The 288,358-nt window shown below is 36.8% G+C and overlaps 17 protein-coding genes, 4 long non-coding RNA genes, 1 other non-coding gene and 2 pseudogenes across 41 annotated transcripts; 18 read left to right on the top strand and 6 right to left on the bottom strand.

Annotated features, from left to right (window-relative positions):
• The first annotated feature begins 32,709 nt into the window (after positions 1–32,709).
• On the top strand, positions 32,710–33,957 carry LOC121251208 (VQ motif-containing protein 22-like). The gene has a single exon (XM_041150572.1). The coding sequence runs from the start codon at positions 32,780–32,782 to the stop codon at positions 33,719–33,721; it is 942 nt and encodes a 313-aa protein (XP_041006506.1). The 5' UTR covers positions 32,710–32,779; the 3' UTR covers positions 33,722–33,957.
• A 14,854-nt stretch (positions 33,958–48,811) lies between these two features.
• On the top strand, positions 48,812–50,827 carry LOC121248716 (probable pectinesterase 8). The gene is made up of 5 exons (XM_041147261.1): positions 48,812–49,246; positions 49,367–49,538; positions 49,670–49,876; positions 50,231–50,490; positions 50,611–50,827. The coding sequence occupies exons 1-5, from the start codon at positions 48,843–48,845 to the stop codon at positions 50,765–50,767; spliced, it is 1,200 nt and encodes a 399-aa protein (XP_041003195.1). The 5' UTR covers positions 48,812–48,842; the 3' UTR covers positions 50,768–50,827.
• A 6,219-nt stretch (positions 50,828–57,046) lies between these two features.
• On the top strand, positions 57,047–61,675 carry LOC121250210 (choline-phosphate cytidylyltransferase 2-like). Its single transcript, XM_041149232.1, has 8 exons — positions 57,047–57,401; positions 58,100–58,213; positions 58,469–58,564; positions 58,854–58,896; positions 58,983–59,138; positions 59,283–59,363; positions 60,927–61,025; positions 61,151–61,675. The coding sequence occupies exons 1-8, from the start codon at positions 57,238–57,240 to the stop codon at positions 61,367–61,369; spliced, it is 972 nt and encodes a 323-aa protein (XP_041005166.1). The 5' UTR covers positions 57,047–57,237; the 3' UTR covers positions 61,370–61,675.
• Positions 61,676–87,029: 25,354 nt separating this feature from the next.
• On the top strand, positions 87,030–91,522 carry LOC121250306. 5 transcript variants are annotated; one of them, XR_005937755.1, is made up of 3 exons: positions 87,030–87,320; positions 87,903–88,624; positions 90,370–91,522. It is a non-coding gene; the product is annotated as an uncharacterized LOC121250306 (long non-coding RNA). The 5 variants fall into 5 exon arrangements; XR_005937754.1 differs by having other exon boundaries at positions 87,030–88,624; positions 90,370–90,680; positions 90,855–91,522; XR_005937756.1 differs by having other exon boundaries at positions 87,030–88,624; positions 90,370–91,079; positions 91,187–91,522.
• A 5,131-nt stretch (positions 91,523–96,653) lies between these two features.
• LOC121249915 (zinc transporter 5-like) lies at positions 96,654–98,790 on the top strand. Its single transcript, XM_041148774.1, has 3 exons — positions 96,654–97,333; positions 97,573–97,722; positions 98,362–98,790. The coding sequence occupies exons 1-3, from the start codon at positions 96,698–96,700 to the stop codon at positions 98,665–98,667; spliced, it is 1,092 nt and encodes a 363-aa protein (XP_041004708.1). The 5' UTR covers positions 96,654–96,697; the 3' UTR covers positions 98,668–98,790.
• Positions 98,791–98,845: 55 nt separating this feature from the next.
• On the bottom strand, positions 98,846–105,690 carry LOC121249914 (pentatricopeptide repeat-containing protein At3g22150, chloroplastic). 4 transcript variants are annotated; one of them, XM_041148772.1, is made up of 3 exons: positions 103,045–105,690; positions 102,779–102,899; positions 99,391–99,821 (listed from the first exon to the last, which is right to left on the bottom strand). In XM_041148772.1, the coding sequence occupies exon 1, from the start codon at positions 105,603–105,605 to the stop codon at positions 103,095–103,097; it is 2,511 nt and encodes an 836-aa protein (XP_041004706.1). In that variant the 5' UTR covers positions 105,606–105,690; the 3' UTR covers positions 99,391–99,821; positions 102,779–102,899; positions 103,045–103,094. The 4 variants fall into 4 exon arrangements, with proteins under 4 accessions (XP_041004705.1, XP_041004706.1, XP_041004704.1 ...); XM_041148771.1 differs by lacking the exon at positions 99,391–99,821 and adding an exon at positions 98,846–99,288 and having other exon boundaries at positions 102,779–105,690; XM_041148770.1 differs by having other exon boundaries at positions 102,779–105,690.
• Positions 105,691–112,146: 6,456 nt separating this feature from the next.
• LOC121249949 (anthocyanidin 3-O-glucosyltransferase 2-like) lies at positions 112,147–113,763 on the top strand. The gene has a single exon (XM_041148826.1). The coding sequence runs from the start codon at positions 112,255–112,257 to the stop codon at positions 113,704–113,706; it is 1,452 nt and encodes a 483-aa protein (XP_041004760.1). The 5' UTR covers positions 112,147–112,254; the 3' UTR covers positions 113,707–113,763.
• Positions 113,764–120,557: 6,794 nt separating this feature from the next.
• LOC121250084 (anthocyanidin 3-O-glucosyltransferase 2-like) lies at positions 120,558–129,936 on the top strand. 6 transcript variants are annotated; one of them, XM_041149012.1, is made up of 3 exons: positions 120,558–122,153; positions 127,638–127,748; positions 128,471–128,789. In XM_041149012.1, exons 1-2 carry the CDS (start codon positions 120,721–120,723, stop codon positions 127,735–127,737), a joined length of 1,533 nt encoding a protein of 510 aa, XP_041004946.1. In that variant the 5' UTR covers positions 120,558–120,720; the 3' UTR covers positions 127,738–127,748; positions 128,471–128,789. The 6 variants fall into 6 exon arrangements, with proteins under 6 accessions (XP_041004946.1, XP_041004947.1, XP_041004948.1 ...); XM_041149013.1 differs by lacking the exons at positions 127,638–127,748; positions 128,471–128,789 and adding an exon at positions 126,417–126,492; XM_041149014.1 differs by lacking the exons at positions 127,638–127,748; positions 128,471–128,789 and adding an exon at positions 129,743–129,936 and having other exon boundaries at positions 120,559–122,153.
• Positions 129,886–131,008, bottom strand: LOC121250085. The gene is made up of 2 exons (XR_005937701.1): positions 130,826–131,008; positions 129,886–130,470 (listed from the first exon to the last, which is right to left on the bottom strand). It is a non-coding gene; the product is annotated as an uncharacterized LOC121250085 (long non-coding RNA).
• A 6,543-nt stretch (positions 131,009–137,551) lies between these two features.
• On the top strand, positions 137,552–155,977 carry LOC121250566 (annotated as a pseudogene).
• A 15,033-nt stretch (positions 155,978–171,010) lies between these two features.
• Positions 171,011–178,964, top strand: LOC121250565 (annotated as a pseudogene).
• A 1,716-nt stretch (positions 178,965–180,680) lies between these two features.
• LOC121250564 (anthocyanidin 3-O-glucosyltransferase 2-like) lies at positions 180,681–182,183 on the top strand. The gene has a single exon (XM_041149704.1). It carries the CDS (start codon positions 180,707–180,709, stop codon positions 182,147–182,149), a length of 1,443 nt encoding a protein of 480 aa, XP_041005638.1. The 5' UTR covers positions 180,681–180,706; the 3' UTR covers positions 182,150–182,183.
• Positions 182,184–182,415: 232 nt separating this feature from the next.
• On the bottom strand, positions 182,416–183,758 carry LOC121250563. Its single transcript, XM_041149703.1, has 2 exons — positions 183,143–183,758; positions 182,416–182,655 (listed from the first exon to the last, which is right to left on the bottom strand). The coding sequence occupies exons 1-2, from the start codon at positions 183,572–183,574 to the stop codon at positions 182,539–182,541; spliced, it is 549 nt and encodes a 182-aa protein (XP_041005637.1). The 5' UTR covers positions 183,575–183,758; the 3' UTR covers positions 182,416–182,538.
• Positions 183,759–187,302: 3,544 nt separating this feature from the next.
• On the top strand, positions 187,303–189,331 carry LOC121250562 (pistil-specific extensin-like protein). The gene is made up of 3 exons (XM_041149702.1): positions 187,303–187,543; positions 187,624–188,403; positions 189,045–189,331. The coding sequence occupies exons 1-3, from the start codon at positions 187,444–187,446 to the stop codon at positions 189,074–189,076; spliced, it is 912 nt and encodes a 303-aa protein (XP_041005636.1). The 5' UTR covers positions 187,303–187,443; the 3' UTR covers positions 189,077–189,331.
• Positions 189,332–201,443: 12,112 nt separating this feature from the next.
• LOC121250394 (36.4 kDa proline-rich protein-like) lies at positions 201,444–202,549 on the top strand. 2 transcript variants are annotated; one of them, XM_041149522.1, is made up of 2 exons: positions 201,444–202,181; positions 202,343–202,549. In XM_041149522.1, the coding sequence occupies exon 1, from the start codon at positions 201,520–201,522 to the stop codon at positions 202,174–202,176; it is 657 nt and encodes a 218-aa protein (XP_041005456.1). In that variant the 5' UTR covers positions 201,444–201,519; the 3' UTR covers positions 202,177–202,181; positions 202,343–202,549. The 2 variants fall into 2 exon arrangements, with proteins under 2 accessions (XP_041005456.1, XP_041005455.1); XM_041149521.1 differs by having other exon boundaries at positions 201,444–202,185.
• Positions 202,550–204,989: 2,440 nt separating this feature from the next.
• On the top strand, positions 204,990–205,095 carry LOC121251324. Its single transcript, XR_005937991.1, has one exon. It is a non-coding gene; the product is annotated as a small nucleolar RNA R71 (small nucleolar RNA).
• Positions 205,096–205,764: 669 nt separating this feature from the next.
• LOC121250391 lies at positions 205,765–207,662 on the bottom strand. Its single transcript, XR_005937774.1, has 3 exons — positions 207,137–207,662; positions 206,712–207,054; positions 205,765–206,157 (listed from the first exon to the last, which is right to left on the bottom strand). It is a non-coding gene; the product is annotated as an uncharacterized LOC121250391 (long non-coding RNA).
• A 32-nt stretch (positions 207,663–207,694) lies between these two features.
• LOC121250393 lies at positions 207,695–208,587 on the bottom strand. The gene is made up of 3 exons (XR_005937775.1): positions 208,505–208,587; positions 208,303–208,404; positions 207,695–208,140 (listed from the first exon to the last, which is right to left on the bottom strand). It is a non-coding gene; the product is annotated as an uncharacterized LOC121250393 (long non-coding RNA).
• A 9,997-nt stretch (positions 208,588–218,584) lies between these two features.
• LOC121248659 (proteasome subunit alpha type-4-A-like) lies at positions 218,585–222,418 on the top strand. Of its 4 annotated transcripts, none has more exons than XM_041147195.1 (2): positions 218,585–218,746; positions 221,488–222,418. In XM_041147195.1, exon 2 carries the CDS (start codon positions 221,505–221,507, stop codon positions 222,255–222,257), a length of 753 nt encoding a protein of 250 aa, XP_041003129.1. In that variant the 5' UTR covers positions 218,585–218,746; positions 221,488–221,504; the 3' UTR covers positions 222,258–222,418. The 4 variants fall into 4 exon arrangements, with proteins under 4 accessions (XP_041003129.1, XP_041003130.1, XP_041003132.1 ...); XM_041147196.1 differs by having other exon boundaries at positions 218,588–218,746; positions 221,493–222,418; XM_041147198.1 differs by lacking the exon at positions 218,585–218,746 and adding an exon at positions 219,544–219,617 and having other exon boundaries at positions 221,493–222,418.
• A 1,666-nt stretch (positions 222,419–224,084) lies between these two features.
• On the top strand, positions 224,085–226,224 carry LOC121248657 (LRR receptor-like serine/threonine-protein kinase ER1). Its single transcript, XM_041147192.1, is given in 2 exon segments — positions 224,085–225,142; positions 225,145–226,224. Coding segments are annotated over 2 exon segments (1,242 nt in total). The 5' UTR covers positions 224,085–224,625; the 3' UTR covers positions 225,870–226,224.
• Positions 226,225–233,816: 7,592 nt separating this feature from the next.
• LOC121248658 (myb family transcription factor IPN2-like) lies at positions 233,817–235,707 on the top strand. Of its 2 annotated transcripts, none has more exons than XM_041147194.1 (6): positions 233,817–234,202; positions 234,368–234,444; positions 234,575–234,632; positions 234,755–234,824; positions 235,034–235,103; positions 235,248–235,707. In XM_041147194.1, the coding sequence occupies exons 1-6, from the start codon at positions 234,055–234,057 to the stop codon at positions 235,620–235,622; spliced, it is 798 nt and encodes a 265-aa protein (XP_041003128.1). In that variant the 5' UTR covers positions 233,817–234,054; the 3' UTR covers positions 235,623–235,707. The 2 variants fall into 2 exon arrangements, with proteins under 2 accessions (XP_041003128.1, XP_041003127.1); XM_041147193.1 differs by having other exon boundaries at positions 233,824–234,202; positions 235,242–235,707.
• Positions 235,708–238,056: 2,349 nt separating this feature from the next.
• Positions 238,057–243,497, bottom strand: LOC121248656 (RCC1 domain-containing protein RUG3, mitochondrial). Its single transcript, XM_041147191.1, is given in 7 exon segments — positions 238,057–238,533; positions 239,021–239,176; positions 239,272–239,400; positions 240,107–240,301; positions 241,392–241,531; positions 242,900–243,317; positions 243,320–243,497. Coding segments are annotated over 7 exon segments (1,332 nt in total). The 5' UTR covers positions 243,420–243,497; the 3' UTR covers positions 238,057–238,339.
• A 5,481-nt stretch (positions 243,498–248,978) lies between these two features.
• Positions 248,979–262,652, top strand: LOC121248679 (WAT1-related protein At5g07050-like). The gene is made up of 7 exons (XM_041147218.1): positions 248,979–249,257; positions 249,425–249,487; positions 249,628–249,744; positions 260,994–261,237; positions 261,908–262,066; positions 262,160–262,311; positions 262,402–262,652. Exons 1-7 carry the CDS (start codon positions 249,004–249,006, stop codon positions 262,496–262,498), a joined length of 1,086 nt encoding a protein of 361 aa, XP_041003152.1. The 5' UTR covers positions 248,979–249,003; the 3' UTR covers positions 262,499–262,652.
• Positions 262,653–273,962: 11,310 nt separating this feature from the next.
• Positions 273,963–279,876, top strand: LOC121248678 (WAT1-related protein At5g07050-like). Of its 3 annotated transcripts, none has more exons than XM_041147217.1 (8): positions 273,963–274,086; positions 274,268–274,385; positions 274,884–274,946; positions 275,087–275,203; positions 275,600–275,840; positions 279,023–279,181; positions 279,276–279,427; positions 279,510–279,876. In XM_041147217.1, exons 2-8 carry the CDS (start codon positions 274,306–274,308, stop codon positions 279,640–279,642), a joined length of 945 nt encoding a protein of 314 aa, XP_041003151.1. In that variant the 5' UTR covers positions 273,963–274,086; positions 274,268–274,305; the 3' UTR covers positions 279,643–279,876. The 3 variants fall into 3 exon arrangements, with proteins under 3 accessions (XP_041003151.1, XP_041003150.1, XP_041003149.1); XM_041147216.1 differs by having other exon boundaries at positions 274,072–274,198; XM_041147215.1 differs by lacking the exon at positions 273,963–274,086 and having other exon boundaries at positions 274,093–274,385.
• The last annotated feature ends 8,482 nt before the right edge of the window (positions 279,877–288,358 follow it).

The raw sequence follows: 288,358 nt of genomic DNA, 5'->3' as shown, positions 1-288,358 counted from the left end.
ATATGAAAAGTTACCAAAGATGTGCTTCAGCTGTGGATGCATTGTTCATGGAAAAGATGGCTACACAGGAAGGGGGGATGTAGAAGCAACACAATATGGAACCTGGCTGAGAGCAAGGGTGGTGAATAGAAAACATGGCTGGGAGCAAGGGTAGTGAATAGAAAACAAAATGAGAGAAAGAGGAACAATAACCAAGAAAAAAGAAGTACTGGGGAAGTAGGGGACGAGAGGTTGGATGGTATGAAGGGGGAGGGACTGAGAAAGAGGGAGGAGTCTATTATTTTGTCTAAGGAAGTTAAGGGTGGGATTACTAAGGCAGAGGAGGAGGTGGAGATTTTGAAAAGGGGAGGATCATATGTCAGTGGGTGGATAGGTCCAAAAAGGCTGGAGGAGGATGTGGGCTTAGCTCCTGTTTTGAACTCCAACTCTTCTCGGGTTGATCAATTGCCAGAGGTAGATCCAACCTCAAATGTCAAAGGTTGAACTATGGAGCGAAGAAGGAGTTGGAAAAGGAGAGCAAGGGGAAAGGATCAGGCTAGTTTGGTATGTTTCTCGAACCTTAACTCTAAACGTTCTTTGATTAATGAAGATGCTGAAACGGTGATGGTAGTGGGAGGAAAGAAGGCAAGAATGGATGAGGGTGCAGTCTGTTGTGGATCTCTGTGAGGTGGTGGCTATGATGCAGCTCAAGATCTTCACCTTATGATGAAGAATAAGCAGCTCAATGTGGTTTTACTGATGGAAACCAAGGTGAATGGAGGAAGGTTGGAGAGGTTGAAGGGAATGTTACATATGGATGGTTGTGTAACTGTGGATCCACTGGGAAGAGAGGGTGGATTAGCATTGTTCTGGAAGCATGAGGATGACGTGGAGTTTGTGAACTTTTCACAATGGCGCATTAGTGTATTGATAAGCAAGGAAGGGGAAAGGGGTGAGTGGATCTTTACAGGTTTTTATAGGCACCCTGATGTGAGTAAAAGGAAGCTCTTGTGGGATTTGATGAACAAATTAAGGCCCTCAGATCAGGCTGCATGGTGTGTTGTTGGAGATTTTAATGAAGTTCTTACACAAGCAGAGAAATGTGGGGGAAACAGAGAAGTGAAAGTCAAATGACCCATTTTTGTGAGGCCTTAGAGAGTAACAATCTGTCAAGGTGATTTCTTTACCTGGAGCAACAGACACACTGACATCAGTTTTACAAAAGAGAGTCTGGACAAGTGTGTGGCAAACAATCAATGGAGGGATATGTTTAAGGAGATTAAGGTGGAAGGACTTGCAGGGAGAAGTTATTATCACTTACATATCCTGTTATCTATGATGGGAAATTAAGAAAGGCAAGGTAGAAGGAAATTTCCCTTTAGGTTTGAGGCAAGCTGGATCAAAGAAGAGGGATGTGAGCAGCTGGTCAGACAAGGTTGGAACAAAGAGGGAAAAATTGCAGATCCTATAAAGAGAGTTAAAGTTCTGTTGGAGGCTTGTAAGGGGGATCTGGTGGGATGGTTCAGGAAAAAAAAAAGACAAAGAAAGAGTAAAAGATATAGAGTTGCTCACGAAAAGAATTCAAAAGGTGCAAAATCAAGAAGGGTCACAGAATGTAGAGGAAGTTAGATCCCTACAGAAAAATGTGGGGTCATTATTAGTGCAATAGGACTTGAAGTGGAAGCAATGAGCAAAAAAGAGCTGGTATTGCATGGGAGATAAGAACACAAAGTTCTTCCATGCATGTTCTAACCAGAGAAGAAAACATAACAAGATTTTGGCTGTGATGGATTCCAAGTTAAATTTGACATTGGATCAAGGAGGGATTGTTGAAGCTTTTAGAGCCCATTTTATATATATATATATATATATATATATATATACACTACTGCTGCCCCTTCTATTAGCATCATTGATTCTTGTTTAAATGCAGTAAAGGGTCGAGTTACTGAAGAAATGAACAATTACTTGTAGCAGTCTTTTACAAGGGAGGAAGTGTTAGAAGCTTTAAAAATGATGGGCCCTCTTAAGTCCCCAAGACCTGATGGATATGGGGCATGTTTTTATCAGTCTTATTGGGGTATTGTAGGGGATGATGTGTGTGAGGCTGCTTTGAATTTTTTAAATAGGGGAAGGATAGATAGTGGACTGAATCATACCTTTGTTGCCCTAATCCCAAAGGTTAAAGAGTCAAAATCAGTTAATGACTTTAGACCTCTTAGTCTCTGCAATGTGATGTATAAAGTCATTGCAAAGTCGCTTGCCAACAGATTGAAGAGAGGGCTAAGTGATGTCATCTCAAGAAACCAAAGTGCCTTTGTTCCTAAAAGGCTTATCACTGATAAGATTGTAACACCTCCTATTTTAGTGTATTTTTATTGAATGATTATTTTAATAATTCAAAAATTTATTCTCTTGTTTTAAAATTATCGGATATTTTAAATGGCTTATTTTTATGATCTTTAAATTGTGAAAATTAAATTTGATATGTTTTCTTAATATTTATTATTGTGATGCATTTAAATTGTTCTTTATTTTAAATTAATTGATTGTTAAATTTAATTATTTTATCTTAATTTTATCATTACGTTTAAATTATTTTAATTGACTAGCTGTTTTAAAATCTTTTTCATTGAATCATTTTTGTGACCCAAGATGTGAGGATTAGATCTCATTTATTTCCCTCTATTTTTTTCTTTTTCCTTTTTCTTTTTCTTTTCCTTCTCTTTTTCTTTCTTCTTCTTTTCTTTTTCTTCTCTCCTCTCTCCCTCTCCCGCGCGCGCTGCACCTCTCCCCTCCGCCCGATTTCTTCTCTTCCCCAACCCACTACCGCCGCGCCGCCGTGGCCGGCACCACCGCTCCCGTTCGCTTCCCCTCCCTCCGGCGACCACCTCCCTCCAGTTGCAGCCTCCCTCGCGCCGTCGTTAGCCACCTCAAGCTCCTCAAAGTCGCGGCACTCTTTGAGTCCTAGCGCCACCGTCGCACCACTTCTGGCCATCACCTCTTCACCACTTCATCCTCGACCTCCTAGCAACCCAATGTACCCATCCTTAGCTCTGATCCGCCACCGGTGAAGCACATTCAACTCCATCTCCGTTTCGGACTTTTTGGCCTTAAAACCACCATTTGCGCTGCCACCCACGGCCAACCACCACCACCATTAGCTTCACCGACCTCTCTAAGCCCTACCCTACTAATTTCGGGTCTTAGTTTGTCCCAATTCAAAAGTGGGTATTTGAGACCCACGGCCACAGTGTATTTTACACTGTTACGTTGTTGTGTCGCCACCTTTTGCACCATCGTGATCCTTCAGAAATTATTATATAGCACTGTAAGTATTTTTTCAAAGAACTATCGTGATTTAAATATATTTTTGCACTAACTCATATTATTGTGATCTGGTTGGACATGCCGGACTGAGTCCGAGGAGTTCGGGGGTCGAATTGATTGTGGATGGAGTTGTGTATTTGGTTGGTATTGTGAAATGTTGGTTGTTGGTATGGTGTTCATGTACATGGCATATTGCACGCATAATCATGTTTGTAAAAGAAAGGATTTTCGTGTACATGCATTCATGTTCATGTGTTTCATGAAAACTAGATTTTCATGTGTTAAAGGATTTTGGGTGCATGTGTATCACGACCCCAAGCCGAGATGGGGCATTATCTCGGTGGAGCTCCTCTGGTCACTTGGGAGTGGAATATACTGAGTGATGTCCCCTGGATTGTCGCTAGGTGACGATGGGATCGGACGAGATGGTCTCGTGCCGACTCTGTGGCCCCTCTGCTGGCGGGGGCTAGATGATGCTTGGCCACAAACTCGCAGGGCGCGGAACTGGGCATCGCTCGTTGTGTAGTGGGTGCTTGGCCATGAACGCACTGGGCGCGGAACTGAGCATCGCTACAAAGCCAAGACGTGCGGATGATCCCTAGGGAAGATCATGGTGCATTGGTTAATGGAATAATGGGCTGTTTTCTGGGAAAATAGCTTGTGTTGATTAAAAGGATTTTATGTGATTCACTTTCTGGGAAAATGATGTTTTATTGACTTGGGTCATTTTCTAGGAAAATGATGGAGTATTACTTTTGGGCCAAAATGAGATTTTGGTGTGTGTTGAAAATATCTATTTTCGAGAAAAATAGTATTTTTGGATCTAATGCATATTTCATCATATGCATGCATGTTGGTTGCATTAATGTATTTTTATCTCGTAGTCGTTTGGTCTATACTTACCTGCGGTACCATTTTGTGGTAACGTAGATTTCAATGCAGATGAGGCTAAGGGTGAGCCTGAGGATTCGGCTTCGCCCGATGAGTGATCTGGGATCACTCGTTTTGGTTTGAAACTTATAAAATATTCATTTCGGATGACTGTATAATATTTAAACCTTTTTACTGATTGTTTAAATTGTATTAACAATTCTGGTACTTAGTTGTATTAATTATCCGCTTCGTTATTTTTGTACACTGTTGAATGTACACACACTTGGCATTAACGTTGGGATGTGTGACCCTGTTGTCATCATCCTGGCATCTCGATTCCCATGTCTCCTTACATGGGGGTCGTGGGCGCCACAAATATTGTAACTGCATATGAAGTCTTGCATTCTATGCAAACAAGGCAAAAGGATAAGGTGGGTAGTATGGCCCTAAAGCTAGACATTTCTAAGGCATATGACAAAGTAGAGTGGTCTTTTCTTAAGGAGATTATGAGGAAGCTGGGTTTCTGTGAGAGATGGGTGGCAGTGATAATGGATTGTGTGTCCACTATATCCCATGCAATTTTGACAAATGGTAGCCCAGGTGATTTGATCAAGCCTACAAGGGGTCTGAGGTAGGGAGATTCACTCTCTCCCTACCTCTTTCTATTTTGTGCTAAAGGGTTGAGTGCTATGCTTAATTAGGCAAAGGAACATAAGGAGTTAAACGGTGTGGTTGTAGCTAGGGGTGGTACAAGAGTGACTCACCTTTTGTTTGCAGACGATCGCATTATTTTTGGTAAAGCAAGCTGGTTTGAATGGAGGAAAATAATGAGCATCTTGGAGTTATATGAGAAGGCCTTGGGTCAAAGTCTGAACAAGCAGAAGACCACTGTGGTTTTTAGTCCCAATGCAAAGTTAGCTGTGAGGGAAGGTGTGTTAAAGGAGCTTGGGGCAAAACTGATTACAAAGTGTGAGAAGTATTTAGGTTTGCCAATTATGGTTGGCAGGTCATGATACAAATCTTTTAGAGGCATAAAGGATAGAGTGTGGCAAAAGGTGAATAACTGGAAGAATAAGTTTTTGTCTCCTGCTGGTAAAGAGGTACTATTGAAAGCGGTCATTCAAGCAGTCCTTAATTACTATATGAATGTTTTCAGGTTACCAAGAAAGCTATGTAAGGAAGTTGCAGTTGTTATGGCTAAATTCTAGTGGAGTTTTAAGGAGAATGACAAAAAAATCTAGTGGAGAAGTTGGTCAAAAATAGGGGTGTCAAAGGCTGAGGGGGGTTTGGGGTTTAGAGAGCTAGAGAGTTTAATACTGCTCTGCTAGTTAAATAATGTTGGAGGTTGTTCACAAATCCTCAATCATTGGCAGCTTTGCTTCTTAAAGATAAGTATTTCAAACATTCTGATTTACTGCATGCAAAGTCAGGCCATAGACCATCTTTGATTTGGAAGAGTTTATGGAGCTCATTGGAACTCCTCAATGCAGGCTTGGTATGGAGAGTTGGCACTGGACAGAATATAAAGGTGTGGGGTGATAAATGGATTCCAACCCTTTTAATTAATTGTATTCAATCTCCTGTTGTTGTTCTTAGCAAAGATGCGAGAGTAAGTGAACTTATTGACTCTAGCAGAGGGGAATGGAAGGAGTACTGATAAGAGAGGTTCTTGATGAGGATGAAGTCATGGTTGTTTGCAGCCTGCCTTTGAGTAAATTTGGTATGCCTGACAAGCAGATTTGGGGATCTACAAAAGATGGGTTATTCAGTGTGAAAAGTGCCTATTATTTAGAGGTGGGAAGGAAGAGGAGGGAAAGAGAGGAGCAATCAAATGGGGCCAGATTCGATTGGAAGCTGATATGGAATTTAAATGTGCCAGTAGTAGTAAAAGTTTTTCTTTGGAAAGCTTTAAATGATTGTCTAACAACTAGAAAGAATTTGTTCAAGAGGAAAGTGGTGGACAACTCATGCTACCATGTGTGTGAATCAGAGATGGAGTCTGTAACGCATGCTGTATGGAGCTGTAGAGGGGCTATGGATGTCTGGGCTGAACAGATTAGTCCCCTGCAAAAATGGTCGAGTGAGGAGGTGCCGCTTACTGAGTTATGGGATATGTGGAGTTACTAAAAGGGGAGCTGGAGTTGGTGGCAGTTGTGATGAGTGGGGTATGGCTGAGAAGGAATACTTTCATCTTTGAATAAAAGTTTGCTAGTCCTGGTGTAATTCTTGAGCAAGCTGCAACAACACTAGAAGAGTTCCAGATGGCATAAGAATCTATGAAGGGAAGGGATGTGGTTTCTGCAGCAGGAAGAAGAGGTAGCAAATGGAAGGCCCCAAGTGGTGATCAGGTGAAAGTAAATTGGGATGCTAGCTTAAATCAGAAGGAAGGTAAAATGGGGACTGGTATTGCTGCAAGGGATGACAAGGGGATGTTATGGTATCGCTATGCAGCTGGAAGAGAGGTTACTACAGTCTAGTTGTTGCTGAGATTCAAGCTTTGTGGAGAGCAACGAGACTATGTGCAGATCTACATATGTAGAAAGTTATTTTTGAGGGAGATGCCGTAATTGTTGTGAAGGCAGTAAATAGTGAAAAGGAAAGTTGGGAATGGTTTGGTCAAATGGTTGAAGATGTGAAGGGAGTGCTGAAGAACAGACCAAGTTGGACAGTACAACATTCGTTTAGGGAATGTAATCAAGTTGCACATAAGCTTGCAAAAATGTCTCTTTCAATAGTTGAGGAAAAGATCTGGATGGAGAGTGTTACATCAGAAGTTCAAAGCATTGTTTTACCGGAAAGTTTGTATACATGAGTTAACTCATAAGTAATACAAAGGAGGTTTATTTTTCAACAAAAAAAAAAAAAAAAAGTTCTGGACGTACAATATAAAGTATAATAGAAAATATATGATTTGGAGTCTTTAATTTTCATTTCCAAGATATGTTTGGCGTGTGGTGTGTTCCATCTGTATTGAAGAGTACGAAGAGCAATTTTAAAAAAAAAAAAGGTTCTCTTTCCCTCTCGCTCTAATTTCTATCATTCACACACAGTCACAGACATACAATATGCATACTCAAAACAAATAACGTACACCAAGGTGAAGCCACAGTACTCTATATATATATATATATATATATATATATAGATATATAGATATATACATGTCAAAGTACAATACAGATTTTAAATAAAGATGAGCTAATCTTACCTGTGAAAAACAAGCTCCAAGCTGCAAGAAGTAGGGTGGTAATTAGTACAAGAAAACCAAGAAGGTTGCGTCTCTTCACCCCAAACCTCATATTCATGGCTTGTGGAAGAGACGTCCTTGAATACCACTATATATATAAATGCGCGCCGGGGGCCATATTGTACGTTTGTTAATGTTGCGCAGTTTCAAACCTTCAAACCCTGGATCCATATCATGTAGTCCTTTTCCTTTACTGGGTCAAATTAAGTTAGGTCGTGAACTTGGAAAACTTATCTCGGTGGAAAAGTCATGAGTACTACGTTATATATCATTGCAATTATCTTGAATTAGTAATCTTACGTCGCTAGTTGTGTTGTAATTAAGTGCAAGGTGAAAATCTGGTGACGGGACCGATCGCGAAGGGGTATTAGGTATTAATTTATGCTTATTTATATCTATTTGAGTAACAATGGATTATTATAACATCCATGCATGCAACCACGCATGCAACAGCAACGGCATTATATAACATCCATATTGCATATTTGTTAATGTTGCGCAGTTTCAAACTTTCAAACCCTGGATATTATTCCATATATATTATAGTTCTTAATTTCATTTACTGGGTCAAATTAATAAGCTAGCTCGATAGGTCGTGAACTTGGAAAATTGATTCCGCGCGGTGGAATGGTCCTGAGTATTACTTTATCAATGTAATCTTGAATTAGTCTTCCGTAGATAGTTGTGCTGAAATTAAGTGCAAGGGGAAAATCTAGTGACGAGACCGATCGCGATGGGATGACAGTCCTGACCATCGCGATGCATGCACGCAGGGATGAATACGAGGTATTTTATGCTTATTTATTTCTAGGAAAATGATATGAGAACAACTATACTAAAATTTGTTTCGACTAACTATAAAAAAATTATTATTTATTTCTATTTGAATAACCCAACGTATTAATATATATATCCATGCATTAATTAACCATGCGGCATGCATCAGCAAAACAATAATAAAAAAAAGCACTAAAAAAATAAAAAATAAAAACATAATATATCTTGTTGAAGAAGTAAAATATGTTAAAAGATATATAACTCTTCAAATGGCCCAATATTCGGTTTAAGGGAACTAATTAATCTCATATTCGGTTATCTCTCCCGATAATGTAATAACCCAGCTCGTAGCTAAATGGCCCAGCCCAAACCAAAAGTCCAGCCTTTTTTTTTTTTTTTCCCCCTTCCTCCCCCCCTCCCCCTCCCAAAAAAAAAAAAAATCTCTCTCACGACACTTTTGTACGCACAAACCCCCTCCCTCATTGTCTCGTCTCTCTCTAAACCCCTCCAAACTGTCACACGGCAGTCTGAGGAGAAGAAGCATACGGGGAGGTTAAAGTGAAGATCGAGGAGTTAGGCAAGAAGGGAGTTCAGTTCAAAAGCAATAGGGTTAAGTAGTCGTATGGGCCTTGGGCCAGGAAGTAACAAATATGGTCTTTGTAATGTAGTTTGCAGATTAAGCCGTAAGTTGTTATGGGTCAGTTTCATGGGCCTGGGAGCCCATAACAAGTAGTATCTTTCATTTAGTCTTTAGTAACAGTCAGTTGTTTTTGTATATTTTCCTTTCTATTGGTGTCTAATTTTGTAACACCCCACTTCCCAAAAAGGCATTTTAGAATTTTCAAAAAGCCAGTGTGCTACTACTAAACTTGAACTTAAAAACTTTTTTTTGTTACAATGCGCCAGATGTGAAAGTTTCCATAAATAAAACAACTTAAATAAATACTGAAAATCTAAAATAGAGTCTGCGGAAGCTCTTATTTAAAAAAAATATACGAAAGTCTCATGTGCTTATCAAAATAATTTATTTAAACTTTAAACCATAGAAATAATAATAGCATAATTTGTTTAGGCCTCTGCCTCGCCTTTCAGGTTCAAGTCTTGTCCTGCAATCTCATCCTCATAAATGTCATCACCTGGGTAGTTTAAAAACATAAAAAAAACAACTAAAATGAGTCGAATACTCAATATGCAACGCATCATACAGTAAACATAATAAACATAAGGTTTCTTGAAAAACGTACATATTCATAAATACATGCATAAATAACATGAACATGAATAATAACTTATATTTCACTTATCATAGACCATTACCCACTGTTGACTCCCGTGAGTTAGAATTAGCGAATCTAAATAGATTCTGATTCCCCCCGTGGCCGCGGGCTGTGGAATCCATACATAAGGAAGACATACTGGGTTCACTACCAGCATCCACGACCTGGCAATGCAATATGCCCATAACATAAGTACCATCTTCATATCATAACATAGGCCGTTACATATTTTATCATAATCATACTTGCATACTTGTCATTTCATAGATTTCAAAAGAAATCACATACATACTTGTCATATCGTATCATAGATTTCAAATGAAATCGCATTCTTTCATAAATATCTTATACATGTTCCCTCACATAAATTCATGACTTTTCATAGATAATTTTATGCATAACTCTCACATAAAATCATGATTTTTCATAAATAATTTTATGCATAACTCCCACATAAAATTATGCATTTCATAAATAATTTTATGAAATAACTCTCATATAAAATCATGCATTTCATAAATAATTTTATAAAATAACTTTCACATAAAATCATGCATTTAGGTACGTAAAAAGGGGCTTCTAATGAAGGGCATACATGCATAATTTCTTTTATAAAAAGACAAGCAGTTTACCGTACATACGTGTAAGGATATGATCATGCTACTTACCTTGCAGCGCTTATCCATTATTTTCAGCACGTAATCGGTCGCCTATAAAATAAACACGTAATTTGCATAAATTTCTAATTAAACATGTGATTTTATTTAAAACCTAAAATACTAAAATAGTCTATATTTCCTAAACCTAGATTCTTTTTAGCACTAAAATATTCTCATCTTTTAATCCTAAATAGGCATGGGTATTTTTGGAAAATCAACATACTGGGCATGGGCATTTTGGAAAAACAATACAAGGGGCACTTTTGTAATTTAACTAATCCACCTAAATTAATTTTACGGGTTGCATGCATTCGGGATGGGTTTTACTCGTGAACGGGTTGCATGCATTCGAGATGGGTTTACGTGTGAAGTAAAGGGCAGGGGCTTTCCGTGATCAACAACTAGCGGCGGCTCGAGGCTAGGCGCAATGGCGACTCCGGCGAGTGGGCCACTATGCAACTGAGAGAGAGAGACGGAGAGTGAGAGAGATGAGAGAATGTTTATGGAAGAACTACATGCTGTGAGTGATAGAGGGAGAATGGAGAGTGAGAATCACGGCGTGAGGGAGATGGACTTACGTGTGGTGGTCCGGGGCGTAGAGTAACTGAGCTACGACCGTGTGGTGTGGACGTTTCCGGCGAGGAGCGACGATTGAAAAGGTGGGAACTTGGCTCTGCGATGGGCTCCGAAAATACTCTGTTTTGAGAGCTAAAAACAAGGAAGGATGGCAACGGCTTGTTGGATTTTCCAAGGTCAGGTCGTGTAGTGGTTCTGCTAGCTTGGCAACGAGGTGGACTAGGGCAAATCTAGGTGGTCCTTCGTGGTGTTGTGGCTAAGGGAAGAGACGTGAGCTAGGGGTGTTGGAGGGTGAACATTAGGTGGTGAACTAGGGTAGCCGTGCTGCGGGACTAAACATGGGGTTGTGGCTGTGGTTTTCGGTGGTCGTCACAGAGGATGTATTGGGTGCAACTGGCCAGTGTGTGGACGTGGGAAAAGTATGGAGGCTGCACGACTGTTGGGCGGTAGTGGAGTTTTCTTTGAGGGCTAAAGTATTTTTATAAACATAGGTGGATGAGAAACAAAAGAGGAAAAAAAAACTCTAGAGGTGATAAACGTGTATGCAGAGGAAGCGGTACGATGGAGCCATGTATGCAGTGATAGACAGACAGCAACTAAACCGTGCATGAAGAGAAATCTACCAAGGTGAGGAGTCTAGGTGATGGAGGGCTGTTGTGGCAACCATAGTTTGATAACAATCAACAAGAAAGTTCTCGTATGTATATAAAAAAACATGGTGGAAAACCCTAGAGAAAACAAAGGGGAGAGACATGCATGTGCATGTGAGTGGATTGTTTGAAATTCATAGAAGAAAAAAACCGGTAGGGAGGAGTTTTATTATGAAAATGACTCATGAGCTTAGAGAGAAAATAATAATAATAATAATAATAATAATAATAATAATAATAATAATGATGATGATGATGATGATGGAGCCTTAAAAAAAATAATCTATCCAATAAATTCTCTAATGGGCTTTAACTCATTTATTGAGGTTAACAAAATTATCCGTAATTTATTTCTAAAAAAATAAAAATATAAGATTGGGACGTTACAGTTTTACTGTAGCCTACTATACGTTTGTTATGCCTGATTTAAGATTCCTCATTTCTCTCTCTCTATTATTCTCTCTTCTCTTTCTCTCTCTTATTTCTGGAGGAGCCTACCCTCGAAGCAAGGCAATCATTTCCCTGTATTCACTTGCATTATCAACTTTTACAGGTAGTGTTACAAGTGGTATCTAGAGACAGGTTCCCAAGTGACCTGTAAGCAAAAGAAATAGAAAAATGGCAGAAGGTACCCGCCTTAATCAATCACAAGAAGCTCTTTTCACAAATTCACAATTAAAAACTTGGAGACTGAAATGTTGTCACTCAAAAGGCAATCAGACACTGTTATGCAACAGTCAGCCTCCCTGACAGTGGAGTTGTAGCAGAAGAACAATGGCTGGACTCAAAGAGAATCATCCTCAAATGGTCAGGACTCAGGACCAGTAGATGGTATATGTTGAACAAGGTGGTGAGCCTCATCGACGTTCGGTAAGGCTTAATTTTCCAGCTTTTAATGGTGATGATCCGAATGGATGGATATATAAAACAAACCATTTTTTCTCATACTATAATACCCTACCCCAACATAAATTGAGGCTAGCCCCTTTTCACATGGAAGGCCAAGCCCTTCTTTGGTTCTAGGACCTTGAGGAGTCGGGTTGTTTGAAGGATTGGGAGAGTTTCACAAAGATTTTATTGGTTAGGTTTGGGTCATCTTCATACGACCACCCCATGGAAGCCTTAACAAGACTGAAACAAACTGGATCTATAGAAGAATATAAGTCTAATTTTGAGTCACTATCAAATAGACTTAAGGGACTATCGGAAGGGTATATACTAAGCTATTTTCCTAATGGGCTCAAGGATGAGATAAGTTTAACTGTGAGAATGTTCCATCCTAACAACTTGTTAACAGCATACAATCTTGGAAAAATTCAAGAGGAAAATGTGGGCATTAACAGAAAATCTCATAAACGTGACATTGGAATTCTAAAATTACCCCTTGCAGCAACAAACAACAATGTTAGATTCTAGTCTAAGGTGATTGTTCATGTGTAGAAAATCAAACCACAACAAATGAAAAAGAGGCGTGAGAAGGGCCTCTGTTATTACTATGATTCCAAGTGCAACCAAGGACACAAGTGCCAATAGCCAAAATTATTTTTGATAGAGGAGGTAGAGGAGGAGCCAATTGAGGTTCCCTTACAAGTGGAAGAAAATGAAGATGATGAAATATTTTATTTGACCACCAATCTAGCCTAACCTGAAATTTCCTTTAATGCACTTATTGGATCACTAAGTCCCAAAACCATGAGAATCAATGGGTGGTTGGGAAGTCAAGAGATAGTGGTGCTGGTTGACACTGGCAACATTCACAATTACTTGGAACCCCCTCAGTAGCAAAAATTGGGGGTTTGAATGTGAATCATGGAGAGAATGTGAGTGTTAGCGTGGCCAATGGAGAACTTGTAGATTGTGAAGGGAAATGTGATGCTGTGAAGATTAAAGTGTAGGGTCATACTTACACCACATATACTTATTTACTAGTGCTAGTGGGCTGTGATATGGTGTTAAGGGTACAATGCCTGCGTGGATTAAGACCCATTTTGTGGAACTTCAAAGAATTGCCAATGCAAATCCAGCACAAAGGGCAAAAAGTTTGTTTACAAGGCTTATGTCCTTCCAAGTTAATTGAAGAGGAAAATTTAAATAAGAATCATAAGCTGGAAAAAATAGCAGTATTATTACAACTAGTTGAAACCAAAGAAGAAAGGTTGTTTGGGAGTATTCATGTTGCTGTACAAATGTTACTTGATCAATATAAGGAAGTCTTTGGTGAACCAAAAGGGTTATCCCCACCTAGAATGCAAGACCATGCTATTCCCCTTTACCCAAACACCAAGCCTATTTTCAGTGAGGTCTTACCGATACTCTTACTTCCAAAAAGATGAAATTGAAAAAATTGTAAAAGAATTGCTAAGTTCAGGGGTAATAAGACCCAGTACCAGCCCCTATTCATCCACGATGTTACTTTTTAGAAAGGCGGATGGGACATGGAGAACATGTGTGGATTACCAAGCCTTGAACAATGTGACAATTAAGGATAAACTTCTCATTCTAGTTGTGGAAGAGTTGCTGAATGAACTCAATGGGTCAAAGTTCTTTTCTAAGCTAGACCTATGATCGGGTTATCACCAAATCCAGGTTAAGGCAAAAGATATCTATAAGACAGTGTTTAGGACTCATGAGGGACACTATGAGTTCCTTGTCATGCCTTTTGGGTTAACAAATGCACTTTCTACTTTTCAAAACATAATGAATGAAATTTTTAAATCTTATTTGAGAAAGTTTATGTTGGCATTTTTTGATGATATTCTAGTATACAACAGCTCACTCTAAGAGCACATTGAGCATATAAGGGTGACTCTTGAGGTGTTGAGGCAGCATGGTTTATTGTCCAAAATGTCAAAGTGTAGATTTGCCACTCTAGAAGTAGCTTACTTGGGACATGTGATTTCAACTAGTAGAGTTAAAGCTGACCCAGACAAGTTGCAGGTAGTGAAGGAATGGTCATTTCCTAGTTCATTGAAGTATCTAAGAGGGTTCCTTGGGCTCACGGGGTATTACCGAAGGTTTATTAAGGGTTACGGGAATCTTGTAGCTCCACTGACTCAATTACTAAAAAAGGATCAGTTTGTGTTGAGTGAGGAAGCTAAAGAGGCATTCCAAAGTTTAAAGAAGGCATTGACCCAACCCCCAGTGTTAATTCTTCCTGACTTTTCTCTACCCTTTATAATAGAGTGTGACACTTCAGGAAGTGCTATAGGATTAGTTCTTATGCAGAAAAACAGACCAATAGCATTTTACTGTAAAAGCTTTGAAAGGAAGGGTGTAAGTTTTATCAATTTATGAAAATGAGTTATATGCACTTGTGATGGCAGTGCAAAAGTGGAGGCCATATCTAATGGGACAACCTTTTGTTATGAAAACTGATCATCAAAATCTTAAATATTTATTGAGAAGAAGATAGGCACTCCCATGCAACATAAGTGGGTATCTGAATTGTTGAGTAATGATTTATTAGTTGAATACAAAAAAGGGAAGGACAATAGAGTAGCTGATGCGTTATCCAAGAGGTCAAAGTGGGAGTCTACTATGGAGGAAGTTACTCTAACTGCTATCTCTTTACCAACTCTGGAGTGATTAGAAGATATTAAACAAGGGTATTGTGCAGACCCGAAGGTGCAGGAATTATTGTTGAGGTTTAAGAAGGGAGAAGATCAAGCTTTCAGACAAAGGCTTCTACATCTACTGCACACTAGTCCTATTGGGGGGCATTCTGGCTATGATAAAACTCTGCATAGGGTCAGGAGGGACTTTAATTGGCAGGGTATGAAGTCAGATGTCCAAACAATTGATTAGAAACTGTGACACTTTCCAGAGTGTAAAGGCATATCAGTTCGAACCTAGTCGGTTGTTGTAGCCACTACCCACCCCCTCACAGCCATGGTCACAAATTACTATGGACTTTATTGAGGGCTTATCTTCTTCACAAGTGCTAAACTGTGTTTGGGTTGTAGCGGATAGGTTCACAAAGTATGCACATTTCACACCCCTAGCCCATCCCTTCACTGCAAAAATAGTAGCACAATTGTTCATTCAAAACATTTTGAAGTTACATGGAATGCCCCAATCAATCATTTCTGATAGGGATAGCACAGCCTTTTCTGGCAAGAATTATTTAAGATTCAGGGGGTCAGCTAACCTTTAGTACTGCCTATCATCCTCAGTAGGATGGTAGTCGGAAGCAGTAAATAAGACATTGGAGAATTATCTAAAGTGTTTTACAGGGGATCGACCTAAGGATTGGGCCCATTGGATCCTTTTAGCTGAGTACTGCTACAACACATGTCAACACTCCTCAACTCGTGTAACCCCATTTGAAGCTCTTTATGGTTATTCCCCACCTAGACTGTTGAACTACACCCCTGGGCTAGCTAAAATCAAAACGGTGGAGCAAAATCTAAGAACTAGAGATCAGATGTTGTAGTTATTGAAACAAAATTTATAGAGATCACAAGATTGTATGAAAAAATATGGGAATCTAAAAAGGAAAGAACAGATTTTTCAGGTGGGAGATTTGGTGTACTTACGCCTCTAGCCATATCGACAGACCTCTATTGCTCTTCGTCGTGGCCTCAAGCTTGCACTGTGGTTCTACAGGTCGTTTCAAGTGACCCACCGAGTCGGGGAGGTGGCTTACAGGCTCCAGCTACCAGAAACCACAGCCATCCATCCCGTTTTTCAAGCTTCATAGGTGAAGAATAAGCTTGGAAGGCAGATCGTGGACCTACCAACCATCCCTCCCGTAGAAACCGGTAGAGTACTCAAGCCTGAGCTGGAAAAGTTGCTGGATCAAGGGTTTACAAGGTGAAAAATTGCCCCCAAACCGAGATATTAGTCTAGTGGCAGGGTATGTCGAAGGACGATGCAACTTGGGAACCATATGAAGCCATCAAGCTTTCCTTTCCACACCTTGTGGGCAAGGTGCTCTAAAGGGGGTAGCTTTGTCACACGGCGGTCTAAGGAGAAGAAGCATATGGGGAGGTTGAAGTGAAGATTGAGAAGTTAGGCAAGAAGGGAGTTCAGTTCAGAAGCAGCAGGGTCAAATGGTCGTATGGGCCTTGGGCCAGGAAGTAATAAATATGGCATTTGTAATGTAGTTTGCAAATTTCAGCCTTAAGTTGTTATGGTCAGTTTCGTGGGTCGGCAAGCCCATCATAAGTAGTGTCTTTCATTTAGTCTTTACTGACAGTCAGTTGTTTTTGTATCTTTTCCTTTCCATTAGTGTTTATTTTACTGTAGCCCACTACAGGTTTGTTATGCCAGATTTTTCAAATTTCCTCATTTCTCTATCTATTATTGTCTTTTCTCTTTCTCTCTCTAATTTGTGGAGTAGCCTACCCTCGAAGCAAGTCAACCCTTTCCTTGTATTCACCTGCATTATCATCCTTTACAGAATTGTAGTGTTACACAAACTCACTCTCTCACGCCTCTCTTGCTCTTTCCGATTCTTTCTCTCAACCCCCATCCGTACATATCCTCTCTTTCTCAAACCCTCTGTATATATACATATGTACTATTTTTATTTTTACTCTCTTTCTCTCGCTCTCTAAACCGTACAAATATATATGTTCTCTATCGAAACCATACATATATACATATATTTTCTCTTTCAATTTTCCCCTCCCCGTATATATCTCTCTCAAATTTCCCTCCCCACCCGTACATATATTTTCTCTTTTTACGGAGAAGTCGATGAATCGTTGGAACTCGTGCCTTTCGATCCAACCCAGCTGGGCAACCATGTAAGGATCGGGACTACGATGGCAAAGGAGGAAATGGCTCGCCTAATACAGCTCATCTTGGAGCACAAAGATATCTTTGCGTGAAATCATCAAGATATGCTAGGAATCAACAAGGAGGTAATAGAGCATTGGCTGAACGTTAACCCAGGCATAGGACCTATTAAACAGAAGAAGAGGAATTTCAGCACAAAGAAGTATAAAGCAATGGCAAAAGAAATGGATCAATTGCTGGCAGCCGGATTTATTAGGGAAACTCAATACCTAGAATGGTTGTCAAACGTTGTTCTAGTGAAGAAATCTATCGGCAAGTGACAAATGTGTTTCAGCTTCACGGACCTCAACAAAGCATTCCCAAAAGATAGCTTCCCTCTTCCCAAGATAGATCTGATAGTTGACGACACGGCTAGTTATAAGATGTTGAGCTTCATGGACGCCTATTCCGGATACAACCAAATCAAAATGAGCTGTGCTGACCAGGATAAAACGACCTTCAAAACCGAACAGGCATGTACTGTTACACGGTTATGCCATTCGGATTGAAGGATGCGGGAGCAACTTACCAAAGGCTCGTCAACAAAATGGTCAAGGATCAGATAGGCCAAAACATTAGTGTATGTGGACGATCTCCTGGTAAAAAGCATGGAGTTTGGGCAGCATGTGGAAGCTTTAAGGGAAGCTTTGAGCATACTATGCCAATACAAAATGAAGATCAACCCGACTAATTGTGGGTTCAGGATTCAATTGGAAAAATTATTGGGCTTCATGGTGTCTGAGAGATGCATCGAAGCAAATCCCGAGAAACTCAAGGTGATCATTGAGATGAAATCGCCCACGACACGAGGTCCAGAAATTGGTGGGCAGGATAGTGGCCCTCAACAGATTCGTGTCCCGCTCAACGAATAAATGCATCCCTTTCTTCCAGGTATTAAAAAAGGCTCGAGAAAAGGACGCACAGTGTGAGGAAGCGTTTGTACAACTGAAAGAATACCTAACCTACCCACCACTGCTTAGTCAAACCAAGCAAGGGGAACCCTTGTCACTATATCTGGCCGCCACCCCAGATGCAATTTCTGTCGTTTTAGTCAGAGATGAGGGTAAGGAGCAAAGACTGGTCTATTATGTCAGTAAGGCCTTAAGAGAGGCCGAGAAGAGATACCAGAATAGAGTTGACGTCGGCACTGCGACTACACCCTTATTTTCAAGCCCATCCCATAAAGGTTATCACATCCTCACCTTTGCAGAAGGTGCCCAGAGGCCAAACACTTCAAGGCGACTAGTGAAATGGTTGATCGGATTGAGCGAGTATGACATCAGTTATTTTATTGCGGAACTGACAAAGTTTCCCAAGGAGACACCGAAGATGCTCGAGAAAAAACCGTGGCTAGTATATGTCAATGGTTCATCTTGTCAAGCAGGAGGAGGCGCAAGCTTGCATATAGTAGCAGACAATGGCATGGAGTCATATCACGCCATCCAGTTGAGTTTCAAGGTGACAAACAACAAAGCAGAATATGAGGTGGCACTCATGGGATTGGCCATAGCTGAGGTATCAGGAGGAACGTTGATAATAATGAAGGCAGATTCTCAAGTGGTAGTTGGCAAAATCACGAGAGAATATTCAGAAAAAGGACCAAAGCTAATAAAGTACCTCCGTCATGTCCAAGAGAAATCCCGTCAGTTCCAGTATTTTCGAATTGAATGAATTCCTAAAGGGGACAATTGGAAGGTGGATAGGTCGGCACGGGCAGCATCAGCAGGACAAGAGTAGACAATGCCATGGGAAGTAACTCTCAGGACAATAGATGTGGCAGCAATAGAGGAGGAAATTTTTGGGATCAACGGGAGCTTGCCAAGATGGGCAGATGATATTATCAAGTACTTGAAAGATAGGGAGCTACCCACTTCTCAGGATGAGACAAAAAAAAGTAAGAAACAGGGTAGCTCAATCCACCTTGATAGACGGGACATTATACAAGCGGGGTTTCTCGAGCCTATTGCTAAGATGCATATCGAATGAGGAGGCTGAGTATGTGATGACGGAGATACATGAAGACATTTGTGGGAACCATTCAGGGGGAAGATCATTGGCTGCAAAAGTCATGAGAGCAGGCTACTATTGGCCCAACGCCCTACGGGACTCAAAGGAGTTTGTGAAAAAATGCACTCAATGCCAACTACAGTCACCAGTCTCGAGCATGCCGCCAGAAGAGTTGAGGTCAATGATGGAACCATGGCCATTTGCCAAGTGGGGGATAGATCTCGTTAGTCCTATGCCCCCAGGTAAAGGAGGAATGAAATTCGTCATTGTCGCCGTCAACTATTCACAACGTGGGCAAAAGCTAAGGCAATGGTGACGATGACGATGACTGCTCAAAATGTGACAAAGTTCATATGGAAAACAATTGTGTGCAGATTCGGAATACCACAAAGCATCGTCTCCGACAATGGCAAACAGTTTGATTCAGAGCATTACCATAGACGGTGTTCAGAACTCAGGATCAAAGTCAAATACTTGTCTCCCAGACACCCTTAGGCAAACGGTCAAGTCAAGGCAACCAACAAGACCATAGTCGGGATACTGAAGAAAAAGATAGGTGAAAAGAAGGGGTCGTGGGCAAACGAACTTTCGGAGATCTTATGGGCATACATGACAACACCCAAGACGACAACAAGAGAAACTCCCTTCACTTTGGTAAACTCAATTATTTGTATTATGTTATTACTTTCATTATTTCCTATATTTCGCTAGTGTTAAGCGGTCGAGCAGCTCCCCCGCCATACTCCACTTACCAAGGTTACGCGATCAAGAACTCTCCCGCTACACCTTCTCGCCAAAGCTACACGATTGAAGAACCCTCCCATTACGCCAGTCGCCAAAGTCAAGCGGTCGAGAAACTCTCCTGCCATACTCCATTCACCAAGGTTACGCGATCAAGAACTTTGCCGCTACACCTTCTCGCCAAGGCTACATGGTCAAGGAACTCTCCCGTTACACCAGTCGCCAAAATCAAGCGGTCGAACAACTCTCCTACCTCACTCCACTCGCCAAGGTTATGCAGTTGAGAACCCTCCCGTTACACCTTCTTGCCGAGGCTACAGGCTCGAGGAACCCTCCTGTTACGCCAATCGCCAAGATCAAGCGGTCGAGCAACTCTCCAGCCTCACTCCACTCGCCAAGGTTATGCGGTCAAGAATCCTCCCGCTACACCTTCTCATCGAGGCTACACGCTCGAGGAACCCTCATGTTACACCAATAGCCAAGATCAAGCGGTCGAGCAACTCTCCTGCCTCACTCCACTTGCCATGGTTACGCGATCGAGAACCCTCCCGCTACACCTTTTCGTCAAGGTTACGCAGTCGAGAACTCTCTCGCTACACCTTCTTGCCAGAGTCAAGTGGTCGAGCAGCACTCCTGCCATAACCCACTCACCCAAGTTATACGAACAAGCAGATTACCACACAACTGGCCAAGCCACGCAATTGAATGTTAAATGAGTTAAGTTCGTCTTCACTATTATTCTCTTCATCCTTTATCTAACTTGACCCAAATTGTAATAAGTTATGTTAGATAATTGAATCTTAGATAAGTTATGTTAGCCATCCATATATACACAATTCCATAAATACGCAACTACTAAAATGAAGGGATAAAGTCTTTAACTATAAAACATTCATTCATATTGCTTGATAATACAAAAAAGAGTGCCAAAATATACAATCACTAAGGGGCATTCTGCCCAAAATGTAAACAAGATATACAATCAAAACGCTAGAAACAAGACGTCAAGGAGCAGACGGAGAAGGAAAAAAGGCGTCCGACATCACATCTTGCCCAATAAAGTCAAAGTAATGATAGGCGGCAAAACTGACACGTATATCTCTCCACTTCAATTTGTAGAGGTCGGTCTCAGGATTTGCAAGCAAAAGCGCCCGTGGCTATTTGAAACCAAGCCCAAAACCACGATCCCAAATTGTGCGGGCAGAGTTGATCTGAGGGATAAAGTGATCAATTTGCTTCTGCAAATGCCCGAGCTCCTGGTTCAACTCACAGACTTTCTTTTCAGAAGCAAGCAGGGTTTTCTTTTTGGTCTCCCAACTCTGATTTAGAATCAAGAGACTGCGGTCATGTTCTCTATGGGCATTCTTGGTTGCAGCCAAATCTTGCTCTGCTTTAACTTTCTCGCCCTGAGCAACACTCAGCCAGAGGTTGGTTTCTCGCCACTCCTCCTCAGAAGCAGCTAGGCGAGGGAGGCAGTCAATTTTTTACTTCCACAGATCTTCCACTTCCTTCTCCATCTTGCTAAGGCGGACGGTAAGGTTGTTTTGTTCAGCCTCCATCTCGGCGACGCTAGCCTTATACAACTCATTTTCGCCTAATGCGCTTGCCAGTTGGGATTGGAAGGAGGTGACTTGTTCCCGATAAGAGGCTTCAACCCGGGAAAGCTCCCCGGCTAACTTCTCTTTCTTCTCCCGAGCAAAAACAATAGTCCCATGGGCCTTACCAATGTATGAACGCAATGAGTCATTTTCCTCTTCAAGATCCATACAATCTTCCACAAGCATCTCAGTCAACTTATCGACTGACTGCAAAAGACCAATCAGGAAAAGGAAAATCATTGTCCAACAAAAAACAACAACGATCCAGGAAAAATTAAAACAAAGGAAAATAAAACTCACTGGCGAAAGAATGTCGTGTAAGTTGAGAATGGTGGAACGAAATGCTTCATCACAGCGTGATCTGAAGGCTAGAGAAGAGTCCTTTGACCGAGAAGAGGAAGCCCCACCCCGAGTAGCAGGAATCTGGCAAGAAACCCCAGCCACGCCTTTCAGAGTCAACGGCTCTCGAGCAGGAGGAGGCGACGGGTCAGTGTTTGCCTGAGCTAAAGTCCTGGTTGTTTGGTAGGCGGGGGAAATGGCAACACTTTCCTAGAATGGAGTCCTGTCGAAACATCCAGCCTGACAATCGCCAACGAAAAAGGTTGGAGAAGTTTCCCCACCCCCTCAGGGAAGTGCTAAGGGGGGGATGGCAGCATCCTCCAGCAATGGAGCCCCAACGGGGTGTACAGCCTGACAAGCACTAATTGAAAAAGTGGGAGAAGGTTCCTCGCCCCCTAGGGGAAGTGTTGAAAGCTGAAAGAGGGGGGGGGGGGGGGGGAAGGGAAAGAATCGACACCCTACTCCCACTAGCGAAGGAAAAAGTTTGGGAAAACAAAAGGCAATTCGGGAGCATCACTACCCGAAGCCATCGAGGCAACAGAAGATAGCTCGCCAGCATCCCCTAACTGAATCGAATCCCCATATTTAGCCAGGAAGGAAGGAAGGTCACCAACAGGAGGTGCGGTGAGGAAGTATGGATCCACAGCAGAGATAAAATCCTCCCTCTCTTATAGAGGGACACCCTCGGGGTAATTGCTCGCCCAGTAGGAGTTTCTGACCTAAAGGCCTCCTTGGCTTCAAGAATAAAGTCCAAATCAACATTCGCTTGGGCCATAATAGCATCTAGTGAATTAGATTGAGTTAATCGAGGATTCATCGACCCCTCTCCTATGTTTGGCGAAAATGGAGGTGGAGCGCCCTTGAAGGAACTGGACATGTCTGTCGGCTTAGCCGCAATGTGAGCTTTCTTTTTCTTTCCTCCCTCCTCTGGAGGTGGCCCCCTTTTCAAATTTCCCGCCAGCAAGGGAGCACCAAGTATCTCACTGCCAAGCACATGGACCCGGCTAGGAACCATCAAGAATCTATCAATATTTGTAGGCATCAAAAGGGCGTCAGACCAGGTAGAGTTAAGATTTGCCATCGCCCAAGACTGAACCAAACGAATGCGAGCTTATTCTTGGGGATACAGTAGGACCTCAAGGTTATGTTTGTCTGGAACGGGAGACAAATCCACTTGAATGGGGAACTCCATGTGTAAAACCTCATTCACCAGAAATTTCCACCCTTTCCCGAGATAAAGAAAAACTTTTTGAATCAATCCTTAGTATGGGAATATTTACACTCAAGCTAAACCAATTTGCTACGAGATCTAAAACTACGTAAGTTCCCATCTAAACTTCTAAACCCATGAAGAGAAAGGAGTTCTTGAGTGGTGAGATTAGGATAATCATCATCATTGGTCTCAAAGACTCACTGCCACAAAACGCAGTAGGCCATCAAAATATGCCATGCATTAGGCACTAGTTGGGCTGGGACAAGACCAAAGACATCAAGGACAGGCCGCACAAAAGGCAGGCGAAGCCCCATTGAAATCATAGCCAAGTAGAGGGTGACAGAAAAAGCCATATCTCTAATATCCACTGCTCTCTTCCGCTGGCCAGGCAATGACAACCCCACTGAGCTGGGGATATTGAAATGATCCTTCGCACCATCTAGTTGGCGACGAGAGAGAGAGGAAACCCAGTGGTGACCCTCGAAAATAGAACGAGACAAGCCCCCTTTAGTGTTAGGGTTAGCAGCGGCACCATCACCAGGGGCAGAAGGTTTGCGAGGCCTCGAAGGACCGCCGCCTCAAGAAGAGCCTGCAACTTAGGCTTTGTTGTAAGCCATGGAAACACGAATGCAAGAGAGCCCAACAGAAGGAGAAGAAGAAGAAAAATGGAAAAGGAAACCAAGAAACTTGCGCAAGAAGACAATAAGAAAAGAAAAACGAGCAATGCCTTGCAATAAATACTGGCGGCAGTTGATAAGAGGGAAGGCATATATATTTCTGACAGGCATCGTGGGGGAATCACGCTGCAGAACCCCAAACGTCGCTCTAGAGACTCTCTGCGGGTGGCAAGGACTCGCAGGGTAGCCAAAGGGGCATTGGGCCCAAATCACGAAGCCCAACGTCTCACGAATAGCAATAATCACAAGGCCCAACGTTTAGTGGATTTAAAAACCTCATCGTATGACACAGTAAGGGTTTATGGATTAATCAAAAGGGAACAAAATAATTCAACCGAGGGAGCCTAAAGATGCCTAACATAAAAGTCCCATCGCATAATATGCAATGAGATTTCGTGAGATAACTGGAAGAGCTTTAATATCACCATAAAGGTTCGCAGGGTGTCCCCTAGGCCTGGACCACCACAGCCCAGCAAGACACTTGAGGCGGCCTAAACAACCCCTGACCCAATAGGGTTCAGGTTGAATTAACAAAGAGAATACCCACCAATTATCCTAGCATTGTTAAAATGTTTATCTATCAAAACAGATGGATAACTTAAGGAACGAGGATTCAAGTTTCAAATAACAGATGAGGCAGTTAACCCGAAGGATCCTAAGAAGGCAAACTCTCTATTGAAAGAGGTCAGGTACACCAACGAGGCTCTAAAATATCTTTGGCTTTGATATTACACATATAATTACTGACTAAGGCATCGGAGGGTCCCATTTACCCCCCAAGTCTTCATACACTTTAGTTGTAGGAGGTCGAGAATGAGCAACGGTGAAACACGTGCTCAACAATAGTAATTAAAGAAACAAGTAAATAATTTATTTCTGCAATGAATAGAACCTTAATGACTACTAGTTGTGATTATATAAACGAAAAGCAAATGAAAACAAAGAGAATAATAATTAGAAGAAATCGAATTTTCAATCTTGCACGTGTTGTTCTAAATATATATAGCCATGCACTTAGGTAAAAAGTAGGGGTGGGCAGCGGGGTCCCGTACCCCGCTACCCCGCTCCCGTCTAATAAGTCCTACATTGCTTAAATATGACTATTGTATTGCCATGGTCTCCTATATAAATGTTGGTCTAGGAGGACAAAACAATCCAAAATATAACTCTAATGAGTTTAAGTTCTTTTTATATTTATAAATTTAAATTATATTATAATTGGCTCCAAAAAAATATTTTTGGACCCAAAGATAATTTTTTAAACCCAATGTGTTGGTTTAGGCAGGGGCGGGGCGGATTGGGTTTTTTCCCCACCCCTGGCACCGAGGTGGGGGAAAGAACTCCTCCCCCACATGGTGCGGGGCAGGGTGCGGGGAAACGTCCCCGCCCCACACCATGTGGGTAGCAACCCTAGTAAAAAGTGTTATTGCTAGTTACGATGCGAGCCGTATACTTGTCCAAAACTAAGCAAATTATATATACCTAAATATACATTTACGCACATGCTTCATATATAGCATTATATATATAGTATGCGAAGTGCAAATATTAATTAACATATAAATGTTTCATCTTAGATCCCGTTTGAATAATGAAAGTATTTCATCTCATCTCATCTCATCTTAATCTATCTCATCATTAAAACTTTCTCAAATTTTTACACAAAATATAATAAACAATTCAATTTTTTATATCTCAAAATAATAATAATATTAAAAAATAATATTCTAATAATATTTTATTTAACTTTTAACTTTCATCTAAAACTATATTATCTCATCTCACTATCCAATCAGGACCTTAATCTTTCGATTCATATCTCTTTCTCATTGGGATCTGATCTTTCTTATTGGGATTTCTTTCAACGTTTATTCAAAAGCTTTCACAAAGGCCATCTTTCCAACACATGATAAGACTAAGAAAAATATTAAATATATTTAAGAAAAATTTACTTCATCACATGTCAGTTATTAATATGTTAAAAATTATAAAATTTAAATTTTAAATTTTAAATTTTAAAAGAAAACTAACAAAATGAGTCATATAAATAAAAATATATAAAAAATTATAAGTACATGTAACGTTACTTTAAGACTAATATTTAAGTACTAATTAAGTATGTGTATGTATATATATATATATATACATGATCGATAATTTCAAAAAACCTAACACTAGATAATTCTCCGCAAGTCAAGTGTCAATTAATGCTGTGTGGTTGCCGCAAATTGAGCAAGAAGAGATGGGTTTAAAGGAGACAGCAAAGAGTAGAGTCGGTCAACATAAACGTGCGCAATTGTGACATGCGCTTGAATTCATTCCCAGTATCGTGAATGCTTTTATATTGCAAATTTTCTTGCCCAGTTTGTTTAATTTTTGACTGACCTCTATTGCCTTTTGTCCTCATCTTTTTCTTCGCCCTTTTCCCATTCATATATATATTCTTTCTCAAGCTATCAATTATCGTTTGAATAATCTGGAAACTCTTGTTGAGTTTTACACCTCTTCTCTAGAAACTCTAGGTGAGATAATTCCAGGTCATGGGTAGGCCCGCCCCATCGAGAATATAACCTAATTAAGAAACTTGAAAGACAAATAATGTTTTGGAGTATCATGCCGACGTCATGTCGGCGGGAGATATATAACTTCGATTCTTGGCTTAGAGAACAACACTAACCTTTTAAAAAGACATTCCCTTCCATATGTAGTGGAATATGAAGTCAAGTTTTCAGATGCAGAGACAGATCCATGCCAAAACTTAATTGCCTTTAAGTGAAGTACTGTGGTTACCAGCAATGCTCCAGACATGGAAGCAGCTCAACACTCTACAAAATGTGGAGATAAACCAACATGAAAACCCTATGATTCAGAAGATCAATTTAGGTCTTCCGTTTAGATTCGGAAAATATTTCATTTCATCTCATCTCCTCTCATTATTATAATTTTTTCAAATTCTCACACAAAATATAATGAACAATTCAACTTTTACAAATCTCAATTCAACTTTTTCAAATCTCAAAACAATAATAATATTAAAAAATAATATTCTAAAGTATTTTTTTAACTTTTATCTTTCATTTAAAATCATCTCATCTCATCTCATTTCTAAATACAAACCAGCCTTTATAATTTGATACCAAAACTCTGGCTAACGTGGAACTTTCGTAGTACATGCATTCAATAGTCTATGATTTTGTTTTGCATTGTTTTGGCCTGGATGCTCTCCAAACCTCTCCGACATCCATTTCATTAGCAATTGATGGTCTTTTAATAATGTTATTTTTTAAAGAAAAAATATGAGCCATATCTCTTTGCTGATGGCTTTCCGTTTTCTTTTCTTGTTTCTTTGTGTATATTTGGCAACCATCGATCTTACCAAATAAAAAAGGAATAAGGAGGAGTCAAATAGATGAAGACAGTGAATGGTGGGTGGTAGACCAACCACTTGGGTTTGGAAGGTATTCCATTCAGTAACATTATTGCTTGGTGGAGTATCGGCATTGGCAATCAGTCTTTTCCAAATTAAAAAAGAAAAGCGAGATGACAATATTGACATGATATACAAGACTACTGGACAAAGAAAATATGGATGTGTCCTTTATTTAAGTAAGGTGGAAAGTGGAAAAGTCCACATCCAACAAATTAAAAAATAACGAAGAAATGAGAAATAAAAAAACAATGAATCTGCTTAGGATTTTTTTTTTAAATATTTTTGGATTCTATGGTCTTTGTCCCTATATGTGAGACATAAGATATGATCAGGAGTTTAAAATTTTTGGACTCTTATCTTTTTTTTCTTTACTTTTTTTTTTTTTTTATAAACATATCTTTTGGGATATTGAGATGTATGCTTAATTATAGGAATTATATATAGGCAATATCTATGTAGGATTGCATTAAGGATCAAATAAATGACAAACAACGACGTCCAGCAGGGAAAAAAAGAGATGGATAATATTTTCTAATAAGTTTTTGAAACGAGTTAGAAAGTCCCCAATCTTTATCCGACCTAAAGTATAAAGTTAAATCATGTAGAGCAAAAATAAGCTTTTTAATTTCCTTGTTCAGAAACTTTCATAAAATAACATCTAAAATCAAATATTACCTTTATTTTTAATATTTTATTTTATGCATGATATATGGGTAGGGAAGAAATAAAGAAAGATATATAGGAACCATCTCACATAATTCAATATCTAAAACACTTATCCTGCTAGGTACAATTAATTTTATAACCTATAGCTTAAGTAAGAAAGTAGTAGTTGTGACACTACTATAAATTTTATATATGCATATATTACAAAATCTGAAATATTTTGTTTGCTAATTACTAGCGGGGTTATGAGTTGCAATGTTTTGAATACCGTACCGGATAGCGTACCGGTCAAGGCACTGGAACGAAATATTTCGGTACCGGTACCGTTTCGGAATAGCGTTTCGGGATAACGTTTCGGGATAGTCGATCTATAAATAAATTATATATATAAATATATATAAAAATTATATTCTAAAATAATAGTCTATATATAAATAAATTATATACAAATACATATATATATAAATTATAAATAGTCTAGTCTGAATTGAGGGTTAAAAAATAAGTTTGTAGTTTGAAAAAACGAAAAAACGAAAAAAAAAAAAAAAAACACAGGCCGAAATATCGGCCGGTACCGGCCGAAATATAGGCTGGTACAGGCCGAAATTGAGGCCGGTATGACCGGTACCGGCCGGTACGGCCGGTATTTTGGCCGGTACGGAACAGATATAGTACCTGTACCGGCCGGACGGCCGAAACGAAAAATTTCGGCCGTACCGGCCGGTACGGTACGAAATTTAAAACTTTGATGAGTTGTCGTGTCACCAGTAAGTTGTATGATATATACATCCAAGGTTGCTAGATACAGAAAGTTGAGATATTACAAATTGACGTGACACAATATCAATATGCCACTTCTGTCTTTTTTTCTCCTCTTCCCCCTCCTCCCCCATGCCCCTCCCCTCCTCCCCCTTCCCCTCTCCCTTTCTCAAACCTTCTAGCTCAGCGCTGCTGCAACCCCTCATTAATATCGCCGTTGTAGCTCCACATCAATGTCACTGCCGCATCCTCCTTTTCCCTTGCCAAAGTCACCCCTTACCGGCAGGTGCACGATCTCTCTCTCTCTTTATCTAGGATGAGGGGGTGGGGGAGTGAAAAGGAAAAAAATTTAACTTGCATGGCACGTTGATAGTGTGCACGTCAATTTGTGGGATCTTATTGTGTCTATAGTGTTTTCCAATTCCATAACTTCTGATATTGTTTTATTGTTGTGCAGATCAATACTCTTACATGACTTTACTTGATGCTATTTAATTGGCTTATATTTGCACATCTCCGATCTAGCATAAGTAGATTTTGTTGGACAGTTCATAATAAAAAATAAAAGCAATTTTTTTTTCCAAATAATAAGTTGTCTGTACATAAATTCAGAATAAGAATGAATCAGGGCTTGTTTGGAAACATAATTGTTTTCCAGTATTCTCAGATATTTTTTTATATTTTATTTCCAAAAATCACTCAAATACAAAATACTTTTCAATTCTAAATTTTTAAATTTTTCGTCTAATTATTACCTAATCATTTCAAATTTTTCAAACTCCCAAATAAAATGCAAAAACATATAAAACTTTTCCAAATTTTAAAACAAAAATTATATTCAAATATTTGTTTAACTTTATAATATTTGTATTCAAAATTTTCTCTTTCCCTTTTAAAAAATTAATAAAATATCTTAATTCAAATTATTTCACTATTATTTATAAACTATTTCATTACTATTTATAAATATTTGAAAATATTCTTAATGTCAAACCAACCTTTAAATTTGCTAATTAAGGCCTAGCCGTATAAAAAACTTAATTCGGAACTCAAGTGATCATGAGAGATATCCTTTCTCAAATAAATATTGTATTGGGTAGTACTATATATCAATTACTATTCACCATACACCCCGCATCTGATATGGATTTTCTTTTCTTTTGTTTTTTTCCCTCAAAACACACATTTTGAAGACCTACCCAGCTATTTCTTTCGGATTTCAAGCCATTAGAATTTGAAGCCCACATCGCCCCTCCTTTGCCCAACACTCTGCATTGCAGTCGCCCTTCCCTCTATCCAGCACCGCGGCATGTTGCTCCTCCCTCTACCCAATTCCTCTCTCTCTCTCTCTCTCTCTCTCTCTCTCTCTTCGTTTTTTTTTCTTGTGCATTTGTTTTTATTATGCATTTGCACTTGTGTGCTGTGGATTGGTGTATCGGAGATTTGTTTGGTCTGTTCAATTTTATCTTCTTTATCTCATTTTTGTCGACAACCAAATTGACCATTAATGGGCGGAAATCGCACTTTCGTGCTTTAGGGGGGACTGAGGTGCAGAATCGGTTCACTTGTCAGTGAATCCGGTTTGCCACGTAGGGTGTGGGGTGTGGAGATTGGTAAACTGGCTGATGAGCAAATTAATTCTAGAGGAATGCTATACATGATCATCGCCCACTATCCACAACTCACACTTGACAGCTTCTTTTTCTTTTCATAGAGTGTGGGGTATTTTTCATAAGATGTGAGGTACGAGATAGTGAATAGTAGCTAATAAGAAGAATTTTTCTTAATTCTATTGTATTACGTGCACAATGCAGCATAACTCAATCACATCAACTAATTATAAATGTTGAAAAGAAACATACAAGATAAACTAAATTTTATTGGGTCGTAATAATATAATGCAACGAGATATGCTCTAAAGAGTAAATATATCGATCGAAGTCGATCATCATTCCGAAAATAAATTGACTGGGCAGGAGATCATAAAATATTGCAATCCAAATGGCGACCGAGCAAGCTAGTCAACCTATCTACGTACTAAGATGTCGTTTGGATAGTAAGTTGAGATGGAAGTTAAAAGTTAAATAAAATATTATTTTAATATTATTTTTTTAATATTATTATTATTTTGATATTTGAAAATGTTAAATTATTTATTATATTTTGTGTGAAAATTTGATAAAATTATAATGATGAGATAAGATGAATTAAAATTACTTCTCAATCCAAATACAACTTAACTTTTATAGGTCAGAGCTTGGGTGCAAGAAGTGGTTGAGCCTAAAGACTACTCCTACAAAAGTAATTTAAACAGTATATAGACTTATTAATTTATGGTTATCGAGAATTTTGTAAATAGTAATAAAATGATTTTGTGACTAATAGTGAAATAGTTTGACTTAAGTATTTATTAAGTTTTGGAAAATGAGAGAAATAAATTGAACAAAAACTATTATAAAGTTAAAATATTGTTAGAATATAATTTTTTTAATGTTATTTTTGTTTTAGGATTTGAAGAAATTAAATTTTTTTTTTTTTTGTTTGAAAGTTTGAGAAAGTTGTAATGATTAATTTGAAAAGTTAAAATGATTAGTTTGAAAGTATTTAATTTTTAATAATATTTGGGAAGGAAATGAGATAGGATAAGATAGAAATGGTTTCCAAACATCCCTTAATTGCTACAATCAAGAATCCGACAGATTGCAACTAGCTAGATTCGCTTATTTTCGGTGGAACAGCGCTCGCATTCTTTCTACACAAACCTAATCTTCACTACCATTCCAAACGCATCCCAAGAGCCTGGTTTGGATACAAGAGTGATCTCAACTCAACTCATCTTATTATTATAATTTTTCTAAATTCTCACGCAAAATATAATTAGCAATTCAACTTTTTCAAATCTCAAAATAGTAATAATATTAAAAAATAATATTCTAACAATTTTTTTTCAACTTTTAACTTTTATCTCAATTCATCTCATTTCAACTCACTATCCAAATGGCACCTTAATTTATCATTGAGAAGTCATTTAAAGGCCTTTGAAGTACTATAGTTGGGATTCTTTCTCCCTCGACTGTTATTATAAGTACCTGCCTATTGCCATTCCATCAACGAAACAATCAAATATCAACAAATCTTATTTGTAAGCTGGTGTCTATAATGCAAATATAGCATGATTGAATTTATGTGAGAAATTCAAAATTTTGAATCTTATAAATTAAATTTTGTCACGTTAATAATTATATAATTTGCAAGTAAGGATCATGCAACTACAAAAGTATTATTGGGTATAAATTAATGGACTTCGATTGACTAATGGTGAACATGCAACTTGTAATTATGGGATATTGATCAGGATGATGTTTGGCCTTGCCACTGACCTCCTCAAAGATGCATGTTTCACGATATATCGAGGAAACAAATTAATATTTTAATTAGGGTTTTTTAGAATTATTATATAATTCAATTTTACATGATAAAAAAAAATAATCAACGTGAGACCGACAATAATAATACTCATCTGCTAGCTAATTCGTTCTCTCATCTATTTGATCAATTCTATTGTACGTATAACTTTACTAGCCCAAAACTCATGCGCATGCACTAGAAAAAAAATAAACATTTGTAATAGATTATTTGAGATAATAATGACTATTTATAATGAAAATAAATTTATTTTGACAAGAAATAGTAATTTTTACAGAAAATAACTAACTACAAATAAGTGTAACGACGTTGGACATTTCCTTTCAATACCACCACTGAAGTTGATTTATATATCTACCAAAAACTAGAAATCACATGAGCGAGAGGATATATCATAACCCATAAACTAGCAAGGAAAGTACTTCCTTCCACCCCCCAACCCAAGAAACGGAGGGGGAGCAGGAGGGGGAAGGAGAGTGACCCAAAACGTTCTAGCTAGCTAGGCAGTCTCCCCTCTAATTTTTAATTGTTTTTTTAATGGGCAGACTCCTCTAATAAAAGTCACCAAAGTCCACCTACCACCACACGAAGCACAACGATGTCGTGGCCACCAGCCTGATGAAGTCATTGTGATATATATAGCTTGTGACTTTGGTAGTTTCCAGGAACCCCAACCCCTCCGAAACAAATCCTTCAAAACCCCAGTTTGCCTCTAAAACATACATACTTCCAGAAACACCCCCTCACCCTCCCATCATCCCTAATATCGTGATTATGAGTCATGCCAAACATTTCTCCGCCACAGCCCCACGTGCTAACGTCACGTGCCGTACCTTGGAATCTATCCTGATGATCTCTTCCTTTTCTCCAAATCCACGGCCAGGATCTCTTTCAAAGTCATGCTTTGACCACGTTGAAGCCACCATATATAGGATAACCCTATGCTCTTTTCTTTCCTTCTTACCAAAAGCTGCTCTCTCATTTCTCCTCCACATATTTAATTTTTTGGCCATGAGTGAAACCATGTCTGGCCCCAGTGACTGGCTCCAATTCTATCATCAAAACCTTCCTAATCAAGTGACATCTCCGGGCCACCCCGTGTCTGGTGCTCTGCTCGATAATCGAGTTTCTGATGCCACTGTTGTCTCCACCACCGTCACTTCACCTACAACGCTGAGTTCACTCGGCTCCGGGAGTTCTATCCCAGATACCGGTGGCCACTTGAGCCCCGAGGGCCGTGTCTCGAAGCCCATACGCAGGCGGTCTAGGGCTTCTCGACGAACCCCTACTACGTTACTCAACACAGACACTACGAATTTTCGAGCCATGGTGCAACAATTCACCGGCGGTCCTAGTGCGCCCTTTGCCTCGGGAGCGCACGCGGGTGCACCGAACTTTGGTTTTGGGTTAGGAACGCATCAAGCTGGCCATGTCAATAATCCTACTGCAATGATGATGCCTCCAGGTCGTGGATATCATCTACAGCCTCAAACACAGCTGTACCATCCCCAAAGCCAGCAATACATGTTTTCATTAGGGAGCAATAACGCACAAGCCGGTGATCCTTTTCTTCAAAGGCTAGGCAGCTCAAGATCCAGAAACATCGGGGTCTCCGATGGCTTTGTGATGGAGGGTGTTTCATCTTCCTCCCAGGTTCCTTCTGCTAGGCCCTCGGGTTCCTCCGATGAGAATAGGACCAACAGTTATATGTTTTGATAAAGAACACGGAAAGAAGGAAGTTAGGTACTGACTTGTTTAGGGAGAAATTGTTGACCTTTGTAAATAGATATCCTTTTTCACTTGATAGCAATGTCGGCTTCACTTGGCTTTGGATCCGGAGGGCTTTTTCTTTTCTTTTTTTTTCCCTTCTGTGGTTGCTATACAATGGGCGATTCGGGAATTTGCTGAAGTACCGCAGGCAAGTCAGGCTGCCTAAATTTGAGGGAAATTCATGCATGGTTTGTTTATTTGGGTTTGTGTTTGGATTTGTTTTTTTTTCTCTCTTTTTTTTTTTTTTTCTTTTTTATTCTCACTTGAGCTTGTGATGAATATTCAATCCCGTTCGAGTGCCTAAGGTTTTTTTTCTTTTTTTTTTTTTTTTTTTTTTTTTTTATGTGGAATTTAGCTAAACCTCTTTCTTTTACACCTAGCTCTAGCTACCAATATTGTACGATATATTATTTAAATTGAACTTGGAAGTTATGAGTATTATTTCTGCGGTCTCATATTTTTGTATGATTTACTTAATTTGTTTTGTGATATCTCGAAATTTGTAAATATAACTTTTGCATTATCTGATTTAAGTTTGAATCCGTTTAAAAATAATTTCGAATTTATTCTTTTGTTCGTACGAAGGAGATCAAAAAAATATTCAAGTGATTAAAATGTGTATTTGTAAATTTCCATATTGGGTGTACGTAATTAATGGACTTATGCAATTTGACTATAAGAAAACTGTTTATTTATGATTAATTATTTCTTACGAAAATTATTATTTCTTATTAAAATCAGTATATTTGTCGTAAATAGTCATTATCGTCACAAATAATCAGTTTTTTTGTAGTGTAATTAATTTAACTAAGTGTGAGAATAGGAATCATGCATACCAAAAGAATACGATAGAAAATTCGATTATCTTGAATTATATATAAATAGTAGTAGTAAATCATGGTTCATGAAGTGTTGAGCCACATAAACGTACGATCTGCTAATTAGTAATTCCGTTCGATGAAATAGGATCTTAATTTGTATAAAACGATGATCTTTATCAATTTTGTATGTATCATTTTAGGTCAAACTGCTAGCCAACATCCGTCTCGGGATAGATAACTTGTCTTGATTTAGCTGTACAAATACCCGGCCTAGACTGAGATCATGTCTGCCCAGTTTTTCCTTGTTTGGCCAAATTAATAATCCATCTAGACTACTGAGATTTCCTCCAAGCACTCGAACAAGCTTAAGAAGTTTATCCCAGCCGCCAACCTAGCTAACTTTTTAACACAAGGCCATAAGATTATTACAGAATACGTAATTAATCCAACATTTTTGCAAAAAATAAATAAATAATTAAATAATTATACATATATTAATTATCTCTGAAATTAATATTCGAAAATGTTGCGAATGTTCCATATATATATATATATATATATATATAATGAAATGGATGGAAGACATGCTTTAATTATTAATAAGCGTCTTGAAACCGATGGCCGGCGTGGCCGCTAGGGTCGGCGCTTCTCTTAAATTTCATTGACAAGGATGGATTTCAATTTGAGTGAGAAGTGGGTTGGGAAGAGGAGGTGAATGCGAGCTCATCATGGGGCCCGGCCCGCAACAAAAGGAAAAGTTGGAGGAAGTCAAACGCACCAAATAATCCTTAGTAATTTGAACTTAAAATATGGGTGCATTTTGATTCCCTAAGATTACATCAATCTTTAATTGGTTGGGATCAGAGCATTATTATTAGCTGCCTCCTTAATTTTCAACCTTATTACAGTACTACTCACATATATATAAATCGTACATAATATATATATATATATAGTCAAAACACGTGGATATGTAATTTTTACAATAATGTCGATCCGTCCCATGGTGATCAAGATAAGTTTAGGCTTTCAAATATAAAGATCATTTTGGGGTGGTCGGTAATTCAACAAGAAATTAATTCCTATCAAAAATAAAATAAAAAACAAGAAATTAATTAAATGTTACTTTTTGAATAATTACATGATGAATAATATCAGGAAGCTTGCATTATACTCAATTAATCCTCCCTGCTTATATATATATATATATATAATAGTTATCCGCTTTATTGAGTGCAAACTCTTCACGTCTCTTAATTATTCCCGTCAATCTTTTCATGATGCGTAAATTTCACATTTTGCTGGCTGTTATGATTGTTGTCATCACTCATGACCGTTCTCGTCAGCACTGACATAATTTTTTTTTTATATGAATTATATATAATATAATATAATATAATAAATATGTAAGGAATCGAGTTATTCTATTTTTAAGTACATATATAAAGCATATTATATATTTACATCACTTAAATGATAAATATTTTATTTATAAAAATTAAATTTTAAAAATATATTAAAATTAAATAAAATTATATTATTTAAATACTTTAACCGAGTTATTCTATTTTTAAGTACATATATAAAGCATATTATATATTTACATCACTTAAATGATAAATATTTTATTTATAAAAATTAAATTTTAAAAATATATTAATATTAAATAAAATTATATTATTTAAATACTTTAACTTGCTTTATACAGTAACTTAAGACATAAATTACTCACTCGGATTAGATCAAGATTTAATAATTAAAATTAGCCATAACTTAAGAACCAACGCAAATTATTATTATTATCATTATTATTGATCATTGATGCCGCTTCCCGGACACGTAGTTTTTTTCTTTTTTCTATTTTTCGTTGATATTCCGGACACGTAGTTAAAAGGAAATAAAACATTTAGGAGGTGGATTTTTTTCACATATATCATGTTGACAGATCAAAAAGTCTTGCAATTAAAAAGTCTCTCCAACTGATCCTCTCTAAAGATAACAATAAATGAATAAATAAATAAAAGGAAAAAAAAAAAAAAAAAGTCTCTCCAATAATAATGTAGGCTTGCTCACAAATTGCTTTAGAGTTAGCTTAGATTCAAAAATGAGATGAGATAGTTTTAGATAAAAGTTAAAAAATATATTATTAGAATATTATTTTTTAATATTATTATTATTTTGAGATTTGAAAAAGTTAAATTATTTATTATATTTTGTATGACAATTTGAAAAAATTGTATTAATGAGATGAGATGAAATAAAATACTTTCTAAATCCAAACAAGACCTTAATTGCATGTAAATCAAACAACTAATTAGACATATGTCGTATACTATATATCTTCGTTATCTTACTATATATTATTATTATTATTATTATTATTCATTTATTTATTGTGTTGGTATGAAGTTGTTTATATATAAATTCTTAGATCAGCTAATTTAAAATAGAAAATTGATGTAGTATGAAAAAATCATGAGAATGTAATTAGTAAAACATTTTTAAAAATTTAATTAAAAAATTTGCAAATTAATTTATTAAAAATTATCTATATATGGACATCTCAATATATATCTGTTCGACCTGACGTAACATTTTGATCTTCTAAGGTTGGAAAGGGTCTGTGCTACTAGAAGAACACTTTGGTCTTATATAATTCGACAATCAATCCAAAGAAAAATCGACTTGAAAGTGAAAGTACCCGTGCATGCGTTGAAATTAAAGTTCGGATATTGATAATCAATTCCACCAAATTTCTATTTTTTTTTTTCTTGAGATTCAAAATTAGGAGTGTAACCAGTCCAATTCGATCCAGTTTTAGACATTTAAAAATTAATATCAGACCGATTCATCACTAAAATCGAAACTTCCTATTTTTTCGATTTCAATCCGCTCCGGTCTAGTCTGATTTTTTCGGTTTTACGAAGAAAATCATACTCCAACGAGACTTTAGCAAGTAATTGACCTGTATCCATCTATATTAATATTATATTAATTTAATGTTATAAAATTAACATTTATATGTTATATCAAAATTCAAATACTATATTAAAAATTATAAGATTAATTTATGGTATATCATAGTCAAATGTTATATTAAGATTTATAAAACTAATTTTATATTCCATCAAATATTATATTAATTTTATGTTATAAGGTTAATAGAGATGAATAATAAGATTTTAAAATTTCATGTTATATTAATTAACAATTTAGTAAATAATATAAAAATATAATATAAAAAATTAAAAATAATATATATATGTGTGTGTGTATCCGTCTGGTCTGGTCTGAGCCGATGTTCTAACAATCAAAATTGGAACTGAATCAATTTTCAACCGGTTTTGCTAACTAGAAATTAGTTCCGAATTGGACTGGTTCACTAATTTTTCAATTTTTTTACAGCTCTATTCAAAATTCTTAAAATTGTAGATCAAATGGACAAATATGAGAAATTTATGCGCTATCTAATAATTAAATATAGTCATCTCGTTAAAATACTTAGGTTGTATTTGGATAATGAGGTATTTTAAGTTATTCTGTGAATAATAGTGAAAAAATAATAAAAATGTAATGATAGAATATTGAATAATGGTAAGAAATAAGTGAAAAGTAATAATAAAATAATAAATAATAGTGAGGTATTCTCATAATACCTGAGAATACATTGACAACCAAACTAGGCCTTATTTTTTTTTTTTTTTTGTTTTTTTTTTTTTTTTTTTTGGTCTATGATCTAATCAATAGTGTTAACGTCGTGTTTCGCACACTTTTGGGCAGGCTCCGACAACTCGAGTCTTCAAAGTTGGGTCGGTGTTGTGTGAAGCCCCCGACAGTGGTCCAGTGCGGCTGTACGATGTCGGTTCGTACATCCATGACGATAAACAATATTTAAATGTAGAAAATAAAGAGAGATGAACACACAAATTTACGTGGTTTGGCACTAGGCCTACGTCCATGGGAGTCCACGGGAGTTTGAAGAAGAGAGATTCCACTAAAATAAACTTGTATACAGTCTCTCATAACCTCTCATTTCTCAATATATAATGGAAGTTGTAAAGCTATTTGCTAGAGAATAAGTTCTCTCTAGAGCTCTCTAGTTGAAGAAGAAGTCTCAAAGTCGGAAGAAGTCGAAGTCCCCGTCCTTTTTATCTGACTCTCTTCATGTGTGCCCCTCAATAGTGGGAGGGATATCTACTTTGCGTGTCTGACACTCTCTTTCTTTCCTATTTCTCCTGACACCCCCTCTCTCCTGACACCCTTACTCCTTACACCCTTGCTTTATGTCAAATTATCTATTTTCCTATTCAGACATTACTTTTTCATGCCTCCATGCCTATAGTCCATTCTTGTCCCTCATTCTTCTCTAATATTTTTGTTTTACAGTGAGTCCCCCCAATTAGTTGGGCCTAGGAAATTTCATGGGCTGGAGGAAAAATCTCCTCACAATAATATGAGATTGTACATAAGAGTAAGGAAAATGCTACTAGTCGGTCGGGTGTAATTCTTCCTTTTACACCAATGAATATGGAGGTGCCACGTATAAAGTGTAGTAAAATAGAGAATACGTTCAATGCAGCTGATTGTGTGAAAAATGTAGAATCATTTTCCTTCTCCCTCTCTCTGTTCCTCCCCCCACCCCCGTCAGTTTGCCCCCCTCCCGTCTCTCTCTATCTCTCTCTCTCTAAAATATGCTTTCTCTCTCCCATGAAGAACAATTTCATTAGAAACCCCTCTATCTCCCTCCCTCTCCTCCCATTGTTGCTCCACTCAATCATAATTAGATCGTCAGAGCCCTCAAGGTCGTCGAGAGAGATGTTGTGGCCTCTACTATTGAGTTACTCAAATTTGAACCCCACAAATTTTTAACAAAAGAGCCTGTCATTGCAGCAAAAGAAACAGCCTAAAAGGCTGTGTGCATGCCTTTGTGGGATATTCGAAAGCCTATAGATGTGAACCCCACCCACACATTATTTGAATGCTGAGAGAGATATAGAATAAGGTTATCCTCTTCTAAACATGACTAAACCTGTAGAATGTCAAGAATAATAGTCATGGACATCACAATGCTTAACCTGAATTCAAAGGCATATTCAGAAACTTGAGCATGATTTAAAAATGGACCTACATCTTCATCCCTGACATTTCTTTGAGGTAAAAACACTCCTAAAAAAGCATCTGCATGCATATGAGTACAATGAATTACACATTAATAGCCACAGCAAGTTTAAAGTGAAACAAAAATTATAAATTAAATCAATAACAACCTAGATTTTTCTGTGCATATTTTAGCTTAAAATGACAAAAATAATTTTATCAAAGGAAAAGAGGAGAAAGAAGAGGAGAAAGGAGAAGGGAGATGGCGTGAGTAAGGTCAGAGTCAAAAGGAAAGATGGGAGACGAGAAAGAACAGGAGAGAGCAGAAACGAGAGGGCACGGGGAGGGAGAGACAAAAAGGAGATATGATACAATTAACTAGTCTACACTATAAAATACATTAATCTCCTGTATAGTGAGATTCTATTGGCTAGTGTAAAGAGGGGAAGGGCACCCGACCGGTTTGAGTTTTTCCCCAAGAGTAACTCTAATTATGAGGGAGCGGAGTCACCCATAAGAGTAACTCTAAAGTCTCTAATAGCTAGGGGTGGGGGTGGGGGTGCCCTTGCCTTTGGGTGTAAGGGTAGCATTTAGATATCCCTTAATTGTGACAAAACGTGGCCACTCACTCACTCTTACTGGTCAGGCCCCTTTCATTATACGTTCCAAAACTTTATTTCGCTTGCATGCAGGCGCACGCAATATGTTCACAATTGCAGACGATGTTTTTCTCTTTTTCTTTTGAGCTAGTTAATAACTAGCATATTACAAACAGGTCTGAGGGATGGCTTCAACAAAATTTTAAAAACCACTTCAAACTATTTAATTAATATATGTATATTGCATAATAGCAATGATATTTTAAGAATGAAGTTAAGATGTGTTGAGGTGGTTTTTAAATAATAGAATAAAAGTTGAATTATTTATTATATTTTATATAAAAATTTTAAAAAAATTTTAATTATCAAATAAAATAAATTAAAAAGAGTTAAAAGATAGGTTTTGAATTCAATCAAACGAGGGATGACTTCAAAAAGTCGAATAATATGTCAAGAAAGTGTCACCACTCGGGTGATTGTCAAAAGGGGATCTTGTCAGTGGAGGTGGTAGATCTAGGCAGCGGGAGGCTCCCAAACTTGTGCGTGGATTGTCGACGACAATAATAGATCTAATCTCTAAAAGTAAAACTCCTCAAAAAACCAAATAAAAAGGCAATAAAAATAAAGAGAATTCTTCACATTTTGGTCTGTTTAGTGTTACAGTTTAGATAAAATAAAATGGGATATTTTATTAAAAGTTGAATAAAATATTATTATAATATAAATTTTTAATATTATTTTTATTTTAAAATTTAAAAAAATTAAATTATTTATTATATTTTATATAAAAATCTAAAAAAATTATAATAATTATATAAAATAAGATAAAAATGAAATTATTTAATTTTATATAATCAAATTAGTACTGCTCAAACTTTTGAGGGTAAAAGAGATAAAAGATGTGCTAAAACAGAGGAAACATCTCGGATGTCACTTACTAGGGTGGCGCGTGGGACTCATTCTTGCCCCATGTATAAGCACTTGAGCCGGCAAAGATTATCAGATGTGATTGGTTCCAGTACTAAACCGAGAAGGAGATTACGGTGGGTAGGGCACATGAGTATCAAAGGTTGGTGTGTTGGACTTTTTGGCGTGGAGCTTGGTACTGCTTTTGATGACTTGACTTTAATAAGAATTTGTTATACATTTTTTTTTTTTTTTTTTTTTTTTTTTATAAATTTTCGATGAAGTTTGGACTTTGAATTATGGGGCGCAAGTTTGGGTAATAGGCCCAAGTCACCCACTAATTAGGGTGTGGAGGTGAAGGTTAAAAAATAAATCGAGAGGAGAGGAAGATAAAACTCAAGAGATTCATTTAGACATTTATAATCGTAAGTGTTTATCTCTCCTTAGATTTCTAGTAAAAACTCTAAAAAAATCTAAATCTACAGATACGTGCGATCCATTTCAAATACATCTTGTCATGTCTAAACACCGGTACTATATATATATATATATATATATATATATATATATATATATTATATGAAAATTTTTTTTCATTAGTTATTATTTACTACCTCACACTCATACCTTGAGAAAAACACCTCACACTTTATAAAAAAAAATTATAAGTGTGAAATATGAAAGTTAATAGTGATTGATGCATAACATTCCTTATATACATACATATATATATAGATTCTACATGATTTCACATGCATGCAGTAAATTCTTTACCATGTGGGTGGTCGGCATGGTTTGGATTAGGAATTGACAGTTTGTACTCTGTAGTCTATTAGAAAAATCTAATGTAAGCTTTGCTCATAATGGACTGTAATTTTAAGGGGTGTGATTACTGAATGGTGTATGCCTTAGAACGACACTCTCTCCATGGTGATGGTTCCCATGGGGATGATGGTTAAGGAAGTGTCAAGAGACACAACTTTTTACTTTAGTCAAAAGGTTGTGTGTAACTTGTGAAGTGTTAATTTGTCAAAAAGTTGTGTCACTTCTTAAGATTGTGTCGTTTGCCAACAATTGAGTTACCAATGGTTGTTCTCTTTGCCAACCGATGCATGATGGCTTATAAATAGGAGTCATTGGTGCACAAATTCATTTACTCAATTCTCTTTGTCCATCAACAACTTGTTGGATAAATACCCTTACGGGAGTGTCACCAAATTTTCAAATTTCGTTTTTATTTATTCTTCATAATTCTGCAATGGTATCAAGAGTCAGGTCATGTTAGAGGAAAATTTTTCGACTATTGTGAAGATGATAAATAGACAAGTGCTTGGTTTGGCAACCATATTTGCATATTATAATCATCTTCAAAGGCTTAAAAATCCAAGAGAGAAACTTTTTCAAATCACAATGGGAGGATTAGAGTACATTGGGAATATTTAAAATCTTGTAAATTGTTATTATTTTGAAGAAAATTATTGGAATATTTTTACACAAAAAAATAGTGCATTTTTCAATTTTTCATCACCCACTGTCACTATTTCGAAGGGTCACCGAAGTTCATCACCACTGTCAGACTTCGTGGACCTCGGGACTTCGTGAATCATCAATGTCGATCACCATGACACCGGACGAAAGTGAAGACAGAAGCTTCACAGTCTCAGAAAACGTCTAGCACGAGGAAGGAGAAGACCTTGGACGTTTGTCCAATGGTCATCAAATTCAAATTCCATCTAGGCTGAATGAGAAAAATGACAGTGCTGTTTTCGGCAGTGAACAGGCACAACGCCTACCTCCAAACAGTGTTGTTCCATCTTCTCCAAGCTGAGCCGCATATTGAGTCGAGCCGCATATCAAGCCGAAGATCAAGTCGCTAATTGCGCCGTTGATCGAGCCACCGACTTTTGGTCGGCTTCTGGACCCAGTTTGAACCCGTTGAACCGATTTACTCAATTTTCTGAACTGGTTATGGGCAGTTTTGGTTTTTTGGGCTGTTCGAGATCATTTCAAGCTCGATTTAATCTGTTCAAAAGCCATTGTACTCCAAATTTTGTGCCTAAACATTACAAAGCACTTGTTGGTCGAAATTATCATCAGGAATTCTTTGAAAGATGTGAAATATCAAGGAAAGGTCGTGGATATTCTCGATCAGGACGTCACTTTCATTATTCTTTTTATTTGAAATATAATAGGAGAATTTCAAGATTACCAGCTTGGATTAAATCCAAGGGTTATTATTATTATTAAATTTGTAATAAGTTTAGTTTTTCATGGTTGAACTATTGTATTTAAATAGTACGCATTTATTATTTCTACATTATTCTTATTGTTAATTTTTAAGGTTTATGATTTATGGTGCCGAAAAATAGTATCAATCCCTCAGGAATTGAAAAACTAAACTTTCGAACCTGGAAATGACATATAACTTTTCTTTTAACACATAAAAAAATCTTATATATATTAACAACACCAAAATCATCAGTGATTGTAGAAAATGACGCAAATGAAAGTGGGAGCAGCGTTTCAACTGAAAATAAATGGGAAGAACACAATGCATGGGCAAAAGTTTTAATTTTGCATTGTATGAATGATTACATTATTCCTCTATTTGAAAACTATGAAGCTGCTAAAGAAATTATGGATGCAGTTGAAATAAAGTATGGTTTAAGGTTAGATAATTATCTACAGTTATTATTGGATAAGTATAACGGGACTTGTATGAAAGAGAATGGTTATATTGCTGATTATTTACTTCAAATGGAGTTAATTGCAAAAGAATTACATGATGTTGGACATCATTTCACTGATAAAATGTAAGTTACAATCATACTAAATAATCTTTCTTCATCTTGGGATCACATTGTTACTTGTTTAACACATAGTGAAAATGAAATAACAATGACATCGTTTCTAGTACTTTTAGTACTTGAATGAGAAAGTATGAAGATAATGAATAAAGATAGTGAACCATCTAATTTATTGATAGCTCAGGACAAACGTTCTACATAGAACAAGATGAAGCCAAAACCATTTAAGAAAAAAATGGCCGAAAAAGAAATAAAGTAAACCATTTACTGGAAAATGTTTTAATTGTGAAAAAAATGAGCATTACAAATCACAATGTCCTAATAAAGAAAAAAGACAAGAAAATAAAGAAATTGTGATGACAGTCTCAGAAGTAATGCTAGTGGAACCAGCGTCAGATTCAGGGTGGATTGACTCTGCAGCAACAAACATATATGCAGGAACAAAGATATGTTTGTCAAACTTCAAAATAAACAAATATGACAGCACAGAGTGTATATGGACAATAACACATATTGCGATATCTTGGAGCAAGCTACATGTAAATTTAAAGTGAATGGTTCTGTTATTTTACTTAGTGATGTATTATATGTACCTATTATTCATAGGAATTTAGTATCAGTACATGTACTAGATCAAAAAGGCTACACAGTTGAATTTAAGTTTGGAACCGTTGTAATAAATAAGGGTAATTTGTCAGTGAAATGTGTGAAAGATTACGATACGTATGTACTGAATGTTGATATTAATAAAGTACCTATTTCTGATTATTTGAATGTGTCTACAGATTGTGCATATTTATGCCATTTAAGATTACACCATATAAATAAAAATAAGATGAACAAAATGTGTAAAAGTGGGTTAATACCACAAATAAACTCAAATAATTTTGATATGTGAACCATATATCAAATGAAAAATGAGTAGTAAATCTTTTTCAAAAGTTGGAAATTCACAAATTTACTAGAAATTATACATTCTGGTATTGTGGACATTTTAAAACTAAAACTCATAGAGGAATGAAGTATTTTATTACTTTCACTGATAACTATTTCAAGATATGGGCATATCTACTTACTCAAACGTAAATATGAGGCAATTAAGAAATTTAAAAAATTTAAATAGAAGTAGAAACCTAGTTGGGTAGGCCCATTAAAAATTTGAATAGTGATAGAGGATGAAAATTTAAAGTTTTAGATAATTTCTGCAAATTGAATGGTATAAGATACATTTATACTATGTCATATAAATCTCAACAGAATGGCATTGTAGAAAGGAGAAATAGAACTCTATTGGATATAGTGTGATCGATGATGATATATGCTGATCTACCAACACATTTTTGAGGTGAAGCATTATCGACTGCTATATATATATATTAAATAGAGTTGAAATCAAAGCAAAACATTTTACACCTTACGAGTTATAGACGTACGGGACATAAACCAAATTTAAGCAAACTCAAAGTGTGGGGTTGTAAGGCACAAGCGCTTATCCCAATGCCACGAAGGAATAAATTAAAAAGTAAAACTAAAAAATGCAGGTTTATTGGATATGTAGAAAATGAAAGTGGCTACAGATTTTATCATTTTAAAAGATGATTGATAGAAAGTAGGGATGTCGTTTTCTTGAAAAATATGAACCTTATTACTCCTGTTGATCAGATAGATTTATTAAATGATTTAGAGAATCAATAGATCTCCATAGAGTCTGACAATAAAAATTATGATATTATTCAAACACAAAATAATAAAAATAAAATAAAATCAAATGAAAATCAATCTTCAAGGCATTGATGTTGGAGACAGTGAGAGTAAAAGAACCAGATGACCATCAATATTATTTTAGAATCATTATGCACTAAATACCAGTTTAGAAAATTTAGAAAATGATCTTGAAAATTTCCGAAGCAATCAATAGTATTGATTTAGATAAATGGTTTGAGGCCATAAAAGATGATATAGAATCGATAAACAAAAATAACGTTTGGGAGTTAACGGATCTTCCAAAAGATAGAAAAGCTATTGGTTGTAAATGAGTTCTCAAAAGAAAATTTAAAGTTGATGGTAGTTTAGAAATGTATAAAGTAAGGTTAGTGGCCAAGGGATATACTCAACAACTAGGTATAGACTTTGTGGATACATATTCGCCTGTAGCGAAGTTCCCATCCATAAGAATCATCATGTCTATTGTTGCCAAGATGAATTTGGAATTGCATAAGTTAGATGTAAAAATAATTTTTCTCAATGGTGAATTAAAAGATGATATCTTTATGATTCAATTAGAAAGATTCCAAATTAAAGGACATGAAGAGAAAGTCTACAGGTTGAGGAAGTCACTGTATGGACTTAAGCAAACTTCAAGACAATTAAACTTGAAATTTCATTAAGCCATTTTGAAAATGGGATATGAAATGAGTCCATTAGATCATTATGTATACATATAGAATAATAATAATAAATTAACATTATTATTATTGTATGTTAATGATATATTAGTGGCAAGTAATTTTCTAGATAAAATGAATGAAACAAAAGAATTCTTGAACTCAAAATTTGAAATGAAAGACATGGGTAAAGCCGTCTATTTCTTGATATAAGAATTTCTAGATATAGAAATTCAAATCTATTGTATTTAGATCAAGAAAAAAATTTAGAAAAAGTGCTTAAAAGATTTGGTATAGAAAATTGTAAATTTTTAAGTATGCCTGTTTGGAAATATCATACTTTAAATAAAAGTATGTGCTCAAAAGATAAGGAGGAAATAAGCAAAATGCTTAAAATTCCCTATGCTCAAGCTGTGGGTAGCCTCATGTATGCAATGATAAGTACCGGATCAGATATTAGTCATGCAGTAGGATTGGTAAGCAGATATCAATCTAATCTAGGTAAGGAACATTAGCAAGTTGTGAAACGTATATTAAGATATTTACAAGGTATCAAAAATTTGAAATTGTGCTTTGGGAATATTGATTGTTAGTCAGCTATTGTGATGCTGATTTTGGAAGTGATGTAGATGATAGAAAATCTACAACTGGATATATATATTTCTATTTGGTGAAACATCAATTTCTTAGTTAGGTAAGAAACATGGTTATGTTGCTAAGTCTATTATGGAAGCAGAATATATTGCTTGTAATACTACAATGAGTAATGCAGTGTGGATAAACGTTTTGTTGAAAGTTTGAATTTGGGTACATTCACAGAACCAATCAATGTGTATTATGATAATCAATCTTTCATCTTCTTGATAAAAAGTGGAACATAAAGTTTCAAAGGAAAATAGATTAATGTGTATTATCACTATATTTTAGATATAGTGGAAAGAAGTGAGGTCAAGGTTAATTTTATTTTCTCGACCAAGATGGTAGCAGATCCAATGACCAAAGGTTTATCTCTGGAGAAATTCAGAGAACATGTAACTAGAATGAGATTAAGAGAAACCTATGTGAAGCAATCTCATAGTCGACATGCATAACTTAGGAAATTCTGGTTTCGTCTAGAAAATTGGGGTTATGGTGATACCCAAATGAAACTTTTGGTCATTTGTAAAGTCATTGATAAGGTGATCAAGAAAAACCTCAATAATAGCCTTAGGGTGAGTAATTGATAAAATTTCAGTGGAAGTTAATTAACCAAGTAAAATGTTGATCATGATAAAGTAGCTAATAAGGTAATTAAGGAAAGACTCAGAAAAGGAAGTACCTAACGAAAATTCAGTGTCATTCACTAAATTTTTAGTAAAATGTGATTTGATTACCCAAGTAAACGGTTAATCATTTGTAAAATTGTTGATAAGGTGATTAGGGAAAACCTTAAGAATAGCCTCTAGATGAAGTACTTAATGGAAATTCAGTGCATGTCGATACATGTGTTATGCATTCGGCTAAAATCGTCAATTATGATAGGGATATTGATTATTAATCCAGTCACAGAGAATTGATACCGTTCACTAATTTTTTTTTTTTTTTAGTGAAATGAAGTTATCCCTAATATGTGATCAGTGGGAGCACATATGGTAAATGGTTCGGTCAAATAAGGTAATGATAAAAACGTGTGCACGTAGAGGCTTATCATGCTCTGACGCCGATCTGCAAGAGTATGCAGATAAGGGTTAAGTAATGGAAAGCTCATATTGGTAATAAGGTAAAATACTAAACTGGATCGTCACTGTTTTGTGTGATCAGGTGGAAGATGTAATTCTAAGAGGTGTGATCACCAAACGGTGTATCTCTTGGAATGACACCCTCTTCATGGTGATGGTTTCTATGGGGATGATGGTTAAGGAAGTGTCAAGAGACACATCCTTTTAATTTAGTCAAAAGGTTGTGTGTGACTTGTGAAGTGTTAATTTGTCAAAATGTTGTGTCATTTCTAAAGGTTGTGTCATTTTTCAATTATTGAGTTACTAAAAGTTATACTATTTGCTAATTGGTGCATGATGACCTATAAATAAGGGTTATTGATGCACAAATTCATTCACTCAATTCTCTTTTTTTATCAGTAATTTGTGGGACAAGTACTCTCACGTGAGTGTCACCATATTGTCAAATTTCGTTTCTTTTTGTTCTTCGTAATTCTGCATGGACCTGATCCAAATTATGTCCAGTACTACAACCTTCGATTTTTCGCAGCATGCATCCTCAATTCAAGCAGAACTGCGGATGTCAAGTTTGGTAGGTTTATTATTTTCTAAAGCACGCATGAACAGGGACAGGGTGATTTGCAAGACATGTTATCAATTCTTTCACTTCAAGTGCATGTCTATAAATTTATATCCTCCATTTAAAAAAAGTGTATCATCCCGCCTGACCATCCGCGCCTCTCCTCCAAGCAGAAAATGAGTCTCCATTGCAATTTTCTGACTTTTCTAATTGTCATTTTTGCTGTTATGGCATCCACGCATTTAATAAGTCCAAAGCCATCATTCCTCAAAAGTTTCGTTCATTTTAGTCTCGACTTCTTCTCGTCTCCTTTTACAATATCAGTGCTCATCCCCTACAGTTTAGGACGGCATCATCATCATCATCACCAACACAAAAAACACCGTAATGAGAGCAAAGTAGAATCTATTTGCGATGATTTTCCACCTGACTTTCCCCCTCCGGAGACCAACACAAGCTTGTATATTTGTGTTGATCGAAATGGGTGTTGTAATTTTACGTCGGTGCAAGCAGCTGTTGATGCAGCTCCGAATTCAACCCTGAAAAGGACCATAATATGGATCAACAATGGCGTTTACTTGTAAGTGCATGGGTATTGTTTGTTTCCTCTTCTAATTTCTTTAAGTCACTATTTTTTTTTTCTTCTTGGCATTCCCCCCCAAGTTTTGAACTTGCATGACAATTCATTGGCTATCATCAGTGAGAAAGTCAATGTTCCAAGAACCAAACCGAACATAACGTTTCAAGGACAAGGCTATACATCAACTGCAATTGCATTCAATGACACAGCCAATTCTTCACATGGCACATTTTTTAGCGGCTCCGTTCAAGTTTTCTCCACTAACTTCATTGCCAAGAACATAAGTTTCATGGTGAGATACAAAAAGCATACAAATATATATGTGTGTGTGTGTGTGTGTAATGGTTAGACAATAAGATTTCGAGAGACGTGATTATGTTCTTACCCGTGCATGCATGCTTGCCACAATCTTTGCCATGCTAGAATGTAGCTCCTATTCCTAGCCCTGGTGATGTTGGAGCCCAAGCAGTAGCAATCAGAGTAGCTGGAGATCAAGCTGCGTTCTGGGGTTGTGGATTCTTCGGAGCCCAAGATACCCTTCATGATGATAGGGGCCGGCATTACTTCAAGGATTGTTATATCCAAGGTTCCATTGATTTCATCTTCGGCGATGGAAGGTCACTGTATGAGGTAATGTGGTCTTTCCCAAGGTATACTTTACCACCTGGCTCCCCACATGAATAAGTATAGCTGTATCCATTTCAGTTCTCTTCAGGGTGAAGTAAAGTTAGCACCCTCCACGCTACATATATTATGCGCTTTTTGTTTTGGTGACATGTTCATTCATCTCATCTGGAGATCGCTTATAAAATTCACAAATCAAACGTGTGGTAATTAAATTGTGCTTGCTTAAGACAATCATCCAAAACCAAAAAGAGATTTATTTTCCTCGATTTAAGTAGTCCTGTTTTCCCATGCAAATGTTATGAGAGAGAGAGAGAAAGGCTAAACAATAAGTAATCCTCGTATTGTTGGCTACTACAGAATTGCCAGCTGGTTTCGATGGCAAAACCAGTACCCCCAGGATTCAGATACGTAAATGGAGCTGTCACAGCTCATGGCAGAGCTATCCCGGACGATAACACTGGCTTTGTGTTCGTCAACTGCAGCGTGGGAGGGTCTGGAAGAGTATGGCTAGGCCGGGCATGGAGGCCATTTTCTCGTGTCATCTTTGCCTACACAACAATGTCTGAAATCATTGCTCCAGAGGGCTGGAACGATTTCAACGACCCTGCGAGAGATCAGTACGTACAGATTGCATCATATGGGCTATTAATTTTGTAAATTATGGGGTTTTTCTAGATATTAATTCTAATGATCAAATCTAATTCATGTTATCTCTGGTTTTGATTGCAAAAATGTAGGACTATATTCTACGGAGAATACGATTGCTCAGGTCCTGGAGCTAATAGGAGCATGAGGGCTCCTTATGTTCAGATACTTAATGACACACTGGCCTCTCCTTTCCTTAACATGTCATATATCGAAGGGGATCAGTGGCTACAACCTTATAATTTATAGGTTTATAATTTATTTGTAATATGATAATCAATCTATCTAAATTAAGTTAGACTACTAAAGGCAAAAGTGGCAATAATAATGTTATATTTGAAATATCTTAATTAATTACAAGAAAATTATAGAATGATTTAATTTATTCATAAAAATTGTACATTTGAAAAGGGGTCTTGATTGTCTTGTTGATCAGCTCCTTTTTCTATAAGAAATATGGATTATATTTTATTAACACCAGGCAGGCATGCAGCTCCTACGTACTCGCGTGTTCGATCTTCGTCATACTAGAGATGTATATATAATTGCGTTTTTTATTGGATTCTATGGCTTTTCTTAATATTCTCTTTCTAATGAGATAATTATTAATATTTAATATGTTACCAATCTAATCCTTTTTTTAAATTTTTTTAGAACAATTGGATATATATTGATTTTGTTAAATTTTAATATCATAAAAACATTGATTCAATAGCGATATTCATTAATTTACGAAACTATAACATGATCTCCAGCTTTTTCAATTATTACATGCTAGAGTCTGATGGTCTTATGGCATATGACCATATTATTTAAATGAAAAATATGGATTCGAATCCTCTCACTCTCTTGTATAAAAATAAAATAAAAAAAATAAAAAAAGAAATTATTACATACCAAATGATTGCTTTAGAAACTCTAGAAGTTGTTTGAGGTACCGGACTCGTGGCTTCAAATCTAAATGCAATCTTAAAATGTCTTAAACGTTGTCTATTTTGGAAGCATTCGAAACATGCTCATGTTGGGAACGTACATGCGGAGCCCAAAAGATTTTCATTCATTTTGATACGCATGTGCACGATGAAAACCAATTCCGAAGTCTAGCTCAACAGTCTATTTGGGTGGAAGAAGGCCTTTTACGGAATTAAGAGCACTATTATTAAAATAGCCAAAACTAAACTCAAGTTTTAGTTAATATGACATAAATTTACGTTTGTCCATTCTATTTACATTCAATCCCCGTATTGATTATCTATTTACTTTTTATATAATAATAAAATAATATTAATTTAATATATTTTTTTATTAATTCTTAAATTTATTTATTTTTATCATATTTTACTATTCTACTGATTATGTGTTAATTAGTAAATTAGTAATCATATTCTAATTAAATTATTAGTTAAAAAATCATATTTTCAATGGTCATTTAATACTAATAATCACAAACGTGAAACGTCTAATTAAATTCATCTAAAATTTTATATAAATGTCTTAATTACAAATCAAATTTATATATTTTCCATCCAACTATATATTTTTTGCCAAACTTTCTTGTCTCCATCAATCAAATCTACTACATTTTCTCAAAAAAAAAAATATCAAACATTATTCAGCATATCTTTTACTAAAAAATTTCCAAATCAAGTATATCTTATATAAAACAACAATACAAAAAAGAAGACAAGTATATCTTGGGAAAAACTGTCCAAATCAATGTACATTTACAATAACAGCCCAAAGAAGGGTACCATCAATGTACAGTTTGTCTCGTTTGTTTTCACAGATGAGATGAAATCAAAGTTAAAAGAAAAAAATATTGTTAGAATATTTTTTTGAATATTATTTTTGTTTTGAGATTTGAAAATGTTGAATTGTTTATTTTATTTTGTGTGAGGATTTAAAAAAATTATAATAATTAAATGAAATGAGTTGAGAGAAATTGTGAAAACAAACGAGATTGAAATCCTCAAACCTTTTTGTGGTTCGAATGCAATGCCATGAGCTAGGTGAAACTTGAAAGTCTGAGACTTCAATAATTGAAGTGCAAACAAAGCCTAAAATCCAATCGTAACAATATATCTTTTTGTGGTTTGGTCAACTTTTGTGGCCTAACATATCTGCAGGGAAAAGATAATATCCAATCCCATTGAAGTTCAAAAAGAAAAGGAACATTCATTCAGTTTTCTAGTCCCAGAAGGCAAGGCCGTTTAGAGTGCTCTTTCATTTTCAAGAAATCAATTCCAGAAACAAATACTTAACAAAACTTGGAAGTGATAAAAGTCTATTAATAAATAATAGACATGAAAAATTAACATACGTCAAGATTTTATTCAACACGGCAAAACAAGAAGGACAGACAAATTAAAGCAACACATCCTGAACAACATATGAACCAACCCTCATCATTGTGCGTAGTCGCAGATCATAAGTTATGAGCAACACGTACAATGTCCTCCCTTTCCGGTTCATCCAACTCCCCCTTAATGTAATTTATGATGTTCTCCAACTTCCCCTTAATGTAATTTTGATTTCAAAACAGCCAGCATATATGCAAAGAAACTAATCCACAAAATCAAAAGGAAAAAAAAAAAAAAAAAAAAAAAAAAAAAAAAAGAACACTCAACACGCAAGCAAACTCATCCACAAGATGAATAAAAGCAAACTCATCCAAACTCATCCAGACATTAATTATGGCGCAAGATATGCTTGAACATGTTCCTTGGTCGGCCAGAAAAAAGGAACCCCAAATCCGATTGCATTAAACTAATTCGTAAGCCTTGCATTTTGTAATACTAAGCAAGGGACATAAATGATACAACAGACCCTAGAAACCCCCAATAGACCTCAAACAAATATTCACAAATGGTAAGCTCCAAAATCCTTGAACACAAACCTCTCTCCATGTCATAAATGATGGATTAATCATAAAAAAGATGGTGAGAGTTAGAGCACACAAATTGAGAGAGAGAGAGAGATAAGATGTGGGGAGAGAAATGCTTTAAATATTTGAGGATGATGAAATATCAGAACTCTGTATCGACTTCACATACCTAGTCACTAGGAGAGGAAGAGAACAAATGAGATCGCGCGCACAGAGAGAGAGAGAGAGAGGGAGGGTGGTGCGGTGACGTCATGAAACCCAGACGAAGCCGTTGCTATGGTGCAATAGTGGTGATGTTCAATCGAATCAGTCCATTTCATGAGGGTAGAGCAGAGAAGCAAAAATGAAGAGGAAAAACAACTCGGGAGAAAAACAACAGACTTCGATAGAAAGAAGAAAAATCGAGATAAGAGAGACGGAATAATAGTAAATAATTGCTTTGGTCAAGCTATAGGTGCACATCCAAATATAAAGTTATAACCGAAGCCTTGGATTTACTCATGTGGCTGAAAGTTACTCTTAAATGGATTTTCCTAATCCAATGTAACATATTTTTATGTCCTACTAACCATTTTAGTGACTTTATTTAGATTTGATTATTCTAATGAGAGTGCTTTAAAAGCCGAAATTTTTGATAATTTAGAGAAATTGTTATATATAACAATTACATAGTTTCAAATGTTTAATATTTTTATTTTATTAACAAATTAATTATTAAGTAATTTAGAACCGTAGATACTAGATATTTTCATACTGTCATAGTGCACGTGTCATTGAAAATTATTATTTATATAAATAATATTAATAATGTGACATTTGCTATATGATGAAAGCACCCACCATATTGTATGTTTTAAAAATATCTAAAAATATTCGTATTACAAAAAGACTTGTAAACAGAATCCTAAATAAAAACGGTAAAACCAAATATTTAGAGGGAAAAAGGAGGATAGAAGAAAGGCGCTTATTCTATGACCCCTGTTTGAATAGTAAAAGTGTTTCATCTCATCTCATTATTACAATTTTTTTGAAGTTTTCATATAAAATCTAATAAACAATTTAACTTTTTCAAAATTTAAAACAATAATAATATTAGAAAATAATATTCTAACAATATTTTATTAAACTTTTAACTTTCACCTAAAATTATTTTATCTCATCTCACTATCCAAAATGCACAAGGCCTAGTTTGCTTTCAAGAGTAAAACTTAAAACTTTGAAAACATTTCGTCTCATTGTTATAACTTTTTTAAATTCTCACATAAAATAAAATAAACAATTCAATATTTTTAAATCTTAAAATAAAAATAATATTAAAAAAATATTCTAATAATATTTTATTCAATATTTTAATTTTAATTTCAATTCATTTCATCTCATTTCATATTTAAAAACAAATTAGGCATAAATATAACAAATAACTTCTTTTAGTTACTTAAAAAAATACTTCTTTTAGGCCTTAAAAGTCAAAACTTTTGACTTCTCGATAGAAGAACTCATATAACTTTTTTAAGGATTATAAAAGTCAGATTTTTAGGTTAAAAAGAAAAACGTACGCAATATTTATTTTCCTTTTTTGGGGGGGGGGGGGGGGGGAGGAGTTAAATGGGGGTTTTCGTTTTCCCCCAACTTCCCAGGGGGATCACAAGTTCTATAGAATTTTGTCTTTAATGAGAAGATTGTATAGAACTTTCGTTTCCCCCCCGTTTGGATAGAATTTTAGATTATTGACAAATGTTTTAGCTATAAATTTTTTTTTTATAAAAATAAATTTATAAATTGACGTAAATTGATATAATATGGTAAGATTGTAAATTTATTTATTTTAATAAATTAAATCAATCTAATGTATCATATAAAATATACATGTCAGTTTATAAATTTAATTTTATAAAATCTTTGCGTAGGTATAATACTTTTCTTTAACCATATCCACAATAATATTTTTGGCCATAAATAAATACTCTTCATGTTCGTTTACTCCCCTCCCTTTTCCTTAGGTGCGAGGTAAAAAAATTCAATTTTAGATTAAGGCTTTAGATATAACAACTATTTTATCTCATCTCATTTTATATAATCTCATAATTATAATTTTTTCAAATAAATAATTAAATTTTTTCAAATTTAATAATAATAATAATATTAAAAAATAATATTCTAATAATATTTTATTCAACTTTCAACTTTTATTTAAAACCATCTTATCTCATTTTATTATCCAAATGGGGCCTAAGAGATCGTAAAAACTATATTTAAATTTACAGAAGCGCTTCAGACTGGTCTGGCTATTAATCCCACAAAACAATCATCTATTCAACTCAAGACACGTAAAAAAAATACTAAAAAAGAAATACGCTAGACCACAGAGAATCAAGCTAGTCCCTTTCTCATTTGCACTGTCCAAAACCATTCGCTACTTTGTTGGTCTCTGTGCACCTCCCTCAGTCCGATGTCGACATCGACGCAAGCATCTCAGTCCGCGTCGACGTCGATGTCGACGCGTAACGCGACAACTTGTTTGCACCGCCCCTCTCTTGCACTAGCACGGCTGAACGCATAACGACCACTCGTTTGCACCGCCCCTCTCTTACACTTGCGAAACATTCTTGCACTTGCGAAACATCTCTGTTCTCATTTGCACTGCCACAATCTCAGCCAAAATGATGAGAATGTATGTTGGAACCAACAACAGGCTCAATAGCTAGTATCAGTGGCTATACCGAGCCTTTCATCAAACATCTTGTGTGCCTTATTATTCTTCCATCATTCTAGTAGCCATTACACTCACTATATTTCTCTTTACAAGCAATTCACACAACATAATCATTACATTTTATGGTAAATGTTTGTAAAACTTACTACTGTTATTAACCCTCATGCAACTAGTTTTTGTTTGCATAACCAGAAAGCTTATTTCGAACATTTATCAAAGAGGATGAGGCTTCGGTGAGGTTTCGAGGGAGAGGATACTGACATTCGTAGGAAGAGGGAGAGGATGAGGCTTTCGCGCTGGAGAAGGTGACCAGTGTGTGCCTAGGTGGAAGAGGGAGAAGGAGGAAGAGGGGGGATGAGAGTTTCGGTGAGGCTTCGAGGGAGATGAAATGTTAGATACAAATTGAAAAATGAAATGAAGGCTTCGGTGTAGACAGGTACACAATATGTAAAATGGAAGAGTTACGTGGTAGGTTGTAATTGAAGGACTGTTATTGGTTATTCAACAGTCCGACCGTTTATAAGGTTCTCTTTTAAATTTATATAAAATCGTGATTGAGAGGAATAGATTGGATCCATCATATTAAATGAACAATTATTTAAAATACTTCTATCTCACTAACCTTACAAATTCGAATCGTAAATTATAAAATATTGTCACAATTTTTTTTAATAAAATTTTGTATTATAAAATAAATTTAATATTCTATATCATGTTAATTTATTTTATAGTTCTCTTCAAATATATTTTAATCTCCTCTCATATCCCAAACATACCAGTGTCGTGTCGGTACATCTTTCAGACTTTCTCATATATTTAAGATATTCAAGTGTCGGCAATATGAAATTATTATTATTTTTTTCTCTAAATTAATAAACGAGTCAAATTTAAATGGATGTTGCTTGTTACTGGGGTTCGGCTATTTCAGTAATATATATTTTTCTGTGCAGGAAAAAACCAAAAAAATATATAAAATATAGTGAAAAATAGGAAGCGAAATTACCGTATGTTGTGAGACTGAGGACCGCAGAAACGCTAATACAGGGGGAGTGGGATCCGCGCAAAAGCATAATCAAATGAAATGAAAGAGGGTTATCGCTGCTGCTGATTCGAATCATTCGAATGGAGGAGCCTAAGCCCGAGGATGTTAAGGATGCTATCGTTTCGTATTCGAATGGAAGGTCCGATGACACGGCGCCGGACCGTCCTCCTCGAGTCTATGCTGATGGGATCTACGATCTCTTCCACTTCGGCCACGCTCGCTCCCTTGAGCAAGCCAAGAAACTGTCTCTCTCCTCATCTCATTCATTTTTTTTTCCATCTGCGGAATAAAAGTTGCATCCTTTGTTATGATCCATGACTAATTCTGTGTTGCTTCTTTTCATGGTTTTCATCTGTCGTGATTGTGAAATTTGTTAAAGATTTAATAGAATTATGTTATTTCAAGGAATTTGCAAGTTTTACTTATTTGGGATTCCCTATTATTATTATTTTTTTTTATGGGATTCTCTATTATTATTTCCCCCTTCTTTTATGTGTTTGACTTGTATTTTCTGCTATGCTTACTGAAATTACATGTCATTGAAACGGCTTTTGCTCTGGTGTTTGATAGCTTATCTGGGCGATATAGGTTTATATTGAATTGTTGAATTTCAAAACTTTAGCGTAGTTTGTTGTAGATCTTCTTTTTCCTTGTTAGGTTTGACCAGTCTTTGTTGTTTTCTTCCAATTTGATTTTTAGCTAATATTAACATGTTTAATTTGTAATTTCTTTTTCGTTCCCAACCTTTTATCAGTAACAAAAAAAAAAAAAAAAAAAAAAAAAAATCTTTTTTGAATTCTCAGCCTTTACTTTTGTGCTCTTGGTTCTGCGTGATCTTATAATATACATGACTTGTTGTATCATTTTCTTTTCAAGCCATCAAAAGATTAATGCGCCATGCTCATGCGAGTTTTTAATATTTGACGAAATTTGTAAATTCAGGTTCCCAAACACCTATCTGCTTGTCGGGTGTTGCAATGATGAAATCACCCACACGTATAAGGGAAAAACGGTTATGACGGCGGATGAACGCTATGAATCTCTTCGCCATTGCAAGTATGGTTTTTCTCAATTACTTGAGTTCTTTGATAAAGTTGAAATATCCCTTGAAAGTTTGGCACAAAGATGTATATGTACTAGAAATTTTGTTTTTGAGAAATTATGGCTTGTAGATGCTACGTTTTGGTATAATTTATGATGTTTTCAGTGTATCATTGAATGCCTGTGCTTTGAAGAGGAGGAGAGAATTGTGTATTCTTGTGTCATTGAGAGAATCAATCACATATTGGGTTTTCTTCTTATTCTATGTAGGTGGGTGGATGAAGTCATTCCCAATGCACCTTGGGTGATTACACAAGAATTTCTTGACAAGCACAACATTGACTTTGTGGCCCATGATGCTCTTCCGTAAGTATCTCACCTATAAGCTCAAAATTTATGATTCAATTTTTTGGACCAAGGAGTTCTAGAGGAATGATTACTTGTTTCAGTTTCTTTTGTTCAATAATCAATATTGGCAAATATGGTAATTTTATAGCATGTATAAGTGAATGGAATTGCTGATTGACTTCACACTACTTTTCTTTATATTACATTGTTCCCATGGAATCTATTTCTTTTGGAATGCTAATTTTTGTGATTAAAAAATTCAGATATTTAGTGTAATCTTTTCCACTCTTCTGTAAATATTTTGCAGTTATGCAGATGCTAGTGGAGCCGGGAAGGATGTCTATGAGTTTGTTAGTCTGAGAGCTGTTTCTCTTCTATTGAAATTGCTAATATTTTTCTATAACCTGTAATTATTTTAAGTGAGGCTCTGTTGTAGGTTAAAGCTGCGGGGAAGTTCAAGGAAACAAAACGAACCGATGGGATTTCTACTTCGGATATTATAATGAGGATTGTAAAAGATTATAACCAGTATGTGATGCGCAACTTGGATCGTGGATATTCAAGAAAAGAGCTTGGCGTTAGCTATGTGAAGGCATGATTTTGATAGTTAGATTTTCTTTACTTTTTGTTTGAGTTTCTGAGGAGATGATCCCCCATTTTATGAATTTTGTTTTGGAATTGACTTTCATTATAGCTGTTCCTGGTGAACTTATTCTGGTATTGTTCCCATCCACAGGAAAAGCGGCTGAGGGTGAACATGAGATTGAAGAAACTACAAGAGAAAGTGAAGGAACAACAAGAGAAAGTGGGAGAGAAGGTATGTGAATGCTTGAGTCTGTAACAATATAGTGCTATTTATCTGTATAAGATGTTATGGAAGAGTAAGACGGACTTGATTTTTGCATTAAATTTTAAAATTGGTTGTACAAGCACCAGGATGATGTGATGACATTTTGGTGACTTGTATTTTATTTCATAGATTTCCTTGAAATATATCTTTACCTCCAATAACATTATTTACGTTATACCCCTGTGAGACTCCATTTTATTTGTAATCGAGTATGGAGCTTTGTTTTCTTAATAATTTTGTTCTGAGAAGTCTCGAGCTGTTTTACTTTATTCAATTGTTCTGATAAGTGATGATCTGTTTTACTTGGATTCATGAACCCAACTACTTATCAAGATGAGAATTCTGAGTAAGAGTATGGTTACATCCTACCCAATTTTTGTATCACTTTCGAGCTATCATATTAATTCTTTAGTTGTTGATTCATGCTCTCTCTCTCTCTCTCTCCACCCCCCTTCTGTGGGAATATCTCATTTCCTTCCAAGGTTTTTGAGCTGAATAAGTCTTTTCACATGCCTTGCCCTGGTGGTGTTTGCAATCACCGTGTAGTGGATGACGGCTCAAGTCCTTTGGTTTTGCAGACATGCACACACAAACCTATTCATTCTCAAAAAGTGTGATCGGTGGTTCTCATTTGTATTTTGCACTTGATCGCTGCTGTCTTAAGCTTCTGGAAAATCGTTTTTGTGCGAGGGGCAATCATTTGGAGCTTTGTGCTTTTACGAAGGGGAATGTGTGTTTATTATTGTTAACTACCCACATTTTCTTACATTCAGTTGTGTGATTCGCTTCTATATTGAGCCCACATCAAATTTGAATAAGTCAATACCACCAAAGGGATTGACTTTGTGGTAAAACAAACTTTTATAGAGTTTAGTGGATGGGGGAGGTCATTGTTTGAGTTTCCATGGCCATAATGCATGGGGTATGAGACTCATGACCATTGTTTTACCTACTGGCTTCCTACCATCATGCCCTTGCTAGGTTTGGGTTTAGGTTATTGCTCGGTCTGTAATGAACTGTGGATCCCCGTTTTTCTAGCTCCTTGTGGACTTATCTTGGCCCCTCCTGACAGAGACTCCAGCAAAGTAAGGGTGGTACTGTGGTCTTTCTTAGGTAGAGTATTCCACTCTTTGGTCTCTCTCTTGGCCTTTTTTCCTAAGAAAGAGTGCGGAAAATATATATATATATATATATATATATATGCATCTTGGTGATACTGTTTTGGCTGTTACTGACTCAGGCAGTTTTCCATAGTTTTTTGCTTGATATGAGAAGAAGTTGAAAATGATTCTGATCCTATGTGCAGCAATGTCTCTTCTACATTATTGTTTACACCGATTTTGTTCATCCAAAATTTTCACCATTTTTCTCCTCAATTGCTGTGCTTTGTTCTTGCTGACTTTTACACGTGGTCGATGATTTTGGGTAGCGCTGATCAAGTATTTGCTGTTGCAACATTTTTGCTCTTCTTTTCCCCCCAAGGATTGAATAGAATTTTGATGGATGTATTTTTTTGCATCGTTATTTTAGATTCAAACCGTTAAAATGCATCGCAATGAGTGGGTGGAGAATGCTGATCGGTGGGTTGCTGGATTTCTTGAGATGTTTGAAGAAGGTTGCCATAAAATGGTAAGCCAATTAATACATAACCAGTTTGATATATCTAGATAATTATTTTTGTGTATGAGAGCATGTGCTTTATCTACTTGTTTGTCATTTTCACATCGTCACACAACAATTTGGTTGTTTGTTAGGGCACTGCCATCAGGGATCGAATTCAAGAGCGGCTAATGGGTCCGCAGTCTAGAGAATCCACATATTTCTTAGAAAATGGTAATGAGAATGTTGAAGATGATGATGATGATGATGAAGAATATTATGACGAGGATGATGATGATGATGACGACTATGATGAGGAGGATTATTATTATTATGATGACCAAGGAAGTATAGATGAGAAAGAAAAGCACTAGAGAGTTTAAAGTTGCAGAGAACAGTATTATTTGCTCTTCCATGGTTGCACGTAGTTTCTTTTTTCTAGCCACTTGATCCCTGTAAAATGCCATACAGTAGTAGTAACGGATGACGAATTATGAAACATGGTTCGCTCTGGTTGTGAAAGCAAATTTGTGTTAAAAGTTGGAAACTTCTGCTTTCTTGTAATTTTGTCTTCCATTTTAGTGTGTTTGAAATTTCTCACAGCTTGTATACTGATACGCCTGAAGTGCTGTTTCCGGCTGGCAAGAATGACATTCTTGAATGTTGTTTGGGGGCTGCTATATATATATATATATAATGTTTTCTTTCCTGCAACTCTACAAAATGGTTCTAATGGGATAAACTCTTCAACTTCTCTCTCTTTTCTCTAAATCGCGAGAAACTGGAAAGGTGACAACTAAACGTGTATGTTTTCCCCAGGCTGGTATTTTTTGTTTCTCGGAGCTTGCAATATTGGCTCTTCAACAAGAGGCCCCTGCATTCTCTCTTCTTTCACCAGCGCAGCACCCTCTTCCTTCGTTTCTTGTACTCGGTATTCGGTGCCTGAGTCTGGTCACATTCTTGGATAAGAACAAAGGTCCTTCGTTCATTTGTAAAATTGGGTGCCTTCACTCTAAGGCTTCGTTTGGATGCACAGAGCAGCTCAGTTCATTTCACTTTTAGGCTGCTTTTCTCATCCAAACACATATGGGTCGTCTAGTGAGAGCAGGTCAAGTTTGAATTCATTGGTTGAGCTCCACAACTATCAAACTCACTCACCTAAACCCATGAGCCGAATTTCATCCGTAAACTCATTTTTGAAAAAAATAACAACCTCAAAGAGTACGGAATTATGAATAGTGAATACTATTATGAAAATTCAAAAACAAAAAAAAAAAAAATCCGATGGTATCCAAACTTATTTCCATTTTGCATATTCTCGTTGGGGTGCTAGCTATAGTGCCAAATCTTTTTTTTTTTTTTTTTTTGCTACATTTGGCGCTAGATGAGGAAATCATTTCCGTTTTTACTATAAGGTGAACAATATAAAATAATGGTGGGACCCATTCTTTTATAACTTTCCATAAATATATCTAAACTCATATTAACATCCAAAGACATTTTAAACTCATCGTAAGTGGATCCCACCAAACTCATTCAACAATCTCAACTTATTATGATTCATAAAAAACTCAATTCATCTCAACTCATCTCAATATCCAAATGCAACCTAAAGTACTAGCGGCCATTATAACTCAAAAAATACTCTGTCCATGAATAGAATTACAAAAATGGAAATTGTGAGCTCAAGACCATTCCAATGCTCAACACAATTTAATATATGTTTTAGATTTATGACAATAATGTTTCATAGAATAGTATTCATCTATTAATATTTTTTGTAATGAAATATTTAAAATTTATTTTTTTCATAGAAACTATCAAGTTATCTTTTAGAAGATCATATTTCATTCTAGTATATAAGGTAGTTTATTAAATTTGATATAAAATTTAGATATTTTCGTGTCACATTAAGCATATAATACTATAATTAAGACCTTAAATAAATCTTTTTTCTTGTTCAATAAAGTCTAGAGAATAAAACCTCTAAACTATGTTTCGTAGATTATTAACCTTAAATGATTTTTCTCGTATTATCATTTTGGATTCTGTATCAAGAAGCCTAATATTGTATAACTAAGAACTTTAGGAGCCATATTAATAAATTTATTACTTCTCCTAGATTTTGTTTTAATTTAATTTTGGTAAGGCCATAATATCATTGAAAATAGATAATATATAGAAATTATACAAAATTTTGGGACTATAGGAAAGAAAAATTGGAGAGATACATTTTTAGGAATATTGAAATTTTAAAAAATTTTGGGGATTAATTTTTTTTTTTTTTTGTAAGGGGTCTGCATTTTCAATATATAAAATTATAAATAAAATCTAGGAGACATTTAAAAACAATTTTGGGAGGGGGACATGGCCTCCCCTAAGCTTAACGTAGGTCCTCCATTCCATTAGACTAACTGAAACAAAAGAAAAGTGCTATTATACCTATAAAGATAATTATATATAGTAAGCAAAAAAATAAATAAATAAATAAATAAAAAAGGAGAGAGAGAGAAGATTTCAACATACTATATCAAATTAGAGAAATGATAATTGTAGTCGTGAGTGCACAAGCGCCATGTAATCACTTTAAAAAAAGTGAAAATACGGGATCTATATAAAAAAAAATTAATTTTTTAATAGTAGACCCCACTCTTTTTCAAAGCAACTGCACGATGCTTGAGTACTCCTTGACTGTATGTAGTATTACTCATCAAATTATGTCAAAGATAACATTTTGAGCAGCAAATGGTTTATCTATATTGGGACCTTCTGTTGAGATGTCTCAATCCTTCCATCCTGCGAACAAAAAGACTATCATTATTTAAAAGACATAAAAGAACTCGATGGGTGTGGCCACGACCATGCATGGCCATGGAGGTCGAAGCGATCCTCCACCTTCATGGAGGACCTTGAAGTTTGAAGTCGTCCTCGACCATGGCGGTGAACTTTCGTGAGATAACTGAACCGTAAATGTAATTAGAAGTCCTGCCGATGGATAGAGAACTGATCGATCTGGCTTTTGTATCTGGAGAAGGACATCATCGCGTTCGTGATCAAGGCCTTTGTCGCCGGTGTAATATTGTTGACCGGGTGCATCCACACTTACCAAAGAATATCCCACCGGAAACAAGGCCTTGTTCATGAAAATAATCGTACGTTATACTCGGAGATACCGATATTCGTATAAAAAAAGAAAAAAAAAACACCCTTAAGTTTGTATTACGAGGAGGCTAAACTCAATCAAGTGTGTAGTGCAATATATTGATCTATACGAGACAATGATGCAAAGGGAATGCTGGTACACTCTCAAACATTTTTATCTATAAAAGACAATGACATGAGAGACTGCATGACCCAACAGCTCTTGTAACTGCCACAGGTGGTTTATATAAATATATATATATATATGTAAGAAATGATATTTACACTCGTGGAGTGTGCAAATACAGTCCAATTCTTTTGAAAAAAATGAGTAAATACGGAATTCATAAAAAAAAATTAATTTTTTAATAATGTACCTCATTTTTTTTTAAAAGGATTATGCGGCATTTGCACACTCCAGAATTGTATGTGACTTAACTCTATATATATTAGATGACCCAATGTAAGATAATTCAAAGGCAGAGTATTTGAGAATAATCTCTATTTTTCCATTAATCAATCTTGTGTGTATACACGGCTATATATAGTACAATAGATACAACTGATTCCTATTTTAAAGGATACAATTCAAGAACTTGTTACAGCTATACAACTGAATTCTGCAGGATCATAAGGATCATATCATCCTCATTATTAGGCTTCTGATTTGCTGATAGGATTTCATCATGATTTGCTGCTATGATTTCTGTAATTTTTGTTGCTGCATATCTCAGGTTCTTTAACTTCTTGGTCTTCAGCCTTGATTTCAATAACAACAACTTGATTCTCTACACGCCTCCTCAATCTGAAGGGTAGGTCACAGACATTCAGATTGTTTTGGACTTGTTTGAATTTGAGTGGTGGCAATGGCTTGGTAAGTGCATCTGCTAACAGATCTCTGCTTGAAATGAATTGAACCACTAGTTGTTTGTTGCAAACTTGATCTCGAACAAAGTGGAAATCTATTTCGATGTGTTTTGTTCTTGCATGAAATATAGGACTGGAGGTGAGGTAGGTGGCTCCAATATTATCACACCATAGAGTTGGAGTTTGTTTCGGAGGTAGACCAAGTTCAGATAATATTGATTTGACCCAAGCAAGTTCGGCTGCTGCATTTGCTATCGCTTTGTATTCTACCTCTGTACTACTTCTAGTGACTGTAGGTCGTTGCTTACAACTCCAAGAAATCAAGTTGGAGCCCATGAAATGCAGTAAGCACCAACTGATTGCCGATCATCTCTATTAGCTGTCCAGTCCGAATCCGAATATGTTTGCAGTTTGAAATCAGCAGTTTTTGTGATGAACAAACCTGTTGAAACCGAATGTTTGAGGTAGTGCAATATGGGCTTGACTGCAAACCAATGGGAATCAAGAGGTTTATGCATAAATTTGTTGACTTTGTGTACAGCAAATGCCAAATCAGGTCGTGTAAATGCAAGATATTGCATGCTGCCGACTATACTTTGGTAGAGGCTGATATCCTCAAAAGGATTTCCAACTGTAGAATTAAGATGACAGTTGGAAGCCATGGGACTGCTGCAGGGTTTGGATTTGTCCATGTTGCTTCACTTAAGTAAATTGACAATATACTTTCGTTGAGTCAAATAAATGCCCTCCGAGCATCAAAGTGCCTCCACGCCAAGGAAGTAATTTAGAGAACCCAAATATTTGACAGCAAATGTGTCTTGTAAATATTGAATTACCTAGTGTATTGCAGCTGAACTTGAACCCGTTATCAAGATATCATCAACGTATATGAGAATGTATACAACAGTTGCTGTTGCTTTAAACACAAATAGTGACGTATCGGCCTTACTCTCATGGAAACCAAAGGACTTGAGCTTGTTTGAAAGTTTAGAGAACCAAGCTCTTGGAGCTTGTCGTAAACTATATAGTGATTTGTGTAACTTACACTCAAGATTTGGATATTGAGGATGAACATATCCTTGTGGCTGAGACATGAACACATTTTCTTACAAATCACCATGCAAAAATGCATTTTGTACATCCAGTTGCTTTATAGGCCAATTATAAGAAATTGCAATAGAAATCACTAACCGAATAGTTGCATGCTTGATGACTAGACTAAATATCTCTGAGAAATTGATTCCTTCTTGTTGGTGGAATCCTTTAGCGACTAATCGAGCTTTATAACGCTCAATAGTCCCATCTGCCTTCTTTTTTATTTTGTATATCCATCGACATCCCACAATATTGGCATGAGTTGAAGGTGATACCAAGGACCAAGTGCCATTTTGCAACAAAGCAGAAAATTATGTATTCATTGCTTCTCGCCAATGAGTTGATTTCGATGCCTCAGTGTAAAAGGTTGGTTTCGTAGCTTTAGGAACACTTGCTGCTATTAATGCTCTCGGTAAGGGATACTGAATACAACCATCACTTGGGTGCCGAGGTCTATGAATATTATTCTTTGATCTTGTGATCATGTAACACCCCGTAAATTAGTGCATTTTTAATGAAGCATTTTTATTTATTTATTCAAAATTAATTCTCTTATTTTATAATTATCGGATATTTTAAATGGGTTATTTTATGATCTTTAAATTGTGGGAATTAAATTGTTATGTTTTCTTAATATTTATTTATTGTTATACATTTAAATTGTTCTTCTTTAAAATTAACTGATTGTGGAATTTAATTATTTTATTTTCATTGTATCATTACGTTTAAATTATTTTAATTGATTTGCTGTTTTAAAATCATTTCCGTTGGATCATTTTCGTGACTCAAGATGTGAGGATTGGACCTCATTTCTTTCCCTTCATTTTTTTCTTTTTCCCCTTTTTCTTTTCTTTCTTTTCTTTTTCCTCGGTTTTCCCCCCAGCCCGCGCGGTACACACACACACACTCTCTCTCTCTCTCTCTCTTGCCGTGCACCCGTTCTTCACCCAGACCGCCGCCGTGCGCGACACCGCCCGGCCGACCAGCTCCCCCTCCCTCCGGCGACCTCACCCCCTAAATCCCAGCCCCTACCTCGCCGCTGGTAGCCCGCACGCACCCCACGAAGCCGCGGCATTCTTTACCCTGTTGCGCTGCCGTCACGCCACCTCCGGCCACCATTTCTTTACTACTTCATCCCCGACTTTCTAGCAACCCAATGGACCCAACCCCAGCCCCGATCCGTCACCGGTGAAGCCCCACCAAGCCCATTTCTGATTTGTGCATCTTTGGCCTAAAACCACCCCTTGCGCCGCCACCCACGGCAAACCACCACCACCATTGGCTTCACCGACCTCTTTAGGCTCTACCCTATCAATTTTGGGTCTTAGTTTGTCCCCGTTGAAGAGTGGGTATTTGAGACCCACGGCCACAGTGTATTTTACACTGTGTTGTTGCTGAGTCGTTACCTTTTACAACTCCGTGATCCTCCAGAAATCATATTATAGCGCTGTAAGTATTTTCTCAAAGAATTTTCGTGATTTAAATGTATTTTTGCACTAACTCATTTTAAACTGTGAACTGGTTGGTTATGCCGGACTGAGTCCGAGGAGTTTGGGGGTCCGATGGATTTGTGATTGGAGTTGTTTGGTTGGTTTGGTTTAACTGGTTTGGTTGTTGATGAGTTGGTTTGATTGGATTTGTTGGGATTGGTTCTGGATGGATATTAGATCAGTGTTAGTGCATGTTCATATCATTATTTCATGTATGTTCATATTTGTAACTGAAAACTGGGTTTTCGCAAGATTGCATACATGTTCATGTGTTTATTGAAAATTGGATTCTCATGTGAGTAAAAGGAAAAGAGACCGTAGGGATGGTGGTAAGCAGGGATGGTGGTAGAGTCCCGCCTGCGATTCCCGCCTACGGTGCACGCGATAGGGATGGTGGTTGTGTCCCGCCTGCGATTCCCGCCTACGGTGCACGCGGTAGGGATGGTGGTAAGCAGGGACGGTGGTAGAGTCCCGCCTGTGATTTCCTCCTACAGTGCTCTGTTAAGTATTCATTGTGTGTGAAGGAACTGTAGGGATGGTGGTAAGCTGGGATGGTGGTAGAGTCCCGCCTGCGATTCCCGCCTACGGTGCACGCGATAGGGATGGTGGTAAGCAGGGATGGTGGTTGTGTCTCGCCTGTGATTCCCGCTTACGGTGCATGCGGTAGGGATGGTGGTAAGCAGGGACGGTGGTAGAGTCCCGCCTGCGATTCCCGCCTACAGTGTCCAATAAATGGGTTGTTTGTGTGAATCATTTTCTGGGAAAATGACAAACTATATTTTTGGGCCAAAATGGGATTTTTGGCGTGTGTTGGAAATAATCATTTTTCTGGGAAAAAAATGGTATTTTTATGACTAAATGTATTTTGTCATATTGTTGGTTGCATTAATGTATTTTTATCCCGAAAGTTGTTTGGTTTATACTTACCTGTGGTACCATTTTATGGTATCGCAGATTTTGATGCAGATGATGATGACGAGCCTTAGCTTGGCTCCGTTGGTGAAGTGATCTGGGATTGCTCCTGTTTAGCGAGTTATGTTTTATCAATTTATATATTGCCTTTGTAATATATTTGGGATTACTGTATAACTCTTTAAAGATAAATTGTGTTGAATATTTGTATTTAAAATTCTGGTACTTAGTTGACTATTATAATATCCGCTGCGAATTTTTATTGTGCACATTGGCATGTTGCACACACTTGAGCACATTTCATTAGGATGCGTGACCGTATTGTCATCATCCCGACGTCACGATTCCCGTTCTTTTGTACGTGGGAGTCGGGGCGTCACAGATCATAGAATGACGGTTTGAAGGAGCCGGCTGTGTATCAACATATTGTGGTGGAAATTCAACATTGGAATTTGTAAGGAGAAACTCTATAGATGCGGCTTGATCTGTGCTTGCAGAAATAGATAACAAAGGTGCAGATTGTGTGCATGTGGAAATCAGGTTAGGCTGCAAATTTGTTAAACTTGTGGATCGTGGAATATTGATTTGAAGGGGAAGAGAAACTGAATCGGATGGCTGGTTATTATGGACATTAGAATTGGATTCTTTCGAGTAAGAAAAATGTTTCATCAAATATAATGTGTCTAGATACGTACACCTTACCAGAAGAGAGATCGAGACACTTGTACCCTTGATGACAAAGACTATAACCAATGAAAATGCATGTTTTTTTATCTGAAATTGAGTTTATTGTTATTGTAAGATCTTAAGTTCGGCTAGCATGCACAGCCGAAAACACGCATAAAGGAATAGTTAGGCACTCGATTATAATTCATTTCAAAATGTTACTTTTGTTTTAAAACAGGTGTTGGAGGCCTGTTTATTACATAGCACAACTATGTGAAAATCATCTTCCTAGTATACCAGAGGTAAATTTGAATGAGCTAACATGCTTAAACCAACTTCGACAATATGTCGATGTTTACGCTCAATTGAACCGTTTTGCTAATGAGTGTGGGGGCAAGCTAGGCGATGGTTAAGGCCAATTCTTTTAAAATATGTGTGTAGGAGCCTATATTCCCCACCCCAGTCAGACTGAATTGCTTTGATTTTTCTTTCAAAATGGTTTTCCACATAAGCTTGGAAGTGGAGAAAAATTTGTTCAACATTGGATTTGAGTTTATTAAGAAATAACCAAAGAAACTTGGAATAATCGTCAAAAAAGCTTACATAATATTTAGCACCAGTGGTAGAGACTATTGAAGCGGGTCCCCACACATCAGTGAAAATTAAATCCAAAGCTTTTGAGGAAACAAAAGTAGAGGATTTAAAAGGTAAATTATGGTTTTTTGCCATTTGACGTTTAGGGCACACATTGTGTAATTTATTTTTCTCTACTAGAAGGCAATGGTTGAGAGGACTTTGTGAAGAACAAAATTTGAGGCGTGGCCAAGTCTACGATGCCACTCATGGAAAGAGACACAAACACTAGAAAGGGCGTGAGGTAGACTTGTTTTGGTCAAGAACCGATAGAGGTCATCACTGAGATGTCCTTACTAAGGGACCGTCCCCGAGTAATCCTTCACAGGAAAGAAGTGAGCATGAAATTCAAAATAAACCATATTGTCAGCACAATTTCTGCACAGATATTAAATTCTTTTGAATTTCAAGAACAAGAAGAACTTGGTTAAGGACAAAGGTAGATGTATTAGTGGAAAGTTGAGAAGATCTAGTTTTAGAAATTTGCAAACCTTGTCCATTTCCCACTTGTACATTATCTAAACCATTGTAGTCCTCATTCTTTAGATTCAGATTAGCAATATCATTTGTGAGATGATGAGTTGCACCTGTATCCACATGCCAGTCAGTCTCCCAATTGCTATTATAGCCATTGTTCATTGCTACCATGGCCTACTTGGGTGGTGTTTTTGGAGAGTCATAATAAGAAGGATCAAATTTATGATAACATTTACGAGTGGAGTGTCCAGGTTTACCACAAACCTGGCAAATAATAGGAGACTGATCAGTTCAAGTGGCAGAATTATAGCCACAACGAGTGCCACGCCCCGTCCTCTAGAGTCATCGCATCCATTTCGCAAAAAGGATTGAGATTGTCGTTGAGCAATATTTGCAGAAGGTTGCTGGACTGCAGGGTTGAGTTGATGCCGTGAAAGGTGAGCTTCAGTGGTCTTCAAGAGGGAATAAATTTCTTCAAGTGTCACACTGTCAGTGTGAGCTAAAATGGAGGCCACGAAGTTGTCGTATTCATGGCTTAAACCTGTAAGAATGTAGGTTATAATATCATCCCAAGTCATAGGTTGTCCTGCAACTGCTAATTCATCTGTGAGCCTTTTGATGAAGTGGAAATATTCAGTGGCAAATTGGCTGCCTTTAGTTGTAGTGGCTAATTGTGTGCGGATTTGCACCATGCGCGCACGAGTTCTTGAAGAAAAAGTTGCATCTAATTAGAGCACTCTCAATGGATTAGCTAAAGTTAAATTACATTTTTTATGAATGTAAGATGAATTTAGATTTTGGCTATTCCATTCACATAAGTCTCCATATTGGAATAACAATTTTTTTATTATATGCAAATAAAATAATATAAGATGAATTTGGCTTGGCTATTCACATCAAATCTCCGAAATGGATTATCCATTTATTCATTATATAGTAATGAGTAATTAATAATTTCAAAAATATTTTAATTTTTTTAATTATGAATTTATTTTATTTTATCATATTTTACTATTCATAATATTATATATTAATTAGTCATCATATTCTAATTATATTTTTTTCAATTGTCATTTAAAAGGGAGAGATAAATAATTGATATAAAATGTATTTTATGTATGAATAGTTACTTTCAAATTTGAAAATTATTTTGAAAGTAACTGTAGGTAAATTCCAATTCCAAAGTTAATCCATTGTAATGTCATTTTATGTTCTAATAGCTAAATCCTCAATGGATTCAGCTTTTAGCTAATCCATTGAGGATGCTCTTATCATACCAGACAGCATTGAAAGTTGTATAATTAACAACTTGAGCAAGTACTCCTTCGGAGAGGGAAGACATTAGTGTGTTAAGAATGAGGTTGTCTTAACGAACCCATTGAGAGTAGGCAGGATTTAACCTTTCAGAGACACCTCTAGTTTCAGGGTGAGGAACAGAAATGGTTTTGAGTGGTTTGGAAGTGATACTATCGATGTACCCAAAAAGAGCTTGACCTCTGAAATAAGGCACCAACTGTGCTTTCTAGAGGAGGTAATTGTCTTGGTTAAGCTTAATAGTGACAACATTAGGCATGGAGATGATAGAAGAATGGGTGGGATTTTGTGGTTCAGAATTGGGAGTGGAGGAGGGATTTGAGGAAGACATTTTTAGACATTGGTCTTTTGTGGCTCTATTGATACCATGTAAGATAATTCAAAGGCAAAGTAGTTGAGAATAATCTCTATTTTTCCATTAATCAATCTCGTGTGTATATATGACTATATATAGTACTACAGATATAACTGATTCCTATTTTAAAGGATACAATTCAAGAACTTGTTACAGCTATACAATTGAATTCTACAGGATCATATTTTCCTCATTATTAGGCTTTTGATTTGCTGCTAGGATTTCATCATGATTTGCTACTATGATTTCTGTTGCTGCATATCTTGAGTTTTTTAACTTCCTGGTCTTCAAACTTGATTTCAGTAATAGCAACTTGATTCTCTACACCCAACAACTCCATTATCCTTAAAAGAACAATGGTGGGCACTCCACTGATGATATCAACAAAGTAATAATAAGACTGCAAATATTTAGGAAAGTTACAATTTTTAGTACGTAGTTGGACTCACTACAAGATATATGGATTTTTGCCTCAAATTATTTTCCTACGACTAGCCATAATGGGGGTTAGCTTCTATTGACACAAAAAAAGCCCGCCGCAATAAAGAAGTTCAATTGCCACAACATTTCGTGTGTCGAGTGCTATATGGTGGTAAAAATCACTTATTACAACGAAGTTAAGTTGCTGCAAAAACTATTACCTACAAAACGTTATTTGGAACGTCGTTTTTAACCTTGTGGCTACGAAAAAGCTCCTAGTCCCGAACATTCTAAGGCCTCGGGAGTAAACGCTTCACATTCCTACATCCTTCTTAGCAGAGTAAAATCCCTAGATCTGAGTCATCGACGGTGACTTACCATACTCGTCTTCCTTCTAGGTCGAGTACTGCTGCCAGTTACCACCACTTCCCGCCCCATTCACCCTCATAGCCAGGTTATACACATTTTTGCCCTATATCGCTCACCAAAGGTATATCTCTCCCAATTTGATGCTGCTTATTGATGATATTGTATTCTAAAATCTCTCTCTCCCTCTCTCCCTCTCTCCCTCCCCCCTTGGTAAATCTGTGGCCTATTGCAACCTCTTTTGTGTGTGTATCTTTGTGTTGGTGAGTTTCGTTGTTTGCATCATATTAATTGCGTGTTGATGCAAAAACATATACATGCTTCCATACTTGCGTCCAATGAGATTTTTATTATGCTTTTTATTCTCGTGTAACTCCTGCTATAAGACGCATCACCTTAGGATTTAGCATTTCATCAGCACAGAGATTGTTATTTTTATTATAATATCATCAAATTGTTACCTTTGTTGTCATTCTGTTAGGGAGGCTATCTGGTTGGCCTTGTACATGTGTCTTCTACATTATTTTGATTTTATTGAACTTCGAGATCTGGGCAAATGCGTCCTCTGTACAGTGAGTCTCTAATCATAATGTCTAAGTATAAAAATGTCTAAGCATTCACAAAATCCGCATTATATTTTGTGTACTATCATTTACTTTTTGGTATGTGTGTCGATCTGTAAAGAGGATTATATTAGATAAGTAGTGGATCACAGAATTGGTTGTTTAAAATCTTAGAATTGGTCAAGGGGATCTTAAAATAGGTTTAGCTACTCTGCCATGAAACTACCTTCCATATTTGCAAGGCTATTTATAACTGTGTTACGTGCATTCACCTGATGGATATTGAAGCCTTATTACATTTTTCATCACCCCATTAGATGGACTCTCTTACGTTGTATGTAACATCAATGATATTGAATAACAGTGAGAGTTGCTTAATAATCTGGACACAGAATTGAATTGCCCATACAAAAATGTTTAAAATCCACTTGCTCAGCACCAGTAAAATATTATGAACATTTTTCTTTTATAATATATAAATATGTTAATAATTATTACAACTAGTTTTCTATCTAGCTTATGCTATTTTATATAGAAGACTTTTATCTTTAATTGTTTTTGATTGTTTTTGTTTACTTTAAATGATAAGCTAGGTAGCTCTTGTCGGATAAAATAACAAAGCAGATTTTATCATTTTCCCTAGTGTGCGTTAACTCACTATGTACCATTATGTAAAAAATCAGATAGTTACTATATGCATATTGTTGCACTTTTTGCGTTACAGCATAGATGCTCACCCTAAGGCATATGTGCTTATATAAACATTTTCATTCTCATGATTTCTAGTATGCCAATTCTACTCATTATTTTGTCATGTATTAATACAAAGGTTTCCTTTTATTGTGTTAGCTGATTTATAATTATGTTTTGTATCTGCTTTGTAACCTAGTACACTACTGTGGGTACAGTCCATTCTTTGTTTATAGTTTGTACTTGTCCATACATTTTGTACTTGTCCCTAAATGTTTGGTACATGACCCGAGGAGGATTTCATGCATAAGTTATTCATAGACAAGATGATATTGTGTTGTCCATGTAAGTGGGTTGCTACCCATGTTTAGTACTAGTGCTTGTATCTGGTAGCTATTTATGTTGTTGTGACTGTGTATACTAGTCCATGTATGCTGGTATGCATCTGAATGTGTGGGCTTTCTCTTATGTTATCCCATTGCTGAATGAGTTGGTTAAAATGCATTTGAATGTGCTAGTTATCTGTGCATTTGAATGCGTTTGCTATCCTTGCAGCTAGTTGTGTAGGCTGTCCCTGCATCTGAATATGTTTGTATTCTAGTGATGAGGTACCTTACATTAGAATGTGTTGGAGATTGTGCATTTATGTTGGTTATCCCTGTATGCTATCCCTTCATGTCGAATGTGTTACTTATCTTACACATTCCTGAATTTGATTATATTGCAAGTCCGGCCAAACGTACTCCCCGCATATGAATGTGCTGGCTATCCCTTGACATTCCTCTATTGGGTATCATTGCATCCTAGTAAATGATGTGATGGCTATCCATGTATGCTTATCCCTGCATGAAACACAATTAGTTGTCAAGTGGGCAACTACTATGTTAGAATATGTTAAACCTACTTGGCTCACCTCTTTGTGGTAATGCTTGTTCAAGTGAGCTCTATCAGCCCCTACAAATATATGGATGAAGAGCCTATTTTGTCTTATGTTGGGGCTGCTCCATGCATCTGCTTTCTGGTTTCAGTCTACATAATGAAGCTATATGCTTTAATTTCGAGCCAAATTGTATCTACCTATCCTTACTGCAGTTGTATGTGTTGTCAACTGAAGAAGAGTGCTAGCCTATATCTATACTACTGACCCTTTCATCATTCCCACACAGCAAATCTGGATGGGTACTGTAGAAATACCATGCAATGTAATGGATCTTGATGTAATACCATCCATATGCCCTACTATGAACACTGGGACATATTGAAATGTTTAAAATATTTCAAGTAATTATGTTATAAGGCGCTGTGGATGCCCTTTGCAATATGTTTTATGACTTGATGAATTTGAATTTGCATATATATTATTGTACTAGTGTAAATTCACGGTGTTATGAATTTATGGTGTAAATTCTGTGTCAAGTAAACATTCATATGGACCAGATTTGTCAAATAAATGTCCCAACTGAAAACTAATAATTACAATACCAGATCATGGGAAGAAATGCTTATTCCCCACAAGAACATGTTTGTAGGAAAATTTTATTCATTACAACTTAATCTAAAGTTTATTTCCACAGGATACCCTTGTGGTAAATACTAATCCCTACAGGTTCCCCTCGTCGGCTTGCTAGTGTAGTAAATCCTTTTAGTCAAGTTTTTAGCTACATGATCGTATCGTGGGTATTAAGTTTTTAATACGACATGATTTAGTGGAGAATTGATTAATTTAGTTTCTAGGAAACTACTATTTGCAGCCTGCTATCCCATAGGAATAAATTATTACGGGCGGATGTATTGGTAGGAAAAGATTAGTCGAATAGATTTGCAGGCAAGAGAATCTGGTAGCAAACAATATTTTCCAACAATTAGTATTGGTGGGCAAAGCTAATATCGACAACAAGATCTTGTGGCAACTAAACTAATGCCGATGAGATTATTCACATTTTCAATTTTTTTTTTGCCGCGAACATAGTAGGCTTCTGCCTCGGGAACATAAGTGGGCATAGTGATGTTGTTGCGATGGGATTTATTTGTTGTGGTAAATACTACTTTTTGCGGCGACTTTTATGCCACGAAGATCCCACACAAAAGTAGCTCATGAAAGGCATGGTTTTAGCCACCATAAGCATTCTTGGGTAAATGTACTATATCTTGTAGTGATCCACTACAAGAAATCATGCATTTTTCATTGATTTTAAGATTGTTGCAAAAAAAAAAAAAAAAATTGCGCTGCAGTTAGTCCTTATTTGCGACGATTTTTGTTTCGCCTCTAAAATCCAACTCAATGTATTCGAAATGCTGATGCTGAAATTATTGTTCACTTATTTGTGGTTACTTTTAGACATTTTGAAGTGATTTATTGTCGTCGCAAATGAAATTTATGATTGTAGCGGTATTTTATTGCGACGAATAGGAAAATTGCCACAATAGATACTTCTGCAGCGAATTAATACTTATTAGCGGTGAATAAAAAGCGTTGGAAATGACCTTTTACAAAATTTATAAAAAATTTTAGATAACTATTTTCAGGGAATCTTTAGTCGTCGAAAATGAGCAATTCTAATAATTTTTAAAATAGTCGAAAATGAGCAGTTCGGTTTTTGCGGTGAGTTATTGTTACAGCAAATAAAATTTATGACTATAGTGGTATTTTATTTGTGACGAATAGGAAAATTGCCACAATAGCTACTTTTGCAGCGAATTAATGCTTACAATTCTGCTACGCACAGTCGCTAGCTACAATCGTCGCACAATTGGTTGACGTGGACTGATGACGTGACAGCTACTATTAATTAAAAAAAATGAAAAATAGAGCAGTGCACATCGGATTCCATTCCCGCTTCTCATCCTCTTCCTCTGGGCTGGAATGCGATCTGTGCTTCTCATCTTCGGCCAGAAAATTTCTTCGGCGATTTGTGCTGGCGACTGTACTTTGTCTGGTTTTCTTCGACGAGATTTGTGCTTCTCATCTTTGGCCAGCTACAGTATTTGGCGATTTGTGCTTCTCATATTATTCTTGCTCTAGTGCTTCTCATCTTTGGCGATTTGAGTGCATTTTGAAACTTCTCTTGCATTGCTGCTTCTCATCGTAAGTTAGTGTTTCTCTTACGTTGGTGCTTTGGTTTTCTTTGGCGATTTGTGGTCTTCAATTCGGAAACTTGAACTGGTGTGGTTTTTGGCAACTCGAGGTCGTCTGTTTTTAAGTGGCCGGGTCTGAGCTCGAGCTTCAAGTGGTTGAGTTCGTGTGGGTGATTTCTTTATTTTCGTGGGTTGCTTCTCAGTAATTTTATTATGGTAAGGACTATTTTTTTTTTTACTTGTTCATGATTTCTTGGGAGTTGTTGTTTTAGGAACAATGTGGAGAAAATCTGTTGGTAGGAACTTCAACGTGGCGCATTGGTTGAGTTTATTAAGGAGGAAAAAATGTGTTTGGGCTTGTCAACTTCTTCATAATACATGTGTAGATCTTGACAACTTGGTTAATACACTTTGAAGAACTTTGACAATTTATATAAAAACATATAAGGAAATGAGAATCCCTAATTAACGAGGGCTAGGAAAGCAAATCATATAGAACTTTGAACTTGTTGGCCAGTTTCAAGAATTTGTCAACACAGGGGAAGCCCCGATCACACTAGCAAATGTAGAGATATTAGGCCAAAAGCTCAACAGTTGCATTTTCATATAAACCTCAAGCGACCTGCTAGCATATTCAATCGAGTTGCTGTAATTAGAAATCAAAAGATGGAAGAGAATAAATGGTATTTCTAGGACCAACTGTTATATTTCCTATAAAAGTAATAGGAAAGAAAAAAGTTTATAAATGAAATATATTTAAAAACAATGCTGTTAATGTAAAAATGAGTTTTGCAGCCACTAGAAAACATTTTGAAATTTTCACTGAAAACGTATTCAATTTAAGTTTTGCACTTTTTACTTTCTGACATTTTCACTAAAAACATTCTATGTACAAATCTTTACAGATGCAGTTTGGGTTGAATGGATCACAATTGGTGCAGAATGGATTGGATGGATCACAACCCGAGAAGCATGGATTGGATAGATCAGAACTGGATTAATTGATATGAGTGAATGAGCATTTATGTATAAATGTAAAATTAGTGAATGTTATTACAAGCGTTGTTAAAAGCATTGGTTACAACATTGTTGGATAGACAAAAGAGTTGTTACAAGCGTCCTGTGGTTTTGGATGGTCAAAAGCATTGTTACAACATTTATTTATGCTGAGTATGGTCTTGTATGGTCAAAACAGATATGTACAACATTTATTTATGTTGGGTATGGTTTTGTGTTGAAATCCCTGCCTATTGTTGACTGCAGAGACAAGCAAGCAGTCATTGTTGACTGCTTGCTCAACCTCCAACGCCCAGCTCTCAACTGTCCATTGAATGCAATAATAAATGCATTCATACGTGAAGTAATGCATCTATAAATTGAGGCTTCTGGCGAGAGTCTCAAATACACCCAAGAACAGAAAAGAGAGAGAGCCTTGAGAGCTCTGAAAAAAAAAAAAAAAAAAAAGGAAGAGTTGAGTTGAGTGGAGTGTGATCCTCCTCCTCTGTAATATTTTCTTGTGTACCACTATTGAATAGTGAAGCTTTTTTCTGTGGATGTAGACAGTTGCCGAACCACGTTAAATTCTTGGTGTCACTGAGTGCGTAGAGTGTACTCTTTTATTACCGCTTTTATCCCTTCCGCTGTGTTGATTTCCCCAACAAGTGGTATTAGAGCGATTGTTGGGAAGAGTTTTTTTTATAGAAAACTCGTTTTTAGTGTGTAGCTCAGTTTTCAAATTTGAGCATCCCACTGTGTTTGTCTCATCGAGACAAGAAAAGCGGTGAAAACCAGAGGCCGGACGGACGCCGCACGCTCCCCACGCGCCGTCCGAAGATCGGAGAGTGAGTTCACTCTCGACACGCGCAGCACGCGCCAAGGAGAGGCACGAGCGCGTGATACCCACTCTCTCCACGCGCCGCACGCGCTACAGAGACGCACTTGCGCGTGAAGTTCACGCGCCTGACGTTCTTATTGGCTCCAGAAAGCGCGTGAGTTACACGCTCCTACGCGTTCCACGCGCTCCAGTGACGTTATGGCGCGTGAAGAACACGCGCCTACGCGCTGTTAGTCGCGCCACGTGCTGCACGCGCGACAGTGTTCCTGTTTTAGTTCTTTTGCTCATTCCTTGTGCTATCTGAGTCCGATTTTGACGAAACAAGACTCGTTTCCAACAAAATCAAGCGTTCCGGACACAACGGTGCTGTCCGTTTTGCGATATTCCACTTCAAAGATCCTGTACTTGCATTTTGTATTTAGAATCAGTCTAAATCCATGGAGGATTCAGCATCAGGCGCCATGATAAAGCTGACTGCCTCAAACTACAGTCTTTGGAGGCCTCGGATGGAGGATCTATTGAACTGTAAAGATCTGTCTGACCCTTTGGAAGATGAAGGAAAGAAGCCAGATGAAGTTACAGATCAAGTGTGGAGAAAGATGCACAAGAAGACTATCGGTCAGATCAGACAATGGATTGACCATAGTGTTTTTCACCACGTGGCCCAGGAGACAGATGCATATAGCCTCTAGAAAAAGTTAGAGGATATGTATCAAGCTAAGACTGCTCGAAACAAGGCCCTCTTGATGAGACGGCTTGTTAACTTGAAGTTGAAGAGCGACACCTCTGTTGCCGAGCACACTAGTGAGTTTCAAAACCTAGTTAACCAGCTCGGATCTGTCAACCTGAATCTTGGCGATGAAGAACAAGCCCTGCTACTTCTCAGTTCGTTACCAGATAGTTGGGAGACGCTGGTGGTCTCCCTCAGTAACTCTACTCCAGATGGCAAACTTACCATGACGATGGTTAAGGATGCCTTGTTTAATGAGGAGGCCAGACGAAAAGAGACAAGCATGAATCAAACTCATGTCCTTGTCACCGAGAGTAGAGAAAGGCCTCGAGGTGATGATAGAGGGAGAAGTGGAGACAGAAACAGAGGGAAGTCTCAACCACGTGGAAGGTCCAGCAGTAGCAGGAACCAGCAGACGGGTAACATGAAATGTTACCATTGTGGCAAAGAAGGCCACATAAGGAAAAACTGCCGCAAGTTTTTAAGGGAGCAAGGTCAAAGCAGTAAGCTGAAGAAAGAAGATGGTGAAACCCTTGTCACTCTTTCGGGAGATGTGGCAATACTCTCCACCAGTGACGAGACGTGTCTGCACGTTGCAAGCCATGATGTTGAGTGGGTGGTAGACACAGCAGCATCATACCATGCCACTTCCCATAGTGAATTTTTCACTACGTACAAAGCAGGAGACTTTGGTACGGTAAGGATGGGAAACGCCAGTTCCTCGAAGATTGTGGGAGTTGGCGAAGTGTAGATAAAAACCAACGTTGGTTGTACCATGGTGTTGAAAGATGTTCGACACATTCCTGACCTTCGGCTCAACCTGATTTCGGGAACAACCCTTGATCGACAGGGCTATGACAGTTACTTCAGCAATGGCACTTGGAAGCTGTCACAAGGTGCCATGGTTGTTGCCCGAGGACATATTTGCGGTACGTTGTACAAGACTCATGTGAAGATTGATACTGATAGCCTCAATGCAGCAGAAGAAGAGGCATCACCGAATCTGTGGCACAAGAGACTCGGACACATGGGTGAGAAAGGGTTGGATACGCTTGCGAAGAAGGCACTCATCAAGGTTGCCAAATGAATAGCGTTAAACCCTTGTGAGTACTGTTTGTTTGGCAAACAACGCAGAGTCTCGTTCAATTCCTCTACGAAGAGAAGATCAGAGTTGTTGAGTCTGGTACACTCTGATGTATGTGGTCCCATGGAAGAAGAGTCATTGGGAGGTAACAGATATTTCATGACATTCATTGATGATGCTTCACGAAAGGTCTGGATATATGTTTTGAAGTCAAAAGATCAGGTCTTCGAGCACTTCAAGAATTTCCACACCCTAGTGGAAAGAGAGACAGGAAAGAAGTTGAAGTGCCTGCGAACGGACAATCGAGGAGAATATGTTTCCAAAAGGTTCGCTGCATACTGCGCTGATCGCGGTATTCGACATGAGAAGACGGTCCCATATACCCCTCAACACAATGGTGTAGCCGAAAGAATGAATCGGACCATCATTGAAAGAACAAGATGCATGCTCAGTATGGCTAAGTTACCAAAGCCATTCTGGGGTGAAGCTGTTCGTGCTGCCTGTTACCTGATCAACAGATCACCTTCCGCACCACTGGAATTTGAAGTTCCTGAGAAGGTTTGGTCTGGAAAAGATGTCTCTTACTCTCACCTGAGAGTGTTTGGGTGCAAAGCCTTTGCACACGTATCCAAGGAGCTGAGACAGAAGCTCGATGTCAAGTCAACTCCATGTATCTTTGTTGGATATGGAGATGAAGAATTCGGATACAAATTATGGGATCCAGTGACAAAGAGAATTGTCAGAAGTAGGGACGTTGTGTTCCATGAAAACCAGCATATAGGAACTGAAGCTTCCTCGATGTCAGTAGAGCTTAGTTCCTATACACATCCTGCACCATTACAGTTCGCCACAGATAATGAGGATATGCAGGATCGAGATCCAGAAGCAGAAGAAGAAGCTCAGGGTGTCGAGCAGGGGGAGCAAGAACCCTCTCCACCAGCAGCTGGTGTACCACCACAAGGGTTAGATGGTGATGAACCTCCTTTGGTTGATGAAGCTCAACCAAGAAGATCGGCAAGAGGCTGCCTATTGATTCCGTCGATGAGATATCCGGAATCAGACTATATTTTGCTTACTGATTAGGGGGAGCCGGAGAGCTTCCAGGAAGTTCAAACTCATGCTGATAGAAGCCTATGGGTGCAGGCAATGCAAGAAGAGATGAGTTCTTTGCAGAAAAATCAGACCTATGAGTTGGTGAAACTTCCTGAAGGAAAGAAAGCCCTAAAGAGCAAATAGGTGTTCAAGTTGAAGAAAGATGGCCAAGGAAAGCTGATAAAGCACAAGGCCAGATTGGTTGTCAAAGGATTCCAACAAAAGAAGGGAATCGACTTTGACGAGATATTTTCCCCAGTGGTGAAAATGATGTCAATTCGAGTGATACTCGGATTGGTAGCTAGCTTGAATTTGGAACTCGAACAGATGGATGTGAAGACAGCCTTTCTCCATGGAGATTTGGAGGAGGAAATCTATATGGAGCAACCAGAAGGGTTTGAAGCTCCAAGGAAAGATCACTTAGTCTACAAGCTAAAGAAGAGTATCTATGGCCTCAAGCAAGCGCCGAGGCAATGGTACAAGAAGTTCGACTCATTCATGATGAGTCATGGTTACAAGAGACTTGTTGCAGATCAGTGTGTCTATGTTCGAAGGTTCCAGGATGCCAAGTTTGTCATACTCCTTCTTTATGTTGATGATATGTTAATCGTTGGTGAGGATAGGTCCAAGATTAACAAACTAAAGAAGGAACTATCCAAGTCCTTTGACATGAAGGACTTAGGCCCAGCACAGCAACTTTTGGGCATGAAGATTGTTCGTGATAGGAATGTCAAAAGGGTGTGGCTATCACAACAAAAATATGTTGAACGGGTCATCAGACGTTTCAACATGGGAGATGTTAAGCCAGTCAATACTCCACTTGCTAACCACTTCAAGTTGAGCAAGAGCTCGTGTCCTTCTTCAAAGAAAGAGATTGAAGAAATGAAAGTAATTCCTTACTCTTCAGCAGTAGGAAGCCTGATGTATGCAATGGTTTGTACCAGACCAGATATTGCTCATGCTGTAGGCATGGTGAGCAGATTCCTTTCAAATCCAGGAAAGGATCATTGGGAAGCAGTCAAGTGGATTCTCAGGTACCTAAAAGGTACATAAAAAATGTGCTTGTGTTTTGGGGGAGCTAAACCAGTTTTGGAAGGCTATACAGATTCAGATATGGCAGGAGATCTAGATAGCAGGAAATCTACTTCAGGATTTCTCTTCACTTTTGCAGGAGGAGCTGTCTCTTGGCAGTCTAAATTGCAGAAGTGTGTTGCTTTATCTACAACTGAGGCAGAGTACATTGCCGCAGCGGAAGCTGGAAAAGAGATGTTGTGGATGAAGCGTTTCCTCCAAGAACTAGGGGTTAGTCAAGAATACTACACGGTACATTGTGATAGTCAAAGTGCTCTAGATTTGAGCAAGAATTCAATGTACCACTCCCGCACCAAGCATATTGATATCCGCTATCATTGGATACGCGAAGCGATGGAACAACAGCTATTGAAGCTTGTGAAGATCCATACGAAAGAGAATCCAGCGGACATGCTGACGAAGGTGGTTACAAGTGAGAAACTTGAGCTATGCAAAAACATAGCTGGGATGGAGAGCATCTAAGTAAATGGGCATGGAGGGGGAGAATTGTTGAAATCCCTGCCCATTGTTGACTGCAGAGACAAGCAAGCAGTCATTGTTGACTGCTTGCTCAACCTCCAACGCCCAGCTCTCAACTGTCCATTGAATGCAACAATAAATGCATTCATACGTGAAGTAATGCATCTATAAATTGAGGCTTCTGGCGAGAGTTTCAAATACACCCAAGAACAGAAAAGAGAGAGCCTTGAGAGCTCTGAAAAAAAAAAAAAAAAAGGAAGAGTTGAGTTGAGTGGAGTGTGATCCTCCTCCTCTGTAATATTTTCTTGTGTACCACTATTGAATAGTGAAGCTCTTTTCTGTGGATGTAGACAGTTGCCGAACCACGTTAAATTCTTGGTGTCACTGAGTGCGTAGAGTGTACTCTTTTATTACCGCTTTTATCCCTTCCGCTGTGTTGATTTCCCCAACATTTTGTAGGGTCAGCCTCAATATCTGCATACTGCGTATGGAGAATAATATGCAACTTTTTTGGGTCATATTCATTAGAGTGTTTAGATGCCATCTTTTTTAAGACAATTATACAGGAAATGAATTAAACAATAAGTTGTTGTACAGTTTGAATGCCCAAAACCACAACCTCCATTGATTATACAAAACTGTTATTTTACAACAATGACTTGTTTGTCATGCCCCAAGCATAAGAGGCAAAATGCCACAAAAAAGTCCCCAACTATTACATCGCACTCACTAAACACCAAAATGACTTCTAACACAATTACATATTCAAGCTAACCAACAACAAACAACCACTACCAAGTCACTAAGCAACAACAAACAACAACTACAAAAGCCCAAGACACCTGGAGAAGCGTGCGTGAATGTCTTATTCCAGCTTCTTGCTCAAGAAGCATCAACTCTTTCTTTAGAAACTCCTCATCTTGCACCATCTTGCTAACAGAAATTCACTGCAGGCAGAAATTTGCTGCTGAAGACACTTTGCACTCATTTTAAGGCATCCTCTATCCCAAATGCACTCCACTGTTCTGAGTACTCTTCTATTTATTCTCCATTTGGTGTTACCAAACATATCCAGAGCCTGAACATTAAGAACTGAATAAGTACTCTTCAAAATGGTTGAAAAAGTACAAACAATTGAATCCATACTATGACCAAGCACAAGGAAAGAATAAGTGTTGCATTTAGAAACTAACACAAGGTGTTGGACACAACACTCAGAAAAACCATGCAGAGTAAGGCAATGACGAAAATGGTTAGAAACAAATTTGTTAAGCTAAAAGGGAACGCAGATAATTCAACACTTCTCACATGTAAAAGTACCACACTTGTTCAATGTTCGCATCTACAAACATGACCTTTGCATTTCCAAGGCAGAGTTTAATGTGAAGCTTCAACAATCAAAGGGAAGAAACAAAAATATGGATCTGATATAAGAACAGAAAAAGAAAATATTAACCAAACAAACTAACCACCATTTCTGTACCTCAAAAACTTTTTGCATTTGTTTTGCAGGAACATCCTTAATTGCGTCCTGCTGCTTCCTAGACCCATGAGTACACATGATATAAGAAGGTAGGAACAAGTGCCCAACCTTGTCATATCTGAGGGAGTTTCAAAAGATTTTTAAAATAAGAATCTGAAAAAAAAAAAAAAATATTAATGTAGTCGGCTACGACCACTTTTCCTTTACATTCCAAGTCAGTTATTATATTCTAAGAATAAAAACTCGACTTTTTGAATTATAGATGTTTGGAAAAGATGAGAACTAAGCAAAGCATGCTCACCTTGCAGCCACCCAAACCATACCCAACAACAGGCCTCTCTAGAGAAAATCTTTTTTTTTTTTTTTTATAAGTAAGCCTCTCTAGAGAAAATCCCAACTTAATACCACTTATTCTATCTATATCATACCCTTTCCATTTTTTTGGAGGCGTCAATATGGGCACATAAGGAATCAACATAGGCTTAACCTACATAAAAAGTTACACCAAAAAATAATTAAGTAGCAGGAGTTAAAAGTATCGAGATATCTATAATTCACATTGCATAGTTGCAATCTATATAGACTTATCAATCCAATAGTTCATAATATGCAACCCAAATGGGTAAGATTACTATTAGACATTGCATTTTTGTTTACCATGTAGAACCAAAGAACTCACAATACATTTAATTGACTTTATAATAACATTAATTTAGAGTGCACCAAACAGGTAGTATCAACACAATATTGTGACTCAGTTTTATCAAGCCCCATAAGAACTAGAGGATCGCATTCGATAACTCCATAATTCTTCACAAATTTTTGCCTACAAGGACCAAGGAATGATTCAGAACTACAATTGGGTACACATGCATACATAAATATACATGGATATTGACAAAGAGTCATCAATCCAGGCAAAAACATAGTTGAGAAATGGCCAAACGATTGACTGTATAAGGTGATCAAATTGAGAGGCATTTGCTCCAGTCCTACAAGGCAATTCACTAATAAATGCTCACCGTGAGTTTTTTATTACAGCTTTATATTTGTGCCTGAAAGCAGGTCGAATGTCAGGAGGTTCATCTGCTGACTGGTTAAGAGGAGGTTGTACATAAGCCGATTCAGTTAATAGTTCAATTAATAGACACCCCAGCTGCAAAATTGCACTTGATTAATATTAGTTTCAGAATCTGCAAAATAATCAAAACTAAATAGAAAAAACTTGGTAAGTTAGCCAAGAGCAGCAAACGTTAGCCTGTGTATCTCGACTCCAGGGCTTAATTTCTTATTTCTTCAACAGCTTTTGCACCTGCTTCAGTCTTCTCTTTCTAACTAAACTATTTACATGTTTCATAAGTATTTCCTTCTCCTTTCGCAGACCCTCTTCAGTACCAAATACAATGTTCTTGCTCCGGTACTTCATAGTTTCCTCCAAGAAACTATGAATTCCAACATGAAAGAAGCTGAAGGCGAAGGGAGACATGGCTTTTGTGGGAGACGAAACTGAGGCTGCGGCGGAATCTTCTTCGGCTAAGGATAGACATGCTGAGGGGAGGGACGTGCTGTTGAGGGCCTAGAGGGGGAGGGAGTCCCTCCGAGGGGCGCCCCGTCAAGGAAGGGAGGTTGTGCTTCGTGTGGAAGAAACACAGAGGGGGAGGGAAACAAAGGAGGGAAACTGAGGAGATGAAAAATTGAGGAACGAGAAGCAAGCAGTTTTAATTTGTCAATGAAACGGTGCGTTTTGTTTTTTATACGTCAGCATCGTTTATACACTGACTGTATGAGTCGACTGTATCCAGCGTTTTTCTAATGCTTATTAGGGACAAATAAAAAGCGCTAAAAATACCCTTTTACAAAATTTATAGTTGCTGGAAATGAACAGTTCCAACAATTTTTTAAAGATGTTGAAAATGAGCAGTTCAGCTTTTGCGGCGACGTATAGAGTTTTTACGGCGAGTTAAGATCGCCGCAGAGCTAATAAAATTCAATCCCTTTTTCTTTTCCCTCCAGCGCCCTCCTCCCCGTCTCCCCAATCCCTCTTCTCCCTCAACCCACGCCGCCGTGCACAGCCCGTCGCCAACGACGCCACCACACCACCGCCACCTCACCTCGACGACCACCCCCTCCTTCTCCCCGAGCCCTCACGCCGGAAATTTCCTTTTCCCCGAATCTCTCTCTCTCTCTCTCTCTCTCTCTCTCTCTCTCTCTGTGTCAGATTTCTCTATATCGCCGCCGCTAGGGGCGCCGTTCACCACCACTCACACTTCGAAGCCTTCGCCAGATCTCCGTCGGAGCCCCCTCTCCTCCACACATAGCCCAGTAGCCCGAGGCCTTCCCTCTCTCTGTTTCTCTCTCTGCTACATCTCTCAGGAACCACTCCATGGCGCCGAGCACCTCCTGGTCTCTCTCTCATCTCTACGCCTCGTCGCAGTTTGAATTACTTAGCAGTTTGTTAAGGGGCTGTACGCTGTTATGCTCTCGCAGGTGAGACTCTTAGAAGTCTTTAGGAAGTCTTGGAGTAATAAATATCTTAGATCAAAACCTGCTGCATAGCACTAAATCCATCTTTTCGAACGATTTGATGGCAAACTCAAGTTCTACGTTTATAAACTTGCTAATCTTATAAACCTAGAGTTCCCCTAGCCTCCAGGAATTCCTGCTGCCTTTCATAATTTATTTCAGCGCTAAAAGCTATTGAAATCATTCCAAACGTAATTTTTTTTTTTTTCCAATAGGTTTTAACTGATAGTCTAAATAAGCAATCCTATCTTTAAAGCCCGAGGCTATCACTACTTATTTTAGATGACTTTTATCCCAAATTGAATTGTTTTCCTCCATTAATGACTTGCATTTAAACATGTTTAGACATGCATTGCTCCTTTTTTTGTGATAACTCCATTAATGTCACGAAATAATGTAGAATGGGTTGAATTCAGATGACCATCATTCAAATCTTGAAATATTGGATTCAAACATATGGCAGCTATGCTAACGAGTATTGACTATGAGGTTGTGTGTATTCACCTTGCCTCTTTTACCATCACTTTTTTTTTTACACAATTGCAGCAGTTACTGCAGGTTTTGACTTTTCATATTGAAGCAGTTACCCCGGATGCTATTTTATTCTCTAATTGCTGCTTAGTAGCGGTGTTTATGTTGCAACAGACGTTATGCTGGGCAATTTCACTGATCTAGCTATATGCGTGGTTATGCTAAAGTGTTACATGTTTCCTTCATGGCTCTCTGTTGGCCAGGTTGTAGTGCAGAAAGAAAGTTGAAGATCCTCGTTTCACCTGCCACCTGCTAAAGATTTTTTTTTGCTTAAATAAAGAATCTCCTTAGGAGGTGGCCAACAAATTAAGATGAGAAGTTGGAAAATATATGATACCTTGTGAACTAGTTATTAGTAGAATACCAATTGCAATATGTTCTCTTCGTATGGTGAAGTATGCATCTTATGAAGTGTATATGTTCTCTTTATCGAGATTGAATGCTCCTATTGGTTTTCTTGCTAGGTTTATATGCTCTCTCTTTATGTGCTTAATTTTCATACAGAATAGATCTAGGCAGAGTTTTTTGTTGATCATTCTGTGGCTTGTCCTTTATACTTGGGATTGACATACTTAATAAAAAAAAAATACTTGGGATTGACACTATGATCCATGTTCTACAATTCCAACATGGACATCACATATTACAGGTATTTGGCTCTTCTTGCAAAGTATCCTGTGTCAACAAAAGCTCTGACATCTGCGCTTTTAACTTTAATTGGAGATTTGATCTGCCAGGTACTTACATCAAAGTAAAATCTAGCTAGATACCTATTACTTTTTAGTGGGTTTATCTGTATTTCGCTTAACTGTACATGTATCCTAAAAAAAAAAAGTAAAGGAGATCACTTTATGTGTTTCATGTCTTTTGAATTGCATCAGCTGATTGAAAGCTTGATCACTTGTATACAAAAATATCTCCATGCTCCTTCAACTCCGTCACTATTTTAGATTGAATTACCTTTCTATTAACTTCTCCCCTATCCCTGTAAAAGGGTAAGCAATTATAACAAAAAAAAAAATCCTGCTCCTTTTTATCTGTAATGATTAAATAATAATTTGGTTCTCTTCAACCATTTACGTTGGGGTGTGCAATGTACATGTTGCATTCTAGTGTAGTGCCATCAAAATATTTTGTTTTTGTTCTAAATTGAATTAAGGTGCCCATGTATGAGGTTGCATATTGGTGTTCTGCTTGAATTTTTCAAAGCTTATCCTGCTTCCAGATTAGTTATTAGGCCTAAATGGGGGTTGGGTGTGTGGGTATAGATGAACTACAATCAAATTTTAACTTATTTTTTAACTTGCTGGAAGGCTTATGCAGGATCACAAACACTGCAGAGTATCATTTTATTGAACCTTGTTGAATTTAAATAGTGGTAGGAAGAAAACTTAACATAGGTGGAATTTAAAAATCATGTGGACTAGGATGGTTAGTCTTAAGTATAACTAGAAGTTTAAATGAGTAGAGTTAGAGCAAATACTACATCCTTGTCTAATTAATTTGTATTCGAACATGAATCACCAATCGCATTGCAAAAAGGTGGCATCCACATGAACAAATGTGGGACAGTCTAGACAAACAGTTTAGCATAGGATTTATTTTAGAATACCAGAGTCTCAAGTCTCTCATTTTTTCACTGTCCTCTGTTCTGCTGCTTCCAAGAATTATAGGAACTTCTTATTTTTTAATAAGTGAAAATTATAGGAACTCTAACAAAGACAAACATGTCACATACAAACTCTCAGTTTTCTTGGCAACCAAACAGGGGTTAATAATGATGCTGTATTGGTGGACTGATGCTTTATTTTCTCTTTAATTGATAATCAATTCATATATTGTGTGTAATCGTAATGAATTCATATATTATGTGTAATCCTTTGAAAATTCTTGTAGTTGCTGCAATTTTACCGTGAAGTGCATGGTTTGCATATTTTCCTTTATTTTTGCTGCTGCTATTTGTGGTTCTTTGGTTCTTTCTTAACACCTTACCGTTGGTTCTTTCTTAACACCATATTTTTGGTTCTTTCTTAACACCATATCTTTGTTTCAAATATCTTTGGTTCTTTCTTAACACCATACACTAGCAATGCTGTCATGGCATTTTTGTGGGGCAAATAGGTGCATGAACTCATTATCTGAAAAATACTAAAATGTTATACTAGAAGTTAAGAACCCTTTCTTTCAAGTTTGGGATTCAAAGCAATAAAGGAATGAAAATAATGCTGGGTGGAACTTGGTTGAACCCAATCTATACTGATCAGGTATGATTCAAATGAAAATTGGAATAAAATGGAGGTTTGGTTGCAACAGGATAGTCAAGGTGACTTATAAAAAAAATAAAGGGATAGTCAAGGTGGTTATACCTTGCCAACATTAGCAATTGCAATGGTCTTGGTGAAAGCCAAGCTCTGATTTAACCAATATTGTGAAGTTTTTCTCATGCTATTATTTATAATAATCTGTGATTTGTTGTCTTTAGGCTAAAGTTTGATGATGAGTGAGTGACAGAAGAAGATGGAAAGAGGGCATTAAAGGAGCAGCATGGGTGAGGAAGAGGTAATATCTATCTGCCTGTTGGTTCTATGTAATTTCTTAGTAAGTTAATTTTTATTTATAGTTAATTGATGCCTTCTTGTTATGCAATGAGAAGGACATTGCAAAACACCTCAGGGTAAGATGTTTAATATTTCATTAGTCTGATTTTCTCACACTGCACTCTGATTTGAAAGATAATCTGCTTGAAGGACCACTTCCTGAAAGCCTCAAAAATTTAAGCCACTTGAGAAGACTGTAAGACTTAGAACACTCTTTTTTTGTTAATTCAAAAAACTGAAATAAAAGCCCATATTTGCCATTTTCATATGTCAAGCTTGAATTGTTTCTGTCTGCATAGTTATGGTCCATCTACTTTTATAATCATGCTTCTTCGAGGAAAAGTATTTTCTAAGTTTCATTATCTTGCAGCCTTCTTTCTGGAAACAATTTTACAGATGCAATACCGAAAACATTTGGCAATTTAAATAATTTAGAAGAGTTGTAAGTTATGTGATTCTATAAACTTTATTTGGAGATGCAGCTTTTAGAATTCAGAAATTCTTAAAACTTGAGCTAATGCTTGCAATAGGATAGATGGGAGCAGAATATAAGGGAAAATATCCGATTTTGTTGGGAATTGGATCAATCTTACAAGTCTGTGAGTCTTGTACTTTCATTCCTTTTATCTGCCATCTTTCCTTTCTTGGAGTCATAAAAGTTTAGTTTTTTTCTGTCCTATCTGAGGATTGTTATGGATGTAGGTTCTTAACCAACAACTCATTAAGTGGGGAAGTACCTCAGTGGGTATTGGACAGCAAAAAGAACTTGAGTCTACTTTATAAGCTGAGTACCTCTTAATTTCATTTGGCTGTAAAATTTTCTATACACCGGTGGATTTCTTGCTGCTGTTACTTTTTTTTTTTTAATTTTTTTTTTTCTGGGTTGTTTGATTGTGACTCATAAGAGCTTAAATTGTGACATTTTATTCGATTTTCATTCTTTCTATGTTGAAGAGGTATTGCATGTGTTGTTGGATCATAATGACCTTTTTGGGTGTGAGTTGGGAAGTTCAAGTAATTTATGTATTTTGTTTTTGCGCGTTTTTTTTTCTTTTTGTGAAAAGCTTTTTCCGGCGAGTAAAATTTGCCGGAAATATTTTTTGTCCAATAAACTTATTTGCGGTGATCACATATTGCCGCAAAACTCTATTGCGGTGAAAATTACCCCTCTGGGAATACATTATGGTGACAATAAATAATAATCGCTGGAAAAAAACTAGTCAATTATGGCGATTTATTGAGTATTTGGGATGAAATTTTTCATTGCTTTTGACTTTTATCAATGATTTAGTGGTAAACGGATCAAACTATTGTTGACGAGTTTTTATGCATTTGTGACTACTAAAAATCGCTGGGAAAACTTATTTTTCTCGACGAATTTTGCCTTTCATTGGTTCAAATTATAATTGAATAAACAATTGCGACTGGCGTAGTAGAAATCGCTGAGAAATATTAAATGCGGCAATTTTATGGATTATTTGCAACGAGTATTGGCGCCGGAAAAAACAGTTTTCTTGTAGTGTCTTAGTACAGTATGATCAAGTTTGCAATTGGTCAGTTTAGTATGATCATCAGCATGACAACATGAGTCGATGAGGTTGTACTCCCATTGAAATTAAGAAAAAAGCTACTTTGTCTCCCTCATTTGACCACTCAAGTTGATTGTTGGTCAATTTTTTTTTTTTTACTTAGTGATTAATGAAGTGATTTTAAGTGTATTGGTGTATTTTTTTATTTTTTAAAAATATTTAAATGTATGAAAAAAAAACCGCCCAGTGGTAAAAGTGGGGTGGCATAGTAGCCCCACTCTTAAATTAAACATACTAAATATTTATCACTCATTCTGATGGCCATTTAAATCACTGTTATTAATACTGTACTGGCCACTGGGTCGGTACATGTACTATATATATTTCGTACCGGTCCAAATACCGGCCTTACCGGTCAGTACCGGCCGTACTGGCCAATATTTCAGCCTGTACCGGTTGATATTTCTTTCTTAATTTTTTTTTTTCATTTTTTCACACTACAAGCTCATTTTTTGATCTCCAATTCAGACTAGGCTATTTATAATTTATATATATATATGTATTTATATATAATTTATTCATATATAGACTATTATTTTGAAATATAATTTATATACATATATTTATATATATAATTTATTCATATATCGACTATTCTGAAACGGTACATGAAACGGTATCGATATCGGTATCAAAATATTTCGTTCCAGTACCTTAACCGGTACGGCATTCAGTACGGTATTCAAAACATTGATTTAAATTACTTGGGATACTTATGCTATGAGCTGACAAGTGTAGACAAAATATTTATAACTACGTTACTTCGTGCGAGAAGTACTAAATATTAACTATGGAGGGTCCGTTTATTTCATTGTAAAACGATTTTTGAAAATGAATCTTTTCAAGAGTTTTTAATTTGTTTAATTTGGTGGTTTTTTTTCCTCCGGCGGGGAATTTGGAGCCTAGATTTGCACCAATTAAGGCCTTGTTTGTTTTCAAAAAACATCTCATCTCATCTTACCTCATCATTATAACTTTATCAAATTCTCACAAAAAATAAAATAAAAAATTTAACTTTTTCAAATTTCAAAATAAAAATAATATTAAAAAATATATTCTAACATTATTTTATTCAATTTTTTAACTTTAATCTCATCTCATCTCATCTCAGAAAACAAACTGGCCCTAAGTAGCTACTCAACACCATCTATGTGCCATATATATGCACCCTTAAGGCTTAAAGGCTACTTCGCCCATGCTCCACCCCGGCCCCCACAGTACTGGTCAGGGCGGGTGCTCACGTAGCGCCACTGAGCTCCTCCAGTATTGCCTTTTGTGTACCGCTCCTCCATGAGCTCAATGCATTTGCGTCACTCGAATTGTGCAATAAAAATCAATAGATCATGGCGTTAAAAATCAATCCACGTAGCGGTGACAGATTCACATGATTTTTGTCATTATCTTGCTCGTAAAAAAATAAAAGTTTTTGTTAGAACACATAGATTCACAAGCTCTAATCACTCTCTTTTTTGTTTTCTTATGCTTTATCTTTTTATGCATGTCTTTTCTTTACGTCTCCTAGTTATGATCCTTTCAACATTTCTTTCTAGATGACAAACACATTAAGCTTTTTTCTTTTTTTTTTTTTTTTTTTTTTTTTTTTTTTTTTAAATGGAGAAACTCTCATCTATTTTTAATTAAAATATCAAATTAGGTCAATCATATTTTTATATTATATTCTACAGTATGAAAATATAGATTTTTTAATGCTAATTAATTTGCTCCCCAAAAGATTATAATATGCATTAAAAAATAAAAATTAAATTAAATAAATAATTTCAAGTGACTAGCTAGCTAGCTATCAAATAATACTAGAAAATATTTAATTCTCATATAAAATAATTTGTTGAAAATAATCTCCGTAAGATATTTCTTTTAGATCGAAATAAGTGGACCATTAATTTCGTATATATAGAAACAAGATAACCTACAAAACCCAAGAGAAAACAGGGATGACACCCATCCTTTGTTTTCATCGTGTGGGTCGGAACACAAGAAGATAAGGTTCATTTGATCATCTTGCCCCAACTTGACCCGTCTACTTCAAATTCAACTGGCTGCAACTGACCCGAGCATTGCGAAAATAACACATAATAGTGTCATTTTTGGATCAATCAACAAATCCAAAGACTTGTGAAGTCTGACGTTCTACCAAAACTTTTGACCTTTCCAAAGAAAAATTTAATTCATTGTGATTTCAACGAGGATTTTCTCCTTAGAAACACTATTTAAAAGCTTATAAATTCCAAAGACTTGAAAATAATTAATCATGACCTCTTTATGTCTGCAGCAATAGAAATGAAAATATTGATAATTAAAAATCATAGTCGTTCTTTTTATAAAAAATAAAAAATCACAATTTCTAGAAAAAAAAAACTCCATCGAAATAATAAAAACACGTGATGGTGTCTTTTTTGGATCAATCGACCCACTCACTTTAATTGTCAAGTGTGAATAGAATTTGATTTCCTTCTCAGTGGTCTCAATGTCGACATTCTGACAACAAATCCAAAATTGGTTTTGGATTCCAACCAATTGTCAGATTTCTGATAATGTGAATAGTTTTGCTCCAGACTTCTCAAGTCTGACGTTCTACCCAAAACTTTTTGACCTTTTCAACGAGGATTTTTTTTTTTTTTTTTTTTTAGGCAAGTCAAGTATTATATTGATAAACTTAACAATTATAAAGATATAAGATTATATGAGATGAAAGTTCTCAACAATTATCTAAAAAATAACAAAAAAAATATCGAAAATAAAAATAAAAAGGCGAGCCAAAAACTTGATAACCCAATCTCACGTAGGGACGTCACTTTAAAGCGATTTTAATATAGTCTGATAAACATACTATAAACTTAAGATTAAAAGTTACAGTTAAGAGGAATGTGCTGCATTTTGTTGATTCAATTTAACTGTAAGAGACTATCACGATCATATCGTCACTCGTGCGGGACACACACCACATTGAGAACAAAACAAGCACGTGGATATGAAAGATCGAAAGATATTAGTATTGGTGGTGCTGCGTGTGACGGTATGAATCTCCTTCGGATGCGGCCATGCGTGAGGTCACGTTAAAAATTCCAATGACTATTTAAAAGCTTATAAATTCCAAAGACTTGGCAATAATTAATCATGACCTCATTATTTTTGCAGCAATGGCAATGAAAATATTGATAATAAAAATCATAGTCGTTCTTTTTATTTTTTTATTTATTTTTTTAATTCTTTTCAATTCATTTCATTTTATCTTATCTAATTATTATTATTTTAAAAAATTTCATACAAAATAAATAAATAAATAATTCAAAATTTTTAAATCTTAAAATAAAAATAATATTAAAATATATATATATATTCTAATAATATTTTATTTAAATTTTAATTTTAATATCAATTCATTACATTTTACTTCATTTGAAAAACAAACGAGACCAAATTCTCTGCTTCAACAAAAGCGCAGCTGATATGTGCCCAATTTCACCATCAATAAATGTGAGAGAGCTAGAATTCTTGAAGTGGCATGATGAAGTTTTTTCATATTTTCTACATGTTTGTGGAATAACAGGTAGGATGAGGTTAATTTATGTTATTATTCTCACTAACATAAAATCACAATTTCTCAAAACAAAAAAAAAAAAAAGAAAAAAAAAAAGAAAAAGAAGCTGATGCGGCTTTCCTTGTCCAATACGCTCGCAGTTTCACATGCTAACATACAGCGGAATGGTCATAATTTCTCTAGGCTTGGTTGGACAGTAAAAATATCTTGAAAGTATTGAGAATATTTATAAATAGTAAAAAAAAATAATAATAAAATTTTAAATAATAATAAAATTTTAAATAGTAATAAAAAATAGATAAAAAATAAAAAATAAAAAATAATAAATAATAAATAATAATAAAATAAAAAATAATAATAAAAATATCTCAAACACTATCACTACCCAAACAAATCATGGCCTCACAATGACTTTCACTCCATTATCAAAGTCTCCGAATATCGAACTCTTTTCAGATTTTCTCACACCCCTACTTGTGTTAGGTTGACGCCTGCGACTCTTGGGCGTGCTGTGCAAAAAATATTATTACTCACTTATTTAATTAATAAGTAAAAAAAAATAAAAAAATAAATATATAAATAGTTAAAATGAGAAAATAAGATGAAACGATATAATAATATTATTTTTAATCTATCTCAATATATTTCATTTCATTATTATAATTTTCATAAATTTTTATATAAAATATCATAAATAATTTAACTTTTTTAAATTTTAAAATAATAATAATATTAAGAATAATATTTTAATAATATTTTATTTAATTTTTAACTTTCATCTTAATTAATTTCATTTCAATTTAAAAATTCACCTCAACTCATCATTATAATTTTTTCAAATCTTAATATAAAATATAATAAATAATTTAACTTTTTTAAATTTTAAAATAATAATAAAATTAAAAAATAATATTTTAATAATATTTTAATATTTTAATTTAACTCAATTCAATTCACATCTAAACGCAACGTCAATGTTCAAACCTGAAGCTCTCTTCTCCTCACACCTGTTATATTTATATCCCTAACTCGGTCTCTTTCCCCTCGAATCTCGATTTTCACAAAATGGCGGCAATATTTCTGCAACTATTTACCTCCCGAAAGCTCCTCTTCACACTCTTATGCGTGCTCTTCTTACTCCCTTCTCTAGTTTTCGGAGAGTGCACCTGCGATCCTGAGGATGAAGAGCGTGACAAGGACCAAGCTCTCAGATATAAACTTGTTGCTATTGCTTCCATTCTCGTTGCTGGTGCAATTGGCGTCTCCATTCCCATTCTCGGAAAGTTTATACCGGCTTTGCGTCCCGAGATGGACATGTTCTTCGTAATCAAGGCCTTTGCAGCTGGTGTGATATTAGCCACCGGGTTCATCCACGTACTTCCCGATGCTTTTGAGACTTTGACGTCGCCGTGTCTTAGTGAGAATCCGTGGGGAAAATTTCCGTTCACGGGGTTCGTGGCCATGGTGTCCGCGATCGGAACCTTGATGGTTGATGCCTTTGCAACCTCGTATTACTCCCATCGCAGCAACGTCCAACATGGGATTGGAGACGAGGAGAAGGTCGGCAGACATGATGAGGGACATGAGGGTCACATGGACGCTCATACTCATGCAACTCATGGTCATACTCATGGTTCGGTTGCTTTGTTTCAGAATTCCGAGTCGTCGTCGGAGCTTCTTCGGCACCGAGTGATATCGCAGGTAATCTTGAATTTTGGGCATTTGTAGGTTTTAGTTCGTACAAGAACGTTGAAGATTTCAACAAAACAAGTTTTGTATAAGAGAGAAAAAAAAGAATTCTACTTTTCTTTCTTGATTAATTTCCATTCTACAACTAAGTAATAGTAAATTATGGATTTTCGTTATGGATTTTATTTTCTTATTTTTTGGTATGATCAAGAATTTGGAGTTTGCTTATTGTTTTGACTAAACTAATTTAGGTATTGGAGTTGGGAATTGTAGTTCATTCAGTCATAATAGGTATTTCCTTGGGTGCTTCTGAAAGTCCCAAGACAATAAAGCCACTTGTAGCTGCTTTAACCTTCCATCAATTTTTTGAGGGCATGGGACTTGGTGGATGCATCTCTCAGGTAAAATCGCCATTTGTACAATCTATCTATCTCTTCTGTTTTTTTTTTTTTTTTGTCAATTATATAAAATTAAATGTATAATTTCCTACTAAAATGAGTCTGTTTTCATCACAAATAATCATTCTCGTCGTAAATAATCTGTCACAAATGCTCATTTTTCTTTTTGCCTGTATATATTCCTTGATTTTTTGTTGACTCTTCATCCAAATTTGGCCCGGATGACATCCAATAAGTTTGGTTTGTCAAAGTTCTTGACTAATATTTTGGAAGGTAGTATAATTTTCCAAGCATGTCTGACTTTAATATACTCGTCTGTTGATTGTGTTCTGTTTTATCTATAACCATGAAGAAAATTTCGTAAATCAATGTTTCGGATTCTGTTTTGAATCTATTTAATAAATTGTTGTAGAATAAAAGGAGAATACGTTACAGTAAAATAGTGAAACCAGAAGGATCGAGTGACAGTCCAACTCCATGAGTTGTTTGTCTTCTATAATTGCCTTTATGTAGTAGTTGTTTCATGATCTGCGTATTGAACTGTTTTAATGACTGCCGTTAAATGGAATCCTGAAACAAAACTTACTGCAGTTGGTGGGTAAATCCCTGTTTAACATCCCTTTTTTCCTTCTGCATTTTTAGGCAAAATTCAAGAGCCAAGCTATTGCAATTATGGCGGCATTCTACTCTCTTACTACCCCAGTTGGGATTGCAATCGGAATAGGAATATCTAATGTCTATGATGAGAACAGCCCGACTGCCCTGATTGTTGAAGGTATTTTTAATGCAGCATCGGCTGGGATCTTAATCTACATGGCTCTTGTAGATCTTCTTGCAGCTGATTTTATGAGTTCAAGGATGCAAAGCAAATTGAGCCTTCAAATCATTGTAAACATATCTCTTCTTCTTGGGGCTGGTTGTATGTCTCTCTTGGCCAAATGGGCTTGAATATTTTGTCAAGTGTTCTCTCTCATTCAGCCCCTTTTTCCAGCTTTGCATCCCCCCGCATAACCACATGGGCATATAGTTCTATTGGAAAGTTCTGTCAATGAGATTATACTGATTGCTCCATCAATTTCTCCTCAATGTAAGTTACAAAATTTAACAGAGACAACGGGGATGAAAAGCAGACAACCATCCTTAACTCGTGCAAAGTTACTTGTTTATATAATAGAGTTCAATAAATTTGGTTGCATCTTTCATACATACATCACAAACGAATGACAAAATTCCCCCCGAGAACTATACACATCACAAAGAACTAGTCGGGAAGTACTTGGGCAAGTTGTAAACTTTTGACAACATATTCAGAATGCTGAATGAATTTCCAGCAATTGAAAGGGTCTTGCATTGGAATATATTGAAAGGGGCCGAGGGATAGAGACCTAAGGAGGAAGTGGTTACCATTCAAGGAAGTGGTAAGCCATAGGATCCATTGAATGGAGTGATTAGTTGATTATCGTTTACCCCAACAGCACCGAATTGACTATGACAAGACGTTAGTGCTTTGGCAAAGACGACCACCACGCAAGTGCTCGTCTCCCAAGCAACAAGCTTGACCTGCGTCGTCTGAGATGTATAGATGTAAAAATGTTTTTCTTCTTAGCGTCTCTCTACGGCGTTTCCTTGCCTCCCTACTGCATTCATGCCTCATGACTGAAACCCACAATCAAAACCAATAATTCATTCCCACATAATGAGTTGTTACAGATACTCTAATATGTACCAATTCAACATCCTGGCATTGCAAATTGTAAAGCAATTGTCTGGACCCAATTTGAACTCAACACACTACATTTTTTCAAAGAAAAAATCTTTACCATTATCCTTCGGAACACCTCTTGTTTTAACAATCCAAGGAAAGGCCAAATTACATATGGACTTATATTTCAAAAGGACTGGTCAATGATACAATTGGCTTCCCCTGGAATCATTATAAAGGGCAATAACTTCTTTCTCTCAAGTAATGTGAGATTCCATTTACAGCCTTCCATACTCAATCTGAGGTGTTACACTTGCAGTCTGAGACTCAGCAAAGAAAAAAGCCTAGGATTGTCCCAAAATGACATCAAAAGGACGTCTCGAGCTCGTAGCAGCATTACCTGAATGAGATCACAAGAGAACAAACTTTAGAAATTTCCTGTTTTGTGTGCAGAACAAATTAAAAGGATCAGATTGAGGAAATTACAAAACCACCAAGGCAAATTCATCACAACATACAAGAAGATGACGTTGACTACTTCATCATCAAGGATGTAATCCCCCACCACAAAAAGTAAGATAAATTAAAGACAACAAAGGAAGGGGAAACCAGATTTGGGTAGATATGCATATCAGACATTTTGTTAAAGGTGGTCATGGGTGCTAAATCCCACAATGGCTACTTACTATGCGAATCTGAACTATATAAATGATCTAGGACAATTTCAAATTGACTAGTTAGCGTATATGTGGCTAGTGCTTTTCCTGTATCACTGCATAATGGCATCAGATCCACTAGTAAGGCCAACTATGTGATACTGGAGCACCGTGTTAAATGGTCTTGACTAGGATGTCAGAAATTTAAAAGGGGGAGTTTGTACACCACATTCTCTCATTGGGAATAGGGATAGCCCACATTATCTAACTGATAAGAGAAATTAGGCTTTCATTAGTGATTCTACAGAAGTTTTACATTGACTGGTCTTTTGGAGTTATATTTAAAATAAACTAAGTACATAGCATATCAGAGAAGTGATGTCTTGAAATGCAAAGGATACCGAGAAAAAATGCATTGATATCGCCATGTGCCTAGAAGCATTCCTGCTACTTTACCAAAGGACAATGCCAAGCTACCACGGCAGACGCAGACAGGGGTCTGAGAATATCACGGCTGTTGGAATAATAACCAATATTGACCTTTTATTGTATTATAAAAAGTTAGAAAATGATTGCTTACTTATCAAAAAACGAGTTAAAGCTCTATGAAAAGTATCCTCTCAGCTAAATGTCCATATAATGCAAAGAGGAACTGGCCCCAGATCCAAATCTTAAGCTTTTCTTGGGGACGAAATATCCTATCCAAAATACAAACACTTCCGTCACAGTCTGAGAGACGACCAAAAGCATTCCAACTAAATTGAAGAATTGAAGACTAAACCACAATGCTCCAGCCACATCACAATGTAAAAGATCACTCACCACCTCACCTTGATTCTTAAACATGAACAATCCCCAATGAGTTTCCCTTTTTCTCAAGTTCTTACCTATCAAGTTCTTTGCACCAACTACTTGCGGAGGACCTGTGCACCCCCAAAATTAGTCAGGACACTGTTCCTAGACACTCGGTGCCAATAAAAAAAAAAAAAGGTTCTTTGCACCTCTGGACACCGAACGTTCTTCCATTGAAAACAAACCACTAGCGGCTCTCTAAGAGCCTCATAGAAAGAATAAACCTACAACATTCCATTCTTAGAGAGCCTCCAACACATACTATCTTCACCAATACCTAAGGGAAGATTACTACATGATAACCTCAAGCATGTCAACTGTCTCAAGCATCCCACATCCTACAAAGATATCAGAAATGTAATATTCCAACGTCAAGCTTCTTCATTAGATATTCCAAACTGTAATGCGACTGAACGGTCCTTGTCCATCTATCGATAACAAGTCCAAAAATCAACCTTCAATGTAGCATCACCACACCAAATATCATACAAAACCAACTTAGACCTTGTACTCTTCCAAATACTCATACTACACGATCTTATCATATCTGCTAAAGGCCACTCACCCCATGTCTCCCCATGCTTCACCGAAATAGCCTGCCTTAAAAAATGTTCACATTTCATCCATATTGCCACAACCGTTTACCTAAATATTGACCTTTGCAAGACAGAAGTGAGTTATGCATAGTATATGTTACATGTTTATGTTAGTATAAGTATTAAGTCTGCATGCTTTCAAGAAACCCTATGTTTATTATGTTTACTGTATGATGAACTACTTATTGAGTATTTGACTCATTTTGGTTGTTTACTTTTTATGTTTTTAAAATGTCCATGTAAAAAAGATAGTGTTGATGAGCTGATGGCTAGGCATAGATCATGTGTCAAGGGATTTTCAGACTTACTTTTCTTTTTTATAAGTAAGAAATAATTTATTAAAAGCGAATGAAATAGGCAAAGCCCACGTACACAAGAAGTATACAAAAGAAAACACTTAAATACATTCTAAGAAACCCCTAGGGATTGGCTCAAGTGGTAAAGGCCTTGGGCTTGGGGGTATCCATATTCCACCCCCAAGGTTTAGGTTGCGTTTGGTTGCAAGACTCAGCTAAACTCAGCTGAGCTCAGTCTAATTTTAAGCTGAGTCTAACATCCAAACACTTAACTCTCAAATTACTAAACTCATCTCAACTCAAAACCTTCTTACACGTGGGACCCACAACCTTTTTCAACTTAACACATCTTTATATGTGAAACCCACAAAATTTTTCAACTTCCCATAAAAAGTACTAAACTCATCTTAATATCTAAACACACTTTAAACTCAGTTTAGATGGGCCCCACATAACTCCCTCCACTACTCAACTCACTACTATTCATAAAGAGTTGAACTCAGTTCACTACTATTCATAAAGAACTGAGCTCAACTCAATATCCAAACGTAGCCTTAAGGTTCAAATCCACTTGGGTGCAAATAATCTCTAGGAGCCATTGGACTGAGGGATTTTTCCCTTGAATTACCTGTGATGTACTTGCGGTAAACTCCATGTCGAGAGCCTGTGCACCCCTGGGATTAGTCGGGACGTTGTTCCCGCACACCCGGTGCCAATCAAAAAAAAGAAAGACAAATCTTCTGTTGTCCCTGATTTTCATACTTAGTTAATAAGTGTCTTTTCTTTTAATTAAAAGATCAATTTTAAATTTTCTTGCTGAGACTATTTTTTATATTTTTTTGGAATTTCTTTTCTATAAATTAGGCATTTTTATTATGTTGGGTATCTTTACCGGGAACAGTTACGGAAGTACGTAACACTCCTAACTTACAGGAATGGGGTGTTACAGTGACTTACCTTGGTAAATTCCTTTTAGTTGAAATTGAAGTAGTTTATCCAGCAAACAGAGTTTAGTCCTCCCTGCCATCAACAAGTACAACCTCTATCAACAAGGAATGAGCAGTAACCCTAGGACAATCTGCTTCAGATAATATGCTAACATGGCTCAGCAAACCAGCAGAGTTCCAACTCCATCACAGTTGGACAGACTAAATGTACCATGAAGTTCAAATCATCACCAGCACAAGCCAAATGACTCAACAGCCACTAACCAATTCAATTACCTAGCTAGCTGCCTCCAGTTCAGTAAACCACATAGCAGTCAAGTTTCCATTTATATCCCAGTAATGCCAATGAATTCTGAGATCTCATCTGTATTGGAAGCAAGACAAGGCCTATACCCAGCATCTTTCATCTCCGTAGCCAAAATCTTTAAAATACTATATACCGCACCACATTGAGGGTGCTTTCTATCCCTCGACACGAAACTGTTCACAAAACCAGCAGTCCAAATCCAACTACATCCTGTCTCCTTCCTCAAACCTTTTTCCCTCATTTGTTTCCTCAATTTATCGACATCTCCCCAGTTTCCTTCCTCTGCATACATATTTGAAAGCAAAACATGGTAGCCTGTCATGCCATTTTCCCTCTCCATTTCAAGCAGCTTGTCAGCAACAAGTCTTCCCAGTTCAAAGTGTTTATAAATTCTGCATGCCCCAAGAAGTGATCCCCAAATTTCCATCACGTTGCCCTCTTCGCCCAATCCTTTGACAAACTCATAAGCTTCAACAACCCTTCCAGCCCTCCCTAACATATCTGCAACACAACAATAGTGCTCTGTTGACGGCTGAATATTATATTCTTTTTCCATAGACTCGTATATTTTAAGTCCTTCGGCAACCAAACCAGCATAACTACAAGCAGACATGACAGCTACAACGGTAATAGCATCAGGTTCAATACCAGATCCCTGCATTGAATGAAACAAAGAGAGAGCACTGTTGGCCATCCCATGCTGACCAAAGCCCAATATCATTGTGGTGCATGTCACAGAATTCTTCTCAGGTATCCTAACAAACACATTTTCAGCATAGCTGACTGAACCAGATTTGGAGTACATATCAACCAAAGCAGTTCCCACAAAGACATTTTGGTCTAGATGGTGGCGAGTGCAGAATCCATGGAGCTGCTTCCCCAAATCTATCCTTCCCATAGGATTACAAGCTGGGAGAACTGATGCTATTGTTACAGCATTGGGTATTATATCCTGCTCGAGCATCTGCCTAAAGACAACAAAAGCTTCTTCAATCAGACCATTTTGTGTGTACCCAGCAATCATAGCATTCCATGTGGCCTGGTCTTTATCATGTGTAAAGTTTTTCTCAAACAGTAGTTGTGCAGTCCTAACTGAACCAGATTTCGCATACATATCTACCAGATAACTCTCCATTCCCTCAAATTGTATTCCATGCCTAGTAAGATAAGCATGGGCCTGCTTCCCGATATCCTTGTTTCTAAGATTTGATGCTGCTGAAAGAAGAGCTGTTACTGTTATGGAATCAATCGCAAGCCCTTGCTTCTGCATCTCATAGACAAGCATCAACCCTTCCTCGTCGAATCCATTCTGCACAAAAGCAGAAACCATAGTGTTCCATGAAACAACATCCCTTTCTACCATATTATGAAAAATTTTGAATGAAGTCTCAACGGAGTTGCACCTTGAATACATGACAATAATTGCATTCAGTATGATAACAGGTAACGCTGATAGATTTTTAAGTATAAAAGCATGTAACTGTTGAGCCAATCTCAAGAGCTGCAGCTGCGAAACTGCGGTCAAAGCTGAAAGAAAAGTTACATCGTCGAGAACAGCATGTTCTGATTCAATGGCCTGAATGAAGAGATTGATTCCTTCAATAGGACAGTTATTCTGAACATACCCACCAATCATAGTGTTCCAAACTTCCGTATTCCTCTCCACACAACAATCAAATATCACTTTGGCCATATCAAGGCAGCCAAGCTCGGAATACATGAATATAGCTGAACTCACAACGAACAAGTCACTGACATATTCACTTCCCAACTTAAGGATCATTCCATAAAGAGTATTTGCATTCTCAAAGTCTCCTAACTTTGAAAGAGCCGGAAAAACATTAACAAAACTCACTGCACTCGGTTGTATTCCCATTTTTGTCATCGCCCTAAACAGCTTAACTGCTTCTATATATCGCTCTGTCTTTACATACCACGACATCATAGTATTCCATGCAATCACATTTCTTTTACGCATTGTATCAAACACTTTACGTACTAAATCATACCTGGAATATTCAGACCCAATGCAATAAGAGATTTCGTCGTCGGCTGTGCTCAAACACGTGGAGTACATGTTCAGAAGTGAATTAAACACTATCCTACTGGGATTCGATTGGCACCGAATAAAATGGCAATGAACGGCTTTACCAAACTTTAAACTGCGTGTTTCGGCACAGGCTTTGAGAGTGGAAGAGTAAGTGTAGGAATCGCATTTGGTGGCTAGAGATGAATTTTTCATCTGGGTGTAGAGAAAAAGAGCTTCATATGGCATGTTGTTACAGATAAAACCAATAATGATCGTGTTCCAGAGAACGGTGGTTGGTTTGGGAATTGTGTCTAGCAGTTGACGTGCAAGATGGGGTTGTCCTTCTTTGCAGAGTTTGCTGAGGCGGGAGCGAATGGTGGGGGTTTTTATGGGCTGTACAATTGGTTGTGAGGTTGTTAGGGAAAGGTGAGTGCTGGTGTTGGGGGCGTAAGTGGGAATTGAAAGGGTGGAGGAGAGCGGGAGAGGAAGACCAGACGTCATTGTGAGTTATTCTGCTGGCCTTTCCTCCCGGTTTCCCTAGTGAGGATATTGTCTGGCTGCAACGGTTGGTTTATAACAGGCTGCGGGTTTTGTTGTCCAGTCCGATCTTTTATTATTATATTATTAAATATATCTCTCACACTTTTTTTTATATTAAATTTATGCTTGAATGTGGGACCTGGTTTGTAAGTAGAAAAAGTACAGACAAGAAGTTCGCTCGATTGTCACTCGACTTGACGCTCAAGCGAAACTCAATCCGTGAGTTCGCTCTAGGTGTGCTCGACAGTGAGCTCGAGCAAAGTACTAACCCTAGTGTTCGCTTGAACAGCGCTCAACAGACTGCTTGAGCCAATGCTTTATTGGCTATTCACTCGAGACGCACTCGACACCCGCTCAAGCTCTTAACCAAGTTTTGTCATTTAGGATTTCTAGCATCATTTTCACTATTTGTGTGTGTGTGTGTAATGTTTGTTTATTTGGGAGTACGTTCAACAAATCAAAGTGAACAAAAGAGACAAAGGTGTGAGAGCATATTAAGGGAGTGAAAAAGTACTAAAAAGTGAGAGTTTAGATTGTGTGAGTAGAGTAACACTCTTTTAACTCATTGTATGTGATTGTAATCTCCTCTGGAATAAAATTCCCTGTAGGTTTATGGACATAGGCACGTTGTCCAACCACATTAATTTTGTTTCGCGCGAGTCTTTGTTTTTATTTTAAAATAGAGTACTACTACATTCACAAAGGGTTATATAAAAGCAATTCTACAAACTGATATGGTTTTATATGATCCATTAGATCTAATTTATCATAAAAATAACTTTAAAATCTGACGAATTACATTAAGTCACCTCAGTTTGTGAGATTGTTTTTGTGTAATCCTTTTATAGTTAAAGTATTTCTCTTTAAAATATTATTTGAATATAATTTTTAATATTTTTTTTTTGTTTTAAAATTTGAAAAAATTGTATTATTTTTATATTTTGTTTGGAAGTCTGGAAAAATTATAATGATTAGATAAAAAAATTAAAGAATTAAAATTGGAAAAATGTTTTATGTTTAAGTGATATTTAAAAAGAAAATTATAAAAAAAAAAAAAATCGATAAGATAAGTCTAAGTGCCCAAACATAGCCTAAAGAACTTAGGCAACTTCAGGAATTTGAACACCCATGTCACTTGTGAAAGAGGATAAATGTCATCAAATGATAAAGTTGATCACCATCTTAAATTTGTATTATTATTGTTAATAAAATTATTAGATTTTCAAGTCAATGCGTAGAATATACCATTCATATAATTTAAATGGTAAAATTTAATTGGTAAGATTTATCAATTTCAAATCAAATTATGTTAGTATTTGCATTAGTAACGACCGCTAGGTATTGCAACCATATTTTCAGGCTCATCCAATGAAAATACTAACAGAGCATACTCTCAGGAGAATATTACAAAAGCCAGACAGTGCAAGAAGATTTGTCACATGGTCAATAAAACTCAGTGAGTTTAATATCGACTATGTGCCCGGGAGTAAAGTAAAGGGGCAAGTCCTAGCGAATTTTATTTTGAATTCATTAGTTTCCTAACGGATACCGAAGTGGCACTTCCCAGCCAACCTTGGTTAGTATTCGTTGACGGATCTGCCTGCCAAATGGGAGGAGGTATAAGGATCTACATTATCGGAGAGGCGGAACAAGAGTACTATTATATGATCACGCTTACTTTCAAAACCACCAATAACGAAACCAAGTATAAGGCCCTAATAGCGAGACTCTAAATTGCAAAAACTCTAGGTGCCAGAGAGATTGAAGTCAAGTTAGACTCCCAAATAGTGGTAAATCAAGTAACTCGGGTGTATGCCACGAAAGGGAGAAGCTAAAGAAATATCTAAATCGAGTGCTAGAAATCTGCGACCAACTTGCTTATTTTAATCTTGAGTAGATACCAAGGGCAGATAACGCAATAGCAAACAGGCTAGTCAAAGCCACTACTGCAAGAGATGAAATGGACATACCTTAGGGGTACAAAGGAGGGTGATAAAGATCCCAGCAATCAGATGTAGGTAAACCACATAGGGCCCACAATGCCAAAGTGAGTCAAGGAAATATTAGAATACTTGGACCCCGGCGAGCTCTCGAAAGGGAAGGAGGCAGCAAAGAAAGTTAGAAGGAATGAAGCACGATTTGTCAAGATTGATGGAATCCTTAAGAGAGGGGCGGCAAAAATCCTTTACAAGAAGGGCTTTGTCGCCCCTCTGTTAAGGTGCATCTCGCTTGAAGAAGCACATTATGTCTTGGTAGAAATATATAAAGGCGTTTATGGCAACCATTCTGGTGGAAAGGCTTTGGCCAAATGCCCTAAGAGATGCCAAACAATTTGCAAAGAAGTGCATCAAATGCCAAGTTTATGCCCCCGTCCCACATTGTCCACCCGAGAAGCTATTCTCCATCACTGCCATGTGGCCGTTTTCTCAATGGGGAGTTGACCTGGTCAGCCCTTTCCCACTAAGGAAGGGAGGGGTAAAGCATATAGTCGTCGCTGTGGACAATTTCACAAAGTGGGTGAAGGCAAAGCCTCATACAACCATAACGACAAAAGCCATCACCAAATTTTTGTGGAAGAACATCGTTTGCAGGTTTGACATTCTCAATAGCATAATCTCCAACAACGAGAAACAGTTTGACTAGAACATTACAAGAATGGTCTAAGGAGTTGGCCATCCAAGTCAAATACTCATCACAAAGACACCCACAAGCCAACAGACAGGTAGAGTCAACAAATAAATCCCTACTCGGGATCTTAAAGAAGAAGTTCACGGACAAAAAATGAGAATGAGCGAAGGAGCCCCCTGGAGTACTATGGGCCTATAGGACAACTAAATCTTCTCAGCTAGTAGCCGATTGATTTCCTTCTTGGCAAAAACCCCAAACATTCGCTGGCACGCACCTTTGATTCCAAATGGGCATGATCACCCATGATACAAGTCACCAAGTCATCCATGCCCTACAAAACACAAAGACCCAGTAAGATATAAGCCATATGCGAAAAAGGGAACCACAACTAAACTAACAATGGCTCAAATTGGAGACAACAAATTTCTTAGGCGCTAAGAAATCTCTACCACTGCTCCATCCTGAGGAGGGGAGCACAAGTGAGAATACCCCTCAGCCCCTCCTGATGTGGTTTGTTGCCCCTTCGTATGGCTCTTCCCAAAAGATGCATCAAAGGCATAGGAGAGGTGGCTGGAACTTCAATCATCTCATGTACGAACGCACCCTGGTCTGTGGGGGTGACAAATTCAAAATCTCCCTTGGCTCCACCTCCATCTCTTGTCTCCCCCTCTTCCACTACATCTTCCCTAGACGGCCCACCCCTCCTTCCCTAAGGGTTGAAAAATCTACGTTACCACCAAAGGAGGAGGGGGAAGGGGAGAGAATGGAGACTCTTTCATGGTCGATAGGTGGGGTTTCAACCCAGAATGGTTCCAGGAAGGGAACTTAGAGTGGAGGCTTGGTCCCCTTGATCATTGAGGTTGCCTTTCGTGGACAAAGCATCCACGACATTACTCTAGGCACCACTAGTAGTAGGGGTCATAGCTTCAGATGCCGAAACCCCAGCTATGCCCAAAGAAAAGGCGTCGTATATGTCAGTCGCAAACTCCCCGCCATTTGGGGTTGAAGCGGAGATAGGAGAGAAGTGAATTCGAAAGGGGGTGTATGCATCGAGTATAACCCCTTAGGGGGAAAATCAAAGCCAAACGTTGTAGTCAAGTCGACAAAAGCTTGACCCTTGAGCACATCAAGGTCGTTGAGCCCAGATGCAGGCAACAACACATGTACAGGAGAAGAAGAGGGTGTCTCACTCCCATTAGTTGGGTTGGCACCAAAAACCATGGCTCCCTCTAGCCCCACATCATCGATAACATCAAAATCAACGACCACCTTTGCCCCCGTGTCTTTAGTTACACATTCGGCATCTCCAATACGGCGAATGCGTTTTTTAGGAGCCCCATAAGGGGGAAGCATGTCTCTTTTTTTAAGTATGTGTCATGGCCTTTAGTTTACACCTCCTAACATGGGAACAATTGGGCCACAAGGAATCAGTCGATATTGGCGGGAGTCAAAAGCTTCTCAGTCCATAGGGCGCCCTCATTGTCTTTGGCCCAGTTAAGGACTATGTTGACATGAGAACATTCTCGATTAGTTAGGTCTATTAAAATCTTTTTATCATCAGGGACTTTGCCCCAATTTGCCCAAATGGGGAAGTCCCAAATGTTCATTTCTAGTGCAGGAAATTTTCAGGCTCCACCAGAAAGAAAGAAAAATTTCCTTTGCCACTGTTTGGTATTTGAATGGCGGATTTCAAATGCCATCAGGAGTTGTGAGTGAACACGAAATTTACAAATGTTACCTGACAATCCCTTCACAGAATAGAATGATATGAATTCTCAAGTAGTCAGATCTAGGTACATCTCCCCTAGAGGTTCCAAAACCATGCGGAACACCACGCAAAAACACATAAGCACACGTCACGTATGTGAATGAAGTTGAGCAGGGGCTAATCAAAGGAAATCAAGCACATCATGAACGAGACAGATGTATGGAAGATGCAAGTTGTGCGCTAGGGCACAAACTGGGAGAGCAACCCTCCCTGAAAAGCCTTCCTCATTGATGGAAGGGTGAGGACCACAATATCAGGGATGTGATATGTGGTCTTCAACTTGGTCAAGTCTCGGTCGACAAGTGTAGAGTGCCATGTTAACCCTTCAAAGAAAGGTAGAATGTGACTGTCAGATGATTCCGTCATAGAATGGGAAGAAACCCTCGCTGGGGTCAGGGCAGAAGATTGGCTGGGAACACGAGAAGAGCCATGATGAGCCATTATTGTGTATACTGAAAGAAGTGAGGTCGAAATGATGGAAGATAGCGAGTCTTTTTCTTTTGAAACCTGAAGTTCAGGAAGGAAGGGAAACAAGAAGAGGAAATGATGCAAGAAGGTAAAAGAAACGAAAAGGCAATGATGAAAGGATTCTTGGGAAGATGAAAGGATGGCAGTGCAGTCTATTATCATTTTGAATAAAAGAAAAATAATGAATAAAAGTGCGGGAATAGTTACAGATGACGTAGGCCACATCTTTGACATGATGAGAAGTTGAATTTGCCCATGCCCACACCTTAGCTAATATAGACCCTTAACGGGGTAAAAGAGGGAACAATACCAGGGGTCTATCCCTCTGTCCCAAACTAGTGGGATAAAGTGACAGTGTAAATTAATAGTTTCTCACGTGCAGTCATGAAGGAAACTAGCGGGGTAATTGGAAGGGATATGTACGGCCTTGGAGGAACAAGCCCAAGTTTGCGGCCTCAAAGAATGGAGCTGATTTGCCAGCCCAGAAACCCATAAGCACGTGTTGAATAATATGGTTAATGGATAACGCTTACGATGGATTAGGAAAGATATTCCATCAATTTATTTGGGGGTTATCTAAGATAAACCCTAGAGCTAGCAGCTATCAATACCATCATACGCCTTTAAATAATACATTAAGGTAACATATGTATAATTCATTCTTATGCTTACATTAAGATAACTTCTCTCTAACTTTGACGTCAGAGTTCAACTGGGCATCTCATGCCATCCTTTCACTTGTTGTAGGTTATCAGAACAGCTGATGATGTGAAACACGTCTTTTACGGGATGAGTAGGAGGAGATGTTTTGAGCAATATCATTATGGGCCTATGCTCTCAATCAATTGGTTTTCAATTACGTGAAATTTGTAGCAAAGTCATTAAGAAAATAAGAAAAGTGAAACAGAACAAGTTTTAAATCCTAAGTTTTTTTATTTTACAAATTAATTTTTATTATGTCAAGTGAATAAAAGATGTGTCTTTTACGTCAATTTATACGTAGAAGAATTACAGATAGAATATTTACCTTTAGACACGAAAGGTTTGAAAGGATGCTATAATTGAAGTCCACGTGAAAAGCAAAAGACATGCCGACTTCAAGTGCGTTAATAAAGTTTGTATCCATGTGGAAAGCAAACTGTTTGGAGGAGTACTGGGATGTGCGTTGATTATTATTTCTCAAAAGTTGGTCAGAAAAACAATTTAGAGGGCTCGAGAATGCTCTCCACGCCGCTACCTCTTGTTGCTTTGCTTTATTTTTCTAAGCAAGACCATGTACTGGTGTAGGTGTTAAAGGTGTTTTTTTTTTTTTTTTTTTTTTTTTTTCCCCTTAAAACCAGATCTGTCATGAGAGATGAGAGATGACAACACATTCAAAACACAGCTATGCTTGCTTGATAAGCTCGAATATTTTTCGATCAATTGCGAACACCGAACACGTGCATGTGGGTCCAACAACTTCAATATTACTATTAGGTCATGCGTGACGTCCATAAGCGGAACCCCCCATAAAGGCAGCCTAAATAAAATAAGTTATCCCTATATTTAATTTTAACCAGTAAGAAAGAAAGAAATAAAGTCTAACCAATGCGCATAAAAAGGTGTAGATAAAAAAAATATGTATATATATATATATATATTATATTATATTCATTCCATTATTGCTCTATATATGTGTGTGAAGAGTATATAGAAGAAAGAAGAAAGGGCAGCCCGCCATAACAGCTTGTAATTTGGTACTGCAAGATGAAGAGAGTAGAGCTTGTGTTCGTCCCGAGTCCCGGAATGGGTCATCTCGTTTCCGCTATCCAGTTTTCGAAGCGATTGCTTGATCGAGATGACCGTTTCTCAGTCACGGTTCTCAGCATCAAGCGAGGAGATGTAACCACAACCGATGCGTACATAGCGTCGATTGCTGCTTCCGATTCCCGTGTAAAATTTATCCATCTTCCTCATGTAGACCCTCACCCACCACCCCAACAAAAGCCCGTTGAGAAAGAAAACACCCATCGCATACAGAGCCAAAATGATCTTGTCAAAGAAGCTATCCTCAACCATGTGTTGCCAACTACCACTCCACTTGCAGGATTGGTGGTTGATATGTTCAATTCCTCCATGATCGATGTGGCTCATGAGCTTGGTGTCCCGTCTTATATGTTTTTCACAAGTAATGCTGCCTTTCTTGGCTTCATGCTCTACCTTCCAACTCGACATGACCAGGTGGGCATCCCGTTTAGAGAATCGGATCCGGATTCAGTCATCGCGAGTTATGTTAACCCAGTTCCTTCTAGTGTTTTGCCGTCGTTTGCGTTTGAAAGTTCGATCGTCGTCAAAGGCCATGAGTACCTCCCCATGGTAAACCATGGTAGAAAGTTTAAAGAGGTCGATGGGATTATTGTCAACACGTTTTACGAGCTGGAAACCCATGCGGTTAACTCATTTTTGGATGATAAAACGCCTCCAGTTTACACGGTGGGGCCGGTGATTGACCTCGAGCATAAGAATCATTCGGGAGTTAATCAGGTCAAATACGAGGAGATCATGAAGTGGCTTGATGATCAACCTCCATCATCGGTGGTGTTCCTGTGCTTTGGAAGCTGGGGGACCTTCAGTGCACCCCAGCTGAAAGAGATGGCACTTGGGCTCGAGCGGAGTGGCCACCGGTTCCTGTGGTCAATACGGTTGAGAACCTCAAATGATAGGTTTGCCCCGCTTACGGATTCCCCGAATCTGGAGGAGATATTGCCCCCGGGGTTCCTGGAAAGAACGAGAGAAGTTGGGATGATATGTGGTTGGGCTCCACAAGTGGAGGTGCTGGCCCACAAAGCCATCGGAGGGTTTGTGACACATTGCGGATGGAACTCGATCTTGGAGAGTGTGTGGTATGGCGTACCGATGGCCGCATGGCCAATGTACGCGGAACAGCAATTAAATGCATTCCAGATCGTGAGGGATCTGGGGCTGGCAGTGGAATTGAAGTTGGATTACAGGCGTGATGGTGAGCTTGTGATGGCTGAGAAGATAGAGGAATCGGTGAAATGCTTGATGGAGCCTGATATCGAGGCGAGGAAGAGGGTGAAAGAGATGAGCGAGAAGAGCAGAAAGGCTGTGATGGAGGGTGGATCTTCGCATGCTTCACTTGGACGGTTGATCGAGGCTCTGTTGCTGTCGGCAAATAATATAGTGCCTAGGAAGTGAAAATAGATATGTGCGCGCGTGTGATTTGATGAAAAATGCATGAATCTTTTCGTGTTTCAAGGATTGAGTTTTGTTGCTTCTGTGCATCATAAAAAATGGTGCTGTTAAAGCGCTATTAAATACCCTAAGTTTAGCATGATAATGGATTAAACATTTTTCTTTCGAGTTTTAGTGGATGCAGCTAATGAAAGTCTACTGCTGATGTTGGAATTTCGCAAGATGATCTCTGAATTCTTAGATTAAAAAAATAAAAAAAATACAAGAGTATGTTGATTCGGTATAATCTGGAAAATGCCTCAAATCTTAGTAAGATTTTCTCGGTTCATCGGCCAGCAGGCCAACAACTTCTCTAGCATTTTTGTGTTTTTCGTTTTTTTTTTTTTTTTGGCAATTAAGATTATATATCGTTAAAGACAACAGCAAATGCCTCTTGTACCTATCATACACGTACGTGCAAATTTTAGAGATTTTTTTTTAGATTTTAATTTCAATACTTTTATTGATAAAAAAACCTCCACCGCCCGTGGTGGGTAATTTTCCGTTTTCGACAAATATCCCTTTAGATCATTGGCATCTGACTTCCTATACCTTCTTTTTCTCCTCCAAATTTTGAGATGCAATTTGTGGGAAACTTGCATTTCGTTCTCTCATCCATTCCCTATTTAAATAGGATTGATGTTTACGCTTGCTACAATTGTTTCTCATCTATAGGCACTGTACATCCCCTTTTTCATTTATAATTATTTTTCCATGTCCCTCTCTTCCCCTCTCGTGTCTTTCTGTGTATGCTTCTCTAGGGTTCTTATAAGGGTGACTTTTGTACAGGTTTTAAAAAATAAAAATTGTAAAATAAGTGACCAACCTATCCTGAAATACTGCTTGTTTGATTTGTGTTTTATGAAATTGATTTTTTTTGCTATTCAATCTAGTTTTGCCATTTCTGTGTGTTATGAATTTGACATGTTGCTTTGTTTCACTGTCAGTGAGCATTCCAACAACCTTCACTGCTTGTTTGATTTCTTTTTATGAAATATATGTATTTTGCTATTCAATCTAGCTTTGCCATTTCAATGTGCCTAGAATTTGACATAGCAGATGTTTTGTTTCATTGACAATGACCAACACATACAGATTCATTGCTTCATTTCCTTTCTGTTTTGTGAAATGTATGTAATTTCTTGAATCTAGCTTGCCATTTGGTTTTTATGAAGAATTTGACAAGCAACTCTAATGTGCTTGTTTCACTGTTAGTTACCTTGCCATTGACATTGTACTACTTGTTTGATTTCTGTTTTGTGTAATTGTTGTGTAATTTATTCAATCTAGGTTGCAATTTCACTTTGTGTAATTTAATATGCTAATGTAGTAGTTAAATTAATGAGCTTTCCATTTTTGAGGAACTGCTTGTGAAATTCATGTTTTGTGTACTTTCTTGGGTTTATTTACTTTCTTGGGTTTATTCAATCTAGCTTTACACGTATGATTCTTTCAAGCTTTTCACGTGCCAATGTGCTTGGATTTTCACATGAAAGTGTTTTTTGTTTCGATAAATGTTCTTTAATATATTCAACTAAGCTTGCCGTTATTTTCTATGTTTGGTAATTTTTTCTACTTTCAGAGTTAAAAATTGTAACTTTTGTGAATTATAAACTTTGGTAACTTTTTCTAGATTCAAAATTAACAATCGAAAGAGGAAACAATATTATCTAAAATTTTACTTATATCTGCTTCTTTGTTTTTTGTTTGGGCAAGCTGTTTAGCTATCCTATTGCTATGTTGGTTGGTTTCACCAGTTGTTGGCTTTCTGGTTATTATTGTTGATTCCCTATTTTCTTTTTCTCACTATTATTGCTTTGTTTTTTGCAGCTTTAATTCTTGACTTAATATAGGCTATCATTGGGGTTATATGTGTAATTAGGTTGTGATGATGGTTAAATCAAATATGATAAATGTGTAAAATCACAATTTCTATGAATGGGACAAGCTCGATATGGCAAGGTAACCCGAATGGTCATTTTTTTTTTTGTAAAACTTTTACAATGGCAACTGTTTTGCAATCATTCGATCTTGTGTTATGTGCTTACCTATGCCTGAATAAAAAAAACCATTCTGAGCCTCCTCTCAAAAGTTTTTTTCCACTATTTTGTAGTTTATGTGCTTTTCTATAATTTCAATTGTTCTGCTGTGATTTAGGCATGCTGTTCAATTCTGTTGGTTAGATTACTGTGCCATTTTTGCTATTCTGCTATTCAGTTATGTTGGCTGGATTAGTCTCATCTCTTTGTTGTTCATTTGTGTTTAAACCTGAAAGCTTGTTATTTTCATTATTGTCCTGTGACTTATTCATGTTGTTGTTTTAATCTAATGTTTTGATTATTTTATAAGCCCCACCCCCCCCCCCCCCCCCCCCCCCCGCGCTGGCGGTTGGGAAGTTCTTTACTTAGTTTGATTATTTATTTCTTTGGAATATCACAGTTGTGATATATCTATGGTATGATATTTCATGCTTAACACTTTAGAGATGTTGTTCAAAAAATGCGGATGTGAGATATATATAGGCATGTTGTTCAGTTTTGTGAAACTTGGTATTTAGTTTTGTGATTTAGGTAGTCTACTACACTATAGAAATGTTGTTCAGTTTTGTGAATTAAGTATTCTACTACACTATGGGCATGCTGTTCAGTTTTGTGAAAGTTGGATTACTTTAGTGTTATTGTTGTTCAGTTGCGATTGAGTTGTGATATTCATTTTTTTTCCTTTTATTAGTTTCTTGTTTCACCAGTTTTGATGTGAGATATCCATGCTGAACATCATTTCATCTTCTTCAAACCTAAAAGCTTCTTATATATATATATATATATATATATATTATAGGGAAAAGCTTCTTATAATTGGTTGTTCTTCAGTTGTATTTAAAAATTGTATCTTGTTATTTTTAAAATTATCTTGTGAATTTGAAAATTCCGTTTCAACCTAAAATCTTCATTATCTTTATAAGCCCCCAATTGTGAAGTTTTTTGCTTGGTTGGATTATTTACTTCTTTGACTTCTTGTGTTGTGATACCGTCTATGTTCTGATATTTCATCATGCTTAACAATATAGATCAAGATTGTTCAGCTGTTTGGACATGCTAGGAAATGTATTTTTTCTTTGGATGCTTTTTTTCTTTAGTTTGATTTTGGTTGTGCATTCCCCTCAACGGTGATGATAACAAAGTTGAGTGAGAACATAGGAAATTTGTAATATACTCCATGGCAGTGTAACCGGGACGGCCAATCATTACTGACAACCAATTGTGGCAACCATGGAGGATGTTGCCAATTCATACATGCTACCATTCCTTTTTTTGAGCTACTTTCTTGGGTTAATGGTTTGGATATGTTTGGAGGTTTGGTAAGAGAAACTTGAGTGTCAACAACGAAAATGGGCAAAAACTCCATGGCAGGATAACTCAAATAGCCAATGAATATTGACAATCGATTGTTGCAGCAATTGATGACATTGTTGGCCAATCAAGGTTTTGTGAATTGTAGTAAAAATCTTTGGAATTTAATTTGTACTAAATATAAGAACTATACTCACTATTTGTGTACAAACTTGAAGCAAAACAAAAGACAACATGACTCGATGCCTGAGTCATGTGGTAGCACGAGCAATATCTCACGCTCAGCAAACTATCATCAAAATGAATACCTACTATGTTATTATGATATTAAAGCATGTCGAATAATTGCTCATACAGAGTATAACGAGGGGCGCTGATTTTTCGGTTGATAAAACTATGAGGTACTTTTCATTTATTGGGGATCTTATTTGCTGATATGTGTTGGTACTATTGTGCTTACAAATTTCAGCACTAATTAATTTGGTAGGATGGGCAGCCTTGCAAGTTTTTCTATTGGTATGATCCAGAAATACAAGCATATGGCCAAAAGAAAACTAACCGATTAAAAATCGAAGTTTAAAATATATAAGCATCAATGAATATCCAAACCGATCGACTAGAAATTGTTTCAAAGGCGTAAGAGAAAACTGGAGAAAATCAGTTTCATTATACCAATTTCGATGTCGTGGTTATTTGTTTTGGCAATTTATTTTGAAAATTTCTAAGCAATCTTATTGCGACATGTAATAAACTTTTGAGGCTGATGTACGGGCAGTTTTAGTACTTGTCATTATAATATAATTTTATTGTTTGCACATGTAATTTGTGTTTTGGTGTTGGTGTATGGGCAATAATAATACTTGTATGTAGAATTGAGAAAATACTCAATCTAGTACACATTCTTATTTCATTAACTATTTTAGTTATTGAGAATAAATCCACAATTTATGAAGTGTGCAATTTATATTAACGTGTGAAAAAAATAAATTTATCTATTTGTTTCCTTCGGTAGTGCCTAAAGATTAAATCATTTGATTACCGTTAGATCTCGGCGAAAACTATAATATTGCTTTTTATTTATCCGTTACAAATAAATACCATTGGAAAAATGTGAATATTTATCATTTGTAAAACTGTAATAATTTCAAAACTATTCTCGTACCCTAGATAAAAAAATCAGCTTCGTGTTTAAAATTTACGTACAATGTGATATCGCTCAACATAAGAAAAAGACAAAATAGTTAGTAGTTATGATTGTACATAAAAGTAAGGGAAAAAAATAAAAAATGAATAGAGAAATATTATTTTAATAGAATAGAGAAAGTATACGGAATGAAACGTCAGAGTTTCTGAAAGATTAGTAAAATTTAAGATAAAATTTTAGGAATGGTATATTTTAAGTAAACTTTAAGAAAATTTATAGGGGATGAAATGTGAATGCGATGTAGTGAAAGTTACCTATTCATTTTGTGGTTGGTTCCAGTCAAGTAATTAAAAGATTAGTAAAATTTAAGATAAAATTTTAGGAATGATATATTTTAAGTAAACTTTAAGAAAATTTATAGGGATGGAATGTAAATGCGATGTAGTGAAAGTTACCTATTTATTTTGTGGTTGGTTCAAGTCAAGTAATTAAAAATCTTTAAAAAAACTATTTAAAGCAAGAATCATAAATTCTATTTGCCACAAATTTCCAACATCAGGTCGCTGTCCCTTGTCCAGATGGTGAAGCTGGAAAAGAAGCAAATGACACCAATTTAAGTAAAGAAGCAGAAGCTCTGAAAATTGAAAACAAGATTAGAGAGTGAACACAACAAGGCTTGAAACTAAAGTTGTCTGCTAATTTTCCCTTTTTTAATTTTATAAATGAAAAAAATTTTCTTGTCAGTCACTATTTATTATCACACATTCTATACTCTATAAAAAATATCTCAACTAGGGCTGTGCAAAATAACCATAAATCCGATGGCCCGACTCGACCCGCATTTTGTCGGGTTATTATATGATTGGGTCTCCAACTTGACTAATTAACAGGTTTGTATTTTTTTTCAACTCGTCCATATATAAAACTGTTCTCATCTTCAGTTCTCCTCAATCAATGGATTTGGAGATCTTGAAACTATAGAGCAAGCTGATTCCAGAAAGTATAGACATCTGGATTCCTGTTGTAATGTTACAATAACACCCAGATCTATGAGGGCCTGATGCCCATGAGTTCAATCCAGAAATATTTTCCCATGGAATTAGTGGTGCCTGCAAGATTCCACAGGCATTTATCCCATTTGGATTCGGGGCTCGTGTCTGTGTTGGCCAACACTTAGTCATGATAGAGCTGAAGTTTGGAGTAGATACTAACTGCATCTTTCATTAAGATATGGGGATTTTGGGGTTAGAAGAGAGCATGAGGGTGGAGTTGGAGGAACTCCGGTGTATGTGGGTGGCTTGTGCAGACCTGCAAAGGAGGAAAGATGAGGAACAATTCAAAGGAATACGTGTTTCCTCCATGGGTATGGCCATCGATGATGCAAACAAGTGGTCTGTGTCACCAGTGGCGTCTCTTATTTAGGTCTTGTTATTGTAAACAAGCTTTAGGTTGGTGGCTACTCGGTCATAATTATTGTTGAAAATCAAGGTAATTTGAACCAGGAACTGAGATATGAGACCTACATGTACTGAGATTTGCTCGTTGAATGAGGAATTGAGGACTGTGCTAGCGAACCAGGAGCCCACGAATTCGGTGTCGTGTGAGCCAATCTCCATGGGGTGCCTGGTGGGAAGAAGGAAGATGGTGTTGTGGTAATGGATTTAGGAGGCATCTGCTCGTTAAGGAAAAATAACCCATTTTCTATAGATCGTTTGGAAGGCTTCTCTCGGTTTTTTCTACTCGGTTTTGTGCCATATAATTCCTGTAATTCATGCTCTGTTTTTCTTTCGCCTTCTTCTTCGACCCTTTACCATCAATCATTAATTGAGAATAGCTTTTACTTTCCGCTTGACATTGGGACATCATCATCTGGTCCCTTGGATTCGTCTTCAAACGCTTCCATCAAGTCCCCTTCTTCCATCATTTGGCTCTTATTGTACAGTGCAAGACTTGGTCTGGTCATACGGGTTTGACCAAATTTTATTTTAATCAGATTGGGTCGAATTTGGTTGCCCCTTAACTAGTAACATTTTGAGTCGGGTCGGGTAGAAACAGTCGGGTTGCATACCTAATCTCAACACTATAAAAAAAAATTATAAATATAAAATATAAAAATAAATAATAACTTATGTATAACTTTTCTCTAAATAAATAGGCAAGATTTCTCCTATCAATTGTACTGACCTGCACGAGGATTGTGGGTCCAACCAAAATTGCACAGGAAGTGAACAAGCTGGCAAGAATTTAAAAACGATAGATATTGAAAACGTGTTCAGTTTTGTTACCTCATATTTATATTTTAGGGAAAGCTAGATCGGAGCAAATGGATCTCACATGTTCGTTTGACGAGGTTATAACAACGAACAGATTCATAGAAAACGTACAAAATAACGCTTAAAAACGGGAGCAACCAATAGATAACGAGCAAGGGAAGAATATATAGAAGGCGGCGTCTCGTCACAAAAACTATACCTTTAGTACAAGATGAAGAGAGCAGAGCTTGTGTTCATTCCTACCCCTGGAATGGGTCACCTCGCATCCACCCTTGCGTTCGCAAAGCATTTGCTTGATAGAGATGACCGTTTCTCCATCACGGTTCTCGTCATGAACCCAGCATTTGCCCCCACCAACCATAGCATCGTACAGTTGATCGCTGCCTCCGACACCCGTGTAAGATTTATTCATCTTCCTCAAGTAGATCCTCCCCCGAAAGAGCTTTTCTTTAGGTCTGTTGAGAAATTCATCACCGAGTACGTAGAGAACTACAAAAGTCATGTCAAAGAAGCTATCATCAACCATGTGTTATCCGCTTCGCTTCCACTTGCCGGTTTGGTGGTCGATTTGTTCTGCTCCTCCATGATTAATGTGGCTCACGAGCTTGGTGTCCCGTCTTATGTCTTCTTTACCACTAATGCTGCCTTTTCTGGCTTCATGCTCTACCTTCCAACCCGTCATGACCAGGTGGGCATTGAGTTTAGGGAAACCGATCCCGAGTCAGTCATTCCAAGTTATGTCAATCCAGTTCCTCCTGGTGCTTTGTCTTCATTTGCGCTCAACAAGGAAGGTGGGTACATCTGCAATGTAAACCTTGGTAGAAAGTACAAAGAGGCCGATGGTATTATTATCAACACGTTTTCTGAGCTGGAATCTCATGCGGTAAGCTCTTTTTTTAATGATGGAATACCTCCGGTTTACACAGTGGGACCGATGATTGACCTCAAGGGTAAGACGTCTTCAGAGGATAATCAGGCCAAGCATGAGATAATGAAGTGGCTTGATGATCAACCTCCATCATCAGTGGTTTTCTTATGCTTTGGAAGCCGGGGGAGTTTTGGAGAACCCCAGTTGAAAGAGACTGCACTTGGGCTCGAGAGGAGTGGCCACCGGTTTCTGTGGTCAGTACGTCTGCCATCTCGTGATGATGGGTTAGCCAAACCTACGGATGCCGAGAATCTCGAGGAGATCTTGCCACCCGGATTCCTGGAAAGAACCAGAGGTATTGGAATGATATGCGGATGGGCTCCACAAGTGGAGGTCCTTGCCCACAAAGCGATCGGAGGGTTTGTGTCCCATTGCGGGTGGAACTCGATCTTGGAGAGCCTATGGCATGGTGTACCTATTGCTACTTGGCCACTTTACGCGGAACAGCAAACCAATGCATTCCAGATGGTAAGGGATCTGGGGTTAGCAGTGGAGTTGAAAATAAATTACAGGCTTGGTAGTGGCGTGCTTGTCATGGCCGAGGAGATAGAGAACGCAGTGAAATGCTTGATGGAAGCTGATAGCGAGGTGAGGAAGAGGGTCAAAGAGATGAGTATAAAAAGCAGACAGGCTGTGATTGAAGGTGGATCTTCATATGCATCACTTGGTCGGTTGATTGAGGCTATCATAGCAAATGTTACAGTACCTGCGAGGAAGTAAGTGATTTGCTTTTATCTTTCGAAGTTTCCATGTTTGAGAGTTCTAACGTGTTGCTCGCCTAAACGAGAGAAATCAATAAAACGCTCAAACTACTTATTGTTCGTCCAATTTATCTATAAAAAAAATCCTAGTGATGCCCTGGTCTCGGTGATGGCATCACCATGTCCAACTCATGAAAATCAGCTCTACATGATATTCACTCCTGACTAGATGGATAAAGCCGTAGCTTACTTGTATCGGAACCGATCGTGATTGTGATTGAATTGGAAATATGTGTCAATTGTGTTGTGTTGAAAAAAGAATGTCCCAACTCCCAACGATTCCATTTAAGTGAACCAACACCAAACCCGCCTGTGTCTGCCCCACTTTTCTTCACTAATCCCGCCTACCAGTTTCACTATCTGGTCATCATCCGTCATTTCTTATTCTGGCATGGTGCACATGTCTTTGTCTCTTTTATTATTTTCCTATTCCAAAAATGAAAAAAAAAAAAAGAAAAAAGATTTTCCCGGAGTGGTAATGTTACCGTCCCCACATTATTGTATAATTTGGAATTTTTTTGTCTTTTAATTTTTTAATTTTCTTAAAGCTTTTTACATCTTTCATATATCATCATCTTCCACTTCTTTTTTTTCTATCTGATGACTGATAGATTACTCTGGTGCTCTTTTTCTTTCTCGGCAGAAATGGTCTCCGTTTCAGCTCCTGCATGTGTTTTATCATTCATGATTGAAGTAATTTGTAAAGCCAGACAAAACATAGAACTTGAAAAATAAAAGAAATATCTCACTTCATTTTCTTACGTTATCAGCTAGATATTTGACTTGTTCGTTCCATTTAGAAAGGGGAAAAAAAAGAAAGGACTTTTCGCACCTCTTTTTTTCGTTCTGTTCATGTACGTTGTTGGGAATGACAAGAGAAAAAATTAATTACACACAAACACAATATTTATGTAATTCTACAATGTATTTACATTTACAGAATTACGAAATATTTTATTCTCTTGAAAGTCGAATATACAGTATAGGCTGCCATGGCACAATAAGTGGCGGTATAAAAGTACAATATTATATGTAGGGGTGTTCATCTGGGTTCCAACACAGGAATCTAGGTATATCCAGACTAGAACCTAGGTTTCAAATTCAGGCCAGAACCCAGACCGGGTTGATCCGGATCGGACCCGTGCCAGAATTTGGGTATATCCGGATTTTTAAAACCTGGAAATCCGGGTTCCGGGTTGTATCCGGATTTTTTTTTTTTTTTAAGTAAAAGCCTTTATTTTATTAAATTTTTTTCTAAGAAGTCAAGTTCATGAAACGCATAATGTTTTGTTCTAAACATACTAAATGCATGTGAAACAAAAAAACAAATCCAATATTCATCTATGCATACATCACAATGCAATCCACTATATATTACACTAATGGTATTTTATAAATTACATTACCAAACACAAAATTACAAGAAATGAATTATAAAATCAGCAGCACGGTCTTCTCATCAGTGATTTAATCTCACACCAAATAATAGTCCATTATCAATTCCTACAGCCAAGAAATAAAAAAACTCATTAACTAGTTTTGCACATTATATTCAAATAGAATATTAAAAAAGAGTATAGAAAATGAGTATAAAATTGATGGTTTTATTTATAAAGATTGCAGCACCTCAAAATGGTTTTGAAATTAATGACGATACATCAAAATAATGTCAAGAAATGCACCCAAACAGTCCTAGCTAGCTAAAGGGCAGTCATAGAAAAGATGCACATCTGATTTAATATCACTCAAAATAGTCCATTATATGCTTGCAAATGCATGTGCTAGTGTTTGGCAATAATGTTTTTAAGTACAATTGATTGGGTGAATGTTTGGCAAGAATCAAACATTTTATATGAGTTGAACTCAATAGTTTTCAATGAATAAAAGTATGTAACCAGATTTAAAAAATAAAAAACTTCAACCAACAAATGCGTAATTCAAGCAAATGCATACAATAATAAAATTTATTCTTTATTTCAACATAGAACTTTCCAAGACTCTAGTTTTTCTTCTTCTATTTATTTAATTTTTCAATTTAGAAGGCAATCAATTATGATTATCCACCATTGCTCTTCAATTATGGCCATGAGATCTGACAATGTTTTAAAAGCTTCAATTGGGTTACTTTCTTCATCACTTGATTCATGCTAGTTTTTCAAGCAATAAGGGTTCAGTAACAAAAGAAATATTTCATTCCATCTACCTTGTAATCATTTTTTTTTTTTTACAAGTAAGTAAATGAATCGAATAATCGTGTTCCCTTCCCAAGGTTACTACATGAAAACCAGACCATTTCACTAGAAAGAATCGTGTTCCATCTACCAGCTTGTAGTCATCATGCTTCGTAAAGAACATTTTCCACAAAAATGAGCGGAAACCCATCCTTTGACTAATAAGTTGCACCAATTCTTTTATATATCAAGCCAAACAATACAGTAAGTACTAAATGATAAAAATCAGGTATATGGGTAAATCTGAAAGGATCTCCAACTATAGTGAAATAATTACAACTAACAAAATAATAACAACAAAGAATCAAAGCTAAACAAAAATCTAACAAATACCACCACACACCAATGTCCCAAACAATCCATGAAATATAAAAACTCAACAGAGAGAGAGAGAGAGAGAGAGAGAGGGTTGAGAGTAACTGGTAGATCTGGCCAACCAAAATACTATTCATGCACTACCACAACATAACATGTTATAGATCTAGGCGACGAAATAAAACTTAAAAAGAAAATAACAGATCTAGCCAAACGGCAGCTCTACTAGTCATTGCCGATGATGGCTAGGGTTTTGGCTTCCCCAACACACTCTAGATACGACAGAAACCTTCCCCAAAGAGAAGAGATCTAAACGCTCAAAACACAGATAGAGAGAGGAACATATTGAGAGTAGCGAAAGGCTTCTGTCTTCTGTGGACAGTGGCCTCTGATGCAATGGTTGTGGTTTTGACGCTTGGTCGAGAGAGAGAGAGAGAGAGAGAGAGAGAGAGAGAAGTCAGACATAGAAGAGAAGAGAGAAGGCTTCTACCCTTTATTACGGGCAAGAGATAGAAGAGAGAGAGGTAGGGTTTCGGTTTGGACTTTGGGCAAGAGAAGAGAGATCGAGAGCTAGGGTTTCCGTTTGACACTTTGGGCGAGAGAGAGAGATGGAGAGCAAGGGAGTCAGGGATGAGGGTTTGGAGCTGGACTTTGAGCGAGAGAGAGAGCACTTCGCATCGAAGAACAAGGGTTTTTTTTAATATATAACCCAAGTACAGGATGTTAAATCTGGAACCCAGGTTTCATAACCGGATCTGGCCCGGATTAATCCGGGTTTTGTAATACGGGCCGAAACCCGGAATAGGAATTCGGTTATCCAGGTTCCAGACCGGGCTGGAAAAAAATGGGCCCGGATGAACAATTTTAATTATATGTGGCGAAACCTTAATTACAATTATTAGTGCATAAACCCTAATTAAAGGTCAGGTTAGACTGGTTTAAGAGCTAAAATTAGGTCAGAAAATAGGCCCAAATTGCACGCCATGGCCCAAGGTTTGTAGAAAATCTATAAAAAAACACCCAATAAATTCTTCTCAAATTGAGTACCACAAAACATAACTAGCTCCGCACAAAAAAGCCCAAGGATGTATTGCTCTACTGGTCTTTTTTTGGTACGAACTATTTTGGTCTGCATTTATATAATAATGGCTTTAGCCAACAGAACCAAGGCATGATTGATTTCTTTTACAAATCACTCTTCCCAGACTTCACGCCATCATTATGCTCATGGCAATGGCTGTAGTGCATGTGTCTAAAACTTAAATTCCAATGTATTTATGCAAAAGAAGCTGGTTGCAACTTGGACCACCATTGTACATTTTTTTTTCCTCTCTAGCTTAATATTGATAAAACTGAAATGTTTCATGGATGATCATTCTCACTATCAATATACAAAATACTTCTAGATAGTTTATTTAAGGGTATATAATCAAAAACTTAGTTCCTTGTTACTTATTGCGCCACTGAGTGCGCATATCAATTTTGTGATCGATGAATTTTGATGACTCTCCAATATTCTTGAGGATGTAGATTGATTGATATCATCAATGATTGGGGTTATCTGCCAAACTGAAGAATAGTCTTCATTTTCAATTGCTGATATAACTTGCAGTGCATCACCCTCCAGAATAGAGAGGTTCTTTTGGAGTGATGTTTCCATTTGTACAGCTAGGAGGGCAAGAGATGCTTCAGCTATGATTGGAATTGTGGAAAGGATGTCCATATTTTCATGATTTGACTTTCTGAATTACGACAGACTGTCAGAGTTGATGTAGAAAAAGAATCTCTAACTCCTGCATCAAAGGAAACTCCAGTGGTTTCATGGTGGTGGTAGCCAAATTAGTCTTGGAAATACTTGTAATTTTTCCTCCCATGCGTGTTTATAGTTCTGGTAAGATTTTTCCAGTTGAGCATTTGCATTCCTTAAAGAGGGTTTTATGTGATTGTGTAGTATTTCAATTCGTTGCCACTAGATGAAATCCAACATTAGAACTACAAAAATCTAGAACTGGTGAACCTCTAAAGCGTTTAGTCCCAAGATTGGCTCTAGGTTGATAATCAATAATATCCAATTTGACATTGTGGTCGGCAGTGATGCGAGATTTGATGGCCAGCTGCTTTGACTCGATAGTATCCGAGCGTATGGGCATTGTATGAAGAGGTGGAGTGTTGTTTCTTCTTCTCCTTTACACATTAGACAGTTTCTGGGTTGAAAACTTGGAATGACACTTCCAATTCTTGCTCGGGTGGGGAGCATATTCCATATGATTTTCCAAAGTAGAAGTTTATGTCGGTCATGGATTTTCAGCTTTCAAAGTTTTTTCAATATTGGACTTGGGAAGTTCTGTAGAAATGCTCTATGGGGTTTTGCCACTATATGGTACATTGTCTTCGTGGAGAATTTCCTATTATTTTGGGAGAGGTGGATTTTTTAGATTCTTGTGATAATGTCTTGTTTCAAACAGAGTTTGCAGTTTTGGAATATTCCATGATCAGAGATTTTGATAATTAAATTAGAGACCTTCAAAAAGGGAAAGACTTCATTCATGTGTTGCTGAGGTCATGCTTTGAAATTGTCCAGTGTGGGGGATCTAAGGTTTTAACCATATATTGACTGATAATGGATTGAAGATTTGATAGCATTTACCTTTTGCGACAAGCTCTCTTTTCTTTAGAATTCTGTTCTATAGCCAAGAGTCTGATAATTTTGTTTGTGCATTCCAAAAATTTGTGGCATTTAGTATTTTGCTTATAGGAGCGAATGCTAAATGCCTAAATTGGCTCTACTCATTTCCCAATCTATTTTTGCTAGCAGAGCTATATTCATGTTTTCCATTCTTCGTAGGCCAACTCCTTCTGAAATTATGGGTTGACATATTGACTTCAATGTCAGATTTTATTTTTTGTCATTTGAGAAACCCCACCAGAACTTTTTGAAGCTTGTATTCAGAGACTTGCACACTAATTTCAACAACAGAAACGAGGACATTTGATATGAAGGTAGGTTGCTTTCCATAGTTCTAATTAGCATGGTTTATCCGGCTCGTGATAGCAATTTTAATTTCCAACTTTCTAGTTTCTTGTTGATTCTCCCCAATAATTCCTTTTAATTCTCTTTTTTACTCTATTGAAAGATGTTGGAAGTCCAAGATTTTTCATTCTGGCTCATGATGATTTGTATGGCATTATCCTTGTGATTCCTGCTTTGGTTGCAAGATTTGTATTCCTTGTGATACAAATTGAGGACTTGTTGTGATTTATTCTTTGGCCTGACTAATCTTGATATTGCTCTAGAAATTTAGAAATTTCTTCGAGCATTCCTTTCATTGACATTCCCAAAAATGATAATGTCTTTTGTAAATAATAAGTGTGAAATTGGAAAACAATTTCTATTTAGTTGAATCCCTTCAATATTACCTTGTGCTTCTGCTTTGGCTATTAATCTAGATAGCACTTTTGTACTCAGTTGGAAAAGGAAGGGTGAAATGGGATCATCTTGTCTGACTCCCCACTGTGCTTTGAAAAAGCCTCTCGGTGTTCCATTAATGAGGATTGGGAATGTTGTAGTTGAAACACACTCTTTAACCAAATTGATCCATTTGTTATTGTATCCCATTACTTTCATCACCGCGAACAAGAATTCCCACTCTATGCAATCGAATGCTTTTTTCATGTCGAGTTTGATTGCCAGAAGTCATCTTTTTTCTTTATTTTTTCTTTTGGTGGCGAAAAATCGCAGGGGCCATCATTGTGTTTTCTTTAATATTCCAACCAGGAATGAAGGCGGTTTGGAGTGGGGAGACAATGTGAGGCAAGTTGGATTTGAATATGTTTGCCAAAATCTTGGTGTTGATTTTGTAGATGACATTGGTAAGACTTATTGGACGATAATGATGGGGTGCGCTTGGGTTGTGGTTCTTTGGGATCAAAGCAATATTTGTATGGTTTATCTGTCTGAGGAGCTTTCCATTTTGGAAGAAGTTTTGCATAGTGGCAAAGATATTCTTTTTATAATCGTCCAATAGTGTCTATAGAATAGAGCAGTTATACCGTTTGGCCCTAGAGCTTTTTTAGTTGGGATTTGTTTTAGTGCAGCAAATATTTCCTCTTCATTTGGCATGGCACTAAGATAAGCATTATCTGAATCCGTGATTTGCTTTTCAAAGAGATTATCAAGAAGTCTAGGGAAGTTTGGTGTTGAGGCTGAGCATATGGACTAGAAATAATTAATTAAAGATGATTCAATAATAGTTTGGTTCATTGTCCAATTACTTGGGCCCAATTTGAGACAGTCGATGGCACTCATGCGTCTCTGAATGGTTGTTGAGAAATGATAGAATTTGGCGTTGGGTCCATCAATGTTAACCATAAAATTCTGGATTTTGTAAGTTGAAGAACTTCCTTATGTCTTTGTTGTTCCCGGAGACTATTTTAAAGTTGTTTTTCTCTTGCTTGGTTCTGGAAAGAGGGATTGTGACTCTGCCCTTCAATAAGTTTGGTTTCTATTTTTTGAATGTTGACTAGAATCTTCCCAAAATGAACTTTGTTCTAATGTTTGAGGGCTTCTTTCATGGCCTTGATATTTTTTGCAAAATATATAGCCCAGAGTTCCATTGAACAGTTTGCTCCATGCTTCCTGAATTATTACTTGATTGAGTGGTTGATCTAGAATTCTTCAAACTTGAATGAGTATGATCGTTGTTGATGAGTTGTATTTAGGAGCAACATGTGGTGATCCAATGTTGTGGAGGCCGGGTGTTGTAATGTGGCATCAGGTAATAAGAGCCTCCATTGCTATTTGCTGGTTAACTATTTTGCGATCCAGTCTTTTTTTTTTTTTTTTTTTTTATAAGTGCGATGCCTTGTGTATTATTTGTCCATTTGAATGACGGGCTGTGAAGCCTATTTTGATCATGCCATGAATATCCATCAGAGTTCTCAAATCACCGAGTATGACGGGACTGAGCGACCGCTAAATTTTTCAAACTGATTTAACAGGTCATTGAACTCCTATGTAGCACCATGGACACGAGAAAGCTCGAGATATTGATTCTAGGTGGTGCCAAAAACTTTCTTTCATATTCCACTGAACTAGTGCATATGCATGTGTTACTAGCCATGTATGATAAGGGAGATTAGAGTAGATCAAAATAGAGATAGCATTAGCATTAATATTTACATTTTGTACGTCTACACCTCGACGCCACATAAGCAAAAAGCCTCCTTTTTTTCTCAGAGACTAGAAAATTTACAAAGTGATGAAAACTAAGACTATTTACAATAGATAAGGTGTGTTCTATAGGCACTACGATTTCTGACAAAAAGATGATGTCTGAGTTATATTTTCTAATATTGGCCATTAGATTTCTGATTACCTTGGGTCGGGGGAGCCCCTTGCAATTCACACTAGTGTCTTCAAGTCTCGGGTGAAGGGCTAGTTGAAGCTTACCTCTTCAGCTTTTCTGAATTTTTGGGAAAACATAGATAGTTATGCTTTCTGATATGGAGTTAATTGTATTTTTCCCCTGGAAGCCCTACTGTATTTCAAGTAACATGGCCGCCAAGGTTGCTTCCTCTAAGGGATGCTTGTTTTGGTCGGTGATGATCTCGAAGTCCTCCTCTTCTGATACTTTCACCGCACTTGTGAGCTGGACTGTTTGTGACTTTTTCTTTGGATGTGGGATGTCCTCTGATCATGGTGAAGTACCTAGTCTCTTGATATCGCGCTGGAGGGTGGGTATTTTGGGCAAGTCCAAGGAAAGGTGATGGGGAGGAACTTCATTGCTTCCTAATTGGAATCATGGATTTCTTGGATTGATGAGCTTGGAGGCCTTGAGATGTTAGGCTGGAGTTGAGGAGCTTGATGGATCCGTGTATTTAAAAAGGAGCATTTAAAATTTTGAGAGATTTGGATTGTGAATTAAGATGAGATAAAATTGAGATAAAATTTGAAAGTTGAATAAAATATTTTTAAAATATTATTATTGTAAAATTTAAAAAAATTAAATTATTTATTATATTTTATATAAAAATTATAAAATTATAAAGATGAGGATAAATGAAAATGATAAGCAAACCTACCCTTGTGAAAGGATAGAGTTGCACTCACTTGGTATGGACGACAGCTGCTGGGCTTCAGGCTGTGATTTTTGCACTTAAATTGCAGAGAATTGAATGATTTGCTTCCATTGGGAACGCCAAGTTGATTTTCTTTTGTACAAGAGATTGATGGAAAATCCTGCTCTGCTGTGCCCATTTTGTCAGTGCCGAATTTGCCTGTACCGAGTGGAGTGAAGCGCCGAATGGATTGAAGTAAATTTGTCTGCACCGAGTGGAGGTTTTCGTGTTTGGAACTCAACTTAATTTGGTGCCACTTGGTTCTTGTCCAGCTTCACCATCTCGACAGTGGACAGCCTGATGTTGGGAATTTGTGGCAAATAGCGCGCATTTATGTTTCCGTAGAATTATAGGCTTGAATCTGCAGATTTAACTTGATTTTTGCGTGGTTGGCTTGAATTTCAGCTTGATAGGTATGAATATTTAAGTGTAGTAGGCATAAACTTTTGACGATTTGGTTTATTTTTATAATATTGAGGCTTGAAGGGATTGATTTGGTCTAGGTGATCTCTTTGGAATAGGAACTTAAGTCATAATTGAGGAAGGTAGTAGTTATAAATCTCTTAGGATAATAGAGGTCATAGATTCTGTAGAATTTATGAAATGAGTTTATAGAATAGACACATTTAATCAGTCACGCCAAAAATTATATTGGCCAAAACATATCCATTTGTTTCGTTATGCATGCACCGTGGTCTCCCTTATAGACTATCCGCACACCCTGGCTCTCATCGTCATACCATGGGTAACATTCGTGCATGTGACTTCATAATGAGCGATGCCCTGTTTCGCGTCCAGTGCGTACATGGTCAAGCATCCTCTAATCCCGCCAGCAAGAGGTCACGGAGTCGGTACGAGAGCGTTATCATCCCGTCCAATCCTGTTATCGCCCGACGATAATTCAAGGGACGTTACATCAGTTTATTATGTTCTTGAGTGACAAGAAGAGTTTCACTGAGATAATACCCTACTCGGCTCGGGGTCGTGATACGCATGCATCCCCAAAATATTACCAAGACTTGAAAACCTAGTTTTTCAGGTTATGCCACATGGCACAAAACAACACGTTTATATAAACAGGTCAGATAGCGATAACAAAGAGATTTTAAAACTACTACCTTCCTTCGTTGTGACTTCAGTTCCTACTCCAAAGAGATCATCTAGACAAAGTCATTCCCTTCAAGCCTCAATATTATAAAAATAAACCAAATCGTTAAGAGTTCAGGCCTACTACACTTACATATTCATACCTATCAAGCTGAAATTCAAGCCAACCATGCAAAAATACTCCGTAGATTGAAGGCTATAATTCTAAGATTAAAGCCAAAATTCGGTAGAATACTAGTCTTGCTTAAAACCTTTTTTTAGATTATTAATTACTTGACTTGAACCAATCGCAAATTTATTACAATTTTTTCAAATGTTCACGTAAAATAAAATAAACAATTCAAATTTTTTTAAATTTTAAAAGAAAAATAATTTAAAAAAAATATATTTTAATAATATTTTATTTAATTTTTAACTTTTTATTTCAACTCATCGCAAAAACAAATGAATAATGATAAGGTTATTACCCTATTACTACCCATCACTATCCAAAACAAATTAATCAGTAACCATCTCGATATTTGTAGGTGAAATGGATGTTCAACTAACAGATTTGACGTTAAGGACATTAAACTATCTCGATATCTGTGTTAGTGTCAATAACTTTTACTGCATCCTCCGTTGGTGAAGGGCTCTCTCTCAAATGGAAAATTTCCCCCACAAGTAGTGGAGGTTTGTGAAAGGGTTTGCAAATCACCACACTTTTTACGTTGGTGAGTATTTCTATATATAATATATTGTTCCCTTGTACAATCTAATTACACAACTATAGTATCTACAATAAAAGGAAATAATCAAAACAAATTTGTGTGTCATCTCCTACAATCAAGGAGGATCCCGTGGGTTAATGGAGAAGGATTTATAGGGATTCTCAATACCTCTGCAAGCTAAGCGTGGGATTAGAGTTGACTCAAAGCTTGGATCAGAAGAAGGTGAATAGCAGTTGAGAAGCAATTTTGGTAAAGATATTGGCGACCTGCAAACATGTTGAGTGCAAAGAGTGCCGGTAACAAGAAGTTCTCATAAGAAATGGTAGTCAAGGTCGATGTGTTCAGCGCACTTGTGAGAAACAGGATTTGAGCTTAAGAAAGTTACACTCTTGTTGTCACAAAATAATAGTGGCCGATGTGTGAGGATGACCTTGAGATCACGTAAGAGATGAGTAAGTCATAGAACCTTAGCAATGGTAAGAGCGAGAGCACGGTACTCAGATTTGCAACTAGAGCGGAAAACAATAGGCTGCTTTTTAGCACTCCAGGAGACAAGATTGTCCCCAAGATAAATGGAATAACCAGAGGCGAAGCGCAAAGTATTAGGACATACTGCCTAGTCGGCGTTAGTGAGACTAGTAGAGGATGATGCAGAAAAAGTTAAGCTAAAGTGAAGAGTGCCCTTGACATAACGCAGAATAAGCTTGACGGCTTGAAAATGTTCTTCAGTTGGAGCATGAAGAAATTGACTGATAGAATTGATAGACTAAGCAAGCTCAGAGCACGTGATGGTCAAATACTGCAAGGCACCAACCAAAGAGCAATAAAGTGTAGGATCTGAGAAGGGTGCACTGGCAGAGGAGAGGCATTGAGACACAACCATTGGTGTAGCAACAAGCTTATTGTCAAGTAACTGAGCACGAGCAAGGATGTCATGAGCATACTTGATTTGACTGAGAAATAGTCCATCTAGAAGAGTGGAAACCTCGAGGCTAAGAAAATAGCTCAAGGAGCCTAAGTCAGTGAGGGCGAATTCTGAGTGTAGCTGTTGAATGAAGCGGTTGAGAAGTGTTGAATTATTCCCTGCAATAATGATGTCATCAACATAGAGCAACAAATAAATGAGACCAACGTTTCTATTGAAGACAAAGAGGGACGTGGCAGCATGGCTGCTAGAGAAACCAAGTTGGGAGAGAAATGTACTGAAACGGTGAAACCAAGCTCGCGAAGCTTGTTTCAAACCATAAAGAGCATTTTTTAATTTGCACACATGAAGAGGAAGCCGATGATCAACATAGCCAGGAGGCTGTTCCATATAAACATCTTCACAAAGAACATCATTAAGAAAGGCATTCTTGACGTCAAGTTGACGTAAGGGCCATTGATTAGACATGGCTAGAGAGAGAACAACCCTGAAGGTGGCAGCTTTGACCATGGGACTAAAGGTGTCAGTGTAGTCAAGTCTGGGAAGTTGGGTGTAACCTTTGGCAACTAGGCGAGCCTTAAGCGATTAACGGAACCATCAATATGATATTTGGTCTTGAAAATCCATTTTGAGCCCACAATATTTGTATTGGATGGTTGAGAAACAAGAACCCCAATATCATTCTTGAGTAGTGCTGTAATTTTTACATCCATAACGACAAGCCATAAATGATCCTTACAGCAGAGAGAAAACCTTTGGGCTCGAAAGTACTGAGCAAAGCATGGAGAAGGGCATAAGGTTGCACAGAGATGAAAAGAACCAGATGCTTGGGCTTGAAGATCCCAACTCGAGCTTGAGTAACCATAGAGTGACGAGCCGGTGGAGTTGGAGTAGGTATGAAGGTGGATGTATTAGATTCGATGGGTAGAGCTCCAGAGCTTGAGGAATCATGAAGCTCACGTGCAGTAGGATCCAAAGCAGAGGATTGGCTAGAAACCTACTTGGACTAAAAAACAGGAGAATCATCACACATGGTGCATGGGTTAGTAAGGGTTCGTGTACTAGTGGTCACAGGCGATAGAGCCAGAGAGGTAGAAATGGAAGTGCATGGTTCTAGAAAATTAGAGAAGACCAACTCTAAAGAGGGACGTGCACATGAAGAGTCTAAAAATGGAAAGAAAGACTCATCAAATTGGGCATGCCGAGTAATGTAAATACGAGAACTAGCGGTGTCCAAGCAACAGAAGCCTTTATGAGATGGACTATAACCAATAAAAATGCAAGGCAAACTATGCTGAGCAAATTTATTAGAAACATAATCACGTAAACAAAGATATACCTGACAACTGAAGGATTGGAAATGCTCATAATTAGGAGACTTACCATGCAGAACCTCAAAAGGTGAAATGCCATCAAGGATCGGCATGGACTACCAGTTGATAATGTATGTGGCAGTGCTGAAAGCATCAACCCAAAAACGAGTGGAAACATGGGAATGAAAGAGAAGAGCAAGACCTGTTTCAGTCACATGACGATATTTGCATTCAGCACGTCCATTCTGGGATGGAGTATAAGGACATGACATTTGACGATGAATGCCATTGTCTAGAAGATGAGATTGAAATCGAGTACTGGTGAATTTAGCTCCTCCATCACTTTGAAATTTTTTATTTTGCCAAGAGTTGATTTTCCACAAATCGTTGAAATAGAGGAAAATATGAAAGAAATCAGACTTCAACTTCATGGGATAAAGCCATGTGAAACTTGAGTGGTCATCTATAAATAACACATAATAGATAAAACCCGCATTTGATTTAACAGAGGATAGACTCCAAATGTCACAATGAATTAGGCCAAGCATAGAATCATATCTACGATTGTTAGAAGAAAAAGGCAAGCGATGGCTTTTTGTTAACTAATACATAGAGCACATATGCAGAGTGGGGAGCAAAGAAGTAAGAGATAAATGACATTTTTTATTCAATAAAGATATAACAGAATTATTGACATGTCCAAGTCTAACATGCCATAAATCAAATGAGGCACCTAGAGACTTTTTGGAAAGAATAGAAATAAAAGCCTGATTTTCACGTTTCAACACATAAAGACCACTTTCACGTTTACCCGTTGCCACTGTCTTTCCCGTTATTCAGTTTTGTACAATAAACTGATCATTAGTAAATATAACAGTGAATGAAAAACCAATTGTTCATTTACTGATGGATAAAAGGTTTTTGGTAAGGCGGGATCAACAAGCACATCTAACAGTTGAATATTTTGAGAGGGGTAAACACTATCAGTGTGGGTAATTGGAAGAGAGGCTCCATTGCCTACAAATACACGATCCTTACCAGAATTTGGTTATGATTTGTCCAATTTACCCAGGTGAGGGGTGATATGTGCTGAAGCACCTGTGTCCATGTACCAATCAGATTCAGCTTCAATTGAAACAGAGCAAGCAGTAATGAATGCTTCAGCAAGTTGAGCATCAGCCCGATCATAGCGGTTTTGACAACGATCAGTAGTGTGGCCCTCGTTTTTGCAGATTTGGCAACGGGGATTATAAGGACGACGGCCACGACCAGGTCCACTGTTTCGCTGGTGTCCTTCCCGGCCACAAAATTGTTTAAAGTGACCATCACTGCAGGAGTTAGAAGAAGAACCATGGGTAGCGGTGAACGCAGCAGGGGCAACGGGGGATTGCTCAAGAGGTTTCTGGAAAATTGCAAAGCTTTCAGCCTTAGAAACCAGATCGGTGAAAGGGGAAGGGGTGTGAGATACATCTAGGCGGTAGAAAAGGTGGAGAAGTCAGCACCTAACCCCCTTAGAAACCAATGAGATTTGTCAATATCATCAATCAAATGACCCATCACCGAAAGCTGGTCACATAAAGCCTTGAATGAGTGAGAATATTCGGAAACGCTGTGGGTTCCTTGTTTGATCAATTGCAACTCATCTTTGAGATGGAGTTCACGTGTTTTGGAACGGTGGCTGAAAGAATTTTCCAAGACAAGCTAGACGTCTCTGGCAATGGTGAGACCGATCACTTTTGCCATAGCTTCTTCGGTGATGGAGGAGAGAAGCAAGCTAAGCATGCGCGGATCTTGGAGCTTCCAATCCGTGTATTTCTGGGTTAGTGTAGAAGACTCTGTGGCAGAGATAAAGTTTTTAGGTGGAGCAACAAGGGACTCATCCACATAGCCAAGAAGTCCCTGGCATTCAAGAAGCGGAATAAGCTGATTTTGCTAGAGAAGGTAATTTGAGGAAGAGAGTTTAATGGTCACCATATGAATCATGACGTTGAAGGAAACGAGAGAGGTGGAGGAATCAGCAACCATGGGGATCGGTGGGAGATTGAACCCATGTCTTGTCTGAACTATGAAAGGGTTTACAAATCACCACACTTTTTACGTTGGTGAATATTTCTATTTATAATATATTGTTACTTTGTACAATCTAATTACAAAGCTATAATATTTAAAATAAAAGAAAATAATTAAAACAGATTTGTGTGTCATCTCCTGCAACCAAGGAGGATCCCGTGGGTCAATAGAAGAGGATTTTCAGGGATTCTCAATAGAAAGTTTTTTTTCTGCCCCCATTTTAATGAATAAGATTTTATCCATAGAAATGAGTACTTCCAGATCATCAGACAGCTAGACACTAGGTAAATTAAAGTAGCAGAAGCTTTGAAAGTTGAAAATAAGATCAGAGAGTAGACATAGCCAGGCTTGAAACTAAAGTTGTATGCTAATTTCCCCTTTATTTTATTTTATAATATGCGAAATTTCTCCTACGAGGCTATGAATTGTCCTGACCTGCACGAGCCGTCGAGGATTGTGGGAGAAACGTGTTCATTTTTGTTACCTTATATTTAAATTTTAGGGAAATCTAGATCGGAGCAAATGAATCTTCGACGTGTTCGTTTGACCACATGATAACAACGAACAGGGTCTAAGAAAACGCAAGTAATAACACTTAAAAACGGGAGCAACCTATACAAGAACGAGGCAAGGGCCGGCGTCTCGTCATAATCACTTTCCTTGGTACAAGATGAAGAGAGCAGAGCTTGTGTTCATTCCTACCCCGGGAATGGGTCAACTGGTATCCACCCTTGAGTTTGCAAAGCGTTTACTTGATCGAGATGACCGTCTCTCCATCACGGTTCTCGTCATTAACGCACCGTTCGCACCGGCCACCAACCATAGCCTCGTACAGTCGATCGCTGCCTCCGACACGCGTGTTAGATTTATTCACCTTCCTCACGTACATCCTCCCCCAAAAGAGCTTTTCTTCGTTTCTGTTGAGAAATTCGTCACCGATTTCGTAGAAAGCCACAAAGCTCATGTCAAAGACGCTATCATCAACCATTGTTATCCGCTTCACTTCCACTTGCCGGATTGGTGGTAGATATGTTTTGCTCCTCCATGATTGATGTGGCTCACGAGCTTGGTGTCCGCTCTTATGTCTTCTTCACTGGTAATGCTGCCTTTTTTTGGCTTCATGCTCTACCTTCCAACCCGGCATGACGTGGTGGGCGTGGAGTTTAGGAGTCAAACAGATCCCGAGTCAGTCATACCGAGTTATGTCAACACAGTTCCTCCTGGTGCTCTGCCTTCGTTGGCGTTCAGCAAGGAAGGTGGATACATCTCCATGGTAAACCATGGGAGAAAGTTCAAAGAGGCCGACGGTATTATTATCAACACGTTTTATGAGTTGGAATCCCACCCGTTGAGCTCATTTGTAGAGGATGAAATACCTCCGGTTTATACAGTGGGACCGATGATTGACCTCAAGGGTAAGACGCCTTCGGGAAATGATCAGGCCAAGCACCAAGAGATAATGAAGTGGCTTGATGATCAACCTCCATTATCAGTGGTTTTCTTATGTTTTAGAAGCTGGGGGAGTTTTGGTGAATCCCAGTTGAATGAGATTGCAATTGGGCTCGAGAAAAGTGGTCACCGGTTTCTGTGGTCAGTACGCTTGGCATCTCAAGATGATATACCTACTGATGCCCAGAATCTCGAGGAGATCTTGCCGCCAGGATTCCTAGAAAGAACAAAAGGCATTGGAATGATATGTGGTTGGGCTCCACAAGTGGAGGTCCTTGCCCACGTAGCGATCGGAGGGTTTGTGTCCCATTGCGGGTGGAACTCAATCTTGGAGAGCCTGTGGCATGGTATACCTATTGCTACCTGGCCAATTTACGCGGAGCAGCAAACCAATGCATTCCAGATGGTGAAGGATCTGGGGTTAGCAGTGGAGTTAAAATTGGATTATAGGGTTGGTAGTGGTGAGCTTGTGATGGCTGAGGAGATAGAGAAAGCAGTGAAAAGTTTGATGGAGGCTGATAGCATGATTTTTGAATCCTTTGTATAATCAAAGTTGCTCAAGGATGTAAGCCTTTAGCATGGATATTGTTTTGAGTAAATTTGGGTAATGGTTATCTGCTAAATTGCCTCTTTTTTAATCTCCCAGTTTTCTTAAATTGCCTTATTTTCGCAAGTTGGACAATACAATTATACAACGCATACCACTTGAGCCAATAAACTGGCCTACTATTGTTTCATCCTCAGGCCGTTCAGTAGCCATGCTTATCTATAAAAACAGTCCTAGTTCGCCCTGGTCAGAGTACCATATCCAACTCATGAAAATCAGCTCTGACTAGATGGATAAAGCCGTAGTTTACTTGTATCGGAACTGATCATGATTGGGATTGACCGTGATATGTGTCGATAGTGTTGTGTTGAAAGAGGAATGTCCCAACTCCAATGATTCCATTCAAGTGAACTAACACCAGACCCACCTGCACTTGTCTTCACTAATTCCCCCTACCAATCTTACTATCTGGTCATCATCGTCAAATCTTACACAGGTATGGCGCACATTTCTTTGTCTCTTTATTATTTTCCTATTCCAAAAATGAAAAAAAAAAAAAAAAAAACCCCAAAGAAAAGATTTTGCTGGAGTGGTATAATGTTACCGTCCGCACATTGTTGTAGAATTTGAGATGTTTTATGTCTTTGTTTTTTGGGTATGCTTAAAACTTTTTACATCTTTCAGATCTCATCATATACATATTGGCTTCATCAGTCTGATCGCTTCATTCACTTGACATCTAAACGCATATCCAGAAAGTCCGATCAAGTCCAAATAGAAACTAAGAAAATCACGCTAATTATAGCCGATACAGACCATCTGACAGATTTTTTTACCTAAGCATGCAAGACCATGTGGTGTTAAATTAAATAATCAAGCAACTGCCAGACCAGATCTGAAAACCGAGTCAAAGACTGATCAAACACAGCTAAGCTTGTTATTTTGTTAACCCTTAATTAACCTTGATTGATTCGACATGTTTTGATTGAATCAGCCATATTTTCCTTTGGTATGCACTTTTGACATGAATGTTGGGAGAATCTATATAGGAAGGACACATCCTTCTCTCGGCAAGCTGGCTGAGTTCTATTGTCAAAGTTAAAGGCCTAGGGTCAGGAGTTTCCCGTTCAGCGAGAAGAAGACCCAACCCAGCATGAGAAAGGACGAGACAAGCCTTGTTAGGGGCATGCCCCCAACCACACCATATCAAATGATTACATATGGGTTAAGATCTCATCTCTAATAAGGAGTGCTGCATTCAATGCGATGCAACACTGCCCCCAAACATAGAGCCTCGACGTCGATTGAGATATTCTAACAAGGGCTGCCATATTAAAGGCAGGAACATGCTTTCCAACAAAGGAAGAGACACCCCAAGCACAGAAGAACATAATTCCACAAAATGAGGGGAGTATAAAAGCTCCAATACAGGTACAATTTGGGAACACTCTTTCTCCAAGTTCCTATCTCTCTCACTCTCAAGTTTATACTAACTTAGGCATTAGAGGTGCTTCCTAGCATTCCGGGCCCCTCAAACTTTCTTACCTCAGGTGACTGGCGAAGCATGACAGGATGCAAAACATGTCTTTAACAGTTTGAGCTGTCTATAGGATATTCCCATAAGAAAAACTAATGTGCCTTTTGCATGCCTCCCGACATAGTCCCTTGCAACTCGGGAATAAGAAGCGACTTCTACCAACATGGAGGTAGGTTCACCGAGATGGAGGAGCGAATAAAAAAGATGGCATCAAAAATGGAAAGTCTCCAACGAGAGAACGAGAGCCTAAAGAATGGAAACACTGAATCTGGGGAAGGTGCTAGCATGAGCCAGAACGACTGGGTTGAAGGGGAGTCACATAGAGTAGGAGGGGCCGCTGTTGACGAAGAGGAAAAGAAAAAGATACACCTTGAGCAACACCGATCTCCTTTACAATGAAGAGTTCATGGCAGTCTCGCTCCTGCCAAAATTCAAAGTCTCGTAGATTGAGATGTATGATAGATCTAAAGACCTAGTCAAGCATCTTGAATCGTTTAGGACCCACATGACGCTCCACGACTATTCTAGAGAAATTGCATGGCGAGCTTTCCCTATAACACTGAAAGTAACAACAACGGATGGTTTGAAACTTTGCAGCCCAGCACCATCTATAGTTTTGAGGAGTTGGGCCTATAGTTCATTACCTAACTGATGGCCAGTAGTTCGGCCACCTGTCTATATACTATGAAGCAGCGAGAAGATGAGAGCTTGAAATCTTATCTCTCCTGGTTCAATAAGGAGCCTGATGATGGATGACCTGGATGAGAAGATAACATTGGTTGTTTGCACAGTGGGGACTGGACATTGTTGGTACGATGCAACCGGGAAAAGGCGGTGCAAAGTTTATCCTGATAGTATTGGACTGTGTCATGAAGTGGGTTGAGGCAAAGTCCTTTGCAACAATAATTGCCGCCAACGTAACCCGATTCCTGTGTAGGGTTATGGTGTGGCAATACGACATACCCTAGGTCATCATCTAAGACACTGGAAGAAAACTCAACTCAAACCAATACAAAAGTTGGTGCAACGAGCTGAGTATAAAGGCCAAATATTCATCCCTGGGACATCCCAAGCCAATAGACAAGTCGGGGTGACTAATAAAATCCTAGTAGGGATCTTGAAAAAGAGGTTGGCGGCCAAAAAAAGGGCATGGGCAAAGGAGCTACTTGGGGTCCTGTGGGCATATCGTACCATGGTTAAAACACCCATCGGTAAACTCCCTTTGTGTTGCTATATGGGAGCGAGGCGATCATCCCAGTGGAAGGAGGTATGCCAAACTTCTAAGTCTGGCATTTAAACGTAGGAAGAAATGAAGAACGTTTATGTGCAAATCTAGACTTAGTAGAAGAGGGGAGAGAAAAGGTTGGGATAAGAACAACTGCTCGTACGAGGAAAACAAAACAATACTTCAATCGAAGAGTCAAACCGCAATCCTTTAAGGAAGGGATCTAATGCTAAAGAAGAAAGAAAACTCAGACCAAGATGGGAAGTATCATACATGGTTATAGCCTGCTATCAACTCAGAACCTACTGGCTCAAGGATGCTGAAGGAAATGAGTTACCACGCCCTTGGAATGCAGAACATCTCAAGAAGTATTTTGTCTAAAAATTACCCTAAAAGGGAGGCATTCCCATCGATTCATGTAAGTTAGAGCTTTCAATGAAAATGTTCTACCATTCCCTTATTACTAACGTGTCATAGGAACTATCTAAGTCGATACTCTGCGCTTGCACCCTGGCAATCATAGAAGGAAATATCTCTCCCAAGTGTCCCGATCTCTCCTCACCACTCAATGCGGTCAAGTTCATCTCCCACCTGGCTATCTAAGTTGATGTTCTATGCTCGCACCCCATCGATCATAGGAGGGAACACATCTTTCAAGTGTCCTAGTCTCTCCTTGCCTTCTAGTGCAGAAGAGTCCATCTCCCCCCTAGCCATCTAAGCAGATGCTCCGTGCTCGCACCCTGGAACGATAGGAAGATGAGGAAGCTACTTCCCCATTCAGATCTACAACCAAGGGGTCATCTTGGTCATCTCGACGCAAATCTTTGAAGGCTGAGCTAAAAAATAGGGTCTCGCCTCTAGACTTCGTTAACAGAAGGGAATGAGAAAGGCAATCATTCTTGATTGCTCCCCCCATTACCTCGGCCATAGCAGTAGCAAAAGGTGTCCCTTCCACACCCTTGAAAAGGATGACAACAACGACCGAACTTGCTAGGACGGGGTCAAGGAAGGTCTCAAAGAAGGCCAACTCAAGTTCCTGCTCTGCCTGGTTAGACACTGTAGGCCGAGCTTGACTACTCGGCAGGATAGAAACTAGAATCTGTTGTTGCGTTGAAGTGGACCTCGGGCCAGAATTTGGGCAGTCGAGTCCTATCATTGCTTCGAATTTGCCTTTGCTTGCTCCATAACGACTTGAATGTTGTCTTGGGAGGATGGTCCGCTCTGTGTCGTCGCCCTCCTCATATATTCTACTTGTTGAGCTATTGCGACGATGCCCCAACGACATGATAGGCTGAACCTGTGGGGGTTGGCTAGAGCTTCCAAGATAAGAAGAAACCCCATTCCCACTGGGCTTGTACTAGAGTTTGATGACCATTGCGTGGCCTCGACGTGACCTCGCTTTCCCTTCTCCCCTGTGACCAGACTGCTGGGCCTCTTCTCACCCTGAAAATCGAAGGCGTCCCTTAGAAAATTGTGGCCTGATACCCTTGACCGAATCGGCATCACCACAAAACCATTTGATGTTCACCTTGGTCAATAGAGCCTTGCTCTAGACCACCTATTGATGCCTTTCTTACCCAAGTGTAAACCTTCCTGATGCAAGCTCACTCGAGGGTAGACAAGTTTATCATGAACTTTTTGTTGTTAGGGATGACTCCTTACACGATCCGGAAGGGGAAATCCTGGTGGACCACCTCCTTGGTGAGAAACTCCCAACCTCTTCCTGATACAAGGAAGAACTTCTTGAACCAATCCTTGACGCAGGAGAATCACTGTTCAAGACGGGCCACCCAAAATCTGGGTCAGGTCTTAAAATTGCACACGTTGCCCTCATGAACATGTATCTAATAAGTGTAGAAAAACTCCCTAGCAGTTTGATCAGGATATTCCTCACCCCCGGCAGCCAGCACCATGCACCGAATGACACAACAAGACATTAGTATCCTCCAAGCATTAGGATGAAGTTGTGTGGGGTCTAGCCCGACAAAATCTAGAACATTTCGAACTGGGCGGTAGAAAGGAAGTCACAACTTGTACAAAGACATCAAAGGGAACAAGGCCACTTTCTCACCCCTTCTAAGTCCATGGACCCTCAACAGGGTCTCGAAATCTCAAGAGTAATATAGTTTGATATCCCAAACGAGTCACGTATGGCGTTTAAGTTTAAGAGAAAAGTAGACGCATACCAGTGGCATCCATTGAAATATTGGGTGATGCCATGGACAAAGAAGACGCCCTAAACCTTGAAGGGACCTTTGGGATGTAATGGATGTCAATCTCGAGATGAGAAACAAGAAGAAATTTTGGGTGCTAGTTCCTAGGGTTTGAGAGGTGTTGAAGTATGAGTTAGTAAGAAGGGTGTGAAGGGAACACATGACCATCAAGAAGAGAATTGTAGGCAATACGAGCAGGGAAGGATCGGCTACCTAGGCTTGGCATATAAGTAGGCTTTCTGAACCAATAGGACGATTTTGATGGGAGAGGTGATAGGTGTTATCTGAAGTGAGGTGCCAGGCACGATTCAAACCGATGGCTTCATTCAAGAGGTACCCGATTGCACTCAATGGTGCTTGGAGTGAGGTGCACAGGTTAACATGCTGCTAGAGGTCATGATAGGAGTTGGCACTCCTTCCTTACTTAAGGTATCATGTATTGAGTTTAGATTGAGAGAATGGAGGAATGGTGGCAGACAAAAGGAAGATAAATTGAGTTTTGATGCCAAGTGTGTCATTCGGCCGAGAAGGGTGTTTTTGGTTTCTTTTATCTTCTTATATTCAACTCTTGACCAAGTAAAATATGTGGGGGTCAAATGGATGTCTGAATCTTGGAAATCTATTATTTTGGTTGGGGACAAAGCCTATGGTCTAAAGATGGCATGACTTTGCTTGGTTGAATGGTGTAAGGTGATGATGATACCTGATTAATGTCTTATGTACTATTCATCTTGTGAATGTATAAGGGAGTGTCGCCATTGTCCTTATTCTAGGTATGAATTTCTAGAATTAATTTTGGAGGTGGGGCTATGCTTGTTTCATAAATTTCATTTAAGTTGAGTTAATCTACAAATGACATGCATTGAAGGGTATTTGATTGCACTTGGTTAGTTGTTTGGGTGGAGTGCATGACTTTGAAATGTCCCCTATGGTTATGACATGTGTTGGTATTTAGTCTTAGTTTAGGTTAGCTAATGCTTAATCTAATTTAGTATTAGAAAATTTTCTCAAAGGGAATTGGTTTGAACCCAAGTAGCTGATATATAGCTTTCATGCTATTTTGTCTTAGTTTTTGTCCTATTTTGTCATACCAGATCAAAAGTTGTCCTCTTGAATCCATGGTGGAGAGTGAGACCTAGCAGCCAAGGAGTTTTGGATGCCACTTGGTTCGGTCAAGATGTAATTTAGATTCACTAGGTGTTGAAATCTTAAGGCAAGGGGTGATGTGCAAGTTTCCTAAGCTTCATCTCCAAGTTGGGCAACTTTGGCCCCAAGTTTTGTAGGTTGGACTTAGCTTTGTTTAGGGGTTTGGATTGGGCTTTTCCAATTGGGCCTTAGTCCATTTGGTTGTGCATAGTTTTTGGGCTTCATATTGGGCCTTGGTCCATTAGGTTTTAGGCCTAGTTGTTGGACTTCACAATGGGCCTTACTTTTGAGCCTTACCTTGCGCCCATTTTAGGCTTTCTCCTCACGAGTTTGATCATTTTAACTTTTTATGCTTAAGCCCATCTAGTCAAGATCCTTAAAATGTTATGAATTTTATTTCCAAGCCTATCAAGGTAGTAAATTCTTTCTTTGCCCTAACCCATTGGTTTCTTGACAAAAGAAAGATCTCTAAAGAAATCTTGACTAAAAGATGACGAAGGTCACTTAAGCAACTCATGGCTCTAGATATACTTACCAAGTCCCTTAACATGGTCAAAACTCCATTATCCTTATGGTCTCTTGGCATGATTTGGCATGGTGTTATACAAATCACAACTGTGGAAGTCAAATATCACAACAGTTATGGAAGATAAATTCCACAGCAACAACTAGGGGTGATAAACGATCCAGTCGGACCGAACAAACCGAAATGACTGACTATTTCTATCCAGACCGAGACTGAGACCAGTTGGTCTCGATCCACATTTTAGAGGATTGAAAAGTTTCGTTCCGGTCCACGGTCCAGGATTTTTCAGGACAGGACAAAATGAAAAATAAAAAAATATATTATATATTATTTATATAATAATTGTACAATTAACAATATAAAATTTTAAATATGTTATAAATACTTGTTAATATTCTATAAATTAACAATATTTTATATATATCTTCATCTAACTTATCACTATTAATAATATAAAATTTTAAATATGCTATTAACACTTGTTAATATTCTATGAATTAACTAATATATAATATCAATTAGTTAATTTTATAGTAATTATATAAATTAATAATATAATTTTTATCTAATTTATTATCATTGACCCTATAAAATATTTTTTTATTGAGTTTGTTATATAATCCATATAAATAAGTCACTTAATTTAATTTAGTATTTTTAATAAATTTTTTTATTAATTATTTTTAAAAAAATAGGCTGGACCGAATAGACCGATTGGACTGAGGGATATCGATCCAGTCTGGTCCTTATGGGTGTTCAGTCCGGTCCGGTCTGAAAAAATGATGGACGGAAAATATTTGGTCCATCGCCGTACCAGACCGAACCGGACTATTTGCACCCCTAGCAACAACAGCGGCCATTAAAGTATGGCATTGCCCAAATTGCTTGAGTTTGCAAAAACCTATCAAAGAACAATGTCTCAAATCATATCATAACACAAAGGCCAAGAACATTGTACAAAAACAAGGCAGAGAACATAGAAGAAACACTGAATCTATAAAGAAAATGAAAATACGTAAATTTACCTATTTTACAAATCAAAGAAGCTGTCGAATGAAATGGCAACTGAACTTATTGAACACAAATGTTCAAAATCTCTATCAAACATAGACCCTTTACGATTAAGAAGTTGGGTTTTTGATTTTCAACTCAATAATCACCAATGGAAAATTGACGATGACAGTGAGCCCAAGGACCGATTTTAGAAAGCATTTCTCTTCAATCATTCACATGAGATGCTCGAGAGTGTGTGTGTGAGATTGTGCGTGTCGGAGGCAAAAACTTACCTGTGGTAGTGAAATCAGAGGGGTTGCCCTCGATAGCAACTAGGCCGTGAGAGAGAGTTGAACGCGGAATCACAGAGCACCAAAACAGTCTACAGTGGCTTTGGGGATGTACAGTAGCTTCCCATAGTTGGTGATGTACTGCAGCAAGTGCAAATTTGAACCCTAATTTAGAGAACCAGATGGGAGGGGAAATAAACAACTTCCACAAATTTTCTCTTATAATTTGGAGAAATGAGAGGTATACAAAAGCGGATGCGGGTGCGCTTAAGTAGCTATAAAGGATTTTCATATCTTATTTTCATTATATCAAATAATTTCATGATAATTAAGATTATTTATCAAAGTACTAATTTTTAATGATATAACACCGTACGAAATGATAGGATTGTATTATGTGCGTAGTCTGATACTACCTAATCTTTATTCATTTGATAACATTTTATAAATTACTTATAATGGGAGAAAACCATAAAAACAAGAGAAAAATGATAGCGTGTGGAGGGAGGGATCAACCTCCTCCGCCTCGTGGTGAGAGATTTTTCATTTCATTTTGTGTGTGATTAATTCACATCAAGTAAACATCTTCTTCTTGAACATTTGTCATAGAGTACTCATAAAATGGAGATTAACTGGGTTTACTTGGTCCTTTTCTTAGCAGTAAGGTTCTTCTCTCTGTCCTGACGATCTCTGTCAACAATGCCTCAAATATGGAGATCATAAGGCCAAGTACACTTCACAGAGGCAGGTGAGAACATGTTTCTTGTGGAATTCCAACTAGTCTTAGACCAGCAAAAAATTCTCCAAGGCAGACCTTTGTCTTTTGATAGATCCACTCTAGCTATTCAAGAAGTCAATGGCAACATCCCAACTGGTGCCATAAACTTCCTGCAAGAGCCTTTTTGGGTGCAACTGTATAACATCCCCTTAGCTGGTATGAACAAATATTATGGTGAGCTCATAGCTTTTGGCATAGGACAGGTTTTACAAGTGGAGGTAGATGAAAATGACATGGGATAGGGCCATTTCCTGAGGGTGTAGGTGCATGGGAGATGGATTCAAGGTCACCATTAGAAAACTTGGGTTGCTTTTAAGTATGAACGTCTCCATAACTTCCGTTTCAAATGTGGACTAATAAGGCACAAAAGGAGAGGCTGTCACCTGTTCAAACAAGAGGAAAATAAGCCAATGCAATTTGGTCCTTGGTTGAGGGCTGGTGGTCCAAAATCCTACATCAAGGAATCCAAGAGATACAGGGCAAACTCATCACCACCACCACCAGAAGCAGGCTCAGATCATCAGCCTATGTTGGGAGAGGATGAGCATACCAATAGAGAACAACCACCTGAGATGGAGGGTTCCCCAACAGTTTCTCAGGCTCCAATCACAGATGGTCCACCTTGATTCATCCCTGTGTTCCCCACTTACATAGATCCAGAGAAGTACTCTCATACCAGTGACCCCTTTATTCATAAAGTGGACTCCACACCAAAAGTTTACTCCCTAACTCATGGAAATGAACTCTCAAAAGGTTAGTACTCCTTTGCTCATTGTGGTTTTCATTCTTAACTTACTGATATGGACAAAGAAAACATGGACCCACTTGTTGGTAAGGGGACATCACTTCCTAAAGCAACCGAGGCACCCTTAATGGCTAGAGATCCCACCAATGAAACAAAAATACTTGCTGAGCAGAAGACCCTTGCACAGTTGCCTACCATACCAGTACTGACTAATGAGATACAACATATGGGCCACTACATCACTTCCACCAAACCAGTGCACACAAAAAAGGCACATTGGAAGAGGTTAGCTCGAGTTCCCCCTCCTTCGACACTTGAAAGAGGCATTCCTACTAGAGGTGGCACCAAAAAGAGTGCAAGTACCAACCCTTTGGATCCTCTCTCTCAGTTGTCCAATGCTAAGAAATCCAAGGTTCATTACATCAATGAGGCTCAACCCTCATCTCTCTCTTGGATGGTAGCTGCTAGGCAACCCCACCTAAGGCAATGATTTGTCTCAACTAGAACTGCCAAGGGCATGAGAACCCCCGGACAGTTCATGAACTACACCACTTGGTGTGTCAAAAGGGCCTAAACTTTGTCTTCCTCATGGAAACAAATTGTTCTAGAAACAAGCTTGAACAAACAAGAAACCATTGTGGCTTCTCCTATAGCTTTACAATTGAAAGCAGGGGCTTAAGTGGAGGAATAACAATGCTACGGAAAGGAGATTTTTCAGTTAAACTAGTCTCATATACACCCGGGGAACCAATCTTTTCAACTTACTAGATTTTATGGACACCCAAAAACTAGTCAAAGAAGAAGGAGTTGGAACTTGCATAGACTTCTAAAATCTCGTGATAATCAGGCTTGGCTTTGCATTGGTGACTATAATGAAATATGTTTTCAGTATGAGAAGATGGGAGCAGCAGAGAGACCCTATTGTTTGATGGAGAATTTCAGATCAGCTATGGAGGACAATGACCTTAATGAAGTTCCTTTTTAGGGAGATTATTTTACTTGGAGCAACAGGAGAGAAGGCTCTTCTTTTACCAAAGAAAAACTGGATAGGGCATTAGAAAATCAGGCATGGTTTTCTCTATTGCCCAACTGCAGTGTTTCAACCTTACCTGCTCATAGTTTTGATCATTGTCCCATCATATTATCCTCAGCCTCAGACATGGACCAAGGTACGAGGAGAAAAAGGCCTTTCAGATTTGAAGCCAACTGGGACTCTAGAGAAGAATGTGGTGATTTAATTAAACAGGCTTGGAAAAATACCTCTATTCAAAGATCACATCTTCAGGAAACCTTAGATGGACTTCTCAGGTGCAAGGAACTACTGCTGGAATGGAGTAGGACCACTTTCCAGAACCAAAAGAAACTTATCAACCTAAAGTTCAACCAAATCAAAGAGCTCCAAACACTCAATGCAGGGGACTGCAATAAGGAGAAGATTTCACAACTCAGTGCTGAAGTTGACAAGCTGCTTGAAGAGGAGGATACCAAATGGAAACAAAGAGCCAAGCAAGCTTGGCTCAAGGAGGGGGATCGAAATACTAAGTTTTACCACTTGTGTGCAAACCAAAGGAAGAAACATAACACAATCCTGAAAATCTCAAATGACACAGGAGGTATGGCAGATAAGCCTGAGGAGGTAAGTGAAATGTTTCAAAACTTCTTTAACAACCTCCTCACTTCCTCTCAGCCTAGACTACTCGATGAGTGTATAAATTCTTTGGAAAAAAATAGTAACAGACGAAATGATGCTTCTCTAACTAAGCAAATCTCCATAACATAAGTTAAGCAAGCACTCTTTGGCATGAATGGGCTTGGGTCCCTAGGTCTTGACGGGTTTCTAGCCATTTTCTATCAGAAGCATTGGGATCTAGTAGGTCCAAGAGTCTGTTTAGCAGTACAGGAAGCCTTCAATTCCATCTCCTGGCCTCGGGAACTTAATGAAACCTATATTGCTCTAATCCCAAAGATTAAGAACCCTACCAAAGTTTCAAAATATAGGCCCATCTCACTCTGTAATGTGTTGTACAAGATTCTAGCCAACAGGTTAAAACTAATCCTTCCCCAGCTTATCTCCCCCTCTCAGAGTGCATTTATCCCAAGCAGGTTGATCACAGACAACTCCATTGTGGCCTTTGAAACCATGCACACTATGAACAATCTTCTCAAGGGTAAAGACGGATTCATGACTTTGAAGTTGGATATGAGTGTAAAGCCTTTGACAGGCTTGAGTGGTCCTTCTTAACTACAGTGATGTCTAAATTGGGTTTTGCTCCAAAATGGATTGAGATCATCTAAAGATGTGTGAATACTATATCTTACTCCATCCTTCTCAATGGCATCCTTCAAAATTTGCTCTCTCCTTCAAGAGGTATTCGACAGGGGGACCCCATCTTCTCATACATTTTCGTCCTATGTGCTGAGGTCTTAAGCAAACTAATCCAAAAAGCTGAAACAAGAGGAGCAATAACTGGTGTACTTATTGGCAGATCAGGTTTACATATTAGCCACCTATTTTTTGCTGATGATTGTCTCTTATTTTGTAAGGCAAATCCTCTTGAATGGAGCAGGTTACTATTCTCGTTGGAGACATATGATCAAGGCTCAGGGCAAAGGCTCAACAATGAAAAGACTTCTGTCCTTTTCAGCAATAACGCAAGGGCTGAAGCTCAGGAGCTGATCTTTGCTATTGCAGGTATAAAATCCTCCCAACCTTATGATAGTTACCTTGGGTTACCAACTCATATAGGGAGAGACAGAATAAAAGGCTTCAAAATATCATTGATTGAATAAGGAATAGATCAACAATAGGAAGTTAAAGCACCTCAGTCAAGCTGGAAGAGAGATCCTGATCAAAGCTATTCTCCAAGCCATTCCCACCTATAGCATGAGAGTTTTCAAACTCCCTAAATCCATAGCAGAGGAGATTAACAGATTAATAAGAGAGTTTTGGTGGGGTAGGCAAGAAAGCAAAAGAAGGACTCACTTGTGTGCCTGGAACCAAATGAGAAACTCAAAAGCTCCTAGTGGACTTGGCTTTTGAGACTTGGAATTTTTTAACTTGGCCCTCATTGCTAAGCAAGGTTGGAGATTGATCCAACACCCAGATTGTTTAGCAGCAAGGATCCTCTCTGCAAAGTGTTTTCCCTAAGGTAATTTTCTATAGACAAACCTCAAGCGAACGGCTTCCTTTATATGGAGAAGCATCCTCTCTGCAAAACCCCTATTGGAAACAGGCCTTATATGGTGCATTGAAGATAGGAGAAGAACTAGTATCTGAAAAAATAAATGGCTACCAGGTACCACCTCACACATGATTCAAAGCCCTATCAAGGATTATGACCATGAGGCAGTGGTTGCTTCACTGATTGATCAATCCTCTATGTCATGGAAAGTTGACACCCTCCATTCACTCTTCCTTGAGGCTGAAGTCAAAACTACTTTACAAATTCCCATTAGTCTTTGCCACAGTCTTGACAAGATAATCTAGGATGGAACAAAAAATGGGATTTTTTTTGTGAAGAGTGCTTACAATCTACAAGTAGCAACCTATCAAGCCTCCCAAGGCCAAACTTCCCTTTTGAATTGCCCACAAGAAAAATGGGGAAGAATATGGAAACTTCCCATCACTAGCACTGAAAAACTCTTTTTGTGGAAAGCTTGTCAAAATGCATTGTCTACTAAATCCAACCTCAAAAGAAGGAGCATCATTGTATCCCATATGTTGCCTGGCAGAAGAAACTCTTGAACATTCTCTTTGGGAATATCCCTCAGCCAATGATGTCTGGAGCTACTGCTCAGTGCAATTCCAAAAGAAGTCATCATCTCAATTTTCATGTAAAGATATGGTCCTCTTAATGCTAGCTGAGATGGGTGAGCCTCTTCTAGTAGAATTTGAAGTTGTTAAATGAAAGATTTGGAAGAGAAGGAATGAACTTATTTTCAAGCAACACTTCATTAATCCTATCACTCTTTCTCTTCAGTCAAAACAGAAGATGGATCAACTCAAAATACTGCAAAACCTCACCTCAACACCTTCACCATTGGTTGGTATCCCAGTACTCCAATGGGACCCTTCTCCTCTTGGCTTCTACAAGTATATCATTTTAGAAGCCGTCTTCTTCTTTCCTCGACAAAATAATAGGTATAGATACAATTATGACTGGTTTGAATATTGAATTAAAATTAGATAAAAGTTGAATAAAATATTATTAATAAAATATTTTTTTAATATTATTTTTATTTTAAAATTTGAGAAAAATAAATTATTTATTATATTTTATTTAAAATTTTAAAAAAATTATAATAATTAGATTAAATAAGATGATATTAATATCTAAACCGGGCGCTAAAGAGATGAAATAAGTTTATTGTACCGTACATTCACTTGAACATCAAAAGAAGAGGATGAGACGGGATGGGTTTAAAAATGATATAAATTTTAGTATATATACAATAAAAATAAATTAACCTGATTTAATAGGATAATTTAAATTAAAAAATTATTTTATTATAAAATAAATCTAAAGATAATCTATAAATTCAATTTTATAAAAAGATAAATGATATTTACAGTCGTGAAGTGCGTAAATATTGTATAATCATTTTAAAAAATAATAAATATGACATCTATATATATAAAAAATTAATCTTTTTAATAATAAATTATATTTTTTTAATTATTGTATAGAAATTACACACTTCCCGACTAAACATAGTACTAAGGGCTGGTTTGATTATACAAAACCAAAATATCTCATTTCATCTCATATCGTATAAATTATAATCATTATAAAATTTTCAAACTTCTACACAAAATATAATAAGAAATTTAATTTGTTCAAATTTTAAAATAAAAAATTATATTTTAATAATATGTTATTCAATTTTTAACAAAACATCTCATCTCATCTCATCTCATCTGAACTGTATAACTAAATCACCCCTTAGTTAATTGATATCTGATTGAAAGAAAAATGCCATCTGATTGAATTCATGTCAATTACCTTGATAAAATTGTCGAAAAAGATGGAGCACTAATATTAGTCAATTCGAAACTCAATTCAATTTATGTTAATTTATTATTATAAATTTTTTAAATTTTTATACAAAATATAATAAATAATTTATTTTTTAAATTTTAAAATAATATTCTAAAAATATTTTATTTCACCTCTCCTATTTCTTTTAAAATTATCATCAAAACAAGAACCAAACGTAAAGTTACTCTTTTCTGTCTATAGAAGCATTGATGACTAGGCAGTTATTAGGTAGATTGGTCATAGTCAAAGAGTGGTTAGTAGTCCGAGATAGACCCACATAAGGTAAGTGTTTTTTTAAATATATTATTTTTTTATATCTTCAAATATTTTTAAAAAAATTATAATATTATTAAAAAAAAAATTAATTACTAAATTAAAAAATAATAATTATGGAACCAACTCTCGGTGACTGTTAACTTTTTCCATTGTCCTGACGTTGATATGGCGGTCCATATGGCATATAGTATTCTGAGAAGTCTTGCACGCGAACTTGAATTATCAAACAAATAAGTTTTGACATCTACGTTTGATGATAACCATAAAAAGATTCTCAGAAAATCCATAATGGACAAAGCAAGCAAGGCTTGGAAAATTGGAAATGAAGATTCGAAAACATTCTTTCTTTATAATCTGCGAATTTGGACAAATCAATTGCCATGGCCTGCATCTGCAATGAGGGCCCTACAAAAATTGCACAAAGTTTGAACACGGCAAAGGTTTCAAAGATGTGGGATATTTTCTTTAATATATGGTATTCTGCCGACCTTTTTATCCTACCAATTGTCCAGACGTTGATACCGAGATCCAAATTTATTATTAAACAAATAAGTTTTGATATCTACGTTTGACGCGATGATAACCGCAAAAAGATACTCAGAAAATCCATAATTCCACTATTAATGCTGGCACAATAGACGATAGATCAGGCAAAGGCAGGCGTCTCGTCATAGACTAGTTACTTCTGTTTTAATTTGTGCAAGATGAAGAGAGCAGAGCTTGTGTTCATCCCTGCCCCTGGAATGGGTCACCTCGTATCCACACTCCAGTTTGCAAAACGTTTACTTGATCGAGAAGACCGTTTTTCGATCACGGTTCTCGTCATTAACGCGGTGTTTGGACCCACCAACCATGGGCTCGTACAGTCGATTGCTGCCTCCGACACCCGTGTAAGATTTATTGATCTTCCTCAAATAGATCCTCCCCCGAAAGAGCTTTTCTTTAGGTCTGTTGAGAAATTCGTCACCGATTTCATAGAGAAATACAGAAGTCATGTCAAAGAAGCTATCATCAAACATGTGTTATCCACTTCGCTTCCACTTGCCGGCTTGGTGGTCGATATGTTCTGCTCCTCCATGATTGATGTGGCTCACGAGCTTGGTGTCCCGTCTTATGTCTTCTTCACTGCTAATGCTGCCATTTTTGGCTTCATGCTCTACCTTCCAACCCGGCATGACCAGGTTCGCATTGAGTTTAGGGAAACAGATCCCGAGTCAGTCATTCCGAGTTATGTCAACCCAGTTCCTCCTGGTGCTTTGCCTTCATTTGCGCTCAACAAGGAAGGTGGGCACATCTCCATGGTAAATCATGGTAGAAAGTACAAAGAGGCCGATGGTATTATTATCAACACGTTTTCTGAGCTGGAATCTCATGCGGTAAGCTCCTTTTTTAACGGAATTATACCTCCGATTTACACAGTGGGACCGATTATTGACCTCGAGGGTAAGACGCCTTCAGGAGATAAACAGGCCAAGCATGAGGAGATAATGAAGTGGCTTGATGATCAACCACAATCATCAGTGGTTTTCTTATGCTTTGGAAGCATGGGAAGCTTTGGAGAACCCCAACTCAGAGAGACTGCCCATGGGCTTGAGCGGAGCGGCCACCGGTTTCTGTGGTCAGTACGTTTGACATCTCAAGATGATAACTTAGCCAAACCTACTGATGCCCAGAATCTCGAGCAAATCTTGCCACCAGGATTCCTGGAAAGAACAAGAGGCATTGGAATGATATGTGGGTGGGCTCCACAAGTGGAGGTCCTTGCCCACAAAGCTATCGGAGGGTTTGTGTCCCATTGTGGGTGGAACTCGATCTTGGAGAGCCTGTGGCATGGTGTACCTATTGCTACTTGGCCACTTTATGCGGAACAGCAAACCAATGCATTCCAGATGGTGAGGGATCTGGGGTTAGCAGTGGAGTTGAAAATTGATTACAAGCTTGGCAGTAGCATGCTTGTGATGGCCGACGAGATAGAGAAGGCGGTGAGATGTTTGATGGAAGCTGACAGTGAGGTGAGAAAGAGGGTCAAGGAGACGAGTGAAAAATGCAGAGAGGCTGTAATTGTAGGTGGATCTTCATATGCATCACTTGGTCGGCTGATTGAGGCTATATGGGCAAACAATATAATATCTGCGAGGAAGTGAGTGAATTGCCGCATGTTAAGGAGTTTCAATGTTTGAAAGTTCGATAGTGTTGTATCCATTCATTGAACGTATATAGTGATGTTACTAAATGCCGTTTGTATAATGAATTGAAATGAAATAAGATTAGTTGAAATAAAAATTAAAAGTTGAATAAAATATTATTATAATATTATTTTTTAATATTATTATTATTTTAATATTTAAAAAAGTTAAATTATTTATTATATTTTATGTAAAAAATTAAAAAAAAACTACTACAATAAAATGAAACACTTTTACTTCAAAAAAAAAAAAAAAACCTAATTTAAACGCACTCTTTCATATCGATAGAAGCAACGATAATTAGGTAAGTAGATTTGTTCCTACTTCGTAATAAACAAGTAGTCCCTTTTTTAAGATAAAGTTTCACATGTTTGCTAACAGCTCCTTTTCTCCTTCAGTCGACCTCTTTTCTACATCTCCTTCAGCATGCTTGACCTTCACAGGCCACCGAATCAGCGCGCATGAGCAGATCTACTCAAATCATCACCAACATTCTCATTCTTTGCTTTCTCATGCTGTGGCACCCGCTACTTATCCTCTATTTTTTTTTCAGTTCTAATTTGTGGGCTTTTCTGAATTTTCTAACTTAGAAACTCATGTTCAGTTACCCTTTCTTCGCTAATAAGCTTTTCTGGTGCAAAGAAGAGTGACTAGAGTCTCTCTTCTAAATCACACATCAAAACCCAAAAGTACACTAGTAAGCATATTTGCGGACGAAAATATTTTTAATCCAGGAATAAAACCAACTTTTATCCCAAACGTTTCATAGAGCCAATATTGTATAATGATGCAGTCAAAATTCGTCTGAGTAGATTATCTGCAAACAAAACTAAGGCCCGGTTTGGATACATAAAATCATCTCATCTCTGTTGGGTTGGATGTGGAGACTGGTCAGAGAGCAGAAAATTGAAGAATAGTAACTTCGCTTGACATGTACTCAACAATGGGATCAAGCGAATCTCAACCCGTGAGTTTGCTCGACATGCGCTCAACAGTGGGTGCGAGCAAAGCTCAACCAATGAGTTCGCTCGAGGTATGCTTGACAGTGGACTCAACCGAGACACAAATCCTAGTGATTGCTTGAGCCATACTTGACACCCAGCTTGAGCCATTGTTCATTGGTTGTTCGCTCGAGGCGCACTCAACACACCGCTTGAGCGAAAAATATAGTTTTTTACTAGATTAGGGTTTTCAACGCCATTTGCTATAAATATGTTATATTTTATTTGTTTTGTATGATTTTCAGCATATTTTAAAAGAGAACAAATATCTAGTGAGTGCATATTGTGTGAGAGAGCAAAAAGGCCCTAAAGAGTGTGAGTTGAGATTGAACGATTGTAATATTTTCTGTTTAATAAAATTTATGCACCTCTGTGGACGTAGACAATTTACCGAACCACGTACATTGTGTGTTGTGTGTTTGATCATGCTTGCTTTCACTTTAATTTGCCATCATTGGTGTGTGTGTGCTTTGCACGAAAACTGGTATCAAGAGCCAATGTCGAATCTGAAAGAGAATGATGGCTGAAGATAAAGTGAAAACACTCGGGATCGAGAAGTTCGACGGCACTGATTTTGGATGCTGGAAGATGCAGATCGAGGACTATCTCTATGGGAAAGGGCTTCATCTTCCACTGTTGGAAAAGAAGTCGGAGAGCATGAACGATGCTGAGTGGACCCTGTTAGATCGGCAGGTTCTGGGGATTATTCGGCTGACCTTATCTAGAACAGTGGCACATAATGTCAGTAAGGAGAGAACCACGGCGTATCTCATGGCGACTTTGTCAGGTATGTATGAAAAGCCGTCGGCGAATAACAAAGTGCACTTGATGAATAAATTGTTCAATCTGAAGATGTTAGAAGGTATGTCTTTGGCCTTACACTTGAATGAATTCAATACAATCACAAATCAACTGTCTCCTGTAGAGATTGAGTTTGATGATGAGATCAGAGTATCGATTATGTTGGCACCACTGCCAAATAGTTGGGAGGCCATGAGGATGGCTGTGAGTTGTTCAGCCGGCAAGATGAGACTGAACTACGACGACGTACATGACATGATCCTTACTAAAGAGGTACATAGAAAAGACTCGGGTGAGTTCTTGAGTTCAGGATCGGCCCTGAATGTTGACAATCAAGGAAGGGGACAGGACAGGTCAAGCTTCAAGAGCAGGGGGAAGAGCAAGACGAAATCTGAGCATCAGATTACGTGTTGGAGTTGTGGCAAGCCAGGCCACATTAAGAAAAACTGCAAGAATCAAGCAAGTGCTGAGGATGATGCGATGAATGTAGTGATAGAAGAAGTTCATAATGCCATACTTCATGCAGTGCACAGTTCGATCGATGATTGGATGTTGTATTTAGGATATTCGTTCCATAGCACCTCACATCAAGAAATCATGCAGAATTATGTTGCTAGTGATTTTGAGAAGATGTATGCAACTGATGCAGAGGTACTGGATGTAATGGGAGTGGGTGATGTGAACATCACACTTCCAAATAAGGGCGTGTGGACTTTACAGCAAGTCAGACACGTTCCAGATCTAAAGAAAAACCTGATCTCTGTGGGACAGCTTGATGACAGCGGTTATGCAGTAGCGTTCTTTGGAAGAGCTTGAAAGATCACTAAAGGTGCACTAGTCTTAGCGCATGATAAGAGATCTAACTCTTTGTATTTAAAATCAGGTTCTAGTGATGTGCAGGGAAATACAAGAGTGCAAAAGGTAGGCTTGATCGCATGGAACATGTGAGGAAGCCAAAAGGAGTTAGTTTTGTCGTTGCTCACGAAAGCCTAGAAAAGTTGGTTGAGGTTACCAAAACCAATTCGAGACCGAATACACTTAGTGCAGTGGGAGTTGTGAGTCGTCCAGTGGATGTGCTGAGTAAAGGCGATGTATGTGGAATACTGAAATCGAGCTTGATTTCAGTGCATCTTCTGGCTTGAAGACGGGAGCTGTGAGCTGCAGAGATAATAGGCCTTGGCTGGAAACGGTGGCTGGCATGTGGAGACCCAGTCTCTAAGTGGAAGATTGTTTGGTTGCATGTGAAGATTGGTCTGTGAGTAGGAAATTGAGGAACAATGAGTTCACTCTACAAACACTTGACAGTGGGCTCAAGCAAATCTTAACCTGTGAGTTTGCTTGACATGCGCTCGACAGTGGACTCAAGTGAAGCTCAACCCTTAAGTTCACTTGAGGTGCGGTCGACAATGGGCTCGAGTGAGACACAAACCCTAGTGTTCGCTCGGGCCACACTCGACACCCTGCTCGAGCCAATGTTCATTGGTTGTTTGCTCAAGGCGCGCTCAACATGCCGCTCGAGCGAAGAACGTAGTTTTTTGCTAGATTAAAGTTTCTAGCACCGTTTGCTATAAATATGTTATATTTCACTTGTTTTGTATGATGTTCAACATATTTTGAGAGATAACAATTATCAAGTGAATGCATATTGTGTGAGATAACAAACAGACCCTAGAGAGTGTGAGTTGAGATTGAGTAATTGTAGTCTCCTCTCGTTAATACAATTTCTGCAGCTCTATAGATGTAGACAATTTGCCAAACCACGTATATTCTATATCATGTGTTTGATCAAGCTTGCTTTGACTTTAGTTTGCATCGTTGGTGTGTGTGTTTTGCACAACAATCTCATCTCATCTCATCATTATAACTTTTTCAAACTATCACACAAAATATAATAAACAATTTAACTTTTTAAAATCTCAATATAAAAATTAGATTAAAAAATTATATTCTAATAATATTTTATTCAACTTTCAACAAAACATCTTATCCCATCTTATCTGAACTGCGTAATCAAACGAGACATTAGAAGTCTTCCTTGAAAATTCTATTACGTGTGTTGAAAACATTTTATGCCAAAATCTAACGAGCAAAAAACCTTTGAAATGCAAATCCACCGTCATAAGAAATCAGTGATACAGTACTAAAACAATCCACCGCCAATGATCCCAATACGACAACCTTACTTCACATTTTCAGGTGGAATATTGCAAAAAAAAAAAACAAAAACAAAAACAAAAACAAAAGCAAAAGGAAAACTGCTACACATCTACTACCCATTGGCAGAGGAGAGGAAGACAAAGGTGGAGTCTTGGAGGTTCTGCTGGTTTGAGCGTATGAAGGAACGGAAAGGAGAATATCTTGGAAGCTAAGTGTTGCAGCTGGGCCCGATGGGCTTGGGAAAATGGGTCATGCTAGGCTTATGTTCGTGGGGTCATCAGTGGGCATTTTCTCATTGCTATAGTATTTTTACTTCATTTACAATATGGGTCGTAGGCCATTGTAAGGGTAGTTAAGTCATTTTACTGCTTTCAATATATCTTTATATGATATGAACTCGTAAGAATAAAATACCTTAAACCCACAATTAGTTTGAAAACTCACTCAAGAAAGTCAAAATTAAGTCAATGGAAGGAGAATCTAAACCTGTTGATAACTCGTTTCAAGATCCTAGATGATATTAAAATCTAGACTCATTGAAGAACCTATCTCAAGAATCCAGATTATAAGGAGGAACGCCACAAAAATTGTGATTTACCTTTGATAAGTTTAAAAGTTCTATCAAGAATAAGATGAGTAATCTCAACTCACAATGAAAATTCAATATTGTCTAAAGCTTCAAATGAGGCTACAAAGAGTATTTAAACCAAAACCTAATTGAAACCCTAGCCAAAATGCTCCTGGATGAATAGTATCGCGGCTACAGTAACTCTATAGTAACCTCTTGAAACTCTAATTCTTAAAAAGTAACTTTCCAAATAAGCTTTTGACCAAAATACAAGGCCTTCCCGAAAACCCTAGTTCATAAGAAATAAAACATATGTGAGTCAAGCATCCTCAAACCCACTTATTATAAACTAATTTGGAAGCCTCCAATAACAATAGGCCCTACCTCTAATCATGTCTTCCACAGTTTGAATCAAGTGGACCAAAACTGGTTCTCCTTCTTTCAAGCCCATTTTGAGTGTTAGGCTCTCGCTAGTTTCATCCCAAGTAGATTGCATCAATCCTTACATTGTTTCATTGATCTTCTTGGCTCTTGATCTTGTAATTGGCTCATATGGAACTTGCAAAGGATCTTTAAGAGTAGGCCCTCCTTGGTTCTCATCATTTCCCCTCTCCTCAAAAGAATTTGACCACAAATCTTCACCTACATCAAAAAGAGAGATTAGAAACATTGAAGGTAGTAGGAACATTATACTCACTTGGAAGATCTACTTTATATGCATTGTCATTAATTTTCTCAAGAATTTGGAAATGTTCATCTCCTCGAGGATGCAACTTAGTCCTCTTATGAGCTGGAAATCTTTCTTTGCGCATGTGAACTCAAACTCAGTCTCCTAATTCAAAGATGGCACGCATTCGCCCTTCATTGGCTTGAGAAGTAACCATTTCATTCTTTTGGGTAATTTGAAGCCGTACCTTCTCATGAAGTGACTTCACCAACTCCGCCTTCTTTTGTCCATCAAAGCTACTCCTGCCATCAACCGGTAAAAGCATCAAATCTAAAGGAATAAGTGGATTAAAACCATAAACAATTTTCAAAGGAGAATATGAAGTAGTCGTATGCATGGTCCTATTATATGCAAACTCTATAAATGACAAACAATCCTCCCAAGTCTTTAAATTGTTTTGAACAACAGTGCATAAAAACTAAGTTAAAGTCCTATTAACTACTTTAGTCTGACCATCAATCTACGGATGACAAGTAGTGGAAAATAAGAGCTTAGTACCTAAGCTTTCCATAACACCTTCCAAAATTAGTTAAGGAATTTAACATCCCTATCAGAAACAATACTCACGGGCATACCATGGAGTCGCACTATCTCCCTGAAAAACAAGTCAGCTATGTTTGTGGCATCATCTGTTTAATGGCATGGAATAAAATGTGACATCTTACTAAATCTATCAACAACTACAAAAATAGAATCTCTACCCTGTTTTGTCCTAGGCAGCCCCAAAACAAAATTCATAGATATGTCTACCCATGGCTCACTAGGAACGGGTAAGGGTGTATACAACCCATGTGGCATACTCTTAGATTTGGCAATTCTACATGTTATGCACCTTCCACAAATGTGATTAACATCTCTCTTGATCTTAGGCCAAAAGAAATGTTCATACAAAATGTCTAAAGTTTTCTTGACACCAAAGTGTCCCATTAATCCCTCACCATGTGCCTCACGTACCAATAACTCACGCAGAACAACTTGGCACACAAAGTTTGGTTTCTTTAAACAAATAACCATCATGTTTGTAAAACTTACCAAATGTATCCTTATCATATGCCATGTATACATCAGAAAAGTCAGCGTCATCGGCATACATGTTTTTCATATATTCAAACCTAAGCATTTTAGCACTCAAAGAAGTAAGAAGTAGATACCTTCGGGATAGAGCATCAGCAACAATGTTCTCCTTATCTTGCTTGTAACAGATGACATATGGAAAGGTCTCAATATATTTCATCCATCTAGGATGCCTTCTATTTAACTTACCTTGACCCTTGAGATGCTTCAATGATTCATGATCGGTGTGGATCACAAATTCCCTAGGCCACAGGTAGTGCTGCCAAGTCTCTAATGCATGAACAAGAGCAAAAAGCTCTTTGTCATAAGTAGGGTACTTCAGAGACACCCAACTTAGCTTCTCACTAAAGAAGGCTATGGGCTGCCTATTTTGCATCAAAATAGCTCTAATCCCTATTCATGAAGCATCATATTCAATCACAAAAATTTTGTTAAAATCAGGTAATGATAACATAGGTTCAAAGTACAACCTTTCTTTAATAATGACAAAAGCATTCTCTTGATCAACCCCCCAATGAAACCCAATATTTTTTTTAATTACTTCAGTGAGTGGTGCAGCAATGGTGCTAAAGTCATTAACAAAACGCCGATAAAAACTAGCTAAACCATGAAAGCTTCTTACCTCAGTGATGCTTTTTAGTGTTGGCTATTCCTTGATGGTCTTGACTTTCTCTTCATCCACCTCAATACCTTTTGTACTAACCATATAACCAAGAAAAACAATTTCTTCCATGCAAAATGTACATTTCTTGAAATTAGCATACTACTTTTCACATCTCTACGCATCAAACACATATGTCAAATGCTCAATATGTTCATTTAAGTCCTTGTTGTATACTAGGATATCATCAAAGTACACAACTACAAACTTGTCAATGAACGCACGCAGGACATGATTCATTAATCTCATGAAAGTATTGGGTGCATTTGTAAGTCCAAATGGCATAACCAACCATTCATAAAACCTATACTTAGCCTTAAAAGCAATTTTCCATTCATCACTATCTTTCATTCTAATTTGATGGTACCCACTTTTAAGATCAATTTTACTAAAAATAAATGAGTCATGCAATTCATCAAGCATATCATCTAATCTAGGAATGGGATGGTGATACTTTACAGTGATATTGTTGACTACCCTGCAATCAACGCACATCATTTACGTCCCATCCTTCGTTGGAACTAGTAGCACTGGTACTACACATGGGCTCATGCTCTCCCTCACGTACCACTTACTCATAAAATCATCAACTTGCCTCTGAAGCTCTTTTGTCTCCTTTGAATTACTCCTATAGGCTGGTCGGTTTGGAATAACAGCTCTAGGCACAAAATCAATATGATGCTCAATGCCTTTAATGGGTGGCAACTCATTTGGCATCTCCTCCGGGATTACATCCTCAAACTCCTGCAACAAAGAAACAGCCAAATTAGGAAGAGATTGGTTAGTTTCATCAAGAGTAAGATAAAACTCTTTATAAACAAGAAAAATCATATGGTGATCTGCGAAGAAAGCCATCTTAGCCTCACTCCCTCTTGCATAGAAACTCACTTTTGTCTTTCTTTTTCTCTCTACAGACTCTCTTTCTTTTTTCTCTCATGGCTACACTCTTTTTTCTTTACTCTCAGCCACCACTCTACTTTCTTTTTAGCTCTTTCTTTTTTGCTCATTTTCACTCTCACTCTTTCTTTTTTGCTCAATCACTTTTTCACTCTTTCTTTTTTGATCACTCTCATTTTCACTCTTTCTTTTTTGAGCAACCTTACTTTTCAGTTTCAGTTGGACCTCATAGACCTGGTTTAGAGTTAAAGGAGCAAGCTTGATTATTTTTCCCTCCTTTTCAAAGTTGTACGTATTCTTGAACCCATCATATGTCACCCTCCTATCATACTACCACGATCTCTCTAACAAAATATGGCTAGCATGCATAGGCACAACATTACAAAATACCTCATCCTGATACTTCCCAAGAGAAAAAGTAACTAACGCTTGTCTGTCTAACCTAACCTCCCTACAATCATTTAATCACTGCAATTTGTATGATTTAGAGTGTTTTAAGGTTGGTAAATTCAATTTCTCAACAAAAGTAATACTAGTCACATTAGTACAACTCCCTTCATCAATGATCATACTACATATCTTATTATTGACGTGGCATATAGTATGGAAAATGTTCTCTTTGTTGCTCTACATCATCCACCTTAATGTGTGTATTGAGAGCACGCCTGGCAACAAGAGACTCACCTATCACGAGGTATACCACTCCATTATTATCACTAGCATCAACCAACTCGGACACCTCATCACTATCATCCTCATTCTCAATCATCACCTCCTCATTGTCACGTATAATCATCACCCTCCTATTTGGACATTGAAAAGCAATATGTCATGAACCCAAATACTTAAAACATTTAATATCTCTATTTCGTGAAGGTTGGGATTCAACCTTGGGTTTGTTGCTAGTTCCCTCATATTTTCCCTTAGGTGGTTCAATATTTCTCTTTGCTTCAACTGGATCATTCTTATCCCACTTTGATTTCCAAGTAGTGCTAGAAACTGAAGTGTATCTTGCTGTCCCTTTTCTTTTTAACTGCATCTCCACCTTTATATCCATGTGCACCATGTTCTCTATTACCACATAATGCTGCAATTCAATTACATTGGCTATATCCCTATTCAAACCACTCAAAAATCTAGTCATGGTGGCCTCCTGGTCCTCCTCTAGGTTAGCCCGAATCATCGTCACGTCCATCTCTTTACGGTAATCCTCCACACTTCTAGACGTCTGTGTAAAATTTTGGAGCTTTTGGTAAAGGTCCCTATAGTAGTGGCTAGGTATAAATTTCTGCCTCATGAGAGCTTTCAACTCTCCTCACGTCTCTACAGGACTTTCATAATTCCTCCTCCTATTAGTCACTAATTGATACCACTAAATAATTGCATAATCAGCGAACTCAATTACTGCCAACTTCATTTTCTACTCCTCAGAGTAATTATGACAATCAAACACCAACTCTATTTTTTTCTCACACTCTAGATAAATCTCAGGATCAGTTCTACCTTGGAAAAATGGTATTTTCATTTTGATGCTCCCAAGGTCTCTATCTACACCATCCCAACCCCTTAGGTTCCCCTTAAGTCCTCTTTCACGCCTAACTCTTTTATGTCTACCCGACCCAACTTCAGATGCTTACTCTTCCTCATCCTCACCATCTCCTTCATTCTCAAACTCATTTTCAACCCTAGGCTCATGTCGCCTCCTATCTTTCACACCTTGCAGATTTCTAATCGCTACTTCTTGATGATCCATCGTATTCTTCACTTTACCTAACACAAAGTTCAATCGCTCAAACTATTGTTGCATGGCTTGCAACACAAATAATGAGTTATCTATTCTCCCCCTTGGTGATGAGTCACACCGGTGAGACATTGTAAGGTGCAACACAAAAAAATGTTAGCAGCCTTAAGAATAGTGAAGAAATTCGGAAGCAACCTCTTTTTTATTATTTATTTATTGTAATTCTAGAATAATGAAGCCCTAGAATTAAATTTAAAGATGCAAGAATTAAAAGATAGAATCATACTTGATTGGAAACTTGGCTCTGATACCAAATGATATGAACCCGTATGAATGAAATCTCTTAAACCCACAATCAGTTTGACAACTCACCAAGAAAGCCAAAATCAAGTCAATGAATGTAGAATCTAGACCCATTGAGAACTCGTTTAAAAAACCTAGATTATATTAAAATCTAGACCCATTGAAGAACCTGTCTCAAGAACCCAGATTGTAAGGATGAACACCACAAAGGTTGTGATTTATCTTTGATAAGTTCAAACGTTCAATCAAGAACAAGATGAGTAAACTCAACTTACAATGAAAATTCAATATTGTCTAAAGTTTCAAATGAGACTACAAAAAGTATTTAAACCAAAACCTAATTAAAACTCTAGCCAAAATGCTCCTGGATGAACAGTGTCGCAGCTATAGCAACACTACAGTAACCTCTTGAAACCCTAGTTCCTGAAAAGTAATTTTCCAAATAAACTCTTTGCCAAAATACAAGGCCTTCCCAAAAACCGTAGTTCATAAGAAATAAAACATATGTGGGCCAAGCACCCTCAAGTCCACTTATTATAAACTAATAAAATAAATCTTTTAACCAATTTGGAAGCCTCCAATAACAATATGCCATATCTCTAAGTCATGTCTTCCACAGATTAAATCAGGTGGATCAAAACTGGTTCTCATTCTTTCAAGCTCATCTTTAGTGTTGGGCTCTTGCTAGCTTTATCCCAAGTAGATTGCACCAATCCTTGCATTGCTTCCTTGATCTTCTTGGCTATTGATCTTGTAATTGGCCCATCTGGAACTTGTAAAGGATCTTTAAGAGTAGGCCCTCATTGGTTCCCATCATTGTAAGCAGACGGTTATATGCCATCTAGAAAAATTCTTGTATTGTTAGACTATTTGGAGGAGCTCTCCCTCGAAGAAGAGACTTTTCACTATCAATTTCAATACAATATTATAATTACTCATTACAATTCTCAAATTTTCCATCCATTTTCATTACTTCTAGATCTACAGTGTAACAAGCGGTATCAAGAGACAATGTTCCTCCCCTGTTCCATGGCTGATGGCATGAGATTAGAGGATCTTCAATAAGGATTCCAATCCTTCAAGAAGACAACAAAGGCACACATTAAGCAGTCTGAGTTTCAGTTTTCTTCAATTGGAGTGGTGTTATAGGCAATGAGGAAACAAATGGAGGGCATGATGCAGTAGTTTTCCTCCATTGCACCAGATCTACACAAAAACAACAAACATAAGTCAGGTAGGTCCAACAGTCACAAAGAGGCTAAGCAACATGACACAAGGGGGCAGATGGTTCCCCACCTTTCATGGTGAAAACCCCCTTGGTTGGCTAGATAAGGTGAATCAGTTCTTTACTGTCCTACCACAACAGCATTTAAGACTTGTTTCTTTCCATAAGAGGGCTAGGCCCTAGTGTGGTTTCAAGATTTAGATGAATCTGGTCTAATTTCTGATTGGGAAGGATTTGTGAAGGCATTGTTGATTAGGTTTGGGCCTAGTAGTTATGATGACCCCATGGAACAGTTGACTAGGCTAAGACAAGGGGAACGGTGGAAGAATACAAGGCTCACTTTGAAGCCCTTTCCAATAGACTTAGAGGCTTAGAACAACACAAATTGAGTTGTTTCGTAAGTGGCCTAACAGATGAAATATGGTTACCCGTGCATATGTTCAACCCAATCAACCTCACCTTAGCTTACAACCTTTCCAAAATACAAGAAGAACATGTGTCCCTCTGCAAGAAACTCACAACCCGAAACCCCACCCTTCATTACCATGAGCTAGCCTCACTTAAAATAAATCCAAACCCTCAAAACCATGACAGAAAAAATGCTGGATGGGTTCTAGTACCTATGCAAAAAATCAGTGGGAATCAAATCAGAGATAAAAGGGAGAAGGGCTTATGTTACCATTGTGATTCCAAGTGGAGACCGAGGCTTCGCTGCCAAAGCCCAAAATTATACTTAATTGACGAAGTAGTTGATAATCTAGAGGTTAATGAAGAAGCGCCAGATGCAAAGACTGACCAAGAAGGGAATTTAGGGCTAGACAAGGTTGGAAAGTGCCCTGAAATATCCGTATACGCTATAACAGGGTCACTTAACCCTAAAATGATGCATGTCAAAGGAAGAATTGGCAATGTTGGGGTCACCATCTTAATTGATTCGGGAAGCAAGCATAATTTTCTAGACCCAGCATTACTTGATAAGGTTCAGCTACCAGTAATAATGGAAGAAAGGGTGAAAGTTAAAGTGGCTAATGGGGACCAAGTGGACAATGAAGGAAAAGTGGTAGGGGTCAATGTCACCATTCACCATTCAGGGACAAAATTTTAACATGGATATGTACCTATTGTTTTTGGCTGGTTGTGATATGGTCTTAAGGTGCAATGGCTTCAAGGGTTAGGTTCCATCCTATGGAATTTCAGGGAGTTGACAATGCAATCTTCCCTAAACAATATGGCCGTTAAGTTGAAGGGGCTGAAAGTTAACTCATGGATTGAGGAAAGGCATGTAAACAACTCTAGTCACAGTGAGAATAAGGGGATTGTTCTGCAGTTAATTGAAAAGGTCCCTACAACCCAAACATCAACCACACCCGAGCCCACATAACAGCTACTTAACCAGTACCCAGACATTTTCTCTTCCCCAAATGGCCTTCCCCCTAACCAAACTCATGACCACTCAATCAACTTACAACCTGACACTAAACCCATCTTAGTATGCCCTTATAGATATCCTTATTTCAGATGGATGAGATTGAGAAAATAGTGAAGGGGTCATTTGCCCTAGTCAAATTCTCTATTCTTCACCCATCTTATTGGTGAGAAAAGCGAACGGAATATGGAGATTATGTGTGGATTACAGGGCGCTGAACATCGTCACTATCAAGGATAAATATCTTATACCTGTTGTGGAGGAGTTGATGGATGAACTTCATGGGCCAAAATTTTTTCTAAACTTGACTTGAGGTCGGGTTACCACCAGATTCGAGTAAGGGCAGAAGATGTACCCAAGACGTCTTTCCGGACATATGAAAGGCACTATGATTTCCTAGTTATGCCCTTTGGCTTGACCAATGCACCTTTGACGTTCCAAAGCCTTATGAACTAGGTTTTTAAACTTCATCTTAGACGTTTCATCTTGGATTTTTTTTTTTTTTTTTTTTTGACTTTCTTATTTATAGCAGGGATGCTGAGACCCATTTGACACACCTAAGGGTGAGTTTTGACATCTTGAGGGAACTGGAAACTTTTTAGCAACCTTGAGGAAAAACTTGACTTAATGCCTGATCCTAAGCTTGTAGAAGCCAAAGCAGAAGGGATTGCAGTTCAGTTTGGGCTTGAATTGGGAATGAAGAGGGTTATTGGAGACTCCAAAGTAGTAGTCAAAGAACTCAAACTTTAGAATCAAACTGGAAGCTATTTTGGGATGATATACAAGATACTCAAGTTTCAATAGCAAAGTTAGAAACATGTATAATAAATCATGTTAACAGGGAGGGCAATTCTATTGCCCATAATCTAGCTAAGGCTACTTTACATGTTTCTGATTACTTAGTAGACATGGAGGAAACTCCATTGTTTTATCAGATGTTGTAACACTTTTGTCATCAATGAAGGAAGTTGTTTTAAAAAAAAAAAAAAACAAGTATAGATACAATTAGGACTGATTTGAATGTTGAATTGAAATAAGATAAAAGTTAAATAAAATATTATTAAAATATTATTTTTTAATATTATCTTTATTTTAAATTTTGAAAAAAAAATAAATTATTTATTATATTTGATTTAAAATTTTAAAAATATTATAATAATTAGATAAAATAAAATGATTTTAATATCTAAACCAGACATTAAAGGGATGAAATAAGTGATTGTACTGTACATTCACTTGAAGAGGATGAGACAGGATAGGTTTAGACATGATGTAAATTTTAGTATATATACACTAAAATATATTAACCTGATTTAATAGGATAATTTAAATTATAAAATAAATCTAACGTTAATCTATAAATTTAATTTTATAAGAAGATAAATGATATTTATAGTAGTGAAGTACGTAAGTACTGTACAATTATTTTTAAAAAAAATATTAAATACGAGATCTATATATAAAAATAATAATCTTTTAATAATAAATTATATTTTTTTAATTATTGTACAAAAATTACGCACTTCCCAACTGAACGTAGTATTAGTCAATGAAAAATTTTATTCATAAGCCTTACACACCACACACCATTCTTTTTGTTATTTTTTTATTTTTTTTCTCTTACCAAATATATAATATATAGATGATAAGTAGAAAAATTTAATTATTTTAAGAAGAATAAAATTAAAAAGAAAAATAAAAAAAAAATGGTATGCGGTCTGCGTGACTTGTGAATAACAAATCTCATTAGTCAATTGGTATCCGATTGAAAGGAAAATGGTATCTGATTTCAACCAAGCCAGCTAGTTAAAATTGTCGAAAAAGATGGAGCACTAATCTTAAACATGAAGTCACTCTTTTCTGTCTATAGAAGCATCGATGGCTAGGTAGGTATTAGGTAGATTGATGCAAAAATTATATTCATTATTCTCATACTATACATTAGGTACAATTTTTTTTTCTCTTTTCAAATATATAATATATAAATAATAAGTAAAAAAATTAATTAATTTAGAAAGAATAAGACTAAAAAAAATTAAAATAAATATTGTGTGTGATATACGAGACAATTAGCAGAAAAACTAAAAAAAATATATATCAGGTAGATTGTTCATACGTCAAAGAGTGGTGCGTCCGAGATGGATCCCCACAAGGTAAGTGTTTATTTTTTATTGTTAATTTTTTATACTCTTAAATATTTGTTTAAAAAAATTATAATATTATTACAAAATGTTTTTTTAATTACTAAATTAAAAAATAATAATTATCGAACCCAACTCTGGTCACGTTGATATGGCGGTCCATACGGTATTCTGAGAAGTCTATGGGTTTGGCCAGCGAGAATATTTAAGAAGTGTAAATAATACACGTGAATAATAGTAATAGAGTAATAATAAAATATTAAATAATAATAAAAAATACTGAATAGTTAAAAAAGTATGCGTAAGATAATAAAAAAATAATAAATAGCCTATGGTACGTTGTGAAATGATAACCACAAAAAGATTCTCAGAAAATCCATTAAGCCAGTACTATTGCTGCACTCTGGATAGAAGTTAAGAGGCAAAGGCAGCCGTCTCGGCATACTCACTTCTGTTTTTGCGCAAGATGAAGAGGGCAGAGCTTGTGTTCATCCCTGTCCCTGGAATGGGTCACCTCGTATCCACAGTCGAGTTTGCTAAACGTTTACTTGATCGAGAAGGCCGTTTCTCGATCACGGTTCTCGTCATTAACGCACCGTTTGGACCCACCAACCATGGGCTCGTACAGTCGATTGCTGCCTCCGACACCCGTGTAAGATTTATTGATCTTCCTCCAATAGATCCTCCCCGAAAGAGCTTTTCTTTAGGTCTGTTGAGAAATTCATCACCGATTTCTTAGAGAAATACAGAAGTCATGTCAAAGAAGCTATCATCAACCATGTGTTATCCGCTTCGCTTCCACTTGCCGGCCTGGTGGTCGATATGTTCTGCTCCTCCATGATTGATGTGGCTCACGAGCTTGGTGTCCCGTCTTATGTCTTCGTTACTGGTAATGCTGCCTGTTTTGGCTTCATTCTCTACCTTCCAACCCGGCATGACCAGGTCGGTATTGAGTTTAGGGAAACAGATCCCGAGTCAGTCATTCCGAGTTATGTCAACCCTGTACCTCCTGGTGCTTTGCCTTCATTTGCGCTCAACAAGGAAGGTGGGCACATCTCCATGGTAAATCATGGTAGAAAGTACAAAGAGGCCGATGGTATTATTATCAACACGTTTTCTGAGCTGGAATCTCATGCGGTAAGCTCCTTTTCTAACGGAATTATACCTCCGATTTACACAGTGGGACCGATTATTGACCTCGAGGCTAAGACGCCTTCAGGAGATAAAGAGGCCAAGCATGAGGAGATAATGAAGTGGCTTGATGATCAACCTCCATCATCAGTGGTTTTCTTATGCTTTGGAAGCTGGGGAAGCTTTGGAGAACCCCAATTGAAAGAGACTGCCCTTGGGCTCGAGCGAAGCGGCCACCGGTTTCTGTGGTCAGTACGTTTGACATCTCAAGATGATAACTTAGCCAAACCTACTGATGCCCAGAATCTCGAGCAAATCTTGCCACCAGGATTCCTGGAAAGAACAAGAGGCATTGGAATGATATGTGGGTGGGCTCCACAAGTGGAGGTCCTTGCCCACAAAGCTATCGGAGGGTTTGTGTCCCATTGTGGGTGGAACTCGATCTTGGAGAGCCTGTGGCATGGTGTACCTATTGCTACTTGGCCACTTTATGCGGAACAGCAAACCAATGCATTCCAGATGGTGAGGGATCTGGGGTTAGCAGTGGAGTTGAAAATTGATTACAGGCTTGGTAGTAGCATGCTTGTGATGGCCGACGAGATAGATAAGGCGGTGAGATGTTTGATGGAAGCTGATAGCGAGGTGAGAAAGAGGGTCAAAGAGATGAGTGAAAAAAGCAGAGAGGCTGTAATTGAAGGTGGATCTTCATATGCATCACTTGGTCGGCTGATTGAGGCTATAATGGCAAACAATACAGTTCTGCGAGGAAGTGAGTGAATTGCTGCATGTTAAGGAGTTTCAATGTTTGAAAGTTCTATAGTGCTGTATCCATTCGTCGAACATATATATAGTGATGTTAAACCTAGTGCTTCAAATTAAGCGTCATAATTGTGTAACGCATCGCCTTCGTAGTATCATTGGTTTGCTTGAATTTCTTTATCTTCGCAAGTTGGACAAATGACAATGCATATTGCACCTATACTCTTCTGCTGACGTTGGCTTCCGAAACTAGTAAAACAGAACTCTGAGAAGTTGTTCTTTTCCTCGACCAAATAAGAAGTGCAAAGTAAACTAAAGAAGGAAGAGGCTGAGAGGGAATAGAGTTAAAAAAAGAGATGACAAAAGAAAAGAGCCAATCGGCAGTCTTTAGGCAGCAGGGGAACAAAATTGTTGGAAGACATTGCCATGAGCCTATGGTGTTAGGGCATGTGTACACCTGCCTTAGAGGATAACACCTCACAAGCCACGTCCACTGCATCCGCTGCATGCCCTCAACAGAATGCCACCTCCATTTCATCTGCTGATCATTCTCAACAGCATGCCATAACCGACTCTGCTCCATATGGAATATTATAGATCTTTCTAGAATGATTATCTTGTAAATGATACATTTCTGCTATAAATATGAGTGCTAGACGAGGAGTACTTTTATTCAAATATAATCTCTCTTTGATGCATTCTTACAAACACCTGTGCTACACTTATTTTCCTACTGGTTTCAACATATGGAAAGGTTATCGAATTGACATCAACCTAGTCAGTTAAGTGAAATTGTCGAAAAGGTACAAAACTAATTTAAACGCACTCTTTCGTGTCGATAGAAGCAATGATAACTAGGCAAGAGCATCCAAATTCATCTTTAAAAGTTAGCCAATATCACATTTTTTTTTACATTTATCTATTCTATTTAAATTCAATTTCTATATTGGATTAACTATTTACTCTTTATATAATAATAAAATATTATTAATTTAATAATTTTTATATTTAATTTATTTGTATCAGATTTTATAATTCTACCAATTTAATATTAATAATAATTATATTCTAATTAAATTAAATTAATATTTATTACATTTATTAAATATTAAATTAACATTAAATATTAATTAAATATTAAATTAATATTAAATATTAATATTAATAATAATTATATTATAATTAACTTATCATTATAATTAACTTAATAATTAATATTCTAATTAATATTAACTAATTAATTTATTTTTATTACATTTTATATTTAATAATAATAAATCGAACCAAGTTTCTTAATTACAATAAAATACCTATATATTTTGTGAGAAGAGTAAGAATTGAATATTTTAATGTTTGGCTAATCTACTGTTCACATACAAATTTAGAAAATCACTATAATAAAAGTCTAAAATTTTATAGAAATGCCCAATCCAATGTGGTGGTTTTTTGACACATAATCATATTGACTAAAATTTAACTATTATTAGACTTTGATCAAGCTAATAAAGATGCTCTAAAGTAAATGATCTGTTCATACTTCCTAGTTAAAAAAAAAGTCCTTTTTTTGGGTAAAGTTTCACATGTTCGCAAACCATAATGTCCTCATCGGGGCACTCCCTGTAATTAAAATTCAGATTATTAAATTCAAAAATATAAATACAATATGCATACATTTTTTTTTTTTGAATAAACAATATGCATACATTAAGAGGAAGAGAATGTCTGCCAAGAAAAAAATTATAAACCGGAATCGAGTTTATTAACAAAAAGAAGAAAAAAAATACAAATAGAATAATCATCTTGAAATATTTCCATCTATCGGATAGTTGGAGGGCTTCCAATAGGCTGTGTGATCTTTCTTCTGCTTTTTCTTGAAATGTTTGGCCGTAGCTTTTAGCACCTTAGTCCATGCCTGTATACGTATAAAATTTAGTACTGGATGTGTGAACTCCAAGTGAAAGACTCGGCAGACTTGAAATTTAAGGAAACTGCTAATTGATGAGCCAGAGCAAGTGAACATAATAGTTTTTGCCTTTTTGTTTTTGTTTTTTTCTTTTAGAAAAATGTGAACATGAAGAATGTTGTAGCAGATGTTGCAAAACATTGGTTTCTCCTTGTCTGATTGACCTAGAGTTGCACATTCTTCCCTAATAATTTCAACATTTTCATTGAACACATCTGGGAGTTTCAGGGGTTGTATCGCCGCAAGTCAGACTGTTTGGAGGAGCTCTCCCTCGAAGAAGAGACTTTTCACTATCAATTTCAATACAATATTATAATTACTCATTACAATTCCCAAATTTTCCATCCATTTTCATTACTTCTAGATCTACAGTGTAACAAGCAGTATCAAGAGACAATGTTCCTCCCCTGTTTCCATGGCTGATGGCATGAGATTGGAAGATCTTCAATAAGGATTCCAATCCTTCAAGAAGACAACATAGGCACACATTAAGCAATCTGAGTTTCAGTTTTCTTCAATTGGAGTGATGTTATAGGCAATGAGGAAACAAATGGAGGGCATGATGCAGCAGTTTTCCTCCATTGCACCAGATCTGTACAAAAACAACAAACAGCAGTCAGGTGGGTCCAACAGTCATGAAGAGGCTAAGCAACATGACACAAGGGGGCAGATGGTTCCCCACACGGGAAGATACTTCCCAGAGCTATGTGACTCGATTTCCCCACCTTTCATGGTGAAACCCCCATGGTTGGCTAGATAAGGTGAATCAGTTCTTTACTGTCCTACCACAACAGCATTTGAGACTTGTTTCTTTCCATATGGAGGGCTAGGCCCTAGTGTGGTTTCAAGATTTAGACGAATTTCGTCAAATTTCTGATTGGGAAGGATTTGTGAGGGCATTGTTGATTAGGTTTGGGCCTAGTAGTTATGATGATCCCATGGAATAGTTGACTGGGCTAAGACAAAGGGGAACGGTAGAAGAATACAAGGCTCACTTTGAAGCCCTTTCCAATAGACTTAGAGGCTTATTAGAACAACACAAATTGAGTTGTTTCTTAAGTGGCCTAAGAGATGAAATACGGTTACCCGTGCATATGTTCAACCCAAACAACCTCACCTTAGCTTACAACCTTTCCAAAATACAAGAAGAACATGTGTCCTTCCACAAGAAACTCACAACCCGAAACCCCACCCTTCATTACCATGAGCTAGCCTCACTTAAAATAAACCCAAACCCTCAAAACCATGACAGAAAAAATGCTGGATGGGTTCTAGTACCTATGCAAAAAATCAATGGGAATCAAATGAGAGATAAAAGGGAGAAAGGCTTATGTTACCACTGTGATTCCAAGTGGAGATCAAGGCTTCGCTGCCAAAGCCCAAAATTATAGTTAATTGAGGAAGTAGTTGATAATCTAGAGGTTAATGAAGAAGCGCCAGATGCAAAGACTGACCAAGAAGGGAGTCTAGGGCTGGACAAGCTGGAAAGTGCCCTGAAATATCCTTACACGCCATAACAGGGTCACTCAACCCTAAAACAATCCATGTCAAAGGAAGAATTGGCAATGTTGGGGTCACCTTCTTAATTGATTCGGGAAGCAAGCATAATTTTCTGGACCCAACATTACTTGCTAAGGTTCAGCTACCAGTAACAATGGAAGAAATGGTGAAAGTTAAAATGGCTAATAGGGACCAAGTGGACAATGAAGGAAAAGTGGTAGGGGTCAATGTCACCATTCACCATTCAGGGACAAAATTTTAACATGGATCTGTACTTACTATTTTTGGCAGGTTATGATATGGTCTTAGGGGTGCAATGGCTCCAAGAGTTAGGTTCCATCCTATGGAATTTCAGGGAGTTGACAATGCAATCTTCCCTAAACAATATGGGCGCTAAGTTGAAGGGGCTGAAGGTTAACTCATGGATTGAGGAAGGGCATGTAAACAACTCTAGTCATAGTGAGAACAAGGGGATTGTACTGCAGTTAATTGAAAAGGTCCCTACAACCCAAACATCAACCATACCCGAGCCCATATAGCAACTACTTAACCAGTACCCAGACATTTTCTCTTCCCCAAATGGCCTTCCCCTAACCAAACTCATGACCACTCAATCAACTTACAACCTGACACTAAACCCATCTTAGTACGCCCTTATAGATATCCTTATTTTCATATGGTTGAGATTGAGAAAATAGTGAAGGAGTTACTAGACTTGGGGGTCATTCGCCCTTGTCAAAGTCTCTATTCTTCACCCATCTTATTGGTGAGAAAAGCGGACGGGACATGGAGGTTATGTGTGGATTACAGGGCATTGAACATCGTCATTATCAAGGATAAATATCTTATACCCGTTGTGGAGGAGTTGATGGATGAACTTCATGGGGCCAAAATTTTTTCTAAACTTGACTTGAGGTCGGGGTTACCACCAGATTCGAGTAAGGGCAGAAGATGTACCCAAGACGTCTTTCTGGACATATGAAAGGCACTTCGATTTCCTAGTTATGCCATTTGTCTTGACCAATGCACCCTTGACGCTCCAAAGTCTTATGAACTAGGTTTTTAAACCTCATCTTAGACGTTTCATCTTGGAATTTTTTTTTTTTTTTTTTTTTTACTTTCTGATCTATAGTAGGGATGCCGAGACCCATTTGACACACCTAAGGGTGACTTTTGACATGTTGAGGCAAAACCAGCTTTTTGCCAAGATGAGTACGTGTTGCTTTGGCTGTGGAGAAATTGCTTATTTGGGTCATTTAATATCTGGCCAAGGAATTAGTGCTGACCCAGAAAAGTTGAAGGCCATGTTGGAATGACCTATGCCGAAGACCATCAAGGCCTTGAGAGGGTTTTTAGGTCTCATTGAGTACTGTAGAAGGTTTGTGAAGGGTTATGGAGCTATTGCTGCCAAGTTGACTGGCCTATTAAAAAAGTATGGTTTTGAGTGGGATGAAGGGCCCAAGCTGCCTTTGAGAGGCTAAAAGTTGCTATGACATAACCCCCTATTTTAACTCTACCCAACTTTCAATTACCTTTCATTATAGAATGTGATGCCTCCAGGGAGGCTATCAGGGTTGTTTTATAGCAGGAAGGCAAGCTCCTTGCATTTTTCAGTCAAGTATTAAAAGGGAGGGCACTAAGTACGTCAACTTATGAAAAAGAACTACTGGCACTGGTTTTCACAGTGCAAAAGCGGTGCCAATCCTTTGTGGTCAAAACAAACCTCAAAAGCCTTAAGTTCCTACTAGACCAAAGGGTGGGAACTCCTATACAGCAAAAATGGGTATCCAAACTTATGGTCTATGATTTTATTGTGGAATATAAGAAAGGAAATGAGAACTTAGTGGCAGATGCCCTATCACGATAGAACACTGGTGTTGAAACTACTCTAACTATGATTTCTGTCCCTAGTTGGGATTGGGTGAGCGAAATCAAGTCTATCTATGACAAGGATGAGGTGATATAAGGCCTATTGCAGAAACATGTTAAGGGGGGCTACCCCTGCACTATTCAGTAAAAAATTTCATTTTATTGTACAAAAACAGAATGTATGTCCTTGCTAGTCCTATAATGATCACCAAACTCCTGCAATTGGTGCATAGCAGCCCCATGGGGGGGTGGGGAGGGCACTTGGGCTTTGACAAGACCAGCCATAGACTAAAAATGGATTTTTATTGGCCGGCATAGAAAAATTATTTGAGGGCATTTTTTAGAGAGTGTGAAGTATGCCAAACAATCGAAATTGATAATACACTTCCTAGTGGGCTACAACAGCCACTGCCTATACCTTCAAGACCATGGTTTGAGATAACCATGGATTTCGTGCAAGGATTACCCACTTTAGGGGGGTTCAATGCTCTATGGGTAGTAATGGAAAGATTCACTAAATATGCCCACTTTGTATCCATCTCACACCCCTATAGTGCCAAAGTAATAGTCCAACAGTTTCTAAAGCACATTTTCAAGCTCCATAGCTTGCCTAATTCCATCATATCAGACCGGGATCTCACATTCACTAGCAAGTTTTGGAAGGAATTGTTTGCTCTACAAGGGGTCCAACTAGCCTTCAGCACTACCTACTACCCTCAAATGGATGGTCAAACAGAAACTGTAAACAAATGGGTTGAAAATTATCTTAGGAGTTATGCCATTGATAATCCTAAGGTATGATCTAACTAGATTGCTCTCGCAGAGTGGTGTTAATTTTAATCAACATGCCACAACCAAAATAACACCTTTTGAGGCCCTCTACGGCTATAAACCTCCTAGATTAATGAACTAAAGCCTAGGAACAACCAACGTAGAAGAAGTGGGGCTTACCTTGCAGGAGCGTGACAAGTTGTGGTACCAACTGAAACAGAACATGGTTAGTCCTCAACAGAGGATGAAAAAATATGCAAACTCGAAGAGAAAGGAGCAGTAATACCAAGTTGAGGATTGTGTCTATTTGAGACTCTAGCCATATCGGCAAATCACAGTCCAGTAGAGGCAAAGTCTCAAACATCCTCCTAGATGCTACGGGCCCTTCTAAGTAGAATAGGAAATCAAGGAAGTAGCCCACCAGATCCGCCTCACACCAACAACCCAGATTAACAATGTATTTCACGTGTCATAGTTGAAAAAGAAATTAGGACAAAATGTTAGTCTCTTACCAATGCTACCACCAGTAGATTCAAGGGAGAATAGTAGATTCAAGGGGGTTTTCAAGCCAAAATCGGAAGAAAATTTAACAAGGAAGATGAAAAAAGTGAAAAATTAACTTGTGGTGGAGTTATTGGTTCACCGGCAGGGGCAATCGGCGGAAGAGGCCTCGTGGGAACCGTACCACTAGCTGTGCAAAGCCTTCTCTCACCTTGTGGGCAAGGTTTTTTAAAGAAGGGGGCTCTGTTACATATCTACTACCCATCGGTAGAGGAGAAGAAGATAAAGGAGTCTTGGAGGTTCTACTGGTTTGTGCGTATGGAGGAACATAAGAGAGAATATCCTAGAAGCTAAGTGTTGGAGTTGGGCCAGATGTGCTTGGGAAAAAAGGTCATGCTAGGCTTACGTTCGTGGAGTCACCAATGGGCCTCTTCTCATTACTATAGTATTTCTACTTCATTTACAATATGGTTCATAGGCCCATTGTAAGGGTAGTTAAGTTATTTAATGTTTTCAATATATCCCTGTAAGCATACGGTTATAGGGCATCTAGAAAGTTCTTGTATTGTCAGACTGTTTGGAGGAGCTCTCCCGCGAAGAATAGACTTTTCACTATCAATTTTAATATAATATTACAATTACTCATTTTTTTGTTATTTTTTATTTATTTTTTTTTTGTCAAATGTGTAATATATAGATGATAAGTAGAATAATTTAATTATTTTAAGAAGAATAAAATAAAAATAAAAATATATTATGTGGTATGCGTGACTTATGAATAGCAAATCTCATTAGTCAATTGGTATCAGATTGAAAGGAAAACGCTATCTGATCATTTCAACCAAGCCAGCTAGATAAAATTGTCTATAGAAGCATCGATGACTAGGTAGGTATTAGGTAGATTGATGCAAAAATTATATTTATTATTCTTATATTACATATTATATATAATTTTTTTTATTTTTTTCTTTTATTATAGTATATAAATGACGAGTAGAAGAAATTAATTAGTTTATAAAGAATAAAATTAAAATAATAAAATAAATTAAAATAAATGTTATGTGAGATATAAGAGACCATAAAAAAAAACTAAAAAAAAATGTATCATGTAGATTGTTCATACGTCAAAGAGTGGTGCGTCCGAGATGGATCCCCATAAGGTAAGTGTTAATTTTTTATTGTTAATTTTTTATACTCTTAAATATTTGTTTAAAAAAATTTTAATATTATTAAAAAATACTTTTTTAATTACGAAATTACAAAAAAATAATTATCGAACCCAACTCTCGGTCACGTTGATATGGCGGTCCATACAGTACTCTGAGAAGTCTATTGGGTTTGGCCGACAATATTTGAGAATTGTGGAAAATGTTAACGAACAGTTAAAAAAAATATCTGAAAGATAATAATAAAGTAATAAATAGTCCATGGTACGTTGCACAAAGAGATTCTCAGAAAATCCATAAAGCCACTATTAATGCTGCACAATAGACGATAGAGGCAAAGACAGGCGTCTCGTCATAGACTAGTTACTTCTGTTTTAATTTGTGCAAGATGAAGAGAGCAGAGCTTGTGTTCATCCCTGCCCCTGGAATGGGTCACCTCGTATCCTCACTCCAGTTTGCAAAACGTTTACTTGATCGAGAAGACCGTTTTTCGATCACGGTTCTCGTCATTAACGCAGAGTTTGGACCCACCAACCATGGGCTCGTACAGTCGATTGCTGCCTCCGACACCCGTGTAAGATTTATTCATCTTCCTCAGATAGATCCTCCCCCGAAAGAGCTTTTCTTTAGGTCTGTTGAGAATTTTATCACCGTTTTCATAGATAAATACAGAAGTCATGTCAAAGAAGCTATCATCAACCATGTGTTATCCGCTTCGGTTCCACTTGCCGGCATGGTGGTCGATTTGTTCTGCTCCTCCATGATTGATGTGGCTCACGAGCTTCGTGTCCCGTCTTATGTCTTCTTCACTGCTAGTGCTGCCATTTTTGGCTTCATTCTCTACCTTCCAACCCGGCATGACCAGGTCCGCATTGAGTTTAGGGAAACAGATCCCGAGTCAGTCATTCCGAGTTATGTCAACCCTGTTCCTCCTGGTGCTTTGCCTTCATTTGCGCTCAACAAGGAAGGTGGGTACATCTCCATGGTAAATCATGGTAGAAAGTACAAAGAGGCCGATGGTATTATTATCAACACGTTTTCTGAGCTGGAATCTCATGCGGTAAGCTCCTTTTTTAACGGAATTATACCTCCGATTTACACAGTGGGACCGATTATTGACCTCGAGGCTAAGACGCCTTCAGGAGATAAAGAGGCCAAGCATGAGGAGATAATGAAGTGGCTTGATGATCAACCTCCATCATCAGTGGTTTTCTTATGCTTTGGAAGCTTCGGAAGCTTTGGAGAACCCCAATTGAAAGAGACTGCCCTTGGGCTCGAGCGGAGCGGCCACCGGTTTCTGTGGTCAGTACGTTTGACATCTCAAGATGATAACTTAGCCAAACCTACTGATGCCCAGAATCTCGAGCAAATCTTGCCACCAGGATTCCTGGAAAGAACAAGAGGCATTGGAATGATATGTGGGTGGGCTCCGCAAGTGGAGGTCCTTGCCCACAAAGCTATCGGAGGGTTTGTGTCCCATTGTGGGTGGAACTCGATCTTGGAGAGCCTGTGGCATGGTGTACCTATTGCTACTTGGCCACTTTATGCGGAACAGCAAACCAATGCATTCCAGATGGTGAGGGATCTGGGGTTAGCAGTGGAGTTGAAAATTGATTACAGGCTTGGTAGTAGCATGCTTGTGATGGCCGACGAGATAGAGAAGGCGGTGAGATGTTTGATGGAAGCTGATAGCGAGGTGAGAAAGAGGGTCAAAGAGATGAGTGAAAAAAGCAGAGAGGCTGTAATTGAAGGTGGATCTTCATATGCATCACTTGGTCGGCTGATTGAGGCTATAATGGCAAACAATACAGTTCTGCGAGGAAGTGAGTGAATTGCTGCATGTTAAGGAGTTTCAATGTTTGAAAGTTCTATAGTGCTTCAAAATTGTGATGTTAAACCTAGTGCTTCAAAATAAGTGTCATAATTGTGTAACGCATCGCCTTCGTGGTATCATTGGTTTGCTTGAATTTCTTTATCTTCGCAAGTTGGACAAATGACACTGCATATTCCACCTATACCCTTCGCAAGTTTCACATGTTGGCAAACGATAATGTCCTCATCGCGGCACTCCCAGTAATTAAAATGCAGATTATTAAATTCAAAAATATAAATACAATATGCATACATTAAGAGGAAGAGAATATCTGCCAAAAAAAAAAAAAATTATAAACCGAAATCGAGTTTATTAACAAAAAGAAGAAAAAAATACAAATAGAATAATCATCTTGAAATATTTCCATCTATCAAATAGTTGGAGGGCTTCCAATAGGCCGTGTGATCTTTCTTCTGCTTTTTCTTGAAATGTTTGGCCGTAGCTTTTAGCACCTTAGTCCATGCCTGTATACGTATAAAATTTAGTACTGGATGTGTGAACTCCAAGTGAAAGACTCGGCAGACTAGAAATTTAAGGAAACTGCTAATTGATGAGCCAGAGCACGTGAACATAATAGTTTTTGCCTTTTTGTTTTTTTCTTTTAGAAAAATGTGAAGATGAAGAATGTTGTAGCACATATTGCAAACATTGGTTTCTCCTTGTCGGATTGACCTAGAGTTGCACATTCTTCCCTGATAATTTCAACATTTTCATTGAACACATCTGGGAGTTTCAGGGGTTGTATTGCCGCGAGTCAAATGGTTACCCCAAAAATCTGAATCTTAAACTTACCCCAAAAATCTGAAATTTTCCAGCGATAAGTTTTCAAATACATTACTTTTCCTCAATTTTTATATCAAAATTGTAATCTTTTGAGCTGACAAAACTAAAAGAAAGGAAAAAATATAAGAAAGAAAGATGAATCAAGAACCGAGAAAGGAGTAGAAATACCTTCGTGGTGGCTGGATAACATGTGCTCTTTATGGGAGTTGGAGAGAACTCAGATGCCTTCATTTTCTTCTTATGCTTCATTTTCAAAAGATTAAGATTGATGTTGAAGGCAGTGGTGCTGATCTTCTTCTTGATGTTGGAAGTGACTTTCTTGAGCTTGTTTTTGTTGCCCAAATCCATATCCAACTCCATCCCGAATGAGAGATTCCTTGGTGTTATGAAACCCAAATCAAAGTCCAAGTCCATGGGACTGAAAGCCCGAGGGACCAAAGGGGACCATATTGAGCTCTGCGTGTAGTCAAAATCGAAGGCCGAGTTGTCGGGGAATTTGCAGAGAAGCTCTTTTGACATCAATGGCTCCAAGTACTCCACTTTGGTAGTGGCCTCAACAAGCCTCTCCTTTTCTTCTTTTTCCTCATCTGCGCTGGACATAGTTCTCACTGATCTTCTTGTGAATTTTGTACACGTTACTGTGATTGCTTTGTATGGGTATTTTGATTTCTCTTTTGGATGATGGAAAGTTAATTCCTTTTGTGGATTTGGGAATGTTTTTAAGCAGCGAAGGGAAGACAGAGGAGAGAACAAGACACGGAAAGTTACCGTTTACATCGAAGAGTTAACGATGATGTGCCGGATTTGCCCCTAGTTTTTAAAACGTTTTGTCTCTTTAGCTGGAAAGCAAAATCCCCACACACAATGATTTATGGTTTAGTAATGGTGTGGGTGAAATAAATGGTTAGTGCAACTTGTATAAAATGGGGCAACAGAGAGAAAAAGTTACCGTTGGAAATTTGGTTGGTCTAAATAGCCCGTGCAGATAGTTAATGAAAGAAAGACGGTCGGTTCAAGTTTCGATATAGATTGTCCGAGAATTGACTGACCCCTGCAAGCGCTAGCCCCATTCCTTTTCAACAGTCAAATTTGCAGAATAAGGCCCTTGTCCATCAAAATGAATTCAGATCCCTGCAATTTAGGCAATCCGGTCAGGAGTGGAAGAGGGAAGTTGGGGGTGGCAGATGATCAGGGTAGTTCTAGGATCTCAAAGACTGAGTAAGAAGAAGCAATCATTGTCAGAACCACCACAACTACGCAACAAATCGTGGCTCCTAAGGACAGGTAGAAATTGAGAAATGGAAAGAAGACGGTCGTTGCTGTCAAAGCTTGACATAATTGAATGGAAGATATTGAGAAAGGAAAATGTGGAAAAGCGGAGGTGTTGTTTGGCCATTTGGTTGATACAAGTGGTGCGAACCAAAAGCTCTGATGCCATGGAAGAATATATGACTCAAATGTTTTTCCACACATTTCCCATCGATTTGTATCGTATAATAGATTACAATAGGTGATCTGAGTTACAACTAATCAGAAAGATAGAAAAGATTACTACAATTATTTGAATCTGTATAGTTATGAATAAATTGTATTTTGCAGCTGCACGTGTACTTGAGAAGAATCAATATCTGATGTCTGGTTTAGAGTGTACACGGTCACCTCCTTGAACCATCGAACCTAGCTGTCCTTTCCCTTCGTTGAGCTTGCTAGTAGATAAAGATTTGACAATCAAACTAAAGTTGAAAGATAGCCAGTAACATATGACTGATAAGAATTGTGGGAAATTATTAGTGTTGTGTTTAGAAGATTACGTTTATCTATGCAGATACTAATAGTGTGAGCGTTCATCTGAATTTCTAGATTGAGTGATGTGTTAACGTTTGAAGTTATTTTCCTCAACTCTCTTATCAGAGCCGATAACATATCATATCATTAGTATATAGATTAGAGCAGGTTGTCCATCTGTTGATCTTGCATTGAAGAGATTGCTTTCAGAGAGAGAAGATGATTTTCCAGCAGTAGTCTCAAAGATGATAAAGATGGGGTTGACTGGTGACAAATATAATTTGTGTTTGACTAAATTTTCTAGCATAGGAAAATCTATGTCCTTGCATTAAGGCTTCATTCAAGTATGTGCTTTTGCAAGCAAACTCAGTTTATTAAATCAGGATGGAAAGATTCATAGACCATCTAAAGGCATCCAACGGCCAATTACATCACCAATTAAACTGTCAGCTATTTCAGGTGGTGGCTTGTCAAACCACTGGAGAGGTTCTTCGAACCCGCTGCCAAAAATTGCGAGCAAGTTTGCAGGCTCATTGGCATGGATTGGTACTTGGCGGATCATTACACCTCGAAACTTTGCCAAGAAATGAGAACATTCTTCAATAAGCGACTGAACTGATGATGGAAATGGTATAGACTCACCGGCAAGCAGCCGAATTACAATGGAATAGTCTCCAGCAATTTCAATGTAATCCACACCTTGCCTTAGAGCAATATCAAGGCCTAGATTCAAGGCTACCAGTTCTGTCATTTCAACATTCTCACAGTCCTTGATAGGTGCTGCACAAGCTGCCTTAAATATGGCATTTTGATCTCGAAGAACACAACCGGCCCCTGCATTGCCATTGGCTGCTCCTGTTGTGTAGCCAGAAAAGTTCAGTCTCCATGAATCTTCATATGGTGTAACCCAGGAAATGCTGTGAACTAGCACACCGTATTCAGTATCGACAGTAGGTTGGGCGGGGCCTAGAGTCAAGTTCGTATCCATAGCCGAGGCTCTCAGCAAGATTGATGACTTGTGGCTCATTTGAAAGGTTAAAGATAATTTATAGCGCCGCTAAGACAAATTGTCTCATTGTCATTCTATTAACCTAATCCATTTGTCAATTGAAGAAACTTGAATCCCTAGGTTATATATGGCAAGGGACCGTTGACAACGGTAAGAAAACGGGCAAATACAAATTTAAATCAAAGCATTAGAAGCCAAATTAACAGCTATGAAACTTAATCACCTACTTAAATTTGATAAACCTTAATTGTGGTTTCTTACTTTGGCAGATGTCATGGTAGATTCATTAGCTAAGGAAGGATTTTCTGACATTTAAGGCTATATGCTAGTGTTCTGTTCTATATCTTTGGTTTCTTAAGTATATAATTTCTTTCTAGGTTTTATTGCTCTTTATGTGGTTTGAAAGTCATGTCACAACATGGTGAAAATTTTAGAAGGAAAAAATAATATATAAGCATTAAATGATACCTTAATATAGTTGTAGCTTTTATAGTCAGTTATTGAAGACTTGTGTTACAGCTAAGATTTCCTAAACTTCATTTAGTTGCTAAATGAATTTATAGCCTTCTGGGTTCGTGCCTTAGGAGTAATCAATTTTATTCCTTTGGTACGGTGTTGGGAAACTTTTATGCCAAAGGAAGATGGAAGATTGATGGCTACTAATATGTTAACAGGGATTAAAGAGGCTCAACACTAAGAAAGACCTAACCCCTGTACATTGTGGAACATAGAAATCAGAAACATTATTGATTCTCGATTTACTTGCTACACGATACAAGAATTCAAAATAATTAACAAGTTGAGTGGTTTCCTGCACCCTCATATGTTTGGTTTCCATGGAATTTCACTTCTCTATTAACATATCATCATCACAAGAAGACTCAATGGCCACCACTATCTGTTGCATCTTTTGGTATTTGAAGTCCACTAGAAACAACCCATATGTGCTAATTTTACTGTAACCATTGGGGGTGAATTACCTGTACATATCCTTTGAAGATACACTCATATTAATGATGGTGTGGATCCTTGATTCATAACCATAGACTGTGTGAAGACTCGTTTTAGAGGAAGTGCTGCTGGATACTGTCTTACAAGATCTGAATTTTTAGACAGGGTGCTGAATGAAGCATTTGACGATGTGTTCAGCTCAGGTTAATTCCTTTTTGTATGAACAAATGTATAAGGATCAAAAGAGGTCAAATTTGGTTTTCTGTAAATCTGAGGGCTTCCCATTTGAGTGTAGTGGTTGACATAAAGAATGACGAGGCAGGGATGATGGAAATAAAAAAACTCATAAATCGGGTGAAAAACTTGCAAAATTCTTAACAAAAAAGTAAACAAAAGTGCAGCCATCTCTCTCCCCTTTCATTTTGCTCCTCTGCCAAGCAAGAATAAGTTCTAAACAAGATTCAAGGAGAAAGGACATTCACTTATACACCTCTCCAGAGAGACAATTCCTATCATACCTTTATCCACTCTGCATATTTAATCTTGCAAATATTCTGCAATCTGATAGTATAAAGCAGTGAAAAAGAATCATCTCTACTTTTCCTATGTTGCCAAGTACACTTTGTTGGCCAGCCGATTTCTGTTAGCATTACCTTTCCTATATCATGAATTGCCGAGTGGCTGAATAGAGGGTGAAGTTCCAGGTGTTCTGGCTTGGATCAGAATGGCTTATCATGCAATGGATTCAAGAATAACTAGCGTGAGATTGAGCATTTTTGTGTTGTGCATCTCCATTTCTGCCACGACCCTCATAACTCTATGTGGTAAGCGCTTTCATCTAGTAGAGTGCCAAACCACCGAGTTTGAAAATGTTTTCTAAGTTTATGATTTGTTATTTTTGCAGAGGCAAGAAGGAATGCACAATCAATGATATTCCAAGACCCCAAACTCCTTAAAGCCCTAAGCCCCGGTTTGATGAGGAAGCTACAAGTACACAGCCACATGGACCTTGATGCTCCATCGGATTTCTCAGATGCTGAACTATATGCCATAGGCTCTCCTTTCTCTCTACCACCTCTTGAATCATTAGCACCAGTCCCCATGCCTGATAATACTCCTCCATTCTGTGTAAATGCACCCCTCACCCCACAACAACCTTCTTCAGCCATACCATCTCCCATAAGATATGCACCACCACCCCCTCCACCACCCTCAAAACCCAATATTCCCATTCCAAGCCCACCCTCTAACACACCTAGCCCACCCACGTATTCCCCAGTCCCTAATCCACCAGAAAATGAGCCTAGCCCACCTGGTTGCTCCCCTAATCCACCAGAAAATGGGCCTAGCCCACCAAAGCTTCTTCCAAGCCCACCAATATACCTACCTCCTCTAGTTTTCCCACCACCATCAGTACCACCCCCTCCCCATAAGAAGTCACAGCTTCCTGTCTGGTGTGTGGCAAAGCCATCAGTGCCAGATCCCATAATCCAAGAAGCCATGGACTATGCCTGCGGGTCTGGCGCAGACTGCAAGTCAATCCAACCCAAGGGGTCATGCTACCAACCTGACACTATGTTGGCCCATGCTTCATATGCTTTCAACAGCTACTGGCAAAAAACAAAGATTGGTGGAGGCACTTGTGATTTTGGAGGGACTGCCATGCTTGTCAGAGTGGATCCAAGTAAGTCCAAACGATCATATTATTGAATAAAGAATCGAAACTGTGGTTTTCTTTTTATTTAGATTACCACCCACAGAAACAAGGAAACGAAGTCAATATCGTAGGGAACATACACCACACCGACATGCAATTTTGGATGGATTACCTGTGTGGTACAAGATAAGTTTGTTTTGTGCTGCATCTAGGCTAGATGGATACACAAGTCTAACTTGGCAGCTTCTTATTTCAAATCTAATCCAATATTTCTCTGTCTAAGCAACTTAATTGAGGCTATGATATGGTCTATCATACTTCTGTAAATTCCCACCACGTCCCCTTTCTTTATCGTGTAGAGTGCAATCTACACAATAAGTTGACACCACATGGAATATGCTACTAGATATGCTTAGAAAGAACATGGCTCTATTTGGAAAGAGTACTTGCTCTCTTCTGGAATTCCTTTTTGGTTTCTCAGCTGCATTAAAATTAGAATTATACCATTAATTACCAATGTCTCCTTGTTCTTGTCCAGCAGAGTAAGTGACAGACAAGTTGTTTTTCACTTGACCCTACGGATGATTTTCATTATACATGTCTTTTCTGAGGGTGTCGTTTTATGTAATTTTCAAACTAACGATTCATTGTATGGTACAATGTGGCAGGTTTTGAGGACTGCCAATTCATCTACAATTGATAGCGGACGAGTGGGGACAAGACTTGATTTTGGAGACTAATAGAAAAATCTTTGTTCCTATCTTTCGAAAGATACATAGTGTGCAACTAGGCTATTTCAATTGATTAGATGCGTTCCATGTTTAAGATTAGGACTTTGGTAATTGAGCTGTTGCAGTATTACTATCTCCTTATTCTCCCCCTTATTAAGTGGACTACACCCTTTCCATATCTCTTTTGAGATCTTTGCACACCAAAGTAAACACTCAAAATTCTACCTTGAATAATATGCCTTTAGTTCTGTATTTGAGCATTTTTACTATTGCAATGTACAGCTTTTATTGGGAAAACTAAAATAATTGCTGATACGGAGACATTTATCACAAAGTAAAATGCCAAAACTCCATAGCCGAAGAGAGCTTAAAATCTATGAATAATCCTACATCAATATGCTTTTTAGTTCCACAGAACTTCCAGTAGGTTAATTAGTTTCGGTTGGATTTGAGGCCAGGAAAATTTTCGAGGGTCTTAAAATATAAAATTTTAAAAAAACAGGGGTATATTTATATGAATATGAATAAATCTTCACAATTTCCTAACACTCCACACTCCACATTTTTTTTTAATTTTTTTTTCTTTTATCAAATATTTATTATTTGAATAATAAATAGAAAATTTGAAATAATTTAAAAAGAATAAACTCAAAAAAAATTAAAAAAAATATTAAAAAATTTAAAAATTTAAAAAAATGTTGAGTGTGGAGTGTGATGGAGGTCGTGTAGCAAAACTCTAAATTAAGAATTTTTTTAAATGTTTAAAGATATTTAAAAAATAATTAAAAAAATACAATTTTTATTAGGAATATGCTCAATAGTACATATTGGACGGCCTAATAGCCATATCCATATATATATATATATATGGTATACATGTATACATCCATATATTATATATAGAAAAATTATGTACACCACATTATCATTTTATTTTATTAAATAATCGTTTATATATATATATACACACACGAAGACAAGCATATGCATATAAATGGAAGATGTTATTTATATGCAAGAAAAGGTAAGTCATCCATCCCAATTCCCACGGCATAATATACGGGACAAGTTCCAGATTTGGACACATCAATGGCATCAGTCTATTTTTTTGGCCAGTGGACTAGTGGAGTGCAGGTCGGTCATGTCGTGTAGTTTTGTACTTCAACGCGGAAAACTGGCGTCCAATGCATGTGGGGCTGTACATGGTTCGAATACTTCAAGTCTACTTCATTAGAGCAATTTACTTTAGAGTAATATCTGATAAATACGTAAATATTATGTAAACTTTGTGAAAAAAAAAAAGTGAAATCTATTATTAAAAGAATATATATATTTTTTAATCATACATGTCTCGTATTTATTTTTTTTAAAAAAAAAAATTACGAGACACTCACACATTTCATGACTGCAAATATCATTTATCGTTAATTTATATCTCCCTTTGCGAAAATAAGCACATAGGTACGACTACTGTAGTACAAGGTCATTGGTAATCATCCAGATTATTACATAGGCATTAATATTAGCATTTCATCCAAATAGGTGAACAATTAAGGGGAGTGCTTAATTGGGAAGCAGTCAAGGGTCATGCTTTTGGAGAGCCCATGTTCCCAAAAAGATTCCTGACAAATATAATGTACCTCATTCCCTACTTTAAGTTAAGTCTCTTCTCATCTTCGGAATGTGAGGTTGAGGTGAAGTGGTGGGGTCTACTAGATTCTAATAGAATTTGAATGATGCGTGGGGGTGTTGATAGAGAGTGAGTGAGGTACTGTAGTGTACGGTGGAGGAAGTCTTTCAGAGAGTTTCTGTTGCCAGGAAAAGAGAGGAAAAAAGAAAAAAAAAAAATCCAAAAAACAATGATAGAAAGATGGAGGAAATACAAGAGAAATGGGATTGGCTGCATTTAATGGAGAATGAAGAAGCTGCAATAGACTTTGATGAAGGTGTGGGAGAGGAGATTTCTTACAAAGGAAAGTGTAGTCTAGTGGGGAAAGCGTGCATGGATAGAAGTGTATAAGCAAGGAGGTGATGGAGAACACGATGAAGAAAGTTTGGAGAATAAGCAAACCTGCAAAGTTCCTTAAAGTAGATACAAATGTATTTACAATAATCTTTGCTAATCCAGCTGATAAACAATGTGTGTGGAGTGGAAGACCATGGCTATTTGATTTTCATGTTTGTTCTAAAACCTTTTGATGAAGATACACCACCACAGAAGCTAAGATTTGAGCAGGAGCACTTTTGGATTCAGTTGCATAACATGCCACTGTCTTGCGTGAATGAGGACAGAGGAATATAGATAGGTAACACACTAGGCAGGGTGGAAGAGGTGGATGTGAGGGAGGATGGAAGTGGCTAGGGAAGATTCTTAAGGGTTCTGATCTTTATAGATTTATCAAAACCTCCAGCCAGAGACAAAACTGTTGACATGAAGGAGGATAAGCTCTGGATCCCTATAAGATATGAAAAGTTACCCAGATTTTGCTTTTCTTCTGAATGTTTAATTCATGGTAAGGAAGATTGTGAAAGGAAGAGCAAAGGGACTAATCAATATGGGGTCTGGTTAAGAGCAAAATCAAAAATAAGAGTAAAAATAAAAAAAATAAAAAAAAAAGATGGGGAACCAGTTTATTCAAAAAAGAGCAATGGGGGAGGGAGAAGATGGTTAATACAAGATGAGAGAGAAGAAGCTTCTAATGCAGGATGGGAAAAGAGGTACTTAGTAAAAAAATATCTTCTGAGAAGGAAAGAAGGTTTAGATAGGCTAAGTCTGAGGGAACAAAGAGAAGGGGATTTGAGAAGGAGTGGAAACTGAATGAGGTGGTGGAGGAGGAAGTGGTGACTAACAAGCAAACAAAATGTGTAAGTGAAATCATTACTGAGGTGGAGGAAGAGGAAGTAAAGGAGATAGTAGAGAAGGTTTTAGGAAGAAAAGAATAAGGAATGAAGAAGAAATCATTACTGAGGTGGAGGAGCTTATTAAGGAGTTTATTACCAAGAGGGCTCCACTGAAGGGTGAATGGAAGAGAAGGGCTAGAGAAAAAGTGAAGAAAACAGTTAGTATTGTAATTGTTACATTAAAAAAAGAAAGAATGAGAATGAGGAGGGGAAAGAAAAAAAAATAGACTAAAAGGAAAGAAGATTAGTACAAACTCTAATGGTGAGGAATACAATCCAAAAGAAAACATGGTGGAGGTTGTTAATCAAGCCCACCTTTCTCAATGAAAACTTTAAGTTGGAATTACTGAAGGCTTGAGAACCATCGAACAATTCAAGACCTTTGCCTTATGGTGAAGGAAAATGACCCAGATTTAATTTTTTTGATGAAAACCAAGTTGAATATTGAGAAGTGTGTGAAAATGAAGAAGAGGCTTAACTATGAAGGATGTTTTGTGGTGGAGCCTATGGGAAAGAATGGTGGATTAGCTCTTTGCTTGAATAGTAGAGTGAAGGTTGAGTTTCTAAACTATACTCAGAGGCACATTAGTGCCTGGATTTCAGATGAGAATGGAGATGATAAGTGGTTGATGATAGGATTTTATGGTCAGCCGAAACTAGTAGAAGGGAGGAAGCTTGGAATCTGTCAAAGTCCTTGAAGCCAAGTGTTAATCAAGGGTGGTGTGTTTTAGGAGACTTTAATGAGATTACTTCTAATGATGAAAAAACGGGAGGTAAGCCAAGATCAAAGAGACAAATGGAAAGCTTTAGAGCAGCTTTAGAATAAGGTAATTTCTTTGTTCTCGGGTGGAGAGGGAACAAATTTACATGGACCAACAAGCATGAAGATGAAACTTTCACTAAAGAAAGGCTAAATAGAGCAGTGGCTAATCCAAATTGGGTACAAAAATTCAATGATTATTGGGTGGAAGTGCTGATTGGGCGAAGTTCAAACCACAGGCCAATCCTGTTGACAATGAAAAAGATAGGAGAAAAGGCATGGAGAATGAAGAAAATCTTTAGATATGAAGCAAGCTGGGCAAAAAAGAAGGGTTGTGAGGATGTTATAAAATGGGCTTGGCAAGACATGCAGAGGGAAATTCATAATCAAAAATTTCAGTTTAAACTGGACAGATGCAGAGGTGCCCTTTCGAGGTGGAGTAAGTTGATTAATTCAGATAGACTCCAAGGAAGAAAAGAGAAAACTGAGTTGCTAAAAAAGCTTCAAGATGAAGAGAAAATATACAATTATGAAGAAACCAAAAGAGTGCAGACGGAGTTGGGGGCAATGCTTGAGAAGGAGAACCTTAAATGGAAGCAAAGAGCAAAAAGGAATTGGTATGCAATGGGGGACAAAAATACTAAATTCTTTCATGCTTATGCATCTCAAAGAAGAAAGAAATATGTGGTTAAACAGGTTATGGATGAACAAAAAAATATGTTTAGTAATCAAGAAGAAATTAAAGGGGCTTTCAAAAATTACTTTGAGAAATTGTTTTCCTCAACAAGACCAAGCTTAGAAGATATTGAAGGTTGTGTGCAATAGGTGGAGACTCGAGTCACAAGTGAAATGAATGAGAGATTGACTAGGCCTTTCTGTAGATTGGAAATTGAGGAAGCTATCAAACATATGGGGCCTTTACAGTCACTTAGTCCAGATGATTTTGGTACTTGTTTCTACCAAAATCATTGGGATACAATAGGGAGGAAGTGTGTACTGCAATGTTGGACTTCCTTAATGGTAACTCTCTGCTTTCTTTGGTTAATTTTACTTACATAACTTTAATTCACAAAACCAATAATCCTTTGAGTGTTACTAAGTTTAGGCCTATTAGCCTTTATAATGTAATTTACAAAGTTGTCTCTAAAGTGCTTGTAAATAGGCTAAAAGGTGTACTGTCAGACATCATATCTCCCAATCAAAGTGCCTTCATCCCAGGGAGGATAATCACTAACAATATTATGATTGCTTATGAGGTCCTACATACAATGGAGGTGAGAAAGAAAAGCAAGGTGGGAAGCATGACCATCAAACTTGATATGTCAAAGGCATATGATAGAATTGAGTGGGATTATTTGGAAGCTATCATGAAGAAGTTGGATTTTTGCAATGAGTGGACAAAGATGATTATGAAATGTGTCACTTTTGTCACATACTCAGTGTTGGTTAATGGTGAACCAGGGAAAAAAATTTATCCATCAAGGAGATTAAGGCAAGGGAATCATCTTTCCCCTTACCTCTTTATCATGTGTGCAGAAGGCCTTAGTGCATTGCTCAACAAGGCTGATCAGCAAGGGGAAACAAAAGGGATTTCAGTTGTGAGGAGGGGGCTGAGAATCAATCATCTGTTATTTGCAGATAATTATGTTCTATTTGGAAGGGCTAGTGTGGAGGAATGGAGAAAACTAACAGGGATTCTTAGCAAATATAAAGAAGCTTCTGGTCAGTTCTTAAACAAGGAAAACACATCTATGTTTTTCAGTTCAAATACTAACTCAAAAAACAAAAGAAGAATACTAAGGGAAGGAGGGGATCTGGTGAAAGGAAATTATGAGAGATACTTGGGACTTCCCCCTATGGTGAGTAAATCTACGTATAACACTTTTAGCTGTTTAAAAGAAAGAGTTTGGCAAAAGATTAATAATTGGAAGAATTCGTTTCTCTCTAGTGCTGGGAAAGAAATTATGATAAACGATGTTTTACAAGCTGTTTCATCCTACATGATGAGTATTTTCATATTACCAAATAAGCTTTGCAAAGAGCTTAATGGTATGCTAGCTAAGTTTTGGTAGGGTAATCAACAAAGAGAAAGTTGTATCTAAGGGAGGAGCTGGAAAAAACTAGGGCTATCAAAAGGTAAGGGAGGATTAGGATTCAAAGACTTGGAGATGTTCAACTCAGCTTTGTGGCAAAATAAGGCTAGAGGATTTTGTAGAACTATCTTCCTTAACTGCTCAGATCTATAAGGAAAAGTATTTCAGAAATACCTCATTGTTGGAGGCAAAATTGGGCCATACACCCTCATTGATATGGAGAAGTGTGCGGAGTTCATTAGGGCTGCTTAAAGAGGGACTAAGGTAAAGAGTGGGAAATGGCAACATGATCAAAATTTGAGGCAAAAAATGGTTATCCACTCCATCTTCCTTTTGTGTACAGTCTCCAATGGCTATACTGGATGATAATGCTAAGGTCAGTGAGCTCATGGTTGAGAATAAAAAAGAGTGGAACGAGGTCCTAATTAGAACTATTTTTATAAAAGAGGAAGCTGATCAAATATGTTGCATTCCTTTAAGCAAAAGGGATATTAAGGGCAGGTTGATATGGGGCCCTTCAAATAAAGGCATTATCAAGAGTGCTTATTTTTTGGAACAAGAAAGAACAAAGGTTGTACAAGTGGAATCCTCAGGAGGGGTAGTTTCAGATAGCAGATGGAAATATTTATGGAGTTTGAATTTATCTGGAAAGTTGAAAATGTTTATGTGGAAGGCAAGTAATGAGTTGCTAGCTACAAGGAGGACTTATTTGTAAGGAACGTAATTGAAGAACCAAAGTGTCATATTTGTCTTCAAGAAGATGAATCTGTTATGCATGTTTTATGGCATTGTCCTGCTGCAAATGATGTTTGGTCTATGCATTTAAAAACTCTGCAGAAATGGAGTATAGTAGAAGAAGACTTATTGAGTTTGTGCGAGAAGCTGTCACATAAGCTTTTAAAGTCTGAGATGGAAGAGATGGTAGCTATTATGAGAAGCTTGTGGATCAGAAGAAACATGTATATCTTTGAAAAGAAATTCTTCAGTCCAAGCAATGTTATTAGATTAGCTAAGGAAGGCTTGTGTGAATTTAAACTAGCTCAGCCTTCATCAGAGCGACATGAGGGAACTACCAGAGTAGTAGGTGGTGAGAAACGATAGAAGCCACCTGAGTAGAGTTGTGTTAAAGCCAATTGAGATACTGGCTTGGATGTAAAAGCGAAGAAGATGGGAATAGTTGTGATTATCATAAATGAAGAGGGAGAGGTCATGGATGCTTGCAATGATCCGAGACCAAATGTCGATCTACCAACTATAGCAGAGTGTTATGCTTTGAGAAAAGCATTGGTTTTATGCAAGGACCTCAACTTTGATGAAGTAATATTTGAAGGTGATGCTCAGGTCATTATTAATGCAATGAATGAAGCAGATGCAGGGTTTTCTTATTTTGGCAGTATCATCGAGGAGATGAAAATGGTCCTTCAAGACTGGCATGGTTGGAAGGTTCAATATTCTCATAAAAGCACAAATGTAGTAGCACACAATCTAGCAAAGGCTCCTTTGCAAACAAAGGAGGAGATGGTGTGGATTGAAGAGGCACCAGTTTTTGTATTAGATAGTTTACATAAAGACAAAAATTATATTGAGTTTACAGATATATGAATGAATGATGAATGTTTTCAAAAAAAAAAAAAAAAAAAAAAAGAAAGTGGGGAGAGTGCTTAATTCAAAGGTTTTCTTTTTTGTAACCATTTGAAACGTTTGTTATAATGAGTACTTGTTCTGAAAGACTTTGTGCGTTTATAATTTAGTAACGAAAAATTCTATGTATCACACTACCATCTTACTTTCATCTTATTATGTAAGATATGAAACATTTATCACCATTAAATATTTTTTACTGGATGATTCTTTATTATCTAATGGTGATAAATATGTCACATATTATATAGTAAAATGAAAGTGAGATGAGAGTGTAATATATACTATGACTCTTTAGAAACTTCTTACAGGACTGATAATCATCTAGATATATATTTTCGGCAACAATATTTATGTCACGCTTATTATATTTGATAAACTGTTTTTCAAATAATGCATTTTAACGATACAAAGTCGTATTGGACAATTTTACCCCACTTTTCCATTTAATAAAGTGTTGTACTTTATTTGAGTTATTTTTATTTTTAAATTGGTGTATAAGCATCTACATCACTTAAACAGTAAAATTTGATTCGTAAAATTTAAATATTAAAATTTATTTTCTAAATTAAATTTACAATTCATTTTAGGAGGATTTCAGAAACTTGGATAACAGTATGACTACCCAGCACACTTGAAACCTCTCTAGTCAAATGATCTTTAAGGTTCTCAATTCACACGAAACTATTACCTACGGGGAAAAAACCTATTAAAAAAAATGTACATAACAATATAGTTTAGGGTTAAAAACGTAAAATTAACAAGCATATAAATTATAACCAAATAAAGGATAAAATCAATTTAGTCAACATAATCAAAATCTGAAAAAAAGAAGAAGAAAATCAAACAATTACAAATACAACAACAAAAGTAAGAGGTCAAAGTTCAAACTCCAAAATATATAAAAACAATTACAATATAACGTGTTTACCAACTACGTGGCTTAAAAATTACAATTATGTATTGTCAAATAAATATAAACCAATCATACATGATTTAACCCAATAAAACAAGTTTATTGATAAAGATTAAAATTTTATATTATACTAATTTTATAATATGTATAATATATAACATATAATATATATAATATAAAAAAAAGTAACATACATATATTTTAATTTGATCCGCTCCCATTCGATTTCCATAAAAATTGGAACCGAATCGATTTTTAATTGACTTCAATTTTTAAGAATTGAAACCGACCTAACTGGTATTGATCCGAATCGAACCAGTTCAATCCTATTCATGGTCGATTTACCAGTTTTTTTTTTTTTTTTTCCTTTTTTCTCAATCCTACTCAATATATACCAAGTTGGGCTTGAATAAATTTGATCGGGTATATATGTCTTATTAAGCAGCTTACCTTGCTGTCGGTGTAATATTCTTACAAGAACTAGTCAATAATCGTTTTACAATGATATAAGAGTCGAGATTTTAATAATTAGGATAATAATATTAAATATAGGAAATAAATACATATGCTCAATCTTACCTCAAAAATTGGCCTTCATGACCAGCATATCAAAACGAGTGCATTTAACAAACTATATTTAGAATTAATTGACACGAATAACAATATTGTTGTTAAGTGAATATACAGAAACCTATAATGCAGACAAAAGTGCAATGAGTATGCATTATAAAAAACTATAAACAATAAACATAAGAAATAATTCCAAGCTTTACCAAATTTATAATTAATTTGAAAGTGCTATAAAATATAAGTGAGAAACTAGGCCATGCACACGAATCATCTAGTTAGTAAGATACTTTTTTTTTTTTTTTAGAAGATGATGATATCTCAATTTCATTGAATACCCTCACTTATGGCGGAGGAAAAATATGGTTACAACCAGACATCTGGGGGATACAAATAATAAAAGACCAAAACTCAAGCATAAAAAATCTAAAGCACCTAACCAAAATACAAAATACTAATAAATTTCAGGGAAAACACATAACCCAATTCTAGACAAAGGAGAGAACATACCCTAGACAAAAACAGATAAAAACCTGCAAGAAAAAGGCACATGCAATTAAGAGTAACAAAGCAAATAAACTAAAGGCATCTTACCAGGAAGAACACTACAAGATCGGCAAGTAAAGAAGACCAATTTTGTCCATACGAAAAAGACATCTTCACTTTCTGGGCAACATATTACTATCATCAGACCAATCTGAATTTAAACCATCAGCTCTCCGCTTAGCAAGAAAATTAGCTACAACATTTCTTTCATGAAAAATATGACTGACACTATACAACTTATAAAATTCCAAGACATAAAAAATTAAACTTAATTGTCTCCATAAAATGGACCTCCAAGAGAGAGATGACCAAACTATCACGTGCATATAGGATCTACATATAGAGACGTGCTCGTGAAAGGGGAAAAAAACTGAGAATACCAAGTACTTTGTTGTAGGTGCGTCTATCTCAAAATAACCACAATTAAATACTTTATAAATTTAAATAACTCTAAACAAATTATCACTTATCTTAAAAGTTTAAATTAATACCTTCACGTGTAGACCAGACTCCCCCTTAATAAGTGGATATAATATGTGAAATATTTAATTAAATGAGGTAGAGTGTAGAGTCATAGTTTAAATTCAAAACCTTTATTTTAATGCTATGTGAAAATACTACTTATCTAAAAAGTTTAAACTGATAAAATGATATAAATTTAATTATTTATATTATATTCTATTAGCCCTTATCTTCAAAAGACTTAGTGGCTTATATGCTAGACTTTATTTCGCCTTTGTTCATCAGCATTTTGGGCACCAGCTAGTTGTTTCTATGGTTTCTATGTATGGACAGAACTATTATCTGCCTTATCTACAGATGTATTTATTGCTATGTTTATATATTTGTTAAGAGAAATGATAATTGCAGTAGTAAATGTGCAAGTGTTGCGAAATCATTTTAAAAAAAATAAATAAATACGGGATTCACATGAAAAGAAAATTAATTTTTTAATAGGAGACCCTACTTTTTTCCAAAGCGACTGCACGGCGCTTGCTCGCTCCATGATTATATGTAATATTACTCGTTTGTTAATTCGTTGGATTTTTTGTGTTAATCGAGTGAGGCCGCGTCAGTATCCTCTGAAAAACTTTTGACTTGGGTTAGGGCTGGTTTGGGGTTAGATGAGATTAGAATTTTGTGAATAGTAATAAGATAGTTTGTAAATAGTAATAATATAATTTAAATTAAATATTTTTTGGATTTTGGGAAAGGAGAGAGAAAATTTGAATAAAAAATATTATAAAGTTAAAATATTATTATAATATAATTTTATAATATTGTCTTTGTATAGAGATTTGAAAAAATTGAATTGTTTTTTATTTTGGATAGTAACAAATACTTCAGCTAAAGATTTCAACCGACGATTAGTGCAAATGCACTTTTTTATTTTTTTCTTTAATCATTTTTATATATTTTTAAACATTTTGAAAAACACCAATTCATTAATATTCCATTTCTTAATTATTAAGAAAACAAATGAAAAAAATCAATCGATCATTTTTATCAGTCATTTTTATAGATTCAACTAGCATTTTTGTTTTATTTTTTGTTTAAAAGTTTAAGAAAGTTGAAATGATTAGTTTGAAAATTTTATATTTAAATTATGTCTGAAAATAAAATAGAATGAGATGAGATGATATAATATAATATTAGAATTTTGGGATTAGATTTATTTCCAACCAAGCCCTAAGATCCCGTTTGGAACTTAGATTGAATTGATATCATCGATCTTAGTTTAGTTTAATTTTAAGTTAAATCTAATATTTAAAGATTTAATTTTTAAATTACTAAATTTATCTTAATTCAATTTTTTTTTTTTTTTATACGTGAGGCCACGTCCTTTTTCCCATTGGTCATTGATCATTTGGGACAGACCACTAAAACGGATAATGCCTAGCCTCTGCATGCACCTATGATCATGCTTGGTTCTTACTCTACATACTAGGCATAAAAGTACGTATGAACCAAAACAAAAAGAAAGAAAGAAAGAAAGAAAAGATATTTTGTACATATTTATAGCCGACAAGCAAACTCACAAAGAGTAATGATAAGTTCCGAATGCACCATACCTTTCGTAAGAGTAAGAGTGAGCCGGCCCACCAAAAACTTTGAATTCTTCTTACTTTTTTCCGTAGAATTTTTTTTTTTTTTTTTTTTTTTATAAAAATCGCTCGTATATTTTGAATTTGTATATATGATTATTTTTTCACAAATGGTAACACTTCTAACCGTACGTTTTTGTTCTTTTTAAAGAAAGAAATGTATATATGTGCATTTAAGGTAATACGTACACATGAACACAAAGTGGCTGGCTAGCTTAAATCGAAATCCAAATATCATGCAGATCTAGAAAAATGTATATATGATAAGGTCGAAAATCCTAATTAGTTACTTCTAAATTATTGGTTTGGTGGCCGACATCTTCACCAGGGGAAGGAGGATTCGACTGGTCGATTCAAATAAAAAAAGAGCTCTTCTTATCTATCCGATTTGTAAAATCTGGGAGATGTTTTGTCGTCTCATCGATCGAGTTATTTTATAGTATGAAAAAAATAAAAAGATTCGTTTTTAGAGTAAGTGTCAAAATCATGTATTTAGCACCAAAAAATCAGCGAAAAGAGTGTCAAAAGTCATGTGGATTTGGGAAATGCATGTCGTCCTCTATTACAAAACCGCGTTCTCATGGAAAGTGTCAAATTCTGTCTGCATAAAAAAGCTTGTATCAAAAGCTTGCAACTTGATCGATCATTGACTATCCAAGGAAGAATACAACGTGGTGGCCCTCTAGAGAGCAACAAGGAAACCCCCCCTCACAAAAAAGAACGAAAATCCATTAATATTTTCAAGGAAAAAAACATGACTTGACTCTATGATCGATCGCTCATGTGTCTATAAGAAGGCAGAAGCATCAAATGGTAGCTTCATTCACTGAATACCCCAACACATCCCCGAGTAGTACGTACCTAGTATAGTTTGTTGAAGAAGATGGGGAAATATGCCCTGGCTTCTCTCTTTCTACTACTAAACTTGGCTGCTAATTTGCTCACTTCTCTTGCTTTACCCTACTGTCCTCCTCCAAAATATCCCCCAAAACTCCCACCTAAACACCCTCCCCACATAAAGCCACCCTTTCATCATCCTCTCCCACCAAAGTCTCGGCCTCCAGTGGTAAAGCCGCCCTACATACCTAAACCTCCAGTAAAACCCAAGCCTCCTGTTTACCCTCCCTATGTCCCCAAACCTCCCGTTGTGAAGCCTCCTGTTATTCCCAAACCTCCCATTGTTTACCCACCACCAGTAGTGCCGAAGCCTCCCCCAACAGAAAAGCCATGCCCTCCTCCCCCACCTCATGCTCTGCCATCGCCGACTCCACCAGCACCGCAAACATGCCCCATTGACGCTCTGAAGCTAGGTGCATGCGTGGACGTATTAGGCGGCCTTGTGCACGTAGGGATTGGCAGTAGTGCTAAGGACACATGCTGTCCAGTGCTGCAAGGACTGTTGGACTTGGATGCCGCTGTATGCCTCTGCACCACCATTAAGGCTAAGCTTCTGAATCTCAATATCATAATTCCCATCGCTCTTCAGCTCCTCGTTGATTGTGGCAAAACTCCACCGTCAGGGTTTAAATGTCCCGCATAATTAGGCTGGTACTCCAATTTTTCTTTTTCTTTTTTCTTTGAAGTTTTTTGTTTTACTTGGTTTGATGTTAATTTTCTGCATTCTAACTAGATTATTTGGTCTATAAATGAAAATGTCAATAAATGTAACGACTAATAGTACTGTTTTGTTTGATGCTTGCAGGAATAATATGTGTCGTGGAAGGAAAATAAAAAGGAAGATCGATGTACTTTTTACAGAATTTGTATGTTAATGTTCCGTACGTCCATCTGCATCAAAATGATATACTGTGAGAATAAATGTTTTAGTGGGCCGGACAATAGTGTTGCATGTTTTATACGCATGCAGTAGTTCATGTACGTACGTATTATGAATGAACTTGTTTAATTTCGTAGTTAATGAGAACCTCATGATCTCTCTCTCTCTCTCTCCCTCCCTATATATATATATATATATATATATATATATATATATATATATTTCAGAGTCTCACACACACACCTGGCGGCCTGATCGGTTTCTGTATCGGCGCTTCACATGAATGTGCGTTTCCTATTGCTTTCGCTGCATAGGAATGACAATTATGATATGTATGTAGTACATGAACTTGTATCGGTGACTACTCCACGTGACATGATTTGGTCCATGTCTTTTGGTTGCATGCAATCGAATCTTAAAATTATTAAGAGAAAAGAGTAATACTGGTGATCAACCTAGTGTAGCATTACACTCTCCATACATCTTACGTAGTGTCTTTTTTTTCTTTTTTTTTAAATGCAGATGCTTCTCTCTCATCAAGCTCTCTCTCTCTCTTCGACCTCTCTCACTCCACAAGCTCTCTCTCTCTCTTCGACCTCTCTCTCTCATCAACTCTCTCTCCTCAAGCTCTCTCTCTCATCAGTTCTCTCTCATCAGTTCTCTCTCATCAAACCCCTCTCGTCAGTCCTCCTCAAGTGTTCTCTCTCATCAAGCTCTTACTCTCTACCTCTTCAACGTCTCTCACTTCTCTCTCTTCTCTAGTGTTCTCTCTCACATCAAACTGTCGATTGCAACGAGAGGAAAAAAATCAAACGGTAAAACCGATTGACACATGGGGTGTGTTTTGGCTGATGCCAAACAGAAGCTGATGCCAATACTTTTTCAAGAGAAAAATAGTTTTTTGCATCGCCTAAAAGCTTCCCAAAGAGAATGATCAGCGTCATAATTATTTTTTAACATCACTTAAGAATCGACGCAAGATGGTCGGTAATATTGATTCTTAAAAAGCTTTTCGCGTCGAATTGAAATATTATCGCAAAAATGTGCACATTTACGACGAAATTGGTTGACGCTAATGGAGGGTAGAAGGGACACAAAAGACATTCCAAACAGTAAAAAAAAGCCCCATTCTGCAAATTGTCTCAAATGTTGTCGCAAAAAAAACCAAATATGGTTAATTATTGCGGGTAGAATTTTTCCCGACGATTTTTTCTCTCCAAAAAATGTCCTTTATAATATGATTTTTAGTTGCAAATAATTTTAAGCGATGATTATATTGCCACAAAAAAAAATTTCCATCGTGAAGGTCGCACAAATTTCTTTTGTTCACAAATACTTATTTGCGTCAATTAAGATTGACATAAATAAGTATTTGTGACAAAAAATTATTTCCAACAAACATATATTGCCGGAAATAGTATGTTCCAAAAAAAATAGTATTGAAAAATAATACATTAAAACAGTACACATGTTACATTAAATTACAACCCATATAGCAATCACACAAAGTGCTTGCTTTATATTATAAAGTAATTACATTATATTCTAAGTGTGCAACTTTACACTTTTCATGACACATCAAAGTACAAAACTTGTAAGCATGTATTATCAAGTACAACATACTAGCAGAAATCTTTGTATCGGGCTCGTGCAAAAATATTCGATGTCCTCCTTAAATCATTATAAAACAAAAATGTTAAAGATATCAGAGGAAATTAAAAGGGGAAGGCAAGAAGCATGTACATGAAATGTTTATCTAAACTCAGGAAGCATAAAACACTTGATAGCATAAATATGTATACATGGCCTAGTCTAAAAATCAGTCCCCTTTTCACTTATAGATGGCCTTGTATTGTTCTTTTGGATTCACTTTTGTATTGGTAGCAAAAGTTTCTCTTTGTTGGGCATTGATGGTCGTGGCTAGTTACCAAATTTGCACTTTAAGGTTATTCACAGTGGCTCCCATGTTGTTACAATGAGTCTCAATGTTGTCCAACCTTGAATCATTCTTTTTGAACCTTGCATTTGTCTCCTCAACAAAAGAAACCATTGCATCTTCAAGTGACATATTATTCTCGTTTGGTTGACTATCAAATCTTGGAGGAGGTTGTAGTGCATTCTTTGTATTTCCATTAGACAAATTCTCATAATTTCGAAGCCCTGGATGGTAGTAATTTGGCATAGGATTATCACAATAGTTGTAGTTCTGATTGTCGATGTATTGAACTTGTTCTTGACTTGCTTCATTACTCAGGACTGCCATACTTATAGCTGCAACATATTCTGCACTTTGTGGTATCTTTTGGGTTGTCAAAGCTGAAATTTGATGAGATAGAGAAGCAACTTGAGCTGAAAAAACTACTAATGGCTCCAATTCATGAATCACAATAACTTTCTTAGCCATAGTTATTTTGCTTAGTCATTGATGGTTGTTTAAGGTCATTTCTTCCAAAACAGATGTAGCACCTTCAACTGTCTTTGACATCAAAGTTTCACTAGCAGCAGTCTTATCAACTATAGTTCGACTTTGCCCATTTAATCCATTGTAGAACATCTAAATCTGCAGCCAGTCCGGCAATTCATGTTGAGGGCAACGTCAAATCAAATCTTTATACATTTTACATGCCTCTTAGAGTAATTCGAAATCATTTTACTTGAATTGATCAATCTCACTCCTGAGTTGGGTCATTTTTGTATGTGGAAATAATTTAATAAGAAACTTTTCAGCCAGTCCTGCCAGCTAGTGATACTTTTCGGTTGTAGAAATTGTAGCCAACCTCTTGCCTTGTCCCTCAAAGAAAAAGAAAATAATTTCAATCTAATGGTGTCTTTAGTAGCATTATTAATCTTTACAGTGTCACAAATCTCAAAAAATATCGCCAAATAAATTTTGGGATCATTAAGTAGCAATCCACTGAATTGGGCTTGTTGCACCATTCTGATTAAGGCTGGTTTGAGCTCAAAATTGTGTTGCCATTAATGGTTTGAGATCTTATACCTGAGTAGTTGTCATTCATAACTAGCCGTACATAATTTTTCAAGGTTCGTGGTTGTGCATCATATTGTCCGTCAGTTATGGCTAGTACTTCTTTTTTCTTCGTAATTTAAGAGTTTTTTCAATCTCCAGATCAAAAGGCGTAATGTCACAATATCTAGCACGGCGCATCCAACGTCAAATACACACCTGTAAAATAAAAAATAAAAAATAAAATTCTAAATTAAAATCAAGATTGCTTTGTATTGATATTAGCAAAAATAAGAAAAAATCAATCTCCAGCAACAGCGCCAAAAACTTGATCGTTGCAAAACTGCAAGTGCATAGTATCGTAGTTTTATAATAAATGTTTGTGTTAAGGTTTGGCCTAGTCTATAAAATTGATCAACAGGTATCAACCAAGATATCCATTCACATCTTCAAAGAATGTAAAAGGTTTGAACTTATATTAGTGTGATTAGAATTTTTGTTAGGAGACAATTTGTTTAATAAGTTGGACTAATATACAAGGCATAAACATGTACAAATTAGCATATAAAACCAAACAAGAGGAAAAACAAGAAACAATTTTCCAAACACGGCAAAAGAAGAGAAGATCTAAATAATGCATACCTTGCTATACCTATAAGTTCTAGCTCTATCTATCAGCACAAATAGGTTCTGCTTGCAAGCAAAAAAAGCACAATAAACAAGAAACATCCATATATAGTTGGTCTAAAGCACAAAGAACATAGAAGTTTGATAAATAACTAGAAAAACAGAAAAAGCAACCAAGCAAGAAACTCACTAAGTCAGACAAATGTGAGCCTATTGAAACAAGTAGGCTTGATGCAGCTCAACAAGGTTCAATAAAACTTACCCAAAAATAGATGAAAATGTTGACCTTTTACTTTGAAAAATGCACTATCTTCCACGTATGTTTTCCATATAACTCATAAGGTTTTGACCCTATATAGAAGTGAACATGACTTGTGAACAATTAATTATCGTTTTGATTAAAAAACAAAAGGAACAGGCAGAAGTAATCAAGAACTTCAATATGATGGGTTCAGAAATAATTATTTGGGAAATGCAAGAAACTTAGCTCTTAGATAAACAACATTGGCAATTGTATCAATTGGATTTTATAAATAATTGGAAGTTCTATTGATCTTCAGCTAAGATGGTCAAAACCAAACAAAAAGAAAATGAAGTACTTTGATGTGCAAGGGTTGTAATCTAATATTCGATGTCACCCTCAAATGATTATAAAACAAAAATGTGAGCACTTCGATGTGCAAGGATGGCAAGAAGAACAGGAGACTAGTATTCATTACACACCTGCCACTGCCTCAAATTTTTAGAGATACAAATTCAAATTTTATGAAATGATAAACATCTGCTTGGTAAAAATACGTTGCAATTTTCAATAGAACTTATCCTCAACAAAGCCCAGCTCTTACCTCTTCAGGCGCCAAAGATGGTTGCCGTGGTTTTCCCCAAACTAGTGTCAATTTATCAACCTGCCAGAAAATAAAAAGGGAGTCCATATATGCTATTCCACTAAGGTGGGAAGGAAATTCAGAAACTCATTGAGAATACCACATTTCCATACAAGGAAAGAAAACCAAGGAAAGTGTAAGTAGTCAATAAATCAACAATGGAAACTACTTTTTGTCAATTGAACTCCAAATAGATTTTAAACAGCTCCTAACCACCATCCTTCATCAAGGCAGCAGAGGTACCTACCAGGCTATATATGATTATCTATTTTACAAAACGCAAACAGACATCAATAGCAACAAGTGTATCTTTTAGTGAAAGCTAGGGTGCAGGAAGTATTCAACTTAATCAAAATTCAGACTAGGTTTGGAATTAATTTGTGAGCATATTGAAGTTACGAGAACATGCAAAAGTGTTTACACATTATAACCTATTAGATATACATCCAAGTACGGTAATGAATGCAACTGTTGCAATCATAACTAATGCTTGTCACTTCAACCAGTAAAACTCCCATCCTCATTGGATATTCGAATTTGATGGATAAAGAATCAAGGTTGATAATCACTCTAATAACTAATTTTCATATGTGATACAACACACGTACTCTTAAGTAGAGAAGAGAGCGAGTCCAGGAAAATAATTGTGCAAATAAATAACCATGGGTATAGATGTCTGCACTAGACAATCCTGGAATAGAGTTTCGAGTTTCTCCAACAAAAATAACATGAGCTTAAACTAAAGCACAAATAATAAAACTTTGATCTGAACCATATATATATATATATATATATATATATATATTCATTCACAAGAAAAATTTGCAAAGCTTGGGAGATTCAGGAAAGATTTGTTTTTTTGGTAAGTTATGTAATCTCATTAAAAAGTGCATACAAGTTATCTGGTAACCTGAAAAGAGAGAACATATTTATCAGGAAAAAAATAACAGCAGTTCAGTAATTCTTCTCAAACATTTAAAATTTAATTACAGAGTTCAATAATGCATGTTTACTAATCCTCCACTTGATCTAAAGCAAGATACATATAGCAAGAAACAAAAAGACTTATTTTCTTATGGTAAAACTAAGACAAAATCTATTATCTTCATGTGCCGCATCATCATTGGCAGAGAAAAATATTATGAATTTATTAATCAACCAACCAAAAAATTAAAGTAAATCAGTAAAATGCGCATCTGGAGAGGATTTTGAAAATCATTCTCTAGAAATACATTTGCATCCTCTATGGACCTGGCCGGTATCGACAAAAAAGAAACTTAGAACAATGGTAGAATGTACTAATATTTTTTCATAAGTATAACTTGAAATGTATGTTTTTCACAGCGCTTGGCTTGTAATTTTCCTTTAATCAAACGGAAATTCAACTTCACACTAATAAAGTCTAGGGTTTACCTATTGTCCATGGTGACAAATCTCAAGTTTGAGGGCAAGGGGAGTGTAGCATGCAATTGGCTTGACAACGTGAAATTTCCTTTTCAATTGGTCACAGTGGCGCTATGGTGGAGTTTTTGTCGACAGCATCAAAGGTGTGGCTACTGTAAGAGAGAGGGAGAGACAGAGATAGAGAGATAGAGAAATGAGGAGTGAGGCTTACCGGTCGGTGAGGTCAAGGTTGACAGCGTGGATAGGGGCGTCGGACTTATCGTGGCGTGACGGCAACAAAGGGTTGGCATGACAGCTAGTACTGGACGTGATAGGGTTTCCGCATGAGAGAATGGGAGTTTTTTTTTTTTTTGTTTTTTGGGAAGATAGAAGGGAAAAAAATTTAAAAAAGATTTTTCATCATTTTATTTTTAATGTTTATATTTTGCGGTGGTATAATATTGTTGTAAATAATTAAATAATCGCTATAAATAGTTAAATACCACAAAGCATTTAGCGACAAATTAATATTTTTGTATAAGAAATTAAGATGTTAGAATTAATTTTTTTCATCCAGATTATTTGCGACGAAAATTTTAATTTGATTGTAAAAAGTTATTTTTAGCGATGAATTTTTAAAAATGATGAGAATGTAAAAAATTGATTTTTTGCGATCAAAGTAAAATTGTCATAAAAGAATTGGTCGCACAAAAAACTATATTTCTTATAGTAGTCTTTGCTTAATCAAAAAATGTCGCAAAAACATAAAACTTTACCGTAAACATATATATATATATATATATATATATATACACTATTGAAATTGTCGTATGACATCATTTGTGACTAAATTTAGCAACAAATTTAACTTTGCCGCAAATGATATTTTTCAGCATCAATTTGAGCATCGGAAATATTTTGAACGCAAAAACCATATTTCTTGTGATTATGATTATGAATTTTGCAGGCATGTGTACAATTAATCTTTTTTCTAAATTAATGCTTCTGGAAAATTTGTCGCGGGTCACTTGAATTGCTTCTAGTTCTTGAAGCAGCAGCGACGGCCGACAATGCACATGTTCAGACAAGAATCTCAAGATCAGAATGGAAAAGACATGATGATTAGTGACATTGACAAAAGCATTGATCAGTGAAAGGCCCTACCAGGAATTAAAGTTATCTTTAAGATAATCCTTCTAGCCCATTAATTACTTAATTAGACATGTATGATTAATGCTATAAGATCGAGAATGATGCTATGTAAATATTTTTTTTTAGAAGATGATAGTGTCACCGTTAGTTCTTACTGTTCCTTTTTACCGTTATAGTTTTTTATTTTATTTTTTAATTTTTCTTTTTACTTAATGATTAAAAAATATTTTTTAATAATATTATATTTTTTTTAAAAAAAAAAATATTTCAAAATATTAAAAAATATATGTAAAAAAATACAACAAAAAAATAACACCTAACGGTAGCTCCCAACGGAAGCTGGGAGCGGTGGGTCTAGCACCATCCTAAATTTTTATCTATACTCACCTGCCCCACATTCTTTCCTTATTTTTCATTTATTTTTCTTTTTCTCTCTCCACCCCTCTTGCAACTTCCCCACTCTCTCTCTAAAATACACTCTCTTCACCCTCCTTTGCAGGCCGAGCAACCTATTCTCGATCTCCTCTATAAGGAAAAATGAAATTTCATTGAGTACAAAATTATTCATATTCTCTAACAAATTCAATCATTTCTCTTTGTCACAATTCTTTCTTATTAGCATTTTTGTCACTGTTGCAATTGAATCTTAAAAACTGTAGCCTATTAAATTCGAATTTATTTGGGCCATTTCATTTATTTCCTAATCTGGGATCATTAAATCTATTAAGCAGTGATATCGTAAGCATTCTAGTAAGCATTAAAAGATTTGTTAAATTGAGGAGTCTTATATTGCATGATTACAAGCAACTTGAAGAAATTATAGAGTTTTTACCAAAGCTAGAAGAGGTACATGCTCAGGGATGTATATCACTAGAAAGTTCATCAGAAATATCAAAAGTATTTTTAGAAAGTTTTCATTTTTCACGATTATGGTGGATTCACTTGTTCAGTTGTTTGGTCTGTAGAGGAGAGAGATAAGAGTGTATTTTAGAAAGAGAGAGGGGGGAAGTTGCAGCGGAGTGGAGGGAGAAAGACATAGGAAGGAAAGAGATAGAAAATTATGAAGGAATCTAGTGCATATGAGTGTAGATGAAGATTTATTGTATGTCCTAAGTGACAACTTTATTGGCCGATGTGAAAATTGGGTTTTCACCGAACTGCTTTGAGCTTTTTCTAAGATAGATATATGTAATACTGGTGTTAAGTTGTCGCGCAGCAATGACTTTTGGACGTTCCACTTAATATAAATTTATCTTTTTATTTTTTATTTATTTATCTTTTCATATTTTTTAATATATTTAAATATTTTTAAAAAATAAAAAAATATACAAATATACTAAAAAGTGACTTTCTTAATTATTAAATAAAATAAAATAAAATACATTAACATGAAAATGAAGAGATAAACTCAAATCACATACTCGCTTTTCTCTATGTAAGGACAGAAACGATAGTGTCCCTCATGGACTATTTTTCATAGACTACTTTTCATCTGTTACATACACCTTTTTCTCGTCACTAGGGTCCCTCATGTCGACCCTTGGATTGGGACCAGTCTCCCTACTGCCTATGTGCATGTTCTGGGCATTAAATGGGAAGGAGAGCGAGTACTATAGCTAATAATGTCTAATGGAAAATTCTTATAATTTTTATTTTTTTATTTAATAATTGAGGAAATAATTAATAGTAAATTGGTTTTTATTTTTTACTTTTTTACAAATATTTAAAAATTAGTTGGGAGAAAAAAAAAAGAGGACGCTAGAGCTACCACTGGCTCTAATATGTGTTTTTTAATGTATTTTTTTTCAGTTATTTTTTATAAGAATTTTTTAATACTTTTAAATATTTAAAAAAATAAAATAAATTTAGAATATTATTAAAAAACACTTCTTTAATTATAAAGTAAAAAAAAAATCATTAACAAATATTTTTTTATAAATTTTTTAAGGAAATATTTTTTAATGATATTATGAATTTTTTTTATTTTTTTAAAATATTTAAAATTGTTAATAAAATATATATATAAAAAAAATAAAAATAAAAACACATAAAAAACACACAATAAAACCAGCAGTGACTCCCAATGGTGAATCTATCATTATTCTTTACGTTTGGACTGCCGCATGTCTGCAATTCTACAAGTACTAGAGAGCTCTACCTTTTACAGGAAAATTATTGCTAGTAACTTATCAAAACCATTGACTAATTAATTACTAATTTTAATTTTGTAGATCTAGCTTTTCTTTTCTTCTTTTCCACCTAAAAAAGAAAAAGAAAATTGTAAAAATGCGTCACTATTTTTTTCTCCAGAAGATTGCGAAATAATTGTCCCTTTTTAAAAAAAAAAAATTATTTTTCCCTAAAAAACCAAACAAGTAATTGAATAAATAATTAAAACCACTAGATCCCTTAGATCCTATTTAGATATAGAAATACTTTCAACTCATCTTATTTCATTTCATTATTACAACTTTCTTAAATTTTCATATAAAATATAATAAATAATTTAAAATTTTCAAATTCTAAAATAATAATAATATTAAAAAAATAATATTCTAATAATATTTTATTCAACTTACCTAAAATCATCTTATCTCATCTCACTATCCAAACGAGCCTATATGAAGATGGGAAAAGATGATTAATGTGGGAATTTGAAAAAAATTCCCACCCAAGATATCGTTCAAGTAGAGGCTGATACAGAAGGTGACTAATGTAATGGAGGATTTATGTCCAAATTAAAAACAATTAAATTGAAATTATACCCAATCTTATATTGATTTCTATTTCCATAGGGTACTATATCTTATATATAATAAGTGCCAATATAGACGAAATTTCGTCCATCTTTTTTTTCATTTTTGTACTTGATTTTGTACAAGAAGCAGGCTGCTGAATAAATTTTTTCCATTTTTACCCTGCAATTGGTATTTCTCTGCCATTTCTGTCCGTGATTACTTTTTTTTTTCCATTTATGCCCTTGAATTGGTATTTATTTGTTATTTCTGTCATTGCCATTCTTAGTCAATTTACGATTTTGTCCTTTTTGTCTATTTTTGTTCTTCTCGAATTCTTGTGTTATTATTTGATCAAATTTGTAAATTTTTCTTCTACGATTTTCTACAGCCTTCTCGATTCCATTTTTTTTGTCATCTTAAGCGTTTCCCACCGCTTCAACCATTTTTCTCTCATCAGATTCTCATTTTTTTTTTTTACATTTCTTCCACCGCTTCCTTCTTTGTATAAGAATTATCTTTATTTTTTCTTATATTTATCAGAATCTGATTTTGTTTGTCTTTTCTACCGCTTAAACTGCTGGCCACTTCATATAAGAGTAGATTTCCATCTTCTTTATTTTCTATTGTTTCCTATCTATTGTTTTAACTATCAAAATCTGCTTCTTTCAAATCTGGGTTCTAAAGTTGCCTCCCACCTCTCCAGTTTTACAGGTCAGTTCTTTTATGTTCATTTCCTGACTATCTTTTTTGTTATTTACATATATGCAATAGTTAAGAAATAAAATGGTTACATGACTATTGTGCTATTGTTTTACTCGTTTCCCTTCCATTCTCTGTTCATGTATACAGTATCTGGAAAAAAAAATTCAAGTAAGAAATAAAATTAATCACTTCAAAACATGTAGTAGATCTGTACATTTACAGATACTCATGAAACTCAAAAAAACTGATACTAAGAAAAAAATATCAATATAGGCAAAAAAAAAATCTAAACAACCAACGAACTACACATGTTCAGATCACATCTAAACAAATATCAAACATATTAAAGTATGCTAAAACAACATAAAAGCATATACAAAAAATAAATCAGAAGATAAGAAAATAAAGATTTATAAGCATCCAAAAACCAAAAACCTGCAACTAAAATAATCATCACAACAGCCCAGAGACATGAGTTGTAAGCATTCTAAAAAAAACTCCAACCAAAATAATCATCACAATACTTGAACACATAAAATAAAATGGAAAAAGGAAAAATAAATGAACATGTCATAAATATAATCTCAGATTTATATGTGTTGACAAAAAAATTTAGTAACAAGCACATAGACAGGGAGGAAACAGATCAGGAAGAGCAAATCAACATAGAGGAGGCGAGGAAAAAAAAATCAGACTTGAAACATGAGGCTTTAGATTCGTAAGATTTAAAAATTTCTTTATAAAAAATCAAAAAACAAGAAGGAAAAAAGAGGTGGTGCTTTTTAGAGATCTAAGCACTCGAAAAAAAAAATCAACCAAAAGAATCATCACAACCCAACGCACAAAAATAGAAGAAAAAAAGAAACAATAAATGAAGATCTATGTCTATTGTCAAGAAATACTTAAAAACGAGCACAGAGAGATAATCAACACCATGAGATATGAACACGATCTCTTGAAAAATTACACCAACTCAAATCTGTAAGAAATGAAAAATTTGTGTTCATTTACTAACAAATGCACGATGGAAGAAAAGAAAATAAACAATAAAAATATGAAACAACAAAGAAAACAAAAGCGAAAAATATTTACGCAGAATGGGAAAAGTAAAAAAAAAAAAAAGAACACTATGAGATATGAACACGATCTCTTGAAATATATGAATATCTGTCCAGATCTATACAGGAAAAAAATTAAAAAAACCCCAACTTCAAAAAAAATTAAAGATTGACTCGGATCTGTAGGAACAAAGAAATTAACAGCAAAAAAAAAAAATTATGAGAAAAAGTTGAAGGTTGGTTTGGATCTAAAGATCTGTAAATGTACGGGGAAATAAAAATTAAAAAAAAATAACAACATTTGTATTTAAACAAGATGTCTTAAGATATACAAGAATTTGTTCAGATTTATATCGAGATAAAAAAAATTTAGACGAGGCAACTTCAAAAAAAAAAAAAAGGTATTTGGATATGTATGTAGAAAATAGAAAGAAAAAAAAAATAAGAACATGTAAAAAAATCCCCAATAAAGCAACCAAAACGTAAAAAGGAAAAAAAGAAAAAAAACAAACAATATTCTGTAATAGAGATAGAGAGAGAGAGAGAGAGAGAGAGATAGAGGGAGGGAGAAAGAGATGATAAAAATAACCTCTATAGCTGTGTGGAGAGACTTATATTTCGGAGAGAGGAGGGGAGGATCTCCGATTCTTGGGATGGCGAGCGACGGTTGGAGATGTCGAGCGGAGAGAAGGCGTAAGAGACGGGGACGAGGAAGAAGAGTGTGGAGAGAGAAGTTTTTGAGAGAGGGATGAGAAGTCGTCGAAGCAGAGAGCTGAAATGAACTAATGAATTGGAAATTCAGTAACGATGCATTCATATGGGTCCGTGTAGAATTAGGGTTTTATTTTTGTGCACAACAGTGTCATTTTAGGTTTTAATTTATTTGTCTACAGTTAAATTGAATTAGGGTTTAGCTTTAAATTGGTAATAAATTGTATTAAAATTATTAATAGAAATAAATTTGTAAAAAAACCAGTTTCAATATTCTACAAATTTTATTTCCAATCGGAAAAAATTTATTGTAAAAATATAGTCAATTTTGTTTACATAATAGAACATTTTTTATTAAAATTTGAATAAAAAATTATTACCAAGTTATATTTTAATATGTTAGTATAGCTTTATTTAAGAAACAATAATATATTGTTAACATGATTATGTTATTTTTTATAATATATTTTTTTGCAACAGGATTGCTGACTCTGTGCTTATCTTGTTGTTCCTTAATCTCCTGGTTGCAGCTCTGCTCTATTTCTACTGATCTTTTATTCATTTCTATCTCTAGGTATGTTTTATTATTATCCATATAAATAGATGTTATTGTCTGTATTGTATAATATTTTATGCACTTATTTGTTTAAAGCATTTTGCAAGTATATGAAATTGTGATTATTAATCAAAATTAGTAAATATTTGCTGTATGTTTATTTAAATTTTTAATTATAAATAGTGTGATATTATATTAGTTGATTTAATTTTAATATTAAGCATATATTATTGATTAGATTATATTTCTTTATACTTTAGATATAGATATTTATATTGTTGTTTTTTTTTTAGAATCTCATTTTTGTGTTTTGTATGTTTACATATTTTACAAATTATTATCAATTTCATTCTTTAGTTTCTCAAATTATATTTTTATTTTATTAATCATTCTCATCTAAAGATTTATTTGGATATATACTTTGTAGAAAATAATTTTTTTTCCATCCTGGATCAATTTTTCCTTTAATAACAAATCTTATATTGATAACAGGTTTGATATTTTGAAGATTTAATATTACTTTTTGGATATTAAATTTTATATTAATACGAAACTTGATATTGATAATAGTATTAATATGGTTATTAATGACATTGTTAATAAGTAATTTTATTTTGCAATTATTAGATTCTTATTATTTTAAAGTTTTCTACCGTTTATACAAATCTTATCAGATGTTATTTTTAATGTTTTGCCCACCGCTTTCACTGCCTGCGATTTAGTATAAAAGCAATTGTCATGTTATTTATTTTCTACTATTTGCTATCTGATAAAATTGTTGTTTTGATTTTCCCGAATCTATTTCCTCGGTTCTAAGTTTTAAATTGTTTGTAAAATCTACTACTTCGTTTCTGAATATTAGAATAAATTAGGTATGCTCCCGTTTCCTTTTGTGTTCAGTTAAATATGAAATTTTCTATGCATTCATCAAATAGTACATACACATACATGTTACAAAAAATTTAGAGTGCAAATCCAAATAAAATTGTACGTTAAGAGAATTGTTAAACATTTATGATTTTGATGATTTCAGACCCATAGAAATAGATGTTATTGTTTTTATTTAATAATATTTTATGCATTTATTGGTGTTAGACAATTTACAAGTATATGAAATTGTGATTTTTAAATAAAACTACTCAATATTTGTTGTATATCTCTTTAGATTTTTAGTTGTAAATAGATTACTATTATATTAGTTTATTTGATTTGGATATTTTACATATCTTGATGATTAAATCATATTTCTTTATGTTTTAAATATAGATGAATGTTTTAAAAAATAGAAATTTTTATCTCTATTTTGTATATGCATATGTACTCATGTATTTGATATGTTGTCAAATGTTTTTTAGATTACATTCTGAAATTGACGCGAGATTTAGAATTTTCTACAACTTTATGTCGATTGGTAAGACGATATTGTTAAATGCAAAAATACATTTAAACATTATTAACACCATTTATTTTCATTTTTAACTAACTACTTCTATAAATAAATTTGGTATGCTGCCCAATCAGAGGAAAAAAAAGAAGAGGTTCGCTAAAAAAAAAAAAAAGAGATATGCCGAGTTGAAAAAAATTCGAAATAATAAAACTCAAACACAAATACAGCCTCAGCATACTTTCTCTTGTCGTTCAAATGACAATGAAGTCATTTGTATAAGAGAGATTGACTCGTCTTCGAATGTTAATTCTTCTCAAACTTCAACGCTTCGTGAAAGAGATTTATGTTCTGACAACATAATTGCATCTACCCCAATATTGAGCGATCAGGTTTATTCATAACTATCTCTTATTAAAAATATTTACTTCATTTTGTTTCCATTTTTACCAATAAATACAAAAGACAATTTCTTCTACAGGTTAATTATCTATATGAAGAGGGATTAAGTTATGCGAAGACGTCAGAATTCTGTTCGGAACCTCGGGTAAACTACAACTTATCAACTTCTTGCATTTTTTCTGCATCTATTTGATACGTCATTCTTAATTATTTTATTATTATTATTTTTTTTATATATAGGAAAACAACAAGACAAATCTGCACCCTAATGTGCCTGAAAGAATAGAATAACTATTTTGAAACTTCTTTCCAAAAGTTTAAATCATTGTAATATATAAGCACAAAGTATTTCTGTATAGTTATAAATGTATTTGTGAAAATTTTTATGTTATAGTTATGAATATTTTCCATATAACATGTGTGATCTTTTTATGATCAGAGAAAAAATGTTAAAATATAAATGGAACTGCTTATGCATAGTTAAATTTAGAAATTTGTATATATTTAAACTCTCATTTTTTTTTGTTCATTGTGAATTGACAGGTAGCAAAGTAAAAATTAATATATTATCATATATGTAAATTTGTTGAATATTACTATCTATTATATTTCATAGCTATATTTTTTATCGTATTTTACAAAATCGTGTCTGGAGCCCAAAGAGAAAAAAGAGAACTTAGCCCAATTTACCCAAGCCTGAAGTCAGCCATAAAGCCCAACCACCCAAAATATAAAACGGCGCCATTTTCATCATAAAGTCTAATACTTCTCATCCCATTTGAAGAACGGTGCCGTTTTGATTAAAATAAAATCTTAATTCTACATTCACCACTATAACTAAATCGTTATTCACACCTTACTTCAATTCGTCTATTCCAAGAGCAGAGCAAAACTTATTGAACTCAGGTGTGAATAAGGACAACGAAGATCAGAAACAAAACTCATTCAGTTACTTTGATACCTAGGTTGGAATGCTTGGTGATTATAAAAGTTAGCCGCATACATTTCAAAGTTGTGACTTGCTTCTTATAAGTCGTTGTATTATAGTTATAAATATTATGCAGATCATGTGTATAATATGTATTGTAAACAAGAAAAAATTCTAGAAATATAGACATAAATCTATCTATTTTTAGTTAAAATTTCTATATTATGCTTATCAATATTTTGTACATAACATATGTGATTTTTTTATGATCAAAAATAAAATCTTAAAATATAGATGAAATTTTATCATTGATATTTAAAATTAAGAAATTGTGTGAATTTAAATTATCATTTTGTTGTTCATTATGAATTGACAAGTAATCAATTTTTCATATTTTTTCAATTGGGCACACGTGCAATGCACGTGTTTGCCCTTTACTAGTGTATATATATATATATATATATATATATATATATATATATATATAGATATGAATTTTGTTGCTTACTCACGTAATAAGCAAATCCAGTCCATACCCTGCATAATTGCTTCAATCAAGTGTGGGCTACCACTTGGGCTGGAGGTATATGAGTAGATCTTGGCCCATCAACGTTTTAAGAAACGGCCCATTTTTCACGAGAGAGTGACTGCGGTTTTTTCCAAAACGAAAAAAAATAAAGAAAAGAAAAACATCCTTGTACTCGAATTTCTTGCGGAAGAAGTAGCTTTTCGTCCTTACGTAGAAGTGAGGAAGCCCTGTCCATAGATTTTCTTCAAAAGCATTTACAGATTTGTTCAGCAGAGAGACACGGACAAGAGAGGGATCTCCACGATAATCTTCAGGTAAGATAATCCGTGACGATCACTTTTATATTTGCTTTTCAACGATTCAGTTAGGAGTTTCAATCTTATGTCGGAATTTTATTTATACGACCCAAATCAATGATTAAAAAGTGTTTTTTTTTTCTCCATTGCGTATGTTTATGTTTCTTATGGGTTTAGGAGATCTCTTGGGTGTAAGTACTAAGTACTCTTCAATCTTTTAAGTTCTGTCATGAAATCTTTTTTTTCATGGATTTAACCAGGCTTTTTCGTATTACATGAATATGCCAATTTGTTGCAAGAGCTTTATGCTAGATAAGCTCGAATCCCACGGACCCTTGAATTGAATACACACGGTTGCTGACCGTAGGAAGAGGGCGCTCTGATTGAGTCATCTATTAGGTGTATTTGTTTTTTTCTTTCCTGTTCTGGGATTTGAGGATAAGATAAATTGTATTAAATCGTTAATACTCTTAATAAATCGTGGATTCAAATTCTGGAAACATCAATTTTTATATGTATCGCGGAAGGGTAGTCAATACCTCGCTCAAATTATCATCAATCATATGTAAACTGATCTGTTTTAGAAAAGTAATTCTCTGTAAAGCAATCGAAAAGAGAACATCTAGTTGTTAGAAGTATTGATGTTGCTGGGGTATCAACCAATAGTTTAATGTTTCGTACCTCATCCAACAACCTTTTCATAGGCTTCAATATATCTAGAGGGCAGAATAGAAGACTCAGTACGAAGGTTTTCTTTTTGACTACCAAGTTTTTATTAGCGATATTCGTGATTGTAGTAAAAATTCTCCCAGCATGGGTGCAGTGTAGACATCAAAGCTTTCGGTTGAGGAACAAGAAATTTTTTTGACAAACATTTTATATTACGAAGGTTTTCTGGACAAACAGTTTTTTTTGTTCCCCATTTCTTCTTGTTCCATGTGCTATTTCTACTGATGACTTATTTGTTCTAAATACTATTATACACTTGTTTGGCCATTACCTACATAATTACGATATATGCTGAAAATCAGCTGCTTTGATGTTTACAAATCCCCTCCTTCCCCTTTTTCCCATTGGTTTTGGTTTTCAAGGGATTACATTGTTTCCTGAGTTATGTCGTCTTGCAAATTTGATTAGTTTATGAAAAACTTATGTGTTGCTCCTAAAGTGTACGGATTTTTTTTTGTAGGTCTTAAAGTTTATAGAAGTTGCAATATGTTTATTGCACATTTGGTTAATATCAAACAAAATTTTCCCATGTCATGTATGTCATTCAAATTACTAATTTTTTTTTTTTCGTACTTGAGCACCATCAACTCCATGTTCTTCCATTGGTATTTGTCCTTCAATCATAAGTTAAAAGTTCCACCCTTGATTGTTCATGTATACCTGTCCCTTGCTACTGCAAGGGTGTGACCTAGAGAGAACTTGTAAAAATGCACCCCAAATGGTACATGCAAGCATGTCATTTTGAAAAGGAGACAATGGGAGAGTGAGAAAGAGAAGAAAATAAATGCTCATAAATTTACAAGGTCAACAATTATGGGGAAAGAGTCCAACATGCAGAAGTAGAGTAAATGGAACTGAGCATAGTTTTGGAATATTTATGTTCTCTATGAGCGGTCTATGTTCAGGAACTTTTGCCACATTTATCTCCGACATTGCTTCTACCTGATTGGTTTAGAACTTAGAATTATAATTTGATGATAAGGCAGAAAAAATTTTAAGATTTTAAATTTTACTTCCAGAGATATGGCGTTTTGATGCCCCATTACCTATCTTAAGTTCTACGTCAGTTCCAAGTAGTTGCCACCTACAGACTGTGAGTAGGGGATATCTTTTAAATATCATCTTGTCTGCTCTTGTGTAATCTCATCTCATGGTATTGAGCTTGGTGATGAGATTTGTTTAAATTTAAAAATTGAATATAAGAAAATTTTAAAATTTAGAATTCATAAATAACGGTATGAACTATAGATCCTTGATGGGGGAGCTTAATATAGTCTCCAATTTTAATGTCCATGACTTTCTATTATCAGTTGTAAACACTAGTTAGGTAATTCTCATGTATACTTTCTGTGTACTTGGGCTTTGCCTATTCTTATGAATAAAATTTCTTTGCTACCGATCAAAAAAAAAAATGTAGTCTCCAATTATTGAGGCATTGCTTCTCTAGAAATTATATTAACCACCACCCCCCCCCCCCCCCCCCCCCCCCCCTCTTCCCGCGCGGGAGCTAGCAATTTCTCTCGTGTTTTAAATTTTTGGTCACTCTTAGAAGGAGGCTACTGGTTTTTTCATACTCAAGCAATGCCTCGCTCCTTTAAGAGGTCATGGCTTCAATCCATGGGATCCAAAGGATTTGGATGTGGACAGGCTTCCCTCATCTTGTAGCCTGCTATAGTCTTTTACACAGTAATATCTACATATGTTGTTAATTATAGTTATCATTTATATAAATCACCTGAGTCTTATGACATTTCTAAACTGATGGTACTTTTGGAAATAGTTTTGAAATCTCTTCAAAATTGCAAATATATATGCTTCAAATTCTATCTGCATATATGTACTCAGAAGTGCTTAACTTCTTGTCCTCCATTTTGTGTGTGTGCATGCAAGCCTGTTGGCTTCTTAGTTTTGTCCTATTTTCCTCTGCTCCGTAAAATATTTGTGGGTTACTGTTGTTAATTGTCTTATTCTTTTGGCTATTTTCTCATTCGAGCAATGATAATTTTCCCCTTTTGTCATTTTCTTTGTAGTCCAGCCATAACTCAAAATGTCTAGGAGATATGATAGTCGAACAACAATCTTCTCCCCTGAAGGTCGTCTTTTCCAAGTTGAATATGCAATGGAGGCCATTGGCAATGCAGGTGCTGCAATTGGAATATTATCAAAAGATGGGGTTGTCTTGGTTGGTGAAAAAAAGGTTACTTCCAAACTTCTGCAAACCTCAGGTTCCACTGAGAAGATGTACAAGATTGATGATCATGTTGCATGTGCTGTGGCTGGAATAATGTCTGATGCCAATATCCTAACTAACACAGCTAGGGTCCAAGCCCAACGCTACACGTTTGCTTACCAAGAGCCCATGCCGGTCGAGCAGCTAGTTCAATCCCTTTGTGATACTAAGCAAGGGTACACTCAATTTGGAGGTCTCCGGCCTTTTGGTGTTTCATTTCTATTTGCAGGATGGGACAAGAATCTTGGTTTTCAGTTGTATATGAGCGACCCTAGTGGGAACTACGGAGGTTGGAAAGCTGCAGCAATTGGTGCGAACAACCAGGCAGCACAATCAATGCTTAAACAGGATTACAAGGATGATATCACAAGGGAAGGGGCAGTCGAGCTTGCACTGAAGGTGCTCAGTAAAACCATGGACAGCACGAGTCTTAGTTCAGATAAGCTTGAATTAGCTGAGCTTTTCCTCTCACCTTCCGGCACTGTTAAGTATCAAGTTTCATCGCCCGAGTCTCTGACAAAGTTGCTGGTGAAGTTTGGAGTGAACCAACCTACCACTGAAGATTCCTAAAGCCATGTTATTATGTACTGTTTCATAAGAAAAAGATGTTATCTGATTTCAGTTTCTTTTCTTAATGTCTTTGGTAGTAGATTGGAACCAATGGAGCCTGTTTTTTTCAGATAAAAATGATCACATTTGGTAATGTTAATTTTCTTCTCTGCAGTTGATATGCTGTTTGTTTCTCCAAATAATAATCATTATATTAAGGTGAGTTTCACAATTAGGTTGTAAGGTGGTTGTTATAAATATATATATCTATATCTATATCTATATATATATATATTAAGGCGAGTTCACGATTAAGATCTAAGCTTTTGTTTAAAAATAATAACTACATTACAGAGAATTTTTTGTGTTCCAAGTATGTGGCATAGCTTTATACCATGTAGTTGTCCGTCCCAACAAAAGTAATTTGGATGGGACCCATTCATGTGATCAATTATTTTGGGCATGAGCAGCTGCCTCCGGCCCTGCACGCATCAACCCACATACACACACAGACAGACAGAGTATAGCCAGCGAGGGAGAGACGAGCGTGAACCACATAAAAGAGGTACGGGAAGCGTGGGTGGGATATATGACCCAGACGCGTCAGAATACGCCCTTTGTTGCATGGCGGGCCTCGTGCGAATTGATTGGTTTGGGATAGAAAGATGCCAGCCGAATGCCATCTTTTCCCCCCTCTCTCTCTCTCTCTCTCTCTGTGATTAGTGCGCTACTTCAAAATCAATCAACCGAGAGATCATCGAGAGCAGAATCTTCTCGGCCTAAACCTCTCCAATTTTCCATCTACTTGATCATTTGTGGATCCAAATGCAATCCTTGGCTTATATATCTAACATGATTTTATAATTCATTTTTTTAAATAACTATAGGATATATATAAAATATACTCACATTTTGCTGTTCAGTAACTGGTTTGTATTTTTGTGCCCACACTCATACCATGTGCTTTTTTTTTTTTTTTTCTTTTTCATCCCTCTCTTAATGAGGAACCCATGTGCCTCAGTATCGAATCAAGAACATCCTACAAATGTGGGCAGCAACGAGTTTAGACCATTGTCTTTAATTTTTGTTGAACAAATATAAAGCTTAGAGCGCAGTGAGTTGGTGACGGTACCGACAGTGTCTATATATAAGTAGTTAGCTAGTATTTAACTATAAAGCCTCGATTAAAGGGGATGATTATTTGGAGTTATCTGCACCTTTACTTCTGGCAATGCATTTATGGAGCAAGTTGTATCTTTAATCTATGAAAACAGTATGGCTATTAAAGTAAGAAAAATTCTCTCATCAATCATTATTCACTACTTCATACTCCATACCTTATAAAAAAATCTTTACATCCTATAAAAAAATTATAAATGTGGGGTGTAAAAATAAATAGTAACTGATGTATAGCATTTCTCTTAAAATTTTAGAACACCATTCTTAGCAATGGAACCGACTTGTTGGTTGGTCGTTAATTTCAAATTCGGTTTGGATTCACAACTCATCTCACTATTTATGACCATCAATATCTTTTTAAATATATGTTCAAAGTATAGAATTTAAAACTAAAAAATGGATAAACATATAAAACAAGTTAGGTACTTAGGATGCCAATTTTGCAATTTTAACTAATTCAAACCTATTGAAAACATAATGATGAAGAGGAAGGTTGTTATTGAAACATGCATGATGAACAACGTAAGAAAAAAAAAACTTAATAATTTCTCAAAGCTCGCAAGGGCAGACAACGAAACAAAGGAACAACCTTTACTAATCAAGCCATTATAAAAAGTTCATTAATTTGAAATTAACTTCAAGTACTGGGTTGTCATCCTTGTTTTTAAAACAAAAATTATTGTCTCAAAAACTTAAAAATCTGGGTTCAGAGTGGACGATTACAGTGTATTCAGCAAAGAGTTGCACATTTTTTTCAGGAGACGAAGAGTCATTGCCAAAATTAGCTTAATAATTCGTACGTACAAATGCATGTCTCGCACCAGTGTCTATGTCACTCCTGCTCCGCATTCAGTACTACCACCGTCATGTCCTTTTCTGACTCTCCGACAAAGTATCATCCACCTGCTTGCTTACACTACTAATCTGTCAAATTCATCCCTCTCTGTACCAACGTGGTACCCTTCTATAGCCTTTTAGCCACTTTAACCGTAACTTTGGAACAGAAACGGATGATTACCTTCGCTTCTGCCTTATCCACCTCTCCCTCTCAAAGCATTAACGTGAGAAAAGTTATGGACCTTACATCAATCAAACTGAATCTCACATACCATATTCCTAGGTTCTCTCTCTCTCTCCCGTGTCAAAGGCAAACTTGTCCACTTATCACACTCCCACATCACTGTCCAAAGAACACATTTTTCACTTGCTCATGGACGAACCCATACGCTCTCTTCGCTTCCTCCTCCTGTTCTTGCTCCTCCCTTCTCTGTCTCTTCAACGTGAAGATCAACGTCTAAAGCTTAGCACCGTAGATCTCAATGCACTAAAAGCCGTCAAAGCTTCCCTCACCGACATCCCAGGATCGGCATTCTTTTCCACCTGGGACTTCGCTTCCACCGATCCATGCTCTTCTTTTTCCGGCCTCACCTGCTCTCTCATTTCTTCTTCTCTCCGCGTCACCGCTCTCTCATTCGGTACCGGCCTCTCTGGCTCGCATGGGCTCGCCGGTTCTCTCTCCAGCTCCCTCTCCCAACTCACCGAACTGACCCAACTCCTCCTCTTTCCCGGCCTCGTCACCGGCCCCATCCCACTCCAACTCTGCCGTCTCTCTAACCTCCGAGTCCTCTCCTTAACATTAAACCGCCTGAACGGTCCCGTCCCCACTTGTTTCTCGGCTCTCTCGAATTTGCACACCCTTGACCTGAGTTACAACCAGTTCACCGGATCCATCCCCCGGGTCTCACCCGGTTGCCCCGACTCAAGGTCCTCATATTGGCGTCCAACTCTCTATCAGGCGAGTTACCGGACGTGTCGACTCAGCTGCTGCATCTAGATTTGAAGTGGAACAGACTCAACGGGCAGCTGCCGTCACTGCCTTCGTCCCTCCGTTACCTGTCTCTATCGCGTAATACAATGTGGGGTCCACTCAACGGCTTGGGATCGCTCTCCGAGTTGGTGTATCTGGACCTGAGCATGAATCAATTCGGTGGTCCCATCCCGGCCCCCCTCTTCAGACCCACCCTCTCCTCTTTACTACTGCAACGGAACAACCTGTCCGGTGGGGTCCCACTCGCAGGTCCTACCACACCACCATCATACGGTGAGGGTTCCATCGTGGACCTGAGCCACAACTTCTTGACGGGGGAGTTATCGGCGGTGTTGATGGGGGTGGAGAGCTTGTTCCTGAATAACAACCGTCTGATCGGGAGGGTGCCGGAGGAGTACGTCAAGAGCGTGTACCGAGGTGGCACCAAGACGTTGTACTTGCAGCACAATTATATAAACGGGTTCAGGCTGGAACCGGGGGCGGCATTGCCGGATACGGCGTCGTTGTGCCTGTCGTATAACTGTATGGTCCCACCATCGGCGGGAGTCACGGCTTGCCCGGCAAGTGCCGGTTCGCAGATCTCAAGGCCAGAGTGGCAGTGCTCAATGTTCTATAAGGGGAGCTAGCTCTTAAGGATTAATGATACATTGATTAGAATGGCATTAATGCACAAGAGTGAATTCTTTCCTCTCTAATGGCAACTGTAATCTAATGATACAGTACTTTACGTTTGTTAGTGTCGATATTTTCAAGGGGTGGGGGGTGACTCGTGAGAGATCAGGGATCGAGAGGTATACATAGTACTACTTGAGTAAAAGCAATGTACGTTCTCTATTTCTATTTCTGTTTTTGTTTTTTGTTTTTTTAATGTTGTTTTTTTGGTATAGTGGGGATGAGTAAATGAGGTGGTCGTGAGGAGTGTTGCGTGTAATGAGAAGTGCCGAATGCATGAATAGAATAATGAGATGTTTGTCACGCTAAGTCCGCAGGTGGTCCATCACACATGCCTTCTTTATCTTGAGCGGGCACGCTAAATATATAGCCCGTGTCGGTTGACCTGTTTTGGACCCTTTATTATTGCTATATATATGCATGCTCGATCGGCAGTGCGTACGTACGTGTTCTTGCCACTATTCAGAGCTTAAGGTTACTTTGATATCTGTTTGATACTTGTCTCTTTTAGTCACCAAGCTTTGAGATGATTCTCTTTTAGTCACCAATGGTAAGGTAGCAAACAACAAATCAAGGCGTTGGACGCATTTTTAGAGGGACAAAAGTTTCTTCCGAACTGCTTTTCATCCTTCTCATGTTCAATTCAATCACTCGGGCGTTACCTTCCTGTTTGTTTGTCGAGAGACTTTTCACTTTTCTCGAGATTTCCCCAGCTAAAAGAAATCATTTTACTTATTCCCTTTTTCACTCCCATTTGAGTCTAATCAAAGATACACGTACTCCGCAGAACTTCGCCTCTCTATATATGTCGGATTCCTCGAAGTCTCGACCAGGTCTAAAGGAAAATTGGGCTAGATTAACAAAGCCCATGATTTTCTTTTTCGGATCAACTTAGAAAATGAAAATGAAGCCCCATACGAGACAGATCAGTCTTGGTAGAACAATCGCTTATAAAAAAAGGATTCGCAAGGGCCTCACTATGGTCACTTCTTAGAAAGCCCACTGGGCAGCAGAATTCAAGCACTTGTACAATATAAACTTTTTTTTTTTTTTTTTTTTTTTTTTTTTTTTTTTTTTTTATCAGAAGGCTATGAATTGTTCGTCGTTTTTTTTGGGGCTCCATTTGAAAAAAAGGAAAATTCCTTTTTCCCGGATATTAAATAGAAAAGGAGAAAAAAAAAAAAAAAAATCCTTCATTACTTTCTACTCTAGTGATCTTGAAGAAATAATACAAATGCATGAGATCGGATTGAACACGAACACGACCTGCTTAATTAAGATTTATATGCAGTTCTTATACAGGATCTTATTGTTGTAGCTGCGCTGACCATATCCTCTTTGACCAAAAAGTATGAGAAAATATGCTATTTGTTTACGCCCAAAAAGGACATAGTTAGGAAGGGAAGAAAGATCTACTTCCAGACGTGCTGAGATGTGCTGGGCCTTAATCGGTGTGGTGTGAAGCTCCTGGCGGTAAATAATATTTAAATACAGAGAAAATAAAGAGAGATGAATACACAAATTTACATAGTTAGACACTAGGCCTACGTTCACGAAGGTTTAGGGAGGAGGGATTACACTATAATATGCTTGTTTATAGTCTCTTATAGCTTCACATTTTTCATTGTACAATAGGAGTTGGAGATCTACTTGCTGGAGAAAATGTTCTCTTTATAACTTTTTGTCTAGAGGTTGAAGAAGAAGTTCAAGCCAAAAGAAAAAAGTCCCAATACTTGAAACCGTAGACATCCTGTCCCTTTTATTTGACCATTCTTCATGCGTGCGTCTCGGTAGCGGTGAGGAATGTCTGTTTTGCGTGTCTGACCATCTCTTCATTTCTTACTTTCTCCTGACACCTCCTTGCCTCCTGACACCCTCACCCCTTGTCCCTTCTTGTCCCCTCTCCCTCTCTCTTACTTTGCTTTCTAGTGATGACTTCCTTGATAGGCTAGGCGTTGAAAACCATTTTGGATCTGGTGTATTTTATCCTCTCACAGTACTATTAATAAGAGAAATTGAATGTGATATTATGTTAATACAACTGAGCTATGATTCCAGTCTATAAATTAAACTGAAGTTTGGTCCTCAAAAAATAAAATAAAATAAAATATTCGGCCTGTTTTGGTTCAAAATACACTTCATATGTATTTTAAAAAGTCGAAGATTTCGAGTGTAAAAATAACATAATTTCCCAAATTAAAGTCACTCGCAAATTAGGGACTAGTATTTAATCCAAGGGGTAAACATTTTATCATAGAAAGTAGTGCATTGAGATTGATTTATTCGTACCAAGCCGCGGGTGCATGGCGTACGTACGTTTGGTGAGCTTAATTATATAATATCTTTGAATGATTTCTTGGGTTTGATTGATTCAAGGACTGATCCGCAGCTTTGCTTTCCTTCTTGATCATGGCCATGATGATGCATGGTAAGGTAAGCGGTAAGTCACGTACGTGAGAGATCATGAAATCAACTTAAAATAAATATATGATGTCCTGAATTAATTAATGTTTGCCAGATTATATACAAAGGCTCATTATAATCACCTTTTTAACATAAGTTAGGTAGCTCAAACTCTCTCTCTTCTCTCTAAAACTTTCTCTACAGATACGGCTAGAGGAGGTGGGAGCTTCGGCTCCCCTCCCTCCCTCCCATTCTATGTTGTGTTTTTTTTTTTTTTTTTTTTTTTTGTGTTTTCAAACGAAATGAGGGAGAAGCACAGATCTGAATCTTTTCGCCGCCCACAGGCCAACACGCGCCCTGCCATGGTGTTGCCCAGCTGCCGATCTTCAAGACCACCGAATGCAACACCAAACGGAGCAGTAAGTAGCCCGCACGCGCAGGTCGATGTTCCGACGTCATTTGGTGCGTGGCTTTCACGCACTACCGGGGAGCCCTCTGCCAACGCCATGTGCGGCGTTTCTGGAGTCTGTGAGTCCGAGATCTTCAAGATCGACCGTCGTTTCTCTTTCAAGAGTGGCGCGTGTACTGCATGCGCCAAGTACACGCGTCACAGCAGCCTCTGTGCACTGCTTTTCCTTTTTATGCAATATTTTATCTTTGTAATTTCTTTTGTGTAATGTTGTTTCTAAGAAAATAAAAATTTAAAAAAATAGTACCTTCGGACTTTGGTCCGAATGAAGTAGTGGTCCCCCCTCCATGTTGACGGAGTTTGGTGAACCCTACCCTGCTTAGTCGGGGTATGGGGTTTTGTAACTTCTGTCGTTGACAGAGGTGGTATTTCTCTAAGACCTAGGTTTTTAGAGATTTATTGTCCGGACTAGACCATGTCAGTCACGAAAGTGTACTGGGAAGCTTCTAACGATTGTAATTGGCTTGTTTTTTCAAGTCAATTTTGTAAGTCCTCTCTTAATGAAGGGTTATGAACCGTTTTATCAAAAAAAAAAAAAAAAAAACATAAGTTAGGTAGTATTATTTAAAAATAAAAATAAAAAATAAAACTCATGTGTTACTTCCAACAATAGGGGATGGAATTGTATGTTTCGGCCAGATGACATACTTCATGATCAAAAACATTACTTTAATTGGTTTTGGGCAGGAAGACTCTATTTTTGGATACAAAAAATAAAGATTCTTGAAGCTTGCGGGGGCGGGGCTAGCTATTTAGGATGACCAAATCCACCCGGTGATGAGGGTGGCAAATCAAAGAAACCCCTTTGCTAGGTGGATTTGGCTATCACATGACGATGTCATCACGCTTAGACATGCTATATTATTAAAACACCTCTCAAACACTTTCTATAAAAACTTGTCAAACGAAGGGCGGCAACACATGGCTTGGTTATGGTCTAGCCCATTATGAATAACCTTTTGTACAGATCTCAAGTACTGTTTCAGAGAACCAGCCACAAAGTGAGATCATGTGTTCCACCATTTTAACAATACGTTCTTCTTCTTTTTTTTTTTCTAGTTTTCTTGATTTGATATGGATGAGAACAAAGGCACTACCGATCAGAGACAACCTTCTGTTCCACAAAAGCGGCCTGAAGAAAGAAGTCCTTGTCTATCACACTTCACGGTTAATTAACTTTAAGAAAAGATTGGTCCCCTATCCTTCACCCTCCAATGACAGCTCCATGCGGATCCACTTTAATTAATTTTGAGGATTTCCTTGCAGATTTGGCTCCTCCGCAAGCAGGGTCTATAAATTTATTAGACGAATATATAAAGGTGTTTGTGATTTGTCTGAATTTTACTCGACGCTGATTAAGTTCATGCAATATCTTTAAACTCGTTTAATAATTAATTAACCAATCAAACTCAATTACCTCAGGTTTCAAGATCATTTAATTAAGTAGTAAATCAAGGTAATTTGAACAGACACAATCAGGATTAATTGATCACTTGTTGTCGTGGAGACTAAGGCTGCGTTTGTATGTTAAGATAAATTAAGATGAGTTGATCAGTTCTTCATAAATAGTAGTGAATTAAAATGGTAGAGTGAGTTTTGTGAGTCTCACCTAAGATGAATTTAGATGCGTTTAAATATATGTTAAGATGAGTTTAGATGTGTTTATAAAAGTTAAAAAAGGTATAAGTCCTACAGCTAATGATTGAATAATTAATTAATTTAAATCTTTTAATAATAAATAACATAAATCAAACATAAATTTCCTTGTGTCAGTTGCTTTCGACCTATCCCAAGGAACTTTGGGGAAGAAGACAAGCTTTCTAACAGGAGGGAGAGAGAGATCAGAGATCAGAGAGAGAGAACACGCAAAGCATAACGGCCATCCATTTTACCTGCTTTTGTTTGTTGTGGGTCTCTCGTGTAACAATGGTAAGACTGAGCTGATGAGTTATGTTCAGTGATTGTAAATTGCGTGTTTGGATATTAGACTAGGCTTAAATTTAAACACAACTGAGATGAGCCGAGTGTCTTCCAGGTTCCAAACCCTCAATCACTTGCATCAATATTTCATGTTTTAGCTAGATGTATGTATATATATACATATATACATATATATATATATATATATATATGTAAGTTTGACATGATGTCTAATACGCATTAACAAAGGTTTAAAAATAGGTTCCTCACGCAAAAAAATTAGAGTAAGTTGATTTGCTTAGTTAGTTAGCTCATGAACAAACCTCGTGAACATAAAAATTGATTTTGATCTTAAGCTCGATCGAGTTTGGTTCAAGTTTTCTGTAACAGTGTAAATGCAAGCAGCTTTTGACGCGACATAGCCCCAATCTCAAATAAGAAATAGTAGAAACTATAAGCTAAGACATTTATTTAATTAATCTTAGACATTAATGTTTGTCACGACACAACATTTTAATATAAAATAAACAAATTGGCCAGTCAGCAGAATCATTATGACAGTTAACCAATATATAGATGCAATGCTAGGTTGGGAAACATTCGTATCATGATTACAATGAACAGTATAGGCACGCGACAAATGGCCGCAAATCTAGCATGGCAGTGTAAGATCATGAATAGAAAAGTTTATTTTCCCAATGTTAGCTAATATAATTTAGATTTTTTCCAGAAATTTAACGTTTTGAGTCGATAATGCGCAGTTTTTCTCAGCAAGGTATTAGAGCTTGACTTAAAATCCTACTTTAAGAAAAAAAATTAGAAGTACTGTTGTCGAGAAAATATACTTCTCATCTTTGATAAACTAAATTAAATATATGCTTATTCACATTGCAATTACTAAGAACGACAAATAACATTTTTATCCAATTTGATCATTAAAATAGATGAAAAAACAAGTACTGAAATAATACAATAATCCTGACAATCAAATTTTAATGAATAGTATATGTACCTTGTTGTTGTAAAACACAACAACAACGATAAACAAGTGAAAGTAAATACTAGCAAATCAATCACAGAATTGCAGAGGATTTAATTATGCCGAAAAATCACAAAATACACTTTAGGACAAAAACTCACTGTTCAGAACACTCAAAGCGTTCTAAACTGTTCATTAAGTACATATTTATAATGTCACACAGCGGAAACTTAATTTTTATTTTTCTGCATTATTGGCTCCAGTAGAGTGTTGAGAGTTTCTCGCTATTGAGATCTCTGTCTGATTCTAGCTCGAGCTACCTATCAAGCGATACTCGAACGAACTCTCTGTTTAAATTTCCTTCGAACCACATGTCACGCAAACATCGAGCAAACTTTCTGCCTGACACTTTTTCTAATTAACTGTAAATAGTGCCAAAAATTTTACCTATTGACCCAAGTCTTCTTGAAAATTCTGAAAAAAAAAATCATAATACATTCTTGTCAAGTCGGATTGAGTCATCAAACCGGATGGACACACTAACAAAACCAAGTTGCACAAACCCAACGGTTGTAACTTGGGAGCTAGGGGGCATTTGTCGGCAACGGATAGAATATGTTTATAGCATAAGATCATCATGAGAGCACCAGTACTCATAACAATTAATTATGTTATTTAAATGAAAGGCCAGATATTTATAGTAGTTGATGGGAGACAACCCGGAATTGAGAAAGATCTTGGTCCGAATATTTGTGTGAGGTATAATATAATAATCTTTGAAATTGTCTCGAGCTTATATATTAATTTAGATTCTTGGAACCAAAATCACCAACCATAATTTAGTTAGAGTGATGTCACATCAAAAGTTACATCTAAAAAAATCCCATCGAAACATGACTAATATAATTTCTCTAATCATTAAGTAAAAAAAATAAAAAGTAAAATTCACTCAACGGTGAAATAGAATTATAAAAGCACTTTTATTGGATTAGTCAAATTTAAAGAATATTTTTTTATAAATGTAAAAAAAATTTGACTTTTAGTTATTCCATTCACATAAATCTCTACATTAAAATAGCTATTTTTTATTATATAATAATAAAATAATATAAGATGAATTTAATTTTAATTATTCATATTAAATCTCTACATTAGATTATACATTTATTCATTATTATATAGTAATGAAAAACTAATAATTTCAAAAATATTTAATTTTTTTAATTATTAATTTATTTTATTTTATCATATTTTACTATTCTACCTATTATATATTAATTAATATATCAATTATGATAAAATATATAATAAAAAAAATAATTAATAAAATATATATTTAATGTATTTACAGTAACCTTTAAAATCTAATGCAATTGCTCAAAATATTGGGTGGGATAGTAGTTTTTTTTCTATTGTTAATGTATATTGAAAGCACCATCTTGTCACGGGTCACACAGTCCATGCATGTATAGAACAAATAAGTATACGGAAAGGAGACACGGTTTGACTCTTAAAATCGTCGCTATGTTTGTAACTCATGAAACTTTAGAGACATAAAGGGCAGCAATAGTCCTGCTTTGTCTGACATAGTACTCGTCGTAGTACATATCCCACCGGAGAACTTCATGACAATTAATTGTAAATATCGTTTCTGATCAAGATTTAATTAACCTGACTTTGAGATCGCAACTCTTGATCAGGCACGTCGTTTGAAATAGTCGGAGATCAGGGAGCTGGTTTTGACGTTGCTATGTTTTATTTCTCCTATTGAGACATCTGAGAGAGGAAGGTGAAAGTCAGTTATTATGCATTATCTATTTAAAAAGATCACTGGAAAATCGTGAAGTAAACTTGAGTACTACTGAAGCAGTCTTACGTACTTTTTTCATGCAATTATTTTTGCATGATGATATAAATATGATCTATATCATGTGCTCCTCTTACTTTAATTTCTAGCTGATATATGAAGTATTGAAAGTAGTACCCTTTGAACGAACGAACTTCATTGATGGTAATTTTGATGGCAGAATAAAAGACAAGAAGAGGTGTCCATTTCATGTTGCAGCAGCTTATCCCATATTAAAAGAAAAATCGAATTGATATCCCCTAGTTAGGGAGGGGAGAGTCTTTTGGCAAAGGAGCTAGGCAGGCTTGCTTAGTCGGTGCCTTTTGTTTTCTCATTTTGGCTTTTTTTTATTTATATCAACATCCACACTTTTTTTTCCAGTAGAAAAACCAAACGCCATTGCTTGAATAATACGCACCATTTTCACCTATATGTATGCCACCCTTGGTTCTTCACTCTCCTTGTGTATCTCTCCAGATATATAGAAGCTGACGTTCTTATAATCCCGATACGCCAAGATCAATGAATTCACATGATCATCAGCAAATGTGTACTGTTCAAGGGGACGCTGGACTCGTCCTCACCACTGATCCAAAGCCTCGTCTCCGATGGACTGCTGAGCTTCATGAGCGATTTGTCGATGCTGTCGCCCAGCTTGGAGGACCAGATAGTACCGAACCTTTTTACCACTTTGTTCACATCAGCAATGATTAATATCCCGTGCTTAATTAGAACTAGCTTGTAGCATTTTTCCATTGTTGAGTTTCATTTTAACAGTGTTCTCTATGTTTTTTTTTTTTTTTTTTTCCCCTTTTTCCTCTGTCTATCTCTGCAGAGGCTACGCCAAAGACGATCATGAAAGTTATGGGTGTTAAGGGCCTCACTCTTTACCATCTTAAGAGCCACCTTCAGGTAACGATACAGTATTGGAATACATCTTCTGGTTCTCCTTTTTTTTCTCACAGCGCTTGTACTTTTCCACTGTTACGTTTTTATTTTGTAATGAATCTTGCTCGCTTTCTCATCTTGATCAATAAAATAGAAATTCAGGCTCGGGAAGCAACCGCATAAGGATTTTAATGATCAGGCTGTTGGGGATGGTGAGATTAAAGTTTTTCTTTTTTTTTTTTTTTTTTTTTTTACCTTTTATTAAGTTTTGCTACCATTCTTCGGAGGAAACTACAGAAAATGTTCCCATTTTCTTATAAAATCTCATTGTCAGCTTCGGCATTAGAATTTCAGAGGGATGCTGCTGCAACTTCCAGGACAATAATGGGTCTGCGCTTGAATAAGTATGTCACTCATCACTAGATCTCTTCGTCTTTTGTCGCAAGCGAGTATAGACACACTAGACAGTTTCAAGATGACAAGGCATGTTATAATATTGGCACACATGGCTCTATATAAAGCATTCATGATCTGTAGTTTATACTACTCATACTATATTCATTTTCTTTGTTTCCATTCACATTTTAATTCATTTTTAAGAACCTGATCACAGGAACATAAACCAGACTGAAGCTCTTAAGACTCAAATGGAAGTACGAAGGAGGCTGAATGAGCAGTTAGAGGTAAAACAATAAGGAAGTTATGAAAATACCTAAACCGTACGTCCCATTGATAGTAAAATTTCAACAGGAGCTGAAGATCAGATAGGGAATTGGTTTTGAACTTTTTGGCCATGCATTATATTATATCTGTGTTGATAGGTACAGAAACACCTCCAGATGAGGATCGACGCACAAGGAAAATATATGCGGACAATACTGGAGAAAGCATGCCGAACACTCTCCGAGGAAAATGTGAACTGTCAAGATGGTTTCAATCTCGACGTTGTTGGTCAAGGATATGGGGACATGATGAGCAACACGAGAGATTTTGGTTCCTTGGTGAACATGCCATCTCTAGAAGAGTTGCATGTAAATGAAGATCACATTAACTCTCGTACTGGTGGATTTCAGCTACAAGAAATGGGAATTGCAGCAGCACATTTTGATCGCTTGGAAGAGGATGCATGCCAGCTCCAAATGGCTCCTTTGACTACTACTGATCATGGCAACTCAACTATGAATTTCATGCCCAGAAGTTGATGATCGAAAATTAACGTTCGATCTATTTACAGTTATCAACTCAATTTATGACAGAAAAGAAAGTACGGGACAGTAATTCTCAAAAGCTTTAAATTAAGCCTCTTGTAGAAACTGTCGCTTTTACTAGACCAAATTATAAATTAGGTAGATTTCTACGTATGCATGTTATTGATATATATATATATATATATATATATATATATATATATATATATATATAATATTAAGTACCAATCCTGTCGCTTGGTAGCCTTATATGTAATTCATTAAGAAAATCCCACCGACGGATCGGAGGACCTTCAATCATTGATTAATATGTTCCATCGATTACTACTTCTGTACCATAATTTAGAAGTATTCGTGTTTCTTTCAACTATATAAATTAGTGGCGACAATATTCTAAGATGTTAATTGGACGTATGTGCCATCTTCCTTTTATGATATGATAGCTTCATCTCGTATTCAAAGAGTCGTGTGCAAAGAGGAAAGACATTATTAATTACATACGATAGCCGGCAAATCACTGTGACTTAAAAAATCACATTACTAATTAAATCATATTTTAGAATGCCTTTCCCGGCCGGGGGTGGGGGATTAGCATACTTGTTAGCTCCCTCTCCCTACGAGGGCTACCTGCCTCTCTGATTCACTACCTTCAAAGGTATGGGAGAAGCTTTGAAAATTAATAAGTTAAGCAAACATGCTTTCAGTCTCTTGTTTTTGTAGATTGCAGCTTAAAGTTGTAGTTTAGTTTAAGCCAAGTCCCAATCTATGAAGCAATTGACTTTCAGGGATTGACAGATAGCTTGAGGACCCTTTTGTAGCGGAGGGTCAGGGAGAGAGATTTAACAAGAGGGATTAGCAGGAGAAGCATCGAGAACGAGGCTTCCACGGCCCGTGTAAAGGGCTAAGAAAAGACCTTGAAGTGGTCCGCGTAAAGGGATCTAAAGAGACCTTGAACAGGCCTTGAGAGTGGCATTAGCCACGGAAGGGGGAGCTAAGGAGGTGCGGGGAGGATCCCCCGACCTCTATTGAATCTCTATTACTGACCGTAGCACAGAGAGAAGCGACGGCTCACATTTTCTTTTAGAGTTGTTCTCTTTCAGTTACAGACTGAGTATTTCAAGATACGCACTTAGTATTGAGCTAGTCTCAATTCTCTAAAGTGGCAAATATGTGTGTGAATGTTCTCTAAAGCCGCAAAGTTATGATGACAATCATTGGTTTTCCATCGAAAGAAGATCTCCACGGGCATCATTTTACAGTTTGCTAAAGCTTGTAGCCCTCCAGCGCAGGTTACTTATGATCAACCCTCTTTTGATCATCAGAAGAAATGGCACCTTATGCTAATTAACGTTAAATGATCCAGAAAAATAAGCAACATTCGGCCTCGTACACACAGCAATATAGTTTTTTCCATAAAATTATATTTGCTGTTGTCATAAAACTATATCCATTAATTTATAACAGATGTGCTAGCTATATATAGTTTTTTACCCTTCAAAGTTTTTTATTTAGTGAAGACTTCGATCGGCTAGCTTCCGAGATTTCGGACTCTGATATATGGGAAAGGAGATGAGTTCTCAAGTATTCAGTTGCATGCACGTGGGTTCTCCAGTGGGACCTGTATAATGATGAGAACTTACTTTGATGATTAAGAAACAAGAAAAGAAGAAACTGCATGCATATATAAAATTTGTTTCTCATATTCTCCCTACTTTACATCACACCAAATTCGTGGAAAAAGTTGGCGGTGCAGATATCTTTATTTCGTCGCGGAGAACATGGATGCGGAGGAGCAAGTTGGAAAGAAAAGGCTTATCTTCCGGGTTCCCCCACATACACAGAGAAAAAGAGAATATATTAAATGCATGCAGTCCCAAGCTGAGTGCTGCACCCACATAAACACAGAAAAAGAGAATATATTACATGCACGCAGTCCCAACAGTACTGCAACAAATGGAGGAAGGAAGATTCCAATTTTATGCATGAGAAGTTTGGTCTACTGAGAGCCTGGAGGAGAGAATTGAAGCCTTTCAACCCAACTAATATTGGGATGAAGATTTCCTCTTTTTTTTTTTTTTTTTTTTTTCTTTTTTAGAATTGCAGAGGTTCGTGAGAGGGAGACGGGTCCTTCTTGTTTGGGTATGTGTATGGGAGAGGTGGGACCCGCACCCCCCTCTCACACACCCTGCCTGCAATTTGGATTGGAAATTTCAAGGTATCCCTGCCTGATATTCTATTTGTTACTCATTCTCTTGACTCATCTTAACTCAAAATATCTCCCTATTATTCAAAACATCCCATCTCATTTGAACTGTGTATCCAATGCGGGCCCAAGTCAATTTGTAAAATAACAAAAAACATTTCTTATTTAAAAAGAAGCTACCTCATAATACCAATACTTCTAACCTTAGCAATGAATAAAGAACAATGAAATGGAACTATGCATGCCTCTATATATGACACTTATACGCATACTTCGGCGTAGATGAGTTCCAGATCCAGTGATGTATACATCATACAATAGGTAGGGGCCAAAACTTCCTGCATCACGAAATCATCCACCTCAAAAATCTTGTTGCAGTGAGTCTAAATTATCCTAGCATTAGAGATCTACATGTATATTTCCTAGCTTGCTCGAGCTCTGTTGCAAAAGGTTAATCCCTATATCTGTTGATACATGTTCAGAGAACCTTCAAATCATGAGACCAATTTTAGTAACCTGACCTCATAACCAAACACATGGCATGTGATGCACCCACTCCGACCGATAGGACATTGTGGGGTCCCAACCCATCATCCTCCATTAGGAACTTAACTTCAATAGGACATGGTTGCACCTCTGGCAGCCCAGGAACTCCCAATTGAGAATCTTTAGCATTTCCCCACATGTAAAGCTTCCCTTCACCTGTTCAAGCAAACAATTGCACCCCACTTAATGCCATCGGAAAAAAATTTAAAGACATGCATCTCCACTTATCTCTCTTATCATGCATTTCCATTGACAGTCATTATGAGGTCAAGGGTAATATCATTAATTCAAAAGACAAAGGTAGTCTGTTAAGCACCCTAACCTGCTTTGCACTTCTCGTTTCAACACATGGTCTGCTCTCTCTATTTCCTTTAGGTTTCTTATTTCTTATTTTATTATGTTTTAGATAACCATACCCCATTTGATATTCTTTCATGTTTAATTTTTTTCATTTTCAACCTTTCTCAGTACTAGACATCAACCTACACTCTTGATCACTATTCATGTGTCAATGGATTAAGCTTAATAAGACTTATTTTTGTTTGGGAGGTGCCACTTTTATATGTTCCCCCCATAGTCGGGCACACCACCTTTGGCGCCTTCTAATGAATTCTGCAACGATCAAAAGTCAAGGCTAACTTACGGGTTACAGCTGCCGAGGATGAACCTCCACAAGTGATATAGACAACATGCTCATCAGATAAAGCCCCAATCGGTTCAGGTACTTTCTGATTTTGGATAGAAGAATGACCCAACTGACCATGTCCACCATGGCCCCAAGAAAGTACTTTACCATCATCTGTAATCATAAATCAACAATAAATCAGTACAATAACGTGCAACCTATAAAAGACATTTTCCATTACAACTGTGGGATTGCACAACTATCTTTACCGGTTAATGCAAGAGAGTGATATCCACCACAGGCTATCTGAATGAACCGAACACCTTCTAGATTAGGAATTGGCTTTGGCTTCCAACCACCAACCTTATCACCTCTTCCAAGCTCATAGTTGGAGTTTGCTGGCAGAACCACCAAAAGAAGCAACTTATCAAAAAATCTTACTTAGAGAAATAAAGGTTTAACTAAGTGGCACTTGAGTGTTAATAGAAATAAATAGTGACAGAATGATATAAGATGATAAAACCAATTCGTTGGAATTTTCAGGCTTTGTTAAAGTGCAGATCACAGAAGTCTGAAGCACATGAAGCAATCGCAATTCTGCTCTTTATATAAATTTCCATGCCTCATACACATTTATTTGCTTCTGAAATTTAAATGCATAGCTACCCCTGGTTTGCATCAACTATTAAATCAGCAACTTTAAATTATAGTCTCACTCATGAAGAACTTAAAATTAACATTCTCCACCACTTGAATTTGCCATATTAACTTTCAGAAAAACATCACCACTTCAAATTTTTTTTTTTTTTTGCCACAACTATTTAACGTTGGTATAATCTTTTGCACTTCCTGTCCCGCCATTTCCACAAAAGAGGAAAGATAACTTCTTTCAGTCTTCCATTTCATTACTTTCATTTTTGACATATACAAAAAGATTTAAAGGAAAACAAATAACCAAATTGTAAATAAATGAACCCAGAAAATCCAAGGTTGGCATGAATATGATATCACTCTGCAGTCTACTAGTTCGCCACTTCTATAACAAAAATGATAGAACGGTAAGAGAGAAAGTGAAAGTATGCTCAAGAAAGATTAAAATCTTACCTCCCCAATTCCAAAGTTGCCCCTGCTCTGTCAGTGCCATTGTGAAAAACCCACCACACGAAACGGCAGTCACTGGCATAGGTAATTCTTTTATTTTGGTAGGAATACTGAGTCCACCTCCTTCATTTGGGCCTCTGCCAGGACCAAGGCCCAATCTACCATCCCCTTCATCTCTACCCCAAGTATAAAGTTCCCCTAAATTCAATGAATAGTAAATAGATATATGGAACATTACATATATAACAGAAGAACCCATTAAAACCTTATCTAATTTAAAACTATACATATATGCCAGAAAAGAGTATGCTTGATCAATAGCCAGTATAGAGAAATTTCCAGCACCGAGAGAAAGAATTATTCTTCATATTTCTTCCTACTTTCTAGTCATTACTCATGAACTTGTAACGCCTAGCTTCTTGATCTTTTCTTTTTTCCTTGGCATCTTCTAGTTTGTTACTTTCTTCCATGTAGTTTCACAATCATCATATTTAAAATTTTATGCGCACCTTATTGTCCATTTTACTATTCACCCAATGAAATTAGTTCTGTTCTCCCTTTTTCTTCTTCCAGTATGCATCCATACCCTAAATTCCTTTTGTTGGGAAAAGCATGAATAGTGGGCTTCTCCCTTGGTTCTTCTTTTATATTGTTTATGACTCATTCCAATAGTTAAAAACAGCACAAAGGGCTTTTATGCTCCTTATACTAATCACCACCAGTTTATTCTCATTTTTTTCTTCTATTTAAGTGTATATGACACATAAAACCCTATTGTGCCAATTTATTTGTTCAATTAATTGAAAGTGCATTTCAATTAAAGAATAAATGAAATAAGTTAAAGTGAAATAAAACAAATATTAATATGCATGAGCTTAGGAGACATAAAATGATTTTCTTGAAGGCATGGTCATTCATACAAGAGCTTAAAAATACAATTTGTACGTTAAATTGCAACCAAATCGGGTAATTGGATGATAATCATTATACTAAAGCTTGCAGTAAATCAACCTAAAGCAATTTTATTTAAACAACTAAACTAATGCAAACACAAGTTCCAAAAAATTCTAGAAAGCATCAGAACGAATTGACATAAATTTGTAATTCATTCTTACTTATCCAGCAAGATTTATATGGACTCAAAAAATAGTTATATGGCTAAGTTCACAGCCATAAAAGCCCTATTTTGTAATTTCCCCTAATATCAAACCAAAGCCTCAAAAAGTAAGATAATTGAATAAAACATACAAATCCACTTATGGACAACAAAAAAGAATTCTCATGAGACCTGTTTCTGTGATAGCAGCAGTATGTGTTCCACTAGTTGCAATATGACATATTTTCCCACTCCAAGAGCCTTCCACCAATCGAGGGAATAGTTCTCTATGGTAAACAGAATGTCCAAGCGCACCAAAACCGCCATAACCCCTGAGAACTTCATTTTTAATGAAAAATCATCAAGTGACGCGGACTAAAAGCATGTTTAAGTCAAGTTAGCAATGCCAATTAGACCAAAGAGTATATTATTTATAGTAGTGAGTATAAGAACAATATTCTCATGCCAATCAGTTGCACTGCTGTTGGACTTGGACCTACGACAAACATACACACTGACGGCAATAAAATAAAGCATCCAAATGTCCTTGGGCTTGAACACAGGCAAGATATTGAAATCATTCATTTTCTTCCCCAAAACTAAGAGCCCCTAACAAATATTAATCACTAGTCGATGCATCTTACTTAATTTAAAAAGTACATTGGCACTAGTTGCAACATAGTACCCCACTCTATTCGGACACAGAATGCACTCTGTCATCCATATTGGGCTTGAACACAGCCATTATTTTTTTTTTTATAGGCAAAATAAGATTTTTTTTTATCAAATAAAAAGGCCAAGCCTAAGTACACAAGAGGCATGAAATTGAAATCATTTCCTTTCTTTCCCAAAACAAGAGACTACAAAATATTAATCACAAGTCAATGCCATCTTCCTAATTTATAACGTACATTAGCACTAGTCGCAACGTAGCACGCCACCCTATTCGGACACAGAATGCATTGTCATCCATACTGGTAATTCATCAATTTCACCCTGAATCCATCTCCTCAAGAGCAATTTCACATATTATCAAAAAAAAAAAAAAAAAAGAGCAATTTCACATGGCAAAATATTATATAGTATTATCCTCTGGGTGACTCAGATAAACAGGTGTGCATATTCTGATCATCAACTTTCTTTCTTGTCATTCCCATTTGATATAACTAAAAATTGACCTTGAAACCAAAGCAATAAACAAATCAAGATTTATGTTTTAGACAACAACCTCGTATTAGCCGACCATCTTTCGCAACTCCTAAGCAATCACAATTGTAATAGAATTGGACATTTTTATGATGCAGCTGCTCTGTATTTGAATCAATATGTGAGGTAGACCCCACAAACTCCGGGCACGTTTGAAGCTCATTTTGAAATATCAAACGGGTTAACCACATGAGCATAGATAAAATTTACAATTCCAAACAATTGATTTTCAATCTGTAATTACTATTTAACCATTCAATTCCTACACCAGCTAGCAACATTGGCCACATTAGTAAATTCTACCATGGCAGGTGAATGATCACCATATTTTGTTGATTTATCAACGAAGTATTGTTAGTTCCAACAGCCAAAATGCATATGGGATTAGTAAAATCAGAATTGAAATATGAGCAAATGAGATCTTCTATTTCGAGAGTATAAAGTAAATCTAGAACAACTTATTAAAAGAAAAAAAAAAAAGAATTAGAACAGACCAAGTGAAGACCTCTCCGAGGGAGGTGAGCGCGACAGAATGTAGTCCTCCAAGCTCAACAGACTTAACAGAATCCAAATGAGGGTTCAAAGTGGGAACAAAAACCGGATTCTCGTGGCCGAATCCAAGGCGGCCGCCATCGCCTTTACCCCAAATCCAGAGCTTGCCATCGACGAGCAACGAAGAATGGAAGAGCCCACAAGAAACACCAACCTCCAAAACAAGTCCTTTTCTCTTATCGAGAAAGCGGCGACCAGGGGTTGGGGAGAGAGTGAAGGAGGATCGAGGGACGAGGAGATTGGCGACTGGGGTTGGGTAGAGTCGGTTCTCTTCGATGCCGCCGCCGAGTTGGCCCGAGGCGCCTCTGCCCCAGGAGAGGAGCTGGAGGGTGACGGCGTCGTTTGCATCGTCTTGGGTTTGTACAAAAGGGGAACTTTGGTGGATAAGGAAGAAGACGAAGAGGAGAAGGAGTAGAAATGGCGGCTGAGGGTTCTACTGCGGTGCCGAACTACAACTGACATTTTTTAAGTTTCTTTGATTTCTTCGCTCTCTTATAAATTACAACGGACATGCCACGTATGTTTCTTTCGTGATTGATCCAGTGATTCGAGAGATAAAAACTTCGGTGGGTCGAGTAATTAATAAATTCACATCATTTATAATTTGATTTAGGATATAAATTTTAAATTTTAAATTTTATAAATCAAATTTTACATTGAGAGGTAAATGGTTTGTTACAAATATTACTTTGAAAATAAAATATCTTGTAATTTTATTATTATGTATTTGTTTTAATTCATTATAAATGCATTTTCTCTTCAAATAACAATACCAATTTAAAGTGTCATTTGAATAATGAATTGATACAAGATGAATTGAGATAAAAGTTAAAAGTTAAATAAAATATTATTAAAATATTATTTTTTAATATTATTATTATTTAAAAATTTAAAAAAAATTAATTATTTATTAATTATTGGGTGTTCATTTTTGGAGGTTATGCACTTCATGGTAATCTATAGAATGATTAGTCGATTTTAGCAATTTTATCTTTTTAATCTTGTGGAAAGAACGGCCGATGAACAATCCTTCCTGCTCACACAAACTTTGCGTAATAATAACTTGGAAGCAATATTTTAGTTGTAAAGCTTTTTGCTAATAATATTACTAATAATTCAAACTAACGTAAAAAGATTATACAAAAATAAAACTCATAAATTGGCACGGTTTTATAGAATTCATTAGATCTACTTTATAATCTGACATATTATACCAAACTACGTCAGTTTGTATATTTATTTTTGTATAATCTCTTTGTGACTAAAATATTTTTCTATATATAAGTTCGATTATACAAGAGTTCGAAGCAACTGCTGCAATATTCTAGCAGGGCTGCCCTAATTTTCTGAAGAATCTTAATTATATTAGCTGGTTGGGCGTCTACAAGCTATTCCGAAGCACCAAATCGAACATGATCTCCACTTTTCAACAAATTAATCCTCCATGCTATATCTATTTCTAGAGTAGACTAGAAAATTTAGGACATCTCAATCCAATTTTAATTATGTAATGCTCAAATGCTTATTTTCTAAATACAACCTGAAAATAAATAATTAATTAAAGAAAGAAGGGATAGAAATTAAGAGTTTTATTACTCATCATTTTCACATGCCACACAATACTTATTTTTATTTTTTTTAATCATTTTTTGTTTTATTCTTCTTAAACTAATTGAATTATTCTACTCATCCTCCATACACTACACATTTGATAAGAGAAAAAAATTAAAAATTAAAAAATTATATATAATATGTGGTGTAAAGATGATGAATAAAATTTTTTATAAATTAAAGTGCTACTTTTGCCACTCGATCAAAAGCACTTGAGCTATTCAAAACATAGTATCGAGAAAAAAAGGACTATTAAATTAAAGTACTACTAACCCCAAGCTTGAATCTCGATTTTGTCGACTATTTATTTTAAAGTTCTTCAACTATTTTATCTCTCACAAAATTTTTTCTATTACATCTCTTTTTCAATCTGATTTTTCTTATATTAGACCACCAATTGATTATATGAGTTGTCGATGGCATTTTGGCATAAAATCCACCAATTTCCTAATGTCTTTCATAGCTTTTTTTTCCATTCGTAATAAATCTCATATTCAATGTATTTTTTTTTTCATTCACCATACATTCTCCAAAGTTTTCTTATGCACTTTACAGATTGCCGTTCATGGTAAGTCTCATATTCAACGTGTTCTTGTTAGGATTAACTGAATATCTAGAGACAACTTTGCAATAGATCATTAGCAAAAGAAAATAATAAAAATTTCACAATCACACAAAGAACACCAAGAATTCAAATGGTTCGGCTTGAACAATAACCTATGTCTACTGGTGGAATCGATTTCAAGGGATTTACTATCACAAAGATGGAGGAAAAGAGAGCAATCACAAGTTCTCAATCCCAAAGTCTCAATACATCCAATGAGCTCTCAAGAATATTACAAAAGAAATTTTCTCTCTTTTCTGTATATTGGCCGCAACTCTCACACCAATCCCTTTACAAAAATATGTTTATATATAAAACAATGCAAGAATTAGGTTTTCTAGCCAGGGTCGAATCATAGTCAAGCTAAGTCTCTAGAATGACGTTTTCAACCGGAAATCAAGCCACCATTCCAGTAGTTATTAGGTGTTATTTTCGTTCACCACGCATCCTCCAAATGCTTGCTACGTACTTAATAGATCGTTGTTCGTGTTAGGGCTAAAAACATATGGGTTCGACACGGTTTTGATGCCAAACCAACGCCGAACCGACCTCTTCCATGAGAGGAAATAACCGATCGAAACCGGTCGATTGGGGGAGATAAAACCAATATTGTCAGTCTCGGCGCGGTGCGGTGCGGTGCGATGCGATTCGGTTCCTCGGTCTGTCGTCGGAGTCTTTGTGAAGGAGGAGGGATGCATCGACGTTTTCCATGACAGAGCAGAAGAAAGTTGCAGGTGAAATGGAGGAAGGAAGAAGATGCGAGGAAGAAGAAGAAGAAGAAGAAGAAGAGGGGTCAGGGGTTTATTATATTTATTTTGAAACGACGCCGTTCCATATGTTTTTTTTTTAAGTTCCAAGAGAAAAACGACGTTGTTTCACTTATTTAAGTGAAATGGCGCCATTTTATATACATATATTTAAATATATATATATATAAAGGATCAGCCGGTTCAGTGGTTTTCCAAGGATTAGAACTAGTGTCGAACTGTCCGATATCAATTTTCATCAATTCCTACTGCCCGCCGATCGGTTCCTTGCCAGTTTCAGCTGGTTCCTTACTCCGGCAGCTAGTCTGATCGGTTCCTAGTCGATTTAGGCAGTTTTTGTACACCCCTAGTTCGTGATAAGTCTCATATTCAATGTGTTCTTTTCTGTTATTTTTCATTCACCACACGTCCTTTAGAGGCTTCCTATGCACTTAACGAATCGCTGCCCTCATGTTCATCATCAATCTCGTATATCGATTTGTTTTTACCCGCCATCCACTTGCGCCACATGCCACAAAGACACTTTTATCGGGTCATCAGTCGAATCCCAAGTCTTATCCATCTGTCCGACAACGTGATCTTATCTCCAAACTCAAGATGTCCTCTTTATCAGCATCCTAAGGGCTCGTTTATTTTTGCAGATGAGATATGTTGAGATTAAAGTTAACAAGTTAAATAAAATATTGTTATAATATATTTTCTAATATTATTTTTATTTTGGGATTTGAAAAAACTGAATTGTTTATTTTATTTTGTATTAGAAGTTGGGAAAGTTATAATGATTAGATGAGATGAGATATTTTCTAAAAATAAATGAGGCCTAAGTTTGAGAGATATTAGAATATTATCATACTTATTGTGTCCTGTAATATGACTTATTGTTTACTTTTTTTATTTTATTGTGTAAATTGATTAGTGTCAAGTAGTATAATTGATTTATTGTATTTTCATTATTTCTCTAACCTCATTCGTCTATAAATAAGAACATTTTTTTTTTTTTAAGAAAGATGACGGTATTCCAATTTTATTGATAGCCCTCACTTATGGCGGAGGAAAACCGTAGTTACAACTAGAAACTTGAGGGTTTACAGATATGCAAGAAAGACCAAAACCCAGGCCTAAAAAATCATAGACATGAAACCAAAATTACAAGGAGCCAAAAACAACATATAAACCAGAAAAAGATAAACCTATAAAAAAAATATAAACAACCTGCAAGAAAACACCAGCACAAGCAGATAGTAAAATAACAATGAAAACAAAAGCAAATAAAGCATACCTCACTAAGATATCTTCAAATAAAGAAGACCAAGTCTATCCATCTGAAGAAGACCCCTATAAACACTACAAGAGAACTGCTTATTTGTGGCCAGTTAATTCCAGCGAAATGACTATTTACAGCTAAAATGGGTCTGTTTTGGTCACAAATGATCTTTTCGCTGCAATTAAATAGCCACAAAAGTCCATTTTTCTTGTAGTAAAATAAGAACATATGTTATGTATTCAAAGAACAATTTGAGAATAACAAAGATGTAGCCTCTAAAATCTTCCTCTTCCTTCTCTCTTCTCCATCTCATTTTCTATTTTATTTTTATCTTTCTTCAACTAGGATGCTTAATTCAATTGCAGAAAGATGAAGTTAGCTAGAGGACTCAACGCAAGGAGCTGATTGAATAATGAAATTAAGAACAAGTGGGTGGAGGCCAGGCAATGATCGAGAAGGGTTTGGGTGAAGGAATAAGATATGAGAAATGCTATTATGTCCTTTAATTTATACCAGTACTCATTTTATCCCCTTTGACATAGCACTACAATGTGGTGCCACATGGTTTATTAACAAGATTAAAAACACAAACATAAATGGGTAGAGTGAATCTCAGATTTTTAGTATTTTTTCTTTTTATGTTTTTGGGTGCCATTTTATTTTGAATATATATATATATATATATTTTCAACATTTTTATTAAGTCAAGGACATAATAGCATTACTCAAGATATATAAAACAAAAGGGATTCCATCAAACACAAAGGCATTACTTAATTAGGTGATATAACAAGTCATAAAATGGGTATTATATTGTTAATAAGGAATTAAATATTGATGGAATATATACTTATATATAATACATAGATATGAGCAGAATCACAAGTCTATAGCCACTATATATTTTGGTTCCTCTCGCGCGTCTTAGTGTAGGCCATGATATATATATATATATATATATATATATATTTATAGCTTAATTATAATTGTCATTCAACGAGTTGAAACAATTAGCTACATTAATTTATTCATATTCCTTCTCCACTAGTTTTAACGTGAGGGGTTAAAACAATAGTTTTTCGATCGAGGTTGCAGTATACTTCCTGGATCCACTATAAGATCAACTGCAATATTTTTTGTACGCGGTGGTCTAGAGCTAGCTATATAATATCATGTGTATAAGTTCGTTGATGATCTTTTTCAATTAATCTGAGAAATAATGAGAATTTTTGTAACACTCCATGCATGATGATCATCAGGTCATGATCAATATCCTAGCTAGCTTATAAGCAGCGTACGTACTCATACTAATTAATAAAACACTTAATTAATGATCAGATCACATGAAATAAAATTTTGAAAACATATTATATATAATAATTAATTTAACCAAAAAGTACTGCACTTTAAGCTTAATTACTCTTTCCGGCAAGTGGAACTGATGCTTTCATCCAGTAATCGGCTAAGACAAAGATGAAGTGTTCCACTAATCACTCGTATATCAGAAGGCACTAGCGGGCTGGTACTTTTAAGCTGTAGTGTGGAGAGTGGAGACTTTCTGCGCGCTATTCCCGACAAATATAAGCAGGTTATTATTTACAGGGATCCAGATGATCCTTGATTTTCATGAGTGGAGTCCAGCAGCGCTAGCACATTACATTGTGAATCACTTTAGTGGGAGTGTAACGTACGTCTAAACATTAATAGTCTCTCCAACTTAATTATTTAAGTGTGCATATATAATAGCTTTGGAGATTTCTGATCGATCAGTCATATTTTGGTGGGAAATTAAGGATCAAAATGCAAGAAGAGCAGGATGATCAAGAGAGTAGCGTGAGAGATGGAATTAGAATTAGAAGCAGTACTACTAAGGGAGAGGCGTGTGAAGAGTTTAGACAATATATGTATTGCATATTCTCTAATTTTTGCTTTGCAGGTTACAACATAGTCTCCAAGATCTCTCTCGACAAAGGCATGAGTCGTTATGTGCTTGTTGCCTATGGACATGCTTTCGGAACTCTTGCTACTGCTCTTTTCGCATTTCTCTTCGAAAGGTACTTACCCATTTTTCTTTTTCTTCTTCTCTTGTTTTCGCATTCTTCCAATCTGTTCTGTCAACTTCTTCCGCGCTGACCAAAGGAGAAGGGACAAAAAAAAAGGGGAGAAAGTCTTTTTCGTTTCATCAAGTTTAACTAACCATTGTACACTCGATCCCTTGCAGGAACAATAACAGCAAACTAAGCGTTGCAATCTTTAGAAATGTCTTCTTCTTGGGTCTCCTGGGGTAAGTTGTATGGGAGATGAATGGGTCATGGTCTGCCTTGCTCCATATCTGCAGGAGCCTGTTTTCTAGTTTTTTCAAGTTGGCATAACAATTTAAAGTTTCTGCTAATTCCTTGATTTTCTTACTTTCAAATAATTTAGAGCTGTGCTTGGGAGGACGCTGTTTTTCGCAGGACTGGAATACACTTCTCCAGCTTTTGCATCTGCGTTGGGCAACTTAATTCCATCGATCACCTTTATCTTGGCCGTTTTGTGCAGGTACGACGAAAACAAAATATATCGTTTAAAGTAGTTTGATATACATGACTTTTTGAATAATAAGTTGAGATGAGACGATTTTATATTAAAGTTAAAAGATAAATAAAATATTATTAAAATATTATTTTTTAATATTATTATTATTTTAAAATTTAAAAAAATTAAATTATTTATTATATTTTATGTAAGAATTTAAGAAATTTATAATGATGAGGTGAGATGATATAAAATAAAATCGTTTCCGTTTCTAAACGAGACTATAATCTTAACTATCACGTACGTCAGCTTATGAGTTTAGCATATGAGTGGTGCTACTCTGCCACTCATAGTGCACCACTCCATCCTAGCTACCATTAGTTCAAAATTTCATTTTTCTTTTTCTTCAATTGTTTTATTCATATTTTTTTTTTTTTTTTTTTCAAAATATTTTTAAAAATATTATAAAATAAATCAATACATTAATAACCATTTCCTTAACTATTAAGTAAAAAAATTAAAAAAAATAAAATACATGATGTGTCAAAATGAAGGAATAAATAAAATGGATAAAATAACATTTTTCTTGGCAGATATATTCCTTCTCTTTCTATTTTTTGAATTCTTTGTAAACAAGGAACGAAATAACACTCCTCGTTTGCACTTTATCATAAACTTTCATGAGTTCCCAATTTAATTCAATCTACCAATTTTTTTAATTGAGTTCAAGAAGTGCAACATAAATAAAAGTAAATTCACGAAATGACGTACTTTTATGTGATCTGTTAAATCAACTTTATATAATTTTATAATCTAACATATTATATCAAGTCACATCATTTTATAAATTTATTTTTATGAAATCCAATAAAGTATTTCTCTTATCATTTTTTCAAATTACACTCCAACTACCAAAATCAATAATTTCCACTCCAAACTATCATATTTTTATGACTTGCAACCATGAAACCAAACTTTCCAAATGAGTTGTCTAAAATATCCTCATTGAAAAGTTAAAACTTTTTTAATTACCAATTAATGAGAGTCAAACTAAAATAGCTAGTAACAAATAATAAATGACAAAAAAAAAGTACAAACATTAATAAATAAAAATATCAAACATTAATCATAAGTAAAAAGATATAACTAATAAAAATAAGAATAAATAATGAGTATTAGAAAAACTAATGATGATAATAAATTATTAATAACAAAAACTTACAGCACTACAACTAACAAAAATAATAAAATCCAAAAATTAACAAACAAAAACAACAACAATAAAACATATAATAATTAAATAACAATAATAAATAACTAAGAAAAATATAAATAGTAAATAACAACATATAACAAAAAGAATAGAAGAAAACCATCTTCTTGCACAAGTAGAGCTAGCTGGCAGTTGCGGGGGGGTCTCCCCCCATCTCCAACCACGTAGCAGTGGATCCCTCGCTAGCAACCTATGGGTGGCTTGGGGGCACCATCCATGGAGGTGGCCGAACGTCCGTAGTCGCACTCTCTCCCTGTTCATGGAGGGTTTTTATTTTTTTATTTTGTTTTACTAAGATTATTTTTGTGTTTGGTCTTTAATTCTCTATATTCAATCTGAGTAATGCTACTTATCCTCTCATCATCCCATAATGTGACACTAAATTATTAAAAAATTATTTGTTATGTTTTGCTTGTCCACTAATCATTTAATGCAACATTAAGACATGTTGAGAAGAAGATACTTAATTAAAAGGATAATGAATATGACTTAATCTGGGTCAAAGAATGCATCATAATATAGTTTCATACTCAGTGATCATCCATGGAAATCGATGTGGTTTCTTTCATCCATCTATAGGTCTTAGGCAGAGGATCCTTTATCCCCCTTCCTCTTCATTCTTGGAACATAAGTTCTCATAAGAATCATTACAAAAGAAGAGAATCTTGATTACCTCAGGAGTATCACTATTAGTAGGAATGGCCCCCTCTCTCACATCTCCTCTTTGTTGATAATATGATTCTCTTTGGTAAAACTTCCATGAATAATGCTCAAAGATTCCAAAATTGCCTAGAAAAATACTCTCTCTCATCAGGTCATAAAGTCCATGATGCTAAATCTTCCAATCAATTTAGTGGCAACACTTTACCTCGAATTAGAAGAGAAGTGAAAGAGATCCTTGGATTCAAAATTGCCTCCTCCAATATTAAATATCTTGGCCTTCCCCTCTCATTCAAAGCCTCAGAAAAAGTTCATTTTAAAGAAATACAAAGGAAAATTGTTCAAAAATTAGTAGGATGGAAAACAAAGCTTCTATCTCAGGCTGGTAAAACCACTGTAATTAGATCAGTAACTAGCTCCATAGTAACTAGCTCCATACCCTCTTATCTAATATTGTCCACCCTCTTGATTCCTAAAGTTGTTACCAATTACATTGACAAATCTTTCAAGAAATTTTGGCAGGGATTCCCACCTGAAAAATCTCACTACTTCACTCCTAAATTGTGAAAATCAATTTGCAAGCCTAAATCTATAGGTGGCCTTGGTCTAAGGTTAACCTCTAATTTCAACAAAGCTCTCATTAGCAAAATAGGTTGGCAAATTTTAATGGTGGTGATGCAACTTGGAAGAAAATGCTTACTGATAAATACTTAAGAAGCTCTTATTTCTTTGCAACCAGTCCAAAAACCACTAACTCATGGATATGGAAAAGGATTTCAAAGCAAAGAGAGTTTCTCAAACAAAGTTGTGCTTTCAGATTAACAATGGTTTAAGCACAAGGGTTTGGTCTGATCCTTGGATCCCCACTCTTCCCTCATTTCAACCTAGTCCAAAATTTGCATCCATTCAAAAGGTCTTAACAGTCTCTGGATTAACTATGGAAGAGCACAAAAGATGGAATATAATTTTACTACAGGCTATTTTCCATCAAGATTCAATGAAGGAGATTATAAAAATCCATCTTGCCCAAACTGATAGACAAACTCATTTGGACCCATCAACAACATCACCCCCACAAAAAAGATTTTGAAAAGATTTCTACCTTTGAGTGATGAGGAAACTCAATGCCCTATTTGTAACACTGAAGAAGAAACACAAATTCATCTCTTTTTGAAATGCACTTTCACAAGAATCCTATGGAGACACACTCATTGGCCTTTGAATATCTCCAACTTTGCCAATAATGATATTAGCCAATGGATGGATTGTGTTATTACCCCTTCAAAGAGCCTCGATATTACTAGCAGTGAAGAACACTACTTCCAAATTTTTGTCATCATAGCCATGGACAACATTTGGTTTCTTATAAATAAGATAATCCATGAGGCCTTCACACCTAATATTGAGAGTTTTGTCTTTGGCACCCTAAATATTTATAAAGAACACTGTAATGCTTGGGACAATAAACATGTTAATGAAAGCCATAATTGGAGAGCCACACCTAGAGAACACTACACTTTAACATTTGATGTGGAGGTAAGAAACTCAGGCAGCACAGCAGTAGCCATATGCAGATCAGAGGAGGGCTCTCCAATTCTTGTCCAAACTAGATTCATCCCAAGCTTGCTTAAATCCAAACCACGGAGAAGCTACAACAATACTCATAGGAGTCATGGAAGTCAAGGAAAAACATATTGAGAAAATTGTAATTGTAGGTGATTCACTAACAACACTACAAGCAGTGAATGATCCAGAAAAGATTTCATATTGGACTGTTCAGCCTATTATAAATGATATCAGGAAGCTATTGCAGAATTTTTAAAGCTGGCAAACCAGGAAAATTCATCGAGATCTAAATCGATGTGCACATTCTATTGCGCAATGGGCAGCTTCCAATAGTCTCTATGAAAACATACCCCTCATCTCAATTCTCCCTTGTCTTTTAAACTTTCATGGTGATAAAAACCCACATTTATGCTATAATTTTTAATTGTACATGTTAGAAAGCACAGCGGAAAAAATACCCCAAGCTCAGCTTATAAAATTGCTCCACAAGTTTTTCCAGATTGACAAATCACAAGCTTTTTCTCTTAGTGGCGAAGTGTACTACGTAGTATAAAACTATAGTAACACTTAACAAATTCACAGCCTAAATATCTTATCAAGAGAGAACAAAAAGAGAGAGATTTTGTGTATTTGTAATCATCACAAAAAAAAACAAAGTCCTCCTCCACATAAGGCCAGCCTTCAATTGTCGTAACGCATGGCTTTAAGCCATGCGTTATAAGCAAGTAACGCCATGCGTTACAATTTGCCTTTAGGAGGGGGTCAGCCCCACGTGGGCGCCCCTCCATCTTACATCTCCCACTCGCACACAGTGGGCATGACCCCAGGTCTGCATCTCTCTAATGTTCTCAATCTTGTTCATACAAATAAATAGGTCGTGCGACCACCAAGCACATCTGTAGAAAGGTGGGAGTACATATACCAAATCTTTCCCAGAGAAGACCAGTATAGTAACATCCCTAAAGTATCTGGTCATGTCCTGGACTCATTTGATCGCATCAAGATCAAGTATTTTCGAACCCTCTTGAGTTTAAAAAAACTCAGAACAATGCTTGACTACCTCCAAATCATTTCAATGTGTTCACAACTTTTAGCCGCTACCATGATGTAGGTCATTGTATGACGTCAGCAAACACTATCGTAGATACGATATCGAAGAGTCTTCCCTTTGCACTCATATCACTTAATTTTGGTCGAACCGCTTTCCCAACAATGCCTCTTTAGACCGTATCAATCATGGCCATAGACAGCATGCCAAAGTAGCAGACATCACAACCTCCATCTCGTGACATAGTCAAAAGTAAATGACATTTAAAAAATGAGACTCACACAGTGAGAAAGAAGGAAACATTTTACTCACTTCCTCATATGGTCAAATAAACACATATAGTATGAAACACATGCTACGGTGGATTTCTCTTTCTTAAAGAGCATGTGTCTATATCAACACCGTACAGATCTTAGTCTAGCCGCTCCTTAAGCGTCTAACCCGAATTCCTCTATTTGCACGCCTCCAAGATGTCAAAGATGAATTCACATCTGGCTTACTACAGGCTACATGGATGGTGGGGTAACCCATGCATAGTCCAATCAATGGACCTCATCTTAGCTTCCACTAAGGCGACATAACTTTGTGTCAACCAACTTATCCCTTTAGACAAGTACCTAGGGACACAATGTCTCATCTCTATTCACTATTTAAGTGCTAGAGGCGATCGCTCGTGTGAGTGAGCCGATCTAAGCCTGTTGACATATCTTGTGTGTGTATTATAAAACAATACGATAAAGACAAGAACTGAATCATATTGTATTAATATCCCAAAGGAAAGGTTACATCTCAATGTTATTTGAAACACAAATTACATTTACAGTCTACGCAGTCCTAGATTCCTAACATGAGCCTCAAAGACATCTTTTGCAATAGGCTTCGTTAAAGGATCAGCAACCATGTGATTCGTAGAAATGTGTTTTAGAACCATTTCCTTTTGCGCTATCATGTCTCTGATGTAGTGATATCTGATATCTATGTGTTTGGTTCTTCCATGATACTTTGAGTCCTTAGTATATGCGAGAGCTGCCATGCTATCGCAGAATATCGTCACTAGATCTGAAGTATACATGTCAATGTCTAAATGCTTAAGGAACCTCCGTAACCAAACAGCTTCTTGAGCTGCTGCAGAACAAGCTATATATTATGCCTCTATAGTGGATAAAGCTATACATGGTTGTTTCTTGCTGCTCTATGTAATGGCGCCTTTATTGAGCAGAAAGACATACCCAGTAGTTGATTTGTGCTCATCTAGGTCACTGCCCCAATCGGCATCACTGTAACCTCTTAGCTACAAATCTGAACCCTGATAGCACAACACATAGTCTGCAGTTCCCTTGAGATATCGCATAATCCTTTTGACTGCTTTCCAGTGAGCCAGTCCGGGGTTAGATTGGAATCTACTCACTAAGCCAACTGCATAGCATATGTCAGGCCGAGTACACATCATTGCGTACATCAAACTACCCACAGCATTAGCATAAAGGACACGGGCCATCTTTTCCTTTTCTTTTTGAGTCTTAGGACACAACACTTTAGACAAGTTCTCGCTTCTTGCAACAAGGGTGCCAATGGGTTTACATTCATTCATTAGGAAGCGCTCGAGGACTTTCTTTATGTAAGTCTATTGGGACAAACACAAAAGTCTCTTTGAGCGATCTTTATAGATTTAACTCCCAGAATGTATTCTGCCTCACCCATATCCTTCATCTCAAAATTGAAAGATAACCACTATTTTGTGGCGACTATCATCCCTTTATCATTTCCAGCTAGTAGTATGTCGTCAACATACAATGACAACATAATGAAACTCTTTTTGGACCTTTTGACATAGACATAATGGTCCTCTGTGATCATCGTAAACCCATTCGAGAGAATGGCTCGATGGAATCTGAGGTACCATTGTCTAGATGATTGCTTTAGGCCATATATAGATCGTTTGAGCTTGCACACTTTGCGCTCTTGACCTTTGACCACAAAACCCGTTGGTTGATCCATATAGATCTCTCCATCTAGTTCTCCATTGAGAAATGCTGTCTTAACGTCCATTTGGTAGAATTCCAAATCCATATTTGCTACTATAGCTAGAATTAGGCGAATTGAGGCAAACCTCACCACTGGTGAAAAAGTTTCCTCATAGTCTATACCCTCTTGTTGGGTATATCCTTTCGCCATTAAACGAACTTTGTACTTATCTATTGATCCATCCGACTTGCGTTTGACCTTAAGAACCCATTTGTTTCCAATAGTCTTACGCCTTGTCGGTAGATCAACTAGATCCAAGACCTGGTTTGTCTTCATAGACTCAATCTCATCATTAAGAGCTTTCATCCACTCATCTTTAGTAGAAGATGAGAGAGCCTCATGAATCGTCCTAGGCTCATCATCATCATGCAGAGCTACCATAAAAGCTTCCCCTTCAATCTCAAAACGACGACGGGGAATACTTTCACGTGTGCTTCTACGCGGCTGAGGTTGTTGTGATCGATTGACAAGTGGTGTGCTCCCACTTAGATTCAAATCATTTTTATAATTTGTAGGAGTTTGAAGAATTTCTTCCTCATTCTCAACTAAATTCCTTGGAGAACTTTCCTCTTGTTCTACAATCTCATGAAGTTTTAAACTCCTATCAACCTCACATCTACTTAGAAACTCATCTTCAATGAAATCCATATCTCGTGATTCAGTCTTAGTCACACTTCCATCAGATTGTTCACCTCTTAACACATACCCTTTAGAGTGTTCTGAGTACCTTATAAAGATACACTTCTTCCCTCTAGGGCCTAACTTCCCATACATATGAGAAAGATCATAAACAAAACCCGTTGAACCCCATGGCCGCAAGTTACTCAAATTGGGTTTCTCGTCGGTCCATAGTTCATATGAGGTGAAAGTTACTAATTTGGAAGGCACTCGGTTAAGAATGTAGGCAGAAGTCAAAAGTGCATCTCCCCAAAAAGAAATTTGTAGGTTTGCTTGCTCCATCATTGACCTAACCATCTCAAGCAGTGTTCGATTTCTCCTTTCCGCCATGCCATTTTGCTGCAGCGTACTTGGCATCGTCAACTGTCTTTTGATTCATTTTTCATCACAGAGCTTTTTAAATTGCTCAGAGAGATATTCTCGTCCTCGGTCAGTTCTTGGAGTTTGTAAACTCTTGTCTAACTGATTCTCAACCATTCTTAAATATCGCCTAAAGCATTCTAATGCTTCAGACTTCTGGGAGATTAAATAGAGATGACCGTAACGTGAAAAATCATCTATAAATGTGATGAAGTAGACACCTCCGTGTCTTGCCCTCACACTCATTGGACCACAGATGTCTAAGTGGACTAATTGCAGTGGAAAAGATGCCATATTGGCTTTTCCAAACGGTTTTCTCTTAGCTTTTCCCATTAGACAATGTTCACATGTGGGCAAGATGACATTAGCGAGATTGCCTATAAGGCCTTCTCTAGCTAACTTAGCCATTCTATCTTGCCCTATATGGCCAAGCCTAGCATGCCATTTATATGAATTCAAATTATCAGATGTAGAAAGAAAAGCAATAGACTCATTTATATTTGAATAATCCAAATTCAATATCATAAAACCGTCTTGAAGAAAAGCATTGCCATAAAACACATGGCCCAAATAAAAGGAAACATAATTGTTTTCAAATACAATTTGAAAACCAAGTCTTAATAGAGTGACTACAGAAAGTAAGTTTCATCGGATCTCGGGAGCGTATAGCACATTGTGAAGGAAAAGAGTGCGGCCACCCCCAAGTCCAGCTTGTAGGTACCAAGACCCAGTACCTCCACGCTAGCTCCATTCCCCACCTTGATATCACGGCTCCCAGCTGGAATCCGGCAATACTCCAAAAATCCGACTCTATCTCGCGCTATGTGTTCGGTCGCTCCTGAATCAACAGTCCACACAGGATAGGAGTGAGCAACCATCACATGGCTAGTTACAAAAACAAGGCGAGAAAAGTCAGAGTATACCTTCTTCAGCTCAGTGCAGTCACGAGCGAAGTGACCATTCTTTCTATAGTTGAAGCACTCTAATTTTGACTTGTTTTTCCCGCGCTTGCCCCTCTTGCTGCGTTGAGAAGTTTCTGACACCTTCTTAATTTGTCCAGCAGCTACCCCATTCTTGGACTTCTTGCGCTTAGGTCTTGATGCCTTACGCGAACCAGAATCAGCCACATAGGCCGTATGATTGGGCTTAGCAGCCTCTAGGCGCTCAGCCTCCAATTCCAAGTGACGCGAGACATCATCAAAGTCTTTGATATTTTCGTTATGCGTCAGGTTCTAGCTCATATTCTCCCAAGAATTCGGCAGTGATCTTATCACTGCCTGGACTTGCTGTTCATTAGTCAGGTTGTTTCCTGCCGACTTAAGTTTGCGGATCATGGTCGACATAGCCCTAAGATGTTGCTTCATCGTGTGGTCAGAGCGCATCTTATAGGAGTCAAACCTCATGGTTAACCCACGCAATCTAGTGGCTGAAGTTCTACCAAACTTCAACTTCAAAGCCTCCCACATGCTTTGGGTAGTGTCATAGATCTCGAACTCACACATTAGATCATTATGCATGCTGCTTAACATTATTATGCGCGCGCACCGACTTTTCTTAGCCCATTGAGAATAGGCTAGTTGATCTATTTTGTGTTGTTCTGAGGTCCCTTCCCCGGGCGCAATAAGGGAGTGAGATAAAGCCTCCAAGACCTCTTGCTCATCTAAGACATATTGGATCTTGCGATGCCAAATGTCGTGGTTTCCCCATCCAATTTCTCCCCTTCGTTTAAATCGGCAACTATACTCTTGGTTGCCATTTCACTACAATACGCAAAGAAATGATATTACACACACACCTAAGAAATCTGTCACGTCCATCCAAGCTAGAAAAAGAATAATTTAGACATGTCGCAAGATCGAAAAATCACTAGGCTTCAGAATCATCTCTTGCGCCACAATATCCAATTATTAAATTTCTAACCTAATTCTCGCGCAAATTTAAAAAAAATATGGGAGAATTAATCACCATAAATTTCAACCATACTCCCACTATCTTAAGTAGTCATCTAGTCCTAGTTACATGTAAAGACATAACCTACTAAAATCGCAGTAACCTTTTGGGTCAGTCTACAAGAACAGCTACTCCAACCACAGCAACCTGTTGGGCCAGTCTACAAAGATGGTTCATATAAGACCATTACAGTCCATTTTTCTTGTTCCATCAGTGCATTTATAGTTCTTACTGGGGTCACTGTGGTCTTTTGGCTATACAGTGCATTTACAGTTCTTACTGGGGTCACTACAATTTTTTCAGCCTATCATTTACACTGACAATTCTAACCAAGACTACTTAGTGGGAACTTTTCTATTTTATCATTAAAGACTAATGTATAAACATTCAAGCCTAACATTCATAGATGATAAAATAATCACATATCCACATGTTTAATTCACATATACATGTAATCACATTTAATCTAAACAATTAAATAAAAGATCACATGTAATATTAACATAATGGAATTAAAAAAAATAGTATGAATATAACCATATATTCACATGTAATCACATTTAATCTAAAACATTAAATAAAAGGTCACAAGTAATATAACAATATATCTAAGCATATATTAAATCATGCAAAAAAATTTGTTTTTTTTTTTTTTAAATAGTGAGCCAAAAGGCCCAAACCCAGCCCGTATTGTACATGGTTTAAAAAAAAAATAATGGGCCGTGAGGCCCAGGCCTAGTAGAAGACAGATGATCAAAGATCATCTTCAACCTCCAGATGGCTACTGTTCATGTGAACAGTAGCCGTTACACAGCAGCGCTCAGCTGCCGCTAGGGATTGCCACAAGCAGTCTCAGCTGCTTTCACCGCCGGAGAAACTCCTCCAAGTGGCAGGGTGGTGCACACTGCACCCAGCTAGTGCGCGCAGCGCCATGTACACGCAGCACCACTGCATTGGTGCGCACAGCATCTTGCGGTGGTGCGCGCAGCACCACTGCGTTGGTGCTCGCAGCACCTTGCAGCGCTGCCATGGCTTCCTTTTTTTTTTTTTTTTTTTTTTTGAATCTCAGATAAATAAAATATAAAAAAAACATTAGAAAAATCTCAAAACATATGCGAGAAAAAGCTGTAAACTGGAAGCAATTTAAGAAAGCTCTGATACCAATGTTAGAAAGCACAGCGGAAAAAATACCTCAAGCTTAGCTTATAAAATTGCTCCACAAGTTTTTCTAGATTGACAAATCACAAGCTTTTCCTCTTAGTAGCGAAGTGTATTACGTAGTATAAAACTAAATTAACACTTAACAAATTTACAGCCTAAATATCTTATCAAGAGAGAACAAAAAGAGAGAGATTTTGTGTATTTGTAATCATCACAAAAAAAAAAAAAAAAAACAATTGAGGAGCCTCCACACGGCTGGCCTTAAAGGCCAGCCTTCAATTGTCGTAATGCATGGCTTTAAGCCATGCGTTATAAGCAAGTAAGCCATACGTTACACTTTGCCTTTAGGAGGGGGTCAGCCCCACGTGGGCGCCCCTCCATCTTACAGTACTGGATGATTGTGACTACTTGTAATTTACTGTTATGAATACAGCTTTGTTTGCAGAAATAAAGAAAGAAAAAAAAATATGACTTAATCCTAGATCAGGGATTCCCTCCCCATATTCTCATTCTCTGCTTCTTAAGTTGATAAATCTTGCTTGGCATATTCAGGATGGAGAAATTAGACATTTCCAAGCGTGGTTCTCAGGCCAAGATATTGGGAACTATCATTGCCTTTGGAGGAGCAACACTGATGACCTTATACAAGGGTCTCACTGTGATTTCTTTTCATTCACAGCGCTCGCATCAACCTACCACCGGATCGAGATCAGTACTTTTAGACAAGGATTCGATTAAGGGTTCCTTGATGCTTCTGGTTTCATACATTTCATTGTCAGCATTCTACATTTTACAGGTGAAATCCCTTGGGCCAATGCTTAATATATAAGCGATAGAAGCAATTAGTATCGCTTATATATAATACTCCAAATCCTGATCCACAGGTATTTTAAAAGTCCTTGAATTATAGTTCTTGTTTTCAAATACGAAGATTGATCTACCATTTGGCTAAACCAATGTGCATCGATGCTCTAAAAATCTCTTTTTTGTACACAGATATCTTCAATCTCTCGTCTGTACCAATTACACGGAGACTGCATGTTTTACTCTTCTAATTGAATCGTGCATGTGTGCTTATCATAATTTAAAATAGCAACAAAAAGTGAATTGTGTATGTCATTTAACTAGAAGCAAGGTGGATGTCAGATTATAACTAGTTCCAGGGGATCGATGGGTAGTTTAATTTCTTGAAAGTCGGATTGTTTTGGCATTGCTGATCCAAGACTGACCAACACTGATCATCAGTTTATGAGCTACAGTTATAAAGAGGATTGGCCTGGTCCTGGGCATTCTCTGTTTTAGATTTCCATAAACTCATGTTCAGTTTAATCACAAATGAAGTAGGTCAGGCCTCTCTTTGTCTGAATATTTAGATTGTTATATAGCTCCTATATATAAATATATATACATATATATAGAAGGGAACAGAGTGCATGATAATTGACATGATGACATGATTATTGCAGACAATTACAATCAAAATGTATCAGGCACCAATAACTCTCACATCATTAACTTGCTTATCGGGTGCTATTCTCTCCACAATCATGACGGAAATTCTGGATCATAAAGCTTCCTCATGGACGTTGTCATGGAACATCACCCTTCTTGCTCCCATCTATAGTGTATGCTTCTATATGTCACCCCATGTCTTCTTCTTTATATATAGGATTCTTGGAAATCTAAATTTTGTGACCTTTTTTTTGTTTTTTTGGCAGGGGATTATGATATTTGGAATTACAGTTTATGTTCAAACGTTGGTAGTAAGAAAGAAGGGTCCAGTCTTCATGACAGCGTTTAGACCATTGGCCACAATAATTGTAGCCATTATGGGAATGCTCATTTTAGGAGATGCTTTATATATGGGAAGGTACGTATATCTGTACGTGGATAGATTAATAATTGCTAGCTTTTGGTCTACCAAATGGATTTATTGTGGTATTTTCTACTTGCATTTCAGTATTATTGGAGCTTCATTGATATTTCTTGGTCTGTACGCCACTCTATGGGGAAAAGAAAAAGAGAGCGGAGAAGCTGTTCCAGCAAACCATATCTGAAGAAGTTATTGAAATTAAGGAAGTAAAACAATAGAATTAGGTATTTAAATGGTGGTTTCCTATTAGAAACTTAAGTGTCAAGTCATATATATTGATAATATTTTACTAGGTTAATACGATACTTAGGCCTCGTTTGGTTACACAAATAAGAAGAGATGAAATAAAGTTGAATAAAATTTTATTTTTATTTTGGTATTTGTGTGAGAGTTTGTAAAAGTTGTAATAATTAGATGAGATAAAATGAGATGATTTGTATAACCAAATGAGGCCTAAGACTACTCAGACTAGGCTGTGTTTGGTAAGTGAAGTAAGCCTCAGACTGTTTCTCTACTATTCACAATTTGTTAACTACTTTTTTACTACTATTCATAGATCATCTGAGATCAGCTCAGCATCCAAAAGTAGCGGAGTGTTCTGAGAATACTCCACTATTATTCATTATTTTATCATTATTTTTCACTTACTTTTCACTACTTTTTGTTACTATTCAGTATTATTCAATATTTTATCATTACAGGATTAATACTTTTTCACTATTATTCACAGAAGAGTCGTGTTACATACAAACCCCATTAAGGACCTGCGTGTGCACGAAGAGGGTGTTTAAGTAATTTTCCTATAATTTTGTTCAAATGTCAAAAATACCCATCACTTCATCTTCCCTCCCTACAGGCAGAACTCCTGCAGCCACCTACACACACAGGGCAACGCCACCACAAATTGTTAAAAACTCAAACATTGATCCAAAAGCTCTAGGACTATTGGATACTAATTTAGTTAAATATTTAACCTTCAGAATCATAACATTCCACCACACTTCTGAATCCGACGTCAACGGTGGCCCACTCTATCGACACTAACCTAGTGGTAGTCCTTTCCCTTTTGGCATCATCTATCAGTATTCAATGACTTAACACTATGCACATACAAAATACCAAGACATTTTAATCCAGCTTACAGGTCACCCCCTCCGTGACTTGAACCTGTGATGTGGTTCATACTCTAATACCAATTATTAAAGACCCAACCATTGATCCAAAAGCCCTAAGACTGTTGGATATTAATTTGGTTAAAACCCTCATGACCATAACGCAAGCTGCCAACCCCTCGTCCATTAACATCATACTCCTCAGCCGTCCAACATACAAACGTTGTCTCACCATCACCGAAGGCCCCCTGTCGTACCAAACCCAAAATAGAGCAAGCAAGTGGGTTTTAACTTTTTCCCATGCCCGTGCTATTAGCCATCAGGACGCCACTGCCAATAGAAGACATCAGAGGACAAGTCTCCACCTTCGAACGCTACCGTAGTTGACACCTAGCACCCTAGCCCGTGCTCCCATGTCATGAATGGTGCGTAAATCCTCCCTCTCACGCAATGGAAGTCATGACCAAAAGGAAGCCCCGTCACCCCAGATATGCCGACCTCCTCCTTCTCCATCACAAGTTGCTCTCTCTTGGTGAGTATAGTCTATGTCGCATAGTTTTGGTCTTGGATGGTTGTAATTGTAAAAATTTGTTTGTAAAGTTCAACTTTCCCAAAGAGCCCATACATTTTATGGTCAATTCCTAAAACACCCCGTCTTTAAGCGGGTTCTATATTGGGTCTAATTTTTGTTATTTTGTGAGAGCTTTATTTTAAATTTAAGAACTTATAAAGAAAATAAATAAGGATCTAAATTACATTATTTAGTAATAATATTTTTTTAAAATCTGAATATCATAAGTAAATAGTAAGTGTGAGATTTTATTTTGAACCTTTAAACAATGAAATTTGCCCCTTACTTTAATAGATTTTGTTATAATTATGTTAAGAAAATATTAAACTAGAGATGTATTTTACATGGGCTTAGTTTTAATTGAGTAAAAATATTAGTCATGCACTTTATTTTTATAGAAATAATTTAGAGTTTAATAGTCAGGAAAATTAAGTAGATATCGATAAATTTGGGAATTGATGGCATTTTAGGGTTATAAGAGTTTTAGGTTTTGAGGAATTAAAATAGATTTTTTCAGTATTTCAAGTTCAATCACGAAATAAGTGTTTTCAGGAAACATCTTATCTCATCTCACATCATCACTACAAGTTTCTCAAATCCCCACACAAAAGAAAATAAACAATTCAACTTTTTCAAATTCCAAAACAAAAATAATATTAAAAAATATATTCTAACAATATTTTATTCAACTTTTTAACTTTCATTTCAACTCATCTCATCTCATCTCTGAAAACAAACGAGCCCTGATATTCCCCAGCCTTGTTGTGAGGAAATTCAAAGAAGTTAAGAAATTCAGGTAATCGGAATTCTTATGCTAAACTTTGCATAAAAGAAAGGTCTGAGGTTAATTTTATGAAAAATGTGCATGATATGTTTCGAAAATAAATGTGAAAACAATATCAGTCATGTGTTTTGCAGTACTCGTGAAACTTTGTATAAGAAGAAAGTGTTTTCTATCATGACCAGTGTAAACATGAACTTATTTTTGACATTCTATTTCTAAACTGTGCAAAAAGGAGCAAATAAAATTTTGCATGATTAAGTGAAAATGCTCTAAATCTTTTTTTGATTTTGTGAAGATGATATGAATTAGTCCAATACTCTATATTGATATGATGTAGCATCTGAAAAACTTTTGGCATGACTTTCTGATTATGTATCTAAATATGTTCTGGTCCCAATTCTATTTATGTTTTGTTCAGTTATGGCCCTGCCACGGGTGATAATAGTAGTATACGACCTTACCACGAGTAATAATAGTGGTATACGGCCATGCCACGAGTGATAATAGTGGTATACTGCCCTACCATAGGTGAGAGTAGTGGTCTTTGCTTGAGTGCACACCATTTTGGTGGTTGAGTGATTTATATACTGCTTGGCTATCCGCATATGCACAACTCTACCATGGGGGGTTAAGCATGGTATTTTGTTCTGATATGATGATGATGCTCAATTATGCTATGCTAAATGATATTTTTGAATAAGAATATTTCCAAACGTTCGTTCTGGTATTTTTTATAACATGTTATGATTCTGCATTATGAAACTAAAGATATTTTGTTCTATGTGAGATCCCTAATTAGTACATTTTTAATTAGTTGTTTATCTGTTATTATTATTGGCTCTTTTATTTTAATTTATTATTATTAGTATTGGCGTTTATTTTATTATAGTATTATTAATGGTTATTTGATCTTTTTTTAAGTTATTTTGTTCTATTTTATTTTCTTTCTATTCTTTTCTTTTTGAGTTGGGCTTTTGTGTAGTGATTTCTATTGTTTCATTTTCTGTTGGGCCGTATGTGTGTGTGAGTTAGGGCCCAACCCGTGTGAGTAAAGGGGAGCCTGGCCCCTGCTGAAAACGGCACCATTTGGCGCAGCTGGGGAGAAAATCCTAAGGGTTTCATCTTTTTCACCCCTGGGCCGTGCAAGACCCTTCTCCTTTCTTCTTCTTGTTTCTCTTTTCTTCCTGCTGCTGAGTCGTAACCTCCCCTGCTGACCAGCCCGTGACGTTGCCCATCTCCTCCATTGAATTATCGCCACAGAGTGCACTGGCCAACACCCTTTCTCTCTTCATCTACCACCTCCTCCTTCTCCCCACCTCAAGCCTCCATGGTCGTTTTCCGTATCACTCAGCATTTTACTTTCTCTATTTGTTGTCTTCTCACCGCTGGGCCACACGTCCAATGTTGCATGCACCACCGGCCCTCTTCTCCACTACTCGTGAGCCACGCATTCACATTCTCATCTGCAATTAAATCTCTCCCTACCACAACATATCATCTTTGCACTTGGCCTGCCTCGGAAGTGCCATGCGGTGGTCCCGTGAAGACCCCGACCACCCAAACCCACCAGTTGCAGCTGGTGCTGCAATGGCCGAGCCCCTTAACTCGACCTATAAATAGGCCGAGCCTCCCCACTCTCAAAGCATTTCCACAATCAACCCTCTTCCCTTTCAGTAACTCAGATTCATGTTCTCAATCTTTTGGTCATGTTCTAGAGTACGTGTGCTCTTCGTGCTCCGCCGCACACCACCGTAGCAAACACTCTCCTCCACCCACTTGCACTTAGGTTTGAAGCCCCCTTCGTAGAAACCCACCTTTGGTCGTTGTTCTACCCTTGTGCAACCGCTGTTCGCCATTTGCGCCACCACTTTCGGCAACACCTTGCGACGCGCACCCTTGACGTAACACGAGACCCGTTGACCTACGCACATGCGATCATCCAAAAATTGTCTGACCGCATTGTAAGTAATCTTTCGATACGACCGCTCTGAGATTAGAATAATATTATTACACTAACGCTTTTTCTACAATCTAGTTGGCTGAGTTGGGCCTTGGCCTAGTGAAGCGTTGGGAATTAAATTGTAGTTGGGACGAAATTAGGCCTTAGGCAGAAAACAAAGGATGGGAAAACGCGTGTAGTTATGATTATGAATTTGTGAATTGTGAAAATGGATGTTTGAGATAGCTATGGTTGTATGTGTTTGTTGAGTGATCTGCCATGTCATCCAATATACTTCTTATCATGCATTTGTGCCTTTTATATTATTGTTATCCAACTTGTTTATATAATTATGATGTGTTCTGCCAAGTAGTGTGACTTAAAAATTGGATTTTCATGTCTTGGTAATATTTTGTAGGTGCGTGCGTATCACGATCCCAAGTCGAGATGGGGTATTATCTCGATGGTGCTTCTATAGTCACTCAGGAGCATAATAAACTGATGTGACATCTCCTGGATTGTTGTTGGGCAACAACGGGCTCAGACGAGACGATCTCGTGCCGACTCCGTGGCCCCTCGTTGGCTGGGGCTAGAGGATGCTTGGTCATGGTACACGCCGGGCACGGAGCTGAGCATCGCTTATAATGTAGTCATACACACGATCGTTACCCGTGGTGTGACGAATGATGCCTGGATGTACGGATAGTCCCTAGGGGAGACTATGATGTACACTAGAATAAATGGTTATGGTTGGACCAATGGGGTTGTTGGCGTATGTGATTAAAATGTGTTTTTTTGGGAAAAAAAAAATGGGTGGATTTGTTCTTGCATGTTCTACTGTGTGGCTATGCATGTGTTGGTTGTATTAATATGTTTTAATCTCTTAGATGTTGTTTGGTTGCTTACTTGCTGAGATTTCATACTCTCACTTTGGTGTTTCATCCTACGGTTCCGTCTTATGGAACTATAGACTTTGACGCTTGGAGAATATTTGTTGTTATACTTTTTTAAATTTTCTGGTACTTAGTAAGAATGCCTCTTTCATTTTTCCACTATGAATATTACATTTGGACACTTATTACATGTTGTACACACTCTAAACACTTATCGTTCGGGTGCGTGATCCATGTGGTCATCATCCTGGTGTCACAACTTCCACTAAATCACCCGTGGGGGGTCGAGAGCACCACATTCGACATTCTGAACTCTGTAAATGCTCATGGTTACATGCTAGTATATATTCTCTGCTTACTGAGTTGTTGATAACTCACCCCTTATCTCCACAATATTTTTTAGATAATTTTGATGGTTCAGCCGGAAATTAAGAGTATGAAGTAGTAGCAAGATTTGATGATCATAGAGGAATAAGTGCCAAATGGCACAAATAATTATTGGAGTCTTATTTAGTAAATTTATTATTTTCTGTTGTTTTGGGTATTTTTGAGACATGGATATTTTTTAGTATTTATGCAAATTTTAATTTGTTATGTTGAGGTATTTCTTTGGTGTCCATGTGGAGGAACATATATAATTGTGTTAAGCAAATAAGGTAATATTTTGTGCAGTCTTTGAAGTATATATAATTGTGTTTTGAGAGATAATTTTGGGTAAAAACAGCTAACTCTTCGGACCTCCAGGAATGGAGCATTACAAAGCCAACCCTCGATTGTTCAAGGAGACCCGGCTGAGCGTGTGAAACACGTCCAAAACAATGGCATCGTCTATGGGATCTATTTCCTATCAACTTGCTGGTTTGGTTACACAAAACCAAACTATCTCATCTCATCTCATATAATCATTACAATTTTTTCAAACTCCCACACAAAATATAATAAATCATTCAACTTTTTCAAGTCCCAAAATAAAAATAATATTATAACAATCTTTTATTCAACTTTTAACAAAACATCTCATCTTATCTCATCTGAATTGTGTAACCAAACGAGGCTTTAACGTGTGCTTTGTATACTGGCAGCAACTCATTCTCAAACAACCCGAGGCCTAGAGGTCTCATCAGGAACCATGGGCGCGCGTCTAACAGAGAATGACGAGTTCGTGAAAAGGTTGATTGCGCAGGTGGAAGCGCTCCAAAAAGAAAACAATGTTAAAATTCCATTGGCAACACCATTAAAAAAAATTTACTTAGACATCGAAGGGTCCCCAGACCACCCCCGAACCTCCTCTGAATTTGTGTTTGTGCAGGAGAGGGAGCCAACCTCCCGGTTGTCTGAGGAGACCCGACTGAGCGTGCGAATTAAATACATTCCAAAACAATATGGTAACGACATTAATTCACTTAAATAATGAACAAATTAAGTTTTCAGATCATTATCTTCTCAAAGTTCATGTCCAAATTCGATCATAAAATTTGGAGATATATAAACATATAAACTATATATTATATGCACCATTCCTCATGCAGAATGTAATGTGGTCCAAAAGATTCACACAGGTGTATAATTGACATAGAGTACTCTAGATTATGTGTCTCTCTCCGAATTGCGTACACTCCATAATTCAGAAAAGGAAAGTTATGGCCAAGTCTCGATATCATCTTAATTATGTGCTCAATTATTTATTTTCTAACGGAAAATGCTAGTCCTCTCGTTAGGTTGTCGATGAGATTTTTTTTTACTTAATGATTATATAAGGAAGTATTTTTTAATCATGTTGTGAATTTTTTTAAAAATATTTAAAAGTGTTAAAAAATACATGTGAAAAAAAAAAGTAAAAAAAAAAAAAAAACTTACATGAAATGCACTAGAGAGAGCCCCTGCTGGAGCTCTCAACGGTGACTGTAGAGCCACCCATTTTCTAATACTAAAAGAGAAAGAAAAAAATTATAAAAGAAAGAAATTATGTAAAGAAAAAAATTATAAAAGAAAGAAATTATGTACATAGAGATATAAAGATCTTTTGCAAGTCAAAAGTAATATTGAGAAAGTGATCAATTATTTAGGTTGATAGCTTTTAGGAGATGCTTTATATATGGGAAGGTATGTACATTGATAGATTAATAATCGCTAGCTTTTGGTCTACCAAATGGATTTATTATGGTATTTTCTACTTGCATTCCAGTATTATTGGAGCTACATTGATATATAGTTTTTGGTCTGTACGCCACTCCATGGGAAAAAGAAAAGGAGAAAGCATAAAAGTTGTTCCAACAAACCGTATCTGAAGAAGTTACTGAAATTAAGTAAAACAATAGAGTTAGGTATTTAAATGGTGGTTTCCTATTAGAAACTTAAGTTTTATTTGTTAAGGAAGAAGACGAAGTGGAGATCAAGGAGCAGTAGTGTTGGAATGGTAGTTTGATTTCCCGTTGAAAATATCATTCCAGAGACTTGGCTTGATTGTTCCTCGACCCTAGCTCAATCTTTACTTGAGCGAAATATGGCTTGACCTTGACTCAAGCGAACTTTAAACAGATTGTTTGCTCGACATCCGTTGACATTTTGTTCAACCGAATGTTCAGAAAACCTAGTTTCTGCATCGTTTTATATATAAACATATTTTTGTAAAGAGAAAAAGTGAGAGTTGTGGATAGAAAAAGAAAGAACTCCTTTTGTGAGATTTTGAGAGCTCATTGGGTGTATTGGGCTTGATGAGTGATTTGTGATTGCTCTCTTGCACTCCATCTTTGTGATAGTAGATTTCTTGAGATCGACTCTGCAATGGACGTAAACTATTGTTCAAGCCGAACCACTCAAATCTTGGTATTCTTTGTATGATTGTCGAATTTTTGTTATTTGCTTCTGCTAATTTATTTCAAAGTCGTCTCTAGATATCAAGTTAATCCTAACAAACTGGTATCAGAGTGGCAAGCTTTGTGGAAGGTCTTTTTTCTTGAGAGATGGCTTCAGTAAAATTTGATGTAGAGAAGTTCAATAGTCAAAACAATTTCAGCTTGTGGCGCATCAAGATGAGGGTCTTGTTGCGATAACAAGGGTTGGCGAAAATCTTGAAGGAGAAGGTGGCAGATGAACCTTCTACATCAACAAAGAAAAAGGAAGATAAAGTGCATAGTGCGATTTTGTTATCTTTTTCTGATGGTGTTTTGCGCTAAGTGGACGACGAAGAGACGACCGCGAGTCTTTGGAGGAAATTGGAGAGTTTGTATTTGAAGAAGTCACTCACCGACCATTTGCATTTGAAGCAACGATTGTACACTCTCTGAATGAAGGAAGGTACTCATATTTTTTATCATCTAGATGAATTTAACAAAATCATTATGAATATAAGGAACATTGATATTAAACTTGACGAGGAAGATCAAGCTTTAATTTTGTTGTGTTTGTTGTGTATGACGTTTAATAACTTTGTGAACTCGATATTATATGGTTGAGATACCATCTTCTTGGCGGATGTAAAATCTGCTTTGAATTCTAAGGAGTTGATAACAAAGTTGAGTGTACAAGGCACGGATGATCAAGCCAATAGCTTGTTTGTGAAATGTTCCTCTAATGGAAGAGGTTAGGATCAGGGTGGGAGTAATTCTAGTGGCAAATCTAGATTTGACACAAAAAAAAAGGTTAAATGTCACTATTGCCACAATTTTTTTCATTATAGGAATGAATGTCCAAGATTGAAGAACAAGAAGGAAGGTACAATTTCATCTAATGTTGTTAGTGTTGTTGAGAATACTAAAACTTTGATGTTGTCCTAGCAATTAGCAACTCTAGTAGTCGTTTTGGTGACAAGTGGGTTATAGACTCAGCTTGCACATTCCATATGTGTCCCAGAAGAAATTGTTCACTACCTATGAATCAATAAATGGTGATTCCGTTTTGGTTAGGAATGATAGGGCTTGTGAGATTGTTGGGATTGGTTCGATCAAGATTAAGATGTATGATGGAATCGTTAGAAATTTGTCTAACATTAGACATATTCCATCTTTGAAGAAAAATCTTATATCTTTGGATACTCTTGACTCATTTGGTTATCAATATACAACTGAAGGTGGAGTCATTAGAGTCTACAAGGGCTCTTCGATTGTAATGAAATGAAATAAGATTGATGGTCTTTACTTTCTATTTGGTGAGACAATGATTGATGCAGCTGCAAGGTTATCTTCAGACGTTCCAGATTCAGATATTACTCGTTTATGGCACATGTGATTGGGCCATATAGGTGAACGAGCGTGGTCATTTGTGAGTAGGCAACTTTTCACTTTTGTAATATCAAAATACAGGGAAGCTTGATTTCTTTTTGTGTTAGCATTGTATCTTTGTGAAGCAGTGTAGAATCAAGTTTACTATAGTTTATTTGTTCTAATCTTTGGGGTACATCTTGTGCAAGGTGGTGCCCTATTCTTATTCATGTTGTTTGGTGACCATTTTGAAAAAAGACTGGACTTGTTTTTTTGAAGCAGTGAGTGATGTGTTTGATGAATTCAAACACTTGAGAAGGCTTTGAGAATCTGACAGGCAAGAAGGTAAAGCGCTTTCAGATACCGTACAATTGGATCCACTCCACATAAATAAGGTAGTTGAACGGAATGAATTAGATTCTTGTGTGAGAGCCCATGATATGCTTTTGGTATGCCTGGCTTGTCTAAAGTAGGGGTGGGCAACAGGGCCCCACCCCCACTGCCCTAATCCCCGTCCGCCAGATTAATTATATCTTTCCCAAACAATTATAATTCAACCACTTTAGAGTCGAATTTATTTGTTAAATTAAGTTATTTTTAGATATATATATACATATATATATATGGCATAGAATATAATCTTAATGTCACATTTTAGAATTTTTCATTTTGAAAAAATATTATAATTATTTTAACCAAAAAGTACTACACTTAGGCTTAATTACTTTTTTTGGGGTTTTTTTCGTTTTCTAGGGAGAGTTTTCCCTTCTCTCAACAGCCGCCCCGCTCAAAAATCTCAGACTAGAGGATGGGGGTTGGAGCTTTGGCTCCTCCTTCCCTCCTCCCTTCCTCCCTCATCCCTCCTCCATCTTCTCTTTAGTTTTTCTTTTATTTTTCTAGTTTTGTTTGTTTTTTCTTTCACAATAGAGCGAAATCCAAATATATTGTTCTCCGGAGCCAAGCAACCACCACGCACTCCATCGCAAGATTCCCAATGCGCCAATTCTTCCTATGGACGAAGAGTTTCGTCGAATAGAGCAGCACGTCAGCCACACGCCACCGCAAGGTGAGCTCTATCGAGCACGGCTTTTCTAGGACCAAGGCCACCGATTTCTTCACATTTGACATTCCACCGTACTTCCAGGGTCACGCGTCACCACAATCTTAGTGTTTGCATTTTTTATTTCCTCTAAGGTTGAAAATGCGGATCTACAGCTTTCCAAGTTGTAATTCGCTATTTTCTCATGTATCTTTTACATTTTCTGTTATTTCCTTTGCTTTAGGTTAAAAAAAATACACATAGTCTCTTAGATTCTTGTCCAAAAAGTGTGTCATCTACTTCGTCTTAGAGAGAGTGTGGGTTGTCTAATTTTATCTTAAGACAAAATGTGGAGTTTGTTAAATCTGTCTTAGGACAGAGTGTCATCTCAAACAGTTTGTTTGTAGAAAGTTACAACAATGGACTAGACCATATCAATCACAAAGAAATTTATATATTGGAGAGCCTTAAAAGCAAATGTTTTGAATAACATTTAGGTCGAGGCATTGAAATGAGATATTTCGGTACCGGTACCGTTTCGGAATAGTCTATATATGATTAAATTATATATATAAATTTTATTCCAAAATAATTGTCTATATATGAATAAATTATATATAAATATATATAAGTTATAAATAGTCTATATGAATTGGGAGTCAAAAAATGAGGAAGAAATGAAAGAAAAAAAAAAGTAAAGGCTGAAATCTAAAATATCTGCCGGTATAGGCCAATATGGCCGAAATTCCGACTAGTATGAAACTCGACCCTTCTCTATACCGGCTACCCAGCCGGTACGACATATTTTGGTTGTTCCGGCCGATACGAAATGAAATTAAAAACCTTGTTAAAAGTAGTAGTTTGTTTGTATTCTGTATGTCTCAAGTTAAAGTTGCAATATCCTGTTATGATTGAATATTGGAGTTTGTTCTATCCTCAAAAAAAAAAAAAAAAAACTTGATTACTTTTTCCGGCCAGTGGAACCAATGCTTTCATCTAGTAATCGAGACAAAGATGATGTATTCCACTAATCACTTGATCGTCAGAAGGCACAAGCGGGCTGGTTTTAAGTGATTTGGAGACTTTTTACAATTCCCGTCCGAATTGCAGACAAATTTATTCTGCGTTTAGGTGCAAAAATGAATAACAGTGTGTAAGCAGCCAATTATTAATTTACAGGTATCCAGATCCTTTTCATGAGTGGAGTCCAGCAAGTACCATTGTGGTTCATTTTGGTAAGTGTCAAGAGCTTTCGAGATTGCTGATCAGTCATACTTTGGTGGGAAAGGATCAAAATGGAAGAGCAGGATCAAGAGAGCAGTGTGAGAGATGGAAGAAGATCAAGCAGTAAGGGAGAGGCGTGTGAAGAGTTGAGACAATATATGTATTGCATATTCTCTAATGTTTGCTTTGCAGGATACAACATAGTCTCAAAGGTCGCTCTGGACAAAGGCATGAATCGTTATGTGCTTGTTGCCTATGGACAAATTTTTGGAACTCTAGCTACTGCTTTTTTCGCATTTATCTTCGAAAGGTTACCATTTTTCTTTCTCATCTTCTCTTGTTTTCGCATTCTTCCAATCTGTTCTGTCAACTTCTTCCGCGCTCACCAAAGGAGAAGGAGAAAATCTTTTTCGTTTCATCAAGTTTAACTAACCATTATACGCTCAAGTCACGCATATATAACGGGAAGGGAATGCACAGGCGGATTATTTAGCAAGATTGGGAGCGAGGGGCTGCACTCAGAAATGGCTTTCTCAAGATATTCCTACCAATCTTAGAAGGATGTTACCTATAGATAAGCTTGGTTTTCCCTATATTAGGCGTGTTTAGTGTGAGCGAGGTTGTCATGTCTTCGGAGTGGAGGTTGTTTTGGTTTGTTGGGTGTTTTTTTGTATAGCTTTGTCCTTTGTTGCGAACGGTTTTCCTTCACCATAAGTGAGCGTGATTAAAAGTATGTAGGTGCCGTCCTCCCTTACACCAAAAAAAAAAAAAAAAAAAAACTAACTATTGTACACTCGATCCCTTGCAGGAACAATAACAGCAAACTAAGCGTAGCAATCTTAAGAAATGTCTTCTTCTTGGGTCTCCTGGGGTAAGTTGTATGCGAGATGAATGGATCATGGTCTGCCCTGCTCCATATCTGCAGGAGCCTGTTTTCTAGTTTTTTCAAGTTGGCATAACAATTTAAAGTTTCTGCTAATTCCTTGATTTTTCTCTTACTTTCAAATTTAGAACTGTGCTTTCGAGGACGCTGTTTTTGGCAGGACTGGAATACACTACACCAACTTTTGCATCTGCGTTGGTCAACTTAATTCCATCGATCACCTTTATCCTGGCCGTTCTGTGCAGGTACGAGGAAAAATAATAGCAAGTGCCAAAAATTAACAAACAACAAAAATAATAAAACATATCATAAATAAATAACAATAAATGTATATAAATAGTAAATAACAACATATAATAATAAAAGAATATATAGAAGAAAGCCATCTTATTGCACACCTCGCGGTGGATCCCTCACTAGCAAGTTAGCAACCTATGAGTGGCTTGCATGGGGCCACCATGAGGAGGCCGAACCTCCGTAATCGCACTACTGTCTCCTAGTGGCTTTTTTTTTTTTTTTTTTTGGTCTTAATAATCTATATTCAATCTGAAAATTTTTATTTATCATCTTCTTGTTATCTTTTAACGTGACACTAAATTATTGAAAAACTACTTGTTATATTTAATATTTCGCTTGTCTAGGATGGAGAAATTAGAGATTTCAAAGCGTGGTTCTCAAGCCAAGATATTGGGAACGATCATTGCCTTTGGAGGAGCAACACTGATGACCTTGTACAAGGGTCCCGCTGTGATTTCTTTTCATTCTCAGCGCTCGAATCAACCTACCACTGGAGCCAGATTACTTTTAGGCAAGGATTTAATTAAGGGCTCCTTGATACTTGTGGTTTCATTCATTTCATTGTCAGCATTCTACATCTTACAGGTGAGATCCCTTAACCCAATGCTTAATATAAGCCATTAGTATCGATTATAATACTCCAAATCATGATCCACAGGTAACATGATTATAATTGATTATAACACAACCCGTTCCTCAGATTTAAGAATAAAATCACTTTTAAAAATTTTCAGAGAAACCGGCATGCTACTTATAGTACTAAACCTGATTTAAAAATATATTTGTTTTTGTTTTCTGATATGAGTGCCAAGTACAAAGATTTCTCATAATAAATAGATCAATTGCTTTGAATTAAAATACTGAAATCGTAAATGAGAGTGCGTGGAAATATTTATTAAAATTTCTCAAAGTTTGTAACATAAAAATCATAACTTCAAATCTTTGTACATCATCTAGGTCACTGCCACGCTTCCTAGGACTAAGTGTCGCCCTGCAATTCTACCCTCGTAAATATTCTAACACGGAGTGGTTTAAAAACATGAAACAAACTAAAATTAGTCAATGATTCAGTAAAAAAACTCATCATAACGTAAACATACTTAACATAAAGTTTTTCATAAAATATTTCATTCTAAGAACTTAAAATCATGATCATTCATACATATATTTATGCCATGCGTAACTTATCTTAAATTATCTGACTTATCATACTTATTTTGATGGCCACACACTTAACCCTATATGCAAGGTTGTACACCGACCCCACATCACACGGTCACCAGGAGAGCCGCTAATAATATTCTAGCATACTATGGTGGACCACGCTTAGTTCCGTGGCTTGCACATCCACCCATAAATGAATTATGCAACGTGAATGGCCATCTGATTAACTGTTCTGAACTTATCTTACACTTGATCTTCTGAAAGTTTGTATCTTATGCAATATGAGATACATAAGATGCATAATACATACATAAATATAATATGTAGAATGAAACATGATGAATGACGTGTTTGCAAATATCATGACATGAGTGGTACTTCAACACTGGCTTCCAAAAAATTGGCTTTAATAATAATACATATAACTAGCTAACATGTGTTAATCCTAATTTATGATCAAGCTACTTACTTTATAATGTTGCTCCCTAAAATTTTCGACACAAAATTGATCACGGTGTTGGATTGGAGGTTTATGGTTTTTTCAAAATAACACGCAGAAGGGAAATATTTATAGAAAGATTGGGTGAGGGTGACAACCAGTTTGAGTTGGACTCGGTTAATACATGTAGTGATACTAATCTACTGAACACTTAGTTGTAATCATCTAAGAAGATAATTTGAATTTAAAAATATGATCTAATAGTTTATTCAATGTAGAATTGGCAATGACTAATATTGCATAGGGTACTTCAATCAGTGATGATTTTAAATTGAAATAAACTTCTAATGGCCGATCTTTAAATTTTAAAATGAGTCTAACTCATTCAATAAATAATAAATGAGATTTAACCTAGTTATTGAACCTAATTAAAACTCCTAATCAATCTCAATAATTTATCGCTCATTAGCTTATCCAATATGGTCATTAAATATAATTTAGGCCCAATAAAAATTATTAATATCTCAACCTTAGAATTATTGGGCCAGATGGTTATAGATTATAAGTGGGGTGGGTTGTAGGGCTCTCGCCACCCATCTGCCCTCTCGCCCCCACCAGCTGGCCCCCATTTGGGCAGTCAAGCACGCCCGGCCGTCAGATGCCAAGGTGCAGGCCTCCGCCCGCAACTCAGAAGACATGCAGGGATGGGGCCCGAGCTAGACCCTAGCTCACCCGCATTAGGCCCCGTCCGTTCTCAAACACACGCACACGCGCACGCACACATACATACATATATATATATTTTTTCTTTAATAAAACGACGTCATTTTGATGTTTGGCTGAGTGCTATATAAAGAAAAAAAAAACTAAATTTTTTGTAGAAATCTCCTTTCTCCCTTCTCTCTCTCTCTCTCTCTCTCTCTCTCTCTCTCTCTCTCTCTCTCTCTCTCTCTCTCTCTCTCTCTCTGTCTCCCTCCGCCATTCTCTCCGGTCCCCTTTTCTTCTCCTCCACTTCTCTTCCACTTTTTCTTCTTGAAGGTTGAAGCTTGTGATTGTGAGACATGGTGTCTCAATCACCCATGAGACCCACGTCCATTTTTAGCAGTGGTTCTTTGCTCTGACCCACGACAACGCCGTGGTCTTGCTGGAACAAAAAGTTGCAATTCTTTTTAATGTTTACTTTTCTTTATTTGTATTTCTAACTATTGGATGATGGATATGTTGGTTTTTTTTTTCCGGTTGGTTTTGGTTTTTTTTTTATTATTGTTTTTGTAGTTTTGGTTTTGGATCTGTGGGCAGACGGCCATGTGGGCCACCGCCCCTGGCATTTGGACGGGGGCACCAGCCCACGGGGGCAATGCTAGGGTTTGGGTGCCCAAATTACCTCCAGCGGGAGTGGGGGGCTGGACAAGAGCTCTCTTCTTCAAGGGTGTGAGTAGCACCCCTAATTATAAGTACTACCAGGGGATGTGTAGTTTAATTTCTTGAAAGTCGGATTGTTTTGGCATTTCTAATCCAAAACTGACCAACATTGATCGATTTATGAGCTGCAGTTGGATCCCTTTTAGTTATATCATAAAGTTGTCAATTTTTTATATAAAGTCAAAGCAAAATTCAAAGATTTTGATTTAGAATTCTAGTGTTGTGGATTTGGGTCAAGAGTATGCGACTATGCCCCTAATTTATATCACTCACTTTGCTTATTTGATGTGGCACTGCAATGTGATGTTACTCAGCTTATTAAAAGAATTTTTAAATTTTTAAAAATATATATTCAAGACAAAATGGTATCTGAAAATACAAAAAGATGAAGACTAAAATCCTAGATTCTCTCTACTCTTTTATGTTTGTGTTTTAAATTTTTTAGTAAGTTACATGGCACCACATTATCAAGAGGACGTAATGGATATAAATTAGGAGGTATAGTAGCATTACTCTTTGGGTCAACTTCTCTCGACCTCATTAGATAGGTAATGGAATTATGAAGAGGATTGGCCTGATCCTTGGCATTCTCTGTTTTAGATTTCCATAAATTCATGTTCAGTTTAATCACAAATGAAGTAGATCAGGCCTCTCTTTGTCTGAATATTTAGATTATTAGCTCCTATATATATAGAAAGGAACAGAGTGCATGATAATTGACATGATGACGTGATTATTGCAGACAATTACAATCAAAATGTATCAGGCACCAATAACTCTCACATCATTAACTTGCTTATCGGGTGCTATTCTCTCCACAATCATGACTGAAATTCTGGATCATAAAGCTTCCTCATGGAAGTTGTCATGGAACATCACCCTTCTTGCTCCCATCTATAGCGTATGCTTCTATATGCCACCCCATGTCTTCATCTTTATATATATTATTCTTGAAAATCTAAATTTTTTGACCTTTTTTTTTGTTTTTTTGGCAGGGGATTGTGATATTTGGAATTACCATTTATGTTCAAACGTTGGTAGTAAGAAAGAAGGGTCCAGTCTTCATGACAGCTTTTAGACCATTGGCCACAATAATTGTAGCCATTATGGGACTGCTCATTTTAGGAGATGCTTTATATATGGGAAGGTATGTACGTGGATAGATTAATAATTGCTAGCTTTTGGTCTACCAAATGGATTTATTGTGGCATTTTCTACTTGCATTTCAGTATTATTGGAGCTTCATTGATAGTTCTTGGTCTGTATGCCACTCTATGGGGAAAAGAAAAAGAGAAAGCCGAGAAGCTGTCCCAGCAAACCGTATCTGAAGAAGTTATTGAAATTAAGGAAGCAAAGCAATAGAGTTGGATATATTTTAAATGCATGGTGGTTTCCTATTAGAAACTTAACTTCTATTTGTTCATTAAGATCGTGTAACTTTTCACTCTTGAATGTCCTACCTGCATGCGGACGGATCGAGTTACGTCATTAATTACGTGAATGATGCTGAGTTAATACATGCATGACACATAATTTTATGTACGTCAAGTGTTTATTTTGACCCTTATAACCTCCCAGCTTGTCGTGTATGAACAACCTTGCCACATAGGTTAAGATTGATCTCAAAATTGAATTTGCATAATGTATGATTTCTAACATGATCTCGCTAATTCGTTTATATATTTGATGGGTATATATATAAGTGAATAGGACCGATAAAAGTGAATTGAGTGCATTTAGCTTAATTCCTTGATTAATTACTCACTTTTCAATTTAGTGCTGTGTTTGGGAGGACGTACACCGTATTACGCAGGACTGGAATACACTTGTTCACCAGCTGTTGCATCTGCTTTGGGCAACTTAATTACATATCCAGCGCTGGATTTTCCTCAAGCCTTCTTCACGCCAATTTTGAAACATACACTAATTTTGAAAGGAGTCCAAATCTAAATTTTAAAGAAAATGATTTGTGCTGTCTTAGGATAGGTAAGTTTAAATCTTAGAATACGTAAGTTTGGTGTAATTTTTTTTAAAAAAAATGGAACAAATTTGAAACCCATTAAAAAAAATTGATATAAACCCCACTATATTTCAAATAAAATATACTGAACTTACACAAATTAAAACTATGGCCTCGTTTGTTTTCAGGAAACATCTCATCTCATCTCACTTTATCATTACAACTTTTTTAAATTCTCACACAAAATAAAATAAACAATTCAACTTTTTCAAATCTTAAAATAAAAATAATATTAAAAAATATATTCTAACAATATTTCAAATTCTAATTCATTTATCTCATCTATAAAAACAAACGAAACCTATATCTAACATTGTTAAAACTTAATTTAAACCAGGGTATCCGCAAGAAATGCTGTCAAGGAGATAATGCAGTACTCTGTGGTCTGTATATATGCAACTCAATGTCATGAACGTGGAGGTTGAGTCGGATTCCTGGGTGGTGTTTAATCGGTTGAAAGGGACTGAGTGTACGTGTACGTTGGGCTTTGAGGGAAAGTACTATCTTTATTTTTTTATTGGTTAATGAAAAAACAGATGTTGGGCCTATAGATTGGGAAATATGGTTACGACATTCACTTAAATAATGAACAAATTAAGTTTTCTTGATCGTGATCTTCTCAAAGTTCGTGTCCAAATTCCATCATAAAATTTGGAGATATATAAACATATAAACTATATTATATATATATATATGTACCTCTCATTCAGAATGTAATGTGGTCCAGAAGATTCACATAGGTATATAATTGACAAAGTAATCTAGATTATATATATATATATATATATGTGTGTGTCTCTCTACGAATTGCGTGCACTCCAAAATTCAGAAAAGGAAAGTTATGGCCGCCAGGTCTCGATCTCATCTTAATTAATATGTGCTCAATTATTTATTTTCTAACGCTGAAAGAAAAAGAAAGAAATTACGTACGTAGGTAGAGATATAAAGAACTTTTGCGAGTCAAAAGTAATCTAGAAAAAAGGGATGAATTATTTAGAAAAAAGGGATAAAGTTAGAAGATTCAGAGCAAGAAGATTGAAAAATGACAAACGATTGGACAAGCACTAGATCAAGAAAAGAAGAAAGATATTCGATCGATGGCCCAGGGGCAAGATCAGGCAGATTATGAAAAATATCATGCATGCCGGCTCCGAAGGATCATGATCCACCGTAAATCTAATTAGGGAAATATATATATATATATATATATATATATATATATATATTAATTTGGTTCTCTTTCTTGTCCACTAATTTTATTTAAGGAGTTGAAAGAATAGTTTTTACTTTCATGTTTCCTCCACTATATATACTACCAGAGCTGCAATGATCAATTGAAATGATGATCATTTTTTAAAAATATATAATACGTCATGAAAAAACTCCTCTCTTAAAAATAGGTATAATTCTTTTAATTAACAATATTATTGAAATATTATCTACACGGATACAATATTTCATGTGACTTAACAACAAAACCCATTTTAACATAAACCCAATTAGACTGTTCATCTAAAAAATATATCTGAGACATACAATAAGGATAAACTGGTAATAGAACTCAACTATTAGGTTAATGATTTATATATATATATATATATATATATATATATATATATAAAACTTATAAGAACAAAGCTAGAGGAACAAAACACACGGACTAGAACTCAGAATGTGGCGACAGGGACTTACCCCAGGGAGACCGAGGCAAGCATGGAGGAGTACGGTGCGACTGGGATGGCTGGCGGGACAGTGGTGGCATGACTAAAGAGCAGGAGTGCGGTGTAGATGCCGTCAAGCCAGGCTGAGCACAAGAGAAAAAGAGAGGGCGAGGGGTGGTTACGGCTGAGGTGACCTGTGGGTGTCCAGCACCCTTTTTTGTGCGGGTGGCGACGGCTTGGAGTGGCTGGTGCAGTGCGGTGCAGTGCAGTGGTTTGGTGGTAGGACCTCTATTTGAGTGGCTAAAAACAGGGGAGTTTCGCGGCTTTGAGTGGCTAAGCACGGTGGTGAGGTCTAGACCAAGGCTCACAAGGGATGGATGAACTGTGTGGCAGCAATGTGTGGGTGCAGTGGGTCACCCAACTCACCCTCTGTTTTGTGAAAAAAAAAAAAAAAGAAACATTACAATCGTGGGTAATGGAGGTTGTGGTTGATGGCAATGATCCTCACTAGCACAGTGGAGAGGAAACCTCGGTTTGGCCTTCCGTGAAGAGAAGAACAAGCGACACTTATTCTAGGGTTGTTGTTGCTTAACATATATAATAGCTATAAGTAGTAAACAGATCAAACCTAAAGAAAAGGGAATGAGAGACTTGCATGAAAATGGAGAAACGGCGTGAACCCGTGCGACACAGAATCTAGAAACACTTTTCATGGGCCTAGGCCTGGCAGCGGGCTGGGTATTACATCCTCCCCCCTTATAAAAATTCCGTCCTTGGAATTTGTTATAAATTGTCAAAACTCCCATCGAAAAGTTGTGAGTGCTTATCTCGCATTACTTCCTCCAATTCCCAAGAAGCTTCATTAGTAGCGTGATTTTTCCACAACACTTTAACTAAAGAAATAGTTCTAGTCCGTAACACTTGTTCTTTCTTTTCTAAGATCCGAACTAGTTCTTCTGCATAAGTCATATATTCCTAAATCTAAAGTGGTTCATAGCCAATAATGTGCATCGGGTCGGGTATATACTTCCTTAACATGGAAATATGAAATTCATTATGCACTCTAGTAAGTGTCGGTGGAAGTGCTACTCTATATGCCACCGGTCCAACCCGGTCAAGAATCTCAAATGGCCCAATATATCGTGGGCTTAACTTGCATTTCCTTCCAAATCTCATAACTCCTTTCATCGGTATTATTCTCAAAAATATTTTATCTCCAACCTCAAACTTTAACTGGCGGCGACGTTTATCTGCATAATTCTTTTGTCGACTCTGAGCTGCTTTCATTCTAGCCCGAATGATATCTATTTTCTCTGTAGTCTGCTAAATAATCTATGGCCCCAAAAGTTTCCTTTTACCTACTTCATCCCAATACAATGGAGATCTACACCTTTTGCCATACAAAACTTCGTAGGGTGCCATCCCAATGCTAGCCTGAAAACTATTATTATAAGCAAACTCGACAAATGGTAAATGACATATCTAAGTTCCCTTAAAATCCATCACACATGCCCTCAACATGTATTCTAAGATCTGAATAGTTCTTTCTAACTGCACATCTGTTTGAGGGTGAAATGTAGTACTGAAACTTAACTTAGTACCCATTGCCTCTTGTAAGTTTCGCCAGAACTTGGAAGTGAAACGAGGGTCTCTATCTGACACAATGGATACTGGTACCCCATGCAGCCTCACTATCTCCCGCACATACAGCTCAATTATCTTCTCCAGTTTATAAGAAACTTTAATGTGTACAAAACGGGCAGTTTTCGTTAAGCGATCCACGATCACCCATATAGCATTTTGTCCGCTCAATGTCCTTGGTAGGCCTGTCACAAAGTCCATGGAGCTATGCTCCTACTTCCACTCTGGAATCTGGAGCGATTGTAATAATCATGCTGGTCTCTGATGTTCCGCCTTCACCTGTTGGCAAATTGGGCACTGTTCCACAAATTTAGAGATTTCTCTTTTCATACCATTACACCAAAAAGACTCTCTCAAGTCCCGATACATCTTGGTACTCCCCGGGTGAATGGTGTGCTTCTTCAAGAATTATCCTTTTCAGTTCTTCATTAGCTGACACGCACAATCTACCTCTAAACCTTAAAACTCCATTCTCTAAAATGCTAAAGTCAAATTTGCCCCCGTTCCCGACTTCTTCCACTAGTTTCACTAACCCTGAATCCACTTTCTGAGCAGTTTTGATTCTATCTATCAAGGTTGGTTGAACAATCAAACTGGCCATGAAAGTATTTGTATCACTAGTGATGACCTCAATACCGACTCTTTCTAGGTCCACTAACAACCTATGTTGAGTGGTAAGGGCTGCAACTGCCGGTCCCATATACTTCCTACTTAAGGCATTAGCTACAACATTAGCTTTGCCTGGGTAATAATTGATGGTGTAATCATAATCCTTGGTGAACTAGAGTCATCTCCTCTGCCTCATATTTAATTCCTTTTGGGTGAAGAAATATTTCAAACTCTTGTGATCTGTATAAATTTTGCACTTTTTCCCATACAGATAGTGTCTCCAAATCTCAAGTGCAAAAATGATTGCCGAAAGTTCCAGATCATGCGTGGGATAATTATGCTCATACGCTTTCAGTTGGCATGAGGCGTATGCTATAACCTTCCCATGTTGCGTCAGAACGCACCCCAATCCAAGCCTTAATGCATCGCTACAAACTACAAATCCACCTCTAGTAGTGGGGACAGTTAACACCGGAGCTGTCACTAATCTCCGTTTCAACTCCTGGAAGCTTTCTTCACACTTTGCTATCTATTTAAACTTATTATTTTTTTCTAGTGAGTGCAGTGAGAGGAACTGCTATCCTATAGAAACTATCAATGAATCGACGATAATAACCCGCCAATTCCAAGAAACTTCTAACTTCATGAACATTCTTCGGTGCCGACCAATTAACTACTGCTTCCACTTTTTCTGGATTCATTGAAATGCCATCTTTCGAAACTACATGCCCCAGAAATACGATTGAACCCAGCCAAAATTCACATTTCTTCAATTTAGCAAACAACTTTTTATCTCTAAGTGTCCCAATTACCAGTTTTAAATGTTCTTCATGCTCATTCTTGCTTTTAGAGTATACTAGGATATCATCAATAAAAACAACCACAAACTTATCCAAAAATTCATGGAACACCCTGTTCATCAAATTCATGAATAATGCTGGGGCGTTAGTCAGGCCAAAAAGCATGACCAAAAACTCATAATGGCCATATCGAGTTCTGAAAGCCGTCTTAGCCACATCTTCTGCCCTGATTTTCAATTGATGGTAACCTGATCGAAGATCAATCTTTGAAAATACCTAAGCACCCTGGAGCTAATTAAACAAATCTTCTATACAGGGTAGCGGGTACTTATTCTTTATGGTCACCCTATTAAGTTCCCTGTAATCAATACACCTTCTTATCAATCCATCCTTCTTCTTCACAAAGAGAACTGGAGATCCCCAAGGTGATACACTAGGTCTGATGAAATCCCTTGTCCAACAAATCTTGCAACTGCTCTATGAGTTTCACTAATTCAGATGGTGCTATTCAGTAAGGTGCTTTCGAAAGGGGTGTCTTGCCTGGGACTAGTTCAATAGCAAACTCTACCTCCCGCTCGGGCAGGAGTCCAGGTAAATCTTTTGAGAAAACCTCTGGATATTCCCTCACAACAGGTATCTGCTCTAACTTCAACTCCTCTTTTGGTGCTTCTACCGCACAGGCTAAGAATCTCTGACAAACCATCACGTAGCAATTTTCCAACTTGAATGGCAGATGTGACGGGTGGATGCAATCTCACTTTCCAGCCTGTGAACCGAAATTCACTTTCTTTTGAGAGTCTAAAAACCACTTCTTTTTTAAAACAATCTATATTGGCGTGGTAGCAAGCCAGCCAATCCATACCCAAAATCACATCAAACTCAATCATGTTAAACATTATTAAATCTGTTGGCATTAATCTTCCCTCAATAAATAAAGGACACCCTGGTAGAATCTCATCACAGACTACCGAATTTTTTGTTGGGGTCGCAACCACTGATTTGTACTTCACCTTTTTGGTTTCTAAGGTACAAAATAGAGAATAAGTCATGGAAACAAAAGAATGTGTCGCTCCCGAATCAAATAGCACAGCGGCATTATTAGAAAACAAAGAAAGCGTACATGTAGTAACAATCAACATCATTCATGAACTAGAATTTTCCAAGTCCTAACATTAACCAACAAATTTAAATCTTAAAGCAAAGCGAAGAAGTTATACCAATGATCACATCATTCCTAAAGTCTGCAAATTCTAAGACCTCAAATACCTATAATATTCTACCTCATAGTCCGTTCCACTATCACATCAAATCTGAAAATGATTTCTTAAAGTGTATCTATACTCCAAATTTTCACACACTATAGTCTGCAGAACCTCAAACCTGACTCTGATACCAACTGTAACACCCCGTCCGCGAAGATCTCAAGAGTTAACTCATATCACCTAAAAATCATTTTTCATCCACATAATACATACTCTAATTTTTCTCTAACGCACAAAACACTCATTAATTCATATCAAAAACTCCAATATAATTATTTTAAGACAATACAAAGTCTTAATATGAACATCAACCTCCCAAAAAATCACATTATCAGAGCAACAAGCTTACTGGATAAAAATCCTCAATACTCATATAAAACTTCTATACTTAAACCATCATTCTTAACTCATCTCGCCCATGCTTCATATTCTTGATCATCAACTGGAATATTCAAATCATCTAAAAAATATTGTGGAGATAAGGGGTGAGTTATCAACAACTCAATAAGCAGAGAACATATACTAGTATGTAAACATGAGCATTTTCAAAAAGTTCAATATGCAGAAACAAAACATTTTTATTTTTATATGCAGATCTCATAAACGTGTTATTAGAAAATCAGAGCGACTTTTCAATCTTTTCATACTCAAAAATCAAATGTTCATATTTAACAACACTTTTCATATTCAAAGACCATTTTCATATTGAAAACCAACTGTTCATATTTAAAGATCCGTTTCATATTAAAAAACGCTTTGGCATAACATAACTGAACATTTTTATCTTATCAAATCATATCGTATCATATCATATACCATGTTTAACCCCCGTGGTAGGGTTGTGCTATCCCCGGTGGCCAAAGCAGGAAGTATCATATTATGAAACTTTTCCTTTTTCAATTTCAGAGCCCCAAGTGTGCACACATAAAAGAACATGTAAAAGACCACTTTGTTTCCAAAGTGGGTGCACTCATATCATATCATATCATGTTGGTACCAACCATATCACGTGAATCCGTATCATCATATCAGAACCATATTCAGAATCAGAATCAGAATAGATAAGCATGTCAAAGGTTTTTCATATCCTTATTATATCAAACCACATGTTGAACATATTCATATCGTTTCCATTTGATCATAAACAAGTCCAAATCATTTTCATATTATATGTACAAAAATTCACAGATATCGTATTCGCTCTTTTGCACATTTCAGAAACATGGCAAATATTGCTCATATCTACACAATTCATGTCAAAAACATTTATTTTCTCTTTCATATAGATTTTTCATGGGTGAATACAAAACACATATACTGAAGTTGTTTTCATGTTTTCTTTTAAAAACATATCGTGCACATTTTACAAACCAACCTTAGTTCATTTTCCTTTCTTTTTTTTTATGCAAATCTAGCATAGGAACCCCGCTTACCTGGACTTCTTACCTTTTCAAAAATTTTCTCAAAAGTGCCGAACAAATATTAATCTTCACCTATAAGATAATCACGTAATTCCCGTAAATCTCCAGTCAATCACATATTTCGATATTTAAGCCTAAGCTTCTAAAATAACCTATTTTAATTCCTCAAAACTTAAAATTCTCATAACCTCAAAATAGGATCATTTTCCAAAACCATCAATATCCTCTTAATCGAATTTGTACCGAATAAGAATTTAATCGAACAAGTATTATGATAATTACGGAACTCAATAAATACTAATATTAAAATATCCAAAATACCAACAACGTATTATAAATTAATAGAATACTTTGGCTACTTTAAAAAAAAAAATCTTATAGAATACGTCATGAAAAACTCCTCTCTTAAAAATAGGTATACTTCCTTTAGTTAACAATATTATTGAAATATTATCTACACGGATACAATATTTCATGTGACTTAACAACAAAACCCATTTTAACATAAATCCAATTAGAGTGTTCATCTGAAAAATATATCTGAGACATACAATAAAGATAAACTGGTAATAGCACTCAACTATTAGGTTAATGATTTATATATATATATATATATATATATATATATATATAACTTATAAGAACAAAGCCAGAGGAACAAAAC

The sequence above is a fragment of the Juglans microcarpa x Juglans regia genome, chromosome 2D (genome assembly GCF_004785595.1).
Source record: "Juglans microcarpa x Juglans regia isolate MS1-56 chromosome 2D, Jm3101_v1.0, whole genome shotgun sequence".
In the NCBI taxonomy this organism is placed as follows: domain Eukaryota; kingdom Viridiplantae; phylum Streptophyta; class Magnoliopsida; order Fagales; family Juglandaceae; genus Juglans; species Juglans microcarpa x Juglans regia.
This window is presented reverse-complemented; position numbering and strand designations above follow the sequence as displayed.

Excerpts from the sequence above, each read along its gene's own strand:
- LOC121249914 (XM_041148771.1), bottom strand. The coding sequence starts at position 105,605 with ATGACGTCTGGTCTTCCTCTCCCGCTCTCCTCCACCCTTTCAATTCCC.
- LOC121251208 (XM_041150572.1), top strand. The coding sequence starts at position 32,780 with ATGAGTCATGCCAAACATTTCTCCGCCACAGCCCCACGTGCTAACGTC.
- LOC121248659 (XM_041147195.1), top strand. The coding sequence starts at position 221,505 with ATGTCTAGGAGATATGATAGTCGAACAACAATCTTCTCCCCTGAAGGT.
- LOC121248678 (XM_041147215.1), top strand. The coding sequence starts at position 274,147 with ATGGAAGAGCAGGATCAAGAGAGCAGTGTGAGAGATGGAAGAAGATCA. Across the intron at positions 274,947-275,086 it reads TTCTTCTTGGGTCTCCTGGG|AACTGTGCTTTCGAGGACGC; the intron begins GTAAGTTGTATG and ends TTTCAAATTTAG. Across the intron at positions 279,182-279,275 it reads TTCTTGCTCCCATCTATAGC|GGGATTGTGATATTTGGAAT; the intron begins GTATGCTTCTAT and ends TTTTTTTGGCAG.
- LOC121250562 (XM_041149702.1), top strand. The coding sequence starts at position 187,444 with ATGGCTTATCATGCAATGGATTCAAGAATAACTAGCGTGAGATTGAGC. Across the intron at positions 187,544-187,623 it reads GACCCTCATAACTCTATGTG|AGGCAAGAAGGAATGCACAA; the intron begins GTAAGCGCTTTC and ends TTATTTTTGCAG. Across the intron at positions 188,404-189,044 it reads GCTTGTCAGAGTGGATCCAA|GTTTTGAGGACTGCCAATTC; the intron begins GTAAGTCCAAAC and ends ACAATGTGGCAG.
- LOC121249915 (XM_041148774.1), top strand. The coding sequence starts at position 96,698 with ATGGCGGCAATATTTCTGCAACTATTTACCTCCCGAAAGCTCCTCTTC. Across the intron at positions 97,334-97,572 it reads GGCACCGAGTGATATCGCAG|GTATTGGAGTTGGGAATTGT; the intron begins GTAATCTTGAAT and ends AAACTAATTTAG. Across the intron at positions 97,723-98,361 it reads TTGGTGGATGCATCTCTCAG|GCAAAATTCAAGAGCCAAGC; the intron begins GTAAAATCGCCA and ends CTGCATTTTTAG.
- LOC121250394 (XM_041149522.1), top strand. The coding sequence starts at position 201,520 with ATGGGGAAATATGCCCTGGCTTCTCTCTTTCTACTACTAAACTTGGCT.
- LOC121248716 (XM_041147261.1), top strand. The coding sequence starts at position 48,843 with ATGAGTCTCCATTGCAATTTTCTGACTTTTCTAATTGTCATTTTTGCT. Across the intron at positions 49,877-50,230 it reads ATGGAAGGTCACTGTATGAG|AATTGCCAGCTGGTTTCGAT; the intron begins GTAATGTGGTCT and ends TGGCTACTACAG. Across the intron at positions 50,491-50,610 it reads AACGACCCTGCGAGAGATCA|GACTATATTCTACGGAGAAT; the intron begins GTACGTACAGAT and ends GCAAAAATGTAG.
- LOC121250210 (XM_041149232.1), top strand. The coding sequence starts at position 57,238 with ATGGAGGAGCCTAAGCCCGAGGATGTTAAGGATGCTATCGTTTCGTAT. Across the intron at positions 58,897-58,982 it reads GGAAGGATGTCTATGAGTTT|GTTAAAGCTGCGGGGAAGTT; the intron begins GTTAGTCTGAGA and ends GCTCTGTTGTAG. Across the intron at positions 59,139-59,282 it reads TTGGCGTTAGCTATGTGAAG|GAAAAGCGGCTGAGGGTGAA; the intron begins GCATGATTTTGA and ends TCCCATCCACAG.
- LOC121249949 (XM_041148826.1), top strand. The coding sequence starts at position 112,255 with ATGAAGAGAGTAGAGCTTGTGTTCGTCCCGAGTCCCGGAATGGGTCAT.
- LOC121250564 (XM_041149704.1), top strand. The coding sequence starts at position 180,707 with ATGAAGAGAGCAGAGCTTGTGTTCATCCCTGCCCCTGGAATGGGTCAC.
- LOC121250084 (XM_041149012.1), top strand. The coding sequence starts at position 120,721 with ATGAAGAGAGCAGAGCTTGTGTTCATTCCTACCCCTGGAATGGGTCAC. Across the intron at positions 122,154-127,637 it reads GTTACAGTACCTGCGAGGAA|ATTTTATTTTTTGTCATTTG; the intron begins GTAAGTGATTTG and ends CTTCAATGTCAG.
- LOC121248658 (XM_041147193.1), top strand. The coding sequence starts at position 234,055 with ATGAATTCACATGATCATCAGCAAATGTGTACTGTTCAAGGGGACGCT. Across the intron at positions 234,203-234,367 it reads CCAGCTTGGAGGACCAGATA|AGGCTACGCCAAAGACGATC; the intron begins GTACCGAACCTT and ends CTATCTCTGCAG. Across the intron at positions 234,445-234,574 it reads ATCTTAAGAGCCACCTTCAG|AAATTCAGGCTCGGGAAGCA; the intron begins GTAACGATACAG and ends TCAATAAAATAG.
- LOC121248679 (XM_041147218.1), top strand. The coding sequence starts at position 249,004 with ATGCAAGAAGAGCAGGATGATCAAGAGAGTAGCGTGAGAGATGGAATT. Across the intron at positions 249,258-249,424 it reads TTCGCATTTCTCTTCGAAAG|GAACAATAACAGCAAACTAA; the intron begins GTACTTACCCAT and ends GATCCCTTGCAG. Across the intron at positions 249,745-260,993 it reads ATCTTGGCCGTTTTGTGCAG|GATGGAGAAATTAGACATTT; the intron begins GTACGACGAAAA and ends TGGCATATTCAG.
- LOC121250563 (XM_041149703.1), bottom strand. The coding sequence starts at position 183,574 with ATGTCCAGCGCAGATGAGGAAAAAGAAGAAAAGGAGAGGCTTGTTGAG. Across the intron at positions 182,656-183,142 it reads GTTATCCAGCCACCACGAAG|GCATGGACTAAGGTGCTAAA; the intron begins GTATTTCTACTC and ends ATACGTATACAG.